The sequence below is a fragment of the Durio zibethinus genome, chromosome 18 (assembly GCF_047325235.1).
Source record: "Durio zibethinus cultivar Kanyao isolate XHJ-2024 chromosome 18, ASM4732523v1, whole genome shotgun sequence".
Taxonomy (NCBI): Eukaryota; Viridiplantae; Streptophyta; class Magnoliopsida; order Malvales; family Malvaceae; genus Durio; species Durio zibethinus.
In genome coordinates, this window is record NC_143179.1 from 22653990 (window position 1) to 22888395 (window position 234406).

The 234406-nt window shown below is 34.3% G+C and overlaps 33 protein-coding genes, 2 non-coding genes and 8 pseudogenes across 57 annotated transcripts; 19 read left to right on the forward strand and 24 right to left on the reverse strand.

Moving 5' to 3' along the window:
* Window positions 1-3503: 3503 nt before the first annotated feature.
* LOC111300797 (putative methyltransferase TCM_000336) lies at window positions 3504-5471 on the reverse strand. The gene is made up of 4 exons (XM_022896410.2): window positions 5186-5471; window positions 4681-5085; window positions 4051-4323; window positions 3504-3953 (listed from the first exon to the last, which is right to left on the reverse strand). Exons 1-4 carry the CDS (start codon window positions 5258-5260, stop codon window positions 3618-3620), a joined length of 1089 nt encoding a protein of 362 aa, XP_022752145.1. The 5' UTR covers window positions 5261-5471; the 3' UTR covers window positions 3504-3617.
* A 3077-nt stretch (window positions 5472-8548) lies between these two features.
* LOC111301079 (S-adenosyl-methionine 4-1-methyl-2-pyrrolidinyl-3-oxobutanic acid methyltransferase-like) lies at window positions 8549-10334 on the reverse strand (annotated as a pseudogene). The gene is made up of 4 exons (XR_016330082.1): window positions 10082-10334; window positions 9592-9996; window positions 9240-9494; window positions 8549-9100 (listed from the first exon to the last, which is right to left on the reverse strand). The product of XR_016330082.1 is annotated as an S-adenosyl-methionine 4-1-methyl-2-pyrrolidinyl-3-oxobutanic acid methyltransferase-like (transcript).
* Window positions 10335-12231: 1897 nt separating this feature from the next.
* Window positions 12232-13162, forward strand: LOC111301080 (heavy metal-associated isoprenylated plant protein 12-like). Its single transcript, XM_022896582.2, has 2 exons — window positions 12232-12595; window positions 12706-13162. Exons 1-2 carry the CDS (start codon window positions 12511-12513, stop codon window positions 13011-13013), a joined length of 393 nt encoding a protein of 130 aa, XP_022752317.1. The 5' UTR covers window positions 12232-12510; the 3' UTR covers window positions 13014-13162.
* Window positions 13163-15197: 2035 nt separating this feature from the next.
* On the forward strand, window positions 15198-17794 carry PLP3B (thioredoxin domain PLP3B-like protein). Its single transcript, XM_089748003.1, has 9 exons — window positions 15198-15322; window positions 15435-15528; window positions 15962-16036; window positions 16136-16183; window positions 16292-16434; window positions 16536-16608; window positions 16723-16784; window positions 17110-17207; window positions 17281-17794. Exons 2-9 carry the CDS (start codon window positions 15445-15447, stop codon window positions 17388-17390), a joined length of 693 nt encoding a protein of 230 aa, XP_089604129.1. The 5' UTR covers window positions 15198-15322; window positions 15435-15444; the 3' UTR covers window positions 17391-17794.
* Window positions 17795-17825: 31 nt separating this feature from the next.
* LOC111300799 (phosphatidylinositol/phosphatidylcholine transfer protein SFH12-like) lies at window positions 17826-23198 on the forward strand. Of its 2 annotated transcripts, XM_089748002.1 has the most exons (15): window positions 17826-18061; window positions 18633-18751; window positions 19240-19492; window positions 19675-19774; window positions 19917-20183; window positions 20367-20444; window positions 20558-20659; window positions 20738-20787; window positions 20998-21097; window positions 21223-21318; window positions 21476-21601; window positions 21904-22009; window positions 22140-22531; window positions 22813-22890; window positions 23000-23198. In XM_089748002.1, exons 2-15 carry the CDS (start codon window positions 18724-18726, stop codon window positions 23006-23008), a joined length of 1785 nt encoding a protein of 594 aa, XP_089604128.1. In that variant the 5' UTR covers window positions 17826-18061; window positions 18633-18723; the 3' UTR covers window positions 23009-23198. The 2 variants fall into 2 exon arrangements, with proteins under 2 accessions (XP_089604128.1, XP_022752147.2); XM_022896412.2 differs by lacking the exons at window positions 17826-18061; window positions 23000-23198 and having other exon boundaries at window positions 18544-18751; window positions 22813-22902.
* Window positions 23199-26267: 3069 nt separating this feature from the next.
* Window positions 26268-28002, forward strand: LOC111301081 (bZIP transcription factor 11 pseudogene; annotated as a pseudogene). The gene has a single exon (XR_016329546.1). The product of XR_016329546.1 is annotated as a bZIP transcription factor 11 pseudogene (transcript).
* A 3004-nt stretch (window positions 28003-31006) lies between these two features.
* Window positions 31007-34095, forward strand: LOC111300062 (HECT-like ubiquitin-conjugating enzyme (E2)-binding protein). The gene is made up of 5 exons (XM_022895669.2): window positions 31007-31459; window positions 31693-31777; window positions 31904-32677; window positions 32830-33090; window positions 33679-34095. The coding sequence occupies exons 1-5, from the start codon at window positions 31054-31056 to the stop codon at window positions 33836-33838; spliced, it is 1686 nt and encodes a 561-aa protein (XP_022751404.1). The 5' UTR covers window positions 31007-31053; the 3' UTR covers window positions 33839-34095.
* A 190-nt stretch (window positions 34096-34285) lies between these two features.
* On the reverse strand, window positions 34286-36812 carry LOC111300065 (AAA-ATPase At1g43910-like). The gene is made up of 2 exons (XM_022895673.2): window positions 35346-36812; window positions 34286-35231 (listed from the first exon to the last, which is right to left on the reverse strand). The coding sequence occupies exons 1-2, from the start codon at window positions 36342-36344 to the stop codon at window positions 34770-34772; spliced, it is 1461 nt and encodes a 486-aa protein (XP_022751408.2). The 5' UTR covers window positions 36345-36812; the 3' UTR covers window positions 34286-34769.
* Window positions 36813-41803: 4991 nt separating this feature from the next.
* Window positions 41804-43680, reverse strand: LOC149513894 (AAA-ATPase At1g43910-like; annotated as a pseudogene). Its single transcript, XR_016330083.1, has 2 exons — window positions 42568-43680; window positions 41804-42453 (listed from the first exon to the last, which is right to left on the reverse strand). The product of XR_016330083.1 is annotated as an AAA-ATPase At1g43910-like (transcript).
* Window positions 43681-48543: 4863 nt separating this feature from the next.
* LOC111300063 (AAA-ATPase At1g43910-like) lies at window positions 48544-50929 on the reverse strand. 2 transcript variants are annotated; one of them, XM_022895671.2, is made up of 3 exons: window positions 49819-50928; window positions 49306-49704; window positions 48544-48917 (listed from the first exon to the last, which is right to left on the reverse strand). In XM_022895671.2, exons 1-3 carry the CDS (start codon window positions 50815-50817, stop codon window positions 48852-48854), a joined length of 1464 nt encoding a protein of 487 aa, XP_022751406.2. In that variant the 5' UTR covers window positions 50818-50928; the 3' UTR covers window positions 48544-48851. The 2 variants fall into 2 exon arrangements, with proteins under 2 accessions (XP_022751406.2, XP_022751407.2); XM_022895672.2 differs by lacking the exon at window positions 48544-48917 and having other exon boundaries at window positions 49055-49704; window positions 49819-50929.
* Window positions 50930-54666: 3737 nt separating this feature from the next.
* On the forward strand, window positions 54667-55856 carry LOC149513895 (uncharacterized). The gene is made up of 2 exons (XM_089746875.1): window positions 54667-55017; window positions 55483-55856. The coding sequence occupies exons 1-2, from the start codon at window positions 54841-54843 to the stop codon at window positions 55633-55635; spliced, it is 330 nt and encodes a 109-aa protein (XP_089603001.1). The 5' UTR covers window positions 54667-54840; the 3' UTR covers window positions 55636-55856.
* A 1508-nt stretch (window positions 55857-57364) lies between these two features.
* Window positions 57365-59933, reverse strand: LOC111300066 (putative ubiquitin-conjugating enzyme E2 16). Of its 2 annotated transcripts, none has more exons than XM_022895674.2 (6): window positions 59678-59933; window positions 59486-59589; window positions 59279-59381; window positions 59100-59163; window positions 57927-58015; window positions 57365-57726 (listed from the first exon to the last, which is right to left on the reverse strand). In XM_022895674.2, the coding sequence occupies exons 1-6, from the start codon at window positions 59705-59707 to the stop codon at window positions 57631-57633; spliced, it is 486 nt and encodes a 161-aa protein (XP_022751409.1). In that variant the 5' UTR covers window positions 59708-59933; the 3' UTR covers window positions 57365-57630. The 2 variants fall into 2 exon arrangements, with proteins under 2 accessions (XP_022751409.1, XP_022751410.1); XM_022895675.2 differs by having other exon boundaries at window positions 57621-57759; window positions 59678-59877.
* An 852-nt stretch (window positions 59934-60785) lies between these two features.
* On the reverse strand, window positions 60786-66424 carry LOC111300067 (D-2-hydroxyglutarate dehydrogenase, mitochondrial-like). 2 transcript variants are annotated; one of them, XM_022895676.2, is made up of 15 exons: window positions 66301-66424; window positions 65891-66192; window positions 65112-65213; window positions 64947-64994; window positions 64504-64574; window positions 64239-64357; window positions 63291-63386; window positions 63088-63197; window positions 62881-62961; window positions 62535-62635; window positions 61999-62107; window positions 61776-61881; window positions 61507-61592; window positions 61315-61440; window positions 60786-61199 (listed from the first exon to the last, which is right to left on the reverse strand). In XM_022895676.2, the coding sequence occupies exons 1-15, from the start codon at window positions 66377-66379 to the stop codon at window positions 61122-61124; spliced, it is 1614 nt and encodes a 537-aa protein (XP_022751411.2). In that variant the 5' UTR covers window positions 66380-66424; the 3' UTR covers window positions 60786-61121. The 2 variants fall into 2 exon arrangements, with proteins under 2 accessions (XP_022751411.2, XP_022751414.2); XM_022895679.2 differs by lacking the exon at window positions 66301-66424 and having other exon boundaries at window positions 65926-65948.
* A 66-nt stretch (window positions 66425-66490) lies between these two features.
* On the forward strand, window positions 66491-69491 carry LOC111300800 (CDK5RAP1-like protein; annotated as a pseudogene).
* A 1697-nt stretch (window positions 69492-71188) lies between these two features.
* Window positions 71189-76297, forward strand: LOC111301082 (3-epi-6-deoxocathasterone 23-monooxygenase CYP90C1-like; annotated as a pseudogene). Its single transcript, XR_016330084.1, has 9 exons — window positions 71189-71523; window positions 73437-73742; window positions 73826-73975; window positions 74070-74342; window positions 75101-75190; window positions 75289-75370; window positions 75465-75571; window positions 75648-75775; window positions 76043-76297. The product of XR_016330084.1 is annotated as a 3-epi-6-deoxocathasterone 23-monooxygenase CYP90C1-like (transcript).
* Window positions 76298-77203: 906 nt separating this feature from the next.
* LOC111300803 (uncharacterized) lies at window positions 77204-79858 on the reverse strand. The gene is made up of 3 exons (XM_022896414.2): window positions 79414-79858; window positions 79086-79207; window positions 77204-77705 (listed from the first exon to the last, which is right to left on the reverse strand). The coding sequence occupies exons 1-3, from the start codon at window positions 79679-79681 to the stop codon at window positions 77541-77543; spliced, it is 555 nt and encodes a 184-aa protein (XP_022752149.2). The 5' UTR covers window positions 79682-79858; the 3' UTR covers window positions 77204-77540.
* A 331-nt stretch (window positions 79859-80189) lies between these two features.
* Window positions 80190-81849, reverse strand: LOC111300804 (ribosomal RNA small subunit methyltransferase, mitochondrial). Its single transcript, XM_022896415.2, has 2 exons — window positions 81328-81849; window positions 80190-81216 (listed from the first exon to the last, which is right to left on the reverse strand). The coding sequence occupies exons 1-2, from the start codon at window positions 81736-81738 to the stop codon at window positions 80446-80448; spliced, it is 1182 nt and encodes a 393-aa protein (XP_022752150.2). The 5' UTR covers window positions 81739-81849; the 3' UTR covers window positions 80190-80445.
* A 7936-nt stretch (window positions 81850-89785) lies between these two features.
* LOC111300071 (beta-galactosidase 3-like) lies at window positions 89786-96156 on the forward strand. Its single transcript, XM_022895686.2, has 19 exons — window positions 89786-90132; window positions 90231-90326; window positions 90431-90543; window positions 90666-90732; window positions 90868-90960; window positions 91148-91291; window positions 91510-91598; window positions 91695-91800; window positions 91932-92019; window positions 92454-92572; window positions 92665-92829; window positions 93002-93180; window positions 93629-93738; window positions 93818-93927; window positions 94400-94510; window positions 94593-94706; window positions 94791-94993; window positions 95115-95451; window positions 95536-96156. The coding sequence occupies exons 1-19, from the start codon at window positions 89962-89964 to the stop codon at window positions 95683-95685; spliced, it is 2565 nt and encodes an 854-aa protein (XP_022751421.1). The 5' UTR covers window positions 89786-89961; the 3' UTR covers window positions 95686-96156.
* Window positions 96157-96690: 534 nt separating this feature from the next.
* On the reverse strand, window positions 96691-98028 carry LOC111300072 (thioredoxin H1-like). The gene is made up of 3 exons (XM_022895687.2): window positions 97826-98028; window positions 97142-97264; window positions 96691-97051 (listed from the first exon to the last, which is right to left on the reverse strand). The coding sequence occupies exons 1-3, from the start codon at window positions 97913-97915 to the stop codon at window positions 96899-96901; spliced, it is 366 nt and encodes a 121-aa protein (XP_022751422.1). The 5' UTR covers window positions 97916-98028; the 3' UTR covers window positions 96691-96898.
* A 1938-nt stretch (window positions 98029-99966) lies between these two features.
* RTH (RTE1-homolog) lies at window positions 99967-102364 on the reverse strand. Of its 2 annotated transcripts, none has more exons than XM_022895688.2 (3): window positions 102209-102348; window positions 101179-101465; window positions 99967-100699 (listed from the first exon to the last, which is right to left on the reverse strand). In XM_022895688.2, exons 2-3 carry the CDS (start codon window positions 101452-101454, stop codon window positions 100274-100276), a joined length of 702 nt encoding a protein of 233 aa, XP_022751423.1. In that variant the 5' UTR covers window positions 101455-101465; window positions 102209-102348; the 3' UTR covers window positions 99967-100273. The 2 variants fall into 2 exon arrangements, with proteins under 2 accessions (XP_022751423.1, XP_022751425.1); XM_022895690.2 differs by having other exon boundaries at window positions 100103-100699; window positions 101179-101460; window positions 102209-102364.
* Window positions 102365-103098: 734 nt separating this feature from the next.
* On the reverse strand, window positions 103099-104933 carry LOC111300805 (WAT1-related protein At3g53210). The gene is made up of 6 exons (XM_022896416.2): window positions 104646-104933; window positions 104490-104552; window positions 104299-104415; window positions 103833-104232; window positions 103589-103740; window positions 103099-103423 (listed from the first exon to the last, which is right to left on the reverse strand). The coding sequence occupies exons 1-6, from the start codon at window positions 104828-104830 to the stop codon at window positions 103246-103248; spliced, it is 1095 nt and encodes a 364-aa protein (XP_022752151.2). The 5' UTR covers window positions 104831-104933; the 3' UTR covers window positions 103099-103245.
* Window positions 104934-106214: 1281 nt separating this feature from the next.
* LOC111300074 (uncharacterized) lies at window positions 106215-111735 on the forward strand. Of its 2 annotated transcripts, XM_022895692.2 has the most exons (13): window positions 106215-106426; window positions 106553-106711; window positions 106804-107055; window positions 107150-107269; window positions 107499-107579; window positions 107987-108082; window positions 108305-108400; window positions 108851-108904; window positions 109004-109207; window positions 109752-109877; window positions 110195-110260; window positions 110404-110703; window positions 111088-111735. In XM_022895692.2, the coding sequence occupies exons 1-13, from the start codon at window positions 106364-106366 to the stop codon at window positions 111565-111567; spliced, it is 2097 nt and encodes a 698-aa protein (XP_022751427.2). In that variant the 5' UTR covers window positions 106215-106363; the 3' UTR covers window positions 111568-111735. The 2 variants fall into 2 exon arrangements, with proteins under 2 accessions (XP_022751427.2, XP_022751428.2); XM_022895693.2 differs by lacking the exon at window positions 106553-106711.
* Window positions 111736-124495: 12760 nt separating this feature from the next.
* Window positions 124496-132383, forward strand: LOC111300075 (protein SHORT INTERNODES-like). 2 transcript variants are annotated; one of them, XM_022895694.2, is made up of 3 exons: window positions 124496-126046; window positions 126589-126972; window positions 131234-132383. In XM_022895694.2, exons 1-3 carry the CDS (start codon window positions 125428-125430, stop codon window positions 131428-131430), a joined length of 1200 nt encoding a protein of 399 aa, XP_022751429.1. In that variant the 5' UTR covers window positions 124496-125427; the 3' UTR covers window positions 131431-132383. The 2 variants fall into 2 exon arrangements, with proteins under 2 accessions (XP_022751429.1, XP_089604133.1); XM_089748007.1 differs by lacking the exon at window positions 131234-132383 and having other exon boundaries at window positions 124531-126046; window positions 126589-127256.
* A 391-nt stretch (window positions 132384-132774) lies between these two features.
* LOC111300078 (uncharacterized) lies at window positions 132775-135444 on the forward strand (annotated as a pseudogene). The gene is made up of 2 exons (XR_016330085.1): window positions 132775-134935; window positions 135007-135444. The product of XR_016330085.1 is annotated as an uncharacterized LOC111300078 (transcript).
* Window positions 135445-136945: 1501 nt separating this feature from the next.
* LOC111300080 (Glutaredoxin family protein) lies at window positions 136946-138259 on the reverse strand. Its single transcript, XM_022895695.2, has 4 exons — window positions 137937-138259; window positions 137620-137693; window positions 137407-137505; window positions 136946-137292 (listed from the first exon to the last, which is right to left on the reverse strand). Exons 1-4 carry the CDS (start codon window positions 138098-138100, stop codon window positions 137237-137239), a joined length of 393 nt encoding a protein of 130 aa, XP_022751430.1. The 5' UTR covers window positions 138101-138259; the 3' UTR covers window positions 136946-137236.
* Window positions 138260-139269: 1010 nt separating this feature from the next.
* On the reverse strand, window positions 139270-143880 carry LOC111300076 (aldehyde dehydrogenase family 3 member F1-like; annotated as a pseudogene).
* Window positions 143881-147600: 3720 nt separating this feature from the next.
* LOC111300806 (cytochrome P450 84A1-like) lies at window positions 147601-149534 on the forward strand. Its single transcript, XM_022896418.2, has 2 exons — window positions 147601-148656; window positions 148774-149534. The coding sequence occupies exons 1-2, from the start codon at window positions 147721-147723 to the stop codon at window positions 149395-149397; spliced, it is 1560 nt and encodes a 519-aa protein (XP_022752153.1). The 5' UTR covers window positions 147601-147720; the 3' UTR covers window positions 149398-149534.
* A 4501-nt stretch (window positions 149535-154035) lies between these two features.
* On the reverse strand, window positions 154036-159512 carry LOC111300081 (transmembrane and coiled-coil domain-containing protein STS1-like). 3 transcript variants are annotated; one of them, XR_016330088.1, is made up of 15 exons: window positions 159213-159512; window positions 158927-159008; window positions 158313-158813; window positions 157782-157950; window positions 157521-157673; window positions 157208-157305; window positions 157000-157091; window positions 156810-156880; window positions 156543-156725; window positions 155411-155463; window positions 155218-155300; window positions 155054-155130; window positions 154916-154986; window positions 154474-154531; window positions 154036-154386 (listed from the first exon to the last, which is right to left on the reverse strand). XR_016330088.1 is itself a non-coding variant. In XM_022895696.2 (15 exons), the coding sequence occupies exons 1-15, from the start codon at window positions 159449-159451 to the stop codon at window positions 154264-154266; spliced, it is 2013 nt and encodes a 670-aa protein (XP_022751431.2). In that variant the 5' UTR covers window positions 159452-159512; the 3' UTR covers window positions 154036-154263. The 3 variants fall into 3 exon arrangements, 1 of the variants encoding a protein (XP_022751431.2); XR_016330087.1 differs by having other exon boundaries at window positions 155404-155463; XM_022895696.2 differs by having other exon boundaries at window positions 155404-155463; window positions 156590-156725.
* A 773-nt stretch (window positions 159513-160285) lies between these two features.
* LOC111300082 (zinc finger CCCH domain-containing protein 44-like) lies at window positions 160286-168342 on the reverse strand. The gene is made up of 10 exons (XM_022895700.2): window positions 167578-168342; window positions 167068-167147; window positions 166337-166524; window positions 165246-166170; window positions 165034-165161; window positions 164313-164372; window positions 164178-164228; window positions 163916-163986; window positions 162824-162978; window positions 160286-162656 (listed from the first exon to the last, which is right to left on the reverse strand). Exons 1-10 carry the CDS (start codon window positions 168012-168014, stop codon window positions 160435-160437), a joined length of 4317 nt encoding a protein of 1438 aa, XP_022751435.2. The 5' UTR covers window positions 168015-168342; the 3' UTR covers window positions 160286-160434.
* Window positions 168343-171908: 3566 nt separating this feature from the next.
* On the reverse strand, window positions 171909-174538 carry LOC111300807 (putative pectinesterase 53). Its single transcript, XM_022896419.2, has 4 exons — window positions 173182-174538; window positions 172903-173092; window positions 172261-172703; window positions 171909-172173 (listed from the first exon to the last, which is right to left on the reverse strand). Exons 1-4 carry the CDS (start codon window positions 173484-173486, stop codon window positions 172023-172025), a joined length of 1089 nt encoding a protein of 362 aa, XP_022752154.1. The 5' UTR covers window positions 173487-174538; the 3' UTR covers window positions 171909-172022.
* Window positions 174539-174697: 159 nt separating this feature from the next.
* On the forward strand, window positions 174698-174770 carry TRNAK-CUU (transfer RNA lysine (anticodon CUU)). The gene has a single exon. It is a non-coding gene; the product is annotated as a tRNA-Glu (tRNA).
* A 463-nt stretch (window positions 174771-175233) lies between these two features.
* On the reverse strand, window positions 175234-175306 carry TRNAE-CUC (transfer RNA glutamic acid (anticodon CUC)). Its single transcript has one exon. It is a non-coding gene; the product is annotated as a tRNA-Glu (tRNA).
* Window positions 175307-175308: 2 nt separating this feature from the next.
* Window positions 175309-178250, forward strand: LOC111300084 (protein CHAPERONE-LIKE PROTEIN OF POR1, chloroplastic-like). Of its 2 annotated transcripts, none has more exons than XM_022895702.2 (5): window positions 175309-175466; window positions 176134-176340; window positions 176419-176522; window positions 177040-177490; window positions 177817-178250. In XM_022895702.2, the coding sequence occupies exons 2-5, from the start codon at window positions 176195-176197 to the stop codon at window positions 177971-177973; spliced, it is 858 nt and encodes a 285-aa protein (XP_022751437.1). In that variant the 5' UTR covers window positions 175309-175466; window positions 176134-176194; the 3' UTR covers window positions 177974-178250. The 2 variants fall into 2 exon arrangements, with proteins under 2 accessions (XP_022751437.1, XP_022751439.1); XM_022895704.2 differs by having other exon boundaries at window positions 176134-176274.
* Window positions 178251-178398: 148 nt separating this feature from the next.
* LOC111300085 (fructose-bisphosphate aldolase 1, chloroplastic-like) lies at window positions 178399-180499 on the forward strand (annotated as a pseudogene). The gene is made up of 6 exons (XR_016330089.1): window positions 178399-178790; window positions 179045-179313; window positions 179390-179519; window positions 179700-179790; window positions 179868-180137; window positions 180222-180499. The product of XR_016330089.1 is annotated as a fructose-bisphosphate aldolase 1, chloroplastic-like (transcript).
* Window positions 180500-181487: 988 nt separating this feature from the next.
* LOC111300083 (putative serine protease EDA2) lies at window positions 181488-185743 on the reverse strand. Its single transcript, XM_022895701.2, has 12 exons — window positions 185484-185743; window positions 185276-185401; window positions 185009-185164; window positions 184632-184814; window positions 184133-184249; window positions 183956-184009; window positions 183805-183876; window positions 183469-183674; window positions 183202-183296; window positions 182393-182467; window positions 181895-181978; window positions 181488-181688 (listed from the first exon to the last, which is right to left on the reverse strand). The coding sequence occupies exons 1-12, from the start codon at window positions 185658-185660 to the stop codon at window positions 181573-181575; spliced, it is 1461 nt and encodes a 486-aa protein (XP_022751436.1). The 5' UTR covers window positions 185661-185743; the 3' UTR covers window positions 181488-181572.
* A 467-nt stretch (window positions 185744-186210) lies between these two features.
* Window positions 186211-189180, reverse strand: LOC111300808 (B-box zinc finger protein 19-like). 3 transcript variants are annotated; one of them, XM_022896421.2, is made up of 5 exons: window positions 188753-189180; window positions 188138-188234; window positions 187911-188026; window positions 187568-187816; window positions 186211-186412 (listed from the first exon to the last, which is right to left on the reverse strand). In XM_022896421.2, the coding sequence occupies exons 1-5, from the start codon at window positions 188843-188845 to the stop codon at window positions 186404-186406; spliced, it is 564 nt and encodes a 187-aa protein (XP_022752156.1). In that variant the 5' UTR covers window positions 188846-189180; the 3' UTR covers window positions 186211-186403. The 3 variants fall into 3 exon arrangements, with proteins under 3 accessions (XP_022752156.1, XP_022752155.1, XP_022752157.1); XM_022896420.2 differs by lacking the exon at window positions 186211-186412 and adding an exon at window positions 186505-186809 and having other exon boundaries at window positions 188753-189171; XM_022896422.2 differs by lacking the exon at window positions 186211-186412 and adding an exon at window positions 186505-186809 and having other exon boundaries at window positions 188499-189170.
* A 983-nt stretch (window positions 189181-190163) lies between these two features.
* On the reverse strand, window positions 190164-191353 carry LOC111300809 (glyoxylase I 4-like). The gene is made up of 3 exons (XM_022896423.2): window positions 191118-191353; window positions 190911-191025; window positions 190164-190794 (listed from the first exon to the last, which is right to left on the reverse strand). The coding sequence occupies exons 1-3, from the start codon at window positions 191282-191284 to the stop codon at window positions 190504-190506; spliced, it is 573 nt and encodes a 190-aa protein (XP_022752158.1). The 5' UTR covers window positions 191285-191353; the 3' UTR covers window positions 190164-190503.
* A 4393-nt stretch (window positions 191354-195746) lies between these two features.
* On the forward strand, window positions 195747-202315 carry LOC111300086 (kinesin-like protein KIN-7G). Of its 2 annotated transcripts, none has more exons than XM_022895707.2 (16): window positions 195747-195857; window positions 195964-196238; window positions 196375-196520; window positions 196808-197246; window positions 197813-197902; window positions 198013-198113; window positions 198210-198323; window positions 198399-198480; window positions 198559-198626; window positions 198729-198794; window positions 198883-199007; window positions 199527-199863; window positions 200227-200331; window positions 200418-201314; window positions 201486-201793; window positions 201898-202315. In XM_022895707.2, exons 4-16 carry the CDS (start codon window positions 197036-197038, stop codon window positions 202220-202222), a joined length of 2829 nt encoding a protein of 942 aa, XP_022751442.2. In that variant the 5' UTR covers window positions 195747-195857; window positions 195964-196238; window positions 196375-196520; window positions 196808-197035; the 3' UTR covers window positions 202223-202315. The 2 variants fall into 2 exon arrangements, with proteins under 2 accessions (XP_022751442.2, XP_022751441.2); XM_022895706.2 differs by having other exon boundaries at window positions 195758-195857; window positions 201480-201793.
* Window positions 202316-204115: 1800 nt separating this feature from the next.
* LOC111300088 (uncharacterized) lies at window positions 204116-208369 on the forward strand. The gene has a single exon (XM_022895708.2). The coding sequence runs from the start codon at window positions 204855-204857 to the stop codon at window positions 208239-208241; it is 3387 nt and encodes a 1128-aa protein (XP_022751443.1). The 5' UTR covers window positions 204116-204854; the 3' UTR covers window positions 208242-208369.
* Window positions 208370-211228: 2859 nt separating this feature from the next.
* LOC111300089 (V-type proton ATPase 16 kDa proteolipid subunit-like) lies at window positions 211229-213228 on the reverse strand. Its single transcript, XM_022895709.2, has 3 exons — window positions 212996-213228; window positions 212626-212911; window positions 211229-211679 (listed from the first exon to the last, which is right to left on the reverse strand). The coding sequence occupies exons 1-3, from the start codon at window positions 213072-213074 to the stop codon at window positions 211547-211549; spliced, it is 498 nt and encodes a 165-aa protein (XP_022751444.1). The 5' UTR covers window positions 213075-213228; the 3' UTR covers window positions 211229-211546.
* A 712-nt stretch (window positions 213229-213940) lies between these two features.
* LOC111300810 (polyprenal reductase 2-like) lies at window positions 213941-216252 on the reverse strand. The gene is made up of 6 exons (XM_022896424.2): window positions 215976-216252; window positions 215543-215892; window positions 214875-215109; window positions 214423-214521; window positions 214256-214327; window positions 213941-214167 (listed from the first exon to the last, which is right to left on the reverse strand). Exons 1-6 carry the CDS (start codon window positions 216183-216185, stop codon window positions 214063-214065), a joined length of 1071 nt encoding a protein of 356 aa, XP_022752159.2. The 5' UTR covers window positions 216186-216252; the 3' UTR covers window positions 213941-214062.
* A 6597-nt stretch (window positions 216253-222849) lies between these two features.
* Window positions 222850-226993, forward strand: LOC111300812 (NAC domain-containing protein 37-like). 4 transcript variants are annotated; one of them, XM_089748010.1, is made up of 5 exons: window positions 224289-224670; window positions 224878-225054; window positions 225282-225553; window positions 226281-226373; window positions 226506-226993. In XM_089748010.1, the coding sequence occupies exons 1-5, from the start codon at window positions 224664-224666 to the stop codon at window positions 226866-226868; spliced, it is 912 nt and encodes a 303-aa protein (XP_089604136.1). In that variant the 5' UTR covers window positions 224289-224663; the 3' UTR covers window positions 226869-226993. The 4 variants fall into 4 exon arrangements, with proteins under 4 accessions (XP_089604135.1, XP_089604137.1, XP_089604136.1 ...); XM_089748009.1 differs by lacking the exon at window positions 224289-224670 and adding an exon at window positions 222850-222941 and having other exon boundaries at window positions 226281-226993; XM_089748011.1 differs by lacking the exon at window positions 224289-224670 and adding an exon at window positions 223209-223677 and having other exon boundaries at window positions 226281-226993.
* Window positions 226994-232234: 5241 nt separating this feature from the next.
* LOC111300090 (histone H1-like) lies at window positions 232235-233272 on the reverse strand. The gene is made up of 2 exons (XM_022895710.2): window positions 233009-233272; window positions 232235-232921 (listed from the first exon to the last, which is right to left on the reverse strand). Exons 1-2 carry the CDS (start codon window positions 233189-233191, stop codon window positions 232526-232528), a joined length of 579 nt encoding a protein of 192 aa, XP_022751445.1. The 5' UTR covers window positions 233192-233272; the 3' UTR covers window positions 232235-232525.
* Window positions 233273-234406: the final 1134 nt, after the last annotated feature.

Below are 234406 nucleotides of genomic sequence, written 5' to 3' on the forward strand. Positions count from 1 at the left end.
TAAACTTTTAATCTTCTCCTTAATTCCAATCAAACATGTCACAAACAATGCACTTTTGCTTTGCTCTTTTCCTTTTGCTTGAACCCTTTTATGTCTCTTTTCTTTGGTCCAAATGTGTCAAAGGTTTGTAGGGTTGTTCTAATATGGAGTCAATTGTGATGGTGCCTGCCAACAGGCATTGCCTTTTGTAAGAGTGCATATTATTTTTTGCAGGGTTTCGCTTATAATTCAACAACTTGCAATTATGAATATTTAATAATTCCATTTAATTTGCCCCATCTTTTTATATACAATCTTGGGGACCTTTCCATTCCCATGATCACTTACATGGTACCCATTATTCACTCTTAATTAAGATTATTAAGATTTCCAAATTTAAAACTTGGTATTCTCAATGTTATTTTTTATTTTTTTCTATCTAAAAATTTTTTTATACAATAAAAATAAAATATAATAAAAAATTATAGACATTAATATTTAAAATTTAAATTTATTAAATATCATATTTTAAAAGTGATTACACGAAGTAGAGACAAATTTAGATTTGAAATTTGAAAACTTTGTTCCTTGTATTGATGTATTAATATGTAATTATGATGTGGTGCTCCATGTTTAAGCGATGTTTGTTTATGCCCCATAACTTAATGGAGGGCTTTAATGACAATAGGAGAAGGCATCTATTCCCTCAAGTCAGCAGCATTGACCAATTATCCCTAAAAATGAAAGAGAGGTTGCCCTATCACCAATTTTGAGAATAAATTCTCTTTTCCTCCTCATTTTCAAAGACAAAGTTCACAGTTGTTGGGTGATATAACCTTAACCCAGATAATGCAGATTATTGTAGCTAAATCTTGTTTGCTCTCTGGCAGTAGGTTCTGATTCTGACATAGTGGGTTCTGCTTGACAAAAACATGAATGAACATGGCCATATATGAAAGAAGATAGCATAAATTCTTCTAACTTACGGAAACTTGGGGTGGCAGGGAATTGGAACCTGACCTAATTATTCTTTTACATCTTTAAAAATACCTGCTATGAAGTTAGAGAGTTGGTTTAACTGAGCTAATTTTGCTTTATGCATGGTGGTTATTGGCACTATAATTGTGCAATGCAAAGTCAATCCACAAATTGTCTAAATGTCCATTTTTGCCAAGGTTGTAATTGTTGCTTGGGAGCACTTTCATGATGGGCTTGAAATCACCTAACATAGACTGAAAAACGGCAGGGTTAAACCTTGTTGATTCCTTTTCCCTTATTGGTTTCTTGCAACTTTTTTCTGCGTGGGAAAGCCCCTATCTAAATCACCATGATTTTTTTGTAAATATCATTCCCAAAATTTGCACTTTTGGCAGAAAACTTCAAACTTTCATCATCAAATCGAAAGCATCTACGGTTCCCTAATTACCCAAAATCGAAAAAAAATTCAGGCTTTCAAGGGGTGCTTGGGTTGGAATACCCATAGCTAGCAATCATGGGAGAAAGACACAGCAGGGATGACAGATGCCTAGTGAGCCAACAAATGCAGGGGGTTTGGACAAAATATCCTTGCTCATGTACAGCAAACATCACAGATCATGCTGTAGTCCAATTGTCCAAAAGCTTGGAACATAAATGTCTTTTACCTTACATCGAAAACACATTGGGAGTCTCAATCTTTGTTGTCATTGACAAGAAACCAATTACAGAATCCTAATGGAGATTGTGCCCACTATTCTACCCAACTTCTCATGCCATATGTTATGCAAATAACTATAACTCTTTCAACTAGGCCAAAGGGCCCCTATCTATGTCAAAAGAAAAGCAAAAAAGAAGGGTACTCAGAACTCCTTCCCCATCAAACCCAATATAGATGATAGCAAGAAAACAAATGTATGCATTGATTTATTTATATTGGTTATCCAGTTGGCCAAAGTTGGTGATTGACAGCTGCTTAATTAAATGGCAAAAATGTTAGGTTTTTGAAAGAGAAAAAGTTGGGTTTGAGGGGATTGAAATGAGTAAAACTATTTGTACAGATTGCCTAGTTAGATTAACTCTCTTAAAAGGAATAGAGAGGGTTGTAGGCTTTAGCGCAGTCAGCTATATATATATAAGGCAATTGAAAACCTCAAGGCTTTCATACTGGTCTGTAGGACTTATTAAAGAGCTGAGGTCTCTCGTGTAGTCTGTCTGACTGTCTTGAATGATGTTGCATTATTGAATAGCATGACCGATGCCTATGCTTATGTTTACCTATATGTTCCCCTGATAATGGCATGTGCACTTTCCTGGATTATATATGGTGGAACTGACAGCTAGAAAAAAATATCTCATGCATGTGGTTGCTTAAAATGATAAACAAAAATTTAATTCTCGTTACCCATATCATTATTTCTACATCCTGACCTTTTTTTTTTTTGTTTTTTTACCCCTGTTGTTTTTACCTGCAATTGATTGAATGATTTCAAATTCTCAATTCATGGCTTTGTCCCGTCTGCAAATATCCAGTATCTTGAATCAAGAATTACTTCTATGATTTGTTTCAGAGTCGTCAAATCTTCAGTTTAATTGTTTAAAGTTGGCAGGGTAATTATATAGGGGGGCTAAGCATACAGCAATATGAGAAAACTGCTAGGTTTTTCTCCAAACTGAGTTTTGAACTAATGATTTTCAGCACAGTTAATCTGTAACCTATCTATATCAGAATAGAGAAAAGAGTTGGTTGATTCAAAAACATTAAACATCTCTTTCAGATGCCAAAATCCAGGATAGGGTACTTAGAATAATTCATACAAAATTATCGGTTCAATGATGACTTTAACAGGTTCAAAGCTCTGCTATAGCATGCCTGCCATTAGAACTTTGTACAGGTGTTGTAAATGTAAAGCAATTACAATATCGCTTCAGCAAAAAACTATAGAATGCTATACACCTAGGGTTATTTACATTTTTCTATGCCGGGTAACAAGCCTTAGGTAAGTTTGGTCTTGTCCATGCTTCCTTATTTTGTCTTTTTAAGCAAGTATAAAAAAAATATATATGTATATAGATGGGAAGAAATTATGTTAATTGACAACTTATCTATGTTTGAGCTCGATGATAAATTTTATGTTTTCCTCAACGGATGAATCATCCAGCCGTTAGTTCATCTCTGCTCAACATCGATACTTTTGCTAGACCTAGCCCACATTTCAAGTGGAATGAATTGATTGTAGGCCTGCTGATATAGAGGCCAACCCATTTGGAGGCAGAACCCTTTGATGCCTTTAGACTTTAGACTACTGTAGTAAACTATGAGCCCAAATCCATGGCAACATGGCTAGTAAAAAGGCTAATTCCTTTAGGTAGGTCTTGAGTCTCAACTCTTGATAGCTTTGCTGGCCACATGCATTTTTAATCGACTTTGACAGTGGCCAGACAGAAAACTAAGGAAATAAAAATAAGAACAGGCAAATATTTATGTAGTTTTATCTATTAACCAATATTCACAAGAAAAAAAAAAAGGATGATAAAAAGATTGTCCATGAAAACAAAAGAGGCAAAATGACATTCCGAAATCCTAATTTCAACAAGCTAATAGAAAATTGTGATTTCCTCATTAAAAAAAAAAAACTTGATTAATAACATATGAAACTATTTCATAATTTCTTAAGAACTACAACAAAAGTGATGGGCTTCATTTCTTGTTTAGCCATTTCTTCATCAACTATTTTCCCATAATTTTTAAACAAAGTGTCTAAATCTATCCCATCTCCAAAGTGGTTGCAAAGCATGGATTCTTGGATAGCCCTCACTGTCATTGCCACTGCTGTGCCATAGCTCTCTCCACCCTTAACTTCCCTCTCTATCTCAAACATCTCTAGCCTGTCCAATTCGAAGGAACCTTCTCGTCTCACTTCATCTTCTATATCATTTTTTGATGGGGCATAAAAATGCACATGATAACAATCAAGCTTTTCTTGTTCAATTTCTCCCTGGAAAAACATAGGAGAAAGATGTATGGTGTCAACAAGAAGGGATATATGAATGTATATGATCAATTACATGATCAAGATGCCAAAATTATGGGACCTGGGAAACAGATATGGCAAGGGATCTTGAGAGAATTTCCCAAAAGAAGGAATTGCCTCTATCAACATGATCTTGGCCTATTCTTCCCAGTACAATGAGTACCATTCTCCCGCCTGTGACTAGCTCTTCTGATCGTGATTTCAGGAACAATGAAAAGTCCTCTTGGAATTGGTTCCAGTATGCTTGGGACACAATTGGAGGGCTCGATACCGAAATGTAAACGTTTCCTTTGTTGATAGACTTGCCATGCTCATCGTAAAGAGCTGGAGGAACCTGCATGGCGTATAGTGATTGATTGAAATTCTTGTCAGCTTATCAAAGAAAGAAAAGAATCAAGAGATGAAATTTTGGTACATGCATAATTACTTGAGAAAAGACAAAGAGTTTGGAAGAAATATGGTCGCTTTGACCCAAGGCACAAATCACTTGGCCAATTACTGCTGGGTTTTTGTTTGTTAAGCTGCTTTTATAGTTTGTACTTCAGTACTTGCAGTGCTGAAGTGACTATCACAACAACTTTCTTGATCCTTGGTTTGTCATCGGTTCATTTCATGGAGTCGAATAGAAATCTAAGTAACTCAAAGTTTCGGAGATTTAGGGTAAGGAAAATAATGGAACAGAGAATCTCACCTTGGAAAGCCAGTGCAAACTGTAAGATGAATAGATGAAGTGCAAGCAATTGTTCGGAAACAGTCTTCCATAAAACGAACCAGGGTAGCCGGCTATGAAAATAGCAGGCCCCCCTTCATTTCTCTCTTTCTTAAGGTCCCTATAGAAATCAGGCAAGGACTTAAACACTGAATTGAAGTCATTTGTTGGAAGATCATTAAGGAATACTCGAAATTCTGGTAGGGGATGAAAAATTTTATGGCTAGTTCCTTCAACAACTTCAACAATATCTTTGATGAGGGATAATGAGTTGGGTCCGGAAGAGCAGCCCAAATCAGCTATGCCTAAGCTCTTCGGGGTTTCTGCGTAGTAAAGTTCTTGTATTGTTTCCATGGTTATATGTTTCACCATATCTGATGCCTTCTTCTGTTTAAAAAAACAGTCAAGAAGGAGACATAGTTAGAAGAAAGAAAATGCCCGAAAATGATGAGAGAGAAAGAGAGAGAGAGAGAAGGGAAGGCTAAACCTGGAGAGAAGAATTTTGGGCATAGCTAGTCTTGCCGACTCCTCCAGTCATGTGAAAGACTTTCTCTACATCCATGTTTGTTAGAATCCAGCTTACTAGTGAATTAGAAGTAGTGGGTGCTGGCTTTGGTCTCCTTTTAAAGGCAAAAATCAATGATAAAGTCGTTTACTTTGGAGTTTTTTTTTTTTTGTTTTCTTAATATATATTACTTATCATGGTTTTTCAGGTTACATTTTATCACGATGATTATACCATCGTGGCAGGGGCCGCTCCTGAACGCAAGCCTATCTCAAATTTGTTAGTGCTCCTTTTTGGTTTTTGATGGGACAACCATTCAAAGTCTTGAAAATGTGTAAATTACAGCTTAATTTGCATGAAAAAGAAGAAGATAATTCCAATCATACTTTATATACCCTACAAAATCTATGGAGCTAAATCAGAAAGTTTGGTATCTTCAAAAATTTAACAGAGTTAATTTTTTTTTGTGGATGAGATATTTTAATTGGATTTGTTCACCTAAAACAGGTTTAAGATGTGTTTATAGTTGGAGAAATTGTTAGTAATTGCTTGAATTGAAATAAAAATGCAATTATCATCTAGTTCACATCGGTTGAAAATGCAATTATTTCTGTCATGTATTATCTTGCCACATTGGGGCGTGAACCTGCAACAGTTGAAAGAGATTACCATTAAAGGAGGATTGTTAGGTGCATTGCACCTCTTTCTTATGAGCAATTTTTTATTGTAAAAGTTGCCGGTGCTTTAAATTCCTCTTCTCAAAGTGTTAAGTAGGCTCAATTATATGTCCTGTAAATTGCCATTTGCCAATGCTACTTTCAACTCTGGTTTGAATCACGTTGTTGGCCATAACAGTGGTCTTACTTTGAAGCAATTGGTGGTAAGAGTTTGTGTAGCATTTGAAGTCTTGATTATGAGAGTCATGTCTTTTTTAAGTGCTGTCTTGTATTGGTATTGATTAAGTGATCTCAACTTTACCAGAGTCCCACTAGTCTAGAAAGCAACTGAGTTTATCAAATCCAGTTTAACTTTGATTGGCGTGTAGGGATTCTTCTTGGACGTACAAAAGATGGACAAATGGTCAGGGACCTCAAGGCTCCGGCACAATCAGGATTTAGGGCACTAACCATTTTCTAGGTAGCCAGCCAGCCTGACCAAGTCAAAAGGCCTCAGCAGTTTTTGAATGGAGAGAATAGAATGGAAAGGCTAAAGACCATATATAAAAGGAGATTAAGGATTTCATAGTGATTGAGTTTAAGTGCTTATCAATGTGTTCTTAGCTGTGTAGAAAAATGACTTTTGTTCTTGGATAAATTCATCAAAGTCATGCCTGTCTCTTTTCTGATTTTATAACTGATTCAACCCTTCATTTTTCTTTTTGAATACTTAAACTCCGAATCATTCATCCATTCATCTTGGTGAAATAGAGAGCATAATCTGATAAACATCGAGAGTATACTATGAGGAAGATTACCCAATTTGGTTTACTCGTTTCTTTTTCCTTAAATATATGTTATAGATTGATTGTCTTGCCAAAGATTCAAATGGGTCTGTCATAGTCCATTACAACCAGTACCGGCATATGCACCCCACAAAGAGGAGCACAAACAAGATACGAAGGAAAAGACAAGGAAATCTCTGTGGGTGCAGTGACCCATGATCTCAGGCACCATCTTTTTACCTTAGCTTTTGCCTTTTTCCCAGGCTTTTTTGCTTCTTCCCATCCCATATGCGACATATAATTAATGCGTTTGGTGTCATTCACTGTCCTCTTGCCCTAGGCGACGAAATATTTTTCTCTTTCTGTTTCCTTCCCCACCACATCTTTTTCTTCGCTTTCTTCACGGGACTAGCCTTTGTCCACGCATTGGGAAAATTGATGTTCTTTTGAAAGTGTTGACTTGTTGCACATGACAAGAACGTGCATTTTCTTTCATGATGTAAGTATGAATTAACGTTTTGGCTTGAACAATAATTGTATTAAGCCCTTTGGTTTTGACTCTGAGCCCATTTCTCCCAATAATATAAAGGTGCCAGAGATGGATGGCTAGTAAAACCTTATCTAAAACTATGTTTTTGCCTATATATCTTGACAGAGATGATAATGGTGCAATCTAAATCTCAAATTCTCCAATGAATAGCTAGTAAAGATTGCATGGTTTTCATCAAATTTTGTATCCGCATATTTAGGCTCTAAAATTTGGTTTGAGATACCCAGCAGAAAGAATATCTTTCGTAGTGGCAAACAACACATGCATGTTGCGTCCAATGATACGAAAACTGTACGTTGATATAAAGCAATGACTAGATAGGCAGTGGCCTGCCTCTCGAACGAAAGTGGTCTGCTGAAAATTGAGTAAGCACGATGGGAGACACCATGGCTTTTTTTCGGATAACCTAGGTTTTGAATCTCGGATGGTTGACATCACTATAGCCACCTTCCTATCCTACATGCAATTAAATTTCAGACCAAAGTCTCTCCAGAAAACCTTGGGATCTGACAGGACCAGGAATATTTTTTTAAAAAAATTATCATATTAAATAATTTTTTAAAACATTAAAAATCATTGTATTAATTGTTAATTATTGTTGTATTTAATAAAAACTATTACAATAAATAATACATTAACAAACTTTAAGGAGTATGTTAAGAAAACTCTTAATAAAAATAAATAAAATTATTTTTGAACAATTTAAAATTAAAAAAAAATGCTGATTTTTTTATTAATAAATAAGATAAACTTTTTTTGGTGAAAAAAGGAAACTTCATTTTACATGTAAAGACAAGTAATTATATTTAAATGCTTACTTGTGCCTTTTAATTATTTTTTTTATTTATGTATTTTTAACCAATTTGTATATAATTTTTTTTCTCTTTGCTTTATTTTTTAACTTTAGAAAAGAGATCATTAATGAATTTAAAAGACTTAATTTGATGTTATAAATAAGTTCAAAAACTATGGCTCGTTTGGACCGGTTATATTCTATATGTTCATCAAGACCTCTAGGGTATAAGGTATAGGTTATAGCCTAAGTATTTGTTATATGTATTTTTATATATACAACCAATGTTTTGACAAACACACAATTGATAAAGAATAGTTCTTAATTTGATGTATTTTTCCAAGAATAATCAGTTGAAAAGCACGTACTTGCATGCTTAGACTACGTATCCTTTCAATTTAAAAAAGAAAGGGAGCAAGTAAAAGATAAAATTTTACCATTTAATAAATAAAATAAGATTCGTTAATTTAAAATATGATACGATAATATAATATAAAAATAATATAAATAAAAGATATAAAAATAATATGATTTAAAATTTTAATAAAATTTATATATAAATTTAACAGAATAAAAATATATATTCTTTATTTTTATATCGATACAAATTATGATATATAATTTTTAAGTAAAATATAATATAAATATAATATATATAATATTTAGTGTATCGAACCCTTTATTATTATCAGAACTAATAAAGTGTTTTTCAGGGCAGCGCCAGTTCTGATGATTGATCTAAAAAATTGAAGATGATTCAAACTTTTACAAGGGAAATAGTCACATTGACAAACTCAGTTTTCTCTTTGGACATGCGATCAGCAACGATTTCTTTGTACCTCCGGAACACCTCTTAAATGATTGCTTCACCAAAGTGGCTGGCAAGCAATGGCTCAGCCACAGCTCTCATGGAGTTTGCAACATTGTAGCCCCCATCCTTGAATGCATCAGGCAAGTCAAATTCATTCTGGTATGCATTCCAATTCACTTCAGTAGTCTCCAAGCGATGGATGGCGAAGGATCCTTCCTTCACACCTCAGATTTAACCTCTGTTGGAGATGGTGTGTATTGAGGCATGTTGAAGGAGTCAAGTTTCTCTTCTTCTATGAGTCCCTGCATTTTTTTCATTATCACTCCAATTAAGCACAGGGATGATCTGACATTACTCAAAATCTAAAGAAACAAGTACATATGACAAGAAAATGACTATTCCTACATGAATAGAATTAATTTTGTCCATGTAGCTATGTACCTCAAACGCCAGATCATTGAGAGCCATGGCCATAAGCTCCCAAATGTAGCAACACTCTTTGCTTGAAGGATCATCACTTTTTCTCCCTAAAAATGTCAAAACCATGCGCCCTCCAGCCACCAGTTCCTCTGATCTACACTTCAAAAACAAGGAAAAATCTTGCTGGAATTGCTCGTAATATGCCTTAAGCACGTTTGCCGGACTCGTGCTAGCCATGTAAATATTCTCTTTATTACTTTCCAGCCCTTCAGGAACCTGAATTGCAAATAGTTCTCTCATAAAATTACAAATTTCATTCTTAAACGGTTGCTGATACTATCATTTTTCATTAATATAATTTCAAATACTGAACCTGAGAGAGCCAGTGAAGACTATAGGAAGAGTGTAAAAAATGCAGACTCTTGTTTCTGAAAAGCCTGCCATAGAAAGAACCAGGCACTCCAGCGAAAAATTATGGCCCACTGCCAGCTCCAAGTTGTTTCTTCAGTTTGCTTTGGAAGCTAGGCAAGGATCTGAAAATCGTGTTGAAGTCATTACCCGGAAGGTCATTCAGAAACACTTGATACTCGGGGGATTTTTGGCCTATCTTTTGGCGAATACTGTCCACCACTTTGATAAGTTCAGATACCACAAACAAAGTGTTTGGTCCTGAAGAACAACCCAAATCTGCGATGGCTATGCTTTCAGGGTAGCTACTGCAATAGAGCTCAGTTATGGCTTCATCTGTGATTGGTTTTGTCATGGATAACACCTTTTGCTGTTCCCAAATTAGTTCAAAGAAAAAAATTTTAGTATATATATAAGTTATTGACAAACGATCTGACATGTGAAGGGTTAATTACCTGAAGTAAAGAATTGTTTGCATAACTTGTTTCTCCAACTCCTCCTTTCATATGAAGCACTTGAACTACTTCCATCTCGATCTGTATCTATCTCTTGTTAGCTGGTCTCAAGATATGGGATAATGGTTAATTTGTTTGCTCATAATAAGCGTTGCATGCCCTACTTATATATTTTATTTGGAATCGGGTAGTTGGGCACTGTTCATGATTGTATTTAAGACACCGTTACTCCGTTTTCAACGTGTTTTGTATTTAATACTATCTTATTATTGGCTAGATACGAGCTTACAAACAACAACCACGACTTTGTCCCAGCATTTCCGCAAACATTGGAGAATTATAGAAGAAGAATTTATATTTGATTATCTAATAGAATTTATACATTTATAATTTATTAAATATAAATTTTATACAAGCATTTCAATTTATCAATTTTTAATGTTCCATCCAAAAAAATAACGACACGTGATACCAATGTCATATTTATGATTTATTTTTAATAAAAATTTATCTAAATAATTTTAGCTACATAAAACTTTTTTTTCTCTTATATTAATCAAAATATTAAAAAATAATGTAAATAGATAGATATTATTGTCTCTCTCCATCTTTTATATATATATATATATATATATGTTGTGTGTGGATGCATGCACGCGAAGCTTGATGGACCACCAATACAATTTTGAAAATTTATATATTGTCAAAAAATAAAAACATAAAATTCTTATTACTTATCGAATTTAAAATGAAGTGATTTTGGCAAAACCTAATATTATGAATCAAATACAAAAAGGATGATACAATTGGTTGTGTTAGGGGAATTAGTTATTGGATAATGTCATAGAAATGTAATTAAAACTCTCATTGGTTGCAAGGAAACAAACAACTTTATTGAAACTTTTTGATGTTTTGCTATTTATAACAAGGACGAATTAATTCAATTGCCTATCTTTATTGATACGTGCTTGATACCCTCTTTTTTTTTTTTTTTTTGTTGAAATCCTTTCTTAAATTTAATTCACTTATTTCATGTGATCGGGAGATCGGATCTTCAATATCTCTCTCTCTCTCTCTCTCTCTCTCTCCATCTTTTCTATATACATATATATATTTATATATTTATATGTATTTTGCGTGCACAGGCACAAAGTTTGATCGACAATAATTCAATTTTAAAAATTCATACATTATTAAAAAATAGAAATGAAAATTTCTCATTATTAATAATTTGTGATTAAATTTTATAGATGAATCTCATTCTACACTACGTTTGAGTTGAGTATGCGGAGAAAAAAAATTAATTTCCATTATGAGCAATATATATGTTAAAATTTTGCAAGGCTACTTTTCGTAATTAATTAAAAATTTGTTAATTAATTAAAACTTTTATATGAGATATGAGTATTTGATTTGATAATATGCGATTACTAACGTCAAGACTTTAATTTAAATTAGATTAGATAGCTATGATTGTTCAATTCATAATATGATCACTAGATCTAAACTAGGGAAAATGATCATCTGAATCACAAAAATCTTATTATACTTTTTTTTTTCCTTAATATGAACTATAATTTGTTTCTTTAGTGGGCAAAATTGATTGTAATTTTACAGGATACCAAATCCAAAATATTAAATCCCTATTGAACCAATGAAAACCTCTTGATCAACATTTAATCGAATAACACAACAAAACAGCACAAATGTTCATCATTGACTTAAATAGAACTTTAAAATCACATTCGGTTGCCATCAAGAAAAATTAATACTATATTACAACCAAAATTTTGTTTAATGGCTGTTATCCTTTAGCTTAAGGACAGTTAACTAGGGACATACTTATTATTACCAACTTTCATTTTGGGTTTCCACTTTACCAATAAATAGATTGTTTGAATCTTCCAATGAGTTTGATTCTTGGCTTTTTAATCAAGTGTTATTGCGAATTTAAAGTTTAGTTTAATTGATTTATGTAATAATTTTAAAAGATAACATCTAATAAATTTAAAATTTAAATCTATCGTCGTCTTAAAGTCTTTCGTATATTTCCAAGTTATTATGACTTTCTTTGTATAAAAAAATTGTGAAATTGCACCAAATGGTGAATGTTGGTGGGCTACAAGGAGAACCAATCTAAGCAGATCGATCCAAATACAAACAAGAAACATAGAACTCGAGGTCAAATGCTACAAATCCAAATAAGAATCCAAGACACTGTGAAAGTTGTTATAATATAGTTTGATGGTTTCAAGACAAACCAGGCAATAGGACAAGCCTCCCTTGGGAGATCAATCTAAGAATCTGATATGCAGCCGATCGATCTTCCTCCTTTGAGTTCCTCTTAAATAAGTTAATACTGCTAGAAATACTAACCAAAAAGTTGTTTCTGATTTAGATTTTAGTTATAGATCGAGTAGCTTTTTTCCATGGTGAAGAAGACTGTCTTGAAGGTTGATATCTCAAGCCATAAAAGCAAGAAGAAGCTTCTTAAGGCAATCTCCGGACTACAAGGTAATTAACACAATAACTTTCATTTTTATTCTCTATTTCTCATCAGTGAAAGAAAAGGGGTTCAAACAACAAAACCACTGTCATGAATATTCAATTTCAATCATCCGCAGGTGTAGATAAGATTGAGGTTGATAGTGCCAAGGGAACAATATCAGTAACAGGCGATGCTGACCCATACGAAATCATAGTCCGCACGAGAAAAGCAGGAAAATTTGTTGAACTGGTCAGTGTTGGGCCTCCTCCTGCTCCTCCAAAACAGGAACCCCAAAAGAAACCTGATGAACCCAAGAAAGGTAATAAGAAGCCTGATCCAAAGGCTGAAATCCATGATCCTGATACCTGTCCCGTTTGTCAGCAAATGTCCTTTGTCTATATGGACCGCCATGCGGAACTCAACACAGCATGTTCTATTATGTAATAGAATTGATAGTATAGTATTGTTCAAAGTTGCTTTAAGACACAACGTTGAAGATTTGAGTTTTCGTTGTTATGCATAGATAATCAAACTTTTACTTAGCTTTAATACGAAGAAAAAAGTGCTGTTTCTATGCTAAAGGGAAAAAAAATTCCTTCCATCCCATTTTTTTTTTCATATTTCATTTTTGGATATCAGTAAATAAGTTTTTTTTTATTTATTTTTGAACATCTTATACTTTTATTTTTATTTTACAAAGGATGTTACAAGTTGAGAATAAAAAAATAAAATTATAAGTATTAAAATTTGAACGTTACGTTAATATTATAAAATTTTTAAATTTATAATATTAAATACATAAAAATCAAAATTTCTTTTTAATATGCACAAAATTAAAGTTCTACCAATAAACAAAAGAAGAATAATAAAGTTCTACGTGAATTTATTAATGGATGACTTAGATTATTATTTCTACTAAAAAAAAGAAAATGTAAACGAAAATTATATTTTTTTATTAAAAAGAAGGGATAATTTTAATAATTCTCATGATATTTATGAGTACAGATGAATTACATAGTGAATAATTCAATATAATATTTATAAAAAAATATACTACTTATTTATACACGTTAATCATGCAATAACATTATCAAAGCCATTTGCATACGAAAAAAAGGGTAAACCCTCAAATGTAAGAGAATATATGGCATTGAAACAATCGGTACTGAAGGGAAACACATAGTAACGCGAGATTGGAATCCTGAATTTCCTGTCCTTTTGAATTTCATTTTCTTTCATATTTGTTCAAACTGGAGTCCAACTGTGTCCTTCTGACAGAAACTATGAAAAATAGTTGGAGTGATCTGTTTCGAGCTTGGAGGGTAACCTGTAAAAGCTCCATTTCAATGTTAAAACCTTCTTTATTATATAATTTCTCTCATCGATGTAAAAGAGCGAGGTAGCGTCTGAGGTGGAAACTTTAGTATTCATTGAAATGCATGAGTCTGAGTAATAAGCTAGAGAAAACACCACAGTATTCATGCATATGCATGATATGCGTCTAACTCGAGGTAGAAGACTATTTATTGATACTGACTAGGCATGTCCTTTCATGAATGCCAGGCGCTTTGGGCACCTTCACAATGGAGAAAGTCCTTTCAGAGACAATCCCAGTTTACTTTCTTTTGTTCAATGCCTTCAGGGTTATGGGACAACCACTGTCCATCTACGTAATAATTGCCAAGTTTAATCTTCAAGATACCATAAAATAAGAAATTAAAGGACTGCCAAAAAGAGACAGAAGATAGGACCCAGGGTTGGGAGGATGGAAAATAGTAGGGTAATAATAAATCGAAAACATCACAAATTGATTTGAAATTGTAGTGTTTGATTTAGATAAGTTTTTTTTTATTCAGTTTAAATTAAATTTAGATATTAAATATATATATATATTAAGTTTGGATCAAATTTTAAATTCGGATATGAAAAATTAAAAAAAATTAAATTAAACCAAATTATATATTTTTATTAGTTTTTATATATAGTTTAAAATTTTATAAAATAAAAATAATTATTTTATATATAAATTTATTTAAATATATTAAAAATTTTATTAAAATAATATATAAAAAATAAATTTTAAAAATTGATGAATCGAATCAAATCGATTTAAAAAAATTAATTTAATCGAATCAAATTTTAAAAATTTATAATATTATATATTATTAAAAAAATAAATCAAATTTGGTATTATTTTTTTTGTTTGAGATCATTCAGTGTCCGATAACTACTTTAAATTTCGATTAATTCATAATCAAATCAAATCAGATTTCATAAGAAAAACAAACTCTCTCAAATTTATTTTTTTTTATTTATAAAACTCAAAATTTAAATTTTACTTAAAAAATCGAGCTCCTTACCGCTCAATATTCATTGTAGCTTTCTTCTATCCACTAGTCAGTCCATGTACAAAGACCAACGTCGCCAGTTTGTTTGCCATATTTTTGTAATAACGATCAAAACCCATCTGACGAGTGTTGATCGGCTGTAGGGGTTTAAGGCCCAAACAAACTGTAGAGCTTTTAGGGGTCCGCCTGCCTCTCACTCAGCCCAATATTTGGGCCTAGAGTTGATATATTTGCATTCTTGAATATGGGCCTTCAGGTAATTTGCATTCTTGAATATTGCACCAAATGGTGAATGCAAATATAAACGAAACCGGTGCGTTTCATCTGAGACCTTTTCTCTTCAAATTTTCAAGATCCCATTTTTCCATTCGATTTCTCTTCAGTCTTGATCAAAACATTCAGCAGGTAAGAATAAGGTTCTCCCCTGGATTTGCTTGCTTCATTAGAATTTCCATCAAAGCTTCTTTTTTTTTTTTATCTTTTATGTTTTTTTTTTTTTTTTGTTTTAATCTTTCAGAGAAAGAGAAATGGATCCGAATTCAGTTAAATCAACATTGTCCAATTTAGCATTTGGGAATGTGATGGCAGCTGCTGCTCGTGACTATAAAAATGTTGTCTTTTTCCCTTTTTTTCCCTCTATTTTTGAGTTTTTAATGGTTTTTTTTTTCTTTGCGATTGTTGGATATACTAACTGGATTAATAGCTGCTTGCCTTTTGGGCTGATTTTTTTTCTTTTGTGGTTGGGCTTATAGGTAGTGTAGTAAAGTTATGTAATTGAATTCATGTTCGTTGAAATTCTATATTCTTTTATAATCATAAATTGTAAGATTCTGTCTTGGATTAAAAGAGTGGGTTTGAAGGGTTGGTTGGGAACTGTAAATTGATGGTTTTGATTGTTCTGATGATAATTTTTAAATGTTCTGAGCCAGATTGACTTAGCTGTAAAATTAAAAGGTATGATTGTCGAAGTTAGATGGTAACAACATAGTTATGCCAATTGGTTTGTGTTTAATGTTTCAATGTGTCAATTTGATGATCTTACAGGAGCTGCTTGCCCAAGAGATGGCACAGTCATCAACTTCAGTCAACCAGGAGGTTGACCTTGATGAGTTGATGGATGTAAGTCTTATGAAGCTTTCTGTATTTTAAGATGGAGCATCTTTGATCCATTCTATAATACTTTGCTTTTTCGTAGGCTCACAAGTTTCTTTTATACAGGATCCTGAGCTGGAAAAACTGCATGCTGACAGGATTGCCGCTCTCAAGGTTAGAAATTCAATAGTAATTTGTAATTCAGTATGATACAATATGGTCTACAGATATGGGGATAGTCATTCTGTACTCCGTAATCACACTAGGATTTATTTTGAATAGAAAGAAGCTGAGAAGCGAGAAGCATTAAAGAGGCAAGGGCATGGAGAGTACAGGGAGATTAGTGAAGGAGATTTCTTGGGCGAAGTCACTGGAAGTGAGAAAGTGATTTGCCATTTCTACCATAAGGAGTTCTATCGATGCAAGTAAGGTTTTTACTTTTCTCTGTCTGTCCATCGCACGCACACAGCACAGGCTCAATCATAAATGTGCAAGACTTATTGTGAAATATATATGGATAATCCAGGATAATGGATAAGCATTTGAAAGCTCTTGCACCTAAGCATCTGGATACAAAGTTCATCAAGCTGGATGCTGAGGTGAACATCATCAAGCTTTTTCTGTTTCTACATCTTGATAGAGATTTTTCATATTTCATTCTGGCCGTAGTATTGTTTTCATTGGCAACATAAGATTCTGAATTCTTGTCGCAGAATGCACCTTTCTTTGTTGCCAAACTTGCAGTCAAAACTTTGCCTTGTGTTATAATTTTCAGGTCAGCCATCTCTTAGCTTCTTTTTTTCTCAAAAATATTGATAGTTGTTTAATTGACGCAGAAAAAAATAAGATTTATGCTTCATTGTTGTTAAGTTCCTTAATAAATTTTCTATATTTTCTTTCTTCTACCCTAAGACTTGAGCAATTAATATTGATAAGGAATAGTGATCAACTCAGTCAAATTGAAGGATTAGGCAAAATTTAGATGCAGAATTGACATCCTAATAATCTTTGTGTTCAGTTTTGGCATCATGTATTAAAGTTAGAAAACATTGATATCTCTTTTATTATATCTAACTTGAAGAGTTGAAATTTTTGGGCAGAAAAGGGATTGCAGTAGATAGGTTGGTTGGGTTTCAAGATCTTGGAGGGAAAGATGATTTTGCTACCAGGACGCTTGAGGTTGTACTGATAAAGAAAGGTAATGACTTTGTCTTGTTCAACGTGCAATTTATAGCATGTTGCAGCATCTAAAACAATATATCATTTTACAGGTGTAATCAGTGAGAAGAAAAATGATGAAGATGATGAAGATGACGGTTATGATGAGAGTAGGCGCAAGACAGTGAGATCTTCTGCAAATCATGATTCTGATTCCGACTGAAAGTGAAAAAGAAAGCAAAAGGAAATTGCTGTTTTCTATTGGGTTATCTGTTGTTTTTCAAATGTATTTGTGTGTATGGTGATTGCCAATTAATTTTTGGTTCCTTATCTCAAGAAGTTCAGGTTGCACGCCCAGAATTAAATAGGAATATGGTCATATCAGCTGCTAATCTCTAGTAATTACAAAGTGTCTTGGGTTGGTGCTGAAGTTCCGCCATCATGGCATGATTCTGCAAGTTCGAAGTTTGAATTGTATCAAAAAAGACAGCGAACCTTGAGGAACAAGGCATTGATGTATGGTTGTACTATTTATTTGATATTCAAATGTCGCAGTAACTTACAGCTAGTTCTTAGCATTCCATCTGTGAATGATTTGCATAGGAGGAAATTTAATGAACTTGCAGCTAGCTCATAATTTGCTGTATTCTATTGGCAGATGAGGTGTATGTGTCACGTGCCGGGAGCCTAAGCCTAATTGTGCACAGACCGTGACATTTGGACAGCCATGACTGCAATTTTAGGTTTATTATTTGTTACGGTTCTTTGACCAATCTTTAGGCAATGATCTATTTTGGACCCTTTCCGCCCTCCTCGTATTGCCATTGATAAACATCGACTGTTGGGAGTACCCGGACTTTATTCAATGCTTCAACCATCCCATGATGAAGACTGGTATTAGTTATTGTTGGACTAACCTGCTAAAAAATTACAGAAAAAGTGTGTTAAAATTAATTAATTAATGTATGAATTTGCCGAAAAGAGAGGAAAAGGCCGTTTGGTTTAGATGAATTCATCGGTCCGAACAATTTTTAAGGGAGAGGCCTTGCATTTGGCATTCAATTTTCTGAAGTGTAACAGCCATTATTATGTTTTAGAAAAAGAGAAATGGCCATGGCTGTTGATACGAGAGTTGGAGACTTGGTCAAAGATCATAAAAAAGCAAATGCCAAATAAAGAAAGAAAACCGACCCATTTCTTCTTTTCTTACAAGAAATAGTAAAAACATTAACGAAAACATTACTAATGTTATGTTTGATTGGTATGTCGTGTCTGCCTCATTGTCTACCTGCCATTTTCAAAGGACTCTAAAAAATCCACCGAAAAAATTAGCTTTCTCTCATATTATTAGTATCCCCCTACCCTCCTTCCCCCTTGGCTTAGATACATTGTTTTTTCTTTCTTCTATCTTTCTCTACGTGTTAATCTTTGAACGTTGGTTGTAATATTAATATTATATTTGCAGACATTTGGGTCCTGGGGATCGATGGATATATGAGTGCTTCATTCTTCTGCCTGTTGCTCACCTATCAGCAATATTCCCCAAGCCTCAAATAATGTCTGCTATTCAATCTGAAAACCAAGGTCTTCTTCTTATCCTAAACCCTTTTTTCTTTCTGCTTTATATAATTTTGTTAGAATCTCTATGCATGTTTAGATGTTCTATCACAGGTTTACGTTGGACATGAATGAGAACTTTTTTTTTTTTGTTTCTGTTAATGTCATTGTACATTTTTTATGTATTGATTTATATCTTTCTTGTCCTGCTGCCTGTGCAATTAGCAGGTTTTCTCCTGCTCTTGTTGCTTTGAATATAACCTCAATTACCAGAAAGAGGATGTTCAGATATTGTTATAGCCTTATAGGTGGAGAATGATGTTGTTATTGTACTGTTAAATGTTGGTTTGCATGAATTGTTGTGGCATAAATATGGGATTCTTGGTAAGACTATTTTGTTCTTCTTTGTTAATGATGGCCAATCAAAACCAAAACTTAATCTTAGTAGATGGGGAACATTTGGAATGTTTTCGGTTTTTATTATATTTAATGTTAATAATTCGTTCATTCTACAGCATCTGATATTGACGTCTCCGAGGAAGAAAGAAAGACCACGATGGGGTCTTTGAAGGAGGCAGCATTAAGTGCCTCCAATAAATTCAGGAATTCTTTAACAAAGAAAGGTAGAAGGAGCAGTAAAGTAATGTCTGTGGAAATTGAGGATGTGCGTGATGCAGAGGAGTTGCAGGCTGTTGATGCCTTGCGTCAGGTACTTATATTGGAGGAACTGCTGCCCGCAAAACATGATGATTATCACATGATGCTCAGGTTACTTTCTTTCCTGTTTCATCTCTGGTGTTGTATACATTGTTCCTTATGTTTATTTGGCTGTTGTATTCAAATGAAGAACTTAGTAAGGGTACCTCGAATGCGGTTATAGCTGTTGCTGTCTTAGTTTTGAATTTGTCATAAACTTGCTAACCTCTAAATGTACCCCTCTGATAATGCAGGTTCTTGAAGGCTAGAAAATTTGACATTGAAAAAACAAAGGAAATGTGGTCTGATATGCTCCAATGGAGGAAGGAATTTGGTACCGACACAATTTTAGAGGTATTCTTCTTAGAAATCAGCCCTAGAAGACATAGAATCCTGATATTTGTTTATGGTTCCTCTCAAATATTGCCTTTTTAAAACTGCATTACACAATGACTCTCTGGATGAGTTCCATTCCCGTTTCTGCTCTTTGTTTAAGGACTTCGAGTTCAAGGAGCATGATGAAGTCCTGCAATATTATCCCCAAGGATACCATGGAATAGATAAGGAGGGACGACCGGTGTATATAGAGAGAATAGGCCTAGTAGATGCTACCAAGCTCATGCAAGTCACAACAATGGACCGCTATCTCAAATACCATGTAAAGGAGTTTGAGAGGACCTTTGATGTTAAGTTTCCATCTTGCTCTATTGCGGCCAAGAAGCACATTGACCAAAGCACAACCATCTTGGATGTGCAAGGAGTGGTAAGTGAGAACAATAATGACTATCTCTATGATACAAGAATTTGATCAAAGATATAATTAATCACTATAAACTTCCACCTGTAACCTTCCCAAATCTTATTTTCAAAAGGTTAATTCTTGTATTCTGACAAAAAAAAATCACGTATGAATGTCCTTAGGCTTAATTTCAAGTTAATGCCACAGGGTCTTAAAAGCTTCACCAAAGCTGCTAGGGAACTTATCACTTGTCTTCAGAAGACTGATGGTGACAATTATCCTGAGGTACCGATTTCCTTAACAATTTTCTTGCATAATAGATAAGTTTTTTTATTTGGTCGTGACTTATAACTGTAAATGATGGATTTGTGATATGCAAATTGTTGCCTTTTCTGCAGACGTTGAACCGAATGTTCATCATCAATGCAGGTTCGGGATTTAGAATGTTGTGGAACACTATTAAGTCTTTCCTTGATCCTAAGACCACAGCCAAGATCCATGTAAGCCCATTCTTCCTCACATCAAATTTGCTAGTTTTAACCAATAGAAATTAATCTGTACAATCTATTACATACCAGGTTCTTGGCAACAAATATCAGAGCAAGTTGCTTGAAATAATTGATGAAAGGTATGTTCCAATTAGATGATCTAAAATTTTCTTCTTTTTCATTTTGTTAGCCTTTCCGATTTTCTCCAACCTTAACTTAGAACTCAGAAAAAAAAATTATGAGATACAATGTCATCAACCATTTGCATTCACTGTTGTGAACATTTTCCTGGTGTAGCTTTTCTTCTGCTATTTTTTTTTTTTTTTTTTTACGTTGTGGCTTTATATCAGCGAGTTGCCAGAGTTTTTGGGAGGTACTTGCACTTGTGCTGATCAGGGAGGCTGCATGCGTTCTGATAAGGGTCCATGGAAGGACCCAGAGATCTTGAAGGTGGATCACAACTATACTTTAATTCCATTCTTCTTTCTATTTTTCTCAGTTGCAGTCATATTGATTATCTTGTATAGTTTGTTCTCTGGAGTCAAGGAACTCCTAACCAATTCTTGGACTTGCAGATGGTTCAAAATGGTGAACATAAATGCGCAAAGAAATCTCAGGCTGAAAGCACTGAAGAGAAAACAATTTTAGAGGATGTGACAATGCTCTCCAAGGTTACACTTGCTCATGCACCTCTCTTCCTCTTTTCCTCCTATGACGATGTGTCCCTGAATTATAAACATGTTGCTTGTTTATCATCTATTTTATTAATCCAGTGGATTTTCTTTTGTATCTTCTTTTCATCGATTCACTGAGTAGTTTGTTTCACAGTCTACCCAGGCTAATGACTCCTTGGATGCTGAGGCAGTTCCAGATACAGGAAAGAAACAATCTCTTTCTTCTAAACTTTCAAGGAATGATATTGAGCACCCGGAAATCTCTCCTGTACATGAAAATGTAAGTTTAACAGCCTTCTTACAGAATATTGTCAATAATTTAGGGGTTTCAGACTTTGAATCAGCGTATAGTGTCATAGACCTCAAGGTTGAATCGAGTTGTGAAAAATGTAGAACCCTTGTAGGATGCAAGGCCTACCGGCAAAGTACTTGAGTTCCTAGATATCTTGACCTGATTGAATTTATTTGCTTTCCCTCCTTCCACCCTCCATTTCTTCCCAAATTCATTTTGTTATGGTTGTATTGTGAAAGTTACTATTTCTCCCCTCCATTTTTCTTAGTTTTGACAAATAAATCTCACAGGTCCAAATGAGCCAATATGAGAAAGTTGTTCCAATGGTTGATAAACCTGTGGATTTTGCTTGGCAGAACAAAGTGCAGAATGAAAATTTTGCTGCTCTATCAAAAGGTGCATGGCCTACTCAGACTGTTACATCCTATAGTCACACACACAAAAAAGGGCGTAAGGAGGCTGCTTGCTCTGCATGTTCCTCAATTTAGTTTAAGTAGGCTGATTATTCATATTGTTTCAATGGCAGATTCTTATACTAAGCAAGAAACTTACAAGGTTCCTGATGGGCATAGCTCTCATCTTTTCACTGGTGTCATGACCTTTGTTATGGGAATTGCCACCATGATCAGAGTGACACGCAACATGCCCATGAAGCTCACTGATGCCAACATCTGCTCTAGTCCTGTTTACTGTGTTGACACAGAGGTTAAGAGCCAGGAACCTTCAGGCAAGTTATCCCCAGCAGCCATCTCCACTGCTGAGTTGATGTCTGTCATGAAACGTATGGCTGAGTTGGAAGAGAGAGTAACTGTTATTCACATGAAACCTACAACAATGCCCCCTGAGAAGGAAGAAATGTTGAATTCTGCACTAAACCGGGCTGATGCCTTGGAGCAAGAACTTATGGCAACCAAGAAGGTAAACATTGCTGTTTTTGAAGAAATTATTTATAAGCCAAGTAATTGACCAGATTAGCGCAAAGCTATACTTGTGAAACATTGATCCTAATTACCCCAGTCATTTTTCACTCTATCATTTTTTAACAGTATATTCTATTTCAAATTAAAGACATCAAATATTAGTTAAAATAATTAATAATTGCTACATAATTTTTCACAGATTAAAAGAAGAAAGAAAAACTGTAAATGCTTAATTGCAGTCCTGCACCTAAAGTGATTGCCATTGCCTTGCTTTTTCAGGCTCTAGAAGACTCATTTGCTCAACAGAAGGAGCTCGTGGCATATCTTGACAAAAAGAAGAGGAAGAAGAGGACTTTGGTAAGCTACTAAGACCATAATATTGCTCATTTATCTTTTGCTTAAGAACATTATACTAATTTCCGTTGTCAGTCTCATTTCGAAATTGATTTGCTTGTATATATTCCAGTTCTGGTGAAGAAAGAAATGCTGGATGCTGCTGACGGGAAACCGGTGGTGGGGTAATTTGTTTTATAAGGCCACTCGCTCCCCCCGAATGTACTCTTGTCTAACGTTCCTCTCATAAGATGTCAATGTAAAGTTTTGATCATATATATATAAATTAAATCGGCCTATAGATCAATGTACATATAGACTTGTTGGCAGGCACGTGTTGGTTCATCTACCTTTTTATCTCCCTTGTTTAGAATCCAGGGATTACAGAAGGAGGAAATGAAAGTCCCCTGGATGCACCCCTGATCTCTAATACTTCTAAATTTAAAACTAACAGAAGAATTCATCATCCAAGTAGATGAAACAGAACTAAAGGCCAGACCAATCCTCATTTCTAGTACTCTTTACCCTCAATCAAACCTCATTCTTTCTTTTCTTTTTATTTTGCAATTCCAACTGGGAAAGTTTTATGCCAAGTTTAATAGCATTGCCAAATTGATGATACGCTAGTAAACATTCTTTCATAGAGGTTGACAAGTATACATGAGCCTGCCAAAGCTCCAAGTCTCAACAACCAGACCTTGAGCCTGCACCTGCAGTTATACATTTTCATAATCCCAAGGCCAAAATCATTTTTTCTAATATGCAACAGCACGTTTTCTCAAGGGAGGATGTCCAAATGCCAGTACTGCAACTATTAATAGAATATGATGTGCAAGACTGAGGCACAAGGCATAGTCCTCTACTTATAAGATCAGGCTTCTGCTCTTCTTTTCCTTCTTCCTCTTTTGAACCCTGCCAATAAGAAGAAACTTGTAATTTTCTCCTTTCTAACCTAGTAGTTAAAAACCACAGTCCAAGCTAGTAAGCAACTTGGAGAATTGGTAGTGGAAATATTAGTATCATCTTCAATTTCGAAGCCAACAAGGAAAGGTTATAGTTCTAGCTAGGCATGAAATATTGAAAAACCAAAAGTTATGGTTATAGTTTCTGCCTATGGGCTTTTGCAGTTTATGTCTTGGCCAAAGGTTCATACAAACTCCTTGTTTTTTGTTCTTCTTTCACCTTCTGCTTTAAAGACCAAAGAAAATTGCCGATTCAGTTTCTTAGCATATATTCCTTGCAGAAAAGAACCACTACCACAGGTGAAAGTTCCACCTCCTCCCTCTTTTTTTGTCCATTTCCTGTTGTAGTCTGTCAGATACATATTCTTCATTACAAGTGACTTAGCATTAGGTCAAGCTATCAACTTTGCAATTAGCATGGCTTCCGCCCACTTTCACTCACTTTTTTCTTTCTTTCCGTCAACCACTTTTAATACTCATCTTAGCTCAAATCCAGCTCTAATATAATTATGGGACCCGCACCCAAATCCGCGAGATATTTTTATTTTAATTTAAAATCTCACAATTTTATTTCATAAAAAATATTTTATAAATTTTAATTTTAATATATTTATATATTATAATAAAACTTAAAATTATTTTAATATGAGATTAAAACGTCACAATAATTTCATTTCATATCTTAATGTTTGTATCACGAACATAAGGAAGAATCATGAATTTCACATCGAACATAATAGGAAGGTCATTGGGATATAAAAAAGCTCACATTATCTCTGTCTTGTGAGACATCTTTTGTAGAATAAAACCTTGAAGTCAAAAAGTAAGAAATAAGTTCTGAATCTCACATCGAACATAATAAAAGGGTCACTGAAATATAAAAGGATTTACAATATCTCTGTCTTGTGAGATATCTTTTGTAAAATAAAATCTTGAGATCAAAACGGATAATATCTTACAAAAATATGAACCATGACGATAGATTAATCTAAGATGCCAAATGAGTAAATATCCAAATTTAAAAATCGTACAAATTCGAAACTTAAGTCTCGACCCCGTAACATTTGTAGTAAGCAGCAATTGGGAATCTTCCGTGGCATATACACGTTTAAGAGGTAAACTTTGTCTTTTAAAAGCCTTAATCATTTTTGTCTTTCCAGTTTTCACTTGCTGACTGTGAGACAGTCTACTTTGTTTTTTGTAGAATTAACTTTGATTTTTATAATACTACCAATTGCAATTTTATTGCCCACTGAAAAATCAAATAGAAATTCGGTTCAGGAACATTATTATAAAAAAAAAAAAACCTAATGAGTTCGATCTCGCACGTGAATGTCCAGATATTGTCGGATTCCAGGTAATATAAAAACACTTTCTTATGGCTTACTATGATATTGTTTTTGTTTTTCATGAGAATTATATTGTACGTATCAGGTGCATTTTATTTATAATTTTTTATTATAATTATATGATTATTTAATTATAATAAAAATTATATAAAAATATTATTTATCAATTGTATATTTTTTTATAAAAAAATTTTAAAATAGATAAACAACTCAATTTTTTAAATTAAAATAAAATATATCATATATGATAATTATAAATTATACATTTAAAATGATTTCAATAAATAATATCGATAAAATTTAAATTCAAAATATTTTTATCAAAAAATTAAATTTTAATCAATTAAATCAATCACTTATTAATATAATTTTTTTTTCTTTAAATTCGTAGGCTTTAAATTCAATGTTTTGTTGATAGTTTTTTTGGAACCTGCTAATGTCGATGTACTCAGAAACTAAACGCAACCAGTGGGCACTGACTTCGAGAGATTGCCAAAACCGTATTTAATTTAATTGATTAAAATATTTATATCATATAAAATATTAAAATTTTTGTATATATATTATAATTTATATCAATATAAAAATATAAAATATATATTTTTTATTTTAATAAATACATATATAATTATTATTATAATTTTAAATCATTATTTTTTATATTTTTTTTATATTATATTTATATCATATTATTTACGTATTTTATATTATCCGGTATAAATGCCGCTGCTCCGGTGGCCTCTTCGACATTTTTTATTGGGGCCAATCTTCAGAAAACTGACATGAATCATGTGAGACAATGACCTTTTCCTCCCCAAGAAACAGCCTTGGTTAATCTTCTTTGCCACAGATTTACTGTTGGATAGTCAAATCATTCCATGAAAATGCCCATCAAGAATCTCATTTCCAAGATTTTATATCAGCCATAAGCAAACATGAATGATAACGAATGTATGGTAACTTTTGATTTTTTTTGTGACTGCAACACTATGCAATCATGCATGAAGATTTACTGTAAGGTGCCAGACTAGCTAGAAAAAGACTGTCTGAAGCCGATAAAAGTAGAAAAACAGACATTACATTGTTGTAGCAGTTAATATTTTTTTTTCCAGTCTAAGCTTGCCAATATCAATTATGGGTGTGATACTTGCACAAAGACCATAATATCAACTTTCTAGACGCAATTCAAGTTTTGATTTTCCCCCATATTTGGTTAATGCAAAGTACAATGTTTACTCCATTAGTTTATCTGTTTCCAATGGGAATTTTCTGTCTATAAAGTCCACCATGAAATCCAATGTCAACCTCTTTCCTTTCTCATCTTGATTTCCCTGTAGTTTTTCAAAGGCTTTGCAATGTCTCTTTGTATTTCTCCAGATCTCTTCCATATAGTTCTCCCAAGTCCCAGGTTTATCCAGATCTCTTCCATATAGTTCTTCCAAGTCCCAGGTTTATCTTACATACTCAAGATTCGGCAGTCTCTTTGTTTCTCTCTTTTGTCTAGCTAGCAAACTAATCTTTTTGATCCTCATCAACATCTTGTTCTTGATGTTTGAGACTCATGTCTCCTGTAGTAAGCTAAATCCTCCTTTCTGGTTTTATGATTAACTCTTCATTTAGGCGCAGGACCCATCTTGTTCAGTCTTTCTCTGTTGTTTTCCTCTACTGGTTCTACGTGTTTTCATGAACTATCCCTTTCTCTAATCCCATAACCAGCCCTTATTTTCTTTAGCTTTTCTTAGCCATTTTTCATAAATAATCCCATATCTGAGTTCTTTTCAGTAATAAACTTCTGGGTCCTGTGCTATTATTTTTTCCAAGCATAGTCCATTGTTTTTTTTTTTTTTTTTTTCATAAACTGTTGTTTTTTATGGCTATTTCAAGCAGCGGAGCATCTTCAGCTTCAAGCACGCTGAGAAGCTCAAGTTCGGAGGAAGATTTTCAGCAGATTTTGGACGAAAGGAAGCGCAAGAGAATGCTTTCCAACAGGGAATCGGCACGTCGGTCTCGGATGCGTAAACAGAAGCACCTGGATGATCTGATGGAGCAAGTATCTCAGCTCACAAAGGACAACAACCAGATCCTTTCAAGCATCAACATAACCACACAGCTTTACTTGAACGTTGACGATGAGAAGTCGGTTCTTAGAGCTCAGATGACTGAGCTCAGTACCAGGCTGCAATCTCTCAATGAAATCATTGATTTCATAAACTCAAGCAATGGGGTTTTTGAAAACTTTGATCAGGCTGCCCATCATCATCATCATCATATCAATGATGATACTTTCATGAATCCATGGAGTTCTTTCTCTGTCAATCAAACCATCATGGCTTCTGCAGACATGATTATGTACTGATTAATCATTTCTGCATTGAGAATCCTAGCTTTCCTGGTTGTTGATTGTTGCTCCCTGTTTTGTTTCTTGTACAGGTGTTTTTTTAGATGCTATTGGACATAGCTAGAGATGTCCTTTTTTTATTTTTTATTTTTTTGTTTTACCTTGAATTAGTAAATTATGGTTGTTCATGTGGATTTTCCTTGGATCAATTGACATGTTATAAGAATTTGATATTTGGAGATTACAAATTTAAAAAAGTTTATATGCGAAATATCTTTTTCAATAATTAGTAGGGTAAATGATTTAAAGATAAATTTAAAAATTTTTTTAAAAAAAGTAAATTATAATCATTCATCAAACCAAAAGAAAATCTCAAATATCAAATTTCCCCCAAATTATGATATGAACCAATATTGATAATTGAACCTTCAAATTTATGATAAAATATAAAGCTAGCTAGGAGACAAGTTATGTCACATTTTTAGTCACAGATTTAAATTGATATTCGTGAGATTAAGATTTTCTTAATCCAATAGCAATATCATTATTCACATAAGTCAAGAATGGAGTGCCCAATATGCACTTCCATGACATTCAAGTAATAATATCCAAATAAAAATGTTAATTAAAACTAAATAAAATTAGGATAGAAGTACTAATTATATAAATTTTTTAGACAGTACATATTTGGTAAAGCTAGCCACTATGAATTTAAGGATTAATTCAATTGATTTATATAATTATTTTTAAGAAATGACATTTAACAAATTTAAAATTTAAATATCAATATTTTCAATTATTTTTCTTATTTTCATATTACTTTATAAAAAAATTTAAGCATAAAACCATGCACAAAAGAACAATTAATCATGTTCATAACTCATAAAATAATGTATAAATTAAAATATAATGAAGTAATTAATCTTTATTAGAAATAGCTAGAGATAACCTTTTTTTTTTCTTGTTTTTCCTTAAATTATTAAATTATAGTCATTCATCAAACAAAAACAAAAAGAGTACTATTTACATCCCAAAAACTACTCAAGACATCCAAAAAATTTTATTATAAATTTAACTTTTAATGAAATTACTTAAATACCCATTAATCAATTACTTTTTTGTTTTCATACCCTTTTCTTCTCTTTCTTTTCTTTTCTTCTCCTTCCCAAACTATTAGTAGCTTTTTTTGCACTTTTTCTTTCTAGCAACAAATCATATTATTGTCAAAATTCACAACCAAAATTTGTAATATCTTGTATACTATTAAAATGAAAAACAAATTTGAGAGAAATAATTGCAGTAATGAAGATTTAAAAATGATGATCGAGTAAGTTAATTTTTAGAAATAAATGTCTCAAGACCTTCAAGAATTTTGGAAATTCATTTTTTGAAATTTTTTAGTTTCAAAAACTCTTAAAGACTAATGAACATTTATTTTCAGAAACCTTAAAGAACTTCTAGAAATACATTTTTGGAAGTTTCAAATCACATTGAAATATTTAAACCTTAAATTTTATGAAACTAAACAAAAAATAAAGAATAAACTATTTACTTTTGAATTTAACTTTAAATTTTTAGGGTTTACAATTGAAAAAAGAGAAAAGAGATGGGGTGTGAAGAAGAAGAGATTGAGTGTTTTAATGTTTTGATAAATTTTAATTTGAATATGCAGTGTAATGAGTAAAAAGTAAGATATTAAAAGTAGTGAGATATATTAAATAAATGTTGAGGTGCAAATAGCAACCAACAAAGAAAATCTCAAATACCCAATTTCCTCTGAGATTTGTCTTCACATGGACAAATTAGCCAATTTTTTTAATTAAGCAAAAAGAGGAATAGATTAACCAAAGATTCCTCAATTATGAACCAATATTGATGATTGAACCTTCAAATTGCTGATAAAATACAAGTAAAGTTAACTAGGAGACAAGTTATGTCACATTTTTATTTACTGTTTTAAATTGATTTTTGTGATATTAAGATTTTCTTAATCTAATAGCAATATCATTATTCACATAAGTCAAGAAAGGAGTGCCCAATAAGCTATTCCATGACATCCAAGTAATAATATCTAAATAAATATGTTAATTAAAACTAAAAAAAAAGAAGGATAAATGTATTAATTATATAAAATTTTTAGGCCCCATAGTGCATACATTTGGTAAAGTTAGCATTATGAATCCAATGTTTAATTCAGTTGTTTATATAATTATTTTTAAAAAATAACATTTAACAAAATTAAAATTTAAATCTTAATAATTTCAATTATTTTTTTTTCATATTATTTTATTGAAATTTTTCAATATAAACCATACACAAAAGAACAATTAATCCTTCATTACTCATAAAATAATGTTTAAAATAAAATATAATTAAGTAATTAATCTTAACAATAATTAAGAGAAAGCAAATATATATATATATATTCATGGAGGCATATAGGCAACCATTTATGAACAAAGACCCACATGAACAAAGAAATAATTAAAAAAAAAAGGTGGTTTAATTTCTTAGTCAGGTTTAATGGAAGTTGATTTTCATATTGAATTGATTATGACACTCTAATGATGACCTCTTTGTTAAACAAAATTTTGTTCTAACTTGTTTATGAAATAAAGTTGAAACTACAGTAGCAAATTGAAATTTTGAAAATATTTAAAAGCTAAGAACAAGTTTTGAAACCTCAAAGATAAAATTTTGAAAAGAGCTACTCTGAATATATATATATATATATATATATATATATATTTATATATATAAAGTTGGTAGAAGACTTCAATGCGTTATTTTCAAATAAAAAAAATAAAATAATTTATTTCTATTTTTTTAATTTGATAACCCTTGTTGAAAAAAATTATGTCAACATTATTTTTTAAAATTTAGTAGTAAAATTTTTTAATTTCATAAACAAAATTAAAAGATTAGCATATATATTGTTTTTAATTTATTTATTTCTTTTTAATATAATTCAAAGAATATGTGCTGTCTTACTAACTCATTTTAAGTAAATTTAGTAATTTATATATTCATGTCATATAAATTATTAAAATTTATGTATTCATAATATATATTTATATAAAAATTACGTATCACAATTTATACAATAAAAATAATAAAATATATATTTTTATTAAATTTATATATAATTATTATTAAAATTTTAAATCGTGTCATTTTCATATTTTATTTTTATGTTATATTCATATTATATTATCGTATTGTATTTAAATTATCGAACCTAATTTAAAAGAGTTTAAAATTTTCACTGATGGCGAATGAGATAATTTTTATTACAAAATTAATTATTGGGATTACACCTAAATTAAAGGAGAAAGGGATCTACTGGGCTATGCCCCATGGGATAGGCCTTTTCAGATAGGTAAATGGGCCTTCATCCCAAAGACCGAGCCGATCTTAGCCCGATAAGGGTATTTCAGGAAATAGACAGAAAACTATCCGTTTTAATAGAACGTAAGAAGCGCCGGCTTAGCAGAACGGTCCGAATACTTGAACACAAACCCAGAGAAAGGAAAGAAAAATGTCAAACCTTGAAAACCCTAGAAAATGGCGGTTCACATGGGAAGCACAAACTCACTCTCCGAACCTCCGTTTGTTCCTCTTCGATTCTCAAACAAAACCTTCGCTTCAATGCAAGAACCTCGAAGTTCAACTCAATCTCTCTCAATCTCAACTTTTCGTTTCGTGGCTTAAAGTGGAGGGGAAGGAGGAGGTGTCGGTGAGGGTTCCGATTCCTAGAGTCTTGATCGATTCTGAATCTCCGGTGAGTTTGAGAGCTTTGGATGATCACATTGAGGTCAAGCTCGTTTTGCTTCTTCCTGTTGATCATCCTATTGTTTCCAGCTTTGATTCGGTGTTGAATACGTCTGAAAATGGCGATGACGCGGTTGAATTGGATGCAGCAAAGCCGCTGGTGATGGGTACTGGTTAGTTCACAATTATCCATCTTTTTTATTCTTCAAAGTCTGTGCTTGGTTTTTTCAGGTTCGAGTTTTAAGTTTCATATAATTGTTATTTTTAGTGTTTTGAACAATAAAAAAATTTTTTTTTGAATAGCAATTTATTTTTGTAATTTATATGTAAAAGTTATGTTCGGGCATGACTTACATTTTTGGTTTTCTTCTAATTTCTCGTTTTTTTTTTTGTTTCTTTTTTTAAGATTTGAAGAGCCTGTCATCAATGGAAGAAGGAGTGCACTTCTATTGTAGAAATTGCTCAACTAGGCTGACTAAAAGTCCTCTTAGGTAGGTCATGTGTTTTCATTTAATTGTGCTCATTACTATCAGCTTCAAATATATGTACTGTTTGATATCCCTTTGCTTGTTGCGTTTCTCTCTATTTATTTTGAGAATTTAGATTAATGTATGTAGAAATTTTTTGGAAATGCCATCGATTGACTGGCGAGAGGTGGCTGATAATTGGTTTGGAGCTTGCTGTTGTTCATTTGGGGGTATAAGTGAGAAGCTGGTGACTAGATTTGCGAAGTCCTTTACATGTACTAAGGGTTTGTGCCTCTTAAACTTTACAACTGTTCTCCTTTGCAAGGATGACCTGGAGGCCTGTAAACTTTATAATGGAACTCAAGAATACCAGCCTGGACCAGATTTTGCTAGTGGCTATGGTTTGAGTGAAGATATGTTAACTTCTCAAGAGAGAATGAATGATCTATGTGAGAAGTTCGGCTCTGTTCATATTAAGAATGATAGCAGTAATACAAATGTGCTAGTTACTACTGAGGAAGCCAATGTTCAAGAAAGTTTTTCTGCATTACCTGTATCAGATATCTCTGAAACTGAGACATCAGTGCCAGGTTGTTGTGTTCATACAGATCACATACAAAAGCATGTTGATGACGGTAGCCATCACGATGTTTCTGAAACTTATCCAGTGGACCAAAACACTTCAAGGCTCTTGGCTAATCAGAAATTGTTCCTTAATGGCTTTCTTGGAAATGCTTTTATGGCTAAATCCTACAATCTCTCAATGGATATTGACTGGATGGAATTTGTATGCCCTAACTGTTTATCACTTCTTGGAGCTTATCCTTTTGATAACGATGGTGCACACATAGATGGTGGAGTTCGACTCTTTAAATGCTACATTTCCACTTGTTCATCAGGTGGTGGATCAGGGGATTTATTCAGGTGAGCAGAAAACAATTTGGCTACTGTGCGCAATTACCACAAAAATATTTTGTTCTCTGATGAGTCATTTTAGTATTAGATAGCTTTATAAGTGTTGCTTTATTGTCATTGATGAATGTCGAACTGTGGCCTCAAGTTTGCTCATCATACAGGAAATATAGCTTGGAAAGAATGTTCACAAATCAGCTACTGGAAAATGCAAAAGATGAATTATCATTTCGAACTTTGGTTAGAGATTTAAAAACCAAGTCTCCCTTGTTGCAAATTGTTCTGTTAAATCCAAATTCTTGGTGCTGTTCTGGTTATTGTTTGGACACAGCCAGTTCAACAGACTCTAGTCCAAAGTTAAATTTACTCCCTATTATCAAGGTGCTCTTTTCTGACTTTGGTGAACGTACAGCATCTCAGTTAAGGTCAGTTCCAATTGAGCTCTTGATTCATCTCCTTTTTCCTCTGCTAACAAAACAAGCTTATTGTTTTTCTAACCTGCTTAACATATTAAATTAATTGTTTCATGTTTAGGAAACTTTTGATGCTCTTTGTCTTATGTCCTGCATTTTGACAAGAATTTAGTTCTCATTCGTCACTTGACAAGATTGAATAGCGGTACATACATTTGTAATTAGGGGAAATTGAAACAAGAAAGAAACACAAAGCCGAAGCAGACTTGATACTCTTGAATAATAGTTACAAATGAATAATACTCCTGACTCGGCAATTAATAAAACTTGCATGCTTGAAGGATAAAACAAAAATAGCTGTTCGAATTGGGTGGCCAGCTTTTTCAAGATTCAGAAAATATAATGCCTTGACACCTGTCAGAATTCATTGGTTCCATTACTGTAATCTCTCTTATTCGATATCTATTTGCAAGATGGCTAAGTTTGTCAATGTCCTCCAATATTAACTTGTTCATATATGTTATTCCCTCCTTCATCTAGTTAACTTGTCAGTATCAAATTTTATTTTGATCCACTAAAATTCTTTGCCCTCTTCCGCAGGATATGTGAAGATTGGATAACAAGAAATTTAGCTGATGTAGTTTGCATGTTTGCACGGCAAGTAGATGAGTTGATTCAATCTCTAGCATCAGCAAAAGATATACTTCCGCCTTCATATAACTTTCTCCAGGGTTTGCCTCTTTCATCCTTGCAGCAGTAGGAGTGATATTTGTTTAATAATTTTGATCAATAGGATCCTAACTTGAAACCAGATATATGCATTTTAACTCTTGTTAATACAAATGACAGAAATCAGAAGAGATTATGGTAGTCAGAACATTTCGATACGACAGGCTAAACTTATTAAATGCATCTCTCTTCCCATTCCAATTGTTGATAGATGATATTTAAATGAGAATTTTGTATTAATATCTCGTCCTTATGGAATTTTAGCTTTGCATCTTGAAAGCAAAATCAGGTGCCTATTGTTTCTGTTTGGTTTGCTTCAAGCAGGTTAACATGGTTTGGAATCATTCCAAATCTTTTTGCTAACAATAACGTGGCCTACACATAATTCAGTTCTATGGTTTTTAGTACTACCAACTATTATGAACCTCTGTAATAATATTTTGCAAGTTGAAAAAAAAAATAATAATAACAAAAGAAGTAAAAGAGAAGAAATTCAACCATGAACATTGTCAAATTTTAATGCCGGAGGATACATTCTTGATGATATAGTTGAGTCATTGTTAATATTAACCAGGGCTAAATCTAACCTTATTCAGTGGGCTTTTAGCTTGCATGGTGCTAAAATTTGTGGTTGCATTGAAGTTGATCACTATTCTTCTGCTAACAATTTGGGTCTTCTTCATGACGTATATCAGAAAACGAGTTTCTTCCTTAGAAGAACGTATTTCTTATGATCAAAGTTCTTTGATTTGCCATAATTAGATCATACTCCATTCCAACAACCCAGCTAACTTCTTATTGCATGTGATGTGATCTGATCTGTGAAGCATAAATCTTGAGTGTTCTAGTTTTGGGTGTGGGCATATTGAAAAAGTTACATATAAATCACTTGCCATGAAGCAACAGAATATGGTTTCTACCCAAGATTTTTTAGCAGCTAATAAGTTCCCCGACAAGCTAAACTAAGTCAAATATATGCATCTTGTTTCAGACTCAGCAGGCTTTGAATTTTGTCTTTCAACTACCTTTTCCTCCTTTTCAACTACACCCTCTTCTATCTTCTTCTTCTTCACGTTGAGAAAGTCTATGAGACCTTCGAGTGCAGTTTTAGGGTCATCACAGATCATAAGTTGTTGTGCAACTTCAGCTGGAGTAACTTCAGTACTTTCAATGAGTTCATCGATGCAGCCGAATAGTTTGGCTTCTTTGATTCCAGCTTCTTTGATTCCAAGATATGTAGTTGAAAGTTTTCTGAATGCTGCTGGAGTACAATATCCCATGTAAATATGCACATCCATACGCCCTGGCCGTAGCAGAGCTGGGTCTAACTTTTCTTTGTGATTTGTGGTAAAGATTATGATTCGTTCGTTTCCACAACTCGACCACAATCCATCAATGAAATTGAGTAAGCCTGACAGGGTTACCTACAAAATCGTGGTAAATTAGAGATTTGAAAACTTTGACCGCTACAACCAAACCAAGATAAGTAAAGACTAAAGACAGGTGTAAAGGGAAATAACAATCAACAAATGAATTACCCCAGGATCGATAGCAGAAGAACTTTTGGGTTTATCATCTTCTTCATCCTCAGGTTTTTCTTTGACCTGGGCACGACCACGTGATACATTTGTGCTACAATCTATGTCCTCGATGAGCAGAATGGACCCGTTGGTGGTGGATGTGAGTATACGTCTAAGATCAGCATCCTTTCGAACGCTTTGAAACTGAAGATCATATATATCATACCTCAAGTAATTTGCAATTGCAGCAACGAGTGATGATTTTCCTGTCCCTGGAGGACCATACAAAAGGTACCCACGTTTCCAAGCCCTGCCAACATTTTCGAAAAATTCCTTGCGTTTCCCAAATGAATCAAGATCACCCATTATGAATTGCTTAAGCTTTGGCTCGATTGCCAGTGTCTCAAATGTTGCTGGGTGCTTGAAAACTGCGGACTCCCACATGGAGCAGTCTTGGTCATATGTGTAAATGCTGAGGCTCTCACGCTTGTTCAGAATTACTTGTGCTTCTTTGCTAATGTAGGTGAAGTACCTTTGCTCAACTCTTTCTCTAGCGCTTTTCTTACAGGTCACGGCGAAGTATCTCTTATTGGGAACGTAGCACTTTTTGGTTTCAATTGAAGAGAAAGTCCACTCCAAGCGTATCCCCTCAAAATCATCCATGATCGTGCAATTTACAGGGATGCTTCGTTTGGGTGGTGCTGTGGGTTCATTGGAGTCGTTGAAACCTACAAGTAGACTGTCGCTGGAAGGGCCAATTCTGGTTGGCAAGTAGACCTCAGCAGCCCGAAACAGTTGGTTATCAGAAGCTTGCCAGCGGTCTTCGATAAAGAAGGTGAACTCTGAAGAGAAGTAAGTGGATGTCAGCTCGGAAAATTTTGAGGCAATGTAGTTTCTCATCCGTTCTGGGACCATTTCATTTAAGATTGTGCGGATTAGCATGACCATGGCTGAGATAGAGGCATAAGCGGAGAGAAGAACGGAAAAAGAAGGTAGCTCTTTCAACAGGGTAGCCATTCCTGCGTTTTACTTGTTCTGCTCTCTTGAAAACAAGAGAGAAACAGTGAAGGCTGAAAGCAAGAGGAAAAGAGGAAAAGGTTCAAGTACGTAGCCGACTGAAGGCTAAGTAACACTAAGTACTCCTTATATAGCAAAAAAGCATTTTGTATGAAAATGAAAAGTCTTCATCGTGTCCATATTCAATAGCAATACAGTCACGAGTCATGACTAATCGCATCAGGGACGAAGGACCTGGAAAAGATACAATGAGAACTGCTGGACTTAACCTGGCACACTGGCCCATAGTATTAAGATCAACAGCTTCCAGGAAACTATAAAAAAGGGGGAAAACGTCAAGTCGGCGACTTTTATCTTCTAAATACTTTGTTTGAATATTATGTATATGTAAATGTAATAAGATCATATAATTTGTGCAAAAAAGTTCAAAATCAAATTGCTTCATAGTTAATTTCCTGGGCTCGTCTTACTTGGTTTTGCTGAAACAAAACTTTAATACAGGTCCATGGCTCTTTTTACATGGATCCACCGTCATCGGCTGCTTTTCTTTGTTACTTTAGAGCCACATATTAGGGAATATTTCTTCGCTAATCCAAACAAACATGTCAAAATTAGCAACTGGCTAGTGGTGAGGAAATCAGCGTGCTTCACCTCAGAGTCTTGTCATGATTTTATTTAGACAAGAAGATAAAGAATCGTTGTGTCGCCGACGTGCCACCTTGCTGCGCAAGTAGTTCGTGGGACCCTTTGTCGCTGACGATCAGTTCGCTTCTTCCAATCCTTTTTCGACTGACTCAAGGAAAACGACAAGCAGGAAGGGAAATGGAGAAATGCATAACAATTACTCAGTTTTAAAACATGCCAGTTCGTGTATTAGCGTATCTATTAAAATAATTGAAACTGTCTTGTAATTATTTCAATCTCCGATTTGTTATACATCTCTTTGATTTCTTAAAATAAATTAAAGAATAAATTTGGATTATAAAAAAATTGTAAAGAATAATAAGAGAGACTTTGGAATTGATTGATTGAGATGGCAGTCGTTCAAACCATCAACATTTTTATAAAATTTCATTTTATTTTTATTTTTCTTATTTTTTTTATTTTTTAAAATTTATTTTATCATGATTTGTTTTTTAATCACTCTCTCCTCTTTTCCCTACCAAATCTGTTCCATCCACCCATTGCTCATTCCCTGTTTTGAGCCTCATTGATCAGCAGATTTTTAGATTTTATATAACAGAAGGTTGATGCTAATAGAATTTCTCCCACGCATACTATTTGGGATAATCTTATTAGCTGTTCAACTTGTTTGAACAAAATATATAATCCAATTGTGCCGATGAGAAGGATAAAACTACTGTTAACATTATTTTTTTTCTTTTATTGAAGATTTGAAGTGGGATTAATTATCATTGTATGCTTTTTCTAACATTGGAAATCAACAAAATTATTTATTGAGATTTTTTATTTATAAATGGGATAAATTATTTACTTAAGAAGATAATTTTAATTTTATAATTCAATAATTTCAATCAAACTTATTTTACGATATGTTAATTTCATTGTCTGTTGAATATGTCTTTACATGCAATAAAAAATACTTACACCAATACAATGAACTTCGTTCTACAATTCTTTTGTAATGCATATGATGATATTAAGTTCTTGGGTATGTCAAGTTCATTACGAAAAGACTGTAAAAGTCAAAGTGCTTTGACTTGCAAAAAAAAAATGATTTATAATTTTTTTTTTTTTGAGTACCAACTACCAAGTGGGTTTTTTTTGTACTATAATTGCAAGTGTTGATTTCTATCAACAAAGAAAGATGTGTTGTAGGCAACTGAACTCCACTTCATTTGGGCCCAACAATAAACTTGGCATCCTTTTCGGCCTAAAATATGATGATTTTTGGTATGACATTAACAAGTTTAAGGTCAGGCCCCAAAACGGGTAAAAAAATTTAAGGTATGAGGTTCTCCAAAAGTAAAGAACTTTTTACAGCATGACTATGGGTTAGCTTTTTGGCCCAATTAAAGCTTTTCATGATAATGTTGGTTGCTCAGGTTAATGGTTGCAAAGCAAGTTCCTAGATTCATTTACCATATGTGCACTCTGCACAGCGGCTAGACCCTTGGCCCATCCAAACCTGCTCTCTCTTACACACACACACACACACACACACACACACACATACATGCACATTCATGCACGTTGGTAATAATGTTGCTCAATTTCCACTTTTTTGTTCTTTACCTAATTTTTATTGTATAACACTATAACTTGTGACAAGAAAGACATATAATACAGGATTGTTCCATTGTATTTTGTAGATATCTTGTATGATTCATGGTCCCCAGCCATGACAGTTAGTTCTATCTGTATCAGCATTCTCTCCATGCTATCGAGCTCAACTGTGAAGGTTTGAACTTTGAATGTACATTCAATTGACTTTCTGGAGTGCTTTCTTATTCCAGTATGTCTTCATGCCATGCTTGTACCATGCATAGGGCACTACTGGGAGTGAGCACTACTGTTTTTGTAAATAATGGGGATATTGATATCGTATTTTTGTTTCTTTAAGTCCAGAACTCTTTTTAATACTTTTAGCCATGCTTGCAGCAATGTCCTGAAGACAACGATCGCTATGTAAAGAACTGTAGAAATGGCCGGTCGCCCAAGCAGACCAGGTGGTGGTTCCATGATGACAAAGTTTAATTGCAAGAGCATCTCCCTGCATCGATTAGTCTATAAGAGCTAGAGTAGACAAACTGCTTCCCCTTTTAAGGAAAACGGAAACAAAAGGAGAAAGCATTTTCCCAATCAAAGTTAAATGCTTAATAACTCCTGTAAATGCTTATGCTGGTATTTGGTACGGAAAGAGAAAAGTCGGTCTTTCTTTGGCAATGGTGTTTAACCTGTGCGAGAGATGTTTGGTGCCCTGTAAGCACATGAATGAGAAACTCTCTTTCTGAAACTATTTTCTGAACTTGAGTTTTATAATTATAACTTGGCAGCAGATGAGACTGATGGATCATCCAAAGGCGAAACTTGAGTCCTGTTTTAGAGCGTTATGTATGCTGGATCACTTTCATTAAGTAACTGCATTTTATTTGAAAAGGAAAAAAGAAAAGGTAACGGTGGTTTTCAGTTACTTAGGTAACTCTGATTGTGATCATGCAAACATTTTCCACAAGTACAATTATGCAAAGTGGAACAGCAAATACGCGGCTCCAGCCTCCAGTGAATTTTTTTTATTGTTTGTTTTCACATTTTTTGAGATTTATCTTTGTTCCAGGGTACAAGCATATTGATAGCAGCAAAGAATCACTGAAATTCTTGAAGGGAAAATCGATAGGATAGCTTATAAAAAGAATCCATCGTCAAAGTTTAGTTCTAGAACAGGTTGTGTAGAATCATCAAGAAATCATAGTAGTGATTGATTATAATGAAAACCTAAATATGAACTCGGCCGCGCCCGCAAATCAATGTCACCTGACTGTAATCCTGGCAATCATACATCAATATCAGCCATGTATGCCGGATCACTTTCATTAAGTAACTTTGATTGTGACATTTTATTTGAAAAAGAAAAAAAAAAGGTAACGGTGGTTTCCAGTTACTTAGATAAATGTGATTGTGATCATGCAAACATTTTCCACAAATACAATTATGCAAAGTGGAACAGCAAATACACGGCTCCAGTCTCCAGTGATTTTTTTTTATTATTTATTTTCACATTATTTGAGATTTATCTTTGTTCCAGGGTACAAACTTATTGATAGCAGCAAAGAATCACTGAAATTCTTCAAGGGAAAATCGAAAGGATAGCTTATAAAAAGAATCTATCGTCAAAATTTAGTTCTGCAACAGGTTGTGTAGAATCATCAAGAAATCATAGCGGTGATTGATTATAATGAAAACCTAAACATGAACTCGGCCGTGCTTGCCAATCAATGTCAGCTGACTGTAATCCTGGCAATCATACATCAATATCAGTCATTCTGCATTTGAACAAACCATTCACAAATGCCTTGCACTTCTTCTTTGTCCCATTTTCCTCAGAGGAGGTCTAGCAAAGTTAAAAACCAAAAATAATTCGTTATCCAAATTGCATAAGATAATTTTTAACAAATATAGTAGAGCAGCATCAAATTAACAATATAAATATTGCACACACAACTAAATACTCATGACTTCCGTTAATAATCACCTTCTTCCTCTTTTTCCATGGTTGTCTCGACCATGTTCCAACAGAGGTTGTAGCACACTTCTGCTTCGTTCATGGGTTCCTAAATCATTCACCAACCCTTTGTTCATGTACGTATACTCTTGTATGTTTCTTCAATTGCCTGAAATGAATAATGTGCCCCCATCATTTACCGATGCATATCATTCTAATTTTGGTTTAACATTGTCCATTTATTAGTCATCATCACTACAAATGTTAGGTCGCCAATACACTACCTCCCACTCTCTAATTAATAAAGAATTCAGCTCAAGAGTATCGACTAGGTCAGAAATCTTATTAGCAGACAAGAGAAGACAGATTGAGAGGAATTCAGCTATATAGTTTTCAAATCGCAATCTGAAAAGAAAAATTATCATATACACACAAATAATAGAGTCATTCAACTTACAGATGGGATTTATTCGAGTTTTTTAACTTTACAAATGGAATTTATTTGTCCTTCAAGGTCCAATACTGATGCATTTGAATCGTTTGCTCATGAGAAAGGTTGGCAATGAGACGGATGGTTTGTGAACTTGATACTCTGACATATATTAATCTTATCATCCATGACAGAGGGTTTTATAAAGCCATCATATTCTGAAGTTTGCATCAAACAACATTCTTTGTATTGCATTTTTCTAACAAAATAAGTTGTTGTCAGAACAGCAGTGGGCCAGTGGCTATGCATGCTGTGACTATAATATTTTCACCGCTTTCAAGTAGTCAAAGACAGTATTTATTTAGTAAAATGAGTCAGATGTATAAACAATAAAGCTGGAATTCCAGTGCAGAAACCAGCCTGCATGTATGAGAACACATCTCTTATAATACTCTGCCTGTTGTATTTTATCACAATTTTGTAAGGAGCGCTTATTACTAGTAACCTGCGCATATAAGTTACAAACAAGGCTACATTGTATAAACTAGTTTATTAAAGTTATCTAATTGATTCCAGGGAGCTTCGTCTTGATCTTCTCAAGTATTCCTTTCTTCTCATGGTGCTGGGGCATTCTTTTCATCTTCTGTTGTTGCCTTTGTTCAGCTGTTGGGGCAGCGGGAGATTTGTCTTTTATAATCATGTCGCCTTCCTCAGTCTGGAATTAATATTCAAATATTAAAACGTTTATCTCAAGAAATTAATCAGAAATATATTCTCTATGGTATGATGCTTATATATTTCTTATGATCAAAGTTCTTTGATTTGCCATAATTAGATCATACTCCATTCCAACAACCCAGCTAACTTCTTATTGCATGTGATGTGATCTGATCTGTGAAGCATAAATCTTGAGTGTTATAGTTTTGGCTGTGGGCAAATTGAAAAAGTTACATATAAATCACTTGCCATGAAGCAACAGAATATGGTTTCTACCCAAGATTTTTAGCAGCTAATAAGTTCCCCGACCAGCTAAACTAAGTCAAATGTATGCATCTTGTTTCAGACTCAGCAGGCTTTGAATTTTGTCTTTCAACTACCTTTTCCTCCTTTTCAACTACACCCTCTTCTATCTTCTTCTTCTTCACGTTGAGAAAGTCTATGAGACCTTCGAGTGCAGTTTTAGGGTCATCACTGATCATAAGTTGTTGTGCAACTTCAGCTGGAGTAACTTCAATACTTTCAATGAGTTCATCAATGCAGCCGAATAGTTTGGCTTCTTTGATTCCAGCTTCTTTGATTCCAAGATATGTAGTTGAAAGTTTTCTGAATGCTGCTGGAGTACAATATCCCATGTAAATATGCACATCCATACGCCCTGGCCGTAGCAGAGCTGGGTCTAACTTTTCTTTGTGATTTGTGGTAAAGATTATGATTCTTTCGTTTCCACAACTCGACCACAATCCATCAATGAAATTGAGTAAGCCTGACAGGGTTACCTACAAAATTGTGGTAAATTAGAGATTTGAAAACTTTGACCGCTACAACCAAACCAAGATAAGTAAAGACTAAAGACAGGTGTAAAGGAAAATAACAATCAACAAATGAATTACCCCAGGATCGATAGCAGAAGGACTTTTGAGTTCATCATCTTCTTCATCCTCAGGTTTTTCTTTGACCTGGGCACGACCACGTGATACATTTGTGCTACAATCTATGTCCTCGATGAGCAGAATGGACCGGTTGGTGGTGGATGTGAGTATACGTCTAAGATCAGCATCGTTTCGAACGCTTTGAAACTGAAGATCATATATATCATAACTCAAGTAATTTGCAATTGCAGCAACGAGTGATGATTTTCATGTCCCTGCAGGACCATACAAAAGGTACCCACGTTTCCAAGCCCTGCCAACATTTTCGAAAAATTCCTTGCGTTCCCGAAATGAATCAAGATCACCCATTATGAATTGCTTAAGCTTTGGCTCGATTGCCAGTGTCTCAAATTTTGCTGGGTGCTTGAAAACTGCGGACTCCCACATGGAGCAGTCTTGGTCATATGTGTAAATGCTGAGGCTCTCACGCTTGTTCAGAATTACTTGTGCTTCTTTGCTAATGTAGGTGAAGTACCTTTGCTCAACTCTTTCTCTAGCGCTTTTCTTACAGGTCACGGCGAAGTATCTCTTATTGGGAACGTAGCACTTTTTGGTTTCAATTGAAGAGAAAGTCCACTCCAAGCGTATCCCCTCAAAATCATCCATGATCGTGCAATTTACAGGGATGCTTCGTTTGGGTGGTGCTGTGGGTTCATTGGAGTCGTTGAAACCTACAAGTAGACTGTCGCTGGAAGGGCCAATTCTGGTTGGCAAGTAGACCTCAGCAGCCCGAAACAGTTGGTTATCAGAAGCTTGCCAGCGGTCTTCGATAAAGAAGGTGAACTCTGAAGAGAAGTAAGTGGATGTCAGCTCGGAAAATTTTGAGGCAATGTAGTCTCTCATCCGTTCTGGGACCATTTCATTTTAGATTGTGCGGATTAGCATGACCATGGCTGAGATAGAGGCATAAGCGGAGAGAAGAACGGAAAAAGAAGGTAGCTCTTTCAACAGGGTAGCCATTCCTGCGTTTTACTTGTTCTGCTCTTGAAAACAGAGAGAAACAGTGAAGGCTGAAAGCAAGAGGAAAAGAGGAAAAGGTTCAAGTACGTAGCCGACTGAAGGCTAAGTAACACTAAGTACTCCTTATATAGCAAAAAAGCATTGTGTATGAAAATGAAAAGTCTTCGTCGTGTCCATATTCAATAGCAATACAGTCACGAGTCATGACTAGTCCCATCAGGGACGAAGGAGCCTGCAAAAGATACAATGAGAACTGCTGGACTTAACCTGGCACACTGGCCCATAGTGTTAAGATCAACAGCTTCCAGGAAACTATAAAAAAGAGGGAAAACGTCAAGTCGGCGACTTTTATCTTCTAAATACTTTGTTTGAATATTATGCATATGTAAATGTAATAAGATCATATAATTTGTGCAAAAAAGTTCAAAATCAAATTGCTTCATAGTTAATTTCCTGGGCTCGTCTTACTTGGTTTTGCTGAAACAAAACTTTAATACAGGTCCGTGGCTCTTTTTACATGGATCCACCGTCATCGGCTGCTTTTCTTTGTTACTTTAGAGCCACATATTAGGGAACATTTCTTCGCTAATCCAACCAAACATGTCAAAACTGGCAACTAGCTAGTGGTGAGGAAATCAGCGTGCTTCACCTCAGAGTCTTGTCATGATTTTATTTAGACAAGAAGATAAAAAATCGTTGTTTCGCCACGTGCCACCTTGCTGCGCAAGTAGTTCGTGGGACCCTTCGTCGCTGACGATCAGTTCGCTTCTTCAACCCCTTTTTCGACCGACTCAATGAAAACGACAAGCAGGAAGGGAAATGGAGAAATGCATAACAATTACTCAGTTTTAAAACATGCCAGTTCGTGTATTAGCGTATCTATTAAAATAATTGAAACTGTCTTGTAATTGTTTCAATCTCCGATTTGTTATACATCTCTTTGATTAATAAAAGAGACTTTGGAATTGATTGATTGAGATGGCAGTCGTTAGGCTGTCAAACCATCAACATTTTTATAAAATTTCATTTTATTTTTATTTTTTAATCTCTTTTTTGACGAGTTGATTGAGGTAGTGTGGAAACTAGATCAAAGAGTCCATCCATATTTTTCTTATCTTTTTTATATTTTAAAATTTATTTTATCATGATTTGTTTTTTAATCACTCTCTCCTCTTTTCCCTACCTAATCTGTTCCATCCACCCATTGCTCATTCCCTGTTTTGAGCCTCATTGATCAGCAGATTTTTAGATTTTAAATAACAGAAGGTTGATGCTAATAGAATTTCCCCCACGCATACTATTTGGGATAATCTTATTAGCTGTTCAACTTGTTTGAACAAAATATATAATCCAATTGTGCCGATGAGAAGGATAAAACTACTGTTAACATTATTTTTTTTCTTTTATTGAAGATTTGAAGTGGGATTAATTATCATTGTATGCTTTTTCTAACATTGGAAATCAACAAAATTATTTATTGAGATTTTTTATTTATAAATGGGATAAATTATTTACTTAAGAAGATAATTTTAATTTTATAATTCAATAATTTCAATCAAACTTATTTTACGATATGTTAATTTCATTGTCTGTTGAATATGTCTTTACATGCAATAAAAAATACTTACACCAATACAATGAACTTCGTTCTACAATTCTTTTGTAATACATATGATGATATTAAGTTCTTGGGTATGCCAAGTTCATTACGAAAAGACTGTAAAAGTCAAAGTGCTTTGACTTTCAAAAAAAAAAAAAGATTTATAAGTCTTTTTTTTTTTTTTTTTGAGTACCAACTACCAAGTGGGTTTTTTTTGTACCATAATTGCAAGTGTTGATTTCTATCAACAAAGAAAGATGTGTTGTAGGCAACTGAACTCCACTTCATTTGGGCCCAACAATAAACTTGGCATCCTTTTCGGCCTAAAATATGATGATTTTTGGTATGACATTAACAAGTTTAAGGTCAGGCCCCAAAACGGTTAAAAAAATTTAAGGTCTGAGGTTCTCCAAAAGTAAAGAATTTTTTACAGCATGACTATGGGTTAGCTTTTTGGCCCAATTAAAGCTTTTCATGATAATGTTGGTTGCTCAGGTTAATGGTTGCAAAGCAAGTTCCTAGATTCATTTACCGTATGTGCACTCTGCACAGCGGCTAGACCCTTGGCCCATCCAAACCTGCTCTCTCTTACACACACACACACACACACACACACATACATGCACATTCATGCACGTTGGTAATAATGTTGCTCAATTTCCACTTTTTTGTTCTTTACCTAATTTTTATTGTATAACACTATAACTTGTGACAAGAAAGACATATAATACAGGATTGTTCCATTGTATTTTGTAGATATCTTGTATGATTCATGGTCCCCAGCCATGACAGTTAGTTCTATCTGTATCAGCATTCTCTCCATGCTATCGAGCTCAACTGTGAAGGTTTGAACTTTGAATGTACATTCAATTGACTTTCTGGAGTGCTTTCTTATTCCAGTATGTCTTCATGCCATGCTTGTACCATGCATAGGGCACTACTGGGAGTGAGCACTACTGTTTTTGTAAATAATGGGGATATTGATATCGTATTTTTGTTTCTTTAAGTCCAGAACTCTTTTTAATACTTTTAGCCATGCTTGCAGCAATGTCCTGAAGACAACGATCGCTATGTAAAGAACTGTAGAAATGGCCGGTCGCCCAAGCAGACCAGGTGGTGGTTCCATGATGACAAAGGTTAATTGCAAGAGCATCTCCCTGCATCGATTAGTCTATAAGAGCTAGAGTAGACAAACTGCTTCCTCTTTTAAGGAAAACGGAAACAAAAGGAGAAAGCATTTTCCCAATCAAAGTTAAATGCTTAATAACTCCTGTAAATGCCTATGCCGGTATTTGGTACGGAAAGAGAAAAGTCGGTCTTTCTTTGGCAATGGTGTTTAACCTGTGCGAGAGATGCTTGGTGCCCTGTAAGCACATGAATGAGAAACTCTCTTTCTGAAACTATTTTCTGAACTTGAGTTTTATAATTATAACTTGGCAGCAGATGAGACTGATGGATCATCCAAAGGCGAAACTTGAGTCTTGTTTTAGAGCGTTATGTATGCTGGATCACTTTCATTAAGTAACTGCATTTTATTTGAAAAAGAAAAAAGAAAAGGTAACGGTGGTTTTCAGTTACTTAGGTAACTCTGATTGTGATCATGCAAACATTTTCCACAAATACAATTATGCAAAGTGGAACAGCAAATACGCGGATCCAGCCTCCAGTGAATTTTTTTTATTGTTTGTTTTCACATTTTTTGAGATTTATCTTTGTTCCAGGGTACAAGCATATTGATAGCAGCAAAGAATCACTGAAATTCTTGAAGGGAAAATCGATAGGATAGCTTATAAAAAGAATCTATCGTCAAAGTTTAGTTCTAGAACAGGTTGTGTAGAATCATCAAGAAATCATAGTAGTGATTGATTATAATGAAAACCTAAATATGAACTCGGCCGCGCCCGCAAATCAATGTCACCTGACTGTAATCCTGGCAATCATACATCAATATCAGCCATGTATGCCGGATCACTTTCATTAAGTAACTTTGATTGTGACATTTTATTTGAAAAAGAAAAAAAAAAGGTAACGGTGGTTTCCAGTTACTTAGATAAATGTGATTGTGATCATGCAAACATTTCCCACAAATACAATTATGCAAAGTGGAACAGCAAATACACGGCTCCAGTCTCCAGTGATTTTTTTTTATTATTTATTTTCACATTATTTGAGATTTATCTTTGTTCCAGGGTACAAACTTATTGATAGCAGCAAAGAATCACTGAAATTCTTCAAGGGAAAATCGAAAGGATAGCTTATAAAAAGAATCTATCGTCAAAATTTAGTTCTGCAACAGGTTGTGTAGAATCATCAAGAAATCATAGCGGTGATTGATTATAATGAAAACCTAAACATGAACTCGGCCGTGCTTGCCAATCAATGTCAGCTGACTGTAATCCTGGCAATCATACATCAATATCAGTCATTCTGCATTTGAACAAACCATTCACAAATGCCTCGCACTTCTTCTTTGTCCCATTTTCCTCAGAGGAGGTCTAGCAAAGTTAAAAACCAAAAATAATTCGTTATCCAAATTGCATAAGATAATTTTTAACAAATATAGTAGAGCAGCATCAAATTAACAATATAAATATTGCCCACACAACTAAATACTCATGACTTCCGTTAATAATCACCTTCTTCCTCTTTTTCCATGGTTGTCTCGACCATGTTCTAACAGAGGTTGTAGCACACTTCTGCTTCGTTCATGGGTTCCTAAATCATTCACCAACCCTTTGTTCATGTACGTATACTCTTGTATGTTTCTTCAATTGCCTGAAATGAATAATGTGCCCCCATCATTTACCGATGCATATCATTCTAATTTTGGTTTAACATTGTCCATTTATTAGTCATCATCACTACAAATGTTAGGTCGCCAATACACTACCTCCCACTCTCTAATTAATAAAGAATTCAGCTCAAGAGTATCGACTAGGTCAGAAATCTTAGTAGCAGACAAGAGAAGACAGATTGAGAGGAATTCAGCTATATAGTTTTCAAATCGCAATCTGAAAAGAAAAATTATCATATACACACAAATAATAGAGTCATTCAACTTACAGATGGGATTTATTCGAGTTTTTTAACTTTACAAATGGAATTTATTTGTGTTTCAAGGTCCAATACTGATGCATTTGAATCGTTTGCTCATGAGAAAGGTTGGCAATGAGACGGATGGTTTGTGAACTTGATACTCTGACATATATTAATCTTATCATCCATGACAGAGGGTTTTATAAAGCCATCATATTCTGAAGTTTGCATCAAACAACATTCTTTGTATTGCATTTTTCTAACAAAATAAGTTGTTGTCAGAACAGCAGTGGGCCAGTGGCTATGCATGCTGTGACTATAATATTTTCACCGCTTTCAAGTAGTCAAAGACAGTATTTATTTAGTAAAATGAGTCAGATGTATAAACAATAAAGCTGGAATTCCAGTGCAGAAACCAGCCTGCATGTATGAGAACACATCTCTTATAATACTCTGCCTGTTGTATTTTATCACAATTTTGTAAGCAGCGCTTATTACTAGTAACCTGCGCATATAAGTTACAAACAAGGCTACATTGTATAAACTAGTTTATTAAAGTTATCTAATTGATTCCAGGGAGCTTCGTCTTGATCTTCTCAAGTATTCCTTTCTTCTCATGGTGCTGGGGCATTCTTTTCATCTTCTGTTGTTACCTTTGTTCAGCTGTTGGGGCAGCGGGAGATTTGTCTTTTATAATCATGTCGCCTTCCTCAGTCTGCACATGGAATTAATATTCACATATTAAAACGTTTATCTCAAGAAATTAATCAGAAATATATTCTCTATGGTATGATGCTTATATATTTCTTATGATCAAAGTTCTTTGATTTGCCATAATTAGATCATACTCCATTCCAACAACCCAGCTAACTTCTTATTGCATGTGATGTGATCTGATCTGTGAAGCATAAATCTTGAGTGTTATAGTTTTGGCTGTAGGCATATTGAAAAAGTTACATATAAATCACTTGCCATGAAGCAACAGAATATGGTTTCTACCCAAGATTTTTAGCAGCTAATAAGTTCCCCGACCAGCTAAACTAAGTCAAATATATGCATCTTGTTTCAGACTCAGTAGGCTTTGAATTTTGTCTTTCAACTACCTTTTCCTCCTTTTCAACTACACCCTCTTCTGTCTTCTTCTTCTTCACGTTGAGAAAGTCTATGAGACCTTCGAGTGCAGTTTTAGGGTCATCACTGATCATAAGTTGTTGTGCAACTTCAGCTGGAGTAACTGCAATACTTTCAATGAGTTCATCAATGCAGCCGAATAGTTTGGCTTCTTTGATTCCAGCTTCTTTGATTCCAAGATATGTAGTTGAAAGTTTTCTGAATGCTGCTGGAGTACAATATCCCATGTAAATATGCACATCCATACGCCCTGGCCGTAGCAGAGCTGGGTCTAACATTTCTTTGTGATTTGTGGTAAAGATTATGATTCTTTCGTTTCCACAACTCGACCACAATCCATCAATGAAATTGAGTAAGCCTGACAGGGTTACCTACAAAATTGTGGTAAATTAGAGATTTGAAAACTTTGACCGCTACAACCAAACCAAGATAAGTAAAGACTAAAGACAGGTGTAAAGGAAAATAACAATCAACAAATGAATTACCCCAGGATCGATAGCAGAAGGACTTTTGGGTTCATCATCTTCTTCATCCTCAGGTTTTTCTTTGACCTGGGCACGACCACGTGATACATTTGTGCTACAATCTATGTCCTCGATGAGCAGAATGGACCGGTTGGTGGTGGATGTGAGTATACGTCTAAGATCAGCATCGTTTCGAACAATTTGAAACTGAAGATCATATATATCATAACTCAAGTAATTTGCAATTGCAGCAACGAGGGATGATTTTCCTGTCCCTGGAGGACCATACAAAAGGTACCCACGTTTCCAAGCCCTGCCAACATTTTCGAAAAATTCCTTGCGTTTCCCAAATGAATCAAGATCACCCATTATGAATTGCTTAAGCTTTGGCTCGATTGCCAGTGTCTCAAATTTTGCTGGGTGCTTGAAAACTGCGGACTCCCACATGGAGCAGTCTTGGTCATATGTGTAAATGCTGAGGCTCTCACGCTTGTTCAGAATTACTTGTGCTTCTTTGCTAATGTAGGTGAAGTACCTTTGCTCAACTCTTTCTCTAGCGCTTTTCTTACAGGTCACGGCGAAGTATCTCTTATTGGGAACGTAGCACTTTTTGGTTTCAATTGAAGAGAAAGTCCACTCCAAGCGTATCCCCTCAAAATCATCCATGATCGTGCAATTTACAGGGATGCTTCGTTTGGGTGGTGCTGTGGGTTCATTGGAGTCGTTGAAACCTACAAGTAGACTGTCGCTGGAAGGGCCAATTCTGGTTGGCAAGTAGACCTCAGCAGCCCGAAACAGTTGGTTATCAGAAGCTTGCCAGCGGTCTTCGATAAAGAAGGTGAACTCTGAAGAGAAGTAAGTGGATGTCAGCTCGGAAAATTTTGAGGCAATGTAGTCTCTCATCCGTTCTGGAACCATTTCATTTAAGATTGTGCGGATTAGCATGACCATGGCTGAGATAGAGGCATAAGCGGAGAGAAGAACGGAAAAAGAAGGTAGCTCTTTCAACAGGGTAGCCATTCCTGCGTTTTACTTGTTCTGCTCTTGAAAACAGAGAGAAACAGTGAAGGCTGAAAGCAAGAGGAAAAGAGGAAAAGGTTCAAGTACGTAGCCGACTGAAGGCTAAGTAACACTAAGTACTCCTTATATAGCAAAAAAGCATTGTGTATGAAAATGAAAAGTCTTCGTCGTGTCCATATTCAATAGCAATACAGTCACGAGTCATGACTAGTCCCATCAGGGACGAAGGAGCCTGCAAAAGATACAATGAGAACTGCTGGACTTAACCTGGCACACTGGGCCATAGTATTAAGATCAACAGCTTCCAGGAAACTATAAAAAAGGGGGAAAACGTCAAGTCGGCGACTTTTATCTTCTAAATACTTTGTTTGAATATTATGTATATGTAAATGTAATAAGATCATATAATTTGTGCAAAAAAGTTCAAAATCAAATTGCTTCATAGTTAATTTCCTGGGCTCGTCTTACTTGGTTTTGCTGAAACAAAACTTTAATACAGGTCCATGGCTCTTTTTACATGGATCCACCGTCATCGGCTGCTTTTCTTTGTTACTTTAGAGCCACATATTAGGGAATATTTCTTCGCTAATCCAAACAAACATGTCAAAACTGGCAACTGGCTAGTGGTGAGGAAATCAGCGTGCTTCACCTCAGAGTCTTGTCATGATTTTATTTAAACAAGAAGATAAAAAATCGTTGTGTCGCCGACGTGCCACCTTGCTGCGCAAGTAGTTCGTGGGACCCTTTGTCGCTGACGATCAGTTCGCTTCTTCAAACTCTTTTTCGACAGACTCAAGGAAAACGACAAGCAGGAAGGGAAATGGAGAAATGCATAACAATTACTCAGTTTTAAAACATGCCAGTTCGTGTATTAGCGTATCTATTAAAATAATTGAAACTGTCTTGTAATTGTTTCAATCTCCGATTTGTTATACATCTCTTTGATTTCTTGAAATAAATTAAAGAATAAATTTGGATTATAAAAAAATTGTAAAGAATAATAAAAGAGACTTTGGAATTGATTGATTGAGATGGCAGTCGTTAGGCTGTCAAACCATCAACATTTTTATAAAATTTCATTTTATTTTTATTTTTTAATCTCTTTTTTGACGAGTTGATTGAGGTAGTGTGGTAGGTGAAACTAGATCAAAGCGTCCATCCATATTTTTCTTATCTTTTTTATTTTTTAAAATTTATTTTATCATGATTTGTTTTTTAATCACTCTCTCCTCTTTTCCCTACCAAATCTGTTCCATCCACCCATTGCTCATTCCCTGTTTTGAGCCTCATTGATCAGCAGATTTTTAGATTTTATATAACAGAAGGTTGATGCTAATAGAATTTCTCCCACGCATACTATTTGGGATAATCTTATTAGCTGTTCAACTTGTTTGAACAAAATATATAATCCAATTGTGCCGATGAGAAGGATAAAACTACTGTTAACATTATTTTTTTTCTTTTATTGAAGATTTGAAGTGGGATTAATTATCATTGTATGCTTTTTCTAACATTGGAAATCAACAGAATTATTTATTGAGATTTTTTATTTATAAATGGGATAAATTATTTACTTAAGAAGATAATTTTAATTTTATAATTCAATAATTTCAATCAAACTTATTTTACGATATGTTAATTTCATTGTCTGTTGAATATGTCTTTACATGCAATAAAAAATACTTACACCAATACAATGAACTTCGTTCTACAATTCTTTTGTAATACGTATGATGATATTAAGTTCTTGGGTATGTCAAGTTCGTTACGAAAAGACTGTAAAAGTCAAAGTGCTTTGACTTGCAAAAAAAAAAATGATTTATAAGTCTTTTTTTTTTTTTTTTTGAGTACCAACTACCAAGTGGGTTTTTTTTGTACTATAATTGCAAGTGTTGATTTCTATCAACAAAGAAAGATGTGTTGTAGGCAACTGAACTCCACTTCATTTGGGCCCAACAATAAACTTGGCATCCTTTTCGGCCTAAACTATGATGATTTTGGGTATGACATTAACAAGTTTAAGGTCAGGCCCCAAAACGGGTAAAAAATTTTAAGGTCTGAGGTTCTCCAAAAGGAAAGAATTTTTTGCAGCATGACAAGGGTTAGCTTTTTGGCCCAATTAAAGCTTTTCATGATAATGTTGGTTGCTCAGGTTAATGGTTGCAAAGCAAGTTCCTAGATTCATTTACCATATGTGCACTCTGCACAGCGGCTAGACCCTTGGCCCATCCAAACCTGCTCTTATGCCGGGCCTGTTGGTCTGAACTTAAAAGTTTATCTGAAATTTTAAAAGATTTAGATATTAATATTAAGTTCATTAAAAAGATTTGAACAAATAAGATCAAGCTTAAGTTTTATCATTTAAAGCTTGAACATTGCTCGAAAATCAAAAAAATATTTTTACTAAAACGAGATGAAGTACATTTGTTTTATTTTTTATGCTAAACAAGATCCATTTACTTTATTATTTATAATAGGATAAAGTTTATTTTTTTATACAAAACATTAAAATAATGATTCAATTTTAAATTACATCTAACAAAATTAAATTTAATCCAAACCCAAATAACTTGTAAATTTAATTAAAATTAATTAAATTTATAATTTATAAAAAAAAGTAAATTTTTTTATTTTTCTCAACTTTAAATACTAATATTTTAGAGGAATTTGAAGTTTATTATTACATAGAGGAATGGACTTAGAGCAAAAACTAAGGGTCGAAAAATAAGGCTGAGCTGAACTTGAATTTGTTTAAAATGCTCAAATATTATGCTAAACCCGGCCCAAACCATAAGCAGCTCTAGGCCCATCCTAATTTTTGGCATCAACAATTCATAGTGTTTACAAACAAGTGTATACACTATACCGAAGGTACGGTGAAATCCAAATCCAGGTTTATAAATATAAATTTCATATATAATTTTTATAGATGTTATATAATTATTAATTTAAACTTAATTTTTATTGATTAATTATAAGAAAATTATCGTAGGAATATGCTCCCTCAAGTACATCATATATACACTTTACTCACCGGCTACACTATCAACAATTCAACAATTAATAGTGTTTACAAACAACTGCTATATACTTTATGTTTATGGCTAGGTGTACTAATACTTCTGTGAAAGGACTTAATTCTAGTGCAATTGTGAAGATGGCTGAGAAACATGTGACTTTCTGTATATTTATCTTTTTCAGGAAAATTTACACGAGTTAAAATTGCTGTTCTCTCTGATACTTTATCCAATGGCAAATGATTTACAGATCGAGTAAATGTCATGTGTTCTGGCAAAGAACTTTTCTGAAAGAAAGAAAAAGGAAGGAAAATCATTGGAAAAGGAAAGAGTAAACTTTGTAGGATCCTTCCTAGCAACAATTATAGCACATAAAGCTTAACAGAGAGCATCTCCCTTTCTTATTCAAAGCTGAAAAGAAAAGGGCTTTTATATAGAGTATTACCTTTAGTATTGATCAATTGCAAATAGCCTTGAATGTGCCAGAGAAGCAGGTTTCATTTTTCAGAAATTGTATTCCCCATTTTCAAGCACCAGAGAAGCTACTATATTTATATTTCCCCTTTTAAAAAAACGTAAGCTTTTCGCTTAATCCTCGACTGCTAGCTACGACCAAAGACCTCCCTAGCTAGCTCCCTACCGTATAAATCACTTGTATCAAAAATATTTATCCTGGGTTGCCTTGTTAGAGCTGTTCTAGCTAGTTTTGTCTGAATCTTCATGCACGCCTGACAATGCCAGGTTTTGGTGGTCGACTTAATCTCTTCGTTTATCTCAAGCCAACGCAAGTGCATTACGTTACGCCTCTAGGTTTTGTGCATGGCCAACATGCACGATAAGCTCTTGATTTACTACAATATTGTTCCTATCTTGCCTATATAAACCCTTGCAGTTCAGGTTTAGTCCATACCAAAATCCTCCTTCGCTTTGAACTAAGTAGAGAAAAATAGCCACGGCAGATCGTGATCGAAGTCAATTCCAGCGTGTTCAACGTGAAGCTCGCAGAATGCATAAAGAAAAGAGAAAGGCCAAGGATAACAAAATGACAAGTACTGAGGAACCGATGCCAAAACTTGAAACAATTAATGATAGCGGCAAGAAGGATACTGCACCAAAGAAAGGCAATATCCTTGGCAAGCCCCTACATCGCTCAAGCTCATCCTCCTCGGCAAGCTCTCCATCTGTAAGCCTAATTACCTACTTTCTATCTAGATGACGGTTGGTTTCTTTCAATTAACTCATGTTTACTTATCATAACTCCATTATCAACTCTCTTTATCTATGAACATGTTTTTTATATGAGAATTTAACCATATATATGATCTTAATTTGCCATTTGCATTTCTACTTGGTGCTTGTAATAAATGGCTTCGAAATGGATTTGCTTGAAAGATTGACTCCTATTTCATCGAATTAAAGCTTTCACAATGCTTAATGATAAGAAAGCCAATGTACAAAACTCTCATTCTTGAAAAAGAAAAGGGTAAAACCTCATTAATAATTTAAAACTATAGCACACTTAATTACAAAAATATACAATAGCACACTTGAGGATTTAGCAGTTATAAGCATCATACCATAGAGAATATAGTTCTGATTAATTTCTTGAGATAAACGCTTTAATATTTGAAATTAATTCCATATGCAGTCTGAGGAAGGCGACATGATTATAAAAGACAAATCTCCTGCTGCCCCAACAGCTGAACAAAGGCAACAGCAGAAGATGAAAAGAATGCCCCAGCACCATGAGAAGAAAGGAATACTTGAGAAGATCAAGACGAAGCTCCCTGGAATCAATTAGATAACTTTAATAAACTAGTTTATACTATATAGCCTTGTTTGTAACTTATATGCGCAGGTTACTAGTAATAAGCGCTCCTTACAAAATTGTGATAAAATACAACAGGCAGAGTATTATAGGAGATGTGTTCTCATACATGCAGGCTGGTTTCTGCACCGGAATTCCAGCTTTATTGTTTATACATCTGACTCATTTAACTAAATAAATACTGTCTTTGACTACTTGAAAGCGGTGAAAATATTATAGTCACAGGATATATAGCCAGTGGCCCACTGCTGTTCTGACAACAACTTATTTTGTTAGAAAAATGCAATACAAAGACTGTTGATTGATGCAAACTTCAGAATATGATGGCTTTATAAAACCTTCTGTCATGGATGATAAGATTAATATATGTCAGATTATCAAGTTCACAAACCATCCGTGTCATTTCCAACCTTTCTTATGAGCAAACGATTCAAATGCATCAGTATTGGACCTTGAAACACATATAGATTCCATTTGTAAAGTTAAAAAACTCGAATAAATCCCATCTGCAAAGTTGAATGACTCTATTATTCGTGTGTATATGATAATTTTTCTTTTCAGATTGCGATTTGAAAACTATATAGCTGAATTCCTCTCAATCTGTCTTCACTTGTCTGGTACTATGATTTCTGAACTAGTCGATACTCTTGAGCTGAATTCTTTATTAATTAGAGAGTGGGAGGTAGTGTATTGACGACCTAACATTTGTAGTGATGATGACTAACAAATGAACAATGTTAAACCAAAATTACAATGATATGCATCGGAAAATGATGGGGGCACATTATTCATTTCAGGCAATTGAAGAAACCTACAAGAGTATACGTACATGAACAAAGGGTTGGTGAATGATTTAGGAACCCATGAACGAAGCAGAAGTGTGCTACAACCTCTGTTAGAACATGGTCGAGACAACCATGGAAAAAGAGGAAGAAGGTGATTATTAATGGAAGTCATGAGTATTTAATTGTGGGCAATATTTTTATTGTTAATTTGATGCTGCTCTACTATATTTGGTAAAAATTATCTTATGCAATTTGGATAACAAATTATTTTTGGTTTTTAACTTTGCTAGACCTCCTATGAGGAAAATGCGACAAATAAGAAGTGTAAGGCATTTGTGAATGGTTTGTTCAAATGCAGAATGACTGATATTGATGTATGATTGCCAGGATTACAGTCAGGTGACATTGATTTGCAGGCACGGCCGAGTTCATATATAGGTTTTCATTATAATCAATCACCGCTATTATTTCTTGATTCTACACAACCTGTTGTAGAACTAAATTTTGACGATAGATTCTTTCTATAAGCTATCCTTCCGATTTTCCTTGAAGAATTTCAGTGATTCTTTGCTGCTATCAATAAGTTTGTACCCTGGAACAAAGATAAATCTCAAATAATATGAAAAAAAATAATAATAAAAAAAATCACTGGAGACTGGAGCCGTGTATTTGCTGTTCCACTTTGCATAATTGTATTTGTGGAAAATGTTTGCATGATCACAATCACATTTATCTAAGTAACTGGAAACCACCGTTACCTTTTTTTTTTTCTTTTTCAAATAAAATGCAAAGTTACTTAATGAAAGTGATCCAGCATACATAAGGCTCTAAAACAAGACTCAAGTTTCGCCTTTGGATGAACCATCAGTCTCATCTGCTGCCAAGTTATAATTATAAAACTCAGGAAGTTCAGAAAATAGTTTCAGAAAGATAGAGAGTTTCTCATTCATGTGCTTACAAGGCACCAAGCATCTCTCACACAGGTTAAACACCATTGCCAAAGAAAGACCGACTTTTCTCTTTCCTTACCAAATACCAGCATAAGCATTTACAGAAGTTATTAAGCATTTAACTTTGATTGGGAAAATGCTTTCTCCTTTTGTTTCCGTTTTCCTTAAAAGAGGAAGCAGTTTGTCTACTCTAGTTCTTATCGAATAATCGATGCAGGGAGATACTCTTGCAATTAAACTTTGTCATCGTGGAACCACCACCTGGTCTGCTTGGGCGACCGGCCATTTCTACAGTTCTTTACATAGCGATCGTTGTCTTCAGGACATTGCTGCAAGCATGGCTAAAAGTATTAAAAAGAGTTCTGGATTTAAAGAAACAAAAATACGATATCAATATCCCCATTATTTACAAAAACAGTAGTGCTCATTCCCAGTAGTGCCCTATGCATGGTACAAGCATGGCATGAAGACATACTGGAATAAGAAAGCACTCCAGAAAGTCAATTGAATGTACATTCAAAGTTCAAACCTTCACAGTTGAGCTCGATAGCATGGAGAGAATGCTGATACAGATAGAACTAACTGTCATGGCTGGGGACCATGAATCATACAAGATATCTACAAAATACAATGGAACAATCCTGTATTATGTCTTTCTTGTCACAAGTTATAGTGTTATACAATAAAAATTAGGTAAAGAACAAAAAAGTGGAAATTGAGCAACATTATTACCAATGTGCGTGAATGCGCATGTGTGTGTGTGTGTGTGTAAGAGAGAGAGAAAGAGAGAGAGAGAGAGAGAGAGAGAGATTTGTTAAATTATTACAAACATTTGTTAAACTAACAAAATCAATTATACTTTGAATTTAGCACAAAATGTTGAAAAGGCACAGCAAGTAGATAAAAACATTATCCTTAGCTCATTTCACAAGCTATTATTACCCCCCCCCCCCCTCCCTTTCCAGTTTAAGAAACCACAAAAAAGAATTAACAAGCAAGTTGACATTGTAAAGGCCATGAGAATGATGCCATGTGCTTCAAAAGAATGCAGCACAGAAACCTAACATTACCCCATTACTGTAACAGAACAATAACATCATAATACAGCCAGGAACAAGGAGGTGGAAAAGCAAGATTATAGTTTTTCAACTTCCCCTTTCATAGAAAACAAGATAAAAGAAAATCAGTTTCTGTTTAAGTCTCACAAAGCTCATGACAAAGGAAAGAGCATCTATATCACCCGGTGAAGGCAAGCATCTTTAAGTTTCTTTTTACCATTTCTTTTCCCTATTATCATGCACTATTTGAGACAAAGCTAACAAGGGTTTTCTGTTGCCAGTTGCAGTGAATATTTGGAGACTTAGAAATTGAACTTACCATTTCTCCATATATTTTTAGGAAGATAGATACATGATACAATAATTTCTAAATATCAGAAAAATACTCTCACATAACCATCAAAGATCTTTCTAAGAATGTAAAGGAAAACACTTTCAAAGGTAACAACAAATTAGTACGGAGGCAACAGTATGGAAAAAAAACCATCACTTTCAAAGGATAATAGATAACATGAAGATGAAGCAAAGAGACAAATCAGATCATAATCAATTGCAAACAAAAAAAAAATCTATGAAAAACATCTGAGAAATCGAAAATCACTAAAAAACAGAGCATTTTATGGCAAATTAATGTCGATTATTACCTAAACAAATATGGCCATTGCTATAAATATGCGGATGCAGAGGTGCCGGATTAAGGAATATCACCTGCCACCAATAACCCCAAAAAAGGTAAAACAGAAGGGCAAAATCATTATAAAAAAAAGAGACAAGCTTGTAAAATAAGAAATTAAAAAAGGGATTTAAAAAAAAAAAAAAAAACCTGGGGGGCTTCCATGGGGTAATGTTCAGGGAAATCCACCTGAAGTTGATAGGTTTCATTGGCGTATAAAGTTCCTGGAGCTCCATTTACTTCAATTACCCACCTTAATTTTTGTATCCAATACAACAGAAAAAAAAAAAAAGAAATCAACGACGGGAAGCAGAAGATCTAATGAAAAAGGGAAAAAAATGATGAATGAAATAATACCTTTGGAGATTATCGGTGACTTTGTGTTTGAAACCGGAAGGAGGGTTGACCTGCCACTCTACCAGCTCTTTCTGCAGCCGATTGCACGCTATCTTACTCAGCGCCTTGAACACCACACCAATCAAATCCCCACAAAATTAATTCAAACAAAAAAAAAGAAAAGAGAAAGAGAGTTGAAGTGAGAGGATCAACCTTGCGAGTGGAGGCGGAGGAGCTCGTCATGCTTTTCGTGGCCTTTTGGCTATAGTTTTTTTGGCCCTCTCTTTCAAAGAAAAAAATATCAATCAACAAAGAAAGAGAGAGTTTTTGAGCAAGACAGAAAGCTTTTCTTCCTATTAGACAAAAGCGACAAAGAGAAAGAGCGACGATTTATGCGGCATAAAATTGAACCCTCTTTCTGTTACCCACCCTCTCTCTATTTTATCGACAGTTTTTTATTATTTTTCTTGTTATCTTATTTTTGTCAAGGCGGTTTTTCATCTCGCCAAAGGAGTTCACTAAACGATGTCGGTTTGTACTATTAAAGACCGCAAAAACCTAAATTTCTTTTTCTTTTTATTTATCTTAATATTTAATTAAACATAACAAAATAATATATTCATATAATATAAAATATTAAAAATTTATATATTCATATAATATTATATATAAAAATTACGTATTATAATTTATGTAAATAAAAAAACATAAAATATATATTTTTAATTATGTTAAATTTATTTATAAATTATATTAAAATTTTAAATCATATTATTTTTATATTTTTTATTTAATTTCATATCACATCATTATATTATATTTGTAATTATCAAGTTTATCTTAAATTTTTGTTTATCAATAATAAAAAAAAAAAAAACTAAAACCAAACATCCTCGTTTTGGCAAAGCGACAGCAACAAGGAACAACCAACGTAGGAATGGAGGATCTTACTTTTCACTTTCTCTCCATTTAAGAATCTTTGGACATGGCAAAGCATATTCCAGCCTTGCTAATTGGAATGCTCTTCCTTTGCAATCTGTCTCTTTGGAAATCATTTGGATAAACATATATTCTGCTTTACAACATAACAAATTAATGAACGCACAAAGAATGTCAAACCATCATTGCTTTTACCTGTTCACTAGTGGGAAAAGTTGTGCTATCCAAATATATTGGCTGGGTTTTGAAGGAAAACTGAGAAGTGGCTAGCTGTTAGTATCAGTTCATGGATGATGCAACTGGCAAAAATGTTTTTGGGCCCTTGGAACTTCAACTTGTTTGCCTATAAACCACCCAATGCCGATCGGTGCACATTAAGAAAGATTCAAGACACATCAACTTTAATAGAAAATCACATTACAGAAAAGCTTAATAAACATTTTGCTGGTGCAACGAAGTTCAACTTATATTTTGCTGGTCCATCGCTTATTCAATGATTACACCAAATTCAATGGTAATATCAGAAGCGGTGCCCTTTGTTTTCCAGATCAATATTCTTCATGGAAACTGCTTGGGGCTCGCCTTTTCCTATTTTAAGCTCACCTCCATCAACGCATCTTTTTCGTTGCATGTTTGAAACTGTTAGAAATCCTCTTTGTGGTGAGACTGAAAAATAGGCTTCGTGGTCGCGTTCCCTGCCCCATTTCTATGAATTGAGTCAGTGAGGAAGAACTTTGTATGGGTTGAGTATCCCATTTGGGTCAAGCAACTTTTTAATGGAAGCCATTATTTGTACCTATCCAAACAGATTCTCCCTTTAGAAACTCTTCATGAAGCAACCATGAGCTCCCAGAAAAGAAACCAGCAAACAGAAATTTGTAGTATCGTTTTGCGTTTAGAGGAAAACTCACAGTTTCAGGAGATTTACTGTAATGAATCTTGTTAGCTTTCACCAGTCCCAGGCCATGTTCGGCACTGATACTCCCTCGGTTCTTAAATGTCCACTCATAGACATATGGTTCAATTTGTTCTAAAATCTAAAATATTACAGATGATTAATAAAAATATGGAAGCATACTCCAAGTTTTAAGGAAGGACCTTACTTTATCATCATACTGTGGAGCAGAAATATTAAGGTGCAAATTTCCATCCCCAAGGTGACCGAATCCAACTACTTTGGCCAAGTTACCTGAAAATTTCAGATGCAGATAAAGATCGGATTTTGAAAAACGTTTGTATTCTGTGAAATGCTGGATAAGTAATTTTCTAACGACAAAATCACATTGAAATACTAAAAACAGAAAGCCATGATGTACTGCCAGTTAGAAGAAAGAAAGTATTTAACAGATAGTTAAATAACAACTTTGCTTACCAAGTCTTACTCTCATGTCATCCACAAGATTGTACATCTTTTCGACAGGCAATGACAAATCATATTTGTAAACAGCACCAGCTTTCATCAAAGCTTCTGGCACACCCTGCAACATAAGAGAAGGAACCTTACAACTAAATCCATGCACAAGATATTTGCAGCATCCCCGATGATTATCAATTAAAAATATGTAGGAAGAAATATGTGGTATTGAAGTGGGAACCTCACGGATTCGCCAAAACGAGGATGCTTGGTTTATGTCTTGTGCAAGAACACCATCAGAAATCAAACCACCTTCCATTGAGCTAAGTAAGAAGGCCTCAAGTTTCTCCCTGCAGGAATTCTTATAATTTTGTAAACTAATGGAGATATTAAGGGTGCCGATAGCTGAAAATAGATACTAGAAGGAATCCACAGAGGTATACCCATCTAGTGATCTTTTTTTTTTTTTTTCATTTTATTCAGGAAGAGACACCAGAAGCCACAAGAAACCAAATAAATATGTTTGTTGTCAATAAAATAGTTAATGAAAGATCATTTGACAGCATAAAGCACCCAATAATGCACAAAAAGGTTCAATTCAAGAAGTAAGTTTAATCTGTTAGTTGTTTTCGTTTTGACCTTGCAATCATCATTTGAACTTCAGTTAAGTTTGTGCCTCTCCTATTATGAATGCTGGAGATAAAGGATAGTGAAAAGATGCATAAAGAGAAAGTTTAGTACCAATACATGAATAAGAACCAATTGACAAAGATTTACCTATCATAAGATTCATCACTGCCCGTTGTCTCAATCAGAACATAGAAGCTGTGCATTGAGGCAGGTAATGGATTCCGAACTCCGTCTAAATGATGCAAAACCTGGCAGATATAATGCAATAAGTAGGAAGCAGACAGAGAAAGTACTAAAAATTAGCAATGCTTCTATTCCGGCCTCCATTCAACCATAAAAAACAAAGCTTGCAGGACTGTAATAAATCAGGAAAACAGTTTTCAACAACCCTTAGTCCAGTCAAAATATGAAAATCAAAAGAAAGGATTTTAGCAGCAAAAATAAATGATGCACAGACTGGGAAAAGAGTTGGAATATGCCACAGAAAGCTAACCAAATTCATTGCCTGGTTATCCAAAAATTCAAAAGCAGACAGAATCTCCCCCAGCTTTCTTTTCGCTTCCATGAGAAGTTTCTAATAAACAGAAGAAAGAAAATGGTAAGCAGATAACAACGATGTCTATTATCCTATTATTCAGCATTAATTTAGCATAAATTGTTCCCAAGAAATGATATTTTAGGGTATGGAAGTAGATCAAACCTGGCAGCTAGAATAATCTTTGCATGCAAGAAAAGCTATATTCACAGAAGACAGCTTGGGAGGGGTCAGTATAGAAACTTTAGTTACAATTCCCAGAGATCCTTCACTTCCTACATTGATGATAGAAGAAATATAAAGGAAGTTGAATACTCTACTGAAAAATATACTTGCAACAATCCACTACTAAATCATATGGTGCCCACCTATAAACAAATGCTTCAAGTCATACCCAGTATTATCTTTACGCAGAGTCCCAAGCATATCAAGCACATCACCATTTGCTAAAACAGCTTCAACACCTACAAATTTATGGGAAAAGCATGCTACAGTTAAAACTGGCATTAGCAAAACAAATTCTAAAGATCTCCACTATCAAAGATTGCAAGATAAGTTGACAGTAGGTCTTTGAATTCTGGAATAGTCATCATGTTAGTAATAGTTAAATGGCTAGAATATTCAGCTCTTCAACTTCAAGATCTTTTCTTCCACATCATTCCAACATTAACATTAACCCATGTCCATAGATTCATGTTTCTTTTTCTTTTACAGAATAAGCTTCAAGCACTTCAGTTTGAAGCATCAAAAAAAGAAACTAAAAATACTTGAGACTTCAGTCTAAACAACCATGAATCACAAACCCTGAAAATACAATAATAAACAGGCATATCTCTGGCGACAGGATATAGGAATATAACATAAGGTACCTAATAGCCATTTTTATTTTTATTGTTTACTATTTAGATTTGCAATTTAGAACACATAACCCTACTGGAAAAATCAATGTAAATTTGTTCAATGAAGCCCACACAGGGTTAAGGCTATCGTCCTTAAAGATAGTTCAAAATTTATACACCATGCTATCAGTCACCAAACTCCAACCATAGGACAAATGAAGCTCTGCGATAATGCTTCAGAAATTATGATATAACCTTATATAACTCGCTGGATGATAATGCAACACCGTAATATTTTCCTATTAGCAGATGTATGCATAACTAAGCAGGCTCTTTTTCATTTTTCCTTTCTGATTGGCAGACCCACCTTCTGTACGTTTATACTGCAGGAATTAAGGGGCCAAAAAGGGGGAAATTGAAGAAAATAAATGTCCAAACATTGAAATTCGAAGTCCAATCAACAAGCAGATTTCTTACCAAGTACATTCCCGTGAAGTGAACCATAACGTACAAGACGCAAACCACCAGCATTAGTTGAAACATTTCCACCAATTTGACAGCTTCCTTTTGCACCTAAGTCCAGAGGCATAATAAATCTGAAATAAAGCATCGTATATCATGAGCGAAGACATATCAATATCCACAGATATAGGTGACAGGGGTATGAGTATGGATCTAGAGTCAAACATCATTACAGGTCCATTAAGAAAGAAAGGACATTGACAGTATAGCAGGCAATTACCCTTGGTTGTCCAGGAAAGAGATAAGATTTTCTAGTATGCATCCTGCTTCACATACCAATATACCACTGACCTGAAATATAGCATACAAAAATCTTTCATATATATAGTGTGGGGAGTTTTCTTTTCCTTTATTTAAGGTGGTTTCATTTAGAATTCTAAATTAATCAGGATTAATTAGGACCTATAGAAATTTGACTATAGTTTAATATTATCATTATAAGATACTCAAATATCTTATACCACAAGGATTTCATTACTAGGCGCTGTTTCTTCTTTGTTCATGAAGTCCAATAACAAATTCATAAGGGCCCTAGTAATTTCTGGTAAGTAAGATCCAAACTGTACAACCGTAATTCAAATTGAAAGAAGGTCCTTATGTGTCTATACTTGACAAGAAACGGAACAAGCCAGGAACAAACAGACAAATAACATAAAAGCATACCTTGTTAAAACTTATGATATTATTCATTGAACCAACACTGACAATCACCTGAAGAATTATATCAGCAAAATCAATTAATTAAATACAAAACAAGAAGAAAGAATCCACCAAAAATAGTATCACACAACAGATTATTGATCAATAATTGGAAATAATTGGCATTACCTCATCAAAAACAGGCACACTCCCACCAACAAGACCAGTATTTCCCCCTTGGGGAACAACAGCCAAACACCTTGAGTTACAATATTTAAGAATCTGTGATACCTGCAATATAAAATTGCATATAAAAATAAATAACATGACCTTGATTTGTTTGGTAAACAAGATTATGATAGGATAGGATAAAATGATATCATAAATAAGATTAAATTAAATAATGTCATCATACCCTTTGTTTGATGTGTGCAAGTATTAGAATAAGATAATTTATTTATTGGTCAAAATTATCCTTTTTCATAGTTTATACAATTTAAATTATTGATATAATGTTTAAAGGCATAATAAGACATATAAGTTTAATCCCATTGATTAAAAATAATCCTTTAAGGATTGATTCATCTTATACCAAGAGGATAATTAATCCTCTTGTAATCATATCCCTTTATTTAGATACAAACCAAACATAATATAAAATGATTAGCATTGTATCCTATCCATTATCCTATGCACCAAACATGACTGTAATTTTCAAATATACAATAACATATGTAAGTTCAATCTCATGGATTAAAAATAATTCTCTCCCAAAGAGATCGAATCATCCTATACCAAGAGGATGATTAATCTTCCTTATAATCCTATCCCTTTCTTTAGATATAAACCAAACATATTATAGGATGATTATCATTCTATCCTATTTTATTCATCATCCTATGCACCAAATGTAATCTTAGTACAGAAGAAATAACAAATTTTGACAATCGAAATTTTGAAAAGTGAACCTCCTCAGTACTTCGAGGCTGAAGCAAAAGCTTACTGGAGCCTTTGTATTTGTGCATCCAATCCGTATTTGCAGTTTCAAGCCTATCCTCATCTTGAATAACATTTTTCTCTCCTAGTAACCGCTTAAAGTAACTGATGTCATCGGAATTTAAGGTCGAAAATGAAGGATTTCTTTGAACAAGCGTCGACACTGAACTGAAATATCTGTACTGAATCGCATTCGCTTCTCGGAGACTTCTCTGATCTCTGATCGGATTGAATCGCGCCGGAAAACTCCTCTTTTCATTGAAATACGTAAAATCTGATGAAAAACAGAACGATCTTTAAGTAAATTAATTTTACAACAATACTCAAAATTTCTAAAGAACGGTTCAAAAGAAGGAATCGAAACGAAGGCAGCGGATGATACCTGAACCAGGACTTAATCGACGGTTGAGAACCGATTTCAATGATCGCCGGAGATTGCTTGTAGCTCTCCACTTCTCCATTTTCAATTTTTTTTTCTTTTTCCCGTTGTGCCAATCAAATCCGCTAACGTTGCAGTTACGCAATCTTTACCAATATATTCAACCAAATGACCATAATACCCCCCATTCCCTCTGCTTGGACTAAAACGCTGCGTTTCGAGCCATTCTTTTCCATTTCCACTATCAAGTATTTTTGCGTCGGAGAAGCAAATCCAGGTGGTTCCAATGGCCTCTATTTTGAGCCAACCTGGCTGCTGCATCAAAATCCATCGACGGTGCTGCTTTAACACTCTTAGATTCTTCTCTTCAAAGCCTTTTGCTTCCCATTCCAATTCTCATCGCCATTTCTCGCATAGGCCAATCAGAAAAACCTTCGCTTTCGATGCTTCCAGAAGCTGCTCTCAATCTCACCACCTCCTCAACACAGATAACCCCACTCTCCATCACTTCATAGCTCAACCTTCCCCTACCGCCTCTCAACAAAAGATAGAATTTATCACGAGACTTTTCGATCACAAATGAATATAAATGATATTGAAATTGTGCTTTCAATTATGAAGAATGCTGGATATCATGAAACAGTGGAAGAGTAATGTACATAAGGGAAAATGCTGAACGAAAAGTGTAGCAAGGGCTTAATTTTTTTTGGTGTTAAAGAGACATTGGAAGAGTAATGTACATATAGAAAGATCACAGTCGCTGCACCCTCCGAAAGTGGTGGTGTTAGGCTGTATGGCTGACAGGTTAAAGGATAGGATTCTGGTTGCTGATAAGATGGTTGATGTGGTATGTGGATCCGATGCTTACGGAGATTTACCGAGGTTGTTGCCTGTTGGAAGCGGTTGATTATGGTCAGAAAGGGATTAGCACTCTTCTTTCGCTTGAAAAAGACGGCTTTTGTGTCTGTGATGATGGGATGTAACAATATGTGCTCGTTTTGTATTGTTCTGTTCACTAGAGGTGGACAGAGGTCTCGTCCTGTGGAGTCTATAGTGAAGGGGTGGGGGAGCTTTGGAAAGAAGGTGTGAAGGAGGTAACACTTTTGGACAGAATGTGAATATTTATAGTGATGCATTGGAAGTGAAAAAGAAGTTAAACCAGGAAATAATTGGGCGTTGAGCGAAGGCTTTAGAAGTATGTGTAAGGTGAAAATTATGGGCTTGCATTTTGCTGATCTCTTAGATCGACTTTCTGCTGATTTTCCAGAGACGAGGTTCAGATACACGTCCCCACATCCTAAAGGTTTTCTGGATGAGTTGCTGTATCTGATGCGAGTCCGCCATAATATCTGCAAGTGTATACATTTGCCTGCACAGATAGGGAGTACCACAGTGCTTGAAAGAATGCGTCGGGAATATAATAGAGAGGCTTATTTAGAGCTTGTTTAGAAGATGCAGAATCATTCCAGACGTAGGAATAAGCAGTGATTTCATATGTGGCAAGGTTTTATTATGTTATTCTGATTTTAATATTTTGGTTATATACTTGTATTTGAAACATAGGCAGTTGACCTTTTAAGTATGAAGGATTGACATCAATTATTATTTATTCTAAAAGCTACTACTCGGCAAATAACCCTGTTGAGTTCTGAATTAATCTTCCATAATGATTCTAGTTTAATTTTCTACAATCTTAATTTCCTGGAATGTTACTTAAAGCCTAAATTCACATCAATTCCCTGCTTTTTTACATAAAGGATTGCAATTAACCAGATGTTTGATCACATTGTCAGCTTGGATATGTGATGTTGGGTCTTTTGAACAAACTTAAAACTGTTTTAATTAGGTGTAATGGTGATTGAGCTGAGCTCTTAGTGAGGACCAAAGACTTCTCTCTTACAAAAATGAGCCCTGATTATTTTGTTTTTCTCCATTTCTGCTGCCTAGTTTGGTGGATTGCATGTTTTTACAGAGAATTTATTAGTTTCTTATATTTATTTTACAAAGTATCACAGCTTTGTCTTCACTGGTTTCGAGCATACTTCTATAGATTAATATGCAAATTGCGATACAAATTACTGTTTTTGTTTTTGGAAAAATGCTTTTCTACATTAACTTCTGCAGTCAAGGTGTCTGCTTATTAATTAAGTGAAAGGAGACTGCAAAATTAGACTTACCACCTTTTGTGATAGTGTGAGCCAAGTTCATATACTTAATTTAGAAGCATGCTTTGTTAAAGTAGGAGTTAAAAATATATTTAAGCTTAATCTTCTGACAAAGAGCCTCAGATTCTAGGGTTGGTAGAGAGCATACTGGGCACATCACCGCTGATGAATAGCAGGTAATAAATATCCCTATCAATCTATTATGAAAAACTAAAATTTTCTGTTCCGTTGTTCGTTCATATCTTTTGCAAAATTATGCCTAGTGAGTCTACTGTGGCTGTTGGTGTTAAATGATCCAAAGATGCACTGTTGCTAGGGTTGCTATCTGTAACACATCTTCACCTTATAAGCATGTTAACCTGCACTTTCCTGAAATGCCCTCTTATTTTCTGGATTGCTTTCTGCAGGTTTCTGTGGTGAAACAGAGGAGGAACATGCAGGCATGCTAAGCTTAATAAAGGCTGTTGGTTATGATATGGCATACATGTTTGCATACAGCATGAGGGAGAGAAAACATATGCCTATAGAAACTACTCTGATGACGTTCCTGAAGAAGTCAAGCAAAGGAGGCATACTGAACTTATTGAGGCTTTCCATGGGAGTACTGGTCAGCACTACGACTCTCAAGTGTGAACCATCCAACTTGTGCTGGTTGAAGGACCAAGCAGGAGAACTCCAGAAACAGAGCTTATCGGCAAAAGTGATAGAGGCCATAGAGTTTCATTTGTTAATCTTCCTTTGCCAGATCACGATGATCAAGTGGATAACAGAAGGACTCCTGACGTTGGCGATTATGTAGAAGTTCATATAACAAAGTCCACAAAAGCATCACTTTTTGGAGAGGCACTGCTATAACTAAGCACATTTTACAACAATGTGGAGGAAGCAGCAGTTGCCTGTGGTAGCAGTAGTTGAAAACCAGCGGCCTTCTACTGCTGTGACAAGAAATTACGAGCAGTTTCGTTCTTATTTCGTAATGCTAGAATAGCTTCTTGCTGTAGAATTGACATTTGTTGCTAGGCGATTAATAGTTTTTGCAAGCTATTGATTTGTTGTAAATGTTGTGCTTAGATTGCTCCGGCCAGGGAAGACTTTGAGCACGAAAGCCCAAGAAAATACCAAGTAGGGTCTGAAATTTGCTATTTGGAGCTGCTGCTTCAAATGGCTTAGAGATGCTTTATTCTGTATTTTTTTCCCGAATGTGGTACAGAATATGTCAATAACTTTTTTTTTTTAGCAAAGAATATGTAAATAATTAATGCAATAAAGAAATGACAAAGGCAATTGTGGCTGCCGATTTTTCCTCTTTCCTTTTGTTCCCAATCTCCATGTTGCTGCTGGCTGCTGTTATGCATGGTAGAAAGTAGAAATTGATTCTTAGGCCCTACTGCGCCACCATCTTTACTATGGACGGTTGGCTATTTGTTAAGCCTGAAAAACTATGACAATTATCTACCTCGTCTGGCGGAGAACAGAGAAATCATAAACTGATGTTGACATGCAAACTGTCCTCTTTTTTTCTTTAAACTCCTTTTTATAAAAGGAGAAAGAAAGAATAAATCTATTCGAGATTGAAATCCAAAGCTCCGCATGACTTTTTTCTGACTGAACCTCAGGAAAATCATTTACAAGAAAAATGACCCTCAGGTTGAGACATATAATGCAGCAAGGATTCCACTGAAGCTATGGCGCTCTCATGATTGAGAGAGTAAAGTAGCGAGAAAGAATAATAAATAATTTCACTAATCATCATAATTAAGTAAAAGTGGGTCAAAGCACACCGCATGTTCTCCCCTTTTGCCAGCCTCCATTGCACAACCCCCACATGGTTCACATGCAGGAGAACGAACCACCTTTTTTGTTGTTGCTTCAAAGTTTCAACTATGGCAAATGGCAGTCATCCATTGACAAAGACAAGACAAAACATTTCTACTTCTTCTTGGGTCATAACTCTAAACAGTTACCTCAAAAGATGGTTATTCTCATAAACTATAAAAATGCATGAAAAAGAGAGAAAACGGAAAAGAGAAAGAGATCGAGTGGGTGGATGGGTGGGTGGTGATGACTGTGAGACTGAAGAATGATGAAGACAAGTTGATGATCAATAAAAGGTCTGACAATTTCGGCGCCCGCAAGCTTGACCCAGTGGGCTTTCCCCACGAATTCTAAAGCTTGGGAGAAGGTAACACCTACAGTAGACTTCACCTCCCTCATTTAACTTTCTCTTAACTTTTTAACACGTTGGGTAACAAGTGTCAACCAAACTTGGATTCATTCCCTCGTCACTGCTGAAAACATAAAGGAGATATGATTTGTATCCAGGTTAGAGTTTCACATAATTTGTTAAGATGAACTGCATTTACTTCAAAAGATTTTAAAAACCAAACAGGAACATTAATTTATCAGAGAGGGAGAACAACAACCCCTTTAATCCTACCCCACTCATTTTCCTCTATTATGTGAGCCAAAGCAGGAGGGACGGGTACATCTCTATCTAAATGAAGAGAAGACAAACTGAACGAGCGTGGAGCATTTGGTGCGCCCAATATGGCCAAACTCATTTAGTAATATATAGGTGCAACCTCTAGATTTCCCGAATCTATCACTAAGATAGCCATCACCTCCTCTCATTCAATACCCTTTACAAGGACAAGTATTATTTCTCTCTCTCTTCTCCTTTCTTCTACTTTATTTTCAGAACAGTGCAAAGAGCTGGATGAATAACTAGTCTAAAGGAGTGACTAGGTGAACACTGTAAAAAAAAAAAAAAAAACCTTTGCAGCTTATTTTTAGCTAGAACTAGGGTTTCATTTCAGAGAAGAAGCTGATCGTTCTAGTGAAAGATGGAATGGGGAATAGGGTTATTGTTGAGCGTGTTGATGGGTACTTTTGTAGGATGGTTTTGGTACAAGAAGAAGAAGAAGAAGAAGACAATGATGGTGATGAAGAGTGGAGTTCCAAAAGGGAACTTGGGTTGGCCTTTCATAGGAGAAACTCTCGACTTCATTGCTTGTGGTTACACCTTTCGACCTGTCAGTTTCATGGACAAACGCAAATTTCTGTAAACTTTTTCTCTAACCCACCATGCTCATGTTTTGCTTTTAATTGGGGTTGTTTTCTTCTTACCCACTTGCTTTTAATTTTGATGTCAACATATATGAATATTTTTCTTTCTTTTTTTCAATTTTAATACTAAATACTAATATTATTATTTGTTTGGAAACTTACTTTCTCTGGGATGATAGAAACCCTAGCTAGATTTAGAACTCATTACTCCACCATCATCATGTCATCATCATTATATATTTTTGCTATTTTGTGGTTTCAATAAAGGAAAATTATCATCAATATTCTTATTATTTTATATAAAATATATTGCTAATCATACAGCCTAAAAAGTTTTAATTGTTCCAAAATTTTGTAATTAAATAACATGCATGGCATTATTAATTAATTAATTAATATTATTATTATTATGAGTTTATATTTGATATTTTGTTAGTGTATAAATTTTATATATTGTCGTGAATCAGATAATAATAGCTCATTAATAAGATGAATCTAATAATAATATCATTAATAAGTAAATTATTTTAATTTATGTATATTTATTTTAAAAATTAATATTTATTTATTAATAAATTATCATCATTTGATTCATTGACAGTATATAAAATTTATATACTCAAAATATATCATATATATATATATATATATAATAAATTCTATTATTATTATTATTATTATTTTTTTAAAGAAGTTCTTATGCTAGAGGACTTTTATCTATCAAATCATGTAACATACAATGTCAAACTATAACATAAACATGTGGATAACAAGTGAAAGTTTGATTTTGTTTTAACTTAATATTCAAAATTTAGTAGAAAATGAAATTAAACTTTTGATATTTTTATTGATCAATGGAAAAAAATTTTAATTATTATATATTATTTGTAAACATGTGACAACTCGTAATTATTATGAGTTTTGCAATTAGCACTAAATAGTAGCTTTCTATATTTACATAGTCCATGGAAAAGAAAAAGTTACCCTTTATTGATATCTTCCTCTAAAGGATGCCATTGAGTTACATGACTAAGTTGATAATTTCCTTTTCTCTTGACTATTTAATTTATTTGTAATAACATATGACCATACTCGTCAACATATATATATATATTTGGTATAAAAAAGTTTGGGATAAATAGATTATTTAGTTTTCAAAATAAAATATATTATATCTAATAACTTAAAATAAGTTATTATAAATCATATATTTAAAATAATTTCAACAATAAATCATTAGTAAGACTCAAATTTAAAATCTTTTTATTAAAAAAATAATTTTAATTAATTAAACCAACTACTGACGAAATATATTTAAGCTTTAGTTGAACTGAACACTTTATCTCGCATCATTTGCGTAGACATTGGGAACGTGGCCTCAATGAGACTAGGACCCAATTCTCCTTATAGTCAGACAATTACTTTAAAATATATAACTAGTTCAGGCAATTAAATAAATGAAACATCACATACTACAATATTGTTTGCCTATAACTTGTATTCATTAAATGGTAATATGTCCCAAAAAGAAATTCTTCATTAATGGGCTATGACAGATAGCTACTGCAAGTGCCTCTCTTGCTTCAAAATAAGAGGTGACATCGGTTAAAAAGTAGTAGTGAAAGCAATTAAAGCTTTTGCCATTGTTTGCTTGTTGCAGGCAGTAACACCAGCCCCTAGTCTCCATTGTTTTCAGCTTTCCAATGAAACCACCATTTCCTTCCAATTTTGTACCCATATCTTCCTCTCTGCTATGGATTCTGGACTTCAATAAATGAAGTTAAACAACAAAACAAAGCAAAAAAATAAGTCTTTCAACTGCCCTGCAAGCAATAAAGCAAAAAAAAAAAAAAAAAACCTTTGCTACCTTTGTTGATATATTGTTTTAATTTCTCGGTCTCTTTCCAGACATGGGAAGGTCTTCAAAACACACGTCTTGGGGACACCCATCACGTGAACAAGGTGGTTTTACGGAACCATGGCAAAATCTTTATTCCTGCTTATCCCAAATCTATCCGAGAGTTACTTGGCCAACATTCCATACTTCAAATGAATGGTGATCTTCAGAAGAGAGTTCATGCACTTGTTGGAGGTTTCTTGAGATTCCCACGGCTTAAAATCCGTATTACAAGACATATTGAAAACTGTGTCAAACTTCTTTTGGGTTCTTGGCAACACATGCAGTTGATACATGTTCAAGAAGAAACCAAAAAGGTCAATTCACAAATAGTATAACAAAAGTTAATTCCAAATACTGATACAATGTGACCCTGATGTCTGGTTCATGGACATGTCAGATTACGTTCGAAGTCTTGGTAAAAGTTTTAATAAGTGTTGGTCCTGGTGAAGATTTGAACTTTCTGAAGAGAGAATTTGAAGAATTCATCAAAGGTTTAATTTGCTTGCCTATCAAATTTCCAGGAACAAGACTTTATAAATCTCTGAAGGTGAGAATATGTTATATATACTAGCATTTATCTACTCTTCGTTAACCATTTCTGGAGGGTTTGTTTCTACAAGGTTTGATTTATTCGTTTGCAGGCCAGAGAAAGGTTACTGACAATGGTGAAAAAGATTGTGGAGGAGAGAAAATTGGGTATGGAGAAAACAGACGAACAGTGTAATCCCATTGATGCAGTGGACGTGTTGTTACGTGACAGCGAAGAATCAAACGAGAAGCAATCTCTGCCGTTGGATTTCATCAGTGGGATCGTAATAGAGATGATGATCCCTGGAGAAGAGACGGTTCCCATGGCAATGACTCTCGCTGTCAAATTCCTCAGTGACTGCCCCCTTGCCCGCCACCAGTTGATGGTACGTAACATAGCCCAAAAAAACAAATGAAAAAGCTCTCACCATTTTTCATCCATCGGCTAGGATTAATTTGATTTCACCTGCAAAACGGGGTCCCAAAGCCAACTGTTTGACTTTTGTTTTTATTAGTTTTTTCATTGGAAAAGGAAAAGTCTCTTTCATAGTTTATTAGACACACGAGTACATGTACATGTAAGACACATTTTACGTGCGGTGGGCCCCAGATTCTGTTCACGTTACCATTTGTACTTAGGCTCCTGATTGAGAAACTGAACTTTGATCGCTGATAAAATTTTACAAATAGTTCGTCTTACCGACTAATTGGCAACAATGTAGAAAGTGATACCCAGAGAATTGGTTACAAGTTTCTGCATGGTCTGATGAGAATCAAAAGACATAACAGATAGAACTTAACTGGGAATTCATGTATTGAACTGTGTTGCCTGGCTGTGAACAAGAAGTAGAGCACAAAAAAAATGTTTTAAGCTTGTTTTGGTTTTCGTGTTAAGATCTGTCTGGAGATGGTGCATGAAGAAGAAATTCAAGGGGAAGAATTTATTGTTGTAAAGAACTAAAGATACATGACAGTTCTGAAGTCTTTACTACCCATTTTCCTTCTTGAAGAAACAATAAAGGAAAAGTGATATCCAATGGCGTTAGTTTTGGCTTCTCTCATGGAAAAGCAAATTTTTATAATTTTTCTTTTTGAAGAGAAAAAAAAAAGAAGATTTTTATGCAACTGATGTTGATTTGTGCAGGAAGAGAACATGGAATTGAAGAAGCAAAAGACTAATTCTGCCGAAGACTGTAGTTGGACCGACTACTTGTCTTTGCCTTTCACTCAAAATGTGAGTCTCAAATTTCAGAGAAGATGCTGTAAAAGTTTCTCTTTACAGAAAAAAAAAAAAAAAAAAGCATTGACATCAATTTTTTTTTTCTTTGCTAGGTGATAAATGAAACTCTTAGACTGGCAAATATCATCAATGGAGTTTGGAGGAAAGCACTCAAGGAAATAGATATTAAAGGCAGTTTCATTATAGTATTGCTTCGAGCTTTGATTCTGAAGAAATAGGGAAAAACACACTTCATTTGACAAAACCGTTTTTATGGTTGTTTTTGCAGGTTTCTTAATACCAAAGGGATGGTGCGTTCTGGCATCTTTCATTTCTGTTCATATGGATGAAGAAAATTATGAAAACCCATATCAATTTGATCCATGGAGATGGGAGGTAAATCAAACAATGTCACTTCTTTTTTTATTTTTTTCTTGGTAATTGCACCATTTCAGGATTTGTTGGTTTACAGAAACTTGGAGCTGCTGTTAACAACAATAGCTTTACACCATTTGGAGGTGGGCAGAGGCTCTGCCCTGGTTTAGAACTATCCAGGCTTGAAATATCAATCTTTCTTCACCATCTCATCACCAGTTACAGGTAATTTATAAATCATAGAATTCTACTTCTTCTGCTGCTATAATTCAATCCAGTGAAGCATGGGGCACCCCAATGGTGAAAGGCCTTGGAATGTACATTCAACAGCTCATTAATGACATGAACCAACAGAAGCAAAATAATTGATATTTAGCTACCATGCCCTGGTAGATCGGTGTCATCGGAAGCCCACCAATCCATCCAGATTTGCTATCTCTTACAGTCTAACAAAACTCAGAACAACTCTTTTTTTTCTTCTCCTATATGCAGGTGGGTTGCTCAAGAGGATGACATTATCTACTTTCCAACAGTTAAGATGAAGAGGAAGCTGCCAATCAACGTCACCCCTCTTATGCAACTACCAGTAGTTTGGCGCATCCAGGAAAGCCTGTACAAAAATATCTAATATTTATATATATATATATATATTATATTTTAAATCTCAATTGGATTAGATATACCCTGACAGAAACTTTGGAAGTTTATCCCCACAACAAAAGGGAGCCATTAGGAATGGAATTTGTACAGCTGCAATGATCTTTAAGAATTCAGATGGGACTGTGTATTATGGTGTTAGTTCTCATGGCACCATCTATTTTCAAAGCAGCAGAAGTCCTCGGGCCCTTTTTGGGTCCTTCAATATTGAATGCAACTAGGGATGATAAAATCTAACTCTCATGTCTAAAGCTGCAATCGATTTTATTTTTTTTTTTGGTTTGAGTTGATAATAACATTTGTGATGGTACAAAATCCATGTTTCACTGCCTCCTTCAATGATATTACTGCGTAGTCGGAGCCATGTTATTATAGAGCAATTATCTTCCATGGCAAATTACTGGAGAATGCCAGCAAAGCAAAGCAGGGTATTGACTTCTAGATTAACAGCAATAAAAGAGCAAAAATGAATTAGATTGAAAGTCTAGCCATGAAAATTAGTTGTAGCAAATTTCTTTCGTTCTTTGTTTCGGTAAAAAACAAAGCAGCTTAGAAGATTTAGAGGCTAAGAAAAGAGGGCTTATTGATTGAAGAATATTCGTCTAACTGATCCAAAATTGAGTAGTTGCTGTCTCGAATAAAACACGTACTGATATTGACAACACCAGACCAGATCAGTCACTTGAGGGAAAGATACATGATTCCGCAAGCAGGCAGGCAGGCACGTTAAATTCATGAAAGGAGCCGTCAACTTTTTACTGAATCCGACCGCAAGGTATAGGAGTAGCTTTCACATGTATTTGCTTCCATTTGTGCCATCTTTTCAATACTATTTTAGTCCTGCCGCTTTACAGGAGTGTTTCTACTTTGTAGTGTGCAGGAGTTCACTGATCTCATTTTACACATGCAGAAGCAATTATTTTAAAAGAAACTTTCTCCCTTTTCTTTGACTTTTTGTTAGGCCATTCTTTCAATCAGACATCACAAGCATCGTCATAAAATAAATTTTAATTCTAACTTATTTCATATCCTTTTTTAACAGTTCAATAATAAGTCCTCAAAAGGACTCAAATAACAGATGGAAAAGGGGAAAAGAATCAAGCTCATGGTTTGTAAAAGCCACATGGAACTTCGCAACATCTTATGTGTTCCTAATCCTGCACACAAAACAAATTTCCAACAATATCAGATCTCCAAATGCCATTAAGTTGGGTATCGGCTGGCTTAACCAAACATTAGGAAGGAAAAACAAACAAGAGGCTTATAGAAAGTTGGTTCGATGTCTCAAAAGCAGCGTAGCATCAGAAGACTAAGTCGACGAGCAAGCAATGCTTCAAGTCATGGCCTTTTTCTTCTCTTCCTCGAGCCGCTGCAACTCCACCAGCCTTTCGGCCCATGCTCTTTCCCTTGCCACTGCAGCCATCTTTCGCTCTACTTGCTTAATCTCCTTCTTCCTTTTAGCCTCCTGCAACTGAGCTTTCCTCTTCTTTGCCTCTGCCTGCAGAACCCCACTGTAAGACATAAGCATTTTCCCCAGAACCAAATATGTAGATATTAAGAAATAGCCAACCTACTCAGGAGACAAGCAGAAATGGACTATAGAAAAAGAAAATGTAAACTACAGAGATGATTCATTGGTGCATCCAAATATAAGAATACGCAAAGCAATTGTATGATTTACCAACCAAAAATATGTGAAACTCTAAGAAAATCTCACAAACAAGAAAGCCTAAGCCAGTTAAAAGTGTACCATAAGCGATGCATGAAAGCACCTGCATGTAGATATTTCACTTAAAAACTGAGTCTAAAATCCTGTTGTAATAATAGTAATAATAAGAACTGAGACCAAATAGTGCGATGCTGGCAAGCACAGCATACACAGCTAGACATTACAAGAGGTAACCAGTTAGAAGACCAATCCTGAGAAAATGTTAAAGATATTACAAAAGTTCCACAGCAACAATAAGATAGCCATGGTTTCAGAAGTGAATAGCGTAAAAAGGAAAGCCACTTATAACCACCAACTCATATTAGTTGTCCCTATTTTATGTTTTCTTTTGTGACAGAGAGTACATTCTTAACAATAGAACTATGGTTTTATCTAAATTGATATCTCCGAAGCTACAAATAATGCATTTAGAGATGACCTCCTGCAACCCCTAATATTACTTCCCAATATAATAAGAACAATTATGAGCCAAAAGTGCATCATATTTCATGTTTTACGAATTGTGACGCCATGCACAATTCACACTGCCCCAGGAACCAATGATCGAGGCATAATATGAATTGCCAACCAAAGACAGATTTCAATAAAGTAGTCACAATCAAATGCTGATTTTTACATGAAATGAAGAAAAGAATAGGACAGTGACATCAGTTCACAGATAAATTGGTTCATCTATACACATAATTCAGGATAAGCTGGAACGTTTCCCTCAGGCTATGGTAAAATCTATAGAAAGTATTAAGGAGAACCTTCTCCTGATGACTCCGACAATAGGACATGCTCTATGGTAAAAATGAACCTGCCTCATTTAACATCCCAAAATCCCTATTGGCTAACTAAAAGATAACTTACTAAAAACATTACTCACATATATGCCTTAACAACTTCTTCTAAATGTATTCAACAAGGTAACCAGTTATGTTGATTTTAGCTTCAAAATCCAACCATTCACTTTAAATCAGCTTTATATTTCGATGCACCTTTAATTAAAGACAAAATGGTTGCTAATGAATATAACTAAAACAAAAGGCATTTCCTTCCTCACCATTAACATAACTCGATAAAAATTAAACATATTTCAAACTAGATAAATGCTATACAAATCTGAAATCAACAAAACTTTTTCAATGTAGCTTATCGAAAACAAACCAATTTAAATGCACGACGCAGCCTCATTCTCTTTTTCTCGTTCCTTCTTTTGACACTCCCATCATTCGGGTTATTTGGAAGAATTGGCTCCCCTGGTGTATACTTTACCCATGCATACGGCCCTGCATTCTCAAATCTATTAGCATTTCCTCCGTTGTTTCATCAATAACTTTGTTTTATTCAACAAAATTAGCATCTTTGAAAAAAGAAAAAAGGGCCTTCTTTATAAAGGGCTTCTAAAACCCAGAAAAATGAACAAAAAACCTGAAAAAGATAAATTAATTAAAATTGGAAAAAGGGTTTAAGAGGGGTTTACTAAAGGAGGTACCTGGGGGTTTCAAGCTGGCTCTTTTCCGACGTGGCTTGTCTTGGGGCCTTCTCTTTGGGTAACGAGTATCCGTTAAGCTATGCAACTGACTGGATATCGAGATCCATGGAGATTGGCGGTAAATTGACCCACCCAAGAAGGAGTTGAAACCGGGTTTTGGGCACGAGGAAGAGGACAGACTCGAAGTAGTTGCGGAAGCAGGGGAGGCCCGGGATAGGAGAGTGCGACATACCGGTCGAACGATAGTTCTAAGAGCCCCAAATCCCATTTTTTTAGAACATTAAAGGGTTACGTTTGCAGGTTTAAAGTGAGTATCAAAACAAAATCCTTTTTTCTTATCAAATCAAAACGAAAGCCTTGATTTGGTTGCTGGCTATTAGTTACTACTTTTCTTTTTGTTTGAGCAGAGTGAAACCTCAAACCAGAATGAAAAGAAAGGGTTGGCGAAGAAGAAACGAATGGCAAAATGGGCCTTTAATCCCAAATATTTTTGGGACAATTGGGCCGTTTCCATTCCCTAATTTAAGAGCCTTAAAACTTTCCAACCAAAGCTCAGGAGGATGGCAAATATACCCGAACTTATCCGGTCTAAGATTGGATTTTTTTTCTTCTCATGGTCAAGATGGGATTGGAGTAGGATTTTAGGTAAAAACATTTCGATTTAATTTGATATCTATAATAATTAAATTTAAATTATTAAATTATTTATTTATTTAATTAAATCGATTATAATTTTATATATATATAAAAACTAAATCAAACATAAAAAATAATATTTTAATTTAAGATCACATCAAAGTCAAATATATATTTTATGAAGTCAAAGTTGGTACATATTCTATGAAATCATGTTTGAGTCACGAGAAAAGCCCATCCATTACCACCATTAACCAAAAGCCCACTTGATTTACTAACACAACCCAATTTTGGACTCTATGTTTTGCTTAAAGAACCCAATTTTATAGTGAAGAAGGATGAAAACAACAGTATCACAATTCACAAAGAAAGTACTACCGAAGAAGGATGGAGCTACTATGAACTATAAGCAGCAGCAAAAGAAACATTATCTGAATCTTTGGGATTTACGTGGTCGTGAAAATATATCCCAGCTTGATTAAACAAGGAAAGTAAATGTAACAACTCCTCATTAGACAGCTTTGAAGGCCTCTTGTCTTCGAACCCACCTGTTTTTAAAATCCCAACAATATTCTCTTTGAACAAAGTCATTTCCACAACAGAGCAAGATGATGCAAAACCAACATCTCCATCGGTATCTTCTTCTTCATGGCTACCATCATAATCATCACCACATTCATGATTCTTGCCAATTATAGTATTTTCTCTATTTGTGCTCGTTGTCTTGGCCAATTTCAACAGCTCTATCACCTTCTTCTTCTGCTTAAACGTAGCCCCTAGCGTCTTATTCTTCTTGCTAAAACAAGTCCTTGTGAAAGCCCACCACTCGTCTAGATTAACATCTGGGACTTCAGCTTTTGGTCGGATTATAACAACAGAGGAATCAACTTTTGGACAAGGAAGAAACTCCCTTTTGCTTACATCCATGACAAATTCTACATCAGCCACCAACTTCACATTCACAGCCAATCTGTTAAACTCCGAGTCCCCAGGCTTAGCCAGTAACCGACGTGCAAACTCCTTTTGAAGAAGCAATGTTGCACTCCTAAAAGGGTTCCCTCCATAAACCAATTTAGCCACAAGAGGGGAAGATATTCCGTACGGAATGTTAGCAACAACAAGATCAAATTGAGGAAACTCCGCCTTCATTGCATCTTTACATATAACCTGCAAGCAAAAACAGAAACGTGAGATTTTACTTTTATATAGAATAATAAACAAACTTGGAACTTTCTCTTAGGCATTTCATCAAACATGTAATTTTTTTGCAAAACTCACATGGATCCTATCTTGCAACCCTTTCTCAGAAACGCGTTTGTGGAGAATATCCACCATTCTTTTATCAATTTCGATGGCAACAACCTTTTTAGCAGCTTCAAGGAGCTTGACCGTGAGATTTCCAGTCCCGGGTCCGATCTCTAAGACGGTGTCGGTAGGTCTTATGTTAGATCTTCGAACAATAGCGTCGAGAATCCGTGTGTTGGTGAGGAGATGTTGGCCCTTGCTCTTATACAAATATAAATGGTCTTGTTGATCTTCTTTTGTGTCTCGAGTTTTCTGGTCTTTATCATCATCATCAATATTTTTGCGAGAATAATGACTGGATTTTGTGCTGAGATTTCGTTGAGAGTTTTGGAGGAAAATTATCCGAGCAAGGTAGATTGGAGTTGATTTTGGCTTGAAAAGCATTGGCTTTCGCAATGTTTAATGAACTGGACGTTATCAGAATTTGAGTTTCTTTTTTTCCTGTTGATATGTTAAAAATAGGACGGTAATTTCTTGGTGGGAAAGGTGGCTGTTGGCAATTCTATTTGGCGTGTAAGAAGTTTAAGTTCGATCTCCACTCAAAATTTACCATTAGAAATTCAGCTTCAACTCATCAAATTTTAAATTTTAAGTTGGAGCCCCATTTAGCATAAAAATTAAAATTATTTATTTAATAAAAAATAAATTTAATTTTTATGCTAAATTTTAAATTCTTATTTATATTTAAATTTACATTTGAATTTCAATCCATATATATATATAATAATTTTTTAATTAAAATAATAAAAATATATATTTAAATATATAAAATTTTGATTAAATTCGTTAACTGTTTAAATCAGATATTAAAAATTTTAAATTTTAAATATTTAATAAATTAAATTATCTACTCAATAATAATCAAATTATATTTGAATTTTATCCTGTTAAAACCCATACAGCTTATTAATGCTGATCCATCGTTTACATCTCTAAATATAAAATAATAGTGATTATATGCCAGGTAAAAAAGGCCGAAAGGGTAAAACCCGGTCTTGAGATATCAGACCCGGAAACACAGCCCGATGGGATTTTCAATGGGCTGTCAATCCAAATCCGACTTTGTTTTGCTTCATCATGGTTTATGCTTGCGGGCTTGAGTTATTGGGATTTTGTTATGGGCCAGGGCCTATGTTAAGGGGATTCGAACTTGTTTCCAAAGAAATACATGAACCAAATGCTCAAGTGGAAGACAATTGTTACGTTATCCATGCACCTTTAGGTGACCAAAACAAGGCACCCAAGCATCAACCCATTATTGCTTCCCGTAAACTATAGAAGTAACTGTTTTATGCTTGATGCTGTGTGCTCATGGGAAGAAAAACAGACGCAGCCTTGATAAGAAAAAAAATTATATTGCTTTATGCTTTGTTCTTTTGGGCTTCTAAGCGTGGTGTTTGTGGGAGTTATTAGTGGCTTAATAGTTAAATACTCGCGTTTTTCCACGTTAACCTTTAAAACAGCAATTACAGAACAAAATTCTCTTTCAAGGGTCTGTTTGACCAATTAAGTGGAACCCATTGGTCCTAGTAACATTCCAGGCAGAAAAGCAAACATTCTTGCATTTGTAAGCAATGCTTTCGATCTAAGTTTGTGATACCCCAATTTTATATCGAAATATTTTTAAAAATTTATTACGATATATAAATTAAAAATTAAATCTAAATTTATGAGATAAAATTATGAAATTTTTATATTAAAATATATAATATCTAATATGTTAAATGCGAGTCTCCACAATTTCAAATGTATGAGCAGAATCTATGAGTAGGAAGTGACCAGGACCAAGAATGATGCCATGGACTGAGACTCACCCTGTATTATTGGTCTTGAAAGAAGCTGAATAAAGCGCAATGTTATTCCTTTTTTACAAGAAAGAAGTAATGAAACTTTTAAATTCTTTATTCAAACATTGAACCTACATTACACTGTCTTCTAAGAGGTTTTGATTTAGAATTCCCAACTCAAGACTGCATAGCCCATGCCTTGATTGGAGCCATTCTAATTATGAAATAAATCTTTGTACTTAGATCAAAATTAAAATTTAATATTTTACTTTTCAAATTTTAAAATTTAAATATAAATTCTAACAAAATTAACATGCCACCATTAAATTGCCAAAGCGAACTTTTTTTGTCAATAAATTATTTATATGAGATTTATATGCTCAAAAAAAGAAACTTTAACTTATTTCAAATTCAATAAGAATACAATAATTAATATTATAATTTAAATTTTTTTATCTCAAAAAAACTCAAATAAAGAAATTATCTAATATTTTAAATAAAAGTAAGATGTATCGTATTTTATAAAAGCTGTATATTAGAAAATAAACTCAAATGATTTTAGAATTTTTTTATCAGTGACTAAACTAATTAAAGCTTCAAGTTTTCTACTATAAATAACTACAAAAAAAAAAGACCAAAAGCTATACTCAGTGATTCATTGGCGCCAGTTGCACATTGTACGAACGGTTTTTACCGTTAAAGAATTTGATGAGTAATGGCCCACCAAAATTGATATAAAAAAAATAAAAAAGTGCAAGAGGAGAAAAGGAATCCAATCTACTTTAAAAAGAGAGATGAAGCCATGAAGGGAAAAAGTGTAGAGAGGTGAGATAATGGTCCATGGAACCCCCAAAAAGAAATGAATAAAGCTACAACCTCTAGTATGTGGAAAGAAGAAGACTGTCTGTCATGTGATGTGCTCCAAAAGTGACCACCAAAATGAGTAAATCTTGGATGTGAAGGAATTGGGTTTGCAAAGGCATGCAACAACAACCCTATGGAATCAAAAATTTTGGATCACGTTATTGTTAATTATTAGTATTTTATATTACATAGATATATAAATTATTAAATATAAAATCAACCGATATTGACAAATTTGCTTTAGTGGTATTAGGGTTCATGTGCTTATTAATCATTACCATATTGACAAAATTTACTTATTTTATGTGTTGTTCCCATATTCTTTCTCATCTTAACCACATGGAAGATAAAAATAATTTTCTAAATATACAAATTAATTACTTGACCAAATATGTGAATTCTCTTTTGTTTAACACTAACATGGTGGGGAGATTAGTGGGTAATGCAAAATTTTCCATTGTTTTAGGCTTTTTGACCCATTTCTTTTTGAATTGATTTTTTTTTTTTTTGTGTTATCTAATTAGCTTGAATGTTAACTTTGGGTTGGGAAGAAAACCATTTGTACTACTTATGTTTTCAAGGACGGGGATTGGCCAATCAACCTAATTCAAAAGCTAAATTACTTTGAGAGGAAGAATGTGTTAGTACTTTAAGTAATTCATTAAAACCATTTAAGTAAATCATTTTCAACATTATGTTTTAATATGATCGAAAATAAAATTAAATTACAAGAGGATTAGTTAGTGCAATCGATGACTAAAAGTATTTTAATTTGTATTAATTTGAGTTAAATTTTCATAAAACTTATTTAAAAAATTTTAATGCATTTTAGACAAAAATAATAAAACTAAAAAAATCTATTTATTAATTAATTATTCATTTGATTATTTTGATGTGATGTTTGAATTTCAATTTTTTTTTTCCTATTCAACAAAAACATCTATAGAAACATCCTTCCCCTTTCTTTGTTTATCCTTTTCCTTTGCAAAGTAAAAAAGGACAAGTCCGGTACAAAGTCAAAAGGTCCCACATGGAAGCAGGTGGAGGCAAATACGCGACGCCCATCCGGCATAGATCCTCCCTAATCTCGGTCCCCTTACCCTTAATTTAAGGGGGCACATGCACCAATGACTCCCCAAAAAAAAAGCCAAAAAGAAAAAGGAAAAGGTTACTCACTCGTACGAATCGCAACTAATTTCACCGCAGACAATTCCATTTCAATACCTCGTACGAATATTCCATGCCGAGAATCAGAAGGGGCAAAACCGACAACTCGTTACAACAGAATCGCTCCCACCGACGTTAACGGAAAAAGGATCTGGACCCTCGAAAGTTGACGGTAGAGTATAATCAAATCGAGTCTATTCAATAGAAATTCAAGTTAAAATTTTTTTTAATTTAATTTGAGTTTGATTAAACTTTAATTTTTAAATTTAAATTTAATTTAAAATAATAATTAAATTAGTCAAATTTATTTAATTAAAATTATTAAATAAAAATATATTTAATTATTAAATTTAATTGTGTATTCAAATTTAAAATTAAACTCAAATTAATATATATAAAAGTAAATTAATAATTTTTTAATTAAAATATTAAAAATATTTTAAAATTTTAAATTTTAAATAAAGATTTATTTGAATTAAATATTAAAATACTTAAAATCAATTCATTCAATAAATCAAATTATTTAAACTTAAATTTTATTTAATAATAATTAATTTAAATTAAATTTAAATAATTTATATATATTAATATATTATTAACACTCTCAACAAATAAAAAATAAAAAATGGAGGGAACAACTAACGGTCAATAACGCCGTTCCGCATGAATTTTTTGTTTATTTATTTTTTAACCTGCAATTCTGGAAAAGACGAAAAAAAGTCACCCGCGGCACGTGCACCGACGCTTAAAACAAGTTATAACACGGAAGAAATGGACCCCACAAAACAGGCGTTAAACCCATTGATTTGATCTTTGTTGTTCATCACCCGCCAACCAATCAAAATCAAGGCCATCAAAAAATCCGTCAGACACGTGGAACGATCGTTATCTTTGGCGCCCTTTCACTTCCCAACTACCGCCAAACAACTATTCCAACGTATTCTTTTAACGGTCATAAATTTTGGTCGCTGTAATAATCATAACTATGTCACTAATAATTAGAATGAGTAACATTTTCTTTGCCTAAAAATTTGTACTTCAGACCAAATTAAATTTTTTTTCTTTTACCACTTCAACGGTCTTGGGATAATTTGGATGCTTAGATATATGTACGTTGCCAATGATCATATGCTTTTTGATATCTTCTTTTTAAGACGTCAAATTTTAAGGTTTAAATTAATAATTAATGCTTCATTTCAAAGGATGATAAAAAAATTAAGTGTACAATAATAAAATGATAATTTTGATATAATGATATGATAATTCATCTATGATCATCAAAATGAAATATAAATAAATAAATAAAATATGATATAGATTAACATTTTTATGTAACTTAACTAAATTTTTTTAATCAATTTTATATTTTTACTATTTTATACTTGCAGAATAATTTCGACCAAAGCATAGTTGAGTAAATTATAATAATACATGAGTATTCGAATATTAGATTCAATAATGAATGCATGTATTTTTCACTCAAAAAAGTGGATTTGAGTTTTTTTTTTCAAAATCAATGAAAAATTTTATTAGGAAGGTGATCCATGTGAATTTTTATTTTTTATAAATACCAAATAATGAAACTACATATTAACCCTAAATAAAAGGGTTAGCTTACCAAGAGGAAGCAATAATCTTTGCTTGACCACAATTATGCAAAGCTGGTGCCGGTGTCTGTCTTTAATAAAAAGTGGGAGCATGCCCTGTTATTTATATATATATATATATGTTAGGCACTTTCTCTTTTTATGTGGGTTGCTGTGATTATCTCAATGCAGATCTAATTGAATGTAAGGTGTATATAGGGCAGATTTCAGATCCAATCTTTCACTTATTGATAGGTTGTTTAGGTTAGGACAAGAACATATATACAAGACAAATTGTTGATGTGAATGTGGCATGGGCTTAATTGGCTGGGAAGGACTTTGATTGATGAAATAACTTTGATGTAACTTGTTTCGAGAAGCCAAATCATATAAATATGAAAGTTTCACAAGTGATGAAACAGGCATGTGTCATGATAAGAATCAGACTATTATTAATATATATATATATATTTATATTTCTATCAACCTTGCAAAGAAGGAAGAAAAAACCAAAACCCAAAGGTGATTAAAAAATTTTATATATTTCCAATAAACATAGTTTGCTTGCTTTTCATGGTTTTTTTTTCTTTATCTCACTGCATTTGTTGAAGGGGGTTAGTGACTCTTTTATCCTCGCCAGCTTATGAGTTACGGGATAATACCTTTCAGTCAATAAAATTGAAAAAAGATGATTAATTAAACGTTTATTTTATGATAAAAAGGTTGATGCATTGAATTTTATAACAAAAAAATGCAACCAGCAAATCACGCAAATCCAAGTCAGTTTAATACACTTAGTCAATTTTAACACTTGGAGCAATCATTGGCAAACAGCAGCATCAGCAGCCTAAGCATAAGTTTTTTTTTTTTTATAAACATGATAACTGTAACTTCTCTTGCAATGGACAATGGTGATTAACAACACATAAGAAACCCCATTATAATCTGCTAACATTAATCTGTCACCATCACCAGGACAAGGAGCATGGAAATTGAAAACCATTTCAATGAATGCCTAAAGAAGAGGGAACAAGAAATTTTTATTTTTTTTTAATTATGATTTGAGAAAACACTTTTAGAGGCATTAATCTATAGGTGACAACATAAATGAGCAACAGTGGAGTGGGTGACCTAATAAGTGATGATAAAATGTGAACAAACCCTTAATCGGCGCTTGGAATTGGAAGTGGGCGTGCATGAGACCCCACGGTGCTTAAGGGTTGAAGTTAGGTTAGCACTTTCCTTCCCGCTCATCTCGGCGTTGAAAGGTAAAGGAAGTGGAAGGAAGACAGAAGCAAAAGAGGGATTGAAACTGAACACTGGGGCTTTGGAGTTTGGTGGCTTTGTCTAGGTCCACTTTACCTACTTAACATGCATGCCACGTACGTGGGGACATATCAGAAAGAAGATCCCATCTAATCAACCCTTGGTTTGACTTTTTATAGTCTAGATTAAGCAAATCTAATTAGTTGGATTGAAGGGTTTTCTGCTACACTAATCATGTTTATTATAACGTTCCCCAAGAAAAGCTTTCATAAATGGTAGAGATATATAGATCATACGCCATTCACTCCATATATATCATATTGTGCTATAGATTTTGATGCAAATGTGAGTATTTCTATTCAATCCACACATAGTAAAACAGTCCATAGTCTCCTTTGCAAATTGGGTTCTAGATATCAGCTAAAGAGCTCATTCACTCCATGGAATTACTGCCATGATGTGACCCTATTATGATTGGAAGAAGAAGAAAGAAACTATATATGCATTTGCATATGGAATATGGATATCTGGTACTTTCATATTGCATTTGATAAAATATTTGGTACTATAAGACTTATAATTTTTTTAGACCTGGTAATTTATCAAATTATTATTAAAAATTGCTGACAAGAATATCTTTTTGTTGAGTACTTTTTTTTACCCTCCAGAAGGAACCTTCTGTGCGATGGCATACCACATGAACATGGTATTATTAATGAGAACAGAGTCACAGGGATACTGTCAAATTTGAAACCAATGAACATTAATTGTAGGGTCGAAATTGAAATATAATGTAGTAATTAATATGACAGCAAAAGGGTAGAACAGAATATTGATTTTGACTGGAATGACAGCTAGAAGTTGAGATTCTTGAGAAGATCAACAAGAGTCACAATATATATATATATATATATATATAAGATCTATGTAATTGTAATGTGAAGACTGAAGAGAAATTTAGTGATGTTATAGGGGTTGCTTTGAAAAGACAAAAAAGTTGATATCGGCTAGTGTCAATTAGAAGCAAAATAATTGTCACAATAAATAAAACTGAAATAAAAAGAAAAAAGAGTGATGGGCACATGAGAATTGAGAATGTTTTGTCTGGGTTCACATGGAAAAGCCTGAGGAAGGAGTGGAGACAGATTTTGCAAAAGGTCCCTCAAGACAAAAAGCAGGCAGCAGCAGCAGCAATGAGCAAAACTTACCCTTATTTGCTGGCTTTGTCATGACCATACTGCCCTAGATCAGAGAGTCTATTAAGAACAGTGTACATTGGTACATTTGAATGAAAGTGTAAAACATATACAGTTACATCATATTTTCAGTAAAAACGATATGTTGAAGCTTGGAAAGAAGAAAGAATATGCATGATTCATTTAAACCGAATTTTATATTTGAGTTTTTTTTTTTTCTTTTCATGCAATTCTTTGAGAGTCTAGGCAATTTGTTAAAAAAAAAAGGGCAAATGACAGATACTTATTTAGTAAAGTAACGGCAGATTCTGTTAATGCTTGGAAAACACTCACCAGTCACTAACATTAGCCTTTTAATCTTCACCTAAGAACAGTATAAAGCTTCTATCTTTTACTGTTGGGATACCCTTTTTGCCTGTTTTTTGTCATTATTTTTTTTTCACTTTCCTTTATTGTATTTTGACAGTGGGTATGGACGCTTGTGATCTGAGAGTTGAAAACTGTACACAAACAATTTTTTTTTTTCACTTATAAATTGCTGTCCGCTCAGAGTCTCACTTCCCTCACAGAGACCCAGTATAAAATGGATTCTCTTCCTGCTCTACTTTACTCTCATTAAACCATAGCCACAAGCCCACCAACTGAAAACCTCTTTTTTCTTTCTCATTCTCACGCTTTCTGTTGCAAGCTTTCTTTTTTTTGAGTTTTGAAGTTAAAGGCTGAGTCTTGAGCTGTTGAAACATGGAAACAAGCTCAGTTTCAAGGCTGTTAATTGCATTTTGCTTTGCTTTGTGTTTGGGTTATCAAGTGATTCAGTGCAGTGTTACATATGATAGGAAAGCTATCGTGATTAATGGGCAGAGGAGAATCCTCTTCTCTGGTTCCATTCATTATCCCAGAAGCACTCCTGATGTACTTCCAATCCTTTTATTGAAAATTTTACTGCTTTTTGGTGTTTTTTTTTTTTTTTGAGAAATAAAATGGGTTGATTTTTTTTTTTTTTGTCGTAGATGTGGGAAGATCTGATACAGAAGGCTAAAGATGGAGGGCTTGATGTGATTGAGACTTATGTTTTTTGGAATGTTCATGAGCCATCTCGTGGAAATGTACTCTATTTTCCCTCCTGGAGTGTTTCTTCTTCTTTTTTTTTTTTTTTTTTTCAAACTTGGATTGTTTTTGTTAAACATTTCTTGTTTTTACAATTTTACAGTATAATTTTGAAGGGAGATATGACCTTGTGAGATTCATAAAGACAATACAGAGAGCAGGCCTCTATGCTCATCTCCGCATTGGGCCTTATGTTTGTGCAGAGTGGAATTTCGGGTTAGATCTAAATCTCTGTCTAACTCTTTTTCACTTCTTCTCTTTGCAATTTATTGTTTGTTCTTTATTTATTTGGGTAACTTCTATTTCCTTGATATTCTAAACATTTTTACTATGCTCAGAGGGTTTCCAGTCTGGTTGAAATATGTGCCAGGCATCAGCTTCAGAACTGACAATGAGCCTTTCAAGGTATCCCTTCTGCTGTCCTTCATTACTACTTTCCTTTCCTTTGTTTTAGCTGCATGGCAAATTAGAGCAGGTTTACTGTAAGATAAACCATTGTTTCTTAAAAAATAAATAAGTATTGTTGATACATTATTGCAGAGAGCTATGCAAGGGTTCACAGAGAAGATTGTAGGACTGATGAAGAGTCATAATCTGTTTGAGTCCCAGGGTGGCCCCATTATTCTCTCTCAGGTAAATGTTTTGGCCGTTGGCTTTTTTTTTTTTTTTTTTTTCCCGCCATTTTATCATATTTATCTTTCTATACATTAAGATGCCAATTTATGCAACTATAGATTTGCTTGTCTAATCTAAGGTCAACTTACAGTGGTGATATGAACCTTTTTTTTTTCTCTCTTTTTAATAATTTGTATGAGCTCAGATTGAGAATGAGTATGGGGCACAGAGTAAATTACTAGGGGCTGCTGGCTACAATTATGTTAGTTGGGCGGCGAAAATGGCAATAGAGACAGGAACTGGGGTCCCTTGGGTGATGTGCAAGGAAGAAGATGCCCCAGATCCAGTGGTAAGTAATTAGCCCTCAAATCTATAATTAGCATGTGGAGTCTCTTGCTCTATGATCTTAGTGAACTTTGAAGGAATGAGTTAACTTAAATAAATGTGTGCAAAACCATCTTTTTTGTTTTCAACTTTCAAATATATGGTTTTTTTTTTAATATTAAATCTCAATTTTAATTTGTATAATGAGGGTGGCTAAGGGAGTTTCCTGGGTACTTTTTATAGATAAACACATGCAATGGTTTCTACTGTGATGCATTCCAACCCAACAAACCCTACAAGCCAACAATGTGGACTGAGGCTTGGAGTGGATGGTAAGTTTATTATGTGTTTTTCTTTTCTAACCTTAATTTGAAGAATCTAATATGAAATGAGAGTCCAACCATTTTATGCCTTCATCTATGCAAAAGGTTCACAGAGTTTGGTGGTCCACTTCACCATCGGCCAGCTGAGGATTTGGCATTTGCTGTTGCCCGATTCATACAAAAAGGAGGATCCTTTGTTAATTATTACATGGTTGGTTCCCCCCCCCCCCCTCTCTCTCTCTCTCTCTCTCTCTCTCTCTCTCTTTGTCATTGGGCATGAAATATTTTCAATGGAAAAGCGGATTCTCGTTAACTGAGTTGCGTGTTTACCATGTGAAACAGTTCCATGGAGGGACTAATTTTGGACGTACGGCTGGAGGCCCTTTCATCACTACCAGTTACGATTATGATGCTCCAATAGATGAATATGGTGAGAAGAAAAAAAAAGCTATATGCTTATTTCCATGTAGTTTGTTCTGTTAAAATATTGAAGAATTGTTACATCTTCCTTAATTGTTTTCAGTTTGTTTGATATTGCACTTTTAACACTTCAAATGGTTCGCACCTCACAGTCTGTGCCTCACAACAATAGTATTTGAACTGAAAACAATATAAATTCAATTCTTATTTGCTTGTATCTGCTGATGTTTGCTTATATACTTATTTCATTTGATCCATTAGTTGGGTTACCAAATGGGAATACAATGGTCTCCTATTCTGTTACACACTCTTCCCCAATCCCCACTGCCTACCCTCTAATTCATCCTCATCCATTTTTATATCATCTTGCATTTATGTGAAGGCCATCAGGTTTAGATAGCCACACTAATGCATTACTAACTACATCCTACAAAAACATGACAGGTTTGATTAGGCAACCAAAGTATGGTCATCTAAAGGAGCTCCACAGGGCTATTAAGATGTGTGAGCGAGCTTTAGTTTCAGCTGATCCCATTATTACTTCACTTGGAAGCTTCCAACAGGTTTCGGCTTTTATTCTCAAAGTCCCCTGCTTCCAGCAGATGTAGTATCTTTAATTATTTAGTGAATCTAGTCAATGTTTGGCATTTTCCAGGCTCATATGTACACATCAGAATCAGGAGATTGTGCAGCTTTCCTATCGAACTATGATACCAAATCCACTGCAAGAGTGTTATTTAACAACATGCACTATAACTTGCCTCCTTGGTCCATCAGCATCCTTCCTGATTGCAGGAATGCAGTCTTCAATACTGCAAAGGTACGGTGTTGTGAAATGAGTGAATTTGCATGACCAGTTTCAGTATTATTGTAAATGAAGCAGATTTTTTAAGGACATCTAATTCTTGGCATTAAAAAGTTCAAGGATCATGTACCAAAAAAAAAGTTCAAGGTTCTCTTAAATAACAATAACTCATGCTTGTCCTTTTCAGGTTGGAGTTCAGACATCACAAATGCAGATGTTGCCGACAAATGCTAAGATGTTCTCATGGGAAAGTTATGATGAAGATACTTCTTCACTGGATGACAGCTTAACGATAACTGCTGATGGTCTATTAGAGCAAATAAATGTCACAAGGGATGCAAGTGATTACCTATGGTACATTACTAGGTGAGACTGATGGCCCCATAGTTAGATTTGAAGGAAATTTCTGTTTTTTCCTCATTCTCAATTTACATTTGGTTCCTTTCTTTCCCGTTCTTTATCGTTTTAGGGACGGGTCGGTTTGCTTTGCTATCCCTTTATTTTGTTCCTTCCTTTAAGATCAAATCAAAATTGAGAAGAAACAGCATAAAGATTTTCCCTTTTTCTTTTTCTTTTGGGGGGGGAGAGAAGGGGAAATGTCTATTGAAGAAACTTTTATTAGAACTTGCCTTTCTGCATTCTTTGCCTGAATTTGTGTTCAACATGTTAGAAATTCACTGAAAAACAAAATGTCTTTGAGCAGCATTTACATTTTATGATGTAAAAGTCTTATCACTGACACTGAAAGATTTTATGATGCTTACTGACTCTTACATTTTGGAAATGTCTCACAATTAGATGTTATATGTTTTAGTGTCGATATTGGTTCAACTGAATCCTTCCTTCATGGAGGTGAACTCCCCACTCTCATTGCTCAATCAACAGGCCATGCAGTTCACATCTTTATCAATGGACAACTTTCAGGTACATAGTTATATTGCCTTTTCCCTGGATTGTCATTTTTTGCTTTTCAGAAATAAAAATCACAACATGATGGTAACAGGTTCTGCCTTTGGAACGAGGGAAAATAGGAGGTTCACATACACTGGGAAGGTCAATCTGCGTGCAGGAACAAACAGAATTGCATTGCTGAGTGTTGCTGTTGGATTGCCAGTTAGTTTTTCTCCCCAACCTTTATCATTTTATACTTCAAGTCATGAACAATTTGGAAACTCCTGTGGCACATTTGCATATCATTCAATGAACAATCACTGAAGTCTTCAGGTCCTATCTTAATAGCAAATACTTTTAGCTGAACCTGAGATTTGTTTGGCCAAAACATCATACTCTTCCTTTGTGGGAGCAAACTAACCAAGGGACGGAAAAGGGTAGAAAACCTTCACAGCTGAAGCCATTATATAATGGAGAATTTCCTTTATGTATTGAATTGATTAAATTACCAAGCCTTGTAGTTGGAAAATAACTGAGATGATACTCTGAACTGCGAATTTTCTACGACCAGCTTTATTGATTTCAACTTTATCTTGTAAAATGAAGCAAAAGAAAATTGGGAAAAGAAAAAAAGAATGCTATGGCTATTGTGTTTTCTATTGGTAAACTGACTACAGTTTTTTGGTGATTGAAGAATGTTGGGGGACACTTTGAGACATGGAACACAGGAATCCTAGGTCCAGTTGCATTGCATGGACTTGACCAAGGAAAATGGGACCTGTCCTGGCAAAAATGGACGTACCAGGTAGTGGAATTGACATCTCTATCTTTGATGTCTTCATTATTTTGATTGAAATAAGTTTTGTCATGAATGCCCCTTTGAACAGGTTGGGCTTAAAGGAGAGGCCATGAATCTTGTCTCACCAAATGGTATTTCCTCTGTTGAGTGGATGGAGGGATCATTGGCTGCACAAAAACAGCAGCCATTACGATGGCATAAGGTAAATTAAAATGAAAAGTATAGGTATTTGCAGCATGAGTTGTGGCTTCTAAAAAGTTCGAAACTGTTCCCTTGAATGTTGCAGGCTTATTTCAATGCACCTGAGGGTGACGAGCCATTGGCTTTGGACATGGAGAGTATGGGAAAAGGTCAAATCTGGATTAATGGGCAGAGCATTGGTAGATATTGGACTGCATATGCTCATGGTGACTGCAACGACTGCAGTTATGCTGGGACGTTTCGACCACCAAAGTGTCAGCTTGGCTGTGGCCAACCAACCCAAAGATGGTAACTATCCTTAGGGCCCTAGATATACAGAAATCTTTCTACTCTGTGTAACGAACAGATAATGGCCTTAAAGTAATATATATTTTCATCATTTAATTCCTAATTGTTTTTCTTTTTTCAGGTACCATGTTCCTCGGTCTTGGTTGAAACCTACACAAAATCTGTTGGTTCTTTTTGAGGAGCTTGGAGGCGATCCCTCAAGAATCTCACTTGTAAAAAGATCTATGTCCAGTGTTTGTGCTGAGGTGTCTGAGTATCACCCAAATATTAAGAACTGGCAGATTCAAAGCTATGGAAAGGCAGAAGAGTTTCGCAGACCGAAGCTTCACTTGCGCTGTAATCCTGGACAGTCTATCTCTTTCATTAAATTTGCAAGCTTTGGAACTCCTTTGGGAACTTGTGGAAGTTACCAGCAAGGCCCTTGCCATGCTCCTGCTTCATATGCCATCTTGGAGAAGGTATTTTAACTTTCTTGTCAACAGATAAACTAAAACTTACATTCATGCATTTCTCACCATGTTCTACTATCGGATGTTTCACAGAAGTGTATAGGGAAGCAAAGATGTGCGGTCACCATAGCCAACAGTAACTTTGGGCAAGATCCATGCCCAAATGTGTTGAAGCGGTTGTCAGTGGAAGCTGTTTGTGCTCCTATGTCTTCAACAACAGCGGAGCCAAACTGGGGAGGCTAATCAGATTGCATGACTCACAGAAACACTCCATAACGTTTGCATCTAGTAATTTAACTATTCACTATCAGCGTTTGAAGCAAGCAGCAAAGAAATGAAAGGAAGAGTGCATAGAATAGGCGTTTATTTATGTTAGGTTGAGTGCCACAGCCTTTCAAATGGAAGGCTCTGGCTAAAGGTGTTCAGTGCTATAGGAAATTAGTTGTTTAATGTTAATTTAAGTGAGGTTAATCGAGTCCTGTATATTAGTGATTCTAAATTCTAGGGGTCCTGCAATTTGGGTCCTGAGGTGAAATTTCTGGCCTGTGTCCCCAGCCTTTTAACCGGATATGGGCACTGGAGAACGAGAAATTGTATGCGATTTCTGTTTGTATCACTGGGGAAAATTTTAACCCAAGTAAGGTTCATGTTGGGAGCGGTTCCTAGTGTGGCCACTGTTTTATGTGCAATTCTTGATTAAAATGCCTTTTTTCAGCTTTCCTTGTCTTTCCTTCTGATTGATTACAGAGGAAAATTTGATGTTATCATTATATCATGTTTCCCACACCCCTGTTAAAGCTGAAACAGCCAAAAATGGAGAAATTCACAGCTGCAACTTAGAATCCAATGTCATGAACCTCCTGAGATGTTATCCACTCCAATTAGTGCAATACCAGTCCATCAATCTCAATCCTCTTTGCACTAGTCCAGGTTTGAATTTTCCAAAAAGCCATTTTGAGTTTGACATGCTACCAACTCCCATCTAAATCTGAGGCTCTAATTCATCAAAGGTACTGTCTCATCAGTTTTGTCGGCTGACAAACAATCTGAGATATTGACAGTATACGCGTAGATTATCTCCCGATAAAACCGAAGTACCTAATAATCCATCAACTAGAAGTTTCTGAACACGGGAGGTCCCATCAAGATTGAAAATAGATATCAGCAACCAACCCAGGTCAAATGAGTTTCTGAATATGGTCCCCTTGAAGAAGTAACATACATTTCCATGGCAATGAAACCAGCATATAGGCAAGTGGTACTAAGAAATTCTCAAATCACATCAAACATCAAAAACTAGCTTTATGTAATGTTGTGTCATATGCAGATAAAGATAAAAAAAAAAACTCAAAAGACAAACTTGAGGTATAACATAGAGATGTAGCAGCACATAATGATGAGTTCCGTAATAATAGATTCCACCAAACATGAAGGATAGTACTAATAATTATCATCATCAAGCAGAAGCAGAACTAGTAGTAGCCATATGCTTTGCCACAGTCAGCTGAAGGTCATCTTTCTTTGCTCCCACCACCTTGTCCACAATCTTCCCCTCCTTCAGGAACATGAAAGTTGGCATAGCCTCCACAGCCCAATCGGTAGCAACCTCCTGAAAACAAGAAAAATCAAACTTGCATCAACGTTTTCACTTCTTGATCATTACCCCCCCCCCTAATTGTGATTTTAATTCTGCATTTACCTTCAACTCATCCACATCCACCTTAATAAACATGACAGTGGGAAACTTCTTGGCCAGTTCAGCCAGGAAAGGTGCAATGAAACGGCAGGGTCCACACCATGAAGCAGTGAAATCAACCACCACCTGCATTTACCATATAGGTGAAAATTCACATGCCATTTCTAAAGGAACAAACACCAACATCACCATTAACATCTTTCATTGATTTATCCATGTACTGACAACCTAGTTTTTGGCTTGTCAACTATCCTCTTAGAAACACACAGCGACAAAATATGGGACAACAACCATGCTTTAAGTACACTACTTATATGTCAAGAATATACATTAATCATCCAATCTCCATGCAATCCAAGTTTTTACATGTGAAATGGACTGACAAATATTGAATCCACTGAGAGATTATTAAAATAAAAAAAAAAGCTTCAACTTTACAGATCGTGAATTTTTTTTTTTAGATTATACAAATCTAAATCCAAAACCCACCATTCAAATTTCCCTATAAATTAAAAAAAAAAATCATAAAAAAAGATTATTTGAAGCAAATGAAAGCATACTAAACCCATCATCTTAGCATACCAAACCCATCATATTAAATATCAAAATAATCATAAATATAAAGCTAAATAAAACATAAAACAAAATATAGAAAAAAAAAGGACCTGGGGAAATAAAATAAATTACCAATTTTTTGGATTCATTGCCACTTTGAAGCTGCTCGTTCCATGACTTAAGTGTGTGGCAACTGATCACTTGTCCTTCCTCTGCAGCCATTTTTGCTTAGCTCTTGAAAAAAAGAGAAAAAAAAAACCTTTTTTTAAAAACAGAATTGATACACTAAAATAAATAACCAAGCGAGAAACGCTTTCCTCTGTTTTGACAACTCTTCTCTGGCTTTGTTTAAATAGGCAAATGAAGCGTTTGTTGTAATTACGGTTCTGCCATTCTTTAGTTGGGGACACGTACGGAGATTCCATGCAAGTAAGGACACGCACCTTTTCGAAAATTTTAAGTTTATGTATTGTACGATCTACTGTTTCAACCGTTAGATTAGGAGAATTGTTGAAATAGTCGATCGACGGTGCTAAGATCATACCAGAATTGGTGGTATTGGATTGTTTTCATTCTTAGTGTGCGACCGCCCGCTTCCTAGTTTTTTCTATTTACGTAATAACTTTTCAATTGCTCTTAACATTTTTGTATTTTTGTATTATTATTATTTTTTCATTTGTCTTAATATTTTTAGTTGCAATGGATTCCAAATAGAAATATGACAAAATAATTTTGTTATATAAAAGAAGCCTTAATATGAAAATAAAATAAAAAATTATACCTCGTGATAAAATTTAATATTAAATTTTATAATAATTATAACTTTAAATTTATGATCCATTTAAATAGATGGTGAAATTAATTTCGGTGAGATTAAGAATAATGATAAAGTTATAATTAATTATTATAAAAGTATGATTAAAATCAATGATAAAAAAAATGTGTTTAAATATAAATGCAATGATGACGGTAAGATAAATTTTAATAAGATAAAAAATGATAATTAAATATATTAGTTTAAATTTTATATATAATAAAAATTTAAATTATTTTACTTATAAAAATTAATAAATAATAAAAATATTTTTATGTATTTTTTTTATTTTAATTAATTACTCAATTATAAAAACGTTTTATTTATTTATTATACTGAATTGACAAAATCATTTATAGTTTTTGAACAAAAAAATGAAAGATAAAATGACAAGAATATTTTGGTCCTTAAAGCATATGTTCAAGGGTAAAAAAGGAAAAACGGGGATAATATTAAAAGACGTAGCTACGGCAGAAGAAATAATTTTTCACTGATTGGAGGTATGGCACGATAGATTCCTCCAACCGTGCCTCACCGTGATTTCATTTGGATTGCAAAGCTGGCCTTTTGATTTCCAACTGCACCTCACTGTGGGTTCAGTTGAATCCAAATGCAGCCTTAATTAGCTAAAAAAAAAGTTATTCCACGAAATTAAAAATTATTAACTATAAATGTTACTCCAATTCTTTCAATACTTATCAAACAAAGAAAAAGAAACAACCATTATCTATAAGTATAAGAGAAAAAACCAAACTAAATAGATATCATATTCACTACTTCTTCTTTACTTCCTTCTCACGTATCTCATTAATTTGAATATCAAAATGCATTTCCAAAAACTACCGATGACGCCTCCCAATCTTATTCTCTATGATAGATTGAATTTTTTTTTTTCAAATTTCAACAAGCCTCTTAATCACCCAATTAAGAATTACATTAATGAAGACATTCTTAATTGGTAAATAACTTAATGGATAATCAAGCACAAGTCTTCTCAAAAAAAGAAATCCTTCTTCGGCATTAGAAACTTGGAATGTTCTTGAAATGTCAAAAATGGAAACCCTTTTGTTAAATGACTAAGACGACGTTTAAGAGACAAAAAGGAATATATGCAACAAAAACCACTAAAGAAGACGTTGGATTTAGCATAAATCATCTGCCAAGGCCCAAAGGCAAAGCCAATCCAAAATTTTCAGTTAACACCACGATGGCAGGTTTTTTACATATCGAGGTTCGCTTTTGCATAAAGAAAAAGAAAATTATCTCGTCCAACAGGAGGTGTCTGTCACAGCCTTACCGTTAAAACTGATAATTTAAAATAAAATATGATGATATAAAAATAATATAAATAAAAAATATAAAAATAATATTTTAAAATTTTAATAAAATTATATGAGTTTAATAAAATAAAAAAAAATATATTTCATATTTTCGTATTGATATGAATTATAATATGTAATTTTTATATAAAATACAATATAAATAAATAAATTATCAATATTTTACATAATATAAATACATAAATTGTCATATCTACTTACTATTGAATCACAATATTGCTCCCTTCGTCTATGCATTGTACTCGATAAAACAAATGCAAGAACTTGAATGGGCTTGTATTAGCAAGGAGAGCAACAAAGACTACAACTTCCATGTAATAGCCTAGTCTAGCCTAAGCATTGTCTACTATTTTCGATATTCTACAAGTGCATGCATGAATATTCCAAGCAAATCTTCTATATTAACGGAGTTGGAGAGTTGAAAAGCTACAATTGGATCAAATTCTTGAAACAGTAAGTACCAAGAAGGAACCAACCAACAAGAAGGGATGCAAAGAGGGCTAAGAAAGACAGGTATGTCATGCCACCAAATGCAAGTCCAAGACCGGATACTATAACAAATGGCAAGAAAGATCGCAAAAATGCTGTTTTGCTCACCCACTGGCCCTTGAGGAAGATGAGAACAGCAAGGTTCACTACATTCCACTCACCAGATCGAAAGCCTAACCTGTTCAGGTTGTTTGCTACAAAAGAATGGCAATTGCAAGTGAAAAGGTTGTATGACCGGTGTTGGAATTCTTGTGTGCTTTTTCGTAGTGCATCATTCCATGTTAACGTCTCTCTCCTAGGATCATCATGCTGGTATTCTTGATCTCCTTTAAATGCAAAGGAATGGGGAGAAATGCAGCATTCCTAGCAAAAACTCCAAAGGTCACATGTGATACAGAGGAAGAATGATTAAGAAAGAAATACTCAAGCAGAAATGCTAACATCCACACAGTTCCTGTCATTGGCACTACTCTTAGCTATTGGTACTCGAATTTTTTTACTCTAAAATTTACCAAACAGAGGTGCAGTCATGAATTATTAAAAAAACCCGAGTTATATTCAGCAACCTATTTCTTGTCATTGACACCATCCTTAGCTACCAATTTCGAATGTTTTGCCCTCACATCTGCCATAGTGCATTCACAAATTATCAAAAAGCACATGAATTTACAGTGTGCAGTTCAGGTAAAGCACAACAGAATCAATAAACCCTACTTCCGAATTCTTAATCCTGTCAAAGTTATCATGTCATTTTCCCATATTGCAACCTCTTTGGAATCAATGAACAAAATTCAAGAAGAAATAGAACTGATGGAGTCAAAAAAAGAGTTGGAACACAATACCTTATCTTTGTTTATTTGGATATAGCGAGCCACTGCCCCGAAGGTGAAATTGTCAACACAAACAAAATTAGGCCCTGCAAAATCTAGAATAACTCCATCTTCTCTGCAAATCCCAACATGGCCAATGAAAGGAATCAACCATGAAAGAACAGGTAGAGGTGTCCAAACAATGCAGCATGGAAACCGTGCCCTTCTTGGATCAATTTTCATACCATGTGGAAAAGGAAAACCATCTTCCACCATCGGCTGGTGATCAGAATCTACTTGTTCTTCCATTGCCAACTGTCCTAAAATTGCAAAAGAAATAAATAAAAGTACACCAATTGAAAATTATATATAGGGGTGAGAAAAAATTTGAAAAAACCCAAAATCAATTCGAAATAATAATATTCAATTCAGGTCAGTTTTTTTCTTATTTAATTTAAATTAAATTTAGATATTAAATGTACAATTAGGTTCGGTTCAAACTTTGGATCAAAAGGTAAAAAATCTAAAAAATCGGATTAAACTGTTTTTATTAACTTTTATATATTTTTTAATTTTTTATATAATAAAAATAATATTTTATAGCTGAATTAAACTGTTTTTATTAACTTTTATATATTTTTAAAATTTTTATATAATAAAAATAATATTTTATATCAAACTCTATTTAAATTTATTAAAATTTTATATCAAATCGAATCCGATCGATCAATTTGAATTCAGATTGAAATTTTAAAATTCATAATATTATAAAAAAAAATCGAATCGAATAAGATCGAACTGTTGTCACCCAAAATTACAAATGTTGCAGCTTTTTCAGAAAACCCACATCGATTGTTTCTACCCGGATTTAAAATTTCTTATAATTTTTTTTTATCAATCATCCATTAGCGACGGAGAGAGGGTTGAATTCAACGAACAAAAGAAACGGGCGAAAATTCGAGTAACGAAAAGAGTTTTCAATGAACTTATAAAGCATGATTATTCAGAAATTGAAAACTAGAGCTCCGGAAATAGATGCAGAGAACCAGAGATTAGAGCGTACCTTCGTCGGATAGAGAAACGCAGATCCAGCGGAAAGTCGAGGAATCGGGTACCCAAGCGATGGGTCAAAAAGGACGTGCGGCCCCTGTTTAAAATTTGGGGTATGTTTGGGTAATGGAATTTGATTTCCTACCCTGTACCGGTTTATGATTAGTGTATCACGTGTTTGTTTAATATTTATGCTTTTATATAATTCCTTTTCTTTTTTTTTTCTAACTTATGATAAGTACAGATATAATGGGAGCGAATATTCGATCTTGAAACTTCGATCCTTTAAAAAAATAATTATCATGGTAACCTTTGTTATGATGTTTGATATAGTTTTTTAATATCTTATATAATTCGATTACTTTTAATATAATTTTAATAATTTTGGATATAATTTTGATAATTTTCTTATAAATTTTAATAGTATTTTGAAACCTCAATCTTTAAAAAAAAAATAATTATCACATCAAATTAAGATTAAATTTGTTATTTTAATATTTTATGCAAATTTAGACTTTTAAAATTTGTATCCTTATCTCATATTAATTTATTTTTAGGTATAACTTATCAATTAGAAAAAAAAAAAAAAATAAACCAAAATTGCATGATTAAACCAAAAAAAAAAGAAAAAAAATGGTATACTTTGTGCAGTAAGTCAGTCTCATGAACAACACTAATATAATAAAATTATTTCATATCCAATAATAATAAATTCAACATCTAAATGTGCTCCACAATATTAATATAATAATAAATTCACTAATATTATTAAAAAAAAATTGCTTTTGCCTATTGCAGCTCACAGAAGGCGTCTTACGGGTTTCTGTTAACATTAATAAATTAATTCCATGGAAAGGCATCTTCATATGTCATCTCTGATGAATGATGATCATAACAATTCAAACTCCATGATTGATGTGTGTTTCTCTCCAATCTTTGCATTTGGCTTTGTCCCTTGAGTAGTATTGAGTAGTAGCTGATTCACTTGATCCTGATGACTAGTTTTGGAATGGAGGAGCTGAAGGTGTTAATGAGCCTGAGCTTGGCAACTTATTTCCCTGGGGCAGGAAGCAAGGGCTGGATGAGGGAGGATTCGACTGGATCCTCTACTTGATTCTCCTCAGACAACGAGAAAATTGGATCCATTTCTGACAGAAACTTGCTCTCCTGACTCTTTCCTAGGATAACCAGATACATTCCAGCTATAATCAATGCTGCTCCAAGAATCCTGCAAATCGATTCATTTAGCCAAAAAAAAAGGACAATATCAAACATAAGAAGATAAATCAATATTAAACAATCCATTTTTCGACTCTAAAATTCAGAGATTGAAGCAAGAAACTTTGCAGGTAACATTGGATGGTTGGCTAGATAGTTGGATGTCAAGGCCTACCCTCCCAAGTAGAATTCTTCACCCAAAGTAACAGTGGCCGTTACAGCGGCAAGTAAGGTTTGCAGAGGAAGATACATTGAGACAAACAAAGGACCGCCTCTATCAACAACATATATCTGTATTGCAAACACCATTGCTGAAGCTATCAGGCCCTGCGCATCAGACATTTCTATCATTGTTCTGAAAGAAATCGTAAGCTCACAGATAGAAGGATTAAAATGTGGTTAATTTTAAGGTTACCAACCGCATACAAAATAGTGAACACTTCACCGCCAGAGTGAACCTGCCAAGATCTGGAGTCTCTTTCAAAGCATGCTGCAATTGCCCCAAATTGCATAACAGCAAAAAAGCAAGAGTATGAAACGAATGAGAGCCGAGCTGGGTATTTCTTCAGGACCGGTGCCTGTAAAACGATCCAGCTTGACCAACAAAGGGAATGCCCAATAAGACAGATGCAACCAACTATCCAGTTCTTCTCCTTAGCATCTCCAAATGAGAAAATATCTGACTTATTTGAATGTGAATTTGGACTATAAACAGCTGGGCCCTTGTAGAGGGTTATGACTAAAGCTCCAGCGACGGAAGCAAGAGTCCCAAGCACCTTAGCTATTCCATCTTTACGGTTCAAATGCACTTGTTCCATCCTGTAAAGAAAGAAACACAATTAATCTACAATTGGGGGAAGTAACGAAGATAGCCAGATCTCCCACCTAAGTATGGCAGCCATGATAAAAGTCACAGCTGGAACAGAATTCTCCGTAGCAGAAGCTAATGTAGGCGATGTGTTGTCTAAACCAAATATGTAAAATCCTTGATTCAATGTTATTCTGCCAAAACAGGAAACCAGTTGACAACTTCATTCATAAAACTGAAATAATGTTCACAAGTGGTTCATATGTACCCTATGAATCCAAGCAGGAAGAATTGTATCAGAAAAGAAATGGTCAGAGCTGGTCTTTTTTTCCTGTAAAGCAAAGGAGAAGAGAATTAAAATTGTGAAGAAAACAGAACACAATTGATAAAGATTCTTGACGTTCTACTGAAATTAATAACATACTTTTCTAGGAAATATGCAGATGGAGCTAGGGCAAGCAGGGCTAAGATGTTCCTATAAAAGGGGAAAACTAGCTTGCTTACACCCATATTAAGAGCAACTCTCATAATCACATGATTCACGGCATAACCAAGCTGAAAAACTGTCATGGCAATATGCAGCTTTGCTCGTTCAGGCACCCTACACATTCTTGCGGCAGAGGCCAAGCCAGAGCTAGCTTCAGCAAATGGAGCAGAGCAGGGGGAGTTGAAAACCTTGCAAAAGGGCAAATGGTGAGAATTGAGAGGATGCTAATATGGTGTATATAATTAATTAGAAAACGACAAGTAACTTTGTAATCAAAGCTTATAATAAAACAGTACAACAATTTTATTTGTGGCTGACAGAGTCCTAATTTCCTGTCTTTTTGCATTTCATAAAAAGAAAAAAGCCCAATACTTTATTCATGCATGATGAAAGAGATGTATTAAAGAGTTCTTCAATCTCTTCCTTTAGCTTTCCTTGTTTGCTGATTTTGAATTGAATAGGAACAGATCAGGAAAGAAGGTTACTATGTCATGCACTTGCATGAAATTTTTTACTGTAAAATAAATCATAAAATTTGATTTGGCAGAGAGAAATGAAACAAAAAGAAATAAATAATAACCTGGTTGGTATTTGATATAGGCAAGAAGCAATGTTTAGGCACAAAGCAAACCAAAATGTGGACTTCGGATTGAGTAGTAATTCATGTGATGATAAGGCAACAAACCATAAAGTGATACATATTTTTTAAAGCATATTAAAATTTTTTTTGGAGATCTACATCGATTTTAATTCGAAATTTTCATAATTTTATTTTATAAAAAATTACTCATAAATTTAAATATTTACATATATAACATAATAAATCCTCATAATTTTTAAATATGATATTAGAATATCACAAATTATCGTATTAAAACTTGACGTTCCCTTTAAACTCATCATAAAACACATAAAATCACAAAATCAAATTCACGCCGAACATTAAGATTCTACAAGTGATTCTCATCATATAGCATATAACTCTATAAAATTTTAAAAGTGACTCATATAATATAGCATTTAATTTTTATCAAACTAATAATTGCTTTGATATTATTTATAAAAATTCGTACCTAATTTAAAAAGTATTATCCATTTTAATTTAAAAATCTCAAAATTTTATTCATAAAAAACATTTTTTATGAGACAAAATATGAAAATTTTAAATTAAAATATTGTGAGATAAAATATGAAAATTTTTTATTAAAATAAATAATATTTTACAAATTAAATGCGAGTTTCCACGTGTGTCTATATATATATTTATTTGTTTATTTTCTAGCACGTGGCATTAGAATTAGATTTCTTGTAGTTCTGTTTCGGTGATTCAGATTTAACACCTAAAAAAAAAGGAAAAATATGCAAAAATTATTTTGCCGCTTGCAATTAAGAAAAAAATTGATTATTGAGGTGGTTGTATGGTTTTGGGCTTATTGTTTCAATGGGCTCTGGCCCATTTATTTCCCAACATCTTTATTTTCCGGCTCGAACCCCAAAATCCAATCCGGTTTTTGTCCAGTCCTTGTTTTGTCTTCCTCAGAGCTCGGTTCAGTTGAACCGCCTCAAAGCCGTTGCCAGTGTTTGCATCAGCTGTGCTGTCCCCATTCCGCCATTGATCCTTCGACGGAGCCGCGACTTCAACTCTCAAAACCGCCATGAGGAAACGAGATTTAGCTATTCTTATGCTCTCAGCTTTCGCCATATTCTTCTCTCTTCAGGTCCTTTTATTTCCTTTTTTATTTTGTTTCTCTTTACTTTTATCCCTGCATGAACCATAAACCCTAGAAGCACCTCAGCTCTTCAATTCCACGCTAACTTCACTGGAATTTAACTTTTTTGTGTAGCACGAGGGAGATTTCTCGTTTAGAGAAGCGTGGTTTCATTTATCCGATGAATATCCGATCAAATACGAAGCTGAGCGTCTCCCTCCGCCTCACGTCGCCGATCTAAACGGCGACGGAAAGAAAGAAATCCTCGTTGCCACTCACGATGCAAAAATTCAAGTTATTATTTTTCTATAAAATAAATCATTTAAAAAATATATAAACATAGTTTATTTTAAAGTATTAATTTGATTGAATTTGGAACCTTCTAGATATTGGAGCCTCACGCTCGGCGCGTCGATGAAGGATTCAGTGAAGCGCGTTTGCTGGCTGAGGTGTCCTTGTTGCCTGATAAGATCAGGGTTGCTTCCGGTAGACGCCCCGTGGCTATGGCCACCGGTGTTATAGATCGAACTTATAAGACTGGACAACCTCAGAAGCAGGTTCTGGTTGTTGTTACTTCTGGTTGGTCTGTTATGTGTTTCGACCATAATCTCAAAAAGTTATGGGAGAATAATTTGCAGGTTTGTATGCTTTGCGTGGTTGTATTTGATCTTCTGTAACTTGTTGTCAAATAGTTTTGTTTTTGATAGTCTTGGGTTTTCTGATGTTGGATAGGAGGATTTTCCACATAACGCGCATCATAGAGAGATAGCAATTTCAATAAGCAATTACACCTTGAGGCACGGGGATTCAGGTTTAGTCATTGTTGGTGGGAGGATGGAAATGCAGCCCCATGTATGTTGTAGTAGCATTTATTCTTTTTCTGGTTATACTTGTTAAATCTAGTGGTACTTTTCTGTTCATCGAGTCTGGATTCTGACCACTATTATATTTCAATTACAAAGTAACCATTTTTTCGTAACTTTTTTGCATTCCAGTGTTAATATTATCAAGACCTGGATATATGATGTGTAGAGCGAATTTTTTGCATTACTCCTCTTTGATTAGTTAACAACATTTTCAGATATACCTGGATCCTTTTGAAGAAATTGGGATGGCAGAACGAAATGCTGAGGAGCATAGAAGAAGTGCAATTGAGAAGGAGGTATGCATGTATCAGTGTCCATTGATGTTAGCCATCTACTTGTTTTGTTATTATTGATGTTGGAATTTCAAGGTTTCTGCAAAAGGATTTAGCATCATCCAGGCATGTGTTACACTTAATGAAGCATCAATCTTAAAACTTGTTATTTATGCTTTCTGTTATGTTCCATTCTTTCTTGCTACTTTAGGCTTTTTAAACTTGTCTAACAATTACCTAAAAGCTGTTTTTTTGGCATTAACCATTTGAACCTGCCAAAGTTGGACATAGCTTTTGTTTTCTATTATCCCTCCATCTGAGCTACTTGATGATTGCCCCACTCTTCAATGCTTCAATCTGTGGCATTAGGAAAAAGTTGATATCACTTCTAGTTTCCGGATTTGAATACTGATACCTTGTATCCTATATAGGCTTCTGAGAAATCTGGAACTATGAATTTACGTCACTTTGCCTTTTATGCATTCGATGGACGAAAAGGTGGACTTCGATGGTCTAGAAAGAATGAGGTATGTTTTTTCTTTCTTTATTTTGGACAAGTTATTTTTAATTTTTATCATTATTTGTCTGTACTTCTTTTTGCAATTTAATAAAATCATTCACCATATTTTAAGGTTTTAAGAAAATGAATATGCGCATTTATAATTGTTGTCACCTGATTTACGAGTATAGTGCTTTTGTCAGCTATCTTCTCCTTCTTTACATGCTAATATGATCATTTGTTGGTTCAGAATGTTGAAGACCAGTCTTCAGATCCATCACAGTTAATTCCACAACATAACTACAAGCTTGATGCGCATGCTTTGAACAGTCGTCATCCTGGTGAGGTATATTTTGAAGCCATTTGGATAATTATATTCTCTGAAGGTGGATATCACCTGTAACTGCTTTCAAGGAAAATATAATAGTAGCTGAAATCTTTTTATTAATGGACTCATCCCGGTTCAAGTGAACCATTGGTAGCTGATTTTTCCAGCTTGGTGTCTGTTTTCCAGGTTACATTCATCCATTATTTTTTAGTCAAATTTTCACCCAAATGCAAGTCTCAATTGACCTGCTATAAAAGCTTGCTTTTGCTCACAGACTTCTACATTTTGTTTAACCTCTGACTGATCTAAGTTCTGTCTGTTTGTCTAATTATGTTGATATGTTTTTTTTTTTTAGAGCACTTCCCTTACCCTAGATGATTCCTGGCAATATTCCTTTTGAAATTGTTCTTTTGCAATCCAGTTGAATCTTCCCAAGTATAAAATCTCTTAAGACATGTTTAACTGTAGGTTGAGTGCAGGGAATTCAGAGAATCAATCCTTGGAGTTTTGCCACATCATTGGGTAAGCACATAGTAATACATGTTAGTTATGAACATTTACTATGTTCTTTGTATTCTCAAGAATGTGAGGGATTCATGTTATATATATCTTTTTCATTAGGATAGGAGAGAAGATACAGTGTTGAAGTTGTCACATTTCAAGCGGCATAAGAGGAAAACATTGAAAAGAGTACCTGGAAAGGCAACAACCTATCCTTTTCACAAGCCTGAGGAACACAATCCTCCAGGGAAGGATGAAACAAAAAAAATCTCGAACTTGATTGGAAAAGCTGCGAAGTATGCCGGTTCAGCAAAATCTAAGAAGGTAAGTTTACCAATGGGATATGCATACTGCTGTTAAAACCTTCCTTTGAAGTTCAGAAAAGACTATGGACATGGTTATTTGATAGGTTTCATCTTAGCTGTGATGATGTGCAACGAGTAGTTAATTGTGAATGGCACCTAAGATTTGTCTTATGCATGTTTCTTTTGTCTCTCTGTTTTTCTTTGTTCCATAGACATTTTATTTGGCCTATGATGCATCAAATGCAACCTTTTGCTGCTGCGCTTAGCCAGTCTTGTGCACTATTACTCCCAACCCTGTGATGAACTTATTTACTGAAAGATTTTGCTTACATCACACTTCCTTTATTTTATTTTAATATCAGTTTGGCTTAAGTGGCTTCCAGATGTATTATAAACTGAAGTTTTTTTTATGTAAGATATGCTTATCAAGTATGTTTTTAACTTTTAGTTTGTTTTACCTTGATCAACTATCTTGTGCTGCATGTCTAAGAGTGCAAAGGATAAAGTCCATACATGGAACTGATAAATGGCTTCTAATTTCCTTTTTCACATTTTTTATGCAGCCAATGAATTATATTCCAACCATAACAAACTACACGCAGCTCTGGTGGGTTCCCAATGTTGTTGTGGCCCATCAAAAGGAAGGGATAGAAGCTGTTCATGTGGCATCTGGTCGAACTGTATGCAAGGTGACCTTAAAACCCTCACTCTGTGCTTTTAGATATAAGCAATCTCATGGTTTTGTGAAATCTGCTGAAGTAATATGCCAGTTTTTTGTCTGAATTTCTTTCACTAGCTGTTAACATGAAATGCTACTTTTGCAACCAGAAAAAGTCCACTCTTCGTTTGATCTTATCTTCCGCTTTTGTTATATTTTTTTCTTCCCTCTTGAAATACGCATAACAATTGTTAAATTGAACTTCTGTTAGCTTTTCAATACAAATTTATTCATGCTATATATCAGGATTGTATATTGCCTAACAAAAATGTCTATTGATGTCATCAGCTTCATCTTCAAGAAGGTGGCCTTCATGCTGATATTAACGGAGATGGAGTACTGGATCATGTACAGGTACGGGCTGCTCACTTTATTTTTTCTAACATCACATTGTACCAAATTGTTGTTTGTTGTGTAATGCATATGTAAGGATAAAGATTGCATTAGTACCAAAATGCTAACTACTTTAGATGTGACAATTTATTCATTCTCCTTAGGCTGTTGGAGGAAATGGAGCCGAGCAGACTGTTGTTAGTGGATCAATGGAAGTGCTGCGACCATGTTGGGCTGTGGCGACCTCTGGAGTACCGGTTCGAGAACAACTGTTTAATGCTTCAATATGTCATCATTCCCCTTTCAATTTATTCCAACATGGAGAGTTCTACAGAAATTTTGGTCGAAGCACAGATGTTACTTCTTTAGAAGTGGCAACACCCATTCTCATCCCTAGAAGTGATGGGCATAGGCATCGTAAGGGGAGTCATGGTGATGTTATTTTCTTAACAAATCGAGGAGAGGTATCTGTTATTCTGTGTCTAATTGCTTTGTGTAGCTTCCTTGAAATTAGATTGAAGGGCATGCATTTGAAATCTGATTTTTTTTTTTTTATAAATAAAAAAACCCTTTTGTTATTTTGTTTGAAGCTACAGCTCTGAAGTTTATAAAGATACGTTCCTAGATTATCGAGTTTTTTGGATGCTCCTGTTAAGTATTTTATCAGGCAGAATCCATCCTCATTTCAAGTTCCTTGTGAGCATAAGTGTAGAATGGGTGATGGCATTACTCACATTTGGTCAAGCATGCATAAGGTTACATTTTCCAGTTCTAGGCTGCAAGGCGCATGTTACATTTTATCTATGCTGAAGAGTTGGCAACTCAGAATTTGGTAATAATGCTTTCAGGTAACCGCATACTCTCCTGGCTTGCATGGGCATGATGCTGTATGGCAATGGCAGCTCTTGACAGATGCTACATGGTCAAACCTTCCTTCAGCTTCAGGGATGATGGAAGGTGGTGGTACGGTGGTTCCAACACTGAAACCGATCTCGTTGCGTGTGCATGACAATCAGCAAATGATCCTTGCTGCAGGAGACCAAACAGGCGTAATTATTTCTCCTGGAGGAAGTGTATTAACATCAGTTGATCTTCCTGCTCCACCTACCCATGCCCTGATCTCTGAGGATTTTTCGAATGATGGGCTCACTGATCTCATTCTTGTAACATCTAGTGGAGTATATGGTTTTGTCCAGACAAGACAACCAGGGGCCCTCTTCTTCAGCACACTGGTTGGTTGCCTTTTACTTGTGATGGGAGTAATCTTCGTCACTCAACACTTGAATTCTGTAAAGGGTAAACCTCGTGCTTCCTCTGGTCCTCGGTGAAACTAAGTTTTATGTCCAAAGGCAATGACAACCAAAGATCAAACAATGTTTGTAAAAGAAATTCTAATTCTTGGGAAAAATGTAGTGATCACATCATTTTGAAATTTAAATTAATTTCCCTTTAAATAACAAAGCAAATCCTGATTATGGCTTTCTCTTGTTCACAAATGTCACATGATTTGGTCTTGACGGGCCCTAGATCTTAACACTACCACGCTTTTTTAGGGCTAAAATCAGATTCTCACGGTTGGGCCTCATGCTATTTTCTATTTAAAAACCCTCTTCGTCTTTGTTTCAATGCATTTTCACAAGCCCGTATAGGAAAAATAAGACGGCATAAATCTTAAATTTCCTTAATACGACGACGGAAAGCAGGCATTAAAATTTTGTATTGGTTGTGGTTGATTCCTAGCACTTGGAATTAAAGGAGAAACGGGACGTCCTTGATAGAAAAGTCTCGTGATCTCTTCCAAGGCGACAGCAAATAGAACGGCAGTAAATCCCCCCTGGAGGGAGGCCTCAGCCTCAGCCTCAGCCTCGTGTCTAGGAACTTGCAGGGCTGCAGCCAGTCTTTCAAAAATAGACATTTTTGACAGCAGCCATTTGATTATTTCTGCTTAATTTCTGGTCCAATGCTTTGCCATTTGGGGCCTATCCTGTTTTATGAAGGCCAGAAGCTCAGCTCCCTAGTCCTTACCTCTCCCCCACCCCCTTATCTTCACCGAAACAACAAAGTACCACCTGCCCTTGCCTGTGAAGGCCATTGATTCTTATTATTATCTCATTTAGTTAATGTTTTTTCTTCTTTATTTGTCCTTTTCATGCAGCAACTTAATTTTATGCTATATTTCTAATTAAAGGGGTAATTTTTTAAGAAGGGGAAAGAACTAGGAGATGTTCAGCCATGGTCAAGCATTTTGCCAGGGAAAAGCCTCTCTAATCAGAATAGTTTAATTACGGTTCAAAATCTTTGTTCAGTAAAAGGCAATAGGCCAAACATTTCCATTTGATTCTTTAGTCAAATCTACGAATCAAATCCCACTTTAAAGAAAGAATGCCTATTGATTGACTAGTCTTTTGTTCTGATTGCTCTCCAATGGATTGAGCATCTGGGTCCTTCGGCTTCAGATTGAAACAAAAACAGCAACATCAGTTTTACAAAATCAAACAACCAACAGTGAAGCAGGAACAATTATAGTTTGCAAAATGATGCGGATGAAATGATAGAAATCAACATCAATCGCGAGAAAAAGGGCTTTGATAAGTGGCATTATGAGCATATTATTATAAAATAATGAAAAGCAGGAAGCATGCGAAAGCCCGATGTTGCCATATTACTGTTTTGGGCGGTGCATCACTTTCACCGTGCACTCAAACCACAGTGTTTTTGGATGTTATTATTCTCTGCTTGTCCAATCAGTCTAATAAGAAACCAAGTTTTTCCATTCTCCACCATCTTATCACAACTCTTACTGTTAGCTTTCTTTTCTCCCTTTGAAATCATTTTTATAGTTAAAGTTCGAATTCGATATTTTTAATTTTATTTGCTTTTCAAAGCTTTTCATGCAGCTTTGAGGATATTATATACATTATGATATAATTAATTCACACTCCCAAGTTTTGCTTTTAACAAAAATGATGAAAAAAAAAAAAAAAAAAACCTGGACACATTTAAAATGCAATTCAAAAGTCTATATAAAAATAATAATAATAATTGGAGATTATCAAATATAAACCAAAATCAAATTGTCAAAAAGGGTTTTCCCTGTCATCTCTTCTACTCTCCAAATTTAATGAAAAATGAAATTTGAGACCTCCAAAATTGTACCCCAAGGATTTTTTTTTTTTTTTTTGGTGTGCATTTGCTTAAATTTGCCTTAAATTAATTACATAGTAACTGTAAAGATAGTTGACCAAATATGGATGTGGACATCCTGCAAGGACCAGTTAATTTTTATATTGTAATAATCAGAAAGTGAAGCCAAAATTCATAATTGAAGCATACAAATTTTGCTGATCCATTTCTTACCCTATTAATTGCTTGACCTGGCATTTGGAATTTTGGTCCATAGCATATTTTAAACAATATAATTTACCCGTTATAAAAGCTTCTTTAAGTGAATTAGGCACCAAGTTTGAGCAAGTCAATGGCCCTAATGCATTATTTTTAGGCTTGATTTTTAGGGTGGGGAATTCATGAAATTGAAAGTATTGCATTATGCAAAGGACAACCCATTAATTGAAGAAGGCATGCAGCTGTCCTTCATTTAATCAACTTAATTAATAATTACCCTTTAGCCTTTATTTTTAAGTACAAAATTGGAACATTTCTCTCAAATTTTTCAATTTTTTTAATTGCCCAATGAAGATTGTAACCAACCAAATGTGAATTAACCTAAAATTTTGAAGTTTCTCACTTCTCATAGTCATAGTAGTCTAATCCTTGGCTTAACAATGATAATCCCTCTTTAAAAACTTAAGGATTAAGGTTCTAATACTCCTCTCTCACTAATTTTCTTTTATATACTAAAAACCAATATATCTTAGGTCTAATTTAATATCATTGTTGAAAGTAGTTTTTGAATTTTAAAAATGTTTTTAACCCAACCTCAATAGAAAACAACAAAATAATTGGATTTTTAGTCTAAAAACCTGATTTTCAAATCCAAATAAAAAAGCTTATCTAAAGATACTTTTCTAGTGAAAAACTACATTTGGTACAAAAAATTATTAAATTATGATTATCTTTATATTTTTGGGATGTGTTTGGTATATAAATTATATTATAAATATGATTAAATTAAATAATATCATCTTATATTATGTTTGGTATGTGCACAAATTAATATATTATAATTTATTTTTTAGTCAAAATTATTCTTGCTCAAAATTTATACAATTTAAATTATTAATATAAATTTTAATGATATAATAAGATATATAAGTTCAATCTTATAGATTAAAAATAATCATTTTCACTTTTAGAGGATTAAATTATTTTATACGAAAAGAATGATTAATCTTCCTTATAATCTTATCTCTTTCTTTAAATATAAATCAAATATTATATAAAATAATTATCATACTATCTTATCTATTATCTTATATAACAAATATGACGTTAATCTTCTATTATTCTATGTATACCTTTTTAATTATTTCGATTTCTTATAAAAATGTTTATATAAAAACTAAACAATTAAGGAATGTTTGGTTTGAAAAATCTAACATTCTCGAAGAGAAAGTGATTCTCCCTTGAATTACTTTACCCGACAGATTTAAGGCAAAATTCATTTCATATATTTATTTCACGGTAAATTGATTGGAAAATGTAAGATTACCTAAACAATAACTTCTTTTAATATATTTCTCTTAGTTATATTATTAGTTAATATCATGTGAATAACAAGTGACATGTAAATTACGAAAATAAATTACATGTTAAATGAATAAATAATTTACATGTGAAATTATTAAATAAATATACAAATAAATTATACGTTAAATAAATAAAAAATACATCTTAGTTAATATCATGTATTTCTCTTAGTTATATTATTAGTTAATATCATGTGAAAAACAAATGACATGTAATTTATGAAAACAAATAACATGTTAAATGAATAAATAATTTACATGTTAAACCATTAAATAAATAAATAAATAAAACATGTTAAATAAAAATAAAAATGATATAAACTATATATCCTTATGAAGGTTGAAAAAAATCATTAGACAACAAAACAAAATAACTCAGATTGAAAATACATATTCAAAGGAGACATTATCTAGATCCTTATTTCAATTTTAAAATTTTTTATTATTTATATTGTTTATATTTTAACTTTTATATATGTTGTTTTCGAATAAATAAATTATTTATTTATGTAACTTGTAAATTATTAATGTATTTATTTATCATGTAAATTATTTTATTTTTTTATTTATTTAACATATTAAACAACTTAAATGTTTTTTTATCTATTTAACATAAAATATAGATTTATTTTGTTATATAAAAAATTGATTTATTTTATTAAATGAAATAAAATAATAAAAATCATATATCATTTGTAAATTCGTTATCATAAAAAATATTTATAAAATGTGTCCAAAAGTCTCAGAGAAGCAATGAAAATCTTTTGGGTACGCATTGTGCACAGTATTCAAATTCAATTGACATATCCATATCATATGTAATTATATATAAGTTAGAATTTGATTTACCCAAGTGAAGTAAAAAAGATAATACATACCTAATTTTTTTAATTAATTTTTTACTTTTTTAAATACACCTAAAAAATAGCTATCACTTTTTTAATTTCGTTTGTGTAATTAAAATTTTACGTTGATAACATATCAAATACTAACTCATTATATATATATATATATATATAAATATAATTCATATATGCATCTTACATAGAGTTTCTACATCTGAAAGGGACAAAAAAAAAAAAAGGGATACTTGACCCTCTTACAAGTTAAAATTAATTAGAAGGAACCCAAATTCTAAGATGTCTTTTAGGTATGGGAACTTTGATTTTCTTGATCAAATATAATATTAAACTATTGTCTTGTATTTTAAGGGCAACTCAATTTGTTTGTTAAAGCAAATGTAGTGGTCAAAGTGTAGTTATTAATTTTGTTTTAGTATCAATTGTATAGGTCGATATGTTTTAATTATATTAAAATATAATACACTTATAAATTATTTTTTTGTATCAGATTTGATATTAAGTAATACCAATTGTTTTTATTAGTTTTGATCTATTTCAATGAATTTCGATATAATAGTATGGCATGTAAATGTAAAGTATATTTTATAATTTTTAAATTATCTTTTCTTATTTAACTATTTTCAACTTAATAAAAATAAAATTAATTCATAAAATAATCTTTAAAAGTTGAGTTTCTTTATTTTTTATTTTAATTTTTTCAAACCAAAATTTATAATTTATAATTTTATTTTTTCAAACTTAAGTTTATAAGTATTTCAATTTTTTTCAAGAAAGTAATTATACTCCTTTTATAAGTTTAACAATTATAAAGCTTTGATTAATTTTTTTAATCTCTTTGTTTTTATTTTAATATTTATATAAAAAGATACTTATTTAAATATTATATAATCATATTAAATATTTAAAAATATCATAAAAATTTTATGATATTATTTTTTATGCTTTTAAACTTATTTATTTGGTTTTTGAATATATTACATATTTATTTTGTAGATTATTAATAATACTATAATGTACAAGCTTATGCATATTTATATTAAATCAAAAAATTTAAAATAATATATTGAGATAATTGATACCAATATATATTATATTTTTAAAAAAATTGAAATGGTATCTGATATGGTATTAATAATTTTGGGTTGAGTCAAAGGCTAACCAAGCCATAGCACCGTGAATTTGCAAAGCAAAGAAATAGAACTGCTTCTTCCAAATGGCAACCGCATGCAAAATCTTTCATTGGCCGTTAGGTTAGTTGCAGGCTTGCTGGTTAGCTTCTTTGAGTAGCCATTATTTAATCAGTACTACCTACTTCAAAGCTTTAAAAGGGATAACAAATTTGGTGGAGGCAGAAAAAATTAAAAATAATTTGCCCAAAAAGAATTTACAATTAAAAGTTTTGCAAATGTTAGTTGAATTTGAATTTAATTAATTTATATAATTATTCATAAGATATGATATCGAATAAATTTAATTTTTAATATTTATAATTTTTTTTATTCTTAAACTGCGACTTATTTATATAATAAAAAAATTTTCTCTTGTTTTGGATTTCAAGTCTGTTTTGTCAATCATTTCTGCTTCAGACCTAACCATTATATAATGCATGCAATTTTTGATGTAGGCGTATTCAGACCTATCCGCATTATCTCTTTACATACCATTTTTTTGATCAAAAAATTTTAGAAGTAAATATATTATTTAATCTCTCAGATTATAATAAAATATATTTTACCTAATAATTTAAGATAAGTGATTATAAATCATACATTTAAAATGATTTCAACAAATGATCATAAGATTCGAATCTAAAATTTTTTCGTTGAAAAAAATGAACCTAACTAATTGAATCAATTGTTCTAAATCATTGTAGGGTTGTTAAGTAAATTAGACACAGAAAAAAGTGAAAGATGGTGGTCCAAATTCATCTTTTGGGCCTGATAGCTAGTAGAGTGGGGACTTATATATACCAAAATGAATTAACAACATTTCTCTTTTTTTTTTCTTTGTTTAAAAGTTTCTTGAAAATGAATCACAATGTCAATTGTTTCTGTTCATTTTATTAGTGCATTTCTAAGATTTTTTGTTTTTTTCATATCATTCAATCTTGATTGAGTAACAAATTCATACATTTATCAATGGGCCAGGGATAATGAAGAATTAGACGTGATATTCTTGCTTTGGCAATTATTAAAATTTTTAATTATTGTAATAATGAATAAAGCAAAGCTTCAAATTTCTTTTACGAAAAAATAAAATCATAATTTGAGAATAAAAAGTTATAAATATTAAAATTTAAATTTTTAATGTACTAAATATCAATTATTAAAAATAATTACATAAATTAAATTAAATTTCGAATTCAAAAAATAATGAAAAACAAACTTTAAGTACGTGACTATCATATGACTGAAAATTGATAGCAGTCCTCAAGCACAGAACTAGAGATGAAGCAAATTGAAATTTTCCTTTACAAAAGAATAGACTAACTGGGGAGTAATGGTTGAACAGGGAGATTTTAAATTATATTTTTGGTTATGGTTGAATAAATTGGGGATTCTAGTTGAGAAAGTGTGGGTGACTATGAACAAGAACATGGGACCAAACCCTAAGGGAAGGTGGACCCACAAGAGAAAAAATTTCAAGATAAAACGAGGAATGGTGGGACCCTGATCCACAGTGCAAGAAATGAGATTGAGAGTCAAGAACTTGCAGAACTTGCAGATGATCTGTCATTATCATAAAAGAGAATCCAGGCACAAAAACAACTCCCTGCACGCCCTGGAAAAAAATTGGAATTAAAGGGAATGTAAACTTGGGGTTTTGTTTTGGCTTTGGCTATAGCTAAAGAGGCAACCAAATCTTTTGTGAATATTTTTGACTTCCACTTGTATCCCATGCCTGTTCCCATGAATTCCCCTCCCCCCCATTTATTGCCCCCTTTGACAGTGACTCCATGCCTCTTCCCTAAACAAATAATAATAATAATAAAAAATTAAAATTGAGTTTTAAATAAATTTAATTTGATATATATAATTATTTTTAAAATTATTTATTTAATTATATAAATTTATATTTATATTAAAAATATTTAATAATTTAAGTCGAATATAAATTTATATAATATAAAATTAAATTCGAATATAAAAAATAAAAAATTATCAAATTAAATTAAATATAAAATCAAATCAAATTCAAAATAAATAAAATCTTATCCTAATTCGATTTGTTATCATCCTTAACCTTTTATATTGCAGCAGCATCATTTAACCCAACCCTTTCACCAAATAAGTTTAGCCGTTTAGGTCACCTGTAGTGATTTTTCCCAAAGGCCAATACCCATTTTTCCCCACCCTGTTAAGATGGGACATTTAGCCCTACCATGTGAGTTTACCAAATATAGGAATCCCACGCCTGATATACAATAACATAACAAAGAATTATACTAACAGTATAAAAAAAAAAAAAGAGAAGCCATTGTAAAAGCAAAAGCAGGACGAATTGCAATCTTTTGCTTGTGAGAAGTGACCGAAAGAGTTAGTTAACTTTGGGATTTGTAGCTTTTTCTTTTTCTTCGGGTTGCCCTATTTCCCTTCGTTCTCTCACAATGTAATATTAAAACCCTTTCCGCTCCCTGCTGCATGCTGCCATATTAAACAAAAAACAAAAAAACTCTTCAGCCATGGCCATTATGGGCAGATGGATCGAGATAAAATCTAACGCGTTTTCTTTGGTTTACAGCATTATTATCTTTTACTTTGTCTCTGGCAACCCTTTTTTCTTTCTTTTTCTTATCTATGTTTGTATCAGAAATGAATAATAATATAGGACTGTTACCAGTACTACAAAAGTTTCTCTCTCAGACTGTGAAAATACTATAAAGTAAGCTAAGGAGTCAACCATGGGAGCAAACACAGGGCTCGAGAATGACAGACACGAGAGAGAGAGAGAGATACACAATTATTGGGACTCGCACAATCATTCACTTCTCTTTCTCTCACTCTCTTTTTTTTTCCCTCGCCCGAACCTGAAAACTTAAAAAAAAAGTAAAAATAAAAATAAAATCTTCTCAATTCATCCCTTTTAACATTATTATTACATCTTAGCTGCTTAAAGCCGCGTGGCTGTGGCTGCCAGGGGAAGCGAAGCTTCATCTTCTCAGGTTTTTGCTGCACCCCAAGTCCTGTCAGATGTCTTTCTTGTGTAAAAAACAATTTCTTTATTTTTTTTTCAAATTATAAATAAATTGAATTTGTTTAAATCTCACCGCTGCTAGTTGCTGCTGCTGCCAAGAAAATAAAAGAATTGTTTCCTTCGTTGGTTTGCTTTCCTGCTTTTGTATTTCAGTGCATTCGTTGACATTGCTGCAATCTTGCACAACAAAATTTTCTTGCATGCCAGTGCCTGCCGGTTCTTTATTGAAATAAACGATGCTATATATTCAATTAAAAATATAAATTAAGCTAATAATATCAAATTACTTTTTTATGAAAAAAAGTTACAGTTTAATAATAAAAAATATAAATATTATGATTTGAATTGAAAATCTTTTATCATCTTTTAAAATATATGAATCAATTAAATTTAGTTTTAAATTTAAATTTTCATGCATGCCATTGCCTGACAGTTTTGTGTTTATTAAGAGGCATGTTCATAACTTGTAAGATTAATTAAATTTTTATTTTAAAAAATTCATTTTTAATGTTTTTCTTGTCAAATTAAAAAATAAAAATATTAATTATTATAATATTTTTATAAATATCACCTTAATTTTTATAAGCATTTTCAACTTTATAACATGCCAAAAACTTTATCCCTAAAGTCCCCTACCTCTTGTCACTTAATTTCCTCTTTAATTCAACTTGGATTTTTATGCAAGTGGAAAGTTTATTCTAATCAAACTTCAAACTAATTAAAATGCTATCTTTACAGGATAATACTTACATGAAATTATATAAGTAGAGTTTATAAAGTTTCTTATTAAAAATAAATAAATAAAAACTTTGATAAAAAATTCATAAATTGATAAAATTTAATGTAAATATCAATAATATGTAAAAAAATTATTAAAAATATTATTTATAATTCAAATTTGATTGATATTTATTTAATGATAAAAATTTTATCAATATTTTTGCTAAAAATATTTATTTAATAAACATATCAAAATTTATTAATTCTTTTTTAAGTTTACACGTTTGATTTATGTGATGAGATCTTTTAATTTATCGATTTTGATTTTTGATTTTAATTTTTATTTACTCATTTTTAATAAAAAGCTTTACAAACTCCACTTATAAAGCTTCAAATAATTTTTTTTCCATCTTTACATATGATTGAAGTTAAGTCAACTGAATCCGAAAGGAAATTTGTAAGGTTTTATGGAAAGGGAATTGCAAAAACAATGGAAAACACCTTCATGGATTATATCATATCAGCTCTAAAGTTCTTCATACCAGATGAATTTGCCTTGAATTAATGGAAAACAAGGAAATTAAAGCTATGTATCATGTTGACTTTAAGCATCTCATTTAATGTTATTTAATTAATGATCTTTTTTGTTTGAAAATAACCTCGATTAATTACTTAATATAAAAGTTAACGAATCCAGCTACTTTTTTTTATTAGACGGTTCCACATTGATTAAAGTATTTCACTCAAATGATGCATTTATATATTTATACTTTATTATGAGAAATTAAGAGAAAAGTATTAAAATTTTGATAATTTGTATTTTATACGAGTCTATGAAATGTGTGTATTATATGAATGTACGTATTAAACTTTTTTTTTTTACTACTTTTTATTTTATGTGAAAGTAGAGTTCATTGTTCCTTTAAAGCAAAATTTTTAAAAGATATCGTTAGATCCATTATCCAAATCTTTTTTTTTTTTTTACATTCAACCTCGGTTTCCTATGTTTCAAATGCTTAAACTTTGCCATTAGAAAAGAAACAAATAATTAAACATTTAATTTAATAATAAATGTATACGTAATTCTATTTAAAAAGAAAGTTCGAATCACGTTATAAATAAGAAAAATATGCCTAATTGATACTCATACCAATCATCATTTCATGTGGGAAATGCCTTGACTATTTTTCACATAATTAACAGATTAATTAAATCTTCTTGATATTTAAAATAATTTATTACCCTTAATTGGGTTCTTAGTTTTAAAATTTACAAACCCTTTAGCTAGCTGTAATTGTGAAAAGTTGACAAGGACAGCATAAGCTTGGAGTTTCCTTATCATTTAAAAATAGGGTCTTTTTTTTTTTTTTTTTGGTAATTTGATGATCCATGCTTTTGACATTGGCCAATTTGGCAGGCACTACAACAGTAGTTGAGCCTTGATCTTTCTTGTCAAATTTTGCTTTATTATTACCGGTAAATGGTTTACAATTGGCCAAAAACAATGGCAAATAGGGTTCGCCCTGTTCTCCCAAAGCATGGTACCCCCTTCATTTTTCAAGCAGAGACCCTCTTTCAAATACTAGTTTATAACATAGTGAAACAAAAGAAGCATATTCAATTAATGCAGGGCTAGCTGATGGGACAAATATGGTTTTGAAAATAAACTTGAAAAAGGGGAAACATGGGCCAATCTCCAATGTGACAGATGAACCATGCATGCAAGCTTCAAAAATTTCAGTCTGAGGATGTGAATCAGTTTGAGGTAATAAACCAAAGTTCATGTACATGAAACAGACTAATGTGACATGATCTTCAGCCATGGTCATGACATGGCCTTTTGAATTTGAATCGATTAGCTTAGCGAGCTGCCGGCAAGGTCACCATCGTCTTCCCATGCACATTTAATATTGACACTTCTGTCATTTACACATTGCATGCGCTTGGAAACTCTTCATTAAGCCGTAAATGAGCATTAATTAATTGCTTTGGATCGAGGTTTTATCTTTACCAACTACCAAGTAATGGATTGATTCAATCTTCTAATACATTCCTCTCGATAATAACAGATTTTAAAATCGTTGTCAATAATAAAATAATTTAATCGATTAATTTATTTATCTTGATAATAAAAAATTTAAATTTAAATACTGATGATTAAATATAAGATCCTAACAAAATGAAAGTTGGAACAAAGTCTTTGTTCCATTATTTTTTCACCAAAAAAAGGAAGTTAATTTATGTTTATAATTCTTTTTTACTTCTTTTTTTTAATCATAATACTTTATTGTTACTAATTCATCTTAATAATAAAGTATTAAGATTAAAAAAATAAAATTTACTAAGGAGTATCTTTAAGACACATTTTAAATTTAGTTAAATTATTATTTATAATAATATTTTTATATTAAATGTAATAATTAATAGTTAATTTGTTGAATTTTAATACATTAAAATTATAATTTATTTAAAATGATAACTTTAAAAAATGTTCTTAAATTAACTTTAAAAAGAATTAATAAGACACTAGTTAACAAAATCCTTAAAAGAATATTTTTTTAATAAAAAATGGGTATGTGTTCAAGCATTTAGGATATTCCACATCAGAATTGACATGGATCCCACTGATGACGTGGATAAATTATCTTTTGCCCCAAAATAATTGCCAGTGGCCACCACGCCCTAATAATAAAGTCCCACCAAAATTATTATTATTTTTGGATTTATTTTCATTTATAGTAAGTAATGCTCCTCATTTTAGAAAAAACAAAATTGTACGGACATAAATCCTGTCTAGTGGCCTCATGCGCCGGTTCCTTAACCATATTAGACATATTATTCCACTTTTTTTTTAAATTTAAAATTTTAATTATTTTTTTATTAATATTATCATTATTATAATAATAAGTATTATAGCACAACTTTTTTAAATTACATATATGCCCTCAACAGTTTTAGTCAACCCCCTCCCCCCGCTCCCTACCTAGCAAATAGCAAATGCACATCATTTAGGAAAATTAAAAGGGGTGCCCATTAATTTCAAAAAAACTGTGATTAATTAGTATTTAATTTTTACAAAAAAAAGTTTATTTTTAATACATTGATAATGTAATTTTTTAAGTTTACGAGTAAATTAAAAATCTATGATATATTTTTATTTTTTTAATTTTTTAAATATTTTATAAGAATATGAATAATTTTACGGATCTTGATAATTAAATTTAAAAAATTTTATTACTAATGAATGCGATAAATTTAAGTAAAAAGGTAAAATGAAAAGGAAAAAGCAGGGTGGCGCTGTGTTACCTGTAATCAAGCACCAAAATTTTACACCCGACTGACATGATTAATTTTTTTAGGAATTGGATAAAACACTGACTGCCATCTTTTTCACAGCTCAAATCTCTCGATCTTAATAAACTAATCTCAAATTTAATTAATATTTTTAATATTAAAAAATGTTTATTTAATATATTATTAATGTATAAATTTTTTATATTATTAATAAATCAAATAATATTATTTTATTAAAAAATAAATATTAATTTTTCAAATAAATATATAAAAATTTAATTTTTTAAAAATTTATTCATTAATAATATATTATTATTTAATTTATCTCATTAATCAAATATTTATCGATTAACTTACGGTATGTCCAATATAAATTATAAAAATAATATGATTTTTCAAAATAAAAATGATAATTTACGAATATGCCCTTAGTCAGACAGATGTCCGAAAAACAGTGGACGGGAATTTGCTTTACAGCTGCAATTTATGCACGTAATAATAATAATTTAAGCAAAAGCTGAGAGAATACAAGAAGGGTAAGTATTTTTGTTAATTGAAAAAAAAAAAGAAAAGTAGCGACTTTTACGGGAAAAGGCTGGTGGGAAGACACGTGGCGATGGTTTGACCGTTCGATGAGAATGAGGAGGATGGCAGAAAGCGGTTGATCTTTGGATTTTGAGATGACATCCCCTAGGCAACGAAGGGAACAGTTTATAGTGAAATGAAAGTGAAAGAGAAAGAGATCATCTGTTTATTTACTTGAAACTAATTTTTATTTCTTTTCGCTTTATGGGTTTTGGTTTGTTCATCAGATAGAGAAGAAAGAGAAGGCAGCTTCGTTAACCTGCAAGAAATCAGAGAAAGAGAGATGGGTTATGGTAAGACTTAAATTGGGTTAGCAGAAAAGAGGGAAGAAAGGCATGGCGGCGTTGGCAGAAAAAGAGAGCTGTAATTCTCGTGTTGTGTCTTAAATGCCTTTTGCAATAACAAGATAAACAAGTAATTACCTAGCTGCAGCAGCAAAACGTAATTGCCAAGGAAAGGAAAGAAGAGTGAAGAGAGATTATACAAGTTAATTGGAGCCCTTTCCTCCAACAGAACTGACGTGTGTCCTCTTTTCTTAATCCAAACCAGCTTTTTCTTCCAATTAGGGGCAGCAAACGAGCAAAAATAACAACACAAAAATACCTAATCAACAATAGCTACTCACTTTCAGTTCTTGTTTTGTTATTTGTTATTTTTTTTTATGGGTTTAAGATTGTTAGATAGCTCATAGCAGCATAGGATTGAAAGGAATTGAAAAGAGTACCCATTTGAAAAAAATTGGGTTCTAAATAAACAAGAGAGACGGAGTTTCTGATATGGATTGTCAGTTACGATTGAGGTCTGGGAGAGGTTTAAAGGAGGAAAAATGGCTGGGTTTTTCTCACTAGGAGGAAGAGGAAGCAACAGCCAAGACGATCAACAAAATAATCCACCAACAGAAATCCCACCTGAGAGCTGGTTTTGGTACAAAAATGATGACATTTCTTACAAGGGTTTGGAACTATGGCAACAACAACAACAACTTTTCCAACACCACAACAGCAGCAGCAGCAACAACCCGCATGACCAACAACAGCAAGACCTTTATTCATCGGCAGCTGGGTTAGGTGTTGGACTTGGACCTAGCAGGAGCTCAATCAACTTCTCTGATGATTCTTCCTCGAGATCGGCTTTCATGTTGATGAGAAATAGTGGTGGAGGAGGAGGAGGCATGAGTTGCCAAGATTGTGGCAATCAAGCTAAAAAAGATTGCATTCACATGCGGTGTAGAACTTGTTGTAAGAGCCGAGGATTTGATTGTCAAACCCATGTTAGAAGTACTTGGGTTCCTGCTTCCAAGCGCCGTGAAAGGCAACAACAACTTGTTGCTTTGCAGCAACAACAGCAACAGCAACTTCAGGTTCGTGGAGAGAATCCCAAAAGACAGCGAGAGAATCCAACCTCTTCTTCTCTTGCCTGCACTCGTTTACCCACAACCGCGTCAGGTACAGTTTTTTTTTATTTGACTTTGTTTTTCTTTTAATAATTATATACTTTATACTATATGTTCTCAGTGAAACACTCGCAGTCTCAAAGATGACTCTTCTTTGTAAGAAATTTTTTCTAGAAAGAGATAAGAAACTTTGTGTCCAGGAAAAAAAAAATGAAAATAAATAAAATATAAATGAAAAAAGTTAAAGAAAGCGCATATATCAATTGCGTGTAACGAAATCGACCTCCATTGTAAACCGCCCATCAGCTTCTCTTTTCATCATTTCTTTTTACAAATACTGTTATTTAGTAGTCCTGACGAGTGTTTTGGAAGGGAAGAAACTATTTTTTTGCCCTTTTTCTCTCTGTCTCCCCCGTGTTGATATTCCTGTATAACCATGTTTTGCTGACTTTGCTTGCATTTCTGTCCCTTGTCCCAATTTCTTCATTTCAATGCTAATCAAGGTTACCAAAAAAACAAAACCCATTTTTTTTTCACTTATCCAATCTAATAAAGGATTGCGATTTCATAGTTGTTGTTGTTTTTATGTTTTAGGGTTAGAACTGGGGAACTTTCCGGCGGAAGTGAACTCTCAAGCGATGTTCCGGTGCGTGAGAGTGAGTAGCATTGAAGATGCTGACGATCAGTACGCTTACCAGACGGCTCTGAACATTGGAGGGCATGTTTTCAAGGGAATTCTTTACGATCAAGGCCCTGAAAGTGGCTACAACATGGCAGTAGCAGCTGGTGAGAGTTCTTCTGGTGGGGTTCAACCACTTGATCTTATCGCCGCCGGCCCCATCGCCGCCACCACCGACATGGCTACCATTGAAGCTAACGCCAGTGGCGGTACTGCAACAGCTGCTTCTTCTTCATCAACCGCCGCATTTTTAGACCCTTCCTCTCTATTTGCAACTCCACTCAACAGATTCATGGCTGGTACGCAGTTTTTCCCAAATCCAAGATCTTGAAAACACACCTACGTCTCTTCTTTTTTCCTTGTTTCTAGCTTTGTTTCTCTAATCTTGTCAACCTTCTTGTCATTTGATGATAATGAAGTACTACAACATTTGATACCCACCATTGAAGTAGGGAGTTGTTAAAATGGTTTAAAGAAAATTAACAGATAGAGAGAGGCAAATGTGGGGAATTTTTTTTTGTGTGCAAATTTGAATGCTTTGTTTCAAACCATCAATCTAAATTCTTCTTCTTCTTCAACTTCTACATATATATTCTCTGTTGAATGAAGCTGTTTTTGTACGAAATGTGCACAGCATGTAGCGTAGGCGAGTGAGTGTTTCTTTGTTAGAGAAATATTTATTACTCTACACTATAGTATTGTTATGTTTGCGAGAGTGTGGGGTTCTATTTTTTGGTTGAATTCCCAAATTTCCTTTACGCTTTCTGGTTGGTTTTCAACTTGGGGGAAGCCTGCTTTTTCCCTGTTTACCCGTATGTTTGCCGGTTTCAAAAGGGGGACGAATATTGGTTTCTTCTTTGGATGGACAAACTACAATGATCACATCTTTTTTCCTATCAGAGTATGGCCGTTCCTGCCATGCATGAATGAGAGAAGCATAGCTAGCATTCAAGTTCAAAAGTTGATACATAAAAATCCTCTCTCTCTCTCTATAGATTTTCATATGTCATTATCATTACCATTTTATTCATCAGAATAGACATGCATAGCATGGATGTCACTTAATTTGTTGATAAAATGGGAAATATTTCTTATCATCTGCTCTTTGTTTAATGCTTTCCTGCAACGAACCATAAAAATAGGTGCTTGCATACGTTACAATGATTATTCAATCTCTGCATCATTCTTATTAGTAAGACTGTTTGTTTCTAATGGAAGGTCAGGAAAATTGGAAATATGATTAAACTAAATAGAAAAATTGAGAAGCTAATCCTTAATCTAGCAACCTTTTCTTCGGGCCTATACTGTTTTCTTCTCATTTCCCTATGAGAGAAAAAGAAAAAATATAGACATATATTTATTTGTCTTTTTTGGCAAGGTTTTTTTTTTTTTTGTTCTTACATGCTTTGTAGGAGATGTTTATATAGCATGTTTCAATTAATGCTACAACATAATGCCAGCTGCTATCTACTACTCTCTTTGTTTCGTCACTAATTAGAAATTACTCAAGGTCTGACAGAATGCACCCTTTAACTATTACTATATTCTAACTAATTTGGATTAAAACCATAAAACTTAATATATATATATATATATATTTGAAGCTATCGGTATTTGAATATATCTTGTTAATAGTAATTAGAAGTCTAACATTTTATCAACAGATCATGTTACAGTTGACATAAACTAGAAATAAACTAGAAGTTTAAGTCTTAACTATAGTTTTAACTTAATTACAATTCATTTATAAAGCAGAAGCTGCTAAACCTTGCTTTTCCCCTTTTTATGGTAATTGTTTTCTTATAACAAATATATAGTGTGGTGGAGACTTCTTGACATAAATTGCTCAGTTTTTTAATAAGGGAAACCCACAAAATATATATGCTTGCTTTCTACCTACAGAGAATTCCACTCTAAGCACATCAAACAATCATACTGCTGCCTAAAACTGCCATGGTTAGGATCTTAGTAGTTGTTAGGACAAAGACTAGGGTGTTTAATAACTCAAAAAAAAAGCTGCTTGCATCAAATATTAGTTAACTACAGAATTAAATCAATAGAAGGATTTTGTTCGGTTTCAGTTTTTATTTTATTGTAATACTATTGTTGCTAGCGGTCTAAGTATGCTCAGCAAGAGTACCATGTCTTCTTGATTTGATTCCCAGCTAAAAGTGTTTAACTTTTTAAAATCAATAATGATAATAACAGTAGCAATTATTACATTATTTTTTTTTGATAAAGTAGGAAAAACAAAATTGACCTTTGATTAGGACCTTCAATGAAGAGAGGTTGCTCACCTCCAAAACAAGTCAGCATTAAAAAAAACATAATTGGCTAACTCACCCTTGTACAATCTCACATAAACCGAAATTTAGTTGAAACTAGAAAAAACAAGTATAGTGTTATGAAATTGGAAATTGTTCAATCAGATTCATTCATCATGCTCATCTATTAATTTGATCTTGGTACTAGCCTATGCTAAACATGTTTATGTTGATCATATCTCTAATTTGTTAGAGGTGAAATATTTTCTCCGACAACTACTTTATTTCAGTGTTTTTTATAAGTCAGGAGTGGATTTTCTGAACATAATATAAAGTTGAATTAAGAGCTAGCTAGCATAAAAAATATAAATAAAACTGAAGCATAGGATCGAATTATCGAGCTATACAATTGTGGCGTTTAAAATTGGAAAAATTACATTGTTCTTTCACATTTAGGAATTTTAGCTTTTAAGTCAGGTGCATTTGCAAGTATTATGTATGTCATTGCATGAAATATAGATGGAAAAACCAGGCTTCTGCTCGTGGATATTTAGTTTTAGTTGACACTGATAAAAGAACTTAAGTTTCTATTTGAATCTCAGGCACATTGTTTTAAATTTGAATAAATTCATTTAGTTAGGGACAAATATTTAAAGATTAAGATTGAAACATGCATAAAAATTCAATCCAATACGAAGTGCTCAAAACATTATTTTAGATCAACATTTTCCTAAAGTATGGCATTTACTAGGAAGTACTGTTTCTTTCTATTCCCTGATGACTTTATGTTTTTATCCATGTATATGCTTGAGGGGTGCAAAAAATTGGGTCAATAGCGAATCTAAAGAAAACTCTACTTGGAAATACTCTGACAAATCCCATTACTTATAAGAACATTTACTATTGATAGGGATAAGATATTTGGTATCATATTGTTTTAAGAAGTTGTACTGGTCTTTTTTTTTTCCTCAATCTAGTTATTGGCTATGCCTGTATAACATACAGACTCACTATTTTTAATGATAAAGAACTCATTTAGTTGATCTGAGCAGTTCAGTTCCAAGACTTTTGCATTGTGACATGATTTAACAGTATGCTTGATAGCATCGATGTTGCTGGAAAAATTTTAGTTATATGTATATTGTGTATGTATGCTTTTAACGCATCAATATACAATTGTTTTCAAATATGCATTTTGTATTGACATGAATAGTCATACTACACGTGAAGTTCTTGTAATTAGCAGGAATTTGGCGGTATTAGTTGTCTAGGTAGCATGCAAGCCCAATAAATGGCTTTTGAGTGACCACTATCTCATCTTTTAGCTTTAGGGTCATGAAGGGACTAAATTTAATATACTGTATATAACAGAGGGAACAAGGGGGCTACAACATTAAAATATTATCAAGAAAGAATTCAATCATGTCATCTTTTTCATTTGTGTTTATAAGAGAAATAAATACTAAAAGATGAATTGGAAATGTCTCTCTTTTGAGATTAGGAATAAACAGAATTCTTTTTCATATAATGGTTTTCCTCTCTAAGGTTGAAGGGAACTACATTTATATCACCACTTTTCATGATTCTCAGTGTCAAATCAAAACCACATTCCATAACATGAATCTTCTTCTTTTTTGGTGACTTAGTTGATATTTGAATGTTGCAATAGTAGCCTATCGAAGAAATGCTTTAAATCTTAATATTTTCAAAGGCAGGTAGTCTTTGATTCTCTGTGGCATAAAAATTTTTTCATCAGAGCATACTTCTTAAAATCCTTTGGATCTAAGGGGTGATCTTAGTGTGAAGCTTTTTAAGTTTTGTTACTATTTGTTTTTCCTGCTATTGCTTCTTCTGTCGAAGCCAACATTCCTTCAATTCAGCTGGTGCAATCCACAAAACTAGAATATTCTTGGTACGGTTGACCAATTAGAGCAAACTTTGTTTAGACATGCTTGCTAATTATAGCTATAAGATTTTGATTGAATGGTTATATCTTCCATTTGATCTCATTTTCTGTGTCAATTCAAAACGGAATTGAACTAAAGTAACACATGTTCTATCACATCTTTCCCTGAAAAGACTTAACAAATGAAGGCTAAACAGAAAATTATGTTGTGAAAATCATGTACCTTTCCCAATGCAAAAAAGTATTGATGCTACTTTACCTGTGAGTATTCGAGCATTTGTGACTGTTCCCCATATCTCCTTGCTCAGAAAACTCGCTTTTTCTCGGATTCTCATGTTTGAGAGACACAAAACAAGAGTAATATCTGTCTTTCTTGCGCCACTTGTGTAGGTGACTCTCAGCTCTCAACTCGGGTGGATTCTCCATCAACATTCTTTTTTGGTTACGGAATTCGTAACTGTCAGCAATGCTCTGAAAGAAAGAATATGGGAATAACTAAATTCTCTTTTTCTGCAGATATATACAGCGCATTCACTATCGCAAACCCAATTTTTATTTTTATATTCTTAATTATTGTCGAACCCTAGATCACATGACCAGCCTAGAACTATAATCTGCACTAAAACATGCATGAAAAACGAGTGGAGAGGTAGAGGTTACTCAACTCAAGATTTTGTGAGCTTTGACGTCCTTCCGAGCACCATACATTTGGCTAAGCCATGGCCAACAACGAGCTCCATCCTTTTTGTTGCTATTTTTTCCAAGCCCCAAGTTCCCGTTGTGCCTGACCCGACTTCAGCCGTGTCCCGACATCCACTTTGCTTCGGCAACCGTCCACAGACATCAGAATAGCAAGCATAGAACTGAGAGCCATGATTCAATAGTAGTGAAAAAGCCGTTGGCAGTTTATAGTTGGGAGTTGTCTGAAAGAAAATAGAGTAAATATAAACAAAAGAAATTAAGAACATCAATGATTAAGCACATCAAACAGTTTTGCTTGAATTGAAAGCAAAAGGACAGCTAAAAGTCATTTACGACTACTGGGATTTATGGCATTAAGGCAGTGTAGGGACGTGTCCATATCTGCTGCGTACGTAGTACCTAGGGTGTGGCCAGTGGGCAGTGGCCAGTGTGCAGAGAGATAAATCTTCTGCAGGAACAACAATATAGTTAATTTGGATTTGTGGGTATAAATTTGGTGTGGTCCCAAACTGGCTTTACTGTTAGTGTGTCTCAGCTCTGCTCCAAAAGCTTTGCTTGCTCAACTTGTTGGAACAAAAAGGCCCTGTAATGCTTGTGAGAGTGCAGTCGAAGCAGTCTTTGCTGAGCCTCTGGATTGGTTGGGGACAGTCTTCTTTGCTGACGTTATGCTGCAAATTGGTGAAAAGTTATATTCATTCAAAGTTGCCTGTTGTAGAAATTATACATATATATACTAGGCTGAAAATATTTTTGTTTTGAGCAGCGAATATAGCCACGTTTTCAATCAGTTCTCTTGTCCTGTACCATCTCTTCATAAATTCACCACGTATTTTTCATTTAGTTGACAACAAATTATTCCTATGATCTATACCAACTTACATGACATAAATCTCATATAAATTTTATTTTGGTTTTGAGTGCAAGATTTTCCCAATGAGTTAAGTTACTTGGCAATGATCTAAAACATGTTCTCGCTAAAATATTAAAATCTTAATTTCACTAATTATGAGTTAAATCTTGATAGCTTTGAATATAAAATATATATATATATATATATATACTTTTAAGCAGAATTTTCTCTTTAATGGAAGCATAAGAAAATTTTTTGAGTTAGAAATTGCAGGTCAATAAATAATTGGCTTGTCAAGAATTCAAGCTTTACCCTGATCCTCCATGGAAGGGCTAAGTTTTAAGCTTTCAATCCTTTTAGCCTTGACTATGAAATTGAGTGACAAAACTGCCTGTCAGAAAATTAAGATTTGTAGGACTGAAATCTAAACTAGAATTGTGACCTGTTGCGGTCACATTTCAATAAACTAGTTCATCAAGTTATTAAGAAAAGTTAGTAGTACAGACATAAAGTATAGTATAAAATTTTATGTGGTTATATTTTGTTGCCGTACCTCTTAATGAGAACCTGGTTCCCCATTTGAATCAACAGGCTTTAGATACCATCGGAAAAACGTGATTGGTTTTAGATTTTCCGAAACTTACTGATCCAAAGTGGATGCATCCAATCCGATCATCTTGGCTTTAGGGTCCCCAACTTTTGTCTCTAAACTATGGTTTCAATAGAGCGTATGGCGTGACAAGAGAACAGGTTTGGAATAAAAACTGTAAAAAGCTTTAAAAATTTTCCACTGACACTTTTGCCTCAAAATCTTCCTGTGGGTCTTGGAAACGACAGACATTTTAAATATCATCCTGTTGCCTGTTCTCGGGACCAAAAATCTTAGACTCCTTTTGCTTCTAAGCTCCTGTCTTTGCCTTTCATCTTCCAACTTGTCTAAACTCAAAAAAATGGGGTCCAAAATTGCCCTGCATTCGGGTCCATGTTCGGAGCTGACAAAACTTAATGGCTTAATGGATATGCCTTCAGTTTGTCCCCCTGAAACCCGCCCAATAAAAAAAGAGATTGAATTCCAATTTTAATATAAAAATCTCATCTTCGTAGCATGTCACATCGAAAGATTTTGCAGGATATCTTTGCAGAAGATCAATTGATAACTGTTCTCATTCATCAAAAAAATCAGACAGAAAGTGGACTCACTGACCATTGCTATTTTTATTGTGTGAGAGGAAGCTTGGGCTACCACATTCACCTTGCTGAACAAACTTAACCCACTAAATTAAACCTGGAAATAAGTGGCTCTTGCGAGGCTCTGATATTTTCATTTGGAATTGGGTTTTGCTTGGCCCATAAGAAAAAATGCCTTTATCCCCCTTTTAGCCTCCATGCTTCCAAGGCCAACATGGGTATGTCATCTGGGCCATCAGGAATGGGAAACAAGTTTCCAATGAACACCCTTTTAACTCTTTCGGATCTTGAGACATTCCAACTTGGAAAGTTTCTTCTCTCTTACATCTTCTCCACAAACAAAGCTTAATCTTTTCCTTGTTTTTTGATCTCATTTCTGCCAAAACTATAATATCAAAAACTCTCCTCCTAAAGCATTCTCTTCTCTTTGTTTCCGGTCGTAGTAGTAATCGTTCGTCGTCAGTTTCATATGCATCGACTATAACTACTGTAATCTTTGTAACCACAAAATAAGCAGATGAGAAATGAAGAAACCAACAAGAACCAAGAGGAAAACAACAACCAGGATTCAGAAGAAGATCAATGTCAAAGTGTGGAACAGTAACATGGAAATGAGAAATCCAAGGAGTGGCAGAATCAAGAATCTGATGATCAACAGCAACGTGACGATAAGCAAAAACAAGACGTTGAAAAGAATGAAGAAATTAACGCAAGAAACAACAAACAGGGAAACAAAGGAAGATGATCAAGAGAAATCAAATAATGACATAAAGGAAGTACAAGATGAACAAACGGCAAACAACCAACAAAATCAAAAGCGACAAGAGTTACAAATGCAAGGGATTGCAAACACCACTTTTAGCGATGAAACCAAGGACAAACAGAGATATTCGTTACTAAAGGCATCAATGAACCAGCAGACAACAGAGAAAGACACCCAAAGTGAAGCTCAGAATCAGGAAACTCAGCAACAACAGGACTCCCCAAAAGAAGAGAACTCGAGTAACTCAAACTCGGAAGAGTCATTAGGAAGTTCTATTCCGAAAGAGTCCAGCGAGTCGAAGAAGTCCTGGAAGACGCTGAAGACTCAATCAGAGAAGGAGAAGGAGAGACGGTAGGACGAATCAAACGATAAAATGAGCATCTATTGTTACACGTGGCAGTTATGTAACGTCACTGCTGGTCCTGATTATATACCATGTATGGACAACGAGAAAGCATTGAAGAAATTACATGGTACCAATCACTTCGAGCATCGGGGGAGGCATTGCCCTGAGGCAGGACCGATGTGTTTGGTCCCACATCTGGCGGGATATAAAAAGCCCATCTCCTGGCGACAAAGCAGAGATAAGGTAAGATTGAACCTTTCTGATTGTTATGATCTTTGACGGGGTTGTAACTTGTTTGCTGTGGTCTGGCTCAGGTGAAAGGGCAGGTGAAAGATCATAACAATCAGAAAGGTTCAAGAGGATGTGGAAATATGGAAGGGTAGAACACGTAAAATTCATTCAATTCAAACAGAGTTTCAAGTATACATTCAGCTCACATGTAGTTGATTTTGCAGCGATTTCGTCCCTGACAGAATCCATGTGTTGGTAGCTTGTGACCTTCAAAAAGGACAAATTGAATTCCATTGCTGCTGCCGTCTTCCGTAAACCTACTTCAAATGAATGCTATGACAAAAGCCAGGATAATAGTCCTCCAATGTGTAAAAAAAGTGATAATGCTAATGCTGTTTTGTAGGTTTTTTCACATACTGTTGATGTTATGCACCATTAATCTGTCACAGTTCAAGGTTTAACTACATCTCAAGAAGCTATCTATTAAGCAAAATAATACTGCTATAGCTAAAGTTTTTTCAGATACAATGAAGGTCTGATTGAATAGTGCACTGAAATGCTTCACATTCAGTGATAAATGGATTCATGCTTGTTTTATTTCAGGCATGTACCCCTGCAGGCATGCATGCACCGCGTGCCAGTAAATCGGGCTGAAAGAGGGGCTCGATGGCTAGCAGATTGGCCTGGTCGGCTGCGCAAAGCTCCTTACTGGTTGAACAGATCCCAGATGGGGATTTACAGAAAACCAGCTCCTCAAGATTTTGTGAAAGACTATGAGCACGAGTGGTGAGCAAGCTGTATATTAGCGGATTGGGAATCAGTTGGTCTAATGTTAAATCTTGGATACATGATGGTTTGCAGCAGCTTTAAAGGAAATTAAAGTGTCGGTGTTAAATGTGGTGAATTTTGATTCTCCAGATACACTTGCAAAAATCTATGAACGTGGTCTGTTTGGAATATACCATGAATGGTGCCAGTCCTTTAGCACATACCCTGGATGATACGATCTCCTGCACGCTGATCATCTTTTCTCCTAGTTGAAAAAGAGGTAAATTTTATAGTATGATTTCCCTTCATCTTCCTTTTATTTTGTTTGGCATACACACGTGCACACTTGAACCCGTGATGGCAAAGGTGGATATAGAAGTCAGACCAGGAGAAAAATTGATTGTTCGTGATGAATCAAATGCTATTGGGGAAGTCGAGAACTTGTTGAAGTCTCTGCACTGGGAGGTTCATTTAACTTTCTACAAAGATGAAGAAGGAATACTCAGAGCTCAGAAAGGTTATTGGTGGCCAATAACACATCAAGCTTCTTCCTAACCCAGAAAGAATGGTAATTGATCCTTCTTATGGAGAATTTTTTGAGAACTAGTGATATCCACCAACTTTCAGAAGAAATTAGTTCTTCTGCCATTGTTGTTTCTTGGATGTAAAACAATGAAGAATGTACATGATCATAGAGAAGAACTGTAACTTTAAACACTTTGAATTGTGTAGCAAAAATCCAATCATAACAGAGAGCATTATCTTTTTTATTTTGCACTTAAAACAGAGCTATGTTGTCCTTCATTGGAAGCTTGTCTCGCTAAACATACATGCACACATAAATATCAGAATCAGACGGTTTTGGACAATCTTATGAGTAGGAAAGCATCTCCATGTCATCAGAAATCCAACAAATTGATGGGGCGGAGTCTGTGATGAGCAAATTATAGACTATAACCTTTTCCTGGTGATCAATTTTGACACGAAACGTGTATGAAAAAAACTCAGGTCTCCGTTTTTTGGTGACTTTTTCTTATATATCATATATACATATCAATGCTAACAACAGAAAAGGACCACACTGGTCAGATTCCTCGTCTGCAAATGAAAAGTTAAATAATTTTCCCAGAAAATTACATGGAAAATCATGTTGACATATTTTAGTTTTTCAGGAAATAGAAATCTTACGAGTGTAAACTACCTAAAATTCACTTGTTTCAGAACCATAAGGAGAAAAGATAAAACAGCCAAAAGGATCCAGAAGCAGAAGTATAGATTATGTGAAAACTAAACCAAGTCATTGTCATTGTCCCTCCTCAAAACTATATCTAAAATGAATTTAAGACCTAAACCATAATCTTCCATAAGGATGAAGAGAAATAAGACTAACATCAACAAGATGTGCCATTATCACAGAGCACCTAATAAAATCTTGCTGTGAACTTACTTAATTCACAACCCAGCAACGATTCTCTAATCCTTAGGCAGCATCATCGATTCACGAGTCAGATCAAATGATTGTATTTCCATCTTTCTAACAGTTCATTAACTTGCAGCTAGAAGCCTTTGCAATGTACCATTATGGACTGCATCCTTGAGATCTAAGAAGTAGTCACAAATAAATAAGAAAAATGAAGTCAAATTATATATATATATATATATATATATATATAATACAAAGGAAAACCAATATTATGAAAGCCTAAGTAACTAACCATCGGAGCCTCCAATATGCTTGCCATTCACAAACACTTGAGGCACAGTGTTTCGACCTACCAAATCCAGAAGGACATACTGGATTTGACCTCCATCATCTAAAACAAAAATTCAACAAGTCAAAGCTCCCTTTACAAAAGCTCTTTTTGAACATAATCATACCAAAAAAAAAAAAAAAACCCACATAGCAGAAGCAGATAAAGAATAGATACCTCGAAGATCAAGCTCTACAACATAAGGTTTCTCATTTAGCTCACTGAAAATGCGCTTGGCACGAAAACAATACCTAAGAACAAGACAAAAGAAAAGAATTTGGACCAACCCATCATATTATCTAATAACAAAAGCCCAATAATTGAAGTTTCAATTCCACTTTTGAAGAAAAACCCAGGTAGAAAATGGGGTTAAAAGTGGCATAAGATTGATTATACGGAGTAATACATAACTATGATATCCTGATTCTTAATTATGAACATTAAAGAGTTTAAATAAAACTGAAAATGTCAAAGAGATAGAGAAAATGACATACGGGCAATAGGATTTGGAGAAAATAACTATCTTGTTGGAGAAGATGGCGTTTTGGACAAAGCCTGAAGCTGAATTGTTGGCTTTATCTAGCCTTAGAGCATTTCTAACCAGCAGCAACACCACAACTACGCCAAAAACCGTTAGGATAAGCCTCGACCGTCTCATCTTTTCTTCGCCTTTTTCTACCAAAGGGATATTTCCGAAGTTTGGCTCCAGAGCTTGTAAATCCGAGTGAAAGATCTTTAACAATTTTTAGAATTTCATGTTCTTTTTCTTTCACAGAGTGAGGTGTTTGACCAGTTGGTTGTCTTGTCGAGGAGTTTGATTTTGTTTCGGAGACTTCAAGGTTTGAAGATTTATTACATGTGGCCCAAGGCCCATAAAATTTGAGGCTATCGCTAGTCCATTGGACTTCGCAGTTTATGAGATTTGGACCCGAAAGGGCTGACGGATAGGGCGTAACCGAGCAAAAAAAAGTTGATATCACTCCTTGTTCGAAATTTAATTTGAATTTGATTAAATTAATTTTAAAGTTTAAATTTAACTCAAAATAAAAATTAAATTACTCAAACTCGTTTGATTATATTTGTTTATTGAATAAAAAAAACTCGACTTTTATACATGACTTCAAACTTAAATTATTTATATTAAAATTCGAACTCAAACTTGAATCGATAAATATATATATCAAGATAAAATAATAATTTTTTAATTAAAATATATTAAAATATAAAATCTTTACTTGTAAGTTACTCAAATCGGATATTATGATACTCAAATTTAAATCGTTCGATAAATCAAGTTACTTAAACTCTAGCTTGACTCAACAATAATCGAATCGAATTTAAATTTTATTCATATAAAATTTGAGTAACTTATAATCACTGATATATTATTTATACTTCTACTAGACGCGTACTCCAACTAACTATTATTTTTATATTGATAATTGAAAACAATGAAAAGAAATAAGATAATATTACTTCACTTACTTTTTTTAATTTTAAGTGTGGATAAAGTGTGCATTTGAATTACTTCATGTGATATTAGAGCTGATATTTAAAAGTTACGAATTTAAAAGAGTTTAAATTTATAATGTTTTATTCGATCAAATAAATATAAGAGTAAAAAATTTTAAAAAAGGTATTTGATACACTGTAAAATTGTGAACCGCTAAAGTTTCAAATGATTGCAAAATTCATTTATAAATTATAGAAGTTTGTCTTAATGAAGTGCTCTATCTTTATCGATTGAGCCGATCTCCATAGGCAAAAAAAAAATATTTTAGATTGCAACGTTATGAATACTGCTAATCTACTTTCTTATAAAAGCAATTATAGTTTCAAACACCATTTCATCAACTTTTCAATCTTTATATATGTAGGCTGAGATAAAGATTCTATGTTTTCAGGAAACTAGAGACGGTATTGATTAGTGCATTTTGCATCAGATCCTGCAATGTTAAAAAAATAAACAGGGAAGATAGATATTCCCTTCTGCTATGATTTGCAGGGCAGCCCTATAAAATTTCGGCAGCCAATCTCCACAAGCTTCACTACTAAAGGAAAGATGAAACAAATGAGGGGTTTGAGTTTTGAAACTGCTTTGTCCAAATAAGACTTTTCCAATATCAACAAGAGGAGGATTAGTCCGAAGTAGTTGAACCTGTAAGCTAATTTGATGAATAGCAGCTTGAAATCACTCCATGGAGGATACCTTGGTTCCAATTCTGGGTAGAAGCCTCTATGTAAGACGGATTTCTCATGGCTGAAAGTATAGAAAGAGTACTTCCCATTGTACCTCCCAAAGCCACTCTGACCAACTCCTCCGGATGGTAGCATATCACATAGAAACTGCAAACATTGCACATTAAACGAGCAGTACTTTCCTTCCATGATTTATCTGCTTGACAAATATACAAGAGAAGTTTGAAGAGAAGCAAAGCAATGCTTGAACCATGGAACCATTGAATGTTACAGTCCCTGAAGATGTTTCTGATAAAATTCGTTTCTTGAAGGTTTCATCCTCAGTAAAAAAGCATGAATAACAAGAGGATTTGGCCTAGAGTTGATTAATTCGATGCTTTCTTCAATGTTCACAAGAATGGTAACTTAAAACAAACAGATGTTAGAGACCATTTGCAGGAGGAAACGAAAAGGGTGAGAATCTCTCACTGTAATTATTGGAAGCAATGGGCCGAAGATTTCTTCGGTCATGAACTCAGAATCAAGTGGAGAATCTAACAACATTGTTGGCTCAATAACCCTGTAAAAGTTTCAAATGAAGATCAGATAATTTCTAGGTGCTACATTTGGCTTCAATGACTTGCAAATTAAGCATCTTAGTATGTTGAGTCATTGATCAATCAATGATCCTCACGTCTTGAGATCAAGACGCAACACGATTGTATTCACTTAAAGAAAACTCTAAAGTAATACGAAATTTTTTTTCTTAATCATTCTAAAATTTTTTAATAAATAATCTACCAAGTAAAATCTATATCTTTAATTCAACTGATGATATATATTTATATATCCAAATATAAATCATATAAAATACTAAACCATCTCATAAGATCTCATTGGCCAACATTATCTTCGATGACTAAGTAATCTTTTCCATTTGATTTTTTAACTTTTTACAAAACTGAGCAACTTATCACTTACTCATCTGTAAAAAAAAAGTAAAAAGAGAATGAGTAAACCACAGCTCAGCAAGTATAGGTTCACACACCTTACTAGATCAAGCATATTTTTCATACATATCATATAGATCATTCAAAACATTCATCAAATAATAATGTCAAAATATTTCAAAGATCATCGTTCTGACAAACATTTTGCAAACTCATAAATCAATGTCAAAACATGTCAATTCATAAATCATTGTAAAATATGTTATCATTCAAATATCGTAATCAAGCCAAATCATGGGTCAATCATTAAAAATCATCATAAATCATTTTTGTATACAAATCATAGATCAATCTTTAAAATCATCATTATCATTAGTTTATCACTAGTTACGGTCACTGTTATAACTCGTGACATTTGCTTTATCAACAATTTCATCCTCATGATCATTGTTAACTATTATAATCCGCTAGCCAGAGCCTTACGTTAACTACTATAACCCATTAGTTAGGGCTGTAAAATTAGTTATGATGTCGATGATTCCACTTCCCAGGTATATAAAAACATAGTTATCATAAAATTAATTTTTAAACATAAACCATTTTCTCATTTCATTCATAAAGATGATCCATCGTTTATATAGAGAAATACAAAATAATAATATGCTTGATCTTATTTTCATACATCGAAAATAATAAAATAAAATATTCATTCATTTAGAAACACACATATATACATAGATTCAAAAACAAGTAAAGTGTATGAAATTCTACTTACCTCTTTTCAATTTCACTACTTAATTGTTCTCTCAAAATAATTAATGCCTATTCAAGATTATTTCAACATATCAGAATTTAATCAACCCTTTTTGAGATCATTTATACCAAAATCAACTAAGTTACACAATGATTAACTTAACTAATTAATACTAATAGCTTGACCTCTTTTCATTAAAACAATCATATCTCAATATATCTAAATCAGAATTAAAATCTCTTTAATGTGTTAGAAATTAAACTTAATAAGCATTCTAACCATATATGGTCATCATCGTAATTCCTTGTAGATTAATTATAAAAATTTTTACAATCCATGTCATATGCTGCTACTAGACAGCATGTATACCTTTTAATAAAAATTACATATTTATTCACAAGAAACTCCAAATTCAATTCCCTTTATTTCGTTGAAACGTAGAATCAATGACCTTTTTAAACATGTGGCTCAATACATAATTCCTTGTATAAAAATTAAGAAGAATTTCGTAATTCCTCATTGCTGCTGCTACTAGGCAGCCTGCACATCCTTAAATAGAAATTAGACAATTCTTCATAAAGAACTCGAATTCAACTTTTGTTTATTTTATTAGAAAGTATATTCAACATGCTTTCCAACAATATATAATAATCATAGCAATAATCTATCAATTAATACAAAATTTTATTTTAATTCATTATTACAGATCACAATATCTCATTCAAAAATAGAATTTCTCTTTCAATTTTTAAATATAACTCAAATCTCCTACTTTTAGCCTTTAAACTCCATTCAATAACCATCAATAAATCTTAAGGACATGAAATAAACAAAGCACAGTGATTTACCCAAATAGATCATCAAGATTAATAAAAGATTTCATGATTTTTCTTGGTTTTGCTCTAAAAACTTCAACTTCAAATAATAGCAATCAACTTGATATTTTTTTTTAAATAAAAAGAAGGCATATACTTACTTTTAAGGGATTAACTTGATTGTAGCCTCTAATTGTGAATCTCCAACTTGATTTTTCATATTCTCTAACCCTAAGGAAGATGAAGAAGAAGAACTTCATTTCCTTTCTGTTTCATGATAACTAAGTTTTCTTTCATTTAATACTTCAATCCTTTTTCTTTTACTAATTAGTCTCTTAATAAACTAATTAGTCTAGCCCAATTATTATTTGGGCTGAGGTATTACACATGAAAGCTTGTAACTAGTCTTACATGATAGCAGCCATGATACAGGAAAATATGCAGAGAAATCACAGTTTTTCTTCGCTAACTGAACCACCATAAACAATTGAGGTTGCAACATGGGTATCTTTTAAAAGATTATGCACTCTTTAAAACTGGTCCATGTTGATAATTCTGGAGATGAACTTCAGGTCTTTGATGTTTTCACCATAAAATGTCTTGATGGTCTTCTTTAATAACTCAATGACAAAAATTTATGAATTCAAATTGAAGTTTTAATCCCTTTTTCCAATGAAAGATGATGCTAATGATGATTTCTTTTAGTGAATTTCATAGTTAATACCAGAGTAGAAGCAAATTTCTCTTCCACAAGCAAATAATCTATTGCGATGCAAGCATGTCCGGTGCATGGCCCCCACTTCACCTCTACAATTCTTTTAGCAGCAACCTTGACACCATAGGGAATGAAGTAAATTAGAACAGTATCGAACCAATACCCTCTGATTACATATTGTTAAAGCATTAAATCATATATGTAATAAGTCAAAAACCCTTGGCCTTTGAAGGGCTGGAGAGGGTATCCAGAATAGCAGGGCATTTCCCACCAAGTTCTAAAGTAACTGGTGTCAACTGTCAGATACCTTGCAGCTGCAGTCATAACCAAGCAGCCTACTCTTGGACTTCCTGAAGACAAAAGCAGATATGCATACATATGTAATTCCAATCATCCATACATTTGAATCTTTTAAAGTGGGAAACCTGATACCAGTGAAGAATATAATGATTTAATTTCATACTATCAAATTTTTAAGCGAATAACAGAAACTCTGAAGCATCCTATCTTTGGTGTCTTTTTCACGTATCAGCAACAAGTTTGATATTGTTGAACCAAAGATTAGAATCAAAAGCTGTAGTTGCACATGTCCCTTGATTCTTCCACATGTGATTCGTCAGGTCAAGCTTTGGACCACTTTGACGAATCTCCAGCACCCAATTAGTTTGGACAAAAGCATCACAAATTCACAATCTGATGAGGTACGAACAAGCTGGGCCTGCTCCACTGAAAATTCGTTAAAAGATTTTATTGAAGGTTCAGTTTTCATCCATACACATCACTACAACATTTATTTATCTGAAATTCCCATTTCTGAAAGGTTTCTCCAAAAGACAACAAAAGCCATCACCAATCTCTCTGCTGGTGATGACTCAAGGAATCAAGATTCAAGAGTAACAACTAAGAGCTGGCCATCACCTTTCCCTTACTGCAAAATTAATCAGGATCTTCTTTTTCCATTGATTTAAGGTAAATTTGACAATTCATGCACTTATGGCCCAATTCGTATCAATACAAAAAACATAAAAATACCCATAAAAACAATAATATGTTAAACAAGAAACATGAGTATAAAGAAGTTCATGCAGACTCTCTTTTAACCCTTTTTTCTTGTAGTTGAAGAAAAAAGGATGAATAAGATCCAGCTTTTTCACAATACCATATATGAAATCGAATTTTAATATGTTTTATTCCTTTTTCAGAGCTGCTTACCATGCTAATTAAAGGGTTTGTTTATAGGAAAAATTACCGACCAAAAGTATGTTAGTGACCTGTTGATGTTCACTCTCGCCATATAAAAAGCATAGCAGATTTTACTTCATGAACTGTCGGCTTTTGATCATCAGTACTATCGAATTGTCGTATTTATGATTAATAGATCATGTCAAATTGACATTTAAGAAACATGTTTGACTTGTTTGTCTGCTATACGTATAAACATACATAGGTAATTTTGCTTAGGATTCTCAAACTGGGTCTTGCGTAAGCTGATGTTCTCTTTACTCTTTAGTAAAACTAATTTGATTAATAAAGCCTCTTTAATATGGCAATTCATTTATACAAGAAACCAACATTTAAATTTTGAATAGAAGTAAACATATATTCTGATAAAAAAAGAAAGTGTACCCAAGAAAACAAGTATAAAATTGATAATTTTAAACATAATATAATAATATGATACAAAAATAATATAATTTAAAATTTTTATAAAAATTATATATTGATTTGATAAAAATCAAAAACCAAAATTTAAAATATATATTTCATAGTTGATATGTATATGAATTTAATATGTTAATTTTATTTTTTATGTAAATAAACAAATATAATACAAATAAATGAATTATCAGATCTAATAAGATGTAATTTATATTAATTGTAAAACAATAGGGTAACAAGGTGTTGGTTGCATTTTAAATTGTAATAATCCCCACTAATGTACCTTATTGCCTTAAAATTTTATGTGAGCCAAAATGTACTTTCTTACCACCTTTGGATGGATAAATCGTTAAGATTATCATTTGAATTCCTATAATATTGGAAAACTATAATTTAATTACTACAATTAAATAAAAACACTAAGCAGCTTGAACTTTACATAATTATGAAAATTGATCATGATTAATTGAATTAATCAAAGTAAAATAAAATTATTTCATGTAATTATTTTTAAGAAATGATGTTTAATATATATTGGGTTGTTTAATCATGGAACAAAGAAGCAGGTGAAATTTTGGATTCCAAATCCGAAACCGAAGACATGATTCCTAAGTAAACTCAGAAATTCTGGTGAATTCATTCATCTTAATAAGAAGAAAGCATGTTTTTTTTTTCCTTTGTTTCCAAGGACAAAATTTACGAGAAAAGGGAAAGAAAAGCTGCAGCAGTCCGAGCTGAAGATTGAGGTTTTCAATTGAAGTGAAAGGTTGTAGTTGGGGATTTGACTGCAAACAAATTTGATTAATGTCTACTTTACTTAATTATAAAGTGGACCAAAGTTACACTCACCCCTTTTCCAAGCCTAGTTTGCTGACAACTGACAGCAGGCTCTTCCAATTTCTTCGTGAAACAGAAAGTGATCCACCAGGCTCAAAGTACAAAATTTTTTTACTAGGCAAGATTATAAAAAATTGAATACACGATATGCTAATCAAAATACAAGCTTACGAAATAAAGTAACAATATTTTATAAGATTTGATAATTTATATATTTATATAGTATAAAATATTAAAATTTATATTATATTTTATATAAAAATTATACATCATAATTCGTATTGATATATAAATATAATATTTTTTTAATATTATATTTTAAATTATCAAAATTATATTTTATTCAAGTGCCAAAGGTGGTGTCCGTTTGAACGCAAATTTTACAGGATTACGTCAGGTAAATGAAAATTGAAAACTTTTCTAATCAGATAATGATGCTGCTTGCCTGCTTTGAGATCTCTAAAATCGTTCTTATCGCCCTTTGAAAGTGGCCTTCAAATTAACTTATTCTTAAACATAAAAAAAAAAAAAATCTAATAATAAAAACACCATGACAAATGAAAAACACTGACGTTATAGTAATGCTAAAACACGCAATCCCCTCACCGTTATCTTAGATTTTAAGTATAATAATTTTGAGTAAATTATAAAATCAATCTTAATGACAATTTTTTTTTATGTGAAAAGAAAAATATCATAGGAATAAAAAATGGTGAGATGAAAGCGTCGATGGTTCGAATGTCTAAGGCAGATAGCAAAGTGGAATGCAAGTAAGATATTGCATCAAATCTCACCTTTCAATGAAAATTCAATAACCCCACTTTAACTGATGCCTCAGATTTTAATTTCTCTCAATTATTAAGCATGAATTTTGGCATGATAGATGGCTTGGCAATCACCAAATAGGTAGGATTATTGACTAACGTTTAATAATCATTAATTTGCAAACCTCAAATCACATTCATAATCAAACAATTTTTATTATAAACTTAGAAAGAATCAAATTAAATTAACACTCAATAAATTAATATATTTTGAGAGAAATTCGATCAGAAAGAATCAAATAATATTTTGTTGACAAAACTTTCTAGTAATTCATGACCTTAATTATATGGTATGGTATTCCATCAACTTTGCATAACCTTTTTGCATTAATGCTCATTGTTATTGATCTTATTGTGAAATTAAATGATTCGATAAAGTCCCTGTATGAATTTAATTAGTTTAGATTTTTCTACCATAAATCCAGCAGAAAAGAAAAGGATAATTCAACCCTTTTTTGGTTGGATTTAAATGAAAATTAAATTGATTTGCTTAGTATGCAACAAAACTAAAAAAAAAAAAAAGTAAATAAGTTCCATTGGCCTGAAGATATTTTGATTTCGAAGGACTTTTCCACCAAAGAAGTTAAGCAGTCCCCATTGTAAAAAATTTCACTAAAATTAATTTATTCCTTTGAATATATTATATCTTTTTATTCATAATATATTAGGAATATTTATTTTTTCAAAATTAACAAAAAAAACCACATAATTTTTTTCCTCCAATATTATAGAGTTTTATATTAGGTTAATGGTATTCAAACAGCTAAAAAATATAGATTACATGTTGTGAGAAGAAATGCAAGTGATGGAGAATTTGGTTAACCTTGTAATTAGATGTTTATTAAAAGATGAACCATATCAATGATTTTCTTTGTTCAATAAAGAAGGTAAAAATACCAATAGATGGATAACTCAAGTAACAAAGAGAATCTGTTTCTCTTTTTCTTATCTGAATTCGAATTAATTTTCATTTTTTACGAAAAAATTAACCTAGGATTTTAAGAAATGTTAGAAAGTAAATTCAATTTAAACCACTAGACTACTAGGTTTTTTTATACTCTAAAAAATTAAAAAAATTAATACAATAATTTTAATTGCCAAAAGGCTTATTAAAAAATTAACACTACATAAAGTAGCAATATACATATTAATTTTTACATAAAGTAGCAGTATACATATTAATTTAGTATTACTATTACAATTAAAAAATTTTGTTTAAAAGTGTGACTAAAAATTTAAATTGTTGATATAAAAGCTGTATCTTTTTTGTTATTTCACATTAAGATTGGTCAAGAGTGGTTTTTAAGTTCAAAAGCTACTTTTAACAGCAACCCTAAACTAAGTCGAAATGAGATAGATTCAAAATTTTTTTCTTTAAATAGTGAAAAAAAAAAAAAGAATTTTCGCACACTATTCTATGATATTCAATTGTGCATTTTAATGTTTTTTCCTACAGGGACTAGGCGAAAAACCTGTATAAAACCCCCATAATATCTAACATAAAACTAGCGACATTCAAAGGGTTGCAGTTTTGTAAAGACATTGCATGCAAGCAATGGATATTTCTCCGATACAAGCCATTGAACCATTGCCTATGGCCCTTCTTTTCGTTATCCCTTTCCTAATCCTTGTAGGCCGCCTCATCTCTCGGCTTGGAAGAAAACCATTTCCTCCTGGGCCCAAAGGGTTGCCAATAATCGGAAACATGATGATGATGGACCAGTTAACTCACCGTGGACTTGCCAAGCTTGCTCACAAATACGGCGGCATATTTCACCTCAAGATGGGGTTTTTGCATATGGTTGCTATTTCTAGTCCTGAAACGGCTCGCCAGGTGCTTCAGGTTCAGGATAACATTTTCTCCAACAGACCAGCCACCATCGCCATCAGATATCTGACATACGACAGGGCTGATATGGCTTTTGCTCATTACGGACCTTTCTGGAGACAGATGAGAAAGCTGTGTGTAATGAAGCTTTTCAGCAGGAAAAGAGCTGAGTCGTGGGATTCGGTAAGAGATGAAGTGGAGTCTCTTGTTAAAGCTGTTTCAGCCAATACTGGGAAGACAGTGAATGTGGGTGAGTTGATCTTTAACCTTACCAAGAACATCATTTATAGGGCAGCTTTTGGTTCTATTTCTCAAGAAGGTCAAGACGAGTTTATAAAGATCTTGCAAGAGTTCTCCAAGCTTTTTGGTGCTTTCAATATTGCGGATTTCATTCCTTGGCTCGGCTGGGTTGATCCTCAAGGACTCAACACCAGGCTCGAGAACGCTCGATATGCATTAGACAAGTTCATTGACACCATCATCGACGACCACATCCAGAAGAGGAAGAAAAACAACTGCGGCTCTGACGAAGGAGACACCGACATGGTTGATGATTTACTTGCTTTTTACAGTGAAGAAACGAAAGTAAATGAATCAGACGATCTACAAAATTCAATCAAACTTACCAGAGACAACATTAAAGCCATTATTATGGTATGTTCCTTTCTTTTCGCATGTACTTTTATTGATTCGACTACCAACAAAAGATGACAATGTTTCATTTCATTTCATTTCTTTTTGTAAATGCTGTAAAAATAATATGATTTTCAGGATGTGATGTTCGGTGGCACAGAGACGGTGGCATCAGCGATTGAGTGGGCCTTGACAGAACTAATGAGAAACCCGGAGGATTTGAAGAGAGTCCAACAGGAGCTGGCTGAGGTGGTGGGCCTCGACCGCTGTGTGGAAGAATCCGATTTCGATAAACTACCCTTCCTAAAGTGCACCCTCAAAGAAACCCTGAGGCTGCACCCGCCAATTCCACTCTTGCTCCACGAAACTGCGGAGGACGCTGTGGTGGCTGGCTATCAAATTCCCGCCAAGTCACGCGTGGTGATCAACGCCTGGGCCATTTGCAGAGATAAGAATTCATGGGAAGATCCTGACAGTTTCAAGCCATCTAGATTCTTGAAAGAAGGTGTCCCGGACTTCAAAGGAAGCAACTTCGAGTTCATCCCATTCGGGTCGGGTCGGAGATCGTGTCCGGGTATGCAACTCGGGTTATATGCACTTGATTTGGCTGTGGCCCATTTGCTTCACTGTTTTACATGGGAGTTGCCTGATGGGATGAAGCCAAGCGAGCTTGACATGAGTGACGTGTTTGGACTCACCGCACCTCGGGCAAGTCGACTCTATGCCGTCCCAAAGCAACGGCTGGTTTGCCCAGTCCTTTAAAGGAAACGAAACGAAACAAAAAAAAAAAAAACCCTGTTTGAGCACAGCTTATACCAATGAGAAAACAGGTGACCATTGAAGAAGAAGGTGACAAAGCTGACTCTACAAGTGGGATTTTTTTTTTTCATACTTGGGGAAAGAGATTAAAAAATATATATTTTATATTTTCGAATCAAAATGAATTATAATATGTAATTTTATATAAAATTTTAATATTTTACATAATAAAAATATCCAAATCATTGATCTATATCTTATTTTCAATAAATTAACTCTTTTATTCATAATTTTCATTGTTTTATTTGATAATTTGTTTAAATTTATATAGAAATAATTTTGAACATTTAATGATTGATGTATATATTATTATTTAATGAACAAAGTTGTGAATCACCTGATAAAAAAAAAAGAATACGATAAATATAATAGAGTGATATATATGATTCAATATATGGTATTTTTTGAATTGATGATTTCAATAATTATTGCTACCATGCATTACTTATTGGTTGGTAAATGTGTATCAAATCCATATATAAGATAAGCTACTATTAATTTATAACTCTTACCAAAATTAATACCAATTAATAAGGCAATGGATTATGCCAAAAATTCAGCTGAAATTACAATGATTCTTATTATGTGGATGTATGTTGAAATTTGTCTGATATTCAAATTTTAGTAAATAAATTTTTTTAAATATTTTAGTATTGTTGAGATTTTAGGTGGGTCTGAAGATGACATGAGGCCTTGAATTGGCTTTCTTTATTTATTTTTTCTATGCAATAATGATGAAAAAGCACATTGTTTTAGATTTTTAGATTTTCCCTTTTCCTCCTTTTATATTCATACTAAAAATGATAAAAAAAAAAAGTTCCTAATTTCTAAGTAATAATGTAGGGTATGATAAAATTTATATGGAAACAATTATAATTATGAGTTGTGAATGTAACATTGTTTTGCAAACAGAATCTACAGAAAGCAAGCAAAAGCAATTCATGCATGCAGCAGATCAGGTTGCAATATTTGTGAATTGTGATGGCTTAATACCAAAGCAAAATTTGAGCCAACATAAATATATAATTTCGTACCTTATTTTTCTTGGTAGGTCCCTCGAAAGAGCGAGATAATGAAATCAAACTGTCCAAAGATGGTCTCATATTCATCTGAAAATCATGAAAATTTTATTTGTTTTTTTTTTTTTTCTTTTTCTTCTTCTGATGTAATACATGACAGCAAGGGGGTAGACTGTGGGAGAGAGGTGAGTATAGGGGGAGGCCAGGATGAGTTGGTGGTGACATTAACTCGTTGACAATGGAGAATGTATATTGATTGATGGTCAATCATGTAACCAATCAAAGTGTTTTCTGCATAGATGAAATTAGTGATTTCTTGGGTTTTTTCATCAGTAATCCATTCAATCTCTTTGTCCACTGCAGCATGTTGATCTCTACTATACTAAGAATCTCAAAATTTTTCAAGGAAAGAAATTCGGCTTAAGAGTTAGGAAGCAATTAGTAAATAAACCTCTGAAAATGGTATTTTTCAGACCAAACTTGAATGATCTATCGATCACCATGTAATCTAGAATATTTGTTGTGGAAATGACCAAGGGGAAGGTTCAGGCCTCTCATTACTGGTATGAACAAAGGGAAAATAATGACACATGAACGCATAATATAGACAAAAAGAGATCATATGAAACTGGATTTTGGCGTAGGATGCAATTTCTTGCACTTGTGTTTGTTGGTGAATAGATCCTTCCATTTTACCGAAATCAATCAATGCATAATAAATCGAGAACAGAAAAAAGTTCATGTCTTCTTGACAAACCAACAACTCTCTCTAGTGATCCTGGGGCCATCATATGATGATATCAAAGAAAGACAATAGTATCTCAGTAGGATTTTTGCATATATATATATATATATATATATATTCATAGGCCAGCAAAATCATATAACTGTCTAATTGGAAAATTAAAGGTGAAATGCTCAATTGGGGTCATTTAAACTTAAATTGCCTTACATCATATATCCTCAGTCAAGTTCGTAAAGTTTTTCAATTTCACCAGCAAAATAAAATCTTTATTGATTAATTAATTTAACCTTCCAATAGTAATGTTTAATTAATTATCCAACACATGGTCAACGGAATTTTTAATCTCTCACAATAGGAGTACTCATTTGTAGCATGAGAAATTATCTCGTTAATATTTCTTACTTTCGTTTGTGAAATGTAGTATCAAAAACCAACTCAGAGTATATATTACCCTTTGAAAGGTAAAAATGGTACATTGGGAAGCTAAGGAAAATGCTCCGCATTTAGAAGAAAGAAAAGAGAAATGGGAAGTTTGAGACTGGAATCAAACATTCTTCACGCTTAAATATAATGGTTTTTAAGTTGCTAAGGAAGAAAGGAAGATGCCGTTTACCTTGGCAAGTTGAAAACGAAAACAACCTCTTTACAGCATACGAAACACAGAGGCTTAGCTTGACAAGCATGAATTGTTTATCAAGATTGAAAAGAAAGCTGACCCTCGCTTTTAATACAAACCATTGTCCACAAGCAACATGAAGATGAGCAATTCTGGAAAGGATAATCCGAGTGAAAAGACCTCTGAGGATACGTAACAATGTTTCTAAGTTCTGCGATTGTTACAAGGAACAGATGCAGGCCTGTTTATCTTATCTCTATCCTGTCACAACTCTAAAGTAAATCATATGAACAGAGATCGAAATTACCGACCAGAAGGGGGTGGGGGGTTGAATGGTATAAGATAAAAAGACAAGGATGCTGAACAAGAACGCAACATCAAATTATTATTGGCAGGATTTAGACAAGTAAAAGCTTGTTCTATCATTCAAAAAAAGAGTCCTCTAACTCGGAGTAAGACAATTATTTTATTGAACAAAGAAAGGATGGATTGCTGTAAAAAAAGGAACAGATAGTTAGTGATTTATGAACAGCCCAGATTCCAAATGAAGCCCATTATTGCTTAGCTACTTGTGTCCAGGACAGATAGATTACTTAGGTGGCCTTCGCTATGGGACAATTTCCGGTTCACAAGAATCAGGGTAACACCCGGCCCATTGCTAACATACATAAATTAATCCAGCAGGTATTTCCAAGAGGCCTTCAGCCCTTGACTAAAATGAAAGTCATGACATAACACACGAAGCTTCTTAGAAAATAAAGGAATAAAAATTTCCTTGCCTTCTCTGCTATGAGCATGAGTAGAAGCTGAAGCAGTGTCAGCAGGAATAGGTATTAAATGCTGCAGATACTGAAATCATTGTCATGTCAGTTTGCAAATAATCATACAACAATTGGAATCAGAAGTTTATCTAAAGTGCCCAAAGACACTTGTCACTTGGAATTTAAGCCACAACCAGAAAACCAGCAAGTCCAGTTGAATCAGAGTTCATGATTTCTGTAAATAATTGTAACAAAATTGATGCTTCAAATCAAGTAAACATTATATAACTTTTCGATCACCAGGCACCGACCATCTATTTTACTCTAGATGCTTAAACAGGGAGAGTTACCGCTAGGCCGTTACAAGTAAGCAATTCAGATTTAAAATCTACAAGAACACTCGCTTTTTTAGAACCTTTAATCTCAGCTTGTCCAAAACCATGGCTTTTTACTGCTCAACAATTTGCCAAACTCCAAATTATCATCAAAACCAAAAAGAAAAAAAAAAAAAAAAACCAAATTTACCACATAATTGAAATAAACCAAACATAATTGAATTAAACCATTAATTCGAAAAAGAAATTCTCTTTTTCATTTTTAAGGAAATCCAAAATGTAATTACATTTCAATAGTAAGAATCAAGAAATGGGTTTCGAATTTGATCAGAAATGATTGCAATAACAAATGAAGATTAATGAATCAAACCGATGCAGTTTTTTTAATTACTAACAAAGAAGAGGAAAATGAATGAAATAAGGGACCTTGAGGAAGAGAACAAGGAATACCGATTACTGCTAAAAGTGATAATGATTAAAATTAGATTTGATTAAAATTTTTGAAATATTATATAATATTATGAATTTTAAAATTAAATTTAAATTTTAACTGATCTTTGATATTATGAATAGAATTGAATTTATCTTTTTGATTAAACTTGATTTTTGATTTTATTTTTTTTGTTTTTTGTATATAATTTTAATATATTTAAATAAAATTTAATATAAAATTACAATTTTATTTTATAAAAATTAAAAATATATAAAAATTAAAAATATATAAAAATTAATAAAAATATATAATTTGTTTTAATTTGATTTTTTTAAAATTTTTATTTTCGATTCAAAATTTGATTCCGGATGTTATAATTTTGAAATAATTTTTTATTTTTTTGATTTTTTTCTCACCTTAAATGCAACAATTAATTGTATCGATTTTCGATTTTCTGGTGCAACGGTGGGATGTGAGAGTGGAACAGTAATAAGGAATCCCTCTGCATGATTTTGCTTTTGGATTTCCATTTCCTCTTTTAATTTCATTTTTAGATTTTGATTCTCCTCTTCTCCGCTCCTATTGTTCAATCCGACATCGTTTTTAACTCTCAAATAAATGGAAAAAGAGAAGAAAAAAAAAAAGGAATATTAAATTAATCAAGGTGAAATATGGAGGCAGAATAAGGTTCACCCTTCTTCAAGAAACCGTTATATTGTAATATACACAGAAGAAATATAAAGGAAAAAAGACGCTAGAGAATCAGCAGCACTAACATGCCTGACCCGTTTATTGAGTTCAAATTCGAATTTCAATGAAGATATGGAAAGAACACAGCAATTTTTTACCTAAACGGAATCACAGGACATGAAATTTTGAAGAAGCAAAACTTGACAAGTATTATTGTTGGTGGCGACTGCTCTTGAAAACGGGATAGTAAACTTCAAGTTCAAGTCGGTCCAAAATCTGCTGAGTAGCCCATAGATAGGAAGAATGACCTTGGATCAAATCTGTTACGTTAACCTGAAAGAGTTTTTAAGGAATCAGGGTTTAGTAAATCACTACAACGAACAAACAGCTAGGTGGAAAAGTATAACTGAGATAACTTACATTCTCAATCCCCTGCGAACCAACTGGTTGAATTCCAGCTAATCCTTGTGTAAGTAAACTGTTTTTAAGTCACCGTTAGTATTATGCGTTAGAAAGAAGTGACTTGTTTTAAAAGCGAAAAAGGAAACAAGCCTCAGATGAGGTCACGGATCTATGGATGGATGGACGGATGATGGTTATATAGTATAAAACAAGCATGCATTGCACCAAAATTTCAAAACCCCTCTTTTCCTTGGACAAGATAGTAGATCAGTAAGCACATACTTGTACACCAACTCGGACACGGAAAGAGAGAATTACAGGTTATCCAGTGTGCATTTATCCACATTAAAATAATTTCTAGGGTTTTACTTGATTAGAGGTAGGACCATAAGTTATCCAGTGTTCATTCATTTATATACCAACAGTTTCAAATCACCTAAAATTTGTTCATCATGCATACCTTGCACGGAAAGCAACTCCAAGCATCCAATCGTTAGAAGAGTAAGCATTTATAAACCTTCCAGCCACCATCTGCGAAAGACCCCGAGAAATTAATCAGTATCTTCTACTGATGAAAAGCATATTAAATGGAAAATACCTTTCTTGCAGCTTCCCAGTTCTCGCCTTTAATTGAAATGGGTGCTCCAAGAAGAACAACTCTTTCTACAAGCTCAGCTGCCAACATAGAGTAGAAGAGCCTTAGGGTGTTATAACCACTACAGCAAATCAAAGTGTCTACGAGGATAGATTGCTTGTGGTTACCATTTTGTTCAGTCTCAGACAAGACCTGAAGACACTTGAAAATCACTCGTGCTCCAAGTGAGTAACCAATGAGTGTCACAGGCCTGAAAGATTCATAGACTCCAAAAGGTGAATATTGGAAAGATCATTTTGCAGAAGTTTTTATTTCAATGAAAACCAACATTTCCCTAAATGCCACATGTATACCTGTTACCTTGGTAACCTTTCAACAAAACTTCAGCTAGCAGCTTTCCTGCTTTATCCGTTCTAGAAAATGGAAGAAGATAAGGACATGGTTAGAAACATGTACAGTACAACAACAGTTCCTAAGCGCTAAAATAAGAATTAAATGTCTTAGATAGGTGGAAACTCAATATCCTAAATCCAGCACATATGGTTAATATGTTAGGGCAGCCTGGTTTCCAAGGAATTTAATTTGTAGAATACCTACCTAAGGTTCGTAAAGATAAAACTATTGTGGCAGTTCACTAAAAGAAACTGAGTCAAATCAAATAACATACAGCATTAACTGCATTAGCATTCTGTTTTGAGAAACTTAAATATTATAACTTTCTCCCTAATAAGATTCAGCTATTTTGAGTTTTGCAAGAACCTAACGAATTCGATGTCTAGTGGTATAAACAAACAGATTGTTCGACGAATAGTTTGTGAACAGGTTCGGTTTTTGTTTGTTTATATTCATTATTAAACTTAACAAACGATCACAAACAATATTTCATGATTCATTAATTAAATGAACATAGTGAGCTTAACAAACGATCACAAACAATATTTCATAATTTATTAATTACATGAACATATCAAAGTTCATTCATATTCAGTTTGTTTACACTAGGGGGGGGGGGGGGGGGGGACGTGCAAAGCATTCAATGAATAATTAGCAAATCTGCTTTGCTATTATTCGTTATGTTCGTTTATCAAGCTTAACAAACAATCACGAACAATATTTTTAGGTTTATTAATTAAATGAACAGATAACGAACATAGTAAAATTCATTCATGTTCGGTACATTTACACCTATATCGATATCAAACCATGAGCTACTAGTATTTACACTCTATAGTTGTATAACACTTGCATTATTTTTTTCCCTGTTTTACTTAATATGAAGTTCTTTCCACACCCTCAAGTTCCTTGCTTGGTTCTCTTGAAATATTCTCAAGGGTTATTAGACTAGCAGCCCAATTCTAATTAAGAATGGAACTACCTACATCTAGTACTTCTAAAAACCTAACCAAAGAATGCATCTGATAAAGACAACAGCAAGATAGACCTCTAAAATACTGGTACAAATCAATAAAATGAAACTGGAAGAGAGGTCTACCCTTTTCACAGCCATGTAATCTGCTAAAATTCAATAGCAAATCAAACCTGTCCACAGCAATTGTCCATGAGCTGTCTATAAAGTCAGTAGCTGCAAGTAATGCTGCTGGCCATGCCAATGCTGTTAAAAGTGCGCTTAAAACTGTCATCATTGCACCTTGCCTCATTAACTCCATGGCAATTTCTGCAGTGAGAAGAAGCAATGTTCGAATGTAGAAAATTTTTATAATCAAGATACTATGTTGAAAATCAGATGTAAACCCATTACTTGAAGTTAGCCAATCCTGAATTATGGTGCTCACTGCAATCAGATTCTTGGACTCCCACTGCAGCACAAACCTAAAATCTTCCTTGTCAAAACTAGCTTTCTTCTTTTCTGTTCTTTTATATGCAAAAAGTGCTTTAAAAAGAAAAACACAGGTTTCCAATAAAGTGGATCATGGTATAAAATTCTGTACCTTTCCATGTTGTCAATTCGTCCTTCCCAAGGCCTTACAAAATCTTCCTTATCAAAAATGAATCCAGAGATCAAAATCTCAACTGCTAGTCGCTGAAAGAAAAGTTAAATCAGAATTAAAATCTTGAGATCATTAATTAGATTAGGACACCATAGTCTGATATGTCCCCGGAAACAGAAAAGAATGATGGATGTCTATAGGAACTCACGCCCTGGTTGTGGTAGTCTCCAATAGCTTTAAATTCAAATTCATCAACGCTTCCAATTCTCCTAGCCATTTTAGTACCTGTAAGTCCAGCTCCAGCAGCTGGGTCGAACAGAGTGTTAAAAACTATATTAATAAAGTATACAAAGACTTTTTCAGAACACTATGCACCTAACATATATCAGCATAAAATTTCTCAAATCATAAGCATAGGAAATTAAAACTACATAATGAGTCCTGCAGGAAGGAAAATGAGATGATAAGAATGGGTTAGGACTTAGGACTTAGGATATTCATATTTTCAATTAGTCATTCACCTCCAAATGATGCAGCAACAGCAACAGAACCTGCAACAGTTCCAGCTGCACTTGCAGCTGCAGCAAACCCACTTGCTCCAATCACAGGGATTAAAGTGCCTAATGTTGGAGCTAGGGCACCAAATCCTGCAGCAATTGCTGGAGCAGCTAACCCTGTTGAATATTAAAATGAATCAAAAAGGTCAAAAACATTAAAGTCATAAGAAATTTGTTTCCAATGGAAATCAAATGTCCTGATAAAATGGTTTGACAATCACATACCACCAGTAATGGCCATCAACGTTCCTCCAGTTATTGCAGCAGCACCAATGATACCACGGCGCTTCCATTTTGCCCATTTGTGTTCTGATGATTGGGATTCTTCTTCTTTTGCTTCTTTCTCTTTTGCTAAAGCCATTGCAGAATAAGCAACCATCATCTCAATGGCTTCCTGCAAGAACGACAAAATATAAAAATTTTCTATAAGTAGTGCAATCAGACTACAAAGATCAGTTTCTTGACCAAACACCACCTTCCATGCCCAAATATGTTCGATTAGATTAGAGAGGTCTCAGAGATCTTCTCTGATGGTAGAGGTATACAATCAAGGACAACCAGAGAAAGGAATTGTGAGGGTTACATAACAGTGTACAAAACTTTAGATACATATCGTATCTGGCAGATACTCAAAATTACATAGAAATTAACATCAATGCCTATCTATTCAGTTATTACTCTTACTAAAACAACATTGTATACTGCCCTGAGTTTGAAAGACAGATGAAAAAGGCATAACAGGTTAAGTTTACAAACCATTTTTATCCACTCAACGTCAAACCAAGTTGCCAGTAACCGTAAAGCCACACGATGCCGAGCATCATAGCCTTTTCTTCGTCGGTTATATTTTTTGTTATCTTCGCGAGTATCTGCAGCTGCAAGACAAGCTGAAAGAAGCTCATAAAGAACCGTCAGTTTCTTCTGATAACTAAGCATCCCAACCTCTTCAGCAGGTTTCTCATCCAAACTATCACCCACCACATGACGGTTTTCATTCCCACGAAGCCCATTAGTATCGCTCTCCTGTAGAATCTCTGTCTGTTCGTTTGCCACTACAGAATTTGATGGCACCTCAACAGTGGAATATTTCTCACGATATTCAAGTTCATATTCACGATGCTTCTCTTTTTTAACCATGGAAGACTCAGAATTTGTTTCCATGCCAAGTGCCATAGTATCAACAGCTTTAGACAGAACCTCCTGATCCAATCTTTCAGATGAACCCTCCCCACTTTCTTCAGCAAGTAACCTCAAGAACTGTAACAACACAGTAACATGTTTATAGCATGGAAAACAAGAACCATTGAAACACAGCTCAAATTTCTTCTGCACAAGCAGGAAGAGAGACATTAGAGAAATAAACAACATACAGGTCCCACATGATTTTTGGCTGGGGAAACCCCAGCAGTTTCTTCAAGCCCAAGCCATGCTGAAGAGTCAATATCTAGAAATCTGACAAATATGAAAACAAATAAAATTTTAAAAGATAAGAAAATTTCATAAAAATTCGAGTTCCTAAAAATTGATCATGTTCGAATTCAACTAATTCAAATAAAATGGAAAAAAAAAAAAGACAACTCAGGCAGATAAAAATCCTATGTTGAATTAGATTTGGGTTATCAAAAGGAAAAGGAAAAGGAAAATGAAGTTAACGACCTTAAAACGGGTCGGAGCAGACCCGAGTTTTCGTGGACCCAAAGCTCGGGATCTTCAGAGACGGAGTCGCTACTGCTACTGCTACTTGTTCGCTCCTCAGAGGAAGGGTCATCATCCTCGGTGGGAAGCCCCAGAGGACGAGTCTGATGGATCTGAGCCTGGTGGAGAGCGATGGCAAACAATGCTCCCGCCGCGTACCTCTGCGTCGGCGTCAAAAATGACTTCGTATCTGTAGCCATGCCTCAAAGAAGTCGCCAAATTTCTCTAACTTATTGGAGCTCCTAAAGCAATGCCATCATCGTCCTTGGTCAATTTCTGCAATTCTATTTATAGTTATAAAATTTCGGGATTTTTTTTTTCATTTTCGAGGCTTTTTAACTAAACAAGGAATAAAATAATAATAAAAATAAAAATAACTATGATCCAATTGTATTATTATAATTTTTATATAATTTTTTAAATAATTCGATTAAAATTAAATTCGTCACTCATTTAAATCATAATAATATTTTTAAATTTAATAATTTTAATTCAATGATAAAAAATAAAAATTACACTAATATAAATGGATTAAATTCATAATTCATCTGAATTAAATAATTTTTTAAATTTAATAATTTTAATCAATGATCTAAAAAATATAAAAAATATGTTAATATAATAGATCTCTCCTATAATAATAATAATAATAATAATTTTTTAATATTGTTGGAGTTATTTTTCTTTATTTAATTAATTTTTTAAACTAATTTTGGAAGTTTATTTGATTTATTAAATAAAAATTGAAAAGCCAAATGTCCAAAAACTGGTTTTTTAATATATCAAAACAAACGCTTCCTTTATACAAAAGAAGAAAAACACCGTACACATCCTTTGGCCGCAGAGAAGTAATTGTATTACATTCTGAGATTTATACGAAAGGATTATTTCTTCTTTTTCTTTTGTTTGCTTTGCTCCCATTGTTAAGGTGGCTGCCTGCCACAGACCAGAGAGAGAGAGAGAGGAGCGATAATAGCCACAATGCCCACAAAAGGACGCAGCAACCAGCAATTGAAGGTACTAGGCTAAATCCAGAGAGTAGAAATAATATGTATTATGCCCAGCTAGCTTGAATGATACAGTTACAGCTTACAGATTAAATTGGGAGAATTTAACAGAGCAAATTCCCGATACGAATAATGAATACAGAATTAAATGTGCACAATTGCAGTGGTGACCCTAATCAAGGGTGCCAAAAACTACAAGATGCTCCCTTCTTGCAGTATCCGCTTTCATAAAATTTACAAACTCGCTGCCCTTTAGGCGGTCTTAAAGAACCTACTCCGTTGTGGCCACCATGCCAGGAGTGCCTATTCCATGAGGACCTGCCCCTACCAAAACTTGAATCTCTACCATGAAAATCACGGTCCCTTGGACCAACATACCTTTGTTGGTTTCCCCAATAGGGCGGATTCCCTGATGAGGTGCCTGAATTGAAGCTGCCATTTTCCTGGAATGTTACCTGACCTGTGCCCCAACTGACATTCGTAGTTCCTTGACCTAAACCTCCCCAACTAAAATTTGGATTTCCTTGAACGGCTGCCCAATTGGTGCCGGAAGTTTCTGGACCAGCTCTCCAAGCAGTATCTTCGGTGGCCATGTCCCAAGTTGTTACTGGTGGTGCAGGAGGCTGTATATCTGAACCAGCTTCATATTGGTTAACTGAGACATCGCTGGGCCTTTTATCTTCATCCATTTCAGCACTTGTGGAAGAATGACCGCCAGAACTCTTCTGAGTGTCAAGAAGTTCAGACTGAGAGACCCCAAATAGCTCATTGATCACAGTCGACTGACAAGGCATTTGTAGATCGTTTGTTGAACTCAAAGCATCACTTTTTCCTGGATCAGGTGCGGGGCTCAATCCTCCTACAGGACTAAAACAATCAGGTTCAGAACCTTGAGCCAACTCTCCATCACCACCCAAAATCAATGTAGGTGAAGCCAAGCCATTAAGAGACTCCATCGCTTCAACTTCAGCCAAGAGATCTGAAACTGATTCATCACCCAAAGAATACTCATTCGGTTCAGGAACAATTGGATCCCAAGAAGATGGATTATTTGCAGGATCTGTGGGAGAAGAATGTGTCAATTGGCCACTTCCTGACGTTGGAGTAGCAGCATGATCACTTCCCAAGTCGGTTGGTTTCAAAGAAGACTCAGGCACAAGATCCGAATCCCATTCCTCAACAGAAGTTTTCACCGGAGTGGAGGAATACCCACCCCATTCACCAGCTACTTCAGGAAGCTGTGGTCCATTACCCACTAGACTAGAAGCAGTACTCCAGCTAGGACCTGAATCTTTTTGAGGAACATTCGAAGAAAGCGGCTGTTTGTTTTTAGCAGCCTGACCTTTTGAGTCTTCATGGTTCAACTTTGATGTTGAGGTAGGAAGATCTCGGAAATCAATATCCTGATTGTGCTCTGCCACTTCAAGAGCCCTAGCCAGCGAAATAAGACCAGAGTTGGAATCCCATCCATTTGAAGCATCATTTAAAGGTGGAGATCTCCAGCTTTGCCCACAAGATTTGCCTGATTTTCCCTCGCTATAATCTTGCTTCACATTTCCAGCAATAATTTGACCTTCAGAGGTCTTGTTCAAATTCTCATTCATGTTAATGGAACCACAGTCCCATCTTTCAACCCCATGACCTCCGCTAACTTGATGAGACTGAGTTTCACATGGTTTCCCAGATAATGTAGATGAGGTGAGTGAACTAGTCACTTGGGGCTGCCCAGGGAAGTAATTATCAACCTTCACAGATTCCCAGTGTGGTAAAGGACTTCCTGTCTGTACAGCATTGGAATTGACAATATCTACCAGAGCAGTACAAGAAGACTGAGAGCCAAATTCTTTGCTCTTCGCAGATTCCTTGTTACCACAACAATGACCACTTGTATCATTCTGCATTGAGTTCAAGCTCCCCTCAACCTGTTTACTTTCCATCTGGTTCACATTCAGATCCCTACTCCCCCTAACATCTCCATCCATGTTCTGGCATCCATCATTAGAGGCAATCCTTACGTCCTCAGTTGGTACACAGCTGTTATGAAAAAACTGTTGCGCTTGGCTGTACCACCCATCTAAAGCATCAGTTAAGAGAGTGGAGTCATCTTGCTTTTCACCTACTCTCCATATTCTCAAATCAGGAGGGAAAAGATCACTCATGCTCCATTTACGTAACATTGTCATAGTAAATGGTCCTTGAATTTTTCCAAGTGGGTCTTGATAGTGCCATATTTTATCAGTCTCAATATTATTTACAGATAGCTCCATTTCTGTAGAATGCAATGGTTCGCTAGTTTCTCTGCTTCCTATATCATTCAAGCCATCACCTCCCTTTAGTGGAAAGGCAGGCTCCTTTTCCTTCATACCAAAGCCAGAATTTCTTGGTTTCATGTTGTTTTCTACACACACACACACACACCCCAGGCTAATTAGCACCAAAGATAGATAAAAATGCATACATTCATGCAAACATACATTCAAATATATGGCCAATACTAAAAGATAATGAATAATATAGGAAAAACAACAATAAAAAAAAGGTTAAACATCTAAAATTGCTGGCTACCTTTTTTCTTCTCATCCAATTCTCCAGCAACTTCCTCAGACTCATGATATAGAATCATATTTGGATCACTATGTACATCAGGAATTTCATGCAGTCTACGCTGGCGTTCATCAGGTGAGTTCAGGAGCTGCAATTTTTCTACACATTTTCTAAGCGTGCAACATGGTCAAGGAATACTTGATAAACTTGTTAACATTTACTTGCCAACAGAAAGGCTTATGACTAACGACAACTGCCAGTATTATGTCTAGTGGTGTCACACAACCTCATAGCATGATTACTACAAAGAAATTTGAAAATTGAATGTTTTAAAAAATGTTGAGGCCAGATTTAAAATTTCTGTTACAAGATTCCAGGTTCCTCATTTCCCTTACAACTTCTCAACTAAACCAAGCATAAAGTGGAACCGTAAGGCCAGTTATGCTTCATGGTACAATGCAGCAACTAGCAAAAAATGCAAAATATTTAACAAAAAATCACCGCCATAATGAGAAAGCAACATAGCCGAGATGGTAATAACAAGATATGAGTTGAAAACGCTATGCCCTACTTTTAAAATGCTGGTTATCCATGTCATCTTTGAGTCCTACGGCTCTTAGTTACTCCTTATCTTTACAACAACCTCACTTGAGCCACTAAGATTATTCCTTTGGACATCGCTTTTCACTAGAATTACATGACATGATACCTTTGAGAATTCCATTTGATTAAAAAATTATTGGAGTGTAAACAAAATCAGCCTTGAAATAAGTGCATCAGGCAAGAGATAGGGTGGTGTAGCACAACATTCAGCCAAATTTAGAGACAGAGTAAACTGATTTTGTAAGACATAGGCCTATAATTAGGAACCGAAGAAAACATGGGCAAAAGCTATCAAATTGACTTTGCATTCACTGATCTTGCTAAGGGTATGATCCTAAATAAAGGAGAATGGCATGATAGGATTAAATCAATGCTTAGGTTTATTGTTAATTGTATGTTGGTGACATATGTAGAGTAGCAGCATATTAGAGAATATAAGGGCAACAGGAAAAAAAAAAAAAAAACAAAGGAAGCTTAAAGGTCAGTATCATATCAAGCAACAAAGGATATTCTTTTGTGTGTCCCTTCTCCCTTGCTTGATCAAGAAGATTTTTAACTCGCAAAATCTCTGACTCCAGCCACTGGTCAAAAAAGTAAGAGCAAGTGCAAAAAGCACTTTCAGAAACTACATTCAAGAGTTCTTTAAGGGCAAATAGAGAACATGTAACCATATAAGAAGTAGAAAACTAAACATCCTATGCCTTTCAAAGTAACTACACAGTTATCACTTGAGTCATTTAATGTGCTGCAACATCACAGCTTAGGAACTTACATCATTTACCCTCACTGCTTGAAGTGCCATTGCTTTCTCCTGAATCTCACCCTACAACAAAGCGTAAAACTCCTATTCAGATGACACTACAATTATCTTGGCTGACAAGTAAAAATGAAAATAATACACACTTACCACTGTAAACCACTTGGTCGGCCCACATTTTATACTCTGGCATAGTCGTTGGCACTCATCCTGGGGTTATAACAAAAATACAAAATCAGAGGGGAAACTTGTATACCCCATCCAGGAAGGGAAAGTTATGGCACAATACAAGATGGTCCACTGCCTGCCTAACTAAGAGTGCATTCAAATGATAGCGACATAGATGGAGAACATGTCAATGGCCTTTAGATTGTGACCCTTTTCCATTTAATGGTAAACTTGTTCATGGATTTTACAGCTTATTGTCTTTCCCACTCTGTTTAAATTTTGCTCTTCCAGCCTATAACAATCTACACAAGCCATCAATTATCCTCAAAATCCTAGTTCAACTCTGCCATTAAATCCTTAAATATTTTAAATCTTTCTTTTTGGCTAATTAAGCCATTTCCTCCCTAGTTCAATGATAAATATAACCCTTACTAAAATTCAAACCTATCTCTTCGTCCCTTTTTGTTTCAATATGGAGATAAAATTATAAAGTTAATGCATCAGACTTCCTTACAGAATTCTTGTTAATAAATGCATGAGTAAACATGGAAATTTTCTGTTTTTCAAACAGCAAAGGATCCTTTAAATAAATGGAAGTGAACAAAGAATTAACACAAAATAAAAGTGAAATAAATGGAAGCGAAGAAAGAATTAACACAAAGTACAAGTGAAATATAAGAGTTAAGGAAGTATATTTAGACACCTCAGAAAATTCCTGATTTGAAATACCACCAATCGAGACAACCTCTTTCTTGTCTAAATTTAATATCTCAAGCATGACATCAACTGTCCTTTCGCCAATTTTATATGGTTCAGCTACCTTGCTGGTGCCTGCAAACAAACACATTATTAGTGAATGTCTAAAATAAACAAATTAAAAGGAATTCTTGGTGCATTGGTTATATAAGTAAATACCTATTACTTGGACAAGTCTATATGTATCTTGCTTCTGATCACTACCAGGAATGTTTATCCTTACAAAGGAACCAACAACCTTGTCATTAAATTTGTCAGCATCATCAATTAAGTTCTCCATCAAACTACGCTTCAAGTAGATCAAGTTCATATTATGAACATCAATCGCAGCAGATTTATCAGGATTTGCCTTTTGTCCCTTCTCATCCACCTTTTTACGTGTTTTATGTCTCTCATCATTGGCAATTATAGTTTGACTATAATTGTTCCCATCAACAGCCAATTGGGTAGCAACAGCTTCAGTACCTAGGCCTCTAATGGTATCAATGGCTCTCGAAGGGTCTTGGACGAAAAAGTGTGATTCAAGAAGCCTTAACATTTCAAAGTGGTCCACCCTTTCCTTTCCAAACAATTTTATAAGCCTTGAATCACAGACAAATTGAGATTTTTGGCAAGGATCATGAAGATTGCTTCTTGTTATGTACTGAAGCAAAAGTGCCTGAACATCAAAAAGAGATAGCACAGATATATCACCATTTTTCATGTGTGCTACAAATTCAAGAAGCTCCTTTGTTGCCCAGTTAGTGCCTTCAAGCAAAGGCTTCCCTTTTGCAACACCCCATTTTTCTGCTTCTAGAGATTCCACTTTGTTCAAAAACTTCTGTTCCTTCATCGTTTTTCTTCTCTTGGAATAACTAGCTCCTGGGTCTCCAAAAGACTTGTCCATGTTAGCAGCTTTAGAATTACTACCGTTATTAAGTTCACCAGATGACTCTCCCTTAGGACCCATGATAGCAATTTCTTTCCAGGGATTTTTAGCTTTACTAAGCTCATCTAAACTTAAAGATAACTTCTCCTTCAAGAAAATCCAATACACCTTGAAAAGATACTCCCAACTAGTTTGATCATCAAAATCCACTTGAACCTGCTCATTATAAATTAAAAGGCCTTTAATGTAGACAAAAGCTTTAATCTTCGATAATCTAAACATACCAATTAGAATAGTTACCAGACAAGGAAGCACAACTAATGGAAAAAAAAGATGAGATGTTCAAAAAGAAATCAACTGTGTAAGGCAGAGTAAATCATACCATTTCCTTATTTCCTAAAGCACTGTTTTCAATCAGCATTATAGTTCTCATGCACATTCCACAAAATCCTTTATTTCCTCTTACGTTCATGTAATCAGCATCTTTAGTGCAATTCTTGCACAAGGAATATGTACAAGTATAGCACATATAATATGAAGCCTTCTGACAAGTGCTACATATATGCCACCCTGAAATATACAACAAATATAACACCAGAAAATTAATGAAACAATCAACTTAATCATTGAAACTTACTAATACTTGAGATAAAAATGTTAGCATAATAACTAATCAAGATGCAAGAGTCCAAGTCAATGAACAGACATGGAAGTAACCATTCAATATACACGTGGAGACAGTATGCATAATTGAGATTAAAAAAAAGTAATATAGCAACTACTCCAGAAGCAAGAATCCAAGTCAATGACAGACATGAAAAGCCACAATTCGATAGGCACATGTTAATGGTATGATATCATATCATAGTTGAGATAAATAGCAACTACTCAAGAACAAAGAATCGAAACCAATGACAGATACGGAAAGCTATCAATTGACATGCACGTGGCAAAAGTAAGGCAGAAGAACAGTTAATTAACAGCGAAGCAAGCAAAAAGCAACATGAATCTAGATAAACCTAACACAAGATTCAACATTTCCCAGCAGTTATATTAACTAAACTAAAATGAAAGTGACAAATATTTACAAGAGGTAACTAAAATGCAGCATACCACAGTTCCATTTTGCCTTTGATTTAAAGAATGACTCGTCCCTTTTGATACAGGCTGGATGGTATGCCTTAGGACAGCCCCTGACATGTAAAAATCGCATATAATTAACAATAGTAGACGACATAAATGCAAAAAAATAAATGAATACATAAACCAAACTAAACCTACAATCTGTTGCCAAAAGAAGAATACCATGAACTGCAATATATGAATTTAGAACCATAAAATAAACAAAAGATCAGCAGCATCAGCTTAGAACTTCCATATTTAACTGAAATTAACTCCAGTTCAAATTTGCCTAAATGAAAAGCTCAGATAAGCTCAACTGAGCAAAGGCTTTATAAATTTTCAGCTCAACTTAGCAAAACTTTGAAGTTCAATCAACCATTAACTCTAGCTTTTACCCTAATGTCGGCCAACTAACTAAAACTTTCTTTCATTTTCCTACATTTTCTGATCAATCAAACAGAAAAGAAAAACAAAATAGAAACAGAAAATTTCCAAACTCACCGGCGATCACAAAGCACGAGACTCCCGCCATCGAAGCATATAAAGCAAACATCTTCCTCGTCCTTCTTCTTCCTTTGAGGCGGCGGAGCCGACGGTGACATGATTCTCACCTGATTCCTCGGCGGCCTTCCCCGCCTCCGCTTCCCCTCGCTCATCTCAACAACTTTGACTCCATTCCCCGCCCCCATTTCCGCTGTATCAACAGCATGTACTCGAACCGCCACGTCAGCGTTCCCAACGAGCTGCGAATCGTCCATCTCTGGAATCTTCTGGCATTGATCGACGCTCATGAACTCTACTCCTCGTAAAGAATCACGATTCAAGCTATCACTATTATTACCAACATCACCACAGCCACCTCCACCGCCACCGCCGTTGTCTTGTAAACAAGGCTTATACAGAGCCGTGTTCGATTCCACTTGTTCACAATTTTCCATAAAATAATCGAAAAAAATTATTAATAAAATAAAAACATAATAAAAATATTTTTCTGCAAAAAGTTTTTTTTGTTTTTTGTTATTTTCCTACACATAAACAAAAAAATTAAATTAAATTAGAAAAAAAGTGAAAACCCTAACGATGGAATTGGGGGTTCGGAAGTGATGGAACTCTGGCTAGTAGGCACATGGGAAAGGACAGGGAAGGTATGCAACAAGGCATTGTTTGGGAGAAAGGATTAATTAACTTTAAACCCTTTTAAAAGTTTTCTTTCGAGGACACTAGTTGTATTTATTTTTAGTATTTTTTTTTTTTGACGTCAAACGCGGCTCATTTGGGTTGGGGGAAGAAGGGGAAAAGAGGGGGGGGGGGGGGGGGAGAGTTGAGTGTTTGATTCTCCAATGTTTTGTGCTGTTAAGCACCACGTGGTTAGTGGCAGTAAGAAGCAAAGAAGAAGATTGGGACCACAGTTTGGAAATTTTTGTTCAAATGTTAAAAACATGGTCTGCCCCCTTTCTCCTTTTTTTCTCTTCCAAATTTTCACACTACAATAAAAAAAAAAAAACAAAAAAACAAAAAAACATGGGCTGTTTCATCATGGAAGTAAGAACATCTCAATGTTGAATTTAGGTTAATTTATTACTGTGCCGATTAAACAAATTTAAATTAAAAATATATTTATATTATATAAAATATTAAAATTTATATATTTTTATCATATTTTATACGAAAATTATTTATCATAATTTATGTTAATATAAAAATATAAAATATTTTTTTTATTTTATTAAATTTATATATAATTTTATTAAAATTTTAAAATATATCATCTATATATTTGTTTTGTATTATTGTTATTTATATCATTAAATTTATATAAAATATATGATTAAAAAATTTTAATTATTTAATATTATTGTGAATAAGTGATGTGAGCACTTAAAATATAACATAACAGCAATACTAAATTAAGTCTTAAAGAATTAAGATTTAGGTTTCCGTTTAATAATCTTTGTGGCACCATTATAAACATTGTATATCATTTGCATTTGGCTCGATTGTGATTAATATGTATAATTTTTTTATTTTTTAATATATTTTAAAGAGTATGTATTATTTTTTAATTCATTTATAAAATTTAAAAATTTTATTCATAACAGATTAAATAATTTTTTTAATTATGTGATTATACACAAGTTAAATGTAAATGAATATTTATATTAATTTTGAATATCAAATAAATTAATTATCTCTTGCACCTTGATATTTATATTCAACAAGATTTATCATTTCAAAAAATTGTTACAACATAAATGTAATTGGTTATTATAAATAAAATTATTTTCAATAGAAAAATCTATTTGCACAAAATAATACTTTTGGATTATCTAATTTCAACTCAATCTAAATTTTTATTTGCCTTTTATAAAATTAAATTCAACTTTAATTTTTTTAATGGAATAATGTATTTTAATTTTATCCAAATAAAACTCAAGAAAAAAATTATTTTTTTTGGAAACCTTCACTTTTGCAAGTACATTGAACAATTAACTCTTTAAATAACTTCAATCCTTCTTTTTATTAATGAAAATTCAATGGATTTTGATTTTTGAAGTAGACATTTTATTTTTAATAATAAAAAGACATCTTTTACAAAAAAGAGGTGAACTCGTTAACAGACGCCTTTCTTTTGTTTGCTACTGATAAATAATTCTAGAGGATTTTTTTTTTATTGAGTATATAAATGCTAAGCCTCTGGTATTTAAAAAAATTGACTTGGTTCTAAAATTTTTTAATTTTAATAATTTATTTAGATAAATGATGAGAGAAATTTTTATCATATTATTGATATCATTTTTGATAAAATATCATAAAATTTAATTATTAAATAACATTCATAGTTCGTTAAAATTTTTTTTTCAATGTATTTAAAAGAATTTTTTTTAATTTTTATTTGATTATTTTTTATGAATATTCATAATTCAATTTTAACTAATTAATTGATTAAACTTATTTAATTCGGTTAATCAGTGGAACACAAATTTAATTTCGATCAATTAAAAAATTTTCAATCTTCGATTTGGTTCAAAAATCGAATTAATCAAAATTTTAAATGAATTATTATAAATTATATATATATAATTAAAAAAATATGAAATTATCAATTTCATTTAAAACTATTAGAGTTTTAACTTAATATTTTATTATTTAAATATCTTTGTTGGTTAATTTTATTTAATTTATTTCACATTTGAAAAAATAAGAATTTAACTTAATACATTTTATTATTTTATTAATTGAAAAAATTAATCAAACTGACAAAATAAATTTTGGCAGGTTAATTTTTAAAATAAATAAAATTGATTTAATTAATAAAAATAAAATAACATAATTCGATTTTAATTTATTTGGTTTGAAATTAATTGAACCAATCAAATGAATATCCTTAATTTTTTGTATATATTTACTTGTTGAATAATTACCTTAAAATAAAAAATACATAGTAGAAAGTAATATTATAATTGATTTTAAATGGATAAATAATTAAAACAAAACACTAAATTCAATATAATTAGTGTATGTAAGAGTAAAATAATAAAATATGTATAATTTTTAAAATATATGCTTATTTTTGTATTTAAACATGTTTTATTACCTTTTTAAAGTAAAAAATAAATAACAAAAACACGGAATTTAAATTTGGATTCTATCAAATGAAAAAGAATTTGAAACCTAGTCGCATGATAAAATTATAAAAATCGTTTTGCACGTGCATGATTAAGAAAATATAATTTGAGAAGCAAAATTGGAAGATATTGACAATATATTCATATATTTCATTACAGAATAAAATGTGAAGTTATGTTGTACCTAACATTGATAAAATTATTACTCAAAAATGTAAAAATTTTGGTGGGGGTTGTGGGGTCTTTTTTTTTTTCTTTTTCTACAATTTAATTCAATGTCGGACCAAAAGCCTTTTGATTTGGGCTTGTATTAGGGATAAATAAAATTTGACTCATCAAATCGATTTAAAGGAATGGAACAAATAAAAAATTTCAATTTAGTTTGATTTATTCGATTTTGATTATAGTTATTTTTTGAATTGATTAAATTAGTTAAATTAGTTTATTTTTTTTTCTTAAAATTGATAATTAAATTGATCAAATTAATTAATTTTTTAATAATTAAGTGTAAAAAAAATGAGATAAATATTTTTATTTGTTTTTTTCTTATAAAATGTTATTGAAATTATTAAATTATTTAGTGATTTAGTTTGAATAATACTTGAATTTAAATTTTATTATATTAAATTTATAATTAGATAATTATTCATAATAAAAAAAAAACTTATCAAACCAAACAAACTTTGGTCAATTCAATTATGATGAGTTATTTAAAAATTTTCAATCAATTTTATTATTTATTGAATGAAAATTGGTTAATCTAATTATTAATTTTTTTAAATCAAACCATTCAAATCGATCAATTGCTCATTTCTAGCTTGTAACATTCTTTTTGATCCATTATCCAGCCATCTTTGTTGTTGGTAAAGATTTAATTTAACCCAATAAAGTTGACCCGGTAAGAATAAGAAATTTTTTTTTTTAAATTAAAAATTAATTTAAAATTATAATATTCGATTAGATTTATATTAAATTTTTTTATTCGATTCGAATTAAATTTGAATATTAAATATATATATATATATATAATAGTTATTTTTTATTCAATTGGATTTGAATATTGCTGTACAGTAATGTCTTGATTTGTATAGTTGGTAATATGCTATAGAATGCATTGAGCCATTGACCATGTATATTCTGTAATTGTTCTTCCTTCAAGAGGATAATAGATTGCTTTTCACCTTCGCTCAAATTGCCTTCGTATTAGCCATCTGGGTTACTACGAATCATGAACTGTCATTTCTTAGTAACTAGATGGATTTGAAGAAATATAACTTTATAACTTGGTTTATAAGCTGCGGTTGAAGAATAAAGGCGTGATCATGAAGCAGGAAGCCAAATCCGGCCATCAATGAATTCAACTGAAATAAATGGCTTTGCCTGCTCTTGAGTAAGCTCTCTAGCCCATGACACTCGCCCACCAAAATCAGCTCCAGGTCCTGAACACTTGTACTGTCCATAAAACACGGTCCTGTAAATCAAACATGTTTCGGACACAGATGAGTTTAACATGTCTGGTAGCTAAACTTGACAAATTAATCTACAGATAAACTCGTACATTTCTCTGTTTTTGTCTCCCCAGTCATACCATCCTCTCGGGGTGATGATCTTGTCCATGTAAGTATAAACAAAGACCACCCTTGAAAAAGTGCCCCACGCCCTCCCCAAGTAGAGGGCACCAGACCCAGTGACCTTGCAATTGACGAAGGAGAAGCCGGTTTCCTCAAGCAAGCTCTCCCTCTTCTGGGCAGTCAGGGCTCCATAGCTGTTGGTTACGGCATGCAAATGGCAGTCCCTATAAAGGGAAAGGCCATTTCCAAATATAAAATCCACAGAACCTTCAATGTAGCAGTCCTTGAAGTAGTGTCTACCAATGTGATCGTAAAGAGTGTCCTGAGCTCCAATAAACTTGCAACCAATAAAGGCTGCTGTATCCGCGGAAATCCGCAGTGCCACTGCTTGCTTTCCTAAAGCTCCTGATGGCGGTGATGGTGCTTTGTTCTGTTAGAAAACATTCAAATTTCTATCAAATACAATCTAAAACTCACCTAAAACTCATCCTCTTCATTCGAGCAATAACAAATCAACTTGCTTTTGGAAAATATGAAAAAGAAATAAGAACAACATCTATGAATAACATGACTATTATTGTAAAAGGATGTCGAAATCATAGGATTGTAATCTAAAGGTTCTGGCTGACCTTGAAGGTGATGTTCTTTGCAATAAAATAAGGAGAATTAATGGCGAATGTTGCAGAGCCGTAGGTGCCAAGCAGACGCCCACCCTGCCCCATCCTGTCTGCTGTGTCATCCCACTCGATGACGGTTTTGTCGGCACCGGCACCTACCAAAGTAATGTAAGCCATGGTTGCAGGAATTTCAACCTTTTCACTGTATTTTCCATCCATAATTCCAAATCAGAAACAAAATTTCTATCCTCAACCTTTTTCAAAAACAAGCTAGAACAACTCTATATTTACCTGTAAGCTCCTGCTCCAATGGAGATTACAACCCGGCAGTGATTAACAATTGGAATCGATTTAATAGCATTTTGCACTGTAGCAAACTCTCCTAGTCTCGGTTTTTTGTTTACTCTTATGGTTAAGCATGGGTTTAATTTGTTCTTTGCTTTTCCCTGGAGAGAGTGCTTGAAAGAAGACATCTGTTTAACCCAGTTTAGATATTCTTTTTCAATCACCTCAAATTCATTGCTAGGCCTGTTTGAGGTAACCGAAGAACTGGCTGCTTCCGACAGTAAGATAAACATAAATAACTTCATTATCATCTTGCTAGTTAAAAACAGTAGCAGTTTAACCAAGAATGAGAAGAAACTGAGAGGAGAACCAACTTTCTCCAGGGATTTGCAATTGCCAGTAACAGATAAAGCTACAGGGTTTCTTGGAGAGTTGGCTGATATTGATTGTGGGTTTTATAGTCAATGAAAGGAGCTCATTGCATGGTTAAAACTCAAAAGACAAAAAAAAATGTCGTTCTTGGTGTAAGACTGTGAGTTCTGAATTCTGATAAAATAATTTGATTTCCTTGAAAGAACATAAACATAAACAAACGTAAATATAGCTAGTATTGAAGCGATTTAATTACTTATAAAAATGGAGGTTCAAAAACCAAAGAATATGATCTGGCACGGCGTGGCTGTATCTTTGTTGGCTCTTCCTGCCATTCCCTTTAGACCAAGCAATGACTTTCAGTCCGTGGTGTTTCTTCTTGTCTGTTCTTGGTTTGCCAGGCACTTAAAGAAACCAGACATTAACAATTAAAAAAAGAAAAACATCACTTCTGGCTACTAGAGCTGCTGCTTCATTATTTTGATCATTATTTTCTACGGTATTCCGTGAATTGTACTGCTCACCTTCAATTTTCACTTTTCATTGACTGTCAATTTCTGCTTATACTCCACAATCCAGCAGGCAGAGATTACAAGATTGAAAGTAACAAAAGATACAACTGCAGAAAGCAGATGATGGACCCCTCCAATTCCCTTATTTTCTTCCAAACATAGATGATAAGAATCAAGTTTCTCGGACCAAAAATCACTTTTAACACAAGTAATCCACTATTAATCCATGAGGGTAGCATTTATTTGTAGTAAGTTTTGTTTTGTAACTGGGAATTTCATTGCACTTTGACATTTTGGGTTTGAATGAAAAATCATGGAGAAAGTAGACAACATAATGAAGTGGACCATACATGATTTCTCTTCCTATTTCTAGAGCGAGCTAGCTTGCTAATGAGCTAAAAGAAAGAACAAAGCAAACGATGATGTTTTGGGCAGAGGCATGGGGAACGATGACGAAAGGATAGTCTTGATATTTCATTTTTCATGATGGAGATGCTACCTAAAACCTATGAAAAACATTACCACCACCTTTGCCATCTCAATAGTGTCACGAACTTTCAGTTTGCCTGCTTGGCTGTAAAGTGAATTAATTTCCTACTATACATAGGGATAAATATCTTCATTCTGACGTTCAACAATTGGTTGTAGTCTAGTCGGTTAGGATATTCGGCTCTCACCCGAAAGACCCGGGTTCAAGTCCCGGCAACGGAATCATTTTTTCCTTTTATCTCTCAAGTATAAGCAGTCTAAGCAATCCAAGATTCTAAGTTTGTGCAACTTTTTTCTCAGCCACTGTCATGTGTTGTAACCTTTGCATCTGCTTTGTGTGGCAAAATGAAGTAAAACTTAGCAGCTAAGATCCATTAGGATGGCAATAATCATGATTCATGCCACAAGGTTTCCTTCTCATCACCGCTTGATAACTTGATCAGTAGCTTGTATTCAGCAAATATTTCGGGTTACATGAATTTGTCAAAAACTTCAATTTGTAATGAAAAAAATATGTCCCAAGAGCTAGAATCCACCTTTGCAACATACAACTCAGATGTGCAGCTTCAACATCTTTAAGCTCTCTAATCCACCTTCATTTTTGGATGACGGACAATGGCTTTTTGTCTTTTATCATCACTACCCTTTAAGCTTTTTCCCAGAAAATAAGAACAAGCAAAAAAAATTCCGTTGCCGGGACTTGAACCCGGGTCTCTCGGGTGAGAGCCGAGTATCCTAACCAACTAGACTACAACGGATTGCCAGTATCATATCGTACTAAGAACAAAAGAAACTTTCTTTTGGTAAGTTTTTGTTACTCCGCAAGCAGGGTTTAGCGTGTTTCTCCAAGTTTCCCACACTCTGCTTCCCCATCTTGTGCAACACCTTACGGCTCGACTTGGCTTAGCATTTTGAAAGGTGTGTCTTCTTCTCAACATTTATCTTTAACAAGCATTACTTTTCACTAAATTTTCATGTTTGATTTCGGGTTTTAAATGCTCAGTGGATAACACTAAATAATATGGGAACTGTTGGTTGAATTATCCTTACATTTGTTTGGCGTTGAATTTCTCAATTTATGTGCCAAAGTTAATTGCTTTACAGCCGTGGTTAGTTGGTGAAGATAAAGTTGCAGTCTTTCATGGGATTTTAGCTAAATTGCTGTTGAGTTGATAATAGGTTATTTTTCTAATTGGCGTTTTGATTGTATATTCTTAAGGGTTTTCAAGCTGACCTGATGATTGGGTTATAAGAAAAGGAAGTGAAATGTTCTTTTAGATTCAAGGCAATGCACTATACTGTTTACTTTGACAGAGAATGTAGTTAATTTTCCCTTTCTTGAATTCACCAACATAAGTTGAGTTATATATTTTGAGGAATTTAGTAACATGATTTTCCTTTTAAGTTTCACTGCTATATTCCCTGTGGAATACAAAATAAAGAAAACTGAGATGTTTTTGATGGACCATCTTTGCTCTTCGTGACTGTTTCTCCTAGATAGTTGTTTAATATAAGGTAGGCATGGTAACTTTTATTTATTCTTTATTCAATTCAAGTTGCCATCTAATGACATTGTCATTTGCAGCTGTTGATCCTTGATCTTTATTAGTGTTTTCGTGAAAAATAGCCGATTGAGGTATTATAAAATGAGTGTCTCTGGACTGGCTGGCAGTCCCTCACGATGTTGCCTTCGGCTAATGCACCACAATCAAGTTTTGGTACGCAGGCAAGTTTCAGCTATTCCAAGTGCTGGCAAACCTAAGGAAAAAATTGGCTTAATCCATTTTGAAAGGTAGTGTTCGAGTATATGAACTAGTAAATTTTGAGTTTGGTTGTCTGATGTCATGCTTTTTTTCCTGTTACGGTGCAGAAGTAGTTGGAGAGTTTCTATTCAAAAGTGGGAGACACAGAAAACTCATTTGATCAGATGTGCAATGGATTCTTCCTTTGGTGATATGGCAAGTGAATCAGCTGGTAACATTCATTACAAGGACTAATGGACTTTTTCTTCTTTCTGGATTACTATGTTGGTTAGCTTTGAATAATTACACATGCAATGCTAAGGATGTTTCTCTGGAAGTAAAAGAAATTTGAAAACCTTCTGACCTTACTAATTTCTGCCCTGAGGAGTTGTTGCACTTGGTGTAAAAGTGTAAACTAAAACAAGTTGCATTGATGTACGTTTAGTTACTTGATCGAATAATTTTTTTATGATTTGGAAAAACTGTAAGCTCATGTTTAGCATAGCTTTTGTTCATTGAGCATGCACCTTGTTTAACCCTGGCATCTTTGGTTCTTAATGAGCTTGGGATATACCTGTTATGTGCATTTACCAGGAGCCTACAAATCGCCATTTGGTTGTGGAGAACTTGTTTCACTGAATGGTGCTTTTGTCCTGATTTATTGTTGCTGACCCCATTTTATCGAAGTTTGTTATGTGTTGTTAAAAGGCATTTACTTTGTGGAATTTGTTCTTTAACTGTCTTTGCAGGATCTCCAATCTTTCCTAGAATTAATATTCGGGACCCATACAAACGATTAGGAATAAGCAGGGAGGCCTCCGAAGATGAAATTCAAGCTGCACGGAACTTCCTTATTAGTAAATATAGGGCGCACAAACCAAGTGTCGATGCAATTGAAGCAGCCCATGACAAAATAATTATGCAGAAGTTCTATGAAAGGAAGAACCCAAAAATTGACATCAAGAAAAAGGTCAGGGAAGTCAAACAATACTGGGTTGTACAGGCTGTCACAAGCAGGTTCCAAACTCCAGCCACTAAGTTCATTGTAAAAACATCGATAGCATTTATAGTGCTTGGAGTTCTCACTGTTCTCTTTCCAACTGAAGAAGGCCCAACCCTCCAAGTAGCTATATCACTGATAACTACCTTCTACTTCATAAATGATCGGTTGAAGAGCAAAATCCGAGCTCTACTTTATGGGTATGTGATGACATTTCTGGTGTTACCTTAGAATGCGATATGATGTCCTTGATATGTCTTTTTAAGGCCTTTTCTTCATTCTTTTTTCATTTTAATCTTCAATATCTATCTTGTTTTTTAATTGGCCATGACATTGCACTACTTTATACTTGTCAAAAAGATGAATGTTTCTAACCAGATCCTTCCAACTATGATGAATGGTTAGCAAACTTCATTTCACGTCTTCTTCCCTCTTCCAAACGTATTCCTGAAACTTCTTTGCTATTGAACACTGAATTGTTATGACATTAACAGGTTTTAGTAATCAATTTGTTGCCGCACTGCAGGGCTGGAGCTTTTATATTCTCCTGGTTAATGGGAACCTTCTTGATGGTATCTGTGATTCCACCTATACCTATTCTTAAGGGCCTGAGGAGTTTTGAAGTGCTGACATCATTGATAACCTATGTGCTACTCTGGGTTTCGTCTACCTATCTTAAGTAGTTCTAAAGCACCAGGTTTCTCTTATTATAGACCCCCAATTTTGAAGTAGTGGATAACACAAGATTTTCTTGGTAGTGGCTTATTGATCATGTTATTTTAGCTTATGAGAGCTGTGTCATATCTCTACTTTGGCCATCGATACTAGTTGTGCTAAACATATTGGTTCAAAGCATAGTTTGGAAGAAAAGATTTGTGGATAAATTCGTTTGCTGTCTGGTAAAAGATGTAAAAATGGATCAAAGTAAAGATAGGTTGTTGTGTGAATGGTGGTTTCTTACATGCTTTTCTTTCCTTTTGTTCTTTTCTCCCAGTTTTGTTACAAAGATTCTGAATCAACATGGAACCACTCTCTATGTCTTCCATTTCGAACATGCATGAAGACAATTTGTTTGTGGGGTTGGATTTTTAGGACAATGAGAACTTTTATATACTTAATTTGAATCACCCGAGCTTTAAGATGCCCCAGAGATTGAGCTGTTGGGAATAGCCTCGTCTTTGCTCTTCAGTCTTTTGATGATTTTTTAGTTAAAGAGTGCCTGAATCTGTCCACAATAGTTCCTACATGCCCTTTTAAGGAGATTTTCTCTTCTCCACAATCTATTGTTTCTGTGTATTTGTTTTTTTTAGTTGGATTTTCCTTAGGCATATAGTTCCCAGATCTTTGACCATGGGACCTTTGATGTTAATTACCTTTGAGTGGGTTAAGGGTCGGACCCTCCGCCAACCTTCAGTTTCTATTGTCAGGTGACACCTCGTTGCTCCTTCTGGACTAACCGTGTTTGCTAGCTCATATGCCGATGAGCTTGTCAAGACTGCAGTAAGTGTTATATAATTTTAACCTCTTCCACAACTTGCTTAAAATATATGCCAATACAAGAATGAACTAAAGAAAGAGAGAAAGAATGGTTCTTTGAACAGCGTCGCAAAATCCTTTCTTATAAAGTAATAAATCTGCATGGATTCTCACAGGCCTCGTAAAGTACTTGTAGTATAAATTTTGGCAACGAGAGACTGACAATTTTATGAAAAAAAAATGATTTTACCGATATGGAATTGTTGGAGTGCTTGTAGAAAACTATTGCTTCTCCAGGCCGTGGAATTTTGGCCATGGATCAGTCAACGCTACCTGTGGGAAGCGTTTAGCCTCAATCGGGTTATAGAACACTGAGTCTAACCGCCAAGCCTACAGGACATTGCTTGTTTCAGCTCCTGGCCTTGGCCGGTACATCTCAGGCGCCATCCCCTTTGAGGAAACCCTCTATTAATCCATAACCGACGGCAAGAAGATGGTTGACGTTCTTGTCAACCAGAATATAGTCCCTGGCATCAAGGTCGACAAGGTAAGTATCATGCCCCATTTATGGGCGATGATGTCAACTCTTTAGTTTAATTCTTGGTAGTATCCATTACTAATAGCTTGATAATATAAATACTGCAGGTCTTGTTCCACTGGCTGGCTCAAATAACGAGTCATGGTGCCAAGGTCTTGATGGCCTCACCCCACGTTCCGCTGCATGCTATCAACAGGGAGCTCGTTTTGCAAATGGTAAAATTTGTATCCATTTGGCACTACATGTCTAAATATCTTTCAGTTTTTCCATTAGCATTTCCCTTCTGTGTTATGAATACAGGAAAGTGATATAAAAATTATGTACATTCTTTCTGGTGAAAATATGCTTTTTTGTTTTGCTATTATTAAAGACATACTTTCAATTGTTATTTATAGGCGTACTGTGGTAAGCATTCCTAATGGTCCATCTGAACTTACTGTGAAAGAAGCAGCCTGGGGGCTTGCTCGCTATGCTGCCATCTCTCAGGTAATATGAAGTGAAATTTGTACTGTCTTGATCACCGTCTTTGGCATTAGATAATCTTTTGATGTCTTACCATGCAGGACAATGGATTGGTTCCAATTGTTGAGCCAGAGATCTTGCTTGATGGTGAACATGAAATTGACAGGACTTTCGAAATAGCTAAAAAGGTTTGGGCTGAGGTTTTCTTCTACCTTGCCCAGAACAATGTGATGTTTGAAGGTATCCTCCCCAAACCAAGCATGGTCACTCCCGGTGCAGAGTGCAAGAACCGGGCCACTCCTCAACAAGTTGCTGACTACACCCTCAAGCTCCTCCGCTAAAGAATCCCTCCAGCCGTCCCCGGAATCATGGTAATTGGCTATAAAATATAAGTTTCTTGCACATGCCTAGATGAAACTTTGAAGCTAAAGGTTGGTTGGTTGTGGTTTTGGCAGTTTTTGTCTAGTAGGCAGTCTAAAGTTCAGGCTACCTTGAACTTGAACGCAATGAACCAAGCTCCAACCCCATGGCATGTGTCATTCTCATATGCAAGAGCCCTTCACAATACTTGCCTGAAGAAGCGGGGAGGCAGACCTGGGAACGTGAAGGAGGCTCAGGATGCTCTGCTTGTCCGGGCAAAGGCCAACTCTCTTGCTCAACTTGGCAAGTACACAGGCGAGGTAGAGTCTGGGAGGCCAAGCAAGTAATGTTTGTCAAGGGTTTTGTTTACTAGGTTGCTTGAATCGAATCCATAAAAGAAGACAACAGTGATGGTAAAATAAATTATGTACAGGTGATGAAGATCTTTGCTGTTATCCTCGCAGCAGTGTACCATATTTTTGTTGATAACATGTATCTTCAACAGCTTTATAAATTTCCAGCAGTGAAAGTTTAATCGAAAGAGGAGACTACTAATCTCTGCCATTACTATTTTGTTTTCCACTTATTCTTCCTAATAACTACGCTAAAGCATTAGAGTTAGGCCGATCCATACTAAGAGTAAACTGAGCAGAAATCCTAAATACCAATGGACTCGTCAGGATTGAGTGCATAATCTAGGGCAAGTGACTCTCAAAATTCAATTTCTATAAGATATTTGATGTTCTATGATCTTGCAAGTGGATGCAAATCTAAATGCCAAAAAACTTAAAGCATAACCTTGTTCATCCTCCAGTTAACAAGCCAAGTATTACTGTTTTATGAAGTGCAGATGTACGTTGATACCCATACCAGATGCTGATTGTCAAGGTTTAGAATATATCTGGAAGAATGCTCGAGTGACACAACTCAGGCCTAGTGTCACCGTCTACACTAATTTGTGAAGTATTATTGGGTAATGGTCATCTGACACTCAGCCTCCCATACTGTGAGCAGATATTCTGTTATGATGAATTTGCTCATACTCTATCCAATGATGGAAACTCTTACGTGTTTCAGAAGTCGCTTCCCCCATTTGTTGTTGGCCTCCATCCGTTTTGCTACTATTGTCATCATCAGGGCTGGATCTTCTTCTTCTCTTTATCCTTCTCATTTTTTCTGCTCTTCTATATTCTAAAACAAGGTGTTCGTTTATTTTACCGTCTTTATCTATAATTTTCTAAAATGTTTTTCAAGCACAAATTGCATCAATTATATGGGTCTGGTTCACTACGTTTTGGGTTGGGGGATACTAGAGGACAACTAATACTGGCAATGCCTTTCACAATGAGCACCTAAACATCTGTTGAGAAGGTAACGTACATGAGATTATGGTTAGTTTAAGTAATCAATTCACACATACATGTATCTCGTCTATGCCAGACACGTTTACATGTAACTCCTACCCGTGTCCTTGCACTCAGACAGCCACAAGTCAATGTGTTCTATCATCTGTTGCCTCACTTTGTGAACTGCATCAGGCGAACTGCAGTTCTGAGCATTACCTGAAATGGGAAAAACCAAAACTTAAAAAGAATTCAGAAGAAAATCTTTATTTAAAAAATTGGTATGTGATAATCATAGATTACGTCAAATGTTTGCAGTGCTACACAATGCAAGCACATAATTAACTGAAAAACATGTGCTAAGCCTTGAGCACTGTGAAAATATTCAAAATAGTTAGATGACTTTAGCAATAAACAATTCTTACCTTCAATGCTTAAAGGAGATTGGGGACATCCTCGCATATCAGTTCCATGGCCACAATTATGACAAGTAATGATGTAAGAAGGCACTGAAATGTTCCAAAGGAAGTTCTTAGAGAGTGAAATATGATAAGGTGGTGGCTTACAAAAAAAATCATTGATCAACAGGACAAGTGATTTCTATTTTCTAGATAATCTCAAAACTAGTCGCACAGACTAAAAAAAAAAAAAAACTTAGCCTTTTTGCACTGCATAGAATTATCTCCATGGTGAAAAAAGATCATTTTTTTTTTATCACAACTTAGAACTGCTAGGACTGCCATAATCAAGAGGTAGCCTATTAAACATCTAGGGGTCCTATTAAACATCTAGGGGTCCTCTGCTACACCATCCATATTGCCAAGTGGAGCAAATAGCAACAAAGAGATTCCAATAAAGTCTCTTGTTTCAATTTGGAACCTGGGTATTCATCAAAGTAATGGGTAATAATACTGAAGGCTTACTTCCTGAGGATGATGTCTGTTTGGATGCATGACGCCATGGATCCTGTGAGCCATTTGTAAAAATGATTTTTGAACCTGCAAATTGATATTTTTGTCAGAACAAGTGAACTATAGTTTATGGATGAAAGTTATTGATTGCAATAATAAGAACATTAGAGTATAGAAAAAAAAATTGTAAATCCATAATTGTTAATTTAAGTTAATTATTTTGCCCTCAAATGCTAAAGAAATTATTCATCTCTCTTGACTTTTTGGGGATGCCTTTTCCTTCTGAGAAATAACATCACTCATTTTCTTTCAGGTATAACATACTTAATTCGTTTTTGACTTATGTAAAGCCCAAAGATGTTAGCTGAAAATGAATGAATAAAAGCACATATCAAGCTGAATAGAAGGCTTCAGCGTATGGAGATGGATAATCCATTTTCCTGAAATGAAATCAAAGAATAATGTTTGACATCAAGAAACATCTTTTGATTTATAAGAACATCGAGGTACAGAAAACCCCAGCCATTTTGTGCATGTGTGCAACTGCTGATCAATGTGTGCCACACCTCTGTTTGCTGGCGTGAAAGTAACATATGAAGGCAGGTACAAACAAGCCTGTGTGCAGGTGTCTGAAGGAGAGGAAAATTATATGCTAGACAGGTAGAAGAAACAAAGCAATTCCGGACCAGCAATTACTCTAGATGGGGATTGACCAAAGAATCAAGTCCTTATTGCTAGAACCTGGAAGACTAAATTTATGCAACTATAGGAAAACTCATGTTGAAAGAAAGGCAGAAAACCAAGAAAGATTAAGCCTTGACCTGCAATTTTTGTGCCTCCATAGTATATATTTGTCACATCAACATCTGGGTAGATGCCTTCTCCAAAGACATTCTTGCAAAGATCCAAGTGGTATCTGCCATGGATGAGCAAAACATTTGTATGGTCAGATAGGCAGAAAAGCATACAAAAGGAACAAACACTATAACTATACGCATTTAGCAATTTGACAAAAAAACAGGTAGTAGCAACATAGACACAGAAAGCAATCTTAATATAGATTACATAACATGATATTAAAAACATACTTTGTATCAACTTTTGAAGAGCGAATGCTATCAATTGAGGGTGCCACCTGGAAATATGCAACTTCAGTACACACTTGAAACCACCATAGCCGATCAGAACTATCTTCATTAACAGCAGTGTTCTTCAAGTGTTTCTGATTATAAGTTTCGACACTGACACCAAAACTTCCAACATAATACTCTTTGACATATTTGGCATAGGCAGCCTGCATAAGGTAATGAAAATAATTTACCAAAATAATTTACCACAAATCATAGTCTCAGTTAATTTTAAAAAAATGGAAATTCATACTCTCAAAAAACTGTAAAGAAGCATAATAAGAAAGAGGAGCATACCACCAAATCCTCTCCAGCCTTTTTTGCTTCAACAAGAGGGGTGCATAATTTATCTGGATTTCCATATTGAAACTGCAAATTTAAAAACATTAAGATATTATGGAGCAAAATTAATAGAGAGTGAGAGGACAATAGGAGAAAACAAATCTACCGCAATAACAGCTGCATCTGCCAGAAAATAGAGGAAATCACCATCAATCTCAAGCTGGAAACATAAACAAAATGTCAGCATCAGGATTAGGTGGTGACAATTAAAAAAAACCTCATTACTTTGCAGTTTATGTAGAGATTGTCTGCTATGGATAACTACAAGGAAAGAAGATTCAACCTCAGCTGCGCCAAACTGTGTCTTCAGTTCTTTTTTATTCAATGTTAGTCTTTGATCAACAAGTTGAGTAACTTCTTGTAATGCAGCTTTGCATTCAGTACCAGCTGATTCACCAATCTGCACATCGGGGAGGGTTAAAATGAGGAGAACAAAGGTGATGAGAAAGTCTAGAACTGAAGGGAGAAGAACATATCGAGGATACAAAACTAAAGCATCCAGTATGCCAGCAGATTTTTACAGTATGTACTCACTTCAACCACTCAATGTCATCAAAATTTCACTGCTGGTTGTCCAAAATATTAAGTAAGTTAAAAACAAACCACGAGAATTATATCCCCCTATTCCTATTTTTACCCTTCATAGACAACTAACTGTAGGTCTACATCCTAAATTGGATTAGTTTGTAGGTCTTTCTGAAAATTTACAATTAATCAGTCGACACATGAATAGTAAAATGTAACACAAAAAAAGTGGGATGAAGGGAGCATCCATCTCTTACCTGCTTATCAAACTCAGTGAAGTTGTAAACAGCAAGAACAACTGCAGAACTTGCCAGGCTTCCACAAGTTAAATGGGGAAACTTAAGACGAAACCACGCACTAAGAGCACCAGAGTATGAAATACCAAAAACAAACCATGGATTCTCAGCATCGGTTTTATTTTGCTTCAAGTTTAAGGATTCCTACAGAACAGAAGCACCATCCAACAAAACAACAAATTAGGTCAACAAGAAATTAGCAGCTAAAATATCATCACATTGAATTCATTTCATCTCATAAACCAACTAAGACAACCGTAGGCAAGTTAAGAATGGGCTTAAAAAAAGGGAATCAAATTTATCAAATCTCGAAACAATGAAAATAGAATAAAACCTACTTGATACCATTGACGAAAAACAGCCAAGTCAAAGAGAGCCTGCTTGGATGAAAGATACTTCAAGTTTTCCGTTGTATGTGATTTAAAAGGACTGCTTTTCCCATAGTAACGATGCTCAAGAGAAACCACAGCTGCCCCAAACTTCTTTGCCAAAACCTGAAACCCAAAAAAGAAAACAACAATACAATGATGATGACATTTTCTTCCAAAATCAAACCATTTTTCACTGTTCAAAACTTGAGTTTCAAAAGAACTAGTATAATTTACACTGATATAATCATTGGCTATGCCATTGCAGGAAGACTCCCCACAAATTTTTAAAAAAATGGGTCCATCTGGAACTTGAAAGTAGTCAAGAAATTCATAATAACGCTGTTTAAATTGCCGATGATCCTACAAACAAAAACAGATTTAAGTAAACAAATTGAATCGAATGGAAATAAAAGAGAACAGCAAAAAAAGATGAGAGCATTACGTAAGGGGAATAGTGATCGAGAGTCTGATCGAACCAGAGCTCTTCAGTGGTTAAGTAATCGTTTTTTACAGACAAGCGGTTAAGCAAAGTACGAGGCGTCACGAACCCATGGGCGAATCCAGACAGAGCCACAAGACATAAAATCGAGACGGAAACGACCGCTTTTAACACCCTCATCGTCGCCGTTGCCAACTCCAGTTCGGAACGTTGTGGTCGTGTCCTTTATCTTTCTAAAACTGGAGAACTAAGGCCTAAGGCCCAAGGGCTAAGGTTGTTCAGTTGACTGTTAATAGATAGCGTGAAGCAAACCACATCAAACGTGTTCCGGAGTCCTATTCTCAAACTCATCATGTGCTTTTATTTTTTTTAACGCATTTTTATTTATTCATTTAATTAAAAAAATTTATAATGGTGGCATTATTTTAGGAAAAGTTTTCATCTACACATTTTAAAAAAATATTTATAAAAAATAGATTATGTATAATTTATTTTTTATTTAATAAATAAAAATTTTGAATGTTACTTTCTATCCAAAACATGTATCAATCTTTAAATTAAATATTGAAATACAAATTATTTTATTATATCACTAAAAATATATATTTTTTATTATTTGGATTTCAATTGAATAGACTATAAAAGAATCTCTTCTCGTATATTCAAATGAAGTATTGATCTAAATAATTTAAAGACGGCGAAACTTTAATAAAACATGCAATCAAAACCCTTTAAAAATCAATAAAATGGGTTTAGATTTTGTCCATGATCATATACAACTCAAAATTTCATGCAATAAAGGTTGCCCTGATCATCATCATCATCATCATCAATAAACCAAAAAGAGAAGAGTTTCCTTTTGCTTTTCTCCTTTTCTTCTTCACCCTTTCTTGTAGTCTCTTCAGGATAAACAACAGAGTCGATCACTTTACCTGAGAACCCTTGTCATGTTAATATCAGTATAACATTACTTGTTACGCATTAATCTCAAGCATTATCACATACTCGCAAGTGCTTTAAGAAGTCACAAAAAAAAAGTGTCGTTTCTAAAACAAAGGGATGATAGATTACAGATCAATCCTTTTCCAGTGGATTACATTCTTTTTACTTTGAAGTATGAGCTATGAAAGCTGTCTGAAAAACTACTCTTAAACAACTAAGCTAGTTTAAGGAGAGGCAAAGGAGATGATAAGTTGACCAGCTAAGGATGAACATATGTAAAAATAAGGCCCTCCAGGCTTCTGGCTTCAAAATAAAATTTAACCAACTGGGAACCAAGCAGGTTTCCTAATCATCATTGAGTCTGCTACGAACAGCGAATTATTGTTCCTTCAAACATAAAAATGGGCATCAGGGTCGATTTTGCAAGATTAATAATTGGATGTAGAAGCTATAGTTTTATTCCTGAATATGCTTGTGCAGTGTAGGTGACTCTACATCATGAGACAGAAATGCAATGATTGTATCAGGTTCTGAACTAGGCTGTACATAATAACATTATCAACTTCAGATATGTACCATTCCTCAATGTAATCTTGCCGTTCAACTTGAAAACCAAGACGAAATAAAGTGTTGATACTTAAATGGAAACTAAATCAAACAAATGCATTAGCTCTGAAATCAGTCTATTTTGGAGAATTTCTAGAAAATTATCACACACAAGTTTGGAATATGCTCTAAGTAACCTTTATGGTATAGATGAGTGGTGACTACTTTCTCTTATAAAATCCTATCATACAGTAGTTGATTTCATGAACTTCAGAAATATCTTCCACACTCTTTTATCAAGTTTCCATATCTATCTTCTAAGTCTGATGATAGTGCTACAATCTGTTTTGAAAGGTCATACAATCCTCTTATATAGGTCTATGTCTTTTCATGCATCGAAACAAAGGCATGCGTATTGCACATGAAATGAAATTTGAGGGCTTCCAACTAAGAAATTACTCAATCTCACTCCTTAATAAGTGAATACAGATATTACCTCTAAATATATTGAAAGAACAAGATCATGAATTTCAAATGCTGTGAAAGAAAGAAGAAGAAGCCTGATTTATAGGTATATTAACAGCTAAAGTAGTTCTAACCTGATTGTTGGAGGCATGCCCATGTATTCGATGAGGCTTCATATTCAAATCTATCATTTTAGGGTCCATGTTGAGATGGCCATCAGGATTAGCATCTATCCCTTGAACAGGAGAAACCTTGTGATTTTGTTGGTTCTCTCCCACTGTTGGTTTAGCTGTCTGATTTTGGTATCTTCTGGTCTCATTGGGACCCACTGGCACTGGTTGTGAAGCTGGGTCCTCTATATTACCAGGTTTATCCCCTGGAAACTGCATAAAAAATAAAGCAATAAAATTTCAAGAGCAACATTTAAACTCCAGGAGGAACATATGACCCAATTCTTCTCAAAGATAAGTGACAAACCTCTACTCTCTGCCTTAATAGAAGATATCTTCCATGAGTTCTTTTACCTCCAACATGTACAATCATATCACATTGCAAACAAAGGGAACTTCCATCTATCTCACAGTAAAAGAAAGCTACATGCACATGCCAATACATGAACATAAGTTTAACAAACTTCTATACAACCTGATAAAACAGCTGCTCTGTAATGAAAGGAAAAGTAAGACAAAAAAATTCCTGCATACCAGGTGCCTTTTCACATATGTCACAGCGAGGTACATCACTGGGATTTGCCAGACCGACCCGGACATGCCGGCTAGCAAGCTTATTGCACATGTGGACCTGCCACATCCATCAACAGTTCAAAGAAAGGTTTCAATTTTCCAGGACAGTCCAGAACAATGAAAGAATTCTAATTCGAATTGTAAACAAGTTTGAAGAAGTATCCTTTTGATAATAATGCTTAGGAAGTTTTTGAAAAGAAATAAAATCAAATATACCAATCTATTTTTCAAAAAAAAAAAAAAAACTCAAAAGTATTCGTTTGGGTAAAGACTATTCATCAAATTTTGGAATTATGCTAGCAGTGGTACAAAAGTGACATACTAAAAAAAGAGCTTCAATCTTGAAGAAGAAAAGTGGGGCCTTTGGTTGGGTTTTACAAAAAAAACCAAGTAGCTAGGAAGTAATAAACAATTGGAGAAGCAAGCAACTATGAGAAAAATCCTGCAGGCTACAAAGAAGAACCATGGACGACAAAATCCCACATGTGGTCCAGTTAACAGCTAAAACACACCCCAAAGTGCATAGTTACTTGAAGAAAAACAAGAATCAATTGAAGGAAGAAAGAAAGAAGCAACTTTTTCATCACAGGCACGGCAAAGAGCAGCCTCATCAGCAGCACAGAAGAATATAGCAGCAGCACTTTCACAAGCGTCACAAAGGGTTCGCATAATTCTCTCTCACTCTCATCCTCTCCCAATCAACCAGCAAAAATATTCATCTCTTTTTCAAATAATAAAATAATACGACACAGAAACAAAAGAAAACAAGCTGTTTTAATAATCAAATAAGATGATAAGCAGAGGCAGCTGTTGTTGTTGTTGGGGTTGGTTGGTGATAATGATGACGATGGCAAGGACTAGGATCGGTGGGTAGGGGGAGAAAAAAGATGTTTTTCTTTTATATATTAGAAGGGATTGGAGGAGGGTGTGGGAAAATATGGGGATTTAATAAGCAGGCAACAAAGACATAACAAATGAACGAGATAGCGCTGGAATCAATAGGTGTGTTTTGTTATGCCAACTTTTGGTTTGACTCATATGGTATTTGCTCAATTGATGGACACCACAAGTTTTTCAAAGAGAGTCTTGGCGTTTGCAGTTGTGGGGTTGAGAACCTCTCTTGCTTTAATCTTGCCCACCAGTCACATATCTGCCATGGGACCCAGTTTTTCTTATTTCCTGTTAACTTCGGTTTGGTTTTCTTACATCCTTGCCGCTTCTTGAAGCCTAGCATCCACAAAAGCATCTTCTCTCTCTCTCTCTCTTTCTCTCTCTCAGTAATCTGTAGCTAATTGGTTCCACAATCTCCTCCCTCGTGATTAAAGGAGAAATATCTTGTGTTTCATGACTGTTGCAAGCACAAAATTGACAATATAGTACAAATTTGGTTAGTTATGGATGAGGATGAGATTTCAAAAAGTAATGAATGAGAAATTATTAAAAAAAAAAAAAGGGTTTGCAGGTGGCAAAAATCATCATTTGGAACACTAATAATTCTGTTTTCTTTAAATTAGTTGTCTTATCAATTGATATCCTTGCCTTTTTAACACTTCGTTTGCAATATTTTTCGGTTTTCTATTTTAATGGTCAGATGGATGATTTGTTATTACTTTATTTAAATATGTTCAAATTTATACAGTATTATATTATAAAGTCAAACTGAAGTATATCACATTTGCTTGAATTTAGTCTTTTTCTCCCCCAAAGCAATTTAGTGATAAGGTCACTTCATTGGATCAAAATGAAAGTAGAACTGCTTAATAATGCAGAAGAAATTAATCTTAGTTTCACATTTCAGTTTGAAGATATTTGTGTTGGCTTTTTGCCAAGGTTTCTATGAGCCTGTGGTATCCATTTTTTTTCCTCCTACCTTCCTTTTGATTGTGGTGTCCACATTTTCCCCTGCCACAAAAATGAAATCACAACTAAATTCAATTTAAAATCAGATGAATGGTAGTTGGTAATAATAAACAAACCCAAGCAGTACTGACGGTAATTGGAAATTTTATAACAAAAAAGCAGGCGGCTGCTGCAAAATTGACATTTCACGAACAACAGTGGCAACTGGCCTTGCCAAGGCACAATATGGCAACTCTATTGGTTTTTACAGATCATTTCTTTTATCCTTTTGATCTATATCAGAGGCCATATTTCCAATTTAATGTATATTACATTCGGATTATAACTCAATCTCACAAACTTATTAAAAACTATAACCAATACATGAAACACAGACACCAGACCACTGTAAGACTTGTAAAACAATTGCGGCACACAATAGCAGAAAAGAAAGTCAAGTTGTTCACATTTTTTTTTTTTGGTGCAATTCAAAATGATATGTTCATCATATCCATGCTCAAGCTCTCCATCATCGCATTTTCCATGAATCCACATTTAGCTGAAGCAGACTTGTTGAAACTGCTTAACCTTCGCTTGAATGAGCAGGAAGATAGAGGAAGTATTGGAATGTTCTCACAGTTGCAGAGCTCAACCATGTAACCATCTGGGTCGTGGAAGAAGACCTGATCAACCCTGTTCCCTTCATCTTCAACCACAGCTGTTATATACTTCATTCCCATGTCTTCTAGCCTCCTCTTGACAAGGCCAACATCTGTACACTGTCATCACAAACCATTTCAACACAAACTTGTTATAAACATATTCATATCAGTGATATAAATTAAAGTTGCAGGCTAAGTTTCTGAAAGATTCAATTTGAATTCATATATTATACCTGGAAGGATATGTGATTATCCTTAGGATTAATTGGTCGTGGTTCGACAATAGTGTCAAAATCATCAATTGATGGATTCTCAATTAAGTGTATCCCAATGTCATAATTATACAACCTGCATGAGATCAGGCAGATCAGTCATTTAATATCCTATGTCAAAGAAAGGTAAAAATATTTTGAAGAAAGCTAGAGCAGTAAGCTAATTACCAAGCTCCATTGAACTTGAAAGAAGAAGGGCGTTTGATGAGAACAAATCCCAAGACTTCTTCATAGAACCGCACAGAATCCCAAACTGATCTACACAACAATGAGACATGATTCAATGAGAGAAGTGGCAATGCCTCATAATTGTTTACTTCCTCAATCTCCACCATGTTTTCACTCTTTCACTTTGCTCCTTCCTTTCTCACTTTTTTGCATGCACAATTTGCATGACTAGGCTACTGCCTAGTGGTCCTTTTAATATGCAAGATTTGGGAAACATTTCCTAAATTCAAATTCAAGTAATTATGAGGAACTTTCCTAGCAAATTCTCTTACTCCCAATCAGACGCATACACTTTAGAGAAATTGTCTAATACCCTTTATTTTGAAGAAACAGGAGAAGTGCTTAACTTTTCTTTTGTGCACATCACTTTTAAAAATTCTCACCAAAATTTTCACCAAGCTTTTTTATTCAAGTGAAAAATGTTTTAAGGGGATTCTTACTTTTATCAGTTATGTATTCTAGTCTATTCAAGTATAAATTCTCATTATAATCCGAATTATACAAAAAAGTAGTATTATAATTAGATTAAAGGCTCCCAATAGTATTTGGATTCCAATTAGGAAAAAAGGCCAATATGATCTGTTCTCTTGGGTTCTATGGCTTTGATTTAGACAGACCAGCGGTTCCTTCTTATCCCTGCTGCCATTCCATCAGATAGTATATTCTTCTGATTATTATAAGTATATTCTTCTGATTATTATAAGGCTAAAGCAAAACATATAGATGATCAATTGAAAAAAATAGAGTTGGCCTTGATTTTTAAATGTTTCTTTCATTTCAAATCAAATCTTATATACTTTTTGCTTTAAAGATAGCTAGTTACTGCTTTAGCACGCGTTTTTTGTACTGATCATTTGTCCGGATAACCATTTATGTGAAATTGACTATGATTTTTCCTCCCATCAGGGCAGGTAGAAATTTAAGTTCCAAGAAAAAAACAAAGCTGTCTGGTTTAGCTGTTGCCTAAGCCCTTTGAGTTATTGGTTAATGTTGAAGATGCTGCTAAAATAAGTAGCTAATGTCAGAGACAAATCCATTCAAGTATGGTTCATTTGTTCCCAAAAATGGTGATTTTGAAGGTTATAACCAAACATTACATCAAGGAAGAGCACATCCCTTTTAGCCCTTCGAGGTGTCCTAAAGACACAGTACAAAATTCCGAAAGTGAGAAATTTCTTTGATGTTTCCCCTTTACAACATGACATAACCAAATTTCCTTCTCCAATGTTTCACTCCAAGATAAAAGGACGAGGAAAGTTTTGGCACTTGACACACCTTTCTATAAACCATTCAGAGCATTTTTTTCTACGTAATTGCTCATGCATCATTAATTCATCATTGCATCACATGGTTGCAATACAAATTGCCCCTACAAAATATATACTAATCTTTGGTTATCATCTCAGCAGTTTAAAACAAGGCCTATCTGTCAACAAAAAAAAAAAAAATCAGTCTGGTTTTTTTGGCCCTGAGCACCTTTGAATCTCTTTTTCTTTCTTGGTTTCCATTTTGGCCGGTTTGTCTTTTTTCTGGAGGCCGGTTTTGACAATAACCATTTGACATGTCTGATCAGTAAGAGTCACCACCTCAGGATTAACATTTTCTTTACTAACATGAAATTTGGTTTCTTTCTTATTTGATTTCTGGTACAAATCTTGGATTTTCTATGGAACTAGAGTTTTGATAGCGCAGCAGAATATAGCTTGACAAGAAAGCTTATCCATATCCAAGCTGTCAATACAGCCACACAATTGGTGAGAGAGACGATGATGACGGCCATTCATAGAGACCGTAAGATATTCTTGAAATACTTGAACAGCAGTCACAACAATATCAGCATCAATGGATCTGTCTAGAACACGAATCAAGATTCAGGGAAGTGAAAAATATTTAGGAGACAAAGCGCAAAAGTGGTACCCTCGTGGTACACCCAGAGGCAGATATTTGAGATGGGGCTGCGAGTCTGTCTTTAAGCTTAGCTGTTTTGGGTTTTAGACAAAGACAACCCATGTTGTCTTGGACTCGATCCATGCAGGGAAAACAATTCAGCAGGGCTTACATAGGCCTTAAATTGTTCAACCCATGATTCTATCTATTAGAGATACCAATAACATATAGTGTTACTCTTTTGATTGCTATGCCAAAACAAAAGGAGACCAAAGGAAATACGATAGGCTGCATCTAGGGGACAGAGGCATGTGTCACGAACTTAAGGAAAAATTTTAAATTTTATATCAAATATAATAAAAGAGTTATTAGGGTATAAAAAGAGTTCACATTATTTTTGTCTTATGAGATATTTTTTATAGGATAAAATCGTGAGGTCAGAAAGTCAGAGTTGACAATACCTTATAAGGGTGTGAACTGTGACAGTTAGATTGATCTAAGACGTCGGATGAGTGGAGGTTCAGGTCTCAGAGTCATGCGGATTCGAAGCTTAAGTCTCGACCCGTGACAAACGGTATCAGAGACAACCCTAAATCGTTCGATCCACTTTAGAAGGGTGTGAACTGTGACAGTTAGATTGATCTAGGACGTCAGATGAGTGGATGCCTGAATCTCGGAGCCACGCGGGTTCGAAGCATAAGTTTCGACCCATGACAAGTGGTATCAGAGTCAGTCTTAAACCGTTCGATTCACGCCAAACGCTTCGAGGGAAGTAGGCAGGATAGTTAGCCTCCGTGACGCCTCTATGACGAGGGTGTCACGGATCTAATTAGGAGTTCTGAATCCCACATCGAACATAATAAGAGCGTCACTAGAGTATAAAAATGGTTCACACCATCTCTATTTTATGAAACGCTTTTTGTAAGATAAAATCGTGAGGTCAAGGAGTCAGAACGGACAAATACCTCACAGTGATGTGAATCGTGACAGTTAAATTGATTTGAGATATCGAATGAGTGAATATCCGAATCTCGAAACCGCACGAATTCGAAGCTTAAGTCTCAACCCGAGACAAATATGCTTTGCTGTCTAATACTGTTGAGCTTGGTGAGTAAAGACCCCATTTATATTTCAGATATGAACAAAACTTCAAATCAGGTTATTATCAGTTAGGCTTTCCTGCATGATTATCCTTTATGAAGAAATAACTATATGGGTAATCCAATTAGTAAGAAAGTATATTGCTGTCAAATCTAGAAGGTTTTACATGCAAAATGTCCTTAGAAATCTAAATGATAAGAGAGACGCATTGAAAGATTTAGCATGGTTTCTCTCGATAAACATGACAAAGCGACACATTTATTTGTTTTTGGGATTCGATGACCTTTTAATGTCAGAAACTTATTAGGGAAATAAGCAAAGCCTAAGTACGGAAACATGATACATCCATTGAACTTAGGGGTTTTGATGTATTTTCTGCAGCAACTCTCCTATATTTCATTGGTTCAAGCCCTTCGCCTTATAGAACATTCTGGGGGCGAACATTCTGATCGGATGTTTTAAACAATCTTCGTTTTGGTTTTCTATTGTGGGTCAAATTGCATTTCAAGAGAGAGGATATATAAAATAAAATGATTCATATACCTGAATTCAATAATATTGACCCATGAGCTACAAAAGCAAAAGGAAAAAAAAAAGACAAAGAAGGAAGTGATCATGCTCCATTTTTGTCCCCAAAAATCATTTTCCACTTTTACAAAGAGAAAAATTAAAATGAGATAAAAAGAAGGGATTGTTTTGAGGGAATAACAGTAGGATGAGCACATGCATGGAATCCAATCTTTTTAGTTCACAAATCTTATACTACTAATTATTATTTTGGTATACCAAGTTTAAGGTTCTTTGCCAACAAATTTTCTCACACATGCATGGACCGCCATTCAACTTTGAAGGAGGAATATGTTAAGTAATCGCTTTTCTCAACACATGAAGGGTTGCAATTATTAATCTTGGGCTTCGGTCAAAAAGGGTCCCCATGCTTCCTGTCTTGAGCAGCTATTGCCTGCCTATTTTGGAGGAAAAAAAATTCAAGGACAACTAATGGACTACAAAATCAGCAAGGGAGAGAACATTGCAAATTTAACCACAGTTCTATATACAAAATGGACTAATGGTATTCCTTTTAACCTTGTGTTTTGGGTTTCAGTAACTTTTTTAACTATAGTCGAATTCGACAATTATGAAATCAGCATGAAAAGTGTATCGGTTTGGATTTGGAATGTAAGATTTCTTAAAGGAAAATGAAGAAATGAGATACAGTTTTGTTGTTTCTTGAGTCTTGACATGCAAATTTTCTTTTTTGTTCTAATTATGTGACAGATTAATCTTCATGTATCCATAATTATCATCCAACATGTCTGATCTTTAAGATTTCTATGTACATTTCGCACGTAAAACATGAATGACAAACTAAAAAAATCATTGAAAATTATCCCAGACCTGTAGAAATGACCATGATAAGACATGATATTTTGCATTTTAACTGCCATGCATAAAAACTTCTATGAAGTGAATTAAATAATAGACAAAAATCTCTGCAATTTTAATTGTTCCAATGCCAAATTAGAACCCATCAAACTTCATAAATCATATATTTTAGCGCCTATCTAAGGATGGAAATCTACTTTAGATTCACTTTTTGTTGGTTCAGAAAAGCTAGTTTCATCTGGTGCTCTTGTCTTGAGCAATAATTTAATGCAATGACTAATGATGCTTGGTTGCTAAGAAAATTAGGTACAGCTTTTATGGCCAAAACTGTAATCTCATCAACCTCTATTATCAAAAGCTTTTTCATTTTGTTTTAATTCAAAGGCTAATTATGTTTTCACTTTAAATGCAGCTTGCAAACCAACTCACAATCAAAGAGAAGTAGACGCCATAACCACTTCAACATCTAAGTCATTGAATTAAAAGACCCCAGCTTTCCTCTTAAGTCAATGAAGATCACAGATTTTCTTCTCTTTTACTCTATGTTTCCTTCAACGTGTTCTATTTTGAAGATTCTGTTATAGAATTTTTACTTTTATGTGCATGCAAATGCAGCCTGGTAAGAGTCCCAAGTTTGAGGATTGAAAGCTGAAGAATTTGGAGTTGGGTGCTGATGTATTGATTCTGGTAAATATGGCTCAAAAAATGGGTTGGAATTTTTTCTTTTTTGCTGTAATTCTATGTTTGCAGAAAGGAATTCAACTTTGTTTCTTTTGCTCTATATTTGGATTAAGTTATTATTGGATTTTGTTGTTTCTTACAGGGCTAAATATAGACAAAACCTGAGCGCAGATAAGAAGAGAAAAAAATAGGTGATATTTGCAAATGTTCCAAACCCAAACCTGAGAGAAAGATAAAAAATTCCATGAAAAAGACCATGCAACGTGAATTCAAATTCTCAATCTCAAGGTAAAAGCTTCTTATATCTCAGACTATCTTTAGTTTTAACCTTCATTCTTTTATTGAATTAGTCCAAAAATATTCTGTATTTAAATGGTGTAACATGAGAATCTGACTTTGACACTCTGTAATTGGCGACAATCAAACTGGATATGAATTTGTGTTAACATTGAAATTTTTTAATAAAGAAGGGCGGATAAAGAAATGGGGCGGTTTGGTTTCTGGGTTGAGACAAGTTACTGAACAAAATTTTGGGTGAATTTAGCACTAACCCATGACTAATTTGTTGATTGCAGACAATGATTGCAACTGCCTAAAAGTTGGGTGGTCCTTACATTTTATAGAAGCCCAACAGAACCTTCATTGTCAAACCATTTGAATTGTGATGGCCCAGATTGACTAGAGATGATCAGCTGATAGGGAGCCGAAGTAAAGAGGCTAATATCGTTGATATTAGTCTCATTGTATTGAATTTTCTATTCATGGTATTACTTCTACCATTGTTTTGAGAGGAGAGCTGAGAGATGGGGGTGGATGGTGGAGAGGAGCAAATGCAAGAGCCAGCAGGCTGTGAGGAGAGAATTTTTGTTTCTGTTCGTTTGCGCCCTCTCAGTGAGAATGAAATTGCCAGGCATGATGTGTCAGACTGGGAATGCATCAGTGATAACACTATCATATACCGGAACAGCCTTTCGGTTTCAGAGAGATCTATGTACCCAACTGCCTGTACATTTGGTAAGTTAGATTCCAGTTTATGTAAATTTGATTGCTTTCCTCAGTCTTTCCTTACCTTTGGTAAGCTTTGAAAATGTCTCTCAATTCCTGGAAATAGCAAATGAATTCACTTGCATTTGAACCAAAATTCTTCATTTTCTGTTAACTGTGTTTAATGTTAATGTCAGTAGCTCTATGATAGAAAATTTTGCTGCATAAGCCCTTGAACGGCCCCAAACCCCAAGATGAAAAATTAGGATGGAGAAAAAGGAAACATTTTCTTTCAAACTGGCTCCCATAGTTGGAGTTCGAAATTCCTTTATGATTTACAATTTGTCACTTACTACCGTGATGATTTTATTGCCACTTTTTAGGTTTCAGGACATATTTGCTCAGCTTTCTTAATAAATGAATAATAAGGTGAATGGGTGCTTGTTATTACCAAGGCCTTAATTCTTGTCAGGAAAATTTGTTGTAGAGAGTATTTGTTATAGCATTTTATCATGTATGGAGTTGACATCAATGGTTTCTCATAGTTTTCTGATTTGTTTTTCTTTTCCATTCATGGGTCTGCTTGCTGATTTTAGACACAGTTTTTAGCTCTGATTGCCCCAATAGGCAAGTGTATGAAGCAGGAGCAAAGGAAGTTGCTCTTTCAGTTGTCAGTGGTATAAACTGTGAGTGCATCTTTTTCCTTTCGTTTTGGAGACTCCTTATAATGTTCTTTAGTGACTCCACACGACTTCCTGATCTCCTCCTTCAATTCCTAACATAAACTATTTTTCAGCAAGTGTTTTTGCTTATGGACAAACAAGCAGCGGAAAGACATATACGATGATTGGAATTACGGAGTATGCCATGGCAGATATATATGACTACGTACAGAGGGTAATGAAGACAAAATGGCTTTTGTGGCTCACTTGTGGTTATGCTTTTCCATTGTATTTCCCTCTTTGACAAAAAACAAACTGGACTTTTCTGTAGCACAAGGAAAGAGAGTTTATCCTGAAGTTCTCTGCTATGGAGATTTACAATGAATCTGTCAGGGACCTACTGAGTGCAGACAACACTCCCCTCAGGCTTCTAGATGATCCAGAAGTGAGTTATATCCTTTGTTTATGAGTAGCTTGTTATCTTATGGACTATCTAACTAACAGACAGCTACTTTGATAGAGAGGTACCGTTGTTGAGAAACTCACAGAAGAAACTCTGTGGGACTGGAATCATTTTAAAGAGCTTCTATCTGTGTGTGAAGGTATGAATGATCTCAACCAGTCTTCCTTTCACTAGCTTATGACTGCATATTTAAGCATGTCTTTGTGCACGTTGGCAGCTCAAAGACAAATAGGAGAGACTTCTCTGAATGAGACAAGCTCTAGATCCCATCAAATTTTGAGAGTGGTATGATTTATGTTTCATTGCAAAACTTTTAGTTATTGTTCACTTGACAATGATATGATATTTATTTTTTTTAAAACCATGTACCTATGTGCCACCCATCAGACGATAGAAAGTTCTGCACGAGAATTTTTAGGCAATGACAAATCAAGCACCCTTGCGGCCACTGTGGTATGAAACAATATATATTTTCATTCAAAGATTTGATTGGTCAACATATATTGGATGGCAGGTGACATTTCTATTCTGTTCTGTCTAGAACTTTGTTGATCTCGCAGGAAGTGAGCGTGCATCTCAGACATTATCAGCCGGTGCAAGGTTGAAAGAAGGTTGCCATATAAATCGCAGTTTATTGACACTTGGAACTGTTATCCGTAAGCTGAGGTGAACTTTTTATTAGAATTTTGTTTTAATGTTTGTAGCACTTCAAGAATCCTTTTTGTGGAAAACCACTAAATTTCATTGATTTCCTGTTCTTCAGTTTGATTAGACATGATCAAACATATTAGAGAACCAGTTGATAAGTGCAGGAACAACTTCAGTTTTGTGTAACTGATCATTTTCCAGTGTTGAGCCAAAAATAGCATCTATTATCATAAAATTTACAAATAGTTCTTTTCTTTTTCCCTCTGCATGCATTTGCCAGTTGTTTATGAACTCTCATTCTGATTCAACTTCAGTGTTCCCTTCCCCTAATGTTGATATTTTTTTTTGATCCATTGGATTGGGGATAGGGGATGGGGATGGTGGGGTTTGAACTCCCACCTTACATGTCTTCCTAAGCCTTCTTAGCCGCTAGGCCAAAAAGCTGAAGACTCCTTTAATGTTGATATTATATTGAAACTCAAGCACAAAACAAGTAATAATTACCATATATAGTTATAAATTTGTATTTGGCTGCAGCAAAGGGAGAAATGGACACATTCCTTTCAGAGATTCAAAGCTGACCCGTATACTTCAGTCTTCCCTCGGAGGCAATGCTAGAATTGCTATCATTTGTACCATGAGTCCGGCACGAACCCATGTTGAACAATCAAGAAACACCCTCTTGTTTGCAAATTGTGCCAAAGAAGTGACTACCAATGCACAAGTCAATGTGGTCATGTCTGATAAAGCATTACTGAAGGAATTGCAAAGAGAATTGATTAGATTACAGAACGAGTTGAGAAGTGCAGGAACAGGTTCTATTTCCTCTGATTCTGCTGTGTTGCTAAGAGAGAAAGACCTTGAGATTGAAAAGGTGATGAAATAGGGTAGCGAATAAATGCTTCAAACTCAAAGTACTATAAGTACCCTATACTTGCAATATCATATGTTTACTCAAGAAAAGAGAGTATACATCGATAATTATATTCAAATGAGTGTATATATACTGCCTTAATAACAGTATCTGGGACTTCTATATACTGCCATCGACAGCCATAATTTCTTTCTGCCATTCATAACTACATCTAGAATTTCTTTATGCTGGCAGAATGAATGTCTATATTTCTTATATTTTGACATTTAATTCCTCAAGCTTCATACAAAAGTTTTTCAGATTATTATTGTGAAAGATACAATTCATAATAGCTTATTTACTTTTTCTACCTGCTTCATGCAGCTAAAGAAAGAGGTGACCATACTGACTCAGCAAAGAGACCTTGCTTGGTCTGAGCTTGAGGATCTGCGACAAGTGATTAACGATGAAAGACCAGTGAAAATATGGGTATGTGCAGATATTAAATCATTTTATGCCTCTTTAAGTTCATTTACCTATCCAAAGTTTAATTCCCACCTGTCCTTCTTCACCAGGCAGGTCCAGACCCTCAGTACCCTAAACTGCGAGTGCGAAGTTCATGGGACTTTGAAAATTCAACCTGCACCCCTTCAGATAGACAAAGCTGCAGTTCTGAAGAGAGCTTCCTCCAGCTTCCTGACTTCAAACTGAATATACCGCAACTCAGTTCCTCCTCACAGCCGTCACCTAGAGTTCCTAATTTTATCGGATGTAATCTACGCCAGGAGGAAAATGGTGAACATGTTGATGAAAATTCAGAGGCACTTTGCAAGGAAGTTCGTTGCATTGACTCAGGAAGGTCAAGTATGAATAGATATTCAGACTCAAGTTTGTCAGGGTCTAGCCCAAAGATTTATCAAAATTATAATATGTTATCTCCGAGGGAAAAAGCAGCTATTTCAGGACTGATGGATGTTGGCAATGAAGACAGATCAAAGCGAGAATCCAGGTCATACCACTTGGAAAATAACAGCAACCATCCAGATATTGCTATTCCATCTGCTGAAAAACCATATTTACGTCAGTTGAATGAAGAAATATCTAGCTGTAGAAGCTTGAAATTAACTAGGAGTAGAAGTTGTACAGCGAGTCTGATAACTGGTTTGACCTCCCCGTGGATTGAGAGGGTAGTAAAGGATGAGAACACACCTCCCATAGGGAATGAGAAAGATTTCACTGGAAGACCAGACAGTTTCCAGAGAAAACTTTCTGCAATGAAGTATGATCTTCAGAACGAGGGCTTGTCTAGAAATGGATCTCAAAGTTCTTCAGCAAGTGCTGCTGGTATTGAGCTTAAGGCACTGAATATCCCAATTCCAGTGGAACACAATAAGGCTGGTTTCTGCACTTCAATTGGAGTAACAGAAGATATGTCTAATCTTAAGTATGAGAAGCATCTTGCTGATCATTCGGTGAGTGTTTGATTTCTTTTATCAACCCTTGTTAGTTACATGATCAAAACAGGACATTCATGCTAAATAATAAATAACAGCTCTTAACTTTATGTTTATACATTAATAATTAAGGGCACTTACTAAGAAAGTTCGTTTAAATATGATATTGTTCACGCATGGTAGGTACAGGTGACGGAGCCCATTTTACATGGCAAGACCGTTAAAGACGTTGGCTTGGACCCAATATCAGATAATTGTGGAAGCCCTTCAGCATGGCCTTCAGAATTTAAGAGGCTTCAAAGGGAGATCATTGAACTTTGGCATGCTTGCAATGTGTCATTGGTCCACAGGACCTACTTCTTTCTGCTATTTAAGGGTGATCCAAAAGATTTTATATACATGGAGGTGGAACACAGGAGGCTGTCCTTCCTTAAGAACGTATTTTCCCATGGCAATCAAACGGTGGAAAATGGACGAGTCCTTTCCCCTGCTTCAAGGTATAGATGCTTATTCTATCCAACTACAAGATCGTAGTAGCTTTTGGTACATTGGTGATACCCTTTTAATCCAAAACAACTAATTATTTATCTGTTGTAAACAGCATGAAGGCTCTCCGCCGTGAAAGGCATATGATGAGTCAGCGGATGCACAAGAGACTCTCCAAAGTAGAAAGAGAGAACCTCTTCCTTAAATGGGGCATCGGGTTGAACACGAAGCATAGGAGTTTGCAGTTGGCTCACCGCTTGTGGATTGACCCTAAAGACATGGACCACATTGCTGAGAGTGCTGCCACTGTTGCAAAGCTGGTTGGCTTTGTAGATCCAGAGAAGACTTTTAAGGAAATGTTTGGGCTCAACTTTACACCAGGACAACGCATACACAAGAGACAATATGGTCTGAAACGCAGTGTCATGTCTATCTTGTAGTGGTTATTATATATATGATAGTTTATACAGTTGAATTTCATATTGACATATACATTTGCAAGACTTCAATTTTTTACAGATTATGGTTTTGAATTTTCTGATTCTGATTTTACTGTAATGCAAGAGTCTCATCTCAAGCCACAAACGACATACAATCCTTTTCTTTGTGTTGCGGATATAGGTGAGGAATGATAAAAGAGTCTTTTATGATTTTTACCAAAATGGTAAGTTAAACATGGTAAGTAATCATTTTCTTCATTCTAAAAGTAAAAACAAAAAACCCAAAGCTGAAAAACTACAGTGAATGATATTTACTTTAAGATGCAGAGATTTCACATGTTGGTAGTTGCTCTTTGTATTGAAATTTCATTGTTGTTAGCCATTGTCTTTATCCAAATCAAACATTCAAGGCAATGCAGTTTGGATGGAGGATGGCAACAAAATAGATAGCATATCAATCCAACTGTGAAGTTTTGAGCAAGATTCTCATTTGTACATATTTTCAATTGTACGTACAAATTTATGGAGTTGGAAGAAGATTATTTGTATCATTTAATTCTCTTTCAAAACCATTTTTTCCCTCTTTATTGTTCAATGGTTGAATTAGGAAAAGCCTCCATCTCCAACCCTAAAACATGTCTGTCTGATTCAGAATCAGGATTGAAGACTCATCTTCATGTCACTTGAAAAGTAGTAATCAAACATCGGTTATGCAACTACTGTGATTTTCCAAATTTAGGCAGGCACAACACAGTTCACATGCTCATCAATGGGCCTGATGGGTCAGTTGCCAACCGTGAAGATCCCATTTCCATGCCTTTGTTTTGTACAAAATACATGAGAGTATATGTAATAGACTAATAGTATTAGCTCTAATTATGGGCTGGAATCTGCTATCTCATTAAGTGAGGCTGTTGATCCACCAATGCAAATTTATTGGGTTTAATCAGCTTTTAGTAGAGTTGGCTACAGCTTTCAATGGCAAGCCAGCTTTCAATGGCGGTTTACTCCAGGCCAATTTCTTTCATTGGCCATAATCATGATACCATAGGAAGCTAAGAAACAAGTCATTTATTTGGCAGACAGTGGTAAAGTCCACATCATTTTTTTCTGGTGTATCTGTCACATGTGATTGCACAAGGAAAATGAATATGACCATAATCTTTCTTAGCAGCAGCATGTATTACTTTTATTTGGCCAAAATTCAAAAAAATTCGATTCTGAAATAGTTCAAAAAAATGATCCAAGGACTAAAAACACCTCTAATTCCAAGTTATAAGGACCCCTAGGTTTCAACATGTCATCATAGCAAAAGCACATCATAATTTATCTTGCCTTTGACATGTAAAGTCTCTAAATCTAATTTAGGCTTTAAACCAGCTCCCTCCTAAACATAAATTAGTTCAAATTTGCCACCGAAACAATGTTCTCCTGTTGTCCGCATTTCAATTTATTTCCAATTAATGTTGCTCCTTTTGCATCATTCAATTAGTGTGGGGACTACCAAAGGTTGTGGCCCACCATGTTGATTAGCCTTTTGTCTGGTGGGCTTGCATCTTTCTTTTTTCTCAATTACACATAACTTGGACACTTTGGGTACTTACTTCATAATCCAATTGAAAAGAATGTGTGATAGAAATCTTCTTACCCCAATATACGCCATTTTAACATCTTCACCTTTGAATCAAACAGTGAAAAGAGAAAGGCTAAAGTTTGAAAAGTGATATCAGAATCAGAAATTTTGGAGAAAAGATAACAGGAAAATGTCAAAGGAGAAGAAAAAGAGATAATTGGACTAAAGGGTTAAAGACTTTAAAGGCATCTTGAAAAACATGACAGCACAGCCCGATAATCGAACATTATGAGGCTGCATATATAAACAATAATGCAGAAAGTCAATCCCCAATCCAGTTAAAAATGCTTAGTTGATCTCAGCCCCTACCTAGCTAGAAAAGAGAACTAGAAATGTTAAAAGCAAATTCTGAATTAAACCCACCACTACCAGCAGTGAGCAGGCACATGAACATTAACCTTCCCATTTGATACAACTAGGATTTCCCAAATGAGCTAACAGATCCAGAAAGCCAAAAAAAAAAAAAAAGAGAATAAAATATACTAAAAATTATTAAAAGAAAGAGAGAGAAATGAAAGATTACAACAGGGCAAAGATAAGATCACACAGGGCTCAATGATTCTGCCCATATCATATCATATGAGGTTAAAAAGAGCAAACCCCCTTTTATTCCAAACCCCACCATTTGCCGTTTCAAAAAGTGCTTATTCAAAGTGTTTTGGGGAAGAGGAAACCAAACCCACCCCACTGTTTACCCCTCAAACCAAACACTTCCGCCAAAACCCATAGTCCATTGTGAGAGAGAGAGAGAGAGAGAGAAGGAGCCTCAGCAATCAGCAGTATCATCTCTGTTGTTGTTTTTCTTGCGTGGGTCTCTCTGCTGACTACTCCTCCTGGCAAACTCTGCCCTCTGCCACAAATTGTATGGCAAAATTACCAACGCCTTTGTTACAGACGCTCCTCCCTTCTCTGCCTTCTTCATAAACCTTTCCACCCATTAGTAAAAGACTCGATTTTTTTTTTTTTGGCCACAGAACCAAACTTTGCCATTGTTAACCAATGAGTAAAGGTATAATTTTTTTCCTTTATTTGCTTCTTTGCTCACCATTCTTGTCACAAGCCGAGAAGAACCAAGATGAGATCCAAGCATTAACGTCTTTCAAGCTTAATCTCCATGACCCACTTGGAGCTTTAAACGGATGGGATCCATCGACCCCTGCGGCTCCATGCGACTGGCGTGGAGTTGCATGTTCCAACAGCCAAGTCACCGAGCTACGTCTACCTAACCTACGACTCAGTGGTCGAATCAGTGACCGTCTCTCTGATCTCAAGTATCTTACCAAACTCAGCCTCCGTTCCAACTCCTTCAACGGCACCATACCTTCCACTCTTTCCCAATGCAAGCGTCTACGCGCTGTTTTCTTGCAGTACAACTCACTCTCCGGGACATTATCGTCCGAGATAAGTAATCTCACTGATTTAACCATTTTAAATTTAGCTCAAAACCATTTATCCGGCCAAATCTCCAGTGATCTCCCACGAAATATCAAGTATCTTGATCTTTCTTCAAACTCGTTTTCTGGTTCGATTGCTAGAAGCATTGCTAATTTATCACAGCTTCAACTCATTAATCTCTCTTATAACCAGTTTTCCGGTGGGATTCCCGCTAGTTTTGGTGAGCTTCAACAGCTTCAATATCTCTGGCTTGATTATAATATTTTAGAAGGGACTTTACCATCTGCTTTAGCCAACTGCTCTTCGCTTATTCATTTTAGTGCCGAGGCCAATGCGCTTGGTGGGGTTATCCCAGCAGCTATTGGAGCTCTTCCTAAGCTTCAAGTTGTTTCACTTTCTCATAACAAACTCTCAGGAACGGTGCCGGTTTCTTTGTTCTGTAATGTTACTGTTTATCCGCCTTCCATTCGGATTGTTCAGTTGGGGTTTAATTTGTTTACGAATGTTGTTGGTCCTGAATCAGGGATATGTTATAGTGTTTTACAGGTTTTGGATCTTTCTGGGAGTCAGATTGGTGGGGGTTTGCCGTTATGGTTAACGCATGTAACAACGTTAAAAATGTTGGATGTTTCTGGGAATTTATTGTCAGGTGAGATTCCAGTTCAGATTGGGAATTTGTCTAGATTGGAGGAGCTGAAAATGGCTAACAATTCTTTAACTGGGGTGGTTCCTGTTGAGATTAAACAATGTGGTTCATTGCATGTTCTTGACCTTGAAGGAAATCGTTTTTCTGGTGAAATTCCTGGTTTTTTAGGTGGTATGACTGGTTTGAAAGTGCTCTCTCTTGGGGAAAATTTGTTTTCCGGTTCAGTTCCGGGGAGTCTTAGGAATCTTACTGAGCTTGAAACCTTGAATTTGAGACATAATAACTTGACTGGAAGCTTGCCAGATGAGATAATGGGATTGAGCAATTTGAGTACGTTGGAGTTAAGTGGGAACAAGTTTTCTGGTGAGATTCCTGCGAGTATTGGGAACTTGAGTCGGGTTGTTGTTTTGAATCTAAGTGCTAATGGGTTTTCAGGGAAGATGCCGGCAAGTTTGGGCAATTTGTTCAAGCTAACTACTCTTGATTTAAGCAAGCAGAACCTCTCTGGTGAGTTGCCGTTTGAGCTCTCAGGTTTGCCTAATCTGCAAGTCATTGCGTTGCAAGAAAATATGCTATCTGGGGATGTTCCTGAAGGGTTTAGTAGTTTGGTGAGTTTGCGTTATGTGAATCTTAGTTCCAATTCATTTTCCGGTCATATACCAGAAACTTTTGGCTTTCTTCATTCATTAGTTCTTCTTTCATTGTCTAATAATCACATAACCGGGGTGATCCCACCAGAGCTTGGAAACTGCACTGAGCTTGAAGTTCTCGAGCTTGGATCAAATTCTTTGACCACTTACATTCCTGCAGATCTCTCTCACCTTTCAGGGTTGAAGGTGCTAGATTTGGGTGGTAACAACTTAACAGGAGAAATCCCAGAGGAAATCTCCAAATGCTTGTCATTGACCACTTTGTTACTAGATGCTAATCAGCTTTCTGGAAGCATACCGGATTCTCTGTCCAAGTTATCAAATCTTACAATGCTGAATCTTTCTTCCAATAACTTGAGTGGAGAGATTCCTGTTAATCTCAGTCTTATTTCTGGATTGGTCTACTTTAATGTCTCAAGGAATGACCTAGCAGGGGAGATTCCAGTAACTCTGGGTTCTAGATTTAACAATCCATCAGCATTTTCAGATAATCCAGACTTATGTGGAAAGCCATTGCATCGAAAGTGTGAGGATATAGCTGAAAAGAACAGGAGGAGAAGGTTGATTCTTTTGATTGTTGTGGTAGTGTGTGCTGCTTGTCTCTTGTCATTGTGTTGTTGCTTCTATGTTTTCAGCCTATTGAGATGGCGCAAGAAGCTCAAAGAAGCTGCCGGGGAGAAGAAACGGAGCCCTGCAAGGGCTAGTTCTGGAGCAAGTGGAGGCCGAGGCAGCACCGACAATGGAGGGCCAAAGCTTGTCATGTTCAATAACAAGATCACACTAGCAGAAACAATTGAAGCAACTCGGCAATTTGCTGAAGAGAATGTGCTTAGCAGAACCCGATATGGGTTAGTTTTCAAGGCTTGTTACAATGATGGAATGGTGCTCTCTGTTCGCCGTCTACCAGATGGATCATTTGATGAAAACATGTTTAGGAAAGAAGCTGAATTTCTAGGCAAAGTGAAGCACCGGAACTTAACAGTTCTCCGCGGCTACTATGCAGGGCCACCTGACTTAAGGCTCTTGGTGTATGATTACATGCCCAATGGCAACCTTGCAACACTCCTACAAGAGGCATCCCACCAAGATGGTCATGTCCTCAATTGGCCAATGCGCCACCTAATTGCTCTAGGCATTGCCCGTGGTTTAGCCTTTCTACACACATCCAACATGGTTCATGGAGATGTCAAGCCCCAAAACGTTCTATTCGATGCTGATTTTGAAGCACATTTGTCAGATTTTGGCGTGGATCGTCTCATAGTTGCAACTCCGACAGAAGCTTCCACTTCAACCTCAGTTGGCACATTGGGTTATGTATCCCCAGAAGCAGGTCTAACAGGGGAAGCCACCAAAGAATCAGATGTCTACAGCTTTGGCATTGTCCTGCTTGAACTACTCACAGGAAAGAGACCAGTTATGTTCACACAGGATGAAGACATTGTGAAATGGGTCAAGAAGCAGCTTCAAAGAGGCCAAATCACAGAACTTCTTGAACCAGGGTTACTTGAGCTTGACCCTGAATCATCAGAATGGGAAGAATTTCTCCTAGGAGTCAAAGTCGGGTTACTTTGCACAGCTCCAGATCCACTTGATCGACCAACCATGTCCGATATTGTGTTCATGCTTGAAGGTTGTCGTGTAGGCCCTGATATTCCTTCATCAGCCGATCCCACCTCTCAACCCTCACCAGCATAAACCACCCTAAATCCAAAGCCTTTTTTTTTTTTTTTACTTTTCCTGTCTCATGAAAACTTTTTAACCATTTTTTTTTTAGTTTAAGAGAGAAAATGTAACACTAGGGTGAAAGTTTTTTATTTAGTTAATTCTTCTTGTTCCATTTGCTTTCTCGTTTGTTACTTTTCTTCCTTTTACAACTTTTGCAATTGTTTCTTTTCAATTGACGCCGGCCCTGGAGGAAAGTGGGGTCTAATTGAGAGAGTGAAGTAAAAAAAGTTCAACACTTCTCCCAGTCAACGAAAGACAGAGGCTCAGTTCAAGATGTCCGAAAGCGGACAAACGTTGGGGGCCCACCTGAGTGTTTCGCGCCAAATGTGCGAGGATTGCTGTGCCCTGGATTTGTCACGTGGCACAATGAAAAATGTAGCCGTTAAATTGTAGACCCCGAGATGTACACCCTGGAAAAAGAGTTAAAAAGAAAAAAAAAACATTGGATTTTGTTGTGTAATTACATAGTCGAGTACGGCTTTAAAAGGTCGTTTCGGACTCTCGTGATGCCACGTGGGGATCTCATGTTACCCTGAGATTTTTCATTGTTCAGGACACGGCAATGGAGAAAAAAAAATGCAGACGAATAACAAGGGGAAGGAGAAGACAAGGTCCCAAAATTTCGAGGTCCAAATGGAACAGAAGGGAATAGGAAAGTGAATGTGACAGACGGGGGAAATGAAACGATGGCTCACTGCCCTCAATCACTTTATGAACTTTTTTGGTTGATCATCAACTCTGTTGAATGAAATTAAATTGTTATCCTGATTCGTCAATTCTTAAGCTGCATTTTGATCGTAATTGAAAGAAACAGATGAAGTACCAACTACCTTTTTCTAATGTAAAGCCTTTCCATGATAAAAGCCACCAGTCACTCCTTATTTCCTGTTTTGTTTTGGCTTTTCCTCTCGTGAGTGAATGGGGGTAGCAGACTGGCCAGGTCGAACAACCAAAGACACCCCCCTGACCCTGGATTAGTCGAAACTATAAGAAACAAGCAAAAATGGGTATTGAAAATTCAAGATAATGGCATTGAGAAAAGGACAATGAATTGAAAATCCAAATCCAAAGCAGTGACCGTTAAGGGTCCTCTTATAATTTATTTTAACACAGTTGTTTAGTACAGGTTTGGGGAACAGACAAGGCCAAATTGAGTTAAAATATTGTCCAACTGGGGACTGGCGAAGATTATAATTTTGTTGGTCGTGTTCTTCGTTATGCGATTTTGTTTGGTGTGAAATCAAAAAGGTCAAATAGGTGAGAAGTCTTTATATTTTATGAAAATTTAAAAATTAATTTTTGTATTATTTAGATTTAGTAATTTTAATTTAATTATTAATTCTGTTATTTTTTACTATTAAAAATACTAACATAATTATTAATTTAATAATGTAAACATTATCTTTACCAAGGTGATATTAACTTTGCTAATTTATGCCATTGAACATTTTTCCCTGTAATAATCTAAAAGGAGTAAGGACAAGTCTATCAATTTATTCTGTATTAGTTGAAATTGTGCCCACATGGGACAACTTGCTTAAGCAGTACCGTAGCCTAGGGCTCGAGTTGACATAGATTGGGCCAGACAGCTTTACAACTTTGGACTATTAAGTATTGAAGTACAAAAAATGGGTCCACCGAAAATTCTAAAAGATATTGAAATTGCTGGTCTGGCCACACAGTCTCATATCACTGAGTGACAAGTTTCAAAGAAAAAGTTGCCGCATTTAATGACTAATAATAATGTGGGTTAAATGGAAAAGGTATAATTTCCATAAAATTGATGAAATTTGTTGAAATATGACAAAAGGGGGAAGAAATTCTCTTTAAAAAGTCCATAATTTCCAAGACCTATATTATTTTTCTTTATCTGGTGATTTTGAGACTGAAACCTTTGTTCCTTGTTTTTATCTCACAGTCATTGATGTCATGGTAGAAATCAGTGAACTGATGAGAGGGATGCATTTGAGGAAACACATGACGTGGCATCATCAACTGTTGCCGATTATAAGTAGCCTCTGGCTGCATGAAAGGAGCATGGAAGCATGCTCAGAATACTGCCCTAGGCCCATTGAACAACACATTGTTTTTGCATGGCGGTCGACCTTGGGTCATGAAGAATTGGAATTGACGGTCGATTGGACATTACATTATTGTTTGCCATGCCAGTTCTTGGGCAACCTCATCATGATCATGAAGACAAGATGTATGTTACCATTCAAACCTTTCATTCGCTTCTTCATTGTTGTAGCTCGAGATTTCTCATGCTCTATCAGTTTCATGCTCAATTTTCCACGAGCCGTAATCTAACAATAACCATGAAATCAAAGAATAAAAATGAATAGACCCAAAATCCAAAGCAATGAAAACATATTTCAGATAGAAGTTTTAACTATTAATTTTCTTGGTTTGTAATGCCTAATCAATAACCAAAGTAGAAAATCATAATTCATGCTCGGTCAACCTTTTTCCAGCAAGCTAAAAATGGTCATGCATGGGTTTCTTCCCCTACCTGGAACCCGATACCTCTAAAACTTATGCAAAAGATTGAAAGAGTGGAGGAAATGGAGTTATACATGGCAAAACTCATTGTTTACGGCATTGATTAACTGTGATAAAACCCAATTAAAGTACAAAGAGAATAACACGATGACCAAAGTTTCAGTGTAAAGTAAAAAGAGCGGTCATCTTAGATTTTTCACTGGCCTGGCTACCTCTCAATTCAATTCAATAAGAAACATGAAGTTTCTCTCCAACTTTTTACAAGGGGAAAGGGGATTTTCCTTAATTATTTATAATTTTATTCTCGTTACAATTATGGAATGTGAATCAAGGATGCTGATTCCTGATTGAGAAAAAAAAAGGAAGGCAATTTTATGCTTCTTGCTATAACCAGATTAAGAAACTGAGAATGAAAAAAGCATTTAGATTAAGATAGAGAAAGTGGGAAGAGGGGAAGCTGAAAGTAGAACTTCATTATAGCAATGCCATTAGTCATAGCAACATGATCAGAGACAGAAATGAATGGTCTTAACATTACATTGAACATACATGTAGATTACAGCAATAGGTAACAAAAATGTAAAACAAGATTTGTTTTAAATTAAATCTATCTTCTAATCATACAAACACCATGGAAGCACTTAAAGAAAATTCATGAATGAGTTCAAATTAACAACTTAAAAATGCTTTTAACTGCAGCAAGCTAGAGGCTCGAATAGGAGACAGCCAAGTTTCGCCAACTAGCAACAACCCAAGTCTCAGAACCTTGCACTCTATTCTGCTCGTGATTGACCAGCCCGGGAAGAGAGAATGATGCCGACAATGAGTCCATACAGAGCCAAAGCCTCAGCAAAAATAAGAATGAGAATCATTCCAACGAAAAGCTTTGGCTGTTGGGCATTGGCCCTGCAAATAAATGCACAGAAAAACTAAATCAAACAACGCACATTCTCACAATTGCAATGAATCTAGAAACCGAAGATAAAGCAAAAACCTTGAGAACATATCACTTACAATTTTTTTTTACTACAATACTACAATTGTCTAATCCGATAACAAAATTATGTACCATATCAAATTTTGGTGGACCTACATAATTCTAAATTGTGATTGATTAATTGTACTACAATCATTGTAAGTGAAATGGCCCCAAAACGTTTTGCAATAAAAATAATGCACATAAATATACAAGTAAACAAGAGAAATGAACATAAAATAATGCACATAAATATACAAGTAAACAAGAAAAATGAACATTGATTATCCAGCTGAGGCATCCTAACAGACCGGTAGATTTGAACCTTTCCTACGTGACCCGATCAATTCATTCACTAACCATCTCTTTTCATTGCTCAACTCTTTGACAACATGAAAAACCCATTGTTCAACTCTTTGACAACATGAAAAAAACCAAAAGCTCTGCCCTCCCTCTCCATCTATCCATGGGATGGAAGCAGGGGTCCAAGAGTTTTATAAAACATTCTTGGTGGAAAAAAACGTGAATGAAAGATCCCACTGAATTGAATTGGATCCATGAATCTATAAATACCTTAATTGAATCAAAATAAACTACATTTTATGTAACAAGTAAAATTCCAACTAATCAAGGTTCAAATTAACTCAACAAGAACAATTCGCCAATATAGTTCATCAGAATTTGTAAGTGAAAAGCCAACCATATGCTCACAGTTATTATGACAAAACATTAATGTAATTCCGTCAGTTGCAGCCAAATCCTAAAACTAAATCACCTCCTGTTATTACAGATTTTACTATGCCCTAAATTCAATTACCTGAATTGAAAAGGCAAATACCAAAATCAAAGAATTACAAGAAAGTTAGCCAACAATACCTGACGCCAGCATCGCCGACGATTCCAATAGCCATGCCGGCAGAGAGACCAGCGAGGCCACAAGCAAGACCAGAGGAAAGATGAGCATAGCCATCGAAAAGGTAGTAAGATTTGGCCTTTGGGTTAATCCCAGTGCTTATAATAACCGCAATAATCAACCCATAAATACCTAAAACTCCAGCCATAACAACGGGGACGATTGATTTCATCACCAGCTCTGGCCTCATCACTCCCATCGATGCCACTCCGACTCCACTCTTCGCCGTTCCATAAGCAGCTCCCATACCTGAAAAGACAAACCAATTGGATAGGGAAATTAGCAACGACAAAAAAAAAAAGAAACTTTTTGGATTTAGGGTTAGGTTTTTACAGGAGAAAACCAGGGCAGCAGCGGCGCCGAGGAAGCCAAAGAAAGGAGCAGATTCATCGCCGCTGAACGTGGACGACATTTTAGTTATTTAAAATTTCACCGACGATTTGAAGAGATTTCGGGAACTTTGATCGGTGGATTTCCGATTTCTTCAGTGATCAGAGACACAGAGCGAAGAGGAACTATAAATTTCTTCGTGGACCTACGTGAACGTGATCGTCGTGCAAACGTGTCCTGGTTTTTGGGACTGTTTTGGGCTAAAAAGCTTCAATTTCATGGGCTATTGGGACCTGTCTTGGGACATGACTTGGGCCTCATTTGGGTGGAATAAGATAAATTTTTATGGGCATGCTTTGGGCTTAAACTGGGTTGAAGTTTTACATATAAAATGAATAAAATTGTATATGATATATTAATATTTATAAAATTACCCATATTCAATTTTGATAAAATTAAACTCGAACTAGAAAAACTCAACTTATAAAACGAATTAAGTTCAAACATCCTAATATTGAACTTAAGTAACTCAAAAATTTAATTAAGTTTTTAAATTTTAATATACTTTTATTATTTTAATTATAAAATTACTATTTTACTCCTATATATATCAATTTAAATTCAAACTTAAATTCGAACACATAATCAAGTTTAAAATCAAATAAGAAAATTAAATTCATTTTTATTAAACTAACAAATTGAACAAAATTAAATAATTTGATTTTTATCTCAAATCAAGTTTGAGTTTGAAAATTAAAACTCGAACAAACTTAAACTGAGTTTAAAGCAATTAATTTTGAGTCAAACTCGACCTTCTCATTGTATAAATTCGACTCGGCTCAATTACAATCCTAAAAGTGAGTGATTTGAAAGCTGTTCAATCCAATGTAAGAGCTAATGATAATGTCCAACAACAATTCTCTTTTTGCTTTGGGTTTGGAGTTATCACATAAAAACATAGCCATCTTCACATTTTAGTAACCTAGTTATTATTAAACAAAAAGGAATTACAGACAATACTAGAGCTAACTGATTTACAACATAATACATCAAAACTTTGTCCCTTGGAACTAATATACATATGGAAGAATGGCCCACCGGTTAAGTGGGTAGTCCTCGAACTTCTTGAGGTACCACCGGTGGGTTTCTGCTGCAGCAAATGCAAGATTAGCCACCTGCAGCAGTTACCACAAATGACTCATATGAAGGGGCAATGAATCTAATATTCTACATGGTTGAGTAAAGTGGATGAGTAGAAAATACCACAAAAACCATAAGTAGCCATATGGTGAAGTCAGCTCCTCCGCTCGCAACCAATAGGCCAGCATATATTATCTGTACAGAAGAAAGGAAGCAATGGTCATAACTTTGACAGCAAGCAAGGCATGATATAGCAAGTATCCGTTAGAAACAGAGAGAAAGAGGATCACCATCTCAGCTAAATAGTGTGGACTTGAGACAATCTCAAACCAATCACCATGTGGAATCGCATATTCAGCAGTTTGATCTCTGTGTTCTCTAAGTGAACCCTGATTAAAAGCCAGTAACTAAATCAGCATCTGGATTTGTACAAGCCAAAAGCCATAGATCAATTTGCTCCATTCCAAAAAAGTTTTTTAAAAAAATTGAATCCTTGTGTTCACCCCATCTTGTTTAAACCTTAATATAGCTTTTATTTTCACAATATCGTTTAGGACAACCTAAAACTTGGGTATTAAAACAAATCATCAATATCAGTTCTTGCATATTGAATTCATTTAATCCTCCAAAATCACGATAGAATGATGTATATAGATAGTAAAGTTTTGAATTTTTCAAAAGTTCCAGGTTTTTCAGTTAGAGAGAGGTCAAGAAATTGATTTACACAGGAGAAAACACCTACAAGAATTGCATGACAACAATATTGATGGAGCCATCCCCAAGCAAATATAGCAGCACCAGCCCATTGGCACCATCCAAGCCTTGTGATAGGCTTCACATATCCCCACAAATCAAAATCTGTAATCGACAACATATCTTGGCCTTCAACATTAAGTTCAGCTACCTGATTAGCTGCAAAATTAACAACCTCCAGTGCACAAAATGTACAGAGTGACAGAGGTGCTGCTGTATAAAAACTGCCAAATGCAATCATCATTCAATCAGAACTAAATGCAATCTACATTTTTAACCAAGGTTTACAAGGAAATTTAAGATTATTAACTGCAAGCAATTAGAGAGGCCTTGAAACTAATATTCATTGTACAAAATTATCATGCTTATGCATCAACTTACCATACTCAGCAAAAAAAAAAACCACTCTTTTATAGTCAATCTTCCAGACACTGTCCAAAATATAATAATAAAATTTTGATCAACAACAGAAACATATTAATTACTAAATTCTATTTCTTATTGCCAGCTTTCCCATCCCTATATTGTTAATTAAAATGATTTTTTTTTTTATAAAGTACACTAATTTTCACAAGCTTTAATCAACAAAGAATCACACAATTCAACAATGGCAATTCATAGGGAAAATGAACTTATCAAATGTGTTCAGAAACTCACTAGAGACCAGTCAAGTATCCAAAAATGTGCATTCGAGCAGAAGGACTATAGTTGAAAACATGAAAGGTCTCATTAAGACGCCTCAGAACATGAACTTCCATCAACAACAACAAGAACGCAGACTTCCAAACATTGAATCTGTCATCAGCCGAGGGAAAACGAGACTTGTGCAAGGAAAAGACATGTGACCCTCCAGTTAAGTGACTTGCAGCTGCAGAGTCACTCAATGACTCAGCACTTAAAGGTGCAACTTTGTACGCAAAGTACCAAGTTCCCATTAACAACATTGTAGTCCAAACCACACCCAACATATAAAAGTGTAGAAAGAAGCTCTGCGGAACTGTGAACTTCTACATCAGCACAAAAACCAAGAAACAAAATAAATTGTTTGAAAAATGAAAAGATGGTAAAAAAATAAGGAGCTGGTTCTTACATGGGATGAAGGCGGCATAATCTTGCCCCTCTTGGCAAAGCCTAGTAAGAGTGTACGAAATGAATTGAGATGTGAAGAAGGGAGTGAAGCGATGAGGATAGGAAGAGTTCCGGCCATCCATCCCGCTCTTAGAAGCCAAACAAGGCCTGTTTTGGTGGTGCTTATTGACTGCAAAGTAAAGGGTTCCATCAAAATTCCAAGAACTTTCATTTTGAGAGTTGGGTTCGCCGGCGAAGAGGGGAAAATGAGAGTACGAGCAGGATTTCGTAACGTGTCAACGACGTGGCGTGAGGGTGTAAAAGTGATTTGGGCGTTTAGTTGAACAGTAAAAAATAGGGCCAGGAATCTGATGACAGCCCAAATGCCATAGTTGGCTTTTGGATAAAGAGGGATAGAGAAAATAGGGCCAGAAATCTAAAGGTAGCCCAAAGCCAGTCCGTCCTTTAACGAAATCATTTGTGAACTTTGATCATCAAGCATATAAATTTACTTGAATCGATTCGAAAAAGAAATGTACTAAACAAAATTTAAGAATCTATTATCGTTTAACCGAAAAATAATGGCGGGCTAATAATGAAAAAGGAAACTATACTTTGTCTATACTAACAACCTTGAAATTGTATTGGATTAGAGTGAAACATGCACGAATGCTTCACATCTAATGCATTGTGATTAAGTTTAGGATAAAAAAGATGGTTTTTACATCATTCTATTATCTTTTCATCATTGTATTCAGTAAAACTTGTACATCACAAAAATGTAATCCTTAATTCACAATTTAAAAGAGCCTCAAAAAGTGGACTTTTAACACATCTTCATCGATTGTACTTATTGAGCAAATTGTTATAATGAACATGTAATCCATGGAAATCGTTTTCGTGCACAATCCATGGAAGGAGCCACACGTTCACCATGGGAAAATCATGTATTTTTTCAAGCCAAGTAACGATGTTTGGGGCCTTGAGGGGCCAGGAGTAAGCATGCAAAAGGAACACCCCCCCCCCCCCCCCCCCCCACACAAAGAATTGCATCAATGGCGAAATAATTATAGGGAGTAGTGTGGAGAAACCATCCAAGTGTTATCCACAAACTTTTGTTTGATGAGTCCAATTTGTTCTTATAGCATATGAATATGGAAGATCATATATGGACAATTTTCATGAAATGTCATCACAATATCTTGATGATCCCCATGGCCATAATATTGGCCTATTGCCTTTGCTTTTGATTTCAATGATGGCTCCATCAATTTTTAGAACTAGGAAATATTCTAAGAAAACCTATTTATGGTCTATGTAATTATTGATCGAAACCCTTTTTCATTTTTATGCCTACACTCGAAAATCACAAAGTAATTGAACAAATAAAAATATAGCAAAATATGAAGAGCATATTGTAAAGAATTTGGAATTAAGAATGACTCAAATTTGATAATTTTATACACAACAGAGATCTAGCAAGTCAATTCATACGCGTTGTAATCGATGTGAATTGGACGCCCACTTCCATCCCCAAAAAACTCTGATCTGATCATGAACCACAGGACAGTGCCCAAGTCCCATTGTAAACCAGCACCTCTTTTCAGGACCCCCTCGGCTTACCTGTGACCATCATGGCATCTGTTTCTTCCCCCCAATTCTTTCCCAATCAATGGCCCATCTTCACCCCATATTTGAGAGCTCCCTGTTGAAAAATTTGGCCTCATTGATAGCCTATCCGATATCCATCCAAATCATCCAATGTAGTAAATTTTAACCACCTGTTGTCCATCTGGAAAGACATTACAGGCCGCCAATTAATGAACATATGACTCATGGTAAAAGGGTAAAAACATGTGCCTGCTGTGTAATTCCCCAGGATGACTACTGGACTTATGGGGTTCTTGACTTCTTGTTTCTTGTCAGCTGCAACTTCCATTTTCCTAAAGCCTGGCTGTCATTGAAAACCTGAGCCTGTCATTGTTCCACATCATATGCTTTCATTTCTTCTTAATAGAAAGTTCAACCTTCAACACTACTACTCCTCTTTCACTATATCTTCCTCTCACAATCATTCTAATATCAGAAATCCTGGTAACTACAATATTATGCAAACCATTTGACAGAGAAAGTGTTTGTTTGGGTGCATTTTCAATCAATCAATATCTTTTCCAAAATATATATGATAACAATGTACAAATTAGCCACAGGATATCCATTCTAATTCACATAATGGTCAATCATCATCTCATAGAATGACATAACTTTTTTTTTTTATTAAATATCCCCAAAAATATAGAAAAGTTTGGGAAAAAAAAACTTAATATTTTTCAATTTCCACCAAAAGGGTCCAAAACTTTTGATTTTAATCATAGTCTCCTTAGTGAAAAATGCATGTATTATATATGGAGTCTAGAAAAGTAGTGTATTTGATTTCATTGTGAATACAAATGTTAGAATTAATGCCTACAAGGGGTGCAATCATGGTTGATGTCCCTGGAAAGAAGCTTGTGTTTCACAGCTTAGAAGAAAGAGTGGAAGAAAGAGTACTGTTGATCAGTTATGAGTGTAGTTCAAGAGTTTGGTTAAAACCATTGATTTGTTTTTTCTTTTTCCTTTTTGTTTTGATGAATAGAAAACTAGGAAAAGGTTTCACCAACCATTGTCAAAGCTTAAAAGAAAAAAAAAAAAAATCTTGCAACAAACAAAAACTTGGAAGGTTAAGGTGTTGTTTTTGGATCGAGAAAGAGAAAAAGAGATGAGTTTGGAGGGTGGTCGATGTCAAAAAAAAGGTTTAAGATCCTGATAGGACCCCTCTAGGATCTCCCTTTGCTGGTTACGCTAACTCTTATCTCCCTAAATAAATATATTTTTATTTTTTTATCAAATAAATAAAAATAATAAAAATTATCTCACTTTTAAAATCAAGATAAACCAACTCATAAAAAAATTTATAAACTTTTTTTAAAACTTTTCTATTAATAAAATGTTATAAATATTTAAAACTGAATATTTTACCTTCAAACTCTAAACTTTAGTCATTTAGGTGAACTGCTAGTGACATTTTTCTTTCCAAGGGGATTTTTATAAGTTACTAGTATATTAATATTGCTGTTAGAGGAAGGAGAAGAAGAGAGTGAGTGAGAGAAAGGTTCTTTGGGCTCACCACCCCTCATTTCATGGTGGCCGTGGGACCCGCAAGGAGGGGACTAATTCAATGATGCGGTCCGCCTCATGATTGGAGACCACGGCCGACCCACCACTGTCCTACGTGGACTATGCGTCCACTTCTCTAGCCATTCACTGTAGCCCAGCTTCCCAATTCTCAGCTCCTCCTTTACATATTTCATCCCTCGTCCCGATTGATTCTTTGTTTTCGGCCATTATACTATTGCTTAATTAAACTTAAAGATTATAGTATATGCATCCCAAATTGCTTTAGCAACCTATGTATGTATTTCTTAATAAGATTTAAATTTTTAAATAAAAAATATTATTTATAATACAATAAAAATATTCTTATGTTTTGATTGGATTTAATTTGCTTGAAATGCACGGCCCAGGATACATTTAAAATTTTATATTTAAAAATACTTCTTGCAAAATTGAATTTTATTTGATAAAAAATTTATTTTTACCAATTATTGTGTGCAATATACATTTATTATTATTATTATTATTATTATTATTATTATTATTATTATTATTATTACATTTCAAATCTTACCAACTTCTTAGATTGGTTGCCTACGTGCGAAACGTTTGCCTCTTCCGAATAATATACATTAATTTGGAACAACAAATATGTTTTTCAAAGGAAAGAGAATAAGACGTAAAAAAGATGGTTGAGGTACTTTTGTTTTAGTCCGCGATGAGAAAATATAACGAATAAACCAAATAATTTGTATTCTAATTTAGCATCAATATGTGACACGTACCACATGCTTGATTCCAAATTACTCATCATCTTTTTATAAAGTTAGCCAATTTTTCAAGCCATATATCTCATGCGTCCAATGGGGTTTTCTCCGTGTAAAATCATGCACCATCCCAGTCAATTAAATTATAATAAAAAAATTAAGATTCTAATACTCTAATAACAGATTATACAACTGTTAATAAATTACGTATATATAAAATATATTTCACATATATATATATATGGATTTTTTTTAACATTATAGAATTTATTTCATTAATTTATAATAAAATCTTTGTTTGGAATAAAAAAGAAAGAGATGCTACGATATCAAACTGGATGCCTTGGCTTTGTATATATTTTTCTAATTTAGGGATAGATTATGCCGACCGTAACCCACTTTCATGATAGCAGTTTAGTATCAATCAAGAATTATGAGATGAAGCCACCACTTTGAGATCAGGCCCTTTTTTTTTTTTCGGCCAATCGAATCAAGCCTTTTTGAGTTGATCCTTTTCAAAATGTGTTCTTTAAGTCTTAACCCTGGCTGGACCGCTTGAATATTTTGGTGGAATGTCTATAGTGGCCTGTCGATTGCTGCTTAATGCTGATGTTTCATAATTAATTTAGTATTGAGAAATTAGTTTTAGTTTTGTTATATGCCCGACCAACGCCTTGATCATCAAATTAGTTTAATCCGTAATTGTCGGTTATCGAGATAACGATTAACTCAATTAAGTTTATACTTATATAATATTAAATTAATTAATTAATTATATCAACACAAATCAATTATTAATTGATCACATCAACGTCATTCCATTTCATAAAAAATAAAATTAGAATACAAGTACATCATTCTAACCATTCTATTCACTCTTACTTTTGCTTCCTACCTTCTCTTTCTCTATACTTTCATTTGCTTATTATATTTCACTGACTTAAGCGTCAAAATATATCTTGAAATTCTACTCCAAATGTTTCTTAACCATTCTTTATTTTACAAATCACTCTAGTCTTCAAGTCATTTTTCAAATCAGCTTCCATCAAACCTAATTACCATACTTAAAATACCATCAGCAAGTTTTTTGATAAAATGATAAGTAAAAAATACAATAAAAATGAAGTATATTACATTTCATATAAAAATTAACAAATTAAATCAAATATATGATTAATCAATAAGTCGATATATAATTATATAAATTTAATATAAAAGTATACAAAATTTACGCATGATAAAACTTAATCTGTAATTGATTTTCTTATATAAGATTAAAAAATTTACATGGTTAGTTTTTTTTTTTTTTTTTGTTAATAACTTGATTGAGATAAGCTTCATTTTAAAAATCAGAGAGAGATGGGCAAAGTTAAAAAGGGGGAAACTGAGTGGAAGGAGGGGTCTTCCCTGACGATATATTTTTGTCTTTCTTTTGTTTATCTTCTACGTAAAGAAGGATGTCAATCCACCAACCGTATCCGCCACGTGGCTTCCAGGTTTTCCTCAGCGTACGTTTTCTGTGTTCCTTCTGCAGAATACTTGTCATAAAATCATTTGAAGGCCGTATTCCTACTTGAAATGACTAGAATATCCCTAAAAGTGAGGGCTCATCTACTTTTAGAGTGCCCTTCGCCAGTTCACAGTTTTGGGGGTTTTGGTAAATTAATGAAAGCGGGAAGCCATGCGAGCCGCGAGCTGGGAGCCGACAGCGGGGTGGGAAAGAGTGACAGCGTGGACGGAGGGTTCTTTGGCGGCAACACGTGGCCAACGTTGTCTTGATGTATGCCAACGTGGCAGGTGTGTAAGAAGGTTTGAAAACGAAAAGGTTAATGAGAAGGGAAATTATTGGAATATATCGTGAGAATTTTACGATATGTTAAGGATTGGGAAGTTGCAAAAACAACAATAATAATGCCAAGGTAATCGTAGATTAGTAACAGCGGATGTGTTCCTATTTTATTTACAAGATATAAATATAAAAAAAATTATATTTGATGTATTAATAATTTTTATTATTTTCTAAAATTTCACTTTATTAGTAAATAAAATTATAAATGCGCACATTTTTTAAAATAAATATTAAAAAGTTATTTATATTTATTAAAAAATGTTTTTATAATTAATTTCATAAATTTATACACTTTTAATTTTGTTAAAAGGTGTTACTTTGTAGTTAATTAATATTTTATACGCAGTTAATGCTGTAAATATGAAAATTTTAATTTGAACATCCTAATATTTTAGATAAGAGTATTGATGTTCTGATTAACAAGTTGCATGTTTCTTTCTTTATTTTGATTTTTTTGATTTTGTTTTTCTTTTGAAAAATCTAACTAGTTTATTTTTAGTATTTCATTATAACAATGTCTAATAAAGTGTGGATCTCCATGCCAAAGAAAAAAAAAAGAACTTGAAAGTCAAAAAGTAACATATGCTTTATGATTGAATTTCTATTTCTAGAAAAGAAAAGCATATGTTTATGTTCAAATATTTGGAAAAAAAAAATGAGTATTTATTCTAGCATGAATAGCTTGATATGACAACCAACATATGCATATCAAACATGTTAATTACAAGAAGGTACCAAACTATATCCGGCCCATGAGCATAATAAAACCATTGAAATTTCATGGAAATGAAAATGATGTAACTTTTTATATCAAACAATCATTTAATTTATAAATAAAATATTAAACTTAATTTTAATAATTAAAATCATCGTAAATAAAAATAATTAATATATTCACGTTGAAAATTAAGCATGTACATGTGGTATATTGACTTCTCGCGAACGAAATGCAGTAAAAGGTAGAGAAAAAGAGAGGAAAAGGGATTAGAGTAGGAAGTTAGGCATTAGCGTAAGCAACTGGGGACAGGCATCAACCATGCGCAATCGAGCGGTCCTCCCCTCCCCTATCCTCCCCTTTTTATATTCTCTTCATCTCTCTCTCACCCTTTTGTCTCTCTATTCTTCAATTCTCTCCCTTTTCACTTCTTCTTCTTCTTCTTCTTTGTCTTCTTCTTCTTCTTCATTTCTTGTGTCTCAAACGAATAATTAACTCCACCAGGTAAGCTTTTGCATTTGCATGGAAAATTATCTTTCTTTTCAACATTCTCATCTATTCTCAATATTAATGTTTGGTACTGTGTCATGTCACCTTCTTTTTAAAATATTTCCTTCAGCTGTTTATATATATATATATATATATATATATTTGTAAGGCAGCACAATACTTGCCTAGATTACAAATTTGAGTGTCACACTCCAATTTTGTCTCCTTTTCACATAATTTTGTTTGGTCAAATTAAACAAGCTGCACCTTATTACATGGAAGACTAAATATGGCTTATTTCTTTGTCATTTGTGCATTCTGACACTAACCCACCAACCAGTTTTCATATAATTCCTGCTGAACTTGAATTTCAATGGAGATGCAGTTCTTTCCTTTTCCTACTTGAGCAAAACCTAGCTGACAGAAACTAAACCCTGAGTGGCTGAGTAGGAAATTTCCTTTTCACTCTAGCAACTTGTTGACAAAATAACCTTACACGATCTTGACTGATTTCCCCTCCTGAAAACATGAATGTCTTTGACAGAATAACCTTACCAAAATCTGAATAAGTTTAGAGGTCGTTTTTGTATTGGAAACTATGGCTATTTGAGATTTGAGAGGTTTTGTCATTTTGAGGTTAGAATTTTTTCACTCAAAGAAAAGAGGGTCAGACGTGCTATGGAAATTCTCGACAAACAGACAAAGTTGACAGAGTCCATTTCATTTGCCACGAGACACAGCTTCTGCAAGTGCCTCATCAACACTGCTTTTCTTTTCTTTTCTTTTTTCTTTTTCTCTTTATAGTTTTTATCCCTTACTTTTTGTCAGGCCTTGATCCAATGGAAACGGTCTCGCTCTTTTTGCATCTGAAGAAAAAACCTTTTCTCTATCTTTTTTTTTTTTTCTTTCGCTTAAAAACATAGGCATGCTTGATTGTGATAACGTCATCCACCTTGTCCATTCAACTTTCTAATCTGTCGCAGAACAACTCAAAATCCCAAACTCATATGCTTTTATATAGCAATATTATATTTCTTTGATTAATTTATATATATTTTTCAAAAGTAATTTTTGTTTGTTTCAACCCTTTTAATAAAACTCTCTTAAGTTTGTATATATATTCTAGAACCCTTTTTTTAAAAAAATAATTTATTTGTTTATATACTACTAATTTGGGGTGGACTTGGATCTAATTGCATAGTGAAGTGCACTTAAGCTTAAAAACCCTTAAGTGAAATTCAAACGCTAACATCAGGGAGATGAATTTTATTAAATATAGCATAAAATTTCACTAGACTTAAAAGGTTCAATGGATTTTTTTTTTTAATTACAGTTATAATAACATTTATCACTGTTTTTTATCTTATTAGAATTAATTTTATCACCTATCTAAATGGACCCTTAAGTGTTATGAATATAATAGTTTAGTAATGGAAACCCCATTCTTGATGCATCATTTCCACCATTCACCAACACAAGACAACATCATTAGCTCAAACCTCTAGTTGTCCGTTTCCTTGAGAGTTCTGTGCCCCAAACAGAGAGAGAGAGGGCTATGTTTCAACTTCTTTGTTTTGTTTTTTTTAATCATAAACAAGCTCTTATGATTCAATTTTTACCCTTTTCACCTCTTCTCTTTTTGTCCCTAAAAAAAAAAATCATTAATGTCTATGAAATAATGGGTTTTGTTTTGTATCATGCGCTAATTTTAATTTATTTACCTTGAGAGAGATAAACATGGGGGGTGAGTGTTGCTCACTACCAAATGAGCTAGCTAGCTGATGATTATGATAACATTTGTCACCTTTTTTCCCTTTTTTTTTTAAAATTTTTTCTCTCGGTCTTTTAGTTTCTCTCTTCTCTTTTTAAGTTCATTTATTGGTTATGATTTAGAGATGATGATGTAAAAGAGTGGTATAGTGCTAATATTGTGGTGGTGAATTTGATGCAGCAACAAAAGTTATAATGGAGTCAATGGAGTCATGTGTCCCACCTGGATTCCGGTTCCATCCGACCGACGAGGAGCTTGTTGGGTATTATCTCAGGAAGAAAGTTGCATCACAGAAGATTGATTTTGACGTTATCAGAGACATTGATCTCTACAGGATCGAACCATGGGATCTTCAAGGTATAATTATATATATCACTAACATGTTTTTTTTTCTTGTGGTTTTGATCATCTGTTAGGGTTTCTGTTTTGCTGATCAATTCTGCAGTCTGGGTTAAGATCCCAAGTTAGGGTTTCACATTTGCATGAGAGCCTAACAACCCTAGACATGGATGTTAACCTCCATATCTTTATTCTTTTAATAATCATACAAATATATAAGATCTGAATATATTGGTGATAAGCAGAGAGATGCCGGATCGGATATGAGGAGCAAAACGAGTGGTATTTCTTCAGCCACAAGGATAAGAAGTATCCGACAGGAACAAGAACTAACAGAGCAACCATGGCTGGTTTTTGGAAAGCAACAGGGCGAGACAAGGCAGTGTATGATAAATCGAAGCTGATTGGCATGAGGAAGACTCTTGTTTTCTACAAAGGAAGAGCCCCAAACGGACAGAAAACTGACTGGATCATGCATGAATACAGGCTTGAATCCGACGAGAAAGGACCTCCACAGGCAAGCAATCATATAAATTACAATCATTTTTTTTCTCTGATCATCACTTCCTCTTTCTCTCTTTGTCAACAGAGTCGTTAATAAAGTGAAAAAGTTACATCTATTTGTTTTCATGGTCGTCCAACATTCTGAGTAGCTTTGAACAGGCTCTCTTGACTTACTATTTGGAATTTTCTTTTTCAAGTATTTGTGTCCAAACAGGATGATTAGTGCCTGACTGCCTGCCTCGTAATTTCTTCACATGAAACCTAACTTTTAGTGACGAAATAGATGGTTTTTTTTAATAGATTTATGGTTGAATTTGCGCCATTAGACAATTTATTTGAGAAACGGAATCACTTTTTTCCTTTCAACAATGACCATTTCAACTGCAATGTCAACAGAAGTAATCCGATTTCTAGAAAGATGCCAACCACCATCTCTTTTAGTAAAAAAAGTGAATTTTAGTGTAACTTTCATACCACCATCCGATTTCTGGCATGGCCCTTAGATCTCTCCCATTTTCATGAGTTTGTCAAAGGCAAAATTCTATTTCTCCTCTATAGCTTTGATCATAATATCTACTTCTCTTCACCCAACAGAAAGAAACGCTTGCAAAAGCCAAAAGAACATATATTCAAATGGAAGAAGGCTGGGAAAACTTTAATCTTGTTGGTGCAAGAAAATTATCTGAAAGTAATTAAAGCAAATACAAAGCTTTCTGATCTCTTATCTCAAAGTTTTGCAGGAGGAAGGATGGGTAGTTTGTCGAGCGTTTAAGAAGAGAACCACTGGTCAAAAGAGCATTGAAGGGTGGGACTCAAGCTACTTCTATGATGAAGTAAGTGGTATTAGCTCCGTGGTTGATCCAATCGATTACATCTCGAGGCAACCCCAGAAATTTTTACCCCAAAATTTCTCGTGTAAGCAAGAAACAGAAGCAGATAATCTAAACTTTATCTACTCTGATCAGTTTGTACAGCTTCCTCAGCTAGAGAGCCCATCTCTGCCATTAATAAAGAGGCCAAGCTCGATATCTCTAATATCAGAGAGTACAAATTATGAAGAAGAGGATCACCAGAATAGAATGTGCAACAACACCAAGAAAGTGACTGACTGGAGAGCACTTGACAGGTTTGTTGCGTCACAACTGAGCCATGAAGACAGATATGATGGTGAAGGAGTTTCAAGCTTTGACATCAATAATAATAACAACTCAGACATGGCATTGCTGTTATTAGAGAGTAGTGGTAGAGAAGAAGGGAATAAGTTGAACGAGTTCTTGAATCTTTCAAGTTCAGATTGTGATATTGGGATATGCATATTTGATAACTGAAGGAAAAAAAAAAAGAGACATGAAGAGGCTTTTATCGCTTAGTGTTATAAACGTTTGATGCATAATGAGACATATTTTTGTAAAAATATGGTTGTGAAATGAATGAAGAAATTCTTTCTCTCTCACTGAATATTGCATGCAAAGCTACATGTAACATTTTCTTGAGACCTGAGCTCCTAAGCAACGCAAAAGCTTAATTTATTCAGTTTCTCAGAGCCAAAATATATGAGTTTCATCATCGTTGGGACAGTGGTCGGTGTCACTACAGGCAAGGTCTGAACAAACCTAGAAGACATAACTTACATGCTACTATGATTCTTCCTGGCTTACTATATTATATATTTTTTACCCAAATATATATCGCTTGCAAGGGCCATGGTGAAAGGAGAAATGTCAAATTGAATGTGATCTCTCAAGTAGCTTCTCTTTTGTCTCATGCAGCTACTAATTCAAAGCTTCCAATTACTACATTTTGTCTCAAACTTTCAACGACTTAACTTTGTTTATACTCAGATTGGTTTCATTTTCACTACACTACAGGGATTTAGTAAGTTGGGAAATGAAAACAGACTCTTTTTCTCGACTTTAATTTGGTTTTCTTGGCAACCAGCAAACATGATGGAAGATAAGAGTAAGACCAAAGGGAATCTCCATAAGAAAGTAAGAAGACAAATTTATTAGAACAGAAGTTGATTGATTTAAATTGATCAAACATAGACAGCAAGTATGCATCTGGGTGTGGGCTTGGTGGACCCATGGCTTGTCTAGCATGCGCTGGGCACCGTGGCTCCTGTTGGCCATGCCTTGCAATTGTCTTTGAGGACAAATTTTTTTTCATTGACCCTGCTTGTGGCTAGCCTTCCCATGTCCTCTTAGTGCCACACATCAATGAAACCAAACCCACACGATCAACTACATTAATTTTATTTAATTAATAGCAGATAATTACCTTTCATCATAATTAAGAGATAATTAATCACCTTTTTCTCTACAATTGAACCAAGTCCTGAAGCCGTAACATTAATCTGTTTGCTTTTCGAATGTGAGTTTGTGCCCAAATGATTCTCTGATTGGACAAAGAGATATGTTTTGCCGATCTAGCCTTTTTCAGGTGGACCAAACGGTCCAGATTTAAGATCTTTCTTGATTGTAATTGTCTCAATATCATGTTTCTGTACGTGTTTGCAAGTTTGGGATCAAATTATATGCAAAAAAAGCTTCACCAATCAACAGAAACTCAAACCCAGAAAAGAGAACCAAAAAATTTCATCAGAAACAAAACCTTCTAGTAAAGATACCAAACTTTGAGAAATAGACATTTCAATAAAAGTTGACATATCACCTTTTTGCATAATATCTGGCCAAATAGCATCATTCCGACATAATAAATTTGTTGGTGCTGAGCTTTAAGCTGAAGGTTAGAACCCTGAAATTATAAAAAAGAAAAAAAAACGGTTAGGACAAAGATAACGGTAATCTCTACTTTTATATTGTAATCTCTACGTTTATATTTTGACACTCAAATCAAAGGTCGAATAAAAAGAAGTTAGAAAGATAAGAAATTAAGAAAGTAAGGAAAGAGTTAGATTTGATTAATAATACCCGAATGATTTTATTTATAAGTAAAAAGTGAGTGACTTATGAGCAAAATAGTGACGTAACTAAATTAATGTGACGTTATACATATCAGATCGACTTAAAAATAAAAAATAATTTTGATTATCTATTGATAATCTCTAATAAGAAAAAAAGATCAAATTACTTTCAGGACCCACAAATACCCCTAACACAAGTTTTTTTTGTTTTTAAACTTTCATCATGAATGATTAAGCACTTTAGTCTTCAAATTAATGATAATATATAATACCAATTTTGCATTTTATGGGAAGTGGTGTTTGATAATTATCATACCAAATAAAAGAAAAAACCAAATTTAAGATGAATAAATATTCCCTTGACTATGAGTGCTGCATTGTTTTTACTCCAAATCCTTTCAATCTATAGGGCCTTTGAAGTGATCTTATTTCCATGCTGTCTAATTGTTTGTGTTTCTTTGTTTCTTCTTTCCTGGAGAGATAAGTGGGTAATGAATCCATGGTATGTATTTGAATGAGGCTTAATTGGACCCCAACTCACAGGAAACGTCTCAGTCAGTTACCGAAGAAGGCCTCGACCAATCACGTTCCCTTAAATGAGTGCAATAAAGCAATGATGATCAATCACCAGTGCCCAAAAGATTTTTTTTTTTCTTATTGTGATTGTTGCATTTGATTGTAAGCATAAATTTTCTTTCCTTGTTTTCTCTAGAAAACACTGTTACACATGCTTTCTTGAACTTGGTCGGAGTGTACATCTAAGCTTACGGGCCAACCAAGAACTTCTACATTAAATGCTTCCAAGCTTTTTTTTTTTTGTTTTTTTGTTTTTTTAGTTCTGATCACAGTGAGAAGGATGAACATGGATGGCAATTAGTGTGATGGTTGACCAAAACAAAGCATCCCTTTGGAGAACAATGATGCACAATCATAGCACGCAACAAAGCAAACCAGACCCATGTTTGATGAGCTTTTTCATGCAAAAGATAAGGTTGAAAACCTAGAAAAAAAGAATATTAAGAACACCCTTCTCCTCCTTCTTCCACCGTCACCCTCATAGGAATATTATCATAATAAAAATTCAACCTCTCTCTCTCTCTCTCATGATTAAGAAGTGAATACCATATTCAGCCAGAAAATCATCATTTTGGGGAGTATTTGAACCTAGAGATGCCATGTTGACAAAACCTCAATTGAACTTTCACCAATCACATTGCGGAATGTCAATGGGAAAAAGGGGAAATTTCTTTTCTTTATTTTTTTGAAAGGGACATGACAAAGAGCAGCTTCAGTACAATGATGTTGCAGTGATACATATGGAAGACTTATTTGAACTTTGTCGGCAGGGCCAACCCCGATCACCCCCATTCTTCACAATTTAGCCAATAGCTCTCCGCAACACATCATCATATGTCAGTAGAGAGGGTTTGACCTGATCACTCTGGTCGTTCTTTATTAGCTTTTACTAGCCAATTAATCTACATATATCACACTTCCATTATCAACCAAAATTAAAAAAGAAAACTTCAACAAGTATTGCAATGGTAAAAACCTTCCTTGACCTATTATTTTCATTGGTGAAGAACAACTCTCTACCCTGATGTTCTGAAGGGAAGAGCTCTCTCTTTGGAAGGAAGGTTTGTGCTTATAGAATCCTTAAGCTCCTCTGATATATCCGTCTGCCAGCATCAAAAACGTTCATCGATCCTTGGCTTTTCTAGACTGAAAAATTGGTAATATCTCATCTCTTCCTCGAGGACTAGAAAATAAGCAGAAGATGAAGTGCTGAACAAAGTTTCTAAGCGCCTGATGGGCCCTTTCAATTAATATTATACTCTACTAAATGAATTCCTAAAAATCAAACTAATGGGCTACTGCTGGAGACTGATGAAATGAACGTAGGCCTATTAAGTTTGGGCCATTTCACCACGAATTCTCCTGGCAAGATGGATGTCTTTCGGCATGATTGTTACCCTCCTGGCATGGATAGCACAGAGATTTGTATCCTCAAAAAACCAACAAGGTAGGCCTCTGAAGCCTCTTGAAGTGCAAGAACCACATATGGCACTTGAACCTCAAATCCATCTAATGAAAAGTTGTACAACAAAAATATAATCGGGGACTGTGCGTGCATGAACAAAGTGAAACAAAAATGAAACCTGCTTTGAAGATTTAATACCTTGAAGTCTTGTGCGACGTCACGGACAAGACGCTGGAAGGGCAGCTAGCGGATCAACAATTCAGTGCTTTTTATCCTGGTACTTTCGACTTTTACTATGTTGTGCATATTTATTCAATTAACAAAGTCAATTTTTATACTCATCAAATCAATATATGTTCAATTGTTATATCACCACGAAAAAAGAGAAGATTGACATTCAAACTCTTAGCCACAAAACAAGTTTGCCCTTGCTTAGTAGAGGTTCGCCTAACTATCTCCATTAATGTTTCCTTAAAGATATCATTTTACAACAAATTAATTAATTTTTAATTTGTTTGATATCATTCAATGTAATTTACATTGATCTAAAATCATTAATGCAACTCGTGTTCATTCATGATTTCTTCTCGAATTCCATACAAATTTATCATCAATTATTAATTACTTTGATCATATCACTATCATTCCTCTCGTATATAAGTTGAAAAAAAAAGTCTAAACATGACAAAAATGCTTAACCCTCCTCCTTAAAGTTTCTTTAACATTTTTCATAATTCACCTTTTTTAAAAGAAAAATAAAAAAACTCTAAACGCTTAGATTGATTTGAGCGTTAGAACATATTTCCACAAATCAATTTCAGAGTCTCCTTATCATGATTCCTGCTACAAGTACAAATCATCCCTCACACAACGTCCAAATTACCCGTCATTCTACCAAGACCCAAAACTCCATCAACCCACTGTTTAAAAGATTACAACAAATAAGGTAACTAATAGGGCCGGTGCCTTTTTCCAGCAATCTAGATCGCAGAAAAAGGAACAAAGAAATAAACATGCATAAAAAGATACATACCACTGTGAGGTTTCTTGACTCCTCCTGTGGTTGGTGCAGAATTGCTTGCAGCCTTTAAATTGGAAAGGAAGGAAAGATTATTGGACAGCAAAATCTCTTGAATTCTGGTCATACCAATACAAAATAAACACCCCCCCTTTCCCGGCCAAGTTTGTCAAGTAAGAATTTATCATTTTACAGTCAATGCATATCATATACATTGTAAAATTAGTCACCTACTGACAGGTGCACAAGTGCAACGCTCAAGCAACTGTAGAATTTTACAATCTTGAGTAAGGATGATAAACTCACCCATCTTTCAACAAGTGATTAAATTTTCACAATTCATAGTGCCTAGGTTTCAAAGATGCTTTTATGCTTTTTGTTTGCTCTGAGACAAATAGTGCAGAAACAGAATGCTTTATTTTGAAGAAACATCGTTCATATTTCTCACAACGTACATTCTTTTTATCAGGTAAATGAGCAAGACACTGATAACTGAAACCCTCAAAGATTATGGCCAAGGGATGATCTTGACTGCTCTGAACTCTGAAGAATAGAAATTCAAGGCCAAAATCAACCTCCCAAACCTTTTATCAGGTGAATATAGTGATCCTATGATTTAGAACCACTTTCCCAATTTTGGTATAAACAATCACATTGTAGCGCTTTTTTTTTTTTTTTTTCACTTACATTTTAACAAAATTGAGTGAGAACAGCTGCAATAAATTTAGAAAAGGCGCCCACAGGCCCAAACCCCAACCATAGACAAAAAATGTTAAGAATAAAAGGACATATATCAAACAGACTTCATGCCCATTGATCCACCACGAGAGGCCCATCTCTACCTCCCCTGAATTTTGGGATCATGGTATGTAACCTTCATCGTCATTTCAACACATAGAAGTATGGGATTGCCAGCCCTTGTGCAAATTCAACTCATACAAAACACATATTCACCTCTTAATACCAAACTACAAGTAAAACCCAAAGCAAACAAAGTTCTATATTCACAAAGAAACTTCCTGATTACATAAAACCTGAAAACTTTCTAGTTTCTACACTTGTTTTAAGCGGTGGCCTTCATGGCTTTTTTGGCAGCAGGTGACTTGATGGATTTAGGCTGCTTAGGTTTCGCAGGAGTTGATTTCTTCTTAGCACCAACTTTCTTTGCTGGCCTCTTTGCTACCTCAGATTTCTGCGGCATTACAGCTGGTTTAGATTTCTTCTCTGTTCTACCTTTTGTAGCAGTGGCTTTCCCCTTCTTTCCAGTCTCGGAGAGCTTGTAAGAGGCCTTGATCTTTATCAGTTTGCCTCTGGCAGCTGAGTTTTTAAGCTGAAGAGCTAAAATTTTCCTGAAATTCGCTGGAAGCACCGCCTTGTGCTTCTCTTCCATATACTTGGCTATAGCGTATGGACTCGAACCACTCTTCTCGTTTAGAGCCAGCAGCGCCTCCTCAATCATCTGCACAACAATCCACCGTTAATTAAGAAAAAAACTCACATATGATTACAAATTCAACAAACAAAGATTTAAGGAATGAGAAAAAACCTGGAAATAAGGAGGATGAGCAGCAGTTTTTGGTTGCTTACTCTTTTTCTCCTTTGGAACTTTTGGTTTTTTCTCCTTCGGAGCTTTGGGTTTCTTCTCCTTGACAGGCTTCTCCGCCGGCTTTGGCTCTTCTGCTTCCGGTGGCTGCTCAGTAACCGAAACGTCAGGTTCAGCGGTGGCCATGTGTAATCACAGTAACCAAGCAGATGCGATTAAGAAAGATTCACAGTAACAAGGAAGAATCTAGAGAAACGGTTCTGCTTTGATATTCGATGGAAAGGACACTCGGGGAATTTATAGGGAGGGCGGGGCCTGTGTCAGACGGGTATGTCGATCTAGGATTGATTGATTTCGAGGCACGAGGATTGCTAACATGGACAATGAATTATCGGAGGCGTACACGTGGAAGGAAATCAAAGTGTTGTTTGGTCTGGATATTTTTAGTGCCAAAATGGGGATAATCCTGCTGCAGTGGATAGGCATTGAAAAACATGGCTTCATTTTTTTTTTTATAAATTCCTTTCAGGGTGTGTTTTCTGATTGATTTTAGGGCTTTATTTCCCGGGATTGCCTATGATTTTTGGCCTAAAAATTTGGTCAGATTGGAGCGAAAGAAGAGGTGAATATAATGTGATTTCAACAGAGTGAAATGGTTACAATTAAAGGGTGATTTGAAGCAGTTAAAGAGAAACAGTAATGAAAATGTATTACAATTAAGGGGTGACTTCCTGTGTAAATATTTGCTTCATTGCCATGTGCTAGACTTTCCGGTTGATAACCCCAGAAAGATGAAGCCTTTTCCCTTGAAGTGAAACTGATAGTCTTTGTTATTGTTTTCAAATCAAAATGGCCATATGTTTCAAATTTTCTGAAAGAAATAAGGATTGTGCTTTTTTTCCTTACCAAGAACTCAAATCCTATACATGAAGCATTTAGCAAACATTAGGCTCCTGTTATTTACTATTTTATTCATGGTGAAACGGAGGTTACATGGCTGGTAAGATCACAATATATCCTACCGTCATCTAACCTTGTGATTTCATTGCATTTTACTTGGCTGAGCTAAAGCTTTTACTGGTTATCAAGCCCACAAGGCAGCCATGGAGCCAAGAGAAATTAGTAAACTAGCTTATCCTAGGGAGTGGTATCTGAGTAGAAATCCATTTGGTTCAATGGTATTTGTGCAAGACAGATTTCTGTTTTCTCTGCTTCTTAATGAAGTCATATACTGTTAAATTGTATTGCTATAAGGAGCGTCCATTCCCAGTTTAAGTCCCATTAGATCAGTATACAAGTTTTCTTGACTTTGCATTCACTAAAGGTTTCTGTTAACTTCTTTGTCTATTTGCTTACTATTGGTTCAGAAAGGAGAAGATGAATTAAACCATGGTGTCTGAT

Bases quoted from the DNA above. Each gene is read 5' to 3' on its own strand.
- LOC111300067 (XM_022895676.2), bottom strand. From the start codon at position 66,379: ATGGAGAAGTGGAGAGCTACAAGCAATCTCCGGCGATCATTGAAATCG. The intron at 62,636-62,880 runs GTTAGCTTTCTG...TATATCTGCCAG, and splicing joins ATAACCAGGCAATGAATTTG to GTTTTGCATCATTTAGACGG. The intron at 61,441-61,506 runs GTAAGGTCCTTC...GTAATATTTTAG, and splicing joins CTCCACAGTATGATGATAAA to ATTTTAGAACAAATTGAACC.
- LOC111300809 (XM_022896423.2), bottom strand. From the start codon at position 191,284: ATGGTGGAGATTGAGGAAGTAAACAATTATGAGGCATTGCCACTTCTC. The intron at 191,026-191,117 runs GTAATTAGCTTA...GATCTCATGCAG, and splicing joins TTCAAGTTCAATGGAGCTTG to GTTGTATAATTATGACATTG. The intron at 190,795-190,910 runs GTATAATATATG...TTGTGATGACAG, and splicing joins ATAATCACATATCCTTCCAG to TGTACAGATGTTGGCCTTGT.
- LOC111300086 (XM_022895706.2), top strand. From the start codon at position 197,036: ATGGGGGTGGATGGTGGAGAGGAGCAAATGCAAGAGCCAGCAGGCTGT. The intron at 198,481-198,558 runs GTATGAATGATC...GCACGTTGGCAG, and splicing joins GCTTCTATCTGTGTGTGAAG to CTCAAAGACAAATAGGAGAG. The intron at 201,794-201,897 runs GTATAGATGCTT...TGTTGTAAACAG, and splicing joins GTCCTTTCCCCTGCTTCAAG to CATGAAGGCTCTCCGCCGTG.
- LOC149513895 (XM_089746875.1), top strand. From the start codon at position 54,841: ATGCATAAAGAAAAGAGAAAGGCCAAGGATAACAAAATGACAAGTACT. The intron at 55,018-55,482 runs GTAAGCCTAATT...TTCCATATGCAG, and splicing joins CCTCGGCAAGCTCTCCATCT to TCTGAGGAAGGCGACATGAT.
- LOC111300074 (XM_022895692.2), top strand. From the start codon at position 106,364: ATGAGGAAACGAGATTTAGCTATTCTTATGCTCTCAGCTTTCGCCATA. The intron at 107,270-107,498 runs GTATGTTGTAGT...CAACATTTTCAG, and splicing joins GGATGGAAATGCAGCCCCAT to ATATACCTGGATCCTTTTGA. The intron at 107,580-107,986 runs GTATGCATGTAT...TATCCTATATAG, and splicing joins GAAGTGCAATTGAGAAGGAG to GCTTCTGAGAAATCTGGAAC.
- LOC111300071 (XM_022895686.2), top strand. From the start codon at position 89,962: ATGGAAACAAGCTCAGTTTCAAGGCTGTTAATTGCATTTTGCTTTGCT. The intron at 90,133-90,230 runs GTACTTCCAATC...TTTTTGTCGTAG, and splicing joins ATCCCAGAAGCACTCCTGAT to ATGTGGGAAGATCTGATACA. The intron at 93,181-93,628 runs GTGAGACTGATG...TATATGTTTTAG, and splicing joins TACCTATGGTACATTACTAG to TGTCGATATTGGTTCAACTG.
- LOC111300806 (XM_022896418.2), top strand. From the start codon at position 147,721: ATGCAAGCAATGGATATTTCTCCGATACAAGCCATTGAACCATTGCCT. The intron at 148,657-148,773 runs GTATGTTCCTTT...TATGATTTTCAG, and splicing joins ACATTAAAGCCATTATTATG to GATGTGATGTTCGGTGGCAC.
- LOC111300088 (XM_022895708.2), top strand. From the start codon at position 204,855: ATGAGTAAAGGTATAATTTTTTTCCTTTATTTGCTTCTTTGCTCACCA.
- LOC111300807 (XM_022896419.2), bottom strand. From the start codon at position 173,486: ATGATAATGAAGTTATTTATGTTTATCTTACTGTCGGAAGCAGCCAGT. The intron at 172,704-172,902 runs GTCAGCCAGAAC...GTTTTCTAACAG, and splicing joins CAAAGAACATCACCTTCAAG to AACAAAGCACCATCACCGCC. The intron at 172,174-172,260 runs GTACGAGTTTAT...TTTGATTTACAG, and splicing joins GGAGACAAAAACAGAGAAAT to GACCGTGTTTTATGGACAGT.
- LOC111300081 (XM_022895696.2), bottom strand. From the start codon at position 159,451: ATGGCTACAGATACGAAGTCATTTTTGACGCCGACGCAGAGGTACGCG. The intron at 157,306-157,520 runs GTGAATGACTAA...TGTTCGACCCAG, and splicing joins TGTTGCTGCATCATTTGGAG to CTGCTGGAGCTGGACTTACA. The intron at 156,726-156,809 runs GTAATGGGTTTA...TTCTCACTGCAG, and splicing joins TCAGGATTGGCTAACTTCAA to AAATTGCCATGGAGTTAATG.
- RTH (XM_022895688.2), bottom strand. From the start codon at position 101,454: ATGGAAGAACAAGTAGATTCTGATCACCAGCCGATGGTGGAAGATGGT. The intron at 100,700-101,178 runs GTATTGTGTTCC...AGTTTTTGCTAG, and splicing joins TCCAAATAAACAAAGATAAG to GAATGCTGCATTTCTCCCCA.
- LOC111300089 (XM_022895709.2), bottom strand. From the start codon at position 213,074: ATGTCGTCCACGTTCAGCGGCGATGAATCTGCTCCTTTCTTTGGCTTC. The intron at 212,912-212,995 runs GTAAAAACCTAA...TTGTCTTTTCAG, and splicing joins TGCTGCCCTGGTTTTCTCCT to GTATGGGAGCTGCTTATGGA. The intron at 211,680-212,625 runs GTATTGTTGGCT...ATTTATTTGCAG, and splicing joins GTCGGCGATGCTGGCGTCAG to GGCCAATGCCCAACAGCCAA.
- LOC111300066 (XM_022895674.2), bottom strand. From the start codon at position 59,707: ATGACGAGCTCCTCCGCCTCCACTCGCAAG. The intron at 59,164-59,278 runs GTTTTTTTTTTT...TATTGGTGGCAG, and splicing joins ACCCCATGGAAGCCCCCCAG to GTGATATTCCTTAATCCGGC. The intron at 58,016-59,099 runs GTAATAATCGAC...TGTATTTTGTAG, and splicing joins CAATGGCCATATTTGTTTAG to ATATCTTGTATGATTCATGG.
- LOC111300810 (XM_022896424.2), bottom strand. From the start codon at position 216,185: ATGAAAGTTCTTGGAATTTTGATGGAACCCTTTACTTTGCAGTCAATA. The intron at 215,110-215,542 runs GTGAGTTTCTGA...TGCATTTGGCAG, and splicing joins GGATACTTGACTGGTCTCTA to TTTTTATACAGCAGCACCTC. The intron at 214,522-214,874 runs GTAGGTGTTTTC...GCTTTTAATCAG, and splicing joins ATTGTTGTCATGCAATTCTT to GGTTCACTTAGAGAACACAG.
- LOC111300803 (XM_022896414.2), bottom strand. From the start codon at position 79,681: ATGGGATTTGGGGCTCTTAGAACTATCGTTCGACCGGTATGTCGCACT. The intron at 79,208-79,413 runs GTACCTCCTTTA...TTGAGAATGCAG, and splicing joins AGCCAGCTTGAAACCCCCAG to GGCCGTATGCATGGGTAAAG. The intron at 77,706-79,085 runs GTTTGTTTTCGA...GGGGTTCTGCAG, and splicing joins TGCGTCGTGCATTTAAATTG to GCAGAGGCAAAGAAGAGGAA.
- LOC111300084 (XM_022895702.2), top strand. From the start codon at position 176,195: ATGAGTGTCTCTGGACTGGCTGGCAGTCCCTCACGATGTTGCCTTCGG. The intron at 176,341-176,418 runs GTAGTGTTCGAG...GTTACGGTGCAG, and splicing joins GGCTTAATCCATTTTGAAAG to AAGTAGTTGGAGAGTTTCTA. The intron at 177,491-177,816 runs GTATGTGATGAC...GCCGCACTGCAG, and splicing joins ATCCGAGCTCTACTTTATGG to GGCTGGAGCTTTTATATTCT.
- LOC111300063 (XM_022895671.2), bottom strand. From the start codon at position 50,817: ATGGCTACCCTGTTGAAAGAGCTACCTTCTTTTTCCGTTCTTCTCTCC. The intron at 49,705-49,818 runs GTAATTCATTTG...ACAATTTTGTAG, and splicing joins CTTCTGCTATCGATCCTGGG to GTAACCCTGTCAGGCTTACT. The intron at 48,918-49,305 runs GTAGTTGAAAGA...TTCCATGTGCAG, and splicing joins TAGTTGAAAAGGAGGAAAAG to ACTGAGGAAGGCGACATGAT.
- LOC111300065 (XM_022895673.2), bottom strand. From the start codon at position 36,344: ATGGCTACCCTGTTGAAAGAGCTACCTTCTTTTTCCGTTCTTCTCTCC. The intron at 35,232-35,345 runs GTAATTCATTTG...ACGATTTTGTAG, and splicing joins CTTCTGCTATCGATCCTGGG to GTAACCCTGTCAGGCTTACT.
- LOC111300082 (XM_022895700.2), bottom strand. From the start codon at position 168,014: ATGGAAAATTGTGAACAAGTGGAATCGAACACGGCTCTGTATAAGCCT. The intron at 167,148-167,577 runs GTGAGTTTGGAA...TTTACATGTCAG, and splicing joins CTCGTGCTTTGTGATCGCCG to GGGCTGTCCTAAGGCATACC. The intron at 165,162-165,245 runs GTATTTACTTAT...GTTTGTTTGCAG, and splicing joins TAGACTTGTCCAAGTAATAG to GCACCAGCAAGGTAGCTGAA.
- LOC111300812 (XM_089748011.1), top strand. From the start codon at position 223,605: ATGGAAATTCTCGACAAACAGACAAAGTTGACAGAGTCCATTTCATTT. The intron at 225,055-225,281 runs GTATAATTATAT...GGTGATAAGCAG, and splicing joins CGAACCATGGGATCTTCAAG to AGAGATGCCGGATCGGATAT. The intron at 225,554-226,280 runs GCAAGCAATCAT...AAAGTTTTGCAG, and splicing joins ACGAGAAAGGACCTCCACAG to GAGGAAGGATGGGTAGTTTG.
- LOC111300080 (XM_022895695.2), bottom strand. From the start codon at position 138,100: ATGAGACGGTCGAGGCTTATCCTAACGGTTTTTGGCGTAGTTGTGGTG. The intron at 137,694-137,936 runs GTATGTCATTTT...TCTTGTTCTTAG, and splicing joins TTCTCCAAATCCTATTGCCC to GTATTGTTTTCGTGCCAAGC. The intron at 137,506-137,619 runs GTATCTATTCTT...TTTTTGTTTTAG, and splicing joins TGTAGAGCTTGATCTTCGAG to ATGATGGAGGTCAAATCCAG.
- LOC111301080 (XM_022896582.2), top strand. From the start codon at position 12,511: ATGGTGAAGAAGACTGTCTTGAAGGTTGATATCTCAAGCCATAAAAGC. The intron at 12,596-12,705 runs GTAATTAACACA...AATCATCCGCAG, and splicing joins GGCAATCTCCGGACTACAAG to GTGTAGATAAGATTGAGGTT.
- LOC111300797 (XM_022896410.2), bottom strand. From the start codon at position 5,260: ATGGATGTAGAGAAAGTCTTTCACATGACTGGAGGAGTCGGCAAGACT. The intron at 5,086-5,185 runs GTTTAGCCTTCC...TTTTTTAAACAG, and splicing joins CCCAAAATTCTTCTCTCCAG to AAGAAGGCATCAGATATGGT. The intron at 3,954-4,050 runs GTCCCATAATTT...ATGTTTTTCCAG, and splicing joins TTGCCATATCTGTTTCCCAG to GGAGAAATTGAACAAGAAAA.
- LOC111300072 (XM_022895687.2), bottom strand. From the start codon at position 97,915: ATGGCTGCAGAGGAAGGACAAGTGATCAGTTGCCACACACTTAAGTCA. The intron at 97,265-97,825 runs GTAATTTATTTT...TGGTAAATGCAG, and splicing joins GCAATGAATCCAAAAAATTG to GTGGTGGTTGATTTCACTGC. The intron at 97,052-97,141 runs GTAAATGCAGAA...TCTTGTTTTCAG, and splicing joins TGGATGTGGATGAGTTGAAG to GAGGTTGCTACCGATTGGGC.
- LOC111300090 (XM_022895710.2), bottom strand. From the start codon at position 233,191: ATGGCCACCGCTGAACCTGACGTTTCGGTTACTGAGCAGCCACCGGAA. The intron at 232,922-233,008 runs GTTTTTTCTCAT...ATTGTTGTGCAG, and splicing joins CTCATCCTCCTTATTTCCAG to ATGATTGAGGAGGCGCTGCT.
- LOC111300804 (XM_022896415.2), bottom strand. From the start codon at position 81,738: ATGCTTTTCAAGCCAAAATCAACTCCAATCTACCTTGCTCGGATAATT. The intron at 81,217-81,327 runs GTGAGTTTTGCA...TTTTGCTTGCAG, and splicing joins GGTTGCAAGATAGGATCCAT to GTTATATGTAAAGATGCAAT.
- LOC111300805 (XM_022896416.2), bottom strand. From the start codon at position 104,830: ATGTGTAGGGTGCCTGAACGAGCAAAGCTGCATATTGCCATGACAGTT. The intron at 104,553-104,645 runs GTATGTTATTAA...TTTGCTTTACAG, and splicing joins TCTGCATATTTCCTAGAAAA to GAAAAAAAGACCAGCTCTGA. The intron at 104,416-104,489 runs GTACATATGAAC...CTGTTTTGGCAG, and splicing joins TTCCTGCTTGGATTCATAGG to AATAACATTGAATCAAGGAT.
- LOC111300808 (XM_022896421.2), bottom strand. From the start codon at position 188,845: ATGCGAACCCTTTGTGACGCTTGTGAAAGTGCTGCTGCTATATTCTTC. The intron at 188,235-188,752 runs GTTGCTTCTTTC...TGGATGTGGCAG, and splicing joins GCCGTGCCTGTGATGAAAAA to GTCCACATGTGCAATAAGCT. The intron at 187,817-187,910 runs GTTTGTCACTTA...TTTTTTATGCAG, and splicing joins TATTAAGGCAGAGAGTAGAG to TTTCCAGGGGATAAACCTGG.
- LOC111300799 (XM_022896412.2), top strand. From the start codon at position 18,724: ATGTCTGCTATTCAATCTGAAAACCAAG. The intron at 20,184-20,366 runs GTAAGTGAGAAC...TTAATGCCACAG, and splicing joins TCTTGGATGTGCAAGGAGTG to GGTCTTAAAAGCTTCACCAA. The intron at 22,532-22,812 runs GTAAACATTGCT...TTGCTTTTTCAG, and splicing joins AACTTATGGCAACCAAGAAG to GCTCTAGAAGACTCATTTGC.
- PLP3B (XM_089748003.1), top strand. From the start codon at position 15,445: ATGGATCCGAATTCAGTTAAATCAACATTGTCCAATTTAGCATTTGGG. The intron at 16,435-16,535 runs GTAAGGTTTTTA...TGGATAATCCAG, and splicing joins AAGGAGTTCTATCGATGCAA to GATAATGGATAAGCATTTGA. The intron at 16,785-17,109 runs GTCAGCCATCTC...ATTTTTGGGCAG, and splicing joins CCTTGTGTTATAATTTTCAG to AAAAGGGATTGCAGTAGATA.
- LOC111300075 (XM_022895694.2), top strand. From the start codon at position 125,428: ATGGCTGGGTTTTTCTCACTAGGAGGAAGAGGAAGCAACAGCCAAGAC. The intron at 126,047-126,588 runs GTACAGTTTTTT...TTTATGTTTTAG, and splicing joins TTTACCCACAACCGCGTCAG to GGTTAGAACTGGGGAACTTT. The intron at 126,973-131,233 runs GTACGCAGTTTT...CCACTTGTGTAG, and splicing joins ACTCAACAGATTCATGGCTG to GTGACTCTCAGCTCTCAACT.
- LOC111300062 (XM_022895669.2), top strand. From the start codon at position 31,054: ATGTCAAACCTTGAAAACCCTAGAAAATGGCGGTTCACATGGGAAGCA. The intron at 31,460-31,692 runs GTTAGTTCACAA...TCTTTTTTTAAG, and splicing joins GCCGCTGGTGATGGGTACTG to ATTTGAAGAGCCTGTCATCA. The intron at 33,091-33,678 runs GTCAGTTCCAAT...CCTCTTCCGCAG, and splicing joins CGTACAGCATCTCAGTTAAG to GATATGTGAAGATTGGATAA.
- LOC111300083 (XM_022895701.2), bottom strand. From the start codon at position 185,660: ATGAGGGTGTTAAAAGCGGTCGTTTCCGTCTCGATTTTATGTCTTGTG. The intron at 184,815-185,008 runs GTAGGTTTTATT...TCTGTTCTGTAG, and splicing joins TTTTTCGTCAATGGTATCAA to GAATCCTTAAACTTGAAGCA. The intron at 183,297-183,468 runs GTATGTTTTTAA...CATCCATGGCAG, and splicing joins TCTTCAAAAGTTGATACAAA to ATACCACTTGGATCTTTGCA.